General features: G+C 43.7%; 3 protein-coding genes and 1 non-coding gene across 8 annotated transcripts; 3 read left to right on the top strand and 1 right to left on the bottom strand.

Annotated features, from left to right (window-relative positions):
• The first annotated feature begins 76,480 nt into the window (after nucleotides 1–76,480).
• Nucleotides 76,481–82,019, top strand: RBMX (RNA binding motif protein X-linked). Its single transcript, XM_004587746.4, has 9 exons — nucleotides 76,481–76,641; nucleotides 77,722–77,853; nucleotides 78,041–78,147; nucleotides 78,917–79,088; nucleotides 79,501–79,653; nucleotides 79,856–79,970; nucleotides 80,062–80,187; nucleotides 80,269–80,351; nucleotides 80,987–82,019. Exons 2-9 carry the CDS (start codon nucleotides 77,745–77,747, stop codon nucleotides 81,295–81,297), a joined length of 1,176 nt encoding a protein of 391 aa, XP_004587803.1. The 5' UTR covers nucleotides 76,481–76,641; nucleotides 77,722–77,744; the 3' UTR covers nucleotides 81,298–82,019.
• Nucleotides 77,901–77,967, top strand: LOC118760544 (small nucleolar RNA SNORD61). The gene has a single exon (XR_004996847.2). It is a non-coding gene; the product is annotated as a small nucleolar RNA SNORD61 (small nucleolar RNA).
• Nucleotides 82,020–148,099: 66,080 nt separating the features above from the next.
• Nucleotides 148,100–254,887, top strand: ARHGEF6 (Rac/Cdc42 guanine nucleotide exchange factor 6). Of its 5 annotated transcripts, none has more exons than XM_058658281.1 (22): nucleotides 148,101–148,588; nucleotides 149,970–150,053; nucleotides 183,447–183,531; nucleotides 185,688–185,812; nucleotides 187,071–187,272; nucleotides 202,614–202,684; nucleotides 213,256–213,350; nucleotides 217,213–217,308; nucleotides 218,773–218,895; nucleotides 233,015–233,153; nucleotides 235,103–235,162; nucleotides 237,567–237,713; nucleotides 240,841–240,927; nucleotides 241,990–242,068; nucleotides 243,080–243,222; nucleotides 244,227–244,364; nucleotides 245,878–245,898; nucleotides 247,367–247,460; nucleotides 248,718–248,807; nucleotides 250,987–251,086; nucleotides 253,582–253,636; nucleotides 254,668–254,887. In XM_058658281.1, the coding sequence occupies exons 1-22, from the start codon at nucleotides 148,424–148,426 to the stop codon at nucleotides 254,806–254,808; spliced, it is 2,340 nt and encodes a 779-aa protein (XP_058514264.1). In that variant the 5' UTR covers nucleotides 148,101–148,423; the 3' UTR covers nucleotides 254,809–254,887. The 5 variants fall into 5 exon arrangements, with proteins under 5 accessions (XP_058514266.1, XP_058514264.1, XP_058514267.1 ...); XM_004587743.4 differs by having other exon boundaries at nucleotides 148,103–148,588; nucleotides 244,239–244,364; XM_058658283.1 differs by lacking the exon at nucleotides 245,878–245,898 and having other exon boundaries at nucleotides 148,100–148,588.
• A 7,778-nt stretch (nucleotides 254,888–262,665) lies between these two features.
• CD40LG (CD40 ligand) lies at nucleotides 262,666–274,668 on the bottom strand. The gene is made up of 5 exons (XM_004587742.2): nucleotides 274,373–274,668; nucleotides 272,486–272,617; nucleotides 268,127–268,184; nucleotides 266,631–266,693; nucleotides 262,666–263,894 (listed from the first exon to the last, which is right to left on the bottom strand). Exons 1-5 carry the CDS (start codon nucleotides 274,526–274,528, stop codon nucleotides 263,518–263,520), a joined length of 786 nt encoding a protein of 261 aa, XP_004587799.2. The 5' UTR covers nucleotides 274,529–274,668; the 3' UTR covers nucleotides 262,666–263,517.
• Nucleotides 274,669–288,358: the final 13,690 nt, after the last annotated feature.

The following is a 288,358-nucleotide window of genomic DNA, read 5'->3' as shown; positions in this document are numbered from 1 at the left end:
ATGGATCACTGACATCTTAGTGACTAGGCAAAATCCAGTCTTTTCACGTGATCACTCCCTAATCACTTATCCATGACCTCTTTCTGTTTCCAAAATGAAAACCTTAAAACTATCCTCAAATCAGAACCAATGCCTTCTACCCTCCCACCCTCAGCCCAATCCATATATACTTAAGACAATTTCTAAACATCAGCACTATGTTAGCAAAATACCAAAGGATGTTCAAAAAATGTTGTGAGCAAATTAACTCACACCAGAAGCCAAAGTACATTCATTGTTACATCATAAATATCAATATATCTAAACATTATTTGGAGACTGCTCACTTTAATCCTCTGGAGAACCGAATTAAAGTTCATCTGGAAAAGGGGTGACAAAAGGAGATCTGGACTATTGCCTGAACAGAAATCTTTGGGAAAGTTCCCATATGAAGAAGGAGGCAGCGCAGGAACAAGAACAGAGGAAGCACTTTTCGTTTAAAAGGCAGTGACAGTAGAATGAGTCATAACCTTGTCCAACCATCTTGATAGGATCACACCTTTCTTCACTTTCATTTTGACTTTTATCGTCTTCATCCACAAGCAATTGCTTTGCTACAGGATATGAGGCTAACAGGGAACAAAACACTACATATACACATTCATTTCTTTTCCATCAGCTTCTCTGCTCATCTCTTAAGCTATCAAGTTAGATCCTACACCCGCAATCACTATGTTGTCAATTGATCTGCTCCTCGATTCCATATTAAAACTACCCCTATCAGTCACAGTCAGTCAGACCTGTGGTTTGATACTGTTACAAACTGAGGAAGTATGCCCTTTCACTCTGAATCCACTGGAACACAAGCTTCATGGAAGTAGAATTCTTGTCTGTCTTACTGAGCACTGACTCTCAGAGCCCACCGTAGCACTCTGCATCATAATGGGTGGGGGAGGGGGAGACCCCTGCAGTATGGTCCTGCACTGACACACACTCTCCACACACCACCTGACCCACCTCAACGAAACAATCACTTGAAAGTTGTTTGTCACATAGAATCCTTTCACCTAATTCTTGGCCTCTTCCCAGTTTTTCACCACATCCTTATCTTCCTCTATTCCCAATTATTGCTTTTCCTTTCAATGTGGATTTTGAGCAATCCTCAAACTTACAAACAAGAGCTTCCATTTTATTTGCGTTACATCTCTTGTGTGATGTCTACTTCTACAATCATCAAACCCTGCCTTCTCCACGCCCAGAATTCTTTGTGAGCAAGCAGTGCATCTCCATAGCCTCTCAAACTTCCCTTTCCACCCCATGATAAACACTAGTATATTTAAAACACATATTCTGAGGTGAGTTCAACCTTGGGGCTTGGGTGCATGGACCTCCCAGCAGTGTGGCAGCTGCTGGGGGGACCTGAGCCAGGTCGGGCTCAATGCTTAGGGCCCTAGTCCCGGCCACTGCTGCCAGGAGGTGGGCAAATCCTGGGCTTGTCTAAGCCCAAGAGATTTCTTCCTCCACAGTAATTATACTGTGAAGGGATCTCGGGCCATTCTGAGCAGAAGCAAGTCCCTGGCTCTGCCCACCACCACCATCCTGGTGGGAGGGAACCAGACGAGTTCAACTTTAGGACTTGGGTGCACGGACCTCCCAGCAACATGGCAGCTGCTGGAGAGACCTGAGCCAGGCAACCAGTGCATCAACAGTGCCTGGGTGTAGCTCGCAGACCATCTGGCAATGTGTTCTGGGATCTTGGTTTCCAGGGAGTTTGAGAGATGGCACATATGGGAATTACCAAGGACCTTAGGGTAAGGTCCAAGTGAGGAATGACTTCTCTGGAACTTCCATGGACAAGGCCACTCTATTTGAAGGATTACAACATGCAACCCACCAGAAAGTGTCAAAAAAGGGACTAGGTTCTGTGAATCTGGGACATAAAGTCAACAAATACACGAATGAATCAGATCTGGGGTAGAATCTGCAGGGGAATATGTGGGCTCACCCATGTGGAACACAATCTCTGTTGGCATGCACAAGGACTGTGACTGGGAATAGACCTGGTTGGGGAGCTAAGGTGATGCCCCAGCTGGGCTGGAATACCCATTGGTGAGTGTGACTACCAGAATCAGTGTAATGTCCTGGGCTGAACACGGCTTCATCTCCCTTGTCATGGGTGGAGCCTGGGTTTGGGCAGGGCCAGGCTGGGCTAGACTCCAGCACCCACTGGTACTCATGAGAGTCAGGATGGGTGTAGAACGGGCTAGGCTAGGTCTCAGCTCCCACTGAACCATGTGAGAGCTATGTCTGGGTATAGACCAGGGGTGGATTGGCTGTAACACCCAACAGTAAGAACCAGAAAGGGTATGAAAATACCATTCCTTCCAGAACAACAGGTAGACAAAGTCAACCTGGGCCAGGGACCCACCAGTATGTGCAAGATTTGCCACTGGGAGGAGACCAGATAGAGGAGTTTGGTGAACTCCTTTGTCAAGTTGCAGTCCCTGCAGGTAAGTGCAAGAACCAAGGCAAGGAGCAGCTCAACCCAGACGATATTACAGTAACCACCAGCATGTTTGGGTCAGGTCAGGGGACAGGCCAGACTGGGCCAGTTCATAACATAGACTTGCAGATCTGAGAACCAGAATGCGGTGCGGGAGGGGACAAGTCAGGCCACCTCACCAGCCAGTTCACACTATAGCTGGGACTGGGGACTGCTTGGAAAAGGTTAGGTTGCATCACCAACCGGTACAAGCTGGAACTGAAGGCAGGTTGGATCAAACTAGACTATAGTACCCACTGGTGGATGCCAAGGAAGATGATTCATGTCAGTCTGTTGGTGGTGGGAGCCAGGTCCATGAGCCGCAGCAGTGGAGGGTCCAGTGGAATCTGAGTCTCCTGGCCCAGGTGCTTGGGCCCACCTGCGTGGTGGGTGCTGAATCCATGAGCCCCAAGGGCTGTGGGCCCAGAGGGGTCTGAGTCTCCTGGCTCTGGTCACAAAGCCTGTATGAGTGGTGGGGACTGGGTCTGTGAGCCCCAGGAGTGGGGAGTCCAGCAGGTCCCAGGTTGTATGGCCTGGGACCTTGGGCCTGTCTGCACAGTGGACACTGAACCCATGAGCTTCAGGGTATGGGGAAATTGGCCTGCCCCTGGGTCCTCTGGCCCAGGTCCTAGGGCCCACCTACATAGCGGGTATCAGGTCCATGAACCCCAGGGTGAGTGATCCAGCAGGGCCTGTGTCTTCTGGTCCAGGTCCTTGGGCCCACCTGCATGGTGGAGGCAGGGTCTGTAAGCCCCAGGGGTGGGGGTTTCAGAGGGACCTGGGTTTCCTGGCCCAGGCCAGTAAACCACCTGCGTAGTGGGGGCCAGACCCGTGAGCCCAGGGGATGGGGGGTCCAGTGGGGCCTGGTCTCATGGCCCAGGGCCTTGGGCCCACCTGCAAGGTGGTGGTTGGATCTGTGAGCCCAGGGGATGGGGTTTTAGCCCAGCCCTTGGTCTCCTGGCTCAGGTCCTAGGGCCCACTTACATAGTGGGTGTCGGGACCATGAGCCCCAGAGGTAGACAGTCTAATGGGATCTGGGACTCATGGTCCAGGTACTTGGGCCCATCTGTGTGGTGGTTGCTAGATCCACAAGCCCCAGGAGTGGGGGACCCCGGAATGACCTGGGTCTCTTGGCCCAGGCCACTGAGCCTGCCTGCATGGAGGGGGCCGTTTCCATGAGCCCCGGGGATGGGGGATACAACATGGCCCAGGTCATCTGACTCAGGTCCATGAGCCCACCTAGGAGAACTAATCCTCCACAGTGTAAAAGATAGTGCCGGACAGCAGATCATGGTGACCTTGGAGGACATGGTAACTCATTGGGGCATGCAGAGGACGTCCAGTACCATAGCAGAGAACAGAGAATAGAACATATGCACAACTACGTCAGCCAAACAATGACAGCAAATGTCTGGGCGATTGGAGACTATAAGGTCGATGGCATTAGCAAATGGACATTGGAAGGGATTCCTCATGCATAGTTCAGCGAGACTGACAGCATTTTGAAACTATCTCATCCAACTGGCCAAAACCTTCAGAACATGCACGACTGGGATCCAAGGTTGCTATCAGGTGGCCCTTCCCCATCCTTGGGGACTGCTATGGTAGGGAGGCTGGGTATGGTCTTTCCCCTTATCTCTCCCCTCCCCCCCACAAAATGGGAAAAAGAATTCGAAAGTTTGGAAACAATGATCACACCCACTTATCCCTAACTCTGGATCCTTCCCACCCTGAATGACTATGCAAACATCATCTAATTTTTTTAAAGATCTATTTATTTTTTATTACAAAGTCAGATATACAGAGAGGAGGAGAGACAGAGAGGAAGATCTTCCGTCCAATGATTCACTCCCCAAGTGACCAAAACGCCCGGTGCTGTGCTGATCCGAAGCCGGGAACCAGGAACTTCCTCCAGGTCTCCCACGCAGGTGCAGGGTCCCAAGGCTCTGGGCCGTTCTCGACTGCTTTCCCAGGCCACAAGCAGGGAGCTGGATGGGAAGTGGAGCTGTCGGGATTAGAACCGGCACCCATATGGGATCCCGGCTCGCTCAAGGTGAGGACCTTAGCCACCAGGCCATGGCACCGGGCCCTAAATTTTTTAATTAAAAATAAAATAAAACAAACAAAAAACACATTCTTTTTTAAATTTTCATTGCATCTGAGAGGAAACAAAGAAGGAAAAGGACAGGGAGGAAAGCCACACAAGAATATCTGTGATGACAAAAAATCTCAATTGTTAAATACCTATTTACATCTTTTAAATACGTATTTACATATATACTTATTTACAAATAATAAGTATGTTTACAAATATACTTATTCTTTACTTCATAAAGTGCTTACCTAAACAAACTGATGTTTGGACATAAACTGCAGAATATAATCTGATCTAGAAGACCAACTAGTATCTTTGTTTTCCTATACAAAATATAAAATTGGGCCCAGTGCGACTAAAGTCCTTGCCTTACATGAACCGCGATCCCACATGGGCGCCGGTTCTAATCCCGGCAGCTCCACTTCCCATCCAGCTCCCTGCTTGTGGCCTGGGAAAGCAGTGGAGCACAGCCTAAAGCCTTGGGACCCTGCACCCACATGGGAATTCCAGAGGAAGCTCTTGGCTCCTGGCTTCAGATCAGCTCAGCTCTGGCTGTTTTGGCCACTTGGGGAGTGAACCAACAGATGGAAGCTCTTCCTGTCTCCTTCTCTCTAGAAATCTGACTTTCCAATAAAAATGAATAAATATTTAAAATATATATGTAAAATCATATTATGAAACTTTCTCATAACTTTTTTTTCTGATAACACTCTTGAACCAGAATAGCTATCACACACGCACTTTTTTCACTTACTTCTAATTTCATCCAACCTGAAATTTTTACCTTATTTTTATTTTCTGATGTTCTGCTTCATCTCAAAAAGAGACTGGGAAGAAAATTTTACCTTACTACTATTCACCAGTAATATCATCCCTTTGCTACTTTTCTATGACTCCCAAATCCACACTATCCTTCATTTCCTATTGTCCAAACTACATTTTCATCATTGTAACTACATATCAGACTTGCGAAGATACACAGAGATAGACTCAATGAGAATCATTGTAGCTTTGTTCATAAATTTAAAAACCCAAAGATAAGCCAAAATGTCATCGTAATGAGAATAAATAAACTATAGCAATCCATACGGGGAAATATTCAATAATCAATAAAAATAAAAATGCATCTATCAGTGATAATATGTCCACCAAGTAGTATTGAACGGAAACAGAAAAGTGAAAACTATGTTTCAAAATGACTCCAGCTTTTCCCCAGAATATGATATAGCTATCTTGCAGCTACAAGCATTCCCCTGGAAAAAATTTTAAAGAATAATGGTTACAATATGAGAGGGTAGAGTAGGAATTAGAGATTAACAAAAGTGACAAATTTACTTACACTTGTATAGGCTTTAAAGCCTTTGCCATATCCAGATATATAACCATTAATATTATTACTTAAACTGAAAGTTTGCTTCACTGCAACATACTGACTTGATCCCGTGCAACTGGGTTTATAATTAAGATATTTTGTTTGATTATGACAAACTGTTCAACTCAAATCGCTACTTATTTTAAAAGGTTGTTTAGAACAATTTACTTGTTGCCCAATGAATGATAGCATCTTTATTTATTTATTTTTATTGGAAAGCCAGATGTACAGAGATAAGGAGAGAAAGAGATCTTCGCTCTGCTGGTTCACTCCCCAAATGGCCACAATGGCTGGAGCTGAGCTGATCCGAAGCCAGGATCCACGAGCTTCTTCTGGGTCTCCCACATGGGTGCAGGGTCCCAAGGTTTTGGGCCGTCCTCACCTGCTTTCCCAGGACACATGCAGGGAGCTGGATGGGACGTGGAGCAGCCAGGATATGATCTGGTGCCTATATGGGATTGTGGCGCATGAAAGATGAAGGTTTAGTCAATAGGTTATCATGCCAGGCCGCTTCTTGTTGAATACTTTAATGTACACTTATGCTATGGCTGTAAGTGCATAAACTTTTATCTTTAAAAAAGAAGTCCTGGGCCTGGCGGTGTGGCCTAGCGGCTAAAGTCCTCGCCTTGAAAGCCCCGGGATCCCATATGGGCGCCGGTTCTAATCCCGACAGCTCCACTTCCCATCCAGCTCCCTGCTTGTGGCCTGGGAAAGCAGGAGAGGACGGCCCAATGCATTGGGACCCTGCACCCGTGTGGGAGACCCGGAAGAGGTTCCTGGTTCCCGGCTTCAGATCGGCGTGCATCGGCCCGTTGCGGCTCACTTGGGGAGTGAATCATCGGACGGAGGATCTTCCTTTCTGTCTCTCCTCCTCTGTGTATATCTGGCTGTAATAAAATGAATAAATCTTTAAAAAAAAAGTCCTGATCAATTATGTAAATATCATCTAATAAAATGAAAAAAACTATACAAACTAAGTCCTACGTAATTTTATTTTTATTTATTTATTTGAAAAGGAGAGTGAGAATATGAAACAGACCTTCCAATTTCTGCTACATTCCCTAAATGCCAGTGACAAGATTGGACCAAGGCAAAGACAGGAACCAGGTCATTAATTTGGGTCTCCCTCACAACTGACATGGACCAAGTATTAGATTATGCCGCCTCCCAGTGTGTGTATTAGCAGGAAGCTGGATTCAGGAATTAAGCTGGGACTGGAACCAGATACTCCACTACTGCTTGCAAGTATCCCAAACAGCTTGTTAACTACACACCAAATGCCTGCCCCATGTTAAAATTTCTTGAGGGGACAGCACAATGGCATACCAGGTTAGTCTTCCACTTGTGGCAGCAGAATCCCATATGGGTACCAGTTCAAGTCCTGACTGATCCACCTGTGATCCAGCTCTCTGCTATGCCCTGTGAAAGCAGCAGAGGATTACTCAAGATGTTGAGTTCTATACCCTTCTTAGAAACTCAGAAGAAGCTTCTTTCTGGCTTCCACCTTGGGATCAGCCCAGCTCCAACTGTGGCAATCGTTTGCAGAGTGAACCAAAGGATGTAAGTTCTCTCTTTCTGTCTCTCCCTCCCTCTATCTATAATTTGACTCTCCAGTAAAATAAATGCTAAAATAGGAAATATTATATTGAACAAAACACACAAAAAGCCACAATCATGAATCAAGTTTATTCTGATAGGTGATCAAATTCAACTTGTCAATTTCTTTCTTTTAAAACATTCCCAATAGACAAGTGTAGTAAATGATAATTGTCAATAAACATGTTAACTATTAATGCAGTGTTATTATGCATCAAATTAATTTTATGTTTCTTTGCTTTTACTTTATTTATTTTATTATTTTTGACAATCTACATAATTAGGGTAAAAAGGTTCAAGCACTACAGGAAGATGGGCAAGACAATTAGTTCCATATTGTTTCCTTAATATATCTGATGTAAAAGGGGATTTTAAGGGAGAAGCCCCACCCAGTCTCCCACCCACCCCAGGTCCCAGATGTGGGGCATGCTCCGAGGGTCTTGCTCAAGTGGTTTTGATAGTTCAACAGTTCTAAATTGCTGCCAGTCTCACCACTCCAAGCACAACACGGTCGTTGGAGAATTCACTGATTGACATAGTCCATCATAGAGTCTCCGTTTGCCCAGTATTTTCATTGCCAACATATAGCTGAGGTGGTTGATTGACTTGTTCTGTCCTCTGTCATTTGATGGTTAGCGTTCTGAGTCCGAAAGCTCGATTGGGGGGATCCCCAAAGAAACTTTGTCTGAGGTGTTCCCAGACCAGATTCTTGTATGTACTAGCAAGCACAGGGCCCGGCACAGTCCATCGCCCCAATCAGCTAGTGGTTGCAGTTGCTGGGTTGGTTCTGTTTCCATCCCTGTCTTCCACTGGAACCAATGGGTGTTTTACAAAAGAAAAACACTGGGATTGACTGACCAAGCTATGTTTGAAATTGTATCTCCCGATATTTTGTTTGAAATCTTTTATAAAAGAAATTAATATATATTACTTTTTAAAATAAAGGAGCATATGGTAGATTTTAACTAAAATGTTTTAATTAAACATAGGATTTCAATTAAAACCTGATGACCATGTGACCATGGTTAACATTATCAGTGACAAAACGGGTTAACATCATATGCCTCTTTTTGATCTATCGCTTCTGGAATATTCCTACAAAGAATGCCTGGTCTGAGTATTTTCATGAAGAAACATTAGACTTAGATTGCTGGTCATCCTATAAATGTTAAGGATTTAAGAGATTAATGAACTCAGGCCAGAACCATGTCATAGTAGGTTAGCCTCCATCTACATATAGGCATCAGTTCAAATTCCAGCTGCTCCAATTCCAATCCAGCTCTTTGTTCATGGACTAGGAAGGCAGCAAGGGATGACCCAAGGCCTTGGGCCTCTGCACCAACATAGGAGATCTACAAGAAGCTCCTGGCTCCCAGCTGAGGACCAATCCAGCTATAACCATTGCGGTCATTTGGGGAGTGGCCGGCAGATGGAATATCTCTCTGTGTCTCTCCTCTCTGTGTAACTGTGCCTTTCAAAGAAAAATAAATATTTTTAAGATAAATGAAAGATTAATGCACTACTCCACATTAGAGGACACCAAAAACTGAATGTGATATGTAATTCCAGGTCAGATGATCAACCAGAAAGGGAAAGGGTGACATTGTTGGAGAGCTGGTAAAATTTGAATCGAAGGAGGTGACATTGTATTGATTCCTGCTAGGTTTTGCAGTAGAAATACCTTATTTAGGAGCAATATTCTCTGGAGTGCTTTTGGGTGGTTGGACAACATCTAGATCTCAAAAACACTAATGATATTGGACATATACATAGAAGAATAAACATGGAACAAATGAGGTAAGACGTTAACAATTGGGGAATATGATTAGCTGGACTAAAGGTGTGCTTTGTGCTGTTCTGGCAATTCTCTGTAAATACAATTTTTTTTTTCAAATGAACTATCTCTAGCAACATATAAGATAATAAAATTTATGTAACTGATAAATTCAGGGATGAACACTTATTTCATAAAAGGACTCATTTTAGCCATCTTTTAAAATATTACTCCAACGATAAAATGTGACTTGATTTGTCAAAATCTAATATAATGCTTCTCTCCACCAGCCTATCCACTGCAGTGAGTTAACTTACATCAAGTCTATAAAAAGGGAGATACTTTCAAACATGCCCTACAAAGATTATATTTTAAATATAATGGGGGACTCCCAGAGCCTAAGAAACTGTGTCATAAAATGATATAAAATAAAAAATTAAATTAAATTAAATTTTAAAAATACAGACAGTTTAGCCAATCTGCAAGTTTTATGCCATTGCTGTTTTGGTACCAAACATTGCCATCTGCTGGAAAGAACAGACTCTCACATGTATTACTCCACTAAGAAATTGTTAAAAAATCCCCCAAACACATTTAAGAATAAAATGACAAATGCAAATGATAACTAAGCAATAAGATCTATTTTAAATTAACTTTACAACCTTAAGTCCCAGAGTTTCACAACCTTTCTTTCAAAGATTTATTTATTTGAAAGACAGAGTTATATAGAAAGAAATATCCTCCATCCACTGGTTCAATCTACAAATGACCATAACACACTGAGCTGGGCCAGGCTCAAGCTAGGAGTCTGAAACTGTATCTGGGTTTCCCACATGGGTGGCAGGTGTACAGGCCCTTGGGCCATCCTCTCCTGCATCCCAGAACATTAGCTGGACCGGAAGTGGAGCAGCCTGGACCCACACCATAGTTCATACCAGATGACGGTATTGCAAGCAGAGGTAATTTGCTGCACCACAATACTGAGGCCTCAAAATCTTTCAAATAAGACAGTAATTCTCATAAAATTGTAAGTAGTAAGCAGGCCTTTGATGTAAGCAAGAGGAATATGCAGCAAAGGTAGAAACAAAAACAAGACGTCCTGATCTATAACACAGTATCACATTATGCATCTCATTTGAACATTACACAATGGATTCAAGTACAGAAACATCACACAATGGATCTGTGCCAAGGCATAGCAGATAAACACCTACAGTACCATCATCTCAAATGGGAACCAATGTGGGTCCCAGCTGCTCCACTTCCTATCCAGCTCTTTGCTTGCAGCCCAGGAAAGCAGCAGAATATGGCCTAAGGACTTGAGTCATTGCACCCCCATGGGAGACCTGAAAGAAGCTCCTCACTCAGGGTTTGAGACTGGCCCAGCTCCAGCCGTTGTAGCCATCTGGGGAGTGAATCAGTGGATGGAAGATCTCTGTCTATCCCTTTCTCTGGAACAGTGCCTGTCAAGTAAAATAAATAAATCCTTAAAAACAAGCCATCACACAGTATTCCACATAGATGTGAAATTTTTACATGTTGATTAAAATTTTGTATTTTTAAAAATAAAACCAAAAGTATGTATGTACTTATTATGAGAGACAGTGTGTGCATGCACCCCAATCTGCTGGCTCATTCTCCAATGTGCCCATCACGGCTGATGCAGGACCAGCGCCAAAACCAAAATCTGAAACCAGGAGCCCCATTCAGATCTCCTACACAAGGAAAAAGGACCCGATATGCTTGAGCTGTTTCTGCGGCCTCCCAGAAGTTCCTGGACGCTAGAATCTGGACTCGAAGTCAAGTAGTGAATGCAGATATTTCTGTATGAGATGCAAGCGTGCTAAACAGAATTTTAACCACTAAGTGAAAGCTCTGCCCCTGAAAAAAAAAATACTGAAAATTCATGCTAGGGTAGAGGAAGCAGCATTGTGACACAGTGGTTTAGGCTGCCACCTGTGATATCAATGTCCAATTTGGGCACTGATTTAAATTCCAGCTGTCCATCCCAATTCCCTACTAATGCACCTGGGAAAGCAGTGGAGGCTGGTGCAAGTGCTTGGATCCCTGCACCCACATGGGAGACCCAGAAGATGCTCTGGGTTCCTGAGACTGGCACAACTCCAACTATTTCAGCCATCTGAGGAGTGAATGAAAGATATTCTCTCTCTCTCTCTCTCTCACTCTCACTCTCTCCCTTTAATTGTCTTTCAAATCAATAAAACCAATCTTTTAAAAAATCAGAGAAGGTGGAAGGGGAAGTGCTTCCACCCATGAAACTGTATCATGAAAAAATAAAATTTTCAAAATACAAGTATTTGTAGGCATCAAGAATCAAGCTGGCAAACTACTTGTCTTCTAGTTTTTCTCAACAGTGGGAGCAGCACCCCCTAGGGGACACTGAGAAAATGTCTGGTAAAGCTGGTGTAAAGGAGAACACGGGCTGGCCAAACACAGGGAGACTGCACAAAGGAGAGCTGAGAACTGGGCTGTGGCCTACTAACATGCAGTAGGCAAAACACTGACTATGCTGATCTGTGCCTCAAATCTAACTTCATTTCACAGAAAAGCTTCTTTGCCATAATTTTAGTTTACATTGATATTTTCCCCAGGAATAAAATAACCATGTAAGTTGAGGGGAAATGGTACTACAATTGGCTTGAGCCTTTACCAAAATTGGTCTCAGAAACTTATGGCATCATTTGGAAAACTGCTAGTCACAATGTATAACATTATTCTATCTCACCATTTTTATAATATTTATATGGGGCAACCATTTGGTAATGCCTGAAATATATGCTTTTAAATGCTTATTATTTTATCTTATTTAAAGTTATTTGCCTTTTATTTTTCCTTTAAATTCTAATTATGGTGTTATGCTGACATTTGTTGAAAATATCTTAATGGGGAGCCAGCAGTGCAGTGTGCAAGGTAAAAAGCCTCTCCTGCAATGCGAGTATCCCATATGGGTACTGGTTCGAGTACCAACTGCTCCACTTCTGATCCAGCCCCATTGATGCACCCGGAAAAGCAACAGAGAACGGCCCAAATGCCTGGGCCTGGGCCACCCATGCAGGACACCCAGCTGGAGTTCCTGACTTCAGTCTGGTGCAGCTCTGGCTACGGTGGTCATTGGGAACTGAACTATCAGACAGAAATCTGTCTGTCCCTTGCTTTCTGTCACTCTGCCTTCCAAATAGATAAATCAATTAATTTTTTAAAATCCTTAGCATGATATTCAATAACTCATAATAAGCAGTCAATTAATAATAGGCTCTCAACAAATATTTATCATTTAAGAGTATAAAGGGATATTCTCACTCACATGTTATACTTTGCCATTCATCTGTTCTCATCCGGGGATATGTAATTGGGGGAGGGTGGTAGTTGGCACAGAAGGTAAGAGCTGGTCTCAAGCTGCTCAGGAATGATATTGAACCTATGAGCACCACCAACTTGACCTCAGCCTCCAAGAGACGACAACTTTCACCATGTGGGGGTGGGGGACAAAAGCCATGTAGCAGTCATATAACTCTCAGAATTAATATAAGCCATACACTTTTTTTTAAGTGCCATTAGGGGTTTAAATGGTGAGACAATCTGACCATGGAAGAAATGCCCTGTAATCCTCACCCTGAGCTTGACTTTCTCAAAGGCTGAATTCCAACTTCTATTCCCCTTTGGAAGCATGTACCATTTTCTAAAAACATTAAGTGCAAAATCATTAATTGTTAAGTTCAAAGGCTAAATAACAAAACTTTTCAACGTGAAAATTAATACATTGCCTCTGAACTTTCTTATAGCCAGTGCCTGCCTGGTAAGGACTCAGGCTCACAAGCACAACCAGGATTAGAGCTGACTACTGTGGGACAAACATTTGAGACAACCCCATATAAAGTGATTCTTGAATTTCTCCATTCTTTAGATGACATCTGTACTTTCACTTTGGGGTGTTTGGGGATGACACTTGCAGGGGGGGGGGGGCGATAAATTACTAACAAAATACTATATAGGCTCCAGCTCTGATTCAGTACTTTGATTTAGATGTGCTTTCTTTTGGTTTTACTATAAACATGACTTCTTTACAATAAAACTGTAATGGCTAATTGCTAACTGATTAAAATGTACAAGGGCTTTAGCTCGGCAGTCAACTTCTAATAACAGGTTAAATAACAGGTTGAGTGGTATTCTCAATCATTAAGGAAAGGTTTTTTGTTTTGGTTTGGTTTTTTGTTTGTTTGCTTTTTTTCTTTGATTTTCTACAGGCTACATTTCACTCCTTTCCCTAGATTACACTTCTGTATTTCATCCAAAGATCAGAAGACTAGTCTATACTTATTGGACTAGTAAATTGCCTATTTTCATGAATTGAAGTTTGGATAAACTGCAGGCTGTAGGATCAAGTAATCCTGACCTCTAACTATATGGCTAGAGGTGCACTCACACATTCCTAACATAAATGGTTTTCATTTTCTTTATAGCAGCTCTGGAGGCAGAAAATATAATAGACCATTAATATAGAAAGCCAGAATGGTATAGTAGAAAAACTATTAGTTTGTGGGCCAGACGGGCCTAGTTTTGAATATCACTTCCACCACCTGCTAGCTGTGATCCTGAGAAAATGACTTCAGTTCACTGGGCTTACGTCTCTTCATTTATAAAATGGAGATAACGACTGCGGGGACAAAGGCAAAGCATCCTGCAACCTGGAATTGCTTTCAAAATGAGATTAGGAAGAATCACATTCTAATGGCTGTCAGGCCATCAACAGAAATGACACAAACCAAACACAATTTGTAAATGTGTGAAGAGATTTCAGACCTAGCTTCAAATAAAGCGATTATATTTCAGTTTCTAGAAAGCACATCTGAAGCTATAAAAAAAAAAAGTTTAAACGAAATCAACTATAATCAACGAAGAATAAAAAAAGTATTATATAGAGTCTTAGACAGACTAAAAGGGGGATATATGTATATCTACATAGTCATCCAAGGTTTTCCCTCTCAAAAGAAAGCCACAAATTCAACTTTTTAGTAAATTACCCCCAGCACTGTGTACAGCTGAGACTATCTGAGCTATTAACACAAGCGTCTGATCCATGGAAAGTTATATACTACAAGGTGTTAAACACAACTCTTCATACCAGACTTGACTTTGCTCAGTACTCCTATGCCCATCAAGAAGCTTTGTATTTATTCTATTCTACTTATATTTTCTTTCTGAAACACCATTATTTTAGACAGACATGGTGATTAGCTAAGATGAATGGTGTAATCTACCAGGCATGTACTTTTTCTCCACATAAGTTAACAAATTAGTATTCTGATTTGTATATATATTGTGTACTTAGGAATTTGATAGATATGAATCTACCTCCTTTTAATGTGCTCACAAAATCAAAATTCTAATTTTGTTGAAATTAGGATTTTGACAAAAATCTAATACTGCTGAGAATATAAATAAAACAGCAGATTCTGAGGCCTAACATTTTCTTAGAAAATAATTCAGTGATTTATCAAAACAAGTAGACACTTAAACCAAAATAATCCTACTTCTAGGAATTTAATTCTAGTAGGTAATCATATAAGTAAAACAGATGTCCATTAAAGCATTCTTTAAAATCATTAAAAATTAGACTTCTAGGTCATTTCTATCAGTACATCACTAAATTGACCAATTACAGTTTAATTTATAGGTCAGTAAAAAATGCTACTGTGTAGTCAATAAAAAGAATGTCATTTTATATTTAATGGCATGGAAAAATATCCATGACAAATTATGTGAAAATAGCACACGTAGTAGGATCCCATTTTTACAAAGCTATATACCTCTTAGCATTATTATAATTCGCTTGCATATTCTACAAATATTACACTTCCATAAGTTCTTCCACAGAAGTGTATTTTAATCATTTTTACTTTGTATTGCAGTGCATTTTAATCATCTTTTGAAAAACCAGTGATTTTTAAAACAGTGAACACTCATAAAGCCATTGTTTTCGCCTTGTATTATAGTAGCAATATTCAAAATAAGCTCCCCATAGAGTTCTGTTCTCACATAATACTTATTAAAAAAGCAAACAAAAATAAATCAAATAATATATAAGGCAACTAGTTATTAGAAAGTTCTTCAGATAACATAGGCATCAGAGTTAATAAACTATTCAACAGAATTCTAAAAAGAATATTCACCATAATGTTGATAGTGTATCTGTATGTATCTATCACATATCAATATTTTTAACTAGAACTGCACATATTTATAAGATATCCACTCTGGGGCCCAAGATGGTAGCCTAGTGGCTAAAGTCCTTGCCTTGCATGTGCCAGGATCCCATACGGACGCCGGTTTGTATACTGGCTGCTCCACTTCCCATCCAGCTCCCTGCTTGTGGCCTGGGAAAGCAGTAGAGAACAGCCTAAAACTTTGGGACCCTGCACCTGCATGAGAGACCCGGAAGAAGCTCCAGGCCCCTAGTTTCAGATTGGCTCAGTTCTGGCCGTTGTGGCCACTTGGTGAGCCAGCGAAAACACAGGTAACTCCAGAGCCTATGGAACTGTATCATAAAACAAAATCAAATAATTTTAAATGTGAAAAAAAGATACACATTCATAAAAGAAAATATTGGTAAATGTCATATGTTGAGAACATACTCTGTGACAGGAACAGAATATGTAAAAGCTTTACATATTCTGAAAATCAGCATGAAACAAAATTTAACTTCCTCCTTTCCTTTTCTTTCCTTTTCTTTCCTTGGAAGGACCCGGGAAAGGGCTTAAAGCTTGAGCCGCGCTGCGCAGAGGGAAGCTGTGGGAAAAGTGCGTCCACTACACAATACTGCGCTGGTCTGGGGAAAGCAGGGCAGGGACCTGACACATTCTAGGTGGTCGCAAGCACACTGAAGACTGGGCCCTAGGAGGGCCCCCCACCAATGGGCCTGTCGTGTCACCAAGAAACCCAGGCTTTCATGTCGTGTCAGTCCTAGAGGCAGCAGCTCTCTGGTCTCAGAGGCGCACAGAAGCGTGCCGTGCTGCCTCCTGTGCAGGGAAGAGGGTCGGGCCCAGCTGCGCACGACCAGTGGGTCAGCCTGCTCCTGGGAACGAGCTGAGGCCCTCAGATGCCACCTCAAAGGACAGAACAAGGCCAGTGACTTCTCACAGTGGCCATGACAATGCAGGGGACATAGCCGTTGGTATCAGCTACACTTCCTATGGCTCACAAGATAGATCCATCATAGGAGATAGGGAGAGATCTCTGAAGCTGGGACATGTAAGGTCTATACCACTAATCAGCAGGAAGTAGCTACAGGAGATGGAACAAAATCCTTGGCAATCCTTAAGCATGGGGGGTCAGAAATGTCAGGAGGAAATGAACTGGTACAGGGAAGCTTACACTCACAAACCTAAAGTTACATCTTTGCCACCCTGTGTCATACAGCCTGCCTGCTTGTCAATCAAATGACTCTTTGCCCAGGTTGTACTCCCTCTCACGTGGGACTGGAGGAGGGTATCATGTAACCACTCCCCTTCCTGCGCTCATAAAAAGCCAGCCACTGGGAAGGGGCACTCGCTCTCTTCCAGCAGACACAAGATAAAAAGTAGAAACATCTCTCCACCACCTCCCCCTCCCTGTCTACTCCATCCCTGAATGTGTTCCTGTGATTTCTTCACCTTTCAAATAAATTTTATCAAACACAAATAAATAATTTTTCCTGCCCCCCCACCCGAAAGGAGACTCAGAAGTTATGTAACTTCAAATGATTCAACTAGTAAACGGCAAAGCTTCATTTGGAAGAGCAAATCAACCTGACTTTGACAATGCGGTTCTTTTTCCTACACAATTCTGTGTCTCTTAAGGGATACTTCCAGCCAGTCCACCAGCTCCAGGCAAACCCACTCTGATGGCAGATGTGCCTGTTGAAAACACAATGCCATGAAGTCAAGGGAGAGTGAAGTACCTGGCACAGCATCTGAACTGTGGCAGGTACACATAATAATCCCTTTAGTGATTGTCCTTTAGTGAGAGAAAATTTAATTGTTGTAACATAGTTTACCTGCTTTCTGGGTGTGCACCTAGATGCGCACCTAGTATCCAGTACATAATGTGAATGCTTATAGAATTGATGTATTCTATTTAGAGCCACTCACGGCACACTACTGCGCCAATCTGGGTATAGGTAGGCCAAGGACCTCATTGGTCCTAGGCAGGCTGCAACCCCGGTACACCAACGCAGTGGTCGGGAAGCAGATGGCCAGCGGGCCGGAGGATGGGGACCTAAGCAGGTGACACATGTGGTATGCACTGTATCAGTCTAGGAGCAGCAGAGCAGGGGCCTGATGCTTGGATCCTAGGCAGGCCCTGTCCCCAGCGCACTACTGCACCAGACTTGTGTCTTAAGTCCAAGATCCTGGTCAGAGGAACCACTGATGGCCTTTGGCTGCCAGGTGCCTGATGGATTCAAGGCAGGCTGTGACTGTGGCACAACTCCACATAGACCTTGGAACCCTGTGCGAGGTCAGGGGCCTGAGTCCGGGCTCATGAAAAGCCAGCCAGTGCAGCAGGGCAGCCTCCCTTCCTGCAGACACAAGATAAAGGTAGAAACCTCTCTCTCTGCCACCTTCCCCCCCCCCCCGCCCGCTCTATCCCTGATGGTGTCTGGTCTGTGACTTCTGCACCTTTTAAGTAAACTTTACAAAAACCAATTTAAAGTGCAATCTATTTTCTTTAAAATGTTTCTTAAGAAACAGAGACAGAGAACGCATCTACTTACGTCTACTTGTTCAATCCCCAGATGCCTACAACAGCCAAAATCAGACTGAGACGAAAGCCCTAAGCTAGGAATGTGATCCAGGTCTCTCTTATGGGTAGCAGGTTCTCAATTGCTCAAGCCATCACTGTTGCCTTCCAAGGCCTGTATTAGCAGGATGCTGAAATTAGAAGCTGGAGGTGGGAATTGAACTCAAGCACTCTGAAATGGGAAGCAGATACCTAAACTGCCAGGCAAAATGTCCACGCAGGTGTTACTAGCCTTACAAATGGGCTGCAAAAAGCCTTTCAGAATTTAGGCTGAGACTAGAAGTCAGTGGAAGAGTCTGAGCAAAGAACTCACACAGGTGATATTTGAACAGGAACAGATTGAATACTGTATTAAGAACAAGCTGGGAGAGGCGAGCCGAGGGCTGCGGGAGAGGACGTCTAGCTCGGATCCCGAACCCAGTCCGCCATGTGCCCATGGCTCATGGCGGGCTGGGCCCGGGCGGCCAGCGTGCCATTTGGCGCCAGGCTGTGCCTGCTGGCCGCCCGGCCGGGGAGCTCAGGGGTGTTGCACGTCTGAATCGCTGCTGAGATAGCTCTAGAGTGACCCCACTGTTTCTGGGATCTGAGTCAATCCTAAAGATTCCCAATGCCAGTAACTCTTCCTTTGAAGAACTTCCAATCCCTTTTTTTTTTATTTTATTTAACTTCATTAATTACATTGTATTATGTGACACAGTTACATAGATACTTGGGTTCTCCCACCCCTGCCCAAACCCTCCCACCATGGTGGATTCCTCCACCTTGTTGCATAACCACAGTTCAAGTTCAGTTGAGATTCCCCCATTGCAAGCATACACCAAACATAGAGTCCAGCATCTTATTGTCCAGTCAAGTTCAACGGCTTCTTAGGTATACCCTCTCTGGTCTGAAGACAGAGCTAGCAGAGTATTATCCCAGTCAATTGAAAGCTCCATCATACCATCAGCAAAAATTTACATCATTATGGAATTAATTGACATAGTAATGAGTAACCAACATGTTGAAAGTAAATACGAGTTCCCAGCCACCTTCTGTGACCACCTCACCTATACTTCAATTTAGTTTATGCACAACATATAACATTCAAAACATAACATGTTATACATAACATCATATCATCTTAAATTAAGGCAAACATGTGGTATTTAACCTTTTGTGATTGGTTCATTTCCCTTAGCATTATGGTTTCCAGTTTGGCCCATTTGGCCACAAAGAACTGCATTTTGTTTTTTTTAATAGCTGAGTAGTATTCCATGGAGTAGATGAACCATAGCTTTCTTATCCAATCCTCTGTTGATGGGCATTTTGGTTGCTTCCATGTTTTTGCAATTACTGATTGTGCTGCTATGAGCATAGGAGTGCATGTTGGTTTCTCATAAAACAATTGTTCTGGATATATTCCTAGGAGTGCTATTGCTGGATCATACGGTATGTTGAATTTGAGTTGTTTGAATATTCTCCATACTGATTTCCATAGAGGCTGTACCAGCCTGCAGCCCCACCAGCAGTGGAGTAGGGATCCCTTTTCCCCGCAACCTCGCCAACAAGTGTTGTTGGTGCTTTTATTCATGTGGGCCAGTCTTACTGGCGTTAGGTGGTACCTCATTGATGTTTTAATTTGGATTTCCCTTATTGCCAGGGAACTTGAGCATTTTTTCATATGTTTATTTGCCATTTGGGTTTGTTCCTTTGTGAAGTGTTTGCCCATTTCCCGTGCCCATTTCTTGAGTGGCTTGTTTGTTTTGACATTTTGGTTGTTTTGTAGCTCTTTGTATATTCTGGAGATCAGCCCTCTATCACCTATGTCGTGTGCAAAGATCTTCTCCCATTCTGTGGGTTGCCTTTTTACTTTGTTGATTGTTTCTCTAGCTGTACAGAAGCTTCTTAGTTTGATGAGGTCCCAATTGTTTATTTTGGTCTCGATTTCTACTGCATTTGGAGTCTTTTTTAGGAAGTGAGGGCCTACCCCTAAGTAGAACTTCCAATCCCTTAATAATGCTGAGCTTTGAACACCTATCAAGTAAAAGATAAGCTCCGGCTTGTCTAGCAGGCTGGCACCTAATGGTCCTCGGAGCAACCACGTGTAGGTGCGTGATTTACGGCTAGGAACGGTCCCAATCTGGGATGCCACAGCTGGGATGAGGTTCCCACCAAGGGGTGTATGTGCTGGAATGGGGGCTGCGTTCTATCTAGGAAACAGTTGTAGTCACCCGAGGCACTAGTGTGGGCTGGGATTGGATGCACCAGGCCGGTTCAGATCCCAGCACCATCTGGTGTTATGGAGAAACAGGGTAGATGTGGGACTGACTAGGCTGGGTCTCAATCCCCTTCTGAGCCATGTGTGAGCTGTATGTGGGTATGGACGAGCCATGGCTGGGCTGAAACATCCAACAACAAGAGTCAGAATGGGGTGAAAGCCAGCCAGGAAAAGCCACTGTTCCTGCTAGGACAGGAGGTGAACTGAGTAGGGTTGGCTCAAGAACCCCCTGGCAAGCGCAAAATCTGGCATTGGGAGGGGTTCTGATGGAGGAGCCTGGGCAACTCCTCTGGCAGGACACAGTCCCTGCAGGTAAGCACAAGAAGCATGATTGGAAACAGCCCAGAATAGGCCATGGAAAGTTTCCCACTGGCATGCATTCGGCATGGGTCAGGAGCAGACCAGGCTGAATCAGTTCATGTCATCCTCTGGCAAATCCGATCACCAGAACAGAGTGTGGAATGGGCCGGGTTTGGTTGCGACAAAACCAGTACACATTATGGAACGCCAGGGCGTGGTTGCCTATACTGGATATGAATGCAGCACCCATCCAGCACACGTGAGATCCAGGAAGGGAGGGGCAGAGCTGGCGGGGGAGTTAAGGGGCTGGTCCCCTCGCTGGACAGCCACTCCCACTGGAGAGCGTGGGCTGGGATAGAGACAGACACGACTAAGCACGGCTACAACACCTGTGCGCTGCATGTGGACTAGATCAGGGCCACAGCATCAGCTGGCAGAAGCTGGCACTGGGGACTAATTCTATCGAGTCAAATCACAGGACCACCTAAAGAGTGCATAAACCGGGACAGAGAGACCTGGGAGGGAAAAAGTGGGTTCCCCCTTCTTGGGTCACTATTCCCGTGGGAGGGCATGAAGACTAGGATGGGGGCTGGGATGGCTAGATAGAGAGGTACTCAACAATATCTGTGAGGGCTGGATGGTTGAGTTGGTTAGATAAAACTAAGCTTTAATACCCATTGACAAGTACCAGAGCCAAATGGGATGGGGGACAGATTGGTCTTCTGCTACACATACTGGCAAACCAGGGTAGGGGGCGGTCTGGTGGGGGTTATTGTGGGTCGCCCCGACTAGGCTGCAACTCCCACTGGTTGATGTAAGGGCAGAACCAGACTGGACTGCAACACCCATTGGTTCCAGTGCAACTCGGGACTGAAAACAGAACCAACACAGCAATTGCAACCACCAGCTGATCAGGGTGATGGACTGTGCCGGGCCCTGTGCTTGCTAGAACATACAAGAAACTAATCTGGGAATACCTCAAAGTATCTTTGGAGATCTCCCCACTTGAACTGCTGGACTCAGAATTCTAACCAAGAAAAGACAGAAGACAGAATAGGACAATCATTCATCTCAGCTACATGTTGGCAGCGAAATATGGGGCAAATGGAGACTTCATGATGGACCATATCAATCAGTGGACCACCTCATCGAGCGAAACTGGCAGTGACTCATAACTGGAGAACTATTAACACCACTTGAGCACATATCTCAGAGCATGCCCTACATCCGGGACTTGGGGTGGGCGGGAAACCAGGTGGGGCTTCTCCCTCAGTGTCCCACTCTACCTCAGATACATGATGGAAACAATATTGACATAATAGCATTGCCCACCTCCCTATCCCCCTGAACCTTTTTTTTTTCTTTTTCTTGTTTTTCCTTCAACTATAGTTAACTATGTAAAGATTGTCAACAACAATACAATAAAATGGATAAAAAAAAAAAAAAAAAGAACAAGCTGGGCAGCCTGGCGTGGTAACCTAGCAGCTAAAAGTCCTCACCTGCACACGCCGAGATCCCATATGGGCGCTGGTTCTAATCCCGGCAGCTCCGCTTCCCATCCCTCTCTCTGCCTGTGGCCTGGGAAAGCAGTCGAGGACGGCCCAGAGCCTTGGGACCCTGTACCAGCGTGGGAGACCCGGAAGAAAATCCTGGCTCCTGGCTTCGGATCAGCACAGCTCTGGCCATTGCAGCTCTTGGGAAGTGAACCAGCGGACAGAGGATCTTTCCTCTCTGTCTGCACCCACGTGGGAGATCCAGAAGAAGCTCCTGGCTTCAGATTGCCTCAGCTCTGATCATCAGGACCATTTAGAGAGTGATCCAGTGGATAGAAGATCTGTCTCTTCCTTTCTCTCTTTGTATTTCTTTCAAGTAAAAATAATAAATAAATCTTTTTAACAAAAAAAAGAATAAGCTGCTAAAAGACTAGGAAGCAAGAAACCAGCTACTGTTTTGTTACTACCCTGGTGTGGCACAATGATGGAGCAGGTGCTTTTACTGAGAATAATGAGAAATGATGGGTTCCGACTATACTGTGAAGGTGGGAATCAAGTCAGCCAAGGGATTAGACTGGACATGGGGTAGGGTTGAAAAGTGATACAAAGGAGTCAAGGGTGATGCCATGATTTGGGGATGCAATTTCCAGTTACTAAGATGGGATGCCAACAGGTGAAGCACATCCAAGCGGACGTGGCCGACAGACAACCAGATGAACAGGTCTGGAGATGTAAGAGTCATCGTGCTAGCAGCATAAAGTAGCAGGCAAGAGTGCCACCACGTTAGAATAAAGCGCAGAAACTGAGTCCAGGGGACATCAAGTTCAAAGGCTGGGGAAATGAGCAGACTGGGACTTAACCAGTGAAATAAGAGAAAACCAGGAAGCATGGTCACCAAAAAGACAAATGAAGCAAGTGTTTAAAGGAAAAAAAAAATTTATCAGTCATGGTACTAACTAGGCAAAGCAGCCAGATCCAATACATAAAATAAAGCACAATTCAAATAAATTAAAAAAAAATAAATCTTTGAAAACAGGTGTGGGCGCTGAGGTTGTGCAACTGTGTGCTAAACCACCATCTGCCATGCAAGCATCCCACATAATTAGCAGTTCAAATCCTGGCTGTTCCACTTCCAACCCAGCTCCCTGCCAATGTTTGCTGGAAAAGCAGCAGTAAATGGACTGAAGAGATCGGGTTTCTGTGTCCTTGTGACAGACCTGAATAGAGTTCCTGGCTCCTGGCTTCAGCCTGGCCCAGCATAGACATTGCAGCAGTTTGGGGTGAACCGGTGGATGACAGTTCTCTATGTGTGTCTCTTGTTCTCTCTCTCTCTGCCTTTCAAACAAACAAAAAACTAGATTAAAACAGACTATAGGCCTAGAAAATAATTAGATCTAGCTGACTTCTATAACATTGAGCAGAATGTCTAAATTCTGCAAAAGATAAATTATTATAGCAGTGCTTTGTCCTCAAGGAGTCCCATAAATTACCTCTAGAGTGATTAGATAAGTTTTACTATATGCGCACATGAGCTATTACCATGGGCAGTGTAGCATAAACCCAACTCTAAATATTTATTTACTTAGCTTTCCCCCCCTCTGAGTGTCAGAATATGAGATACGGCCATAAAATATTAATTTTAGCATGATAGATGGTGACATTAGCTTCTCAGATGAACACACTTCGCATGTTTACTGCCTTTCTAATCAAATCATTTGGAACACAAGTAGCCATCCTTAATCAGACCTCACACTTCATTATCCTGAAGTTGTGGCTTTAGATATCAGAAGTGACACACAGAGCACGGATCATTATGCGTAACGATGGCCATGTGTCCCCTGACCTCTTTCTGCTGCATATTAACTCCTCTTATTCGTAAATGTGCCCTATTCTTTTTCACTTTTATTTATTTCCTATTTGCAACACTTGTGAAAAGAAATAAAAAGCAAAAATGTACCAAAGCCATTCATTTTGAAAGGATATCGTTTCACTAAGACAAAACACAATTGGAAACCAAAGCCACACCGCTGTATCACCTCACATCTGTTAACACAGTTATCTCTAAAAAGACGGAAGATAACAAGTGCTGGGAGATGTATGGAGCCAAAGAGTATATTTGTAAATCTGATGGACATGGAAATTGGTAGAATCATAATGGAAAACCATATGGAAAGAGGAATAAAAAATAACAATCAAAAACACTATATGATCAAGTCAAAGAGATGAAATCACTATATCTAAGAGCTTTCTGCATCTCCATGTCTATTGCAGTACTATATACAGTAGCAAAGATATGCAATCAACCTGTGTCCATCCAAAGATGATGGACAAAGAAAATGTGATTTATTTACACAGTGGAATGCTATCCAGTGTTTGAAAAAGATATACAGGGGCTCATGACATGGCACAGTAGGTTAAGCGTCAGCCTGCTGTACTGGCATTTCGTATGGGTGCCAGGTCATGTTCCAGCTGCTGCACTTCTGATCCAGAGTCCTATTACTGATCTGGAAAAGCAGTGGAGAATGGGCCAAGCTTTTGGAGTCCACAACACTGTGGAAGATCCAGAAAAAAAGTTGCTGCCTCTTAGCTTTGGATTGGCTCAGCTCTGGCCATTGTGGCCATTCCTAGAGCGAATCAGTATGTGGAAGATCTCTCTCTGTCTCTGCTTCTGACTCTGTAACTGTGACTTCGAGGTAAAATAAATAAATCTTTAGAGAGAGAGCAAGAGAGAGATACTGCCATTAGCCACAGGATGAACCTAGGTGACACTGTGCTAATGAAAAGAAGCAGGGAATAGAAAGTGAAACACTTCATGACTCACTTTGATCGGGGATCTAAAAAGTGACACACAGAGCAGCAAGGCAGAACCCGTACAGAGGGAGAGGTCCTGGGGCAATGCAGTTCAAAGGGAACGGATTTGCTGAGAGGGTATAGTTTAAGTGCTCTTATAACAAAAGATAGCCATGATCAAATCACTCTAGAGCTGTAATCCACAGCACAGTAACCATGGTTGATACAGTAATATTCAGGGCCCAGTGCCATAGCCTAGTGGCTAAACTGCAAATGCCGCTATCCCATCTGGGCACCGGTTCGTATCCCAACTGCTCCCCTTCCCTTCCAGCTTCCTGCTTGTGGCCTGAGAAAGCAGTCGAGGACAGCCCAAAGCTTTGGGACCCTGTAACCACATGGGAGACCTGGAAGAGGCTCCTGGCTCCTGGCTTCAGAGCAGTGCAGCCCCAGATCTTGCAACCACTTGGGGAGTGAATCAATAGACAGAAGATCTGTCTCTCCTTTTCTCTGTAAACCCGCTTTCCCAATACAAGCAAATAAATCTTTTTAAAAAATACAGTAATATTCATACTGAAAATTTGCTGAGAGGGTAGAGTTGAAGTGCTCTTATAACAACAGCCATGAGAGGTAATGGATATGCTCGCTGGCTTGACTGTAACAGTCATTTCGGTGTCATATTGTGGGGGAAGGGGGCAGAAAACATCATGTTGCACAGCCTAGCTGCACACTTGCTTTTAAGTTCTACTGGAGGATCAGGAGTTTGGCCTGCTGGTTAACATGCCCCTTCTGCCTGAGCTTTGTCGTGGCTCCTCTCCTGATCTCAGCTTCCTGCGAAGGCAGATACATGAGTCGGCAGGTGATGGCCCCAAGTGCTTCGTTCCTGCTGCCCATATAGGCAACTGGATCGAGTTTATCACTCTAACTACAATCCAAGTCAGTGGGTTTCATTGGCATTTGGGAAGTGTACCACAGGTGAGCTCTCTGTGTGTGTGTGTGTGTGTGTTTTACTGGGGGGAAAGAAAAAAACAACAAAATTATTACAAAAGGCCAAATTAGAAATGCCAGTGTTCTTAATCACTTCAGGTCTGTTTATCTAAATACAAATTTTCAGGGCCCAGTGTGGTAGCCTAGTGGCTAAAGTCCTCACCTTGCATACCCAGGATGCCATATGGGCGCCAGTTCCAACCAGCAGATGGAAGATCTTTCTCTCTGTCTCTCATTTACTCTGTTAATCTGACTTTCCAATAAGAATAAATAAATCTTTAAAAAAAAAGAAATATAAATTTTCCCCCAGAAAATACACATGAATAAGCGTTCCTGGGAGTCATTATATCACGCCCCATAATAAACTCTTAGTTCAGCCTTCCATTTTAAAAACAATAAAATTAAGTCTAGCAGAGATAGAGTTAAACTAGCCATGGCCGAAAGTTTGATATATGGGTGGGAGGCGAGGTGGGGCTTCTCCCTTTGTCTCACCTTACCCCAGACACAGAAAAAAAATAGTTTAAACAGAACAGTGTTAGCTAAAGTGCAATGGGATGGTAAACCTGTGTTGTTCCTACGGACTCAGGGTTAGCTTCAAACATGGGACCAGCTGAGACGAACCTAAAGTCCAAGTTCCCTAATTCCTCTTTAGCGCTCGGAGCATGCGCCTCACCTGCCTCCCTTCACATACGTCACTCAATTGTCGAGGGACGATTTCCTTCATGTTTGGAGGTTTTATAATATTTTGCCATGTGGTCACAACTTCGCCCATTGCATGGTACATTCTACTCTTTGTCTTTCTTAATTGAGGAGCATGAACTTTATCCCACAGTTTAAAATGCTGGAGTTACAAAGGTCAGCTATCTCCTACTCAATGAAAAACTGTTCTTCACAGCCCACCGGGCCTTGCGCTTCCTAGGGAGTAAGCGCTGTCAGGGCCCTAACTGTGCAATCGCTAAGCTGTTAGAGATCTCTCATTTTAACCAGATCCTTTCGTCTTACTCCACCGATGCCTTGCTGTCTCCCCTGGCGCTGTGCCCGTCCTCTGGAGTGACACACCCACACCTAGCTCCTCTGCCCCGTGGCCGCAGCCAACTGCGCAGTGAAGACACCATCAGGAAGGTCGATGCTCTTGCAGAAGTCTCGCTGCTTCCTCACAAAATACGGTCAGCAGGTGATCACCAGAGGCAGAAAGGGAAGAAGCTGCACTTCTTTTAATTTGCACCTAAAAACCCTCAAAGTAGAAATTGTAATTGAAAAATTCCACATTTGGGATGATTTTTGAAATCACTTGTGATAATTACAATGAAATTCAGTAATTACCTTTCCAGTTCAACTCTAACACTGATCAGCTTGGCAACACTTAAATTGGTTTCATTTCCCAGGCAATATGCAATAGTAATATCAACGTGATTAAAGACATAGAAAGTGTTGATTTTGTTGAATTCAGGCTGCAAAAAGATAAATAAATAAAGCTTGAACTTTTCCAACTGACTGTGCAATCTGATCCTTCAAAAACAGCTGTAAAAAAAACTGAGCTACAGGGCCCGGCGGCGTGGCCTAGCGGCTAAAGTCCTCGCCTTGAACGCCCCGGGATCCCATATGGGCGCCGGTTCTAATCCCGGCAGCTCCACTTCCCATCCAGCTCCCTGCTTGTGGCCTGGGAAAGCAGTTGAGGACGGCCCAATGCATTGGGACACTGCACCCGAGTGGGAGACCCGGAGGATGTTCCTGGTTCCCGGCATCGGATCGGCGCGCATCGGCCCGTTGCGGCTCACTTGGGGAGTGAATCATCGGATGGAAGATCTTTCTCTCTGTCTCTCCTCCTCTGTGTATATCTGGCTGTAATAAAAATGCATAAATCTTTAAAAAAAAAACTGAGCTACAGATTAAGCATGTAGTCACAACCATATGGCCTTAAATTACATTTACTAATCCTAAATTTTATTTTCTTTTATTTTTAAGATTTATTTATCTTTTTTTAAAGATTTATTTATTTTTGTTGGAAAAGCAGATATATAGAAAGGAGGAGAGACAGAGAGGAAGATCTTTCGTCCACTGAATCACTCCCCAAGTGACCACAAGGGCCGGAGCTGTGCTGATCTGAAGCCAGGAGCCTCTTCCAGGTCTTCCATGTGGGTGCAGGGTCCCAAGGCTTTGGGCCGTCCTCGACTGCTTTCCCAGGCCACAAGCAGGGAGCTGGATGGGAAGCCAGGCTGCCAGGATTACAACTGACACCCAAATGGGATCCTGGCATGTTCAAGGTGAGGACCTTAGCTGCTAGGCTATCGCACCATGCCCATAATCCTGAATTTTAAAGAATTGCAACAATGGAATAATGTGAAAAAAAAACTGTAAAAACCACAGATACGTGTATTTTTCTGAGTTTTAACCATACAAATTACTAAGTAATATAAATTAATTTAAAACTACAATCAATATATACATTTTAAACCTGTCAAGATATTAGTCTTTTAACTTTTTTATTGGGAAAGCAGATTTACAAAGAGAAGGAGACACAGAGAGAAAGATTTTCCTTCACTGGTTCACTCCCAAGTAACTGCAACAGCCGGAGCTGAGCCGACCCGAAGCCAGGAGCTAGGAGCTTCTTCAGTTCTCCCACATCGGTGCAGGGTCCCAAGGCTCTGGGCCGTTCTCGACTGCTTTCCCAGGCCACAAGTAGGGAACTGGATGAGAAGTGGAGCAGCTAGGATTAGAACCGGCACCCATATGGGATCCTGGTGCACGCAAAGTGAGGACTTCAACCACTGAGCCATCGCACTCAGCCCTTAACTAATCAATTCAATCTTACTGGCACCAAATCTGCACTGAAAACTACAAGTGCTTAATAAAATAAGATAGGCATTTCTTAAAAAAAAAAAAAAAAAAAAAAAAGACAAACTGATAAGAAAGTAAGAAAATCCTAAATAAAACCAGGAAGCCGACGAGGTAAGTTCAGTGGGAGCACTGAAGCTGCTGTTGTCTCAGGACACCTGTAGGTAAAAGCACCCTTGGACTTCAGCTTGAGTGACGTCATGGGAAAGCAGGGCCTGGGACCCTGCTAGGCAAAATGCTATGGGGGCATCTCCACATGAAGCCACGACCAGGTACCACTTACAAAAGGCAATAACCTCCGGGTGAAGGGGCACCAGAACTAAGCAGGCTCCACACCTCCAACAGACTAGGGGAGGCCTCGGATGCTGAACAGAACAAGTGGAAAAAGACAGGGCCCGGCGTGGTAACCTGGTGGTTACAGTCCTTGCCTAACTGGCACCGGGATCCCACATGGGTGCTGGTTTGTGTTCCAGCTGTTCCACTTCCTTTCCAACTTTCTGTTTGTGGCCTGGAAAAGTAGTTGAAGATGATGCAAAGCCTTGGGACCCTGCACCTGCACGTGGGAGACCAGGAAGGAACTCCTGGCTCCAGGCTTCGGAACAGTTCAGCTTTGACCATTGTGGCCACTTGGGGAGTGAAACCAGTAGATGGAAGATCGCTCTGTTTCTCCTTCTTTCCATATATCTGACTTGCAAATAAATAAATCTTTTTAAAAAAAAAAAGTTGTGACAAAAGATCAGCAAGAGATTTGCAAACAGAATTCCTATTATCTTGGCCATCTTGGGAATTCTTTTGTGAATGAACTAGAAAGTGATCTCAGGCTACTATCTCCCGAAGATACAATACAGAGGTAAATAACAATCCTCTCTGGAACCAGGTCCACACATTGTAAGAGGCAAGGAAATCCATAAGATCAAGGAAATCCCCAAGAAAGTGTTTTCAAAGGCAATAAGGAGATAGACAACAACAACAAAAAAAACTACAGGAAAGATGATATCTTAAGCAAGAAGCAGCAGAAACTAATCTGCAAAAATTTCTAACACAGGAATTACCCAAGGTGAATGTTTAATAATGTTAACATACTTCAAAGAAATAAGGAAAATCAAAAAAAAAAAAAAAAGACAAGGAAAAAGAAATAAGGAAAAGCTTGAAAGCATATGCACATAATAGGAAAATAAAATGTATTGAGCTGGTAAATTTGGGAAAATTATAGAAATAAGATGATTACTGAAATTAAAAACTGCAAGGTATATGCTTAAGACGAGAAGTCAGAATTTATACATAGGTGAGAAATCCTACCACAAAATACAGAAGACGGTTTAAGACACAGTGGAGGTGGGCCCGGCGGCGTGGCCTAGCGGCTAAAGTCCTCGCCTTGAACGCCCCGGGATCCCATATGGGCGCCGGTTCTAATCCCGGCAGCTCCACTTCCCATCCAGCTCCCTGCTTGTGGCCTGGGAAAGCAGTCGAGGACGGCCCAATGCATTGGGACACTGCACCCGCGTGGGAGACCTGGAAGAGGTTCCTGGTTCCCGGCTTCGGATCGGCGCTCACTTGGGGAGTGAATCATCGGATGGAAGATCTTCCTCTCTGTCTCTCCTCCTCTCTGTATATCCGGCTTTCCAATAATAATAAAATCTTTAAAAAAAAAAAAAGCCAGAGTGGAGGGCCCAGCATAACAGCCTAGTGGCTAAAGTCCTCACCTTGCATGTGCCAGGATCCCATTTGGGTGCTGGTTCCTGTCCCATCTGCTCCACTGCCCATCCAGCTCCCTGCTTGTACCCTAGAAAAGCAGTGGAGGACAGTCCAAAGCCTTGGGACCCTGCACCCATGAGGGAAACCTAGAAGAAGCTCCTAGCTCTTAGCATTGGATCAGCTCAGCTCTGGCCATTGCGCTCACTTGGGGAGTGAATCAGTGGACGGAAGATCTTCCTCTCTGTCTCTCCTCCTCTCTACATATCTGCCTTTCCAATAAAAATAAATCTTTAAAAAAAAAAAGAGAGAGAGACCCAGGGAAAAACAGGAAATTTTAATAGTCTCTGAAGAGGAAAGAAAATATCAGACAACTGTTGATATTTCTAGAACTGCTGAAAGATAACAATGCAGGAAACCCTGGAACTATACACAAGATTAAAAAATTATACCAAGGGCCAGCATTGTGGCATAGCAAGTTAAGCTGCCTCTTGCAATGCCAGTATCCCATATAGGTGACAGTTCAGATTCCTGCTCCTCCACTGAATGGCCTGGATAAATACTGGAGGATGGCTCAAATGCCTGTGCAACTCCACTCGGGCTTCTGGCTTCAGCCTATCACAGCCCTAACCATCGCAACAATTTGGGGAGTAAACCAGCAGGTCTTTCTCACTTTCTCTCTTCCTCTTCCCTCTCTCTTATTTCTCTCCCCCTCCCTCCACCCCGGCCAAGAACTCTGGCTTTTTTTTTTTAAAGATTTATTTATTTTTATTGGAAAGTCAGATATACAGAGAGGAGGAGAGACAGAGAGGAAGATCTTCCGTCCGATGATTCACTCCCCAAGTGACCGCAACGGCCGGTGCTGCGCCGATCCAAAGCCGGGAACCTGGAACTTCTTCCGGGTCTCCCACGCGGGTGCAGCGTCCCAATGCATTGGGCCGTCCTCAACTGCTTTCCCAGGCCACAAGCAGGGAGCTGGATGGGAAGTGGGGCTGCCGGGATTAGAACCGGCGCCCATATGGGATCCCGGCGCGTTCAAGGCGAGGACTTTAGCTGCTAGGCCATGATGTAGGGCCCCAAAACTCTGGCTTTTAAATAAATAAAATAGGACAGAGTGATAGCTCAATTGACTAATCCTCCCCTTCAAGCACCAGGGTCCCATATGGGTGTCAGGTTGTATCCCGACTGCTCCACTTTCCATCCAGCTCCCTACTTGTGGCCTGGGAAAGCAGTTGAGGATGGCCCAAAGCCTTGGGACCCTGCACCCGCGTGGGAGAACTGGGGGAAGCTCCTGGCTCCTGGCTTTGGATAAGCTCAGCTTGACTCTGGCCGTAGCAGCTACTTGTGGAATGAACCTATGGATGAAAGATTTTTCTCTCTGTCTCTCCTTCTCTTTGTAAATTTGCTTTTCCAATTAAAATAAATAAAACTTTAAAAATAAATGACTAAATAAAATCTTTTGTAAAAATTCATAGCTCCCACAGAATAATGAACCTGTACAGGTCATCTGATCAAAAAGATGACTAAAAAATATGAATAAGGGCCCGGCATGGTAGCCTTGTGGCTGAAGTCCCCACCTTTCCTGCTCCACTTCCCATCCAGCTCCGTTTGTAGCTTGGGAAAGCAGTCAAGGCCCACCCAAAGCCTTAGCACCCATGGGGGAGACCAGGAAGAGCTCCTGGCTCCTGGATTCGGATTGGCTCAGCTCTGGCTGTGGAGTCCACTTGGGGAGTGAACCAGCGGATGGTAGATATTTTTCTCTGTCTCTCCTTCTCTCTGTAAATCTGCCTTTCCAACAAAAATAAATTTCTAGCACAAAGAAATATGGATAAATAAAAGGACTATAACAAAAATGTAAGTCTTCTTGAATATTAGAGTTACAACAGTTAAATACAGACCACATACTTTTAAGAAGTATTTAATGAGATATAAAATGCTATCATTCTTAAAGCATTATTGTATGACATTCTAAGAAAAACACTGCCATTTAAACTTTGATGTACTATCAACTACAAGATGCATCTGGATTAATCTGTTAAAATACGGAGAAACATGAATTTTAGAATCAATACAATGCAAAATACAAGAGGAAAAAGGTAAAATATAAAGGGATGGGTGTTTGGTGTTGTGGTTGACACACCACTTGAGACAGCCTCATGCCCGGTAGGAGTGCCTGGTTTGAGTCCTGGCTCCTCCACTTCCAATCGAGCTTTCTGGTAGCGCATACTGTGATAGGCAGCTGGTGGTGGCTCAAGTCCTTGGGCCCTGCCACACACACAGGAGCCTCTTGGCTTCAGTTTGGCCCAGTCCTGGCTGTTGCAGGCATCTGGGGAGTGAACAAACACAAGTAGGGAGGCAGGATCTTTCTTTCTCTCCCAATCTTCCTCTCTCTATATATCTCTTTCAAATACAATTAAAACCAATGAATGCATTATTTAAAACCTAAAAAATGCAGAATAGATCAGATACCTATCAACTTGTATAAATAGGCTTAATTCATCTATTAAAAGCAAAACAGTTGAAGAAGATATCACAAAGCAAAACTGAAAAATGCATGGTACAGAGGGTTTTGGTGTGATGGCTCAATTGGCTAATCCTCCACTTGCAAGCACTGGGATCCCATATGGTCACTGGTTCTAATCCCAGCTGCTCCACTACCTATCCAGCTCCCTGCTTGCGGCCTGGGAAAGCAGTCAAGGACGACCCAAAGCTTTGGCCCCTGCACCCACGTGGGAGACCCAGAAGAAGCTTCTGGCTTCGAACTGATGAACTCCACTTGTTGCAGCCATTTAGGGAGTGAACCAGCAGATGGAAGAGATTTCTCTCTGTCTCTTCTCTCTGTAAATCTGCCTCTCCAATAAAAATGATCTTTAAAAATGCTGTACAGAGTGAATACATTTAAAACATTTGCTAGAATGCCAGGTGGAATGCCGCATCCCACAGTGAGACGCCAAGCTGCAAGTCCCAGCTCTACTTCCAATTCGGCTTCTTGCTAAGGTGTACACTGGGAGGCAGCAACTGATCGTGAAACGACTTGGGAAGGGACAGCAATAAGGTGAGCCCTACTGCTGCCTCCAGCTCACTTTCCAGAGACACTTCCAGACTCTGATACAGGGAAAGGGCCCCAAGAAGAGCCCTGTGACTTCTCCGAGTTGAGAAGACAAAGTTCAATGCCGGAAAGCCGAGGGGGCTATGATGTGTGGGGTTCAAGACTAAAGAGACGAGCACCGAGAGAGGATTCTGCTGATTTTATTAGCACAGGTATGTAAGGTGCTCCCATTACTGACCTACTGCCTCTCATCTTCAATCCCACAGTTCCTGTTTGCCCTGTAGGAAAATTTACTAGGGGACCCAACACTGTGGCTCAGTGGCTAAATCTTCGCCTTATACATGCCGGGATCCCATATGGGCACCAGTTCGAGCCCCAGCTGCTCCACTTGCCATCCAATTCCCTGCTGGTGGCCTATGGAAGCAGTAGAGGACTATCTGAAGCCTTGGGACCCTAAACCCACGTGGGAGACCCGAAAGAAGCTCCTGGCTCCTGGCTCCTGGCTCCTGATCAGCTCAGCATCAGTCGTTCTGGCACTTCGGGAGTGAAACAGCAAATGGAAGACCTTTCTCTCTGTCTCTCCTTCTCTCTGTAAATCTGTCTTTCCGATAAAAGTGAAATTCGTCCTTTAAAAAAAAAGTAAAGAAGCAAAACGACGCAAAACTAGGCCTTTTGATATTCTTTGTAAACAGGTATTTATCGACACTTTGTCAGTAGAGGGCGCTAGACAGACACTTCAAACGAAGCCGGTTTGGTTTCCAGATTAATGCAGCCTCACAACATGTTGCTTATTTTTCTGCAGTGTGCTGCAACCCATAGACAATTAATGGGTCCGGGACTGCCCCAGTAACCTAGTGGCTAAACTCCTCGCCTTCCACGTGCCAGGATCCCATATGGGCACCGGCTCGTATCCAGCTGCTCTGCTTCCCATCCAGCTCCCTGCTTGTGGCCTAGGAAAGCAGCTGAGGACGGCCCAAAGCCTTGGGAACCTGCACCTGCATGGGAGACCTGGAAGAAGCTACTGGCTCTGCTACGGATTGGCTCAGCTCCGGCCATTTTGGCCACTTGGGGAGTGAACCAGAGTTTTGGAGGATCATTCTGTCTCTCCTTCTCTCTGTAAATCTGCCTTTCCAATAAAAATAAATATATACAGGGCCCGGCATCATGGCTAAGGGCTAAAGTCCTTGCCTTGAACGCGCCGGGATCCCATATGGGCACTGGTTCTAATCCCGGCAGCTCCACTTCCCATCCAGCTCCCTGCTTGTGGCCTGGGGAAGCCGTCAAGGACGGCCCAAAGCCTTGGGACCCTGCACCAGCGTGGGAGACCTGGAAGAGGTTCCAGGTTCCCGGCTTCGGATCAGCACACCGGCCCGTTGCGGCTCACTTGGGGAGTGAATCATCGGACAGAAGATCTTCCTCTCTGTCTCTCCTCCTCTCTGTGTATCCGGCTTTCCAATAATAATAAAATCTTTAAATAAATAAATAAATACATATAAAAGAATTATTGGTTCCAAGTATCACAGCCGAGAAACAGAGTCCTGAGCCTCCAGATCAAAGAACATATCACAATCTTATCTTGTCAAACAAACCAAAATTGAATGTGATCACTGAATCCAACTACCAATTTACAGAAATGAAAGGAGAGAATCCTTTTCAATGGACTGAAGTGAATCATACAGAGATGGACTTTTAGACTGGTTAGTGCTAAACTAAACACAGCAGTATGCTAATTGCACACTAGGTGCTTGGTAAATAACCATCCACGATAGAATTCAACTTTTTTATGTTACTGAAATGCTCACAACAACATATTGACAGTAGGGCCCACCACGATTTCTCAATTGGCTAATCCTCCACCTCCAAGCAATGGGATCCCATCTGGTCACCAGTTCACGTCCCACCTGTTCCACTTCCCATCCAGCTCCCTGTGTGATCTGGAAACCAGTGGAGGATGGCCTAAAGCCTTGGGATCCTGCACCCACATGGGAAACGTAGAAGAAACTCCTGGCTCCTGGTTCCTGGCTCCTGCCTTCAGATAGACTCAGCTGCGGCCACTGCAGTGTATTTTGGGAAGTGAACCAGCAGACAGAAGATATTTCTCTGTTACTCCTTCTCTCTATAAATCTGACTTTCCAGGCCCAGCACGGTGGCCTAGTGGCTAAATTCCTCGCCTTGAAAGTGCCAGGATCCCATATGGACCCTGGCTCTAGTCCCAGTGGCCCTGCTTCCCATCCAGCTCCCTGCCTGTGGCTTGGGAAAGCAGTCAAGGATGACCCAAAACCTTGGAACCCTGCACCCATGTGGGAGACCTGGAGGAAGTTTCTGGCTCCTGGCTTCGGATCGGCACAGCACAGTCTCTCCTCCTCTCTGTATATCTGACTTTGCAATAAAGATAAAATAAATCTTTTTTTAAAAATGTACTTCTTTTTTTAAGAAAAAAATCTGGCTTTTCAACAAAAATAAATAAATCTTAAAAATATTGACAATCATCATGTTTTAAAAAGATCAAGCATCTAAGGAAAGGTACTTGGGTGATAAAACCATAAATGAAATACCAGGAGTGACAGATTTACAGAGAAGGAGAGACAGAAAGATGGTTCAAGCCCCAAATAGCCACAGCAGCAAAAACGCAGATCAGATTTATAGAAGAGACACAGAGGAAGAGCTTCAGTCTGATGATTCACTCCCCAAGCTGGATGGGAAGTGGATCTGCCGGGATTAGAACCGGTGCCCATATGGGATCCTGGTGCTTGCAAGTAAGGATCCCTCTAATTCTATTTTTTTTTTTTTTGCTAGTAATTCTTCAATGAGATTATGAAAAATTTCACTTTTAATTTCATAGATCAAGAAAATGAGGGCTTTATTGTTTTTTTAAGATTTATTCATTTTATTACAGCCAGATATACACAGAGGAGGAGAGACAGAGAGGAAGATCTTCCATCCGATGTTTCACTCCCCAAGAGAGCTGCAACGGGCCGGTGCACACCAATCCGAAGCCGGGAACCTGGAACCTCCTCCAGGTCTCCCACTCGGGTGCAGGGTCCCAATGCCTTGGGCCATCCTCTCTGCTTTCCCAGGCCACAAGCAGGGAGCTGGATGGGAAGTGGAGCTGCCGGGATTAGAACCGGCGCCTATATGGAATCCCGGGGCTTTCAAGGTGAGGACTTTAGCCGCTAGGCCACGCCGCCGGGCCCGAGGGTTTTATTTTTACTTTTAAATTGTGATTCCTTTTGTATGGCTTGTTTTACTAGAATCAAATCCCATTCACAAAGGTGAATGGACTTACCAAATTTTAAAACAAAGCCCTCCATTTTTTGTTTGTTGGTTTGGTTTGTTTGTTTTGTGAGGCAGACAACCACATTTACTACTTTCATTTTAAATATCCAACTTGGTAATTCTCAAATGTTGCAGTCTCAGGATCCTCACCCTTGAAACATATTAAGGGCCAGAAACAGCGTCATCTATCTAGGTCACAGCTCTCTGTATTTCCCGCATGGAAACTAGACAGTTTTGAAACTCCAGAATACAAAAGCACAGGTTCCATTAGCCTTAAGACTGATGACATCATCACATTTCATGTAGCCGCTGGAAAATTCCACTCTACACATGAAAGAATGAGAGGAAAGCAGAGACACAGAGACACAGCAGCTCAGTAGCATCGTGAAAACAGTTGTGACCTTGTAGACTCCGCCCAATATGCTCAGAGACCCCCAGAGCTTTGAAAATGGCTGGTCTAATTGATGCCCACCAGTCCAAACAACGGTACTGCGGACACCAGACACAACCACGCCAACACTCGCCTGAAGCCCTCAGTGTACCAACGAAAAGGAACATTATGTACGTCGGAGCTGGAAGGAGAGGAAATCAACAGAAATCTACAGAGCCTTAAATTCACAAGTACCTCTTTTTAAAAGGTATAAAAAAGTACAGCTACTGATTGTACCTAGAGTCCTACTTAACCTGGGCATGTTATCTTGGTAACCTTACTGAGGGAAGGCTCTTTCATTCCACTGGTCTCTTTATTATTCACAGACCTCGTCTCAAAGAAATAATCCTTCAATGTTTCAAAAGAACTCGCTGCCACAGTTTTTAACATAGACTACATCCATGAAAACTTCTCCTGCTCCTGAACTTCCAACAATTAATCCTCAGTTTGAAAGAACTGTCACTTCAGTTGCTTGCTGCTACTCACACATTACTGCTTCTAAGTCACTGTTTCCCACTGTGATGAATACACAGCCTTAGGCATATAAAGAGATGGAAAAATAATTTACATGTTACCATGTTTACTTCAAATTAAATGAATAAAATTGTTAGTACATTAAACCTTTAATTCATGTGAGATTATAGTTTCCTTTCCAAATAAAACTAAATTAAATAATATATTTTTAATGGATGAATAATCATACAGTTATCTCAGATATGGCACATCAGTGACTGAAATTTAAGAAATACTATGCCACGGCCCGGCGGCGTGGCCTAGCGGCTAAAGTCCTCACCTTGAAAGCCCCGGGATCCCATATGGGCGCCGGTTCTAATCCCGGCAGCTCCACTTCCCATCCAGCTCCCTGCTTGTGGCCTGGGAAAGCAGTCGAGGACGGCCCAAAATCTTGGGACCCTGCGCCCACGTGGGAGACCCGGAAGAGGTTCCTGATTCCTGGCTTTGGATCGGCGATCACCGGCCGTTGCGGCTCACTTGGGGAGTGAATCATCAGATGGAAGATCTTCCTCTCTGTCTCTCCTCCTCTCTGTATATCTGACTTTGTAATAAAATAAATAAATCTTTATACAAAAAAAAGAAATACTATGCCCTTGTCTCTGGAAAGAAACAATTAAGAGTACTAAGATTACTATCAGCTAGACAACCAGGCCAGAAAGGTCAGGGTCATCCTATGCTCTCTCTTACCTCCCTTTCAGTCCATCTTTAATCACATGAACCCTCCACACAGAACACAGACTAAAGGCACAGCTACCCTGGTTAGCCTGCTATGTCCATTGCAGCCCTTCCTTTAGCCTCTGTGCTAGCCCGAAGACATCTCTCTAACCTCAGAGAGAATTTCAGTGACTCATCAAGGTAAAAGCTCAGTTCGTAATAGTACTAGGCTGTAACTGCCTTCTCTCGTCTCTGTAACCCCAGAGATTCTAGCAAGAGAGCGTTGCTGTGGAACTGAACAAGAATTCAGTGTGCTTTTCCTTTGCACCTGGCTCCTGGGACCACCTGTTTAGCCTCATCTCTAGTGGCACCCTCCACACTCCGAACCTTCTGCCACATACTCCGACACCTGCAGGACGCCAATGAAAGCATACTGTTTCACACTGTTAACCTCTTGATTACATGGATTTCTCTATTAAATATGATCACGCCACACACCTCGTTCAGTGATAACTGTTTCCTTCATGAGACCCCCCTTATCCCTATAGCCTTCTGCCATTATGTAGTATATTGCATTGATTTACTTATGTAGCTATCTTCATACTTAGGACTGTGACTTTCCAGAGGACAGAAGTAATGTCTGCTTCTCTTTGTGTCCCCCAACTTGTAGCACAAAACTCAGGAAATGGTCGAGATCCATTACTGTTTGCTAAATAACTATGAGAAAGTGAATCGTGGGCCTAGCACAGTAGCCTAGTGACTAAATCCTTGCCTTGCGTCTGCCAGGATCCTATATGGGCTCCGGTTCTAATTCCGGCAGCTCCACTTCCCATCCAGCTCCCTGCTTGTGGCCTGGGAAAGCAGTCGAGGACGGCTCAATGCATTGGGACCCTGCACCCGCCTGGGAGACCTGGAAGAGGAAGTTCCTGGTTCCCGGCTTCGGATCGGCACAGCATCGGCCGTTGTGGTCACTTGGGGAGTGAATCATCGGATGGAAGATCTTCCTCTCTGTCTCTCCTCCTCTCTGTATATCTGACTTTGCAATAAAAATAAATAAATCTTTAAAAATACAATATAGCTTTATAAGAGCTTAATATAAAGCCCTTCACTTTAATGTCCTAATAAAATAAACTGTAGTAATGTCTGCACAACTCTATGAATATATACTAAAAACTATGATTACACATTTTAAATGGGTAAACCACATAATCTGCGATTTGTCTCTCGATAAACATACAACCAAAACATGGATTATAAAATATTCAGTACTTTTACTATGAAATATATAACATATAAGGTCAAGTAATAAGGATAAAGAAGACAAAGTGCCACTATTATTAAACAAGAAATAATAAGCAAGAATAAGCAATGAAGGGGCCTGGCGTGATGGCTCAGCAAGATAATCCTCTGCCTGAAAGCACGAGGATCCTATATGGATGCTGGTTCCTGTTCTAGCTGCTCCACTTCCCATCCAGCAGCTCCCTGCTTGTGGCCTGGGAAGCCAGAGTAAGATGGTCCAAAGCCTTGGGACCCTGCACCCACGTGGGAGACCCGGAGGAAACTCTTGGCTCCTGGCTTCAGATTGGTTCAGCTGCAACCACTGCAGCCATATATGGGGAATGAACCAGCAGACGAAAGAGCGTCTCTTTCTCCCTGTGAATATGCCTTTCCAAGAAAAGTAAATAAGTCTTGAAAAAAAAACTACCCTTCAGGTAAAAATAAATTATTTTTAAAAAAGGAAAAGTTCATCACTGAACCTCATCTAGTTTCAAATGTTGGCTTTGTGAAGATACTGTTAATACATTGAAAATACTCCCATTGTAAAAATAAAACGTGACAATAAGCTAAGGACTGGGTGAAACCATTTCCAAACTGCTGTTGCAACAATGACCTGACATTGACAATGTAAGAGTTTGAAAACTCAACCATAAAAGAATAAAGAGTCCAATTAGAAAAGGAACAAAGGGGAGGCTTTTCACTGAAGATATACAGATGGCAAATTAACACATGAAAAGATACTGGGCAACATTAGCCATTAGTAAGATGCAAATTAAAACAATGAGATATCACTACACATCTATCAGAACGGTTGAAATAAAAATAGTGACAACATTAAGTGCTGACAAGGATATAGAGAAATTGTTCCAAATGGCCATTGTTGGTGAAAATGTAAAGAGATACAATTATTCTGGAAAACAGTTTGGCAACTTGCTATAAAATCAAACAAGCAAATGATAAAGGATTCATATCATTTTTTAGCCACTTATCCCAGAAAAATGAAAGCCAATCTTCATAAAAAGCCTACACCTGCATGATAATAGCAGCTTTATTCAAAATAGACAAAAGCAGGACAAAATCCAAATGTCCTTCAATAGGGTGAATAGTTAAACTGCTCCATCCATATGCTGGAATGCCACTCAGGAACAAAAACAGAATGAACTATTGATAAACACGACACCCAAATGGATCTCAAAAGAATTTGAAAAGAAAAAACATTCATGATTCTTCCATTAGACTTCAATGAATTTGGTAAAAATAAATGAGCAAGCGAGAGAGAGAAAGCAAAGGCACATGTGTTCATAATCACAATCTTCGTGAAAACACCTTTACTCTGAGCCTGTATCTATTAAGATATCGAATGCAGTATCAGTAGACATTGACAGTTCAATTTCATCTGTCATCCTACCAAAAATATGCACAGAAAATTTCATTCACTTTTGTTCTTTATAAAGTCAAATAAAATTCAAAGAGTAGCCCTGTAAGGCAGAATTACTAATTACTACAGATTGCTTAAGGAGTATGCTTTAATGGATTCATGTAGCAACAGAGGTTTCTACCTCTGGTTTTTTTTTCTCTCTTCTGCCTCCTGTGAAAATAAGTTTTAAGTCATTTTGAAGGAAGCAGGAAACAAACCGGAAGGGTGGGAGGAAGGGACCGTCATTATTATAACCATGAATGTTATTGAATCTTGAATCTTAAATATTTAAAAACTAAAAAATAAAGATTAATTTTAAAAAACACAGAAAACCATTTTTCACATGTGAGATTCCTGAGGATTTAAGCATTTGATAATACACATGTTACCAAGGTTACCAAGCTGTAGAGAAACAGCTACTCTTTTTTTTTTAAGATTTATTTTATTGTTTTATTGGAAGGTCAGATATACAGAGAGGAGGAGAGACAGAAAGATCTTTCGTCCTAGATTCACTCCTCAGGCGGCCAAAACAGGCAGAGCTGAGCTGATCCGAACCCAGGAGCCTCTTCCGGGTCTCCCACGCAGGTGCAGGGTGTCAAGGCTTTGGGCCGTCCTCGACTGCTTTCCCAGGCCACAAGCAGGGAACTGGATGGGAAGTGGAGCTGCCGGGATTAGAACTGGCGCCCATATGGGATCCTGGCGCATTCAAGGCGAGGACTTTAGCCACTAGGCCACGCCGCCGGGCCCATCTGACACACTCTTGATGTGTAGATTAGTACAGAGCCTTGGAGTGATGATACCGGAATTGTTAAAAACATACATCATTAATACAGCATTCATGGAAATAATTCCATATGTCTGGTAAAATCAAAAGAATGGAAAGAGTCAAAACTCATAACCAAGAGACTCAGCAAATCAACTATAGCCCATCCATATCCTGTAATTCTATGCAACCACTTAAAAAAGAATGAGAATACTCCTTACGTAGTAATACAAAATAGTCTTCAAATTCAAGTGTTAAATGAGTACAGCGAGGAACATGAAAGTGAGAAAAAATGTGTCTCCAATTGTGTTTTTTAAAAAGAAAAAAGTATATAAACATCTATTTGTATATAAATGAAATCCCTAAAAGGACGTACAAGAAACTAATAGTATTGGTGTCCTCCACAAAAGGATACTGTGTGAAGATACAGTCCGGGCAGAGGAGAAAAGTAAACCTCCTACCTGCTTGTGCCCTGGCATATCATCCTAGTGAGTGGAATCACCACAGTTTTGCAGACTTTGACACATATTTCCAATTACTATCCAAAGGGTCAAAGTTAAATCATTCAAGTTAAATGTCATCACAAGAGAGGAAACAGAAGAATCCAAGATAGACATTCCACAGGATAAACGCACCTGTGCGCAGTGACCTAGTAGATAAAAGTCCTCGCCTTGAACATGACAGGATCCTATATGGCCGACAGTTCTAATCCCGGCAGCTCCACTGCCCATCCAGCTCCCTACCTATGGCCTGGGAAAGCAGTCTAGGATGGCCCAAAATCTTGGGACCCTTCACCCCCGTGGGAGACCTGGAGGAGGTTCCCGGCTCCTGGCTTCAGATCGGCGCGCACCGGCCCGTTGCGGCTCACTTGGGGAGTGAATCATCGGACGGAAGATCTTCCTGTCTGTCTCTCCTCCTCTCTGTGTATTTGACTTAGTCATAAAAATAAATCTTTTTCTTAAAAAAAAGAACCATAAAAGAGATGGGTATATTGGGCCTGGCGTAGTAGCCTAGTGGCTGAAGTTCTCACATTGAACACACCAGGATCCTATGCGGGCACCGGTTCTAATCCCAGCTGCTGTACTTCCCACCCAGCTCCCTGCCTGGCAAAGCAGTCAAGGACAGCCCAAAGCCTTGGGAACCTGTGCCTGTGTGGAAGACCCAGAAGAGGTTCCTGGTTCCCGGCTTTGGATCGGCACAGCACCGGCCATTGCACTCACTCGGGGAGTGAGTTATTGGAGGTAAGATCTTCCTCTGTCTCTCCTCTTCTATGTGTATCTGACTTTCCAATAAAAATTTAAAAATAAATCTTAAAAAAAAAAAAGAGAGATGGGTGGGCCCAACACAGTAGCCTAGCAGCTAAAATCCTCACCTTGCATGCGCTGGAAAACTTTATGGGTACCGGTTCTAATCCTGGCAGCCTCGTTTCCCATTCAGCTTCTTCCTCATGGCCTGGGAAAGCAGTCAAGGACTGCCCAAAGTCTTAGGACTCTGCACCCACATGGGAAACCCAGAGGAGGTTCCGGGCTCCTAGCCTCTGATCGTCTCTCCTATATGTGTATCTGATTTTCCAATGAAAAGAAAATAAATCTTAGAAAAAAAAAAAAGAAATGGGTATTGTGGCACACCAGGTTAATTTGCCACATGACGATGCTAATACCCGTATCGGAGCACTGGTTTGTGTTCCTGCTCTCCACGTTCAATCCAGCTCCCTGTTAGTGTGTCTGAATGAGGCAGTAGAGGATATGCCGAGTACCTGGACTCCTGCCCCCCACGTGGGAGACCTAGACCGAGTTCCTGGCCCTTGGCTTCTACCTGCCCTCAGGTCTGGCTGTTTCAAGCAGTTGAGGAGTGACCAGTGTATGAAATATTCTCTCTCTCACCTCCATCCCTCTCACTTCCTTCTCTCGCTAATATTTTTTAACGGGCCATAAAAGTGTTAACAACCAGATGTGATTTTTGCTCCTAGACTGGATTCTGATTTGGATACTGTAAAGATAGCTGGGGAGATTTAACTATGGACTAGATAATAGACAAGGCAGGATGTGTTGGGTTATTAGCAGTAAAACGCAGGCTATAAAAGACATGCACAGGAAGTCAGCAGCACAGTGCAGTAGGCTAAGCTTCAGCCTTTGGTGCTAGCATATCATATGGGCACTGGTTCGAGTCCCAGCTACTCCACTTCCCTTCCAGCTCCCTGCTATGGTCTGGAAAAGCAATAGAACGTGGATCAAGTCCTTGGAACACTGCACCCACATGGGAGACCGGGAAGAAACTCCTGGTTCTTGTCTTTGTATCAGCTCAACACTGGCCATTGCAGCCACTTGGGTAGTGAACCAGCAAACAAAAGGTCTTTGTGTCTCTCCCCTCTGTAAATGTGCCTTTCTATACAAATAGCAAAAAAAAAAAAAAATACATGTACATGGGCAGCATGATTTTATTTTTATTTTGAATTCTCACTGCCCATGGGAATGCAAAATAGCACATCTGCTTTGCAAGAAAGCTGAGCATTTTCTTAGAAAACTACATATTTATACATCATACAGTTCAGCAGTTGTGCTTAATATTTATCCAAATGAGCTAAAAACTCATGCTCACACAAAAATCTACACTTGAATGTTTATGGAAGGTTTACTCACAATTGCAAAATTTGGAAGCAACTCAGATGCCCTGCAGTAAAGGGAATGGCTAAGTAAGCTGTGGCACATCCAGACAATGGAATATTATTCAGTACCAGAAAGGAATGAATCATCAAGCCATGAAAAAGGTTGAAGGAAATCTAAATGAGTGAGTTACACAGGGTAGCCAAGAGGGAGAATGGGAGAACCGAGAAGGGGAAATCTGGGATCTGAGGGGTGGGCTCAGACACTGTGGGGGGGGGATGCAAGGGGCGATATGAGGAGGAGCAGCACCATTAAAAGATGAGGGGGAGACCAGTAACAGAGGTAGCAGGCACCTTGCACCAACAGCGCACAGGAGAGCCAGTTCTAAGGACAGTTCAGGCAAGGTTTCTTCGGGGACTCCCCAACTGGACTGCTACAGTTGAACCCTGACCTCCTTGAACATCACAGGGACATGAGATCTGAACCCGGAGCACGTGTGGTCACCTCAGTTGCTGACCTTCATGCCAGAATGGAGAGTACACCCAGACGTACACAAGACCAGTCAGCTCATCTAAGCCAATGGAAGATCTCAAGCACCTCATCAAAAGATCAAAAGAAAATCAGGTTGAACAACATTCCAAGCCAGGCTCTACAACAATCATCTAGGTCAGTGGGTACCCTAAGGCAGGCACAGCAAACAGGCCTTACAGTTTCTCATCTCTGGTGGAACAAAGCAAACAGCTTCTCAGAACAATCAAACAACCCTCTCTGTCCCTGAGTACTGATGTAGTTTGACAGTAAGGAGTAATGCACCCCTCCCAGATCCCCACTCAGACACAGGAGAAGAGACTGAAATATTAATGTCACCCCACTTTTCCTGAATCTCAAACCTCTCCACCCTAACCAGAGGCACGCATTGGTCTGCAAACCCTTCATCCATATAATCAATATTAAAATAATAATAGACCCCAGCTATAGCCAACAGCCTAGGTTGCATCGTACCTAAGCAAGAGTTCTACTACCTGGAGAGAAGCAGCTAATAGCTGGTAGGCATCCTGGAGCTGGTTAATGGCAAATTTGTGTTAACCATACCAATGTGCCAGCATAGTTGCCTATTCTATTTTTTTTTTTCAAAAGACATGTCGGGGGCAGACATAAGCACACCAACAGGCAGGATCTAGGGTCCTGCACCTGAGCATGAATGGGCCCTGGGTAAGCAGGCAGGGCCCCAGGCCGGCACAGCACACCACCAAAAGATCAGGCTTGAGGCTCTGTGGGCATGGGGTCTGTGGATTGTTCAGGGAAGCAGGTCTGGAGATGTGTAGGAGGGAGGACTGCTGAGAGAGAACACAACAGGTGAGCAGTGACTTCTGGGGGACCTCCACCAACCTGGCTACTACACTTGCAGGGAAATGAGGGGGCTGAGACTGGCTGGTCTAGAGGAGGAAAACTGGAGGAACTTGCAGGGCCAAAACACACACACACAGCTGCCCATGTGGAAGACCTGAGCTGGGTTTGCTGGTATCGACCACTGCCTACTAGCACACACAAAAGCCATGACTGGCAAAGCTCAACCACAGAACTGGCCAATGAGTGTTAAGGCAAGGGGTGGATCATGTTAGACTGGGCCATGACACTAGCCAACTCAGGAGAGAACTGGGTCTGGGAGCAGAGTCTATGGGGGATCATGGACTCATCCCTGTGGGACTGCCATATGAAGTGGTTTACTAGAGGGCCAGGCATGGTGACAGGCTTTGCTAGACATGACCATGGAAACCCCTGACATACATGGGTACTGGGATTATGAATAGGCCAGGTTGGTCCAGGCTGCAGCACCCTCAGGCACATCCCAAGAGCATGAGACAGGTTGAGCTGCAAATCCACCAGCACACACAATGGTGGAGAATGGGGAGTAGACAGTGCTGGGTAAGGGCCTGCTGGCACGCAAGAGATCTGGGTCTGGCAGTGGGCTTGATGATAGAACTTGGAGAACTCCACTGGTGGGCCATAGCTCGCACTGGTGAGTCAGAGCTGGGTGTTGGTCAGATTGGGCGGGGATGCCTTACTTGTTGGCAGATGGGTGGATTGGTTCTGTAGGGGACGGACCAGGCAGGGCCAGGCCAAACTGTAACATGCTGGCATGTGCGGGCACCAGGATAGGGTGGGTGCAGGCCATGCTGAACTAGGCTAGGCTGTCACATCTATAAGTCTGCAAGAAAGCCAGGGATGGGTGTAAGCTGACAGAGCTAGGCTGTAGCACCCACCAGTGAGAGTTGGGACTAGGGGCAGGCCGGGCTGCAGGATCTGATGGCAAAAGCCAAGCTGGGTGATGGGTTATGCTTGGCTGAGTCAGAGCAAAAACTGGCACAAGCAAGATCTGTGGCTGCGGGCGAGCTTGGTTGGGGAGTTTAGGGAATGACCCTGCTGGGCTGCAGTTCCCACTAGTGAGTACAAGAGCCAGAACAGGAACAGCAAACTAGCCTGGACACGGCTGCAGTGCCCCCCGGCATGGGTGCGGATTAGGTCTGGGGTGGACCAGACTGGACTAGGCTCCAGAATCCACTGGTGCTTGCAAGAGCCAAGGTGGGTTGTAGGGCAGGCTGGGCTAGGTCTCCACACTTGCTGAAACATGTGAAAGCTGGGACCGGGGGTGGACCAGGCATAGCTGGGCTGTGGCATGCAACATTAACAACTGGAATGGGTGTGGGCCAGTTGGACAAGGCTTCTGTTCCTCCTGGACAGGAGGTGGACCAAAATAGGCTGTGCCAAGAACCCACCAGTGTGTACGAGATCTGTGACTGGGAAGTGAGCTGAGACAGTTCCTCTCTCAGGAATTCCTTTATCAGGACACAGTCCCCGCAGGTGAGCACAAGAATCAAGGCTAGGAGCAGCCCAAAGCAGGCCAGGTTACAATATCTACCGGCATATGTATGGGTCAAGTTTGGAGGTAGGCAAGGCTGGGTCAACTCATAGCAGCCAGTGGCAGTGTGAAAATCAGAGCAGGGTACAGGATAGGCCTGATTGGGCCACAATGCTAGCCAATTCACATTAGGGCCAGGACTGGGGCTGGGCTGCACAGGGCTAGGCTGCAGCACCCACCAGCATGAGCTCGAACTTGGGTCAGACTGTGCAAGGCCTGGCTGCAGCACCCACCAACAAATGCCAAGGTGAGATGATCCATAGCCGTCTGGGCTGCAGCTCCCACCAGCACATGTAAGAGCTAGAATGGGAGTGTGAGCCCAGTGGGAGATGGAGCTGGGGACAGAAATGACCAGGCAACTGAAAGCATCAGTATGTGTATAGGCTGATGTGGGTGATGGACTGAGCCAGACCCCACGGTGACTGGCACACACAACAATCGGATCTGGGGTCACCTCTGACAAGTTTCTTTAAGGATTCTCCCACCTGGATCACTGGACTCAGAACTCCAACCACAGTGAAAAAGTGCATGTGTCAGAGCTGGGACTCCAAGGTTGCTGAGGCCTGTGCGGTGGATCACATGCCCAGATGCACACGGGGGCCATGACAGCCAGCCAGGCCTTCAGAGGACGTGTAGTACCATGGAAGGCAGAACAGATTGGACAGCTCTCCCGGCCAAGCATCTGGGCGAATCGAGACTCTAAGGTGGACTATATCAACCAATGGACCTTGGAAGGATTTTCTCAACTTTGGAGCAACTAATAACAGTATTTCAGAACTATCAAAACCACTTGAGCAGTATCTTTGAAATATGCTCCATATTGGGGACCCTGGAATGACATCAAGTAGCCATCTCCCATTCCCAAGTACTGATGCAGTTGGGCTGCTGGGAATGACCCTCACCCCTTCTCTCCCCCACTTTGCCCAGTTACCAGAAGGAAAAAGGAGATTGGAGGCAGTTGTCTTCACCCACTCTCCCCCATTCCTTGACCCTCCTCACCCTAATTGGAGCTCCACATGGACACGCATTCCTCTCAGCTATGTAAACATTATCAAAAATAAAATGAGTGTATTGAAAACAAAAAATTAAACATTAATAGAAAATTAAAAATTAAACTTTGTTTCAGAGATCATTTCTACATTGCACAGTATTGACACATTGTCAGCTACTGTGGTCTCAGATATCCAGTTCCTATTATTTAAAATATTCTTACTTGGTTATTCAGATTGCAAGATTACTAAATCTATTTAAACATTCAAGTCAAAAAGGAAGGGTTGGGCCAATCACGGACAGACAGGGCCGCAAACAAGAAGTCAGGGTCTATGAGAACGGTAGGCCGATATGGGGTGGGGTTATTAGGAGAGGAGGTCCGGACCAAAAAGAGGTGGGGCAGGTCAAGATGAAAGGAGGGCGTCGCTAAGAGAGGTGGGGCAACGAGAGGCAGCAGAAGGGAAACCAAGGGATGTGGCTAGCCAAAAAGACGAAAAGGGAGAAGCTGTTAGGGAGGAGGGAATGCTGACAGGAAGTAGAGGAACCCAGTAGGAAATAAAGGAAATCAGAGAAGAAGAAGTTCATGTCTACCAGTGGGAGGTCAGAAAGACCTTGAGACGCACACACACAGAAGGTGTTAGCACTGCAGTCCCAACCATTGAGCACCTAACCTTCACCGTCCCAGTTAGCCCCAATACCTGGACTCGAAGCCTTCCCGTCTCATTTCCCGTTCTCCTTCTGATTCCCACTTTACAGTACTGGTTCTTTTGCTTTGCCTTGCAAAAGTCCTGTGGGGTCAACCCTGATAATAAAAACGTACTAGCTCCGACGGTGTGTAGCCCCAGCAGGAGTGCGAGACAGCAGATGGCAGCCAGAGACTGCAGACGGCAACCACAAATCTCCATTGTAGAAAACTGCCTGGTGTGCAAGGACAAAGATTAAGGCAAATAAGGGACTGGTGGAGGGGACAAGCCAGGGAAGACAAGAGACAATCGGGGATTGGGAACAGCCTAGACCGGCCGCTGGGACAAGAATACACAGATGGGCTAGACAGTGGTTTCGAACTCAGTTGCTAGGACACCTGGCAGGGGCGGGGCTTTTAGCTCATTGCATGCGATTGACGTGGGTGCTGGGTGGCTGCCCAGTCCTTCATCCTTTGTAGCCACTGTCTCCCCCCCACACACACCTGCTCCTCCCTTCTGGCCCCTACCTATGCGCGTGTGCAGTGGTGGCTCTTTGGCTCATCGCTGGTCTCCGGCCCTGCTGAGCCTGCCCACTGGGTTCCCAGTGCTTGGTGAAGTTTCGAGGGGAGAGTGAGAGGCCTTAGCAACACAGGCTATTCCCTCGTCCTGCGGTTGCCCTTGCGTCTCATACTAGTACTGTCCCCTCCCTTGTCATCTTTTCAAGGCCATGTGATCCAATACGGTCACAATTGGTCCCGCAAAATGCAGCTTGTGTCATACATAGCCCTGAGTTTCCAACACAGGAAGAATGTGAAACATCTCAGGTCGTTTCTACTGATGATGTGCTTAAGTGATGTTTGTACGCTACTGCGTAGATAAATGTATGAAAACTAATCTCGAGGGTGTTTTTACTTTTCCTCCTGCCACAATGGCAGAGAATCTCAACGCCCCCTCCCATCACTAGGATGGGAGTCTCCTTTCTCAACTTTTTCTATTAAATCTTGCTTTAAAACTAAAAAAAAGGGCCTGGCGGCGTGGCCTAGCGGCGTGGCCTAGCGGCTAAAGTCCTCACCTTGAAAGCCCCGGGATCCCATATGGGCACCGGTTCTAATCCCGGCAGCTCCACTTCCCATCCAGCTCCCTGCTTGTGGCCTGGGAAAGCAGTCGAGGACGGCCCAATGCCTTGGGACCCTGCATCCACGTGGGAGACCCGGAAGAGGTTCCAGGTTCCCGGCTTCGGATCGGCGCTCACTTGGGGCCCGTTGCGGCTCACTTGGGGAGTGCATTATCGGACGGAAGATCTTCCTCTCTGTCTCTCCTCCTCTCTGTATATCTGACTTTGCAATAAAAATAAATCTTTAAAAAAAAAAACTAAAAAAAAAAAACTAATCTCATCTGTTTAGTTTGCTGAACGTGGCTACTAAAAAGCTTTTAAGTTACGTATGTGGCTCGCATATCTCTATTGGACCGAACTGGTCTTGGGAAGGAGGAAAGAAAAAACACTGAAGGAGAAGGTGGAAGGAGTCCATGTTAGTGGATCTTCTATAAGGACCATACTCGCCCTTACCTTCTTCTTGCGATGTCTAAGAATGCAAAATGACTGCATTTCAACCAAGAAGGTATTGTAAGTAACACAGAGAAAGCTACAGAGCTTAATTCTTTCCCCTTTTGTGTCTCAAGAGCTTTGGAGAACAAGAGGTCACTTGTCTATGTAGAGATGCGTGTGCCCCGCCAAGTGCCTTTCTGTCCAAGTTCCCTCTCTCTGAGAGGTCGGCTTCTTCTGGTGATTGGCAGGAGCCAATTCACAACAAAACAAAGGCAGCGAGGTGGCCTTTAGTGGAGGCCTCTAACAGTTCAGCGATTAGTGCTTGTATTGGAGACATGGGCAAAGTTGTACGGTGGAAATGAAAGCCAATGCATGAAGGATCAGAAATAAGGGAATTGTGAAAGTGAAAACATTGAACTTGACCATGAGAATCGCAGCTGCCCCTGTAGTCTGGGAGGGCAGAACAGCATGAATGGAAGAGCAGTGCCTTTGTCACAAGGCCTGGGAAAAGAGAGCCGAGGAAGCTGGAGAGCGACTTGGTGGGAAGTAACCGTGCTTGAATAAAAACCTTGTGTCTCCCTGCTGCCTTACCACAGCCAGCTGGTCTGCTGTAGGATGAATAAAGTATCTTTTTTTTTTTTGAAATACACAGATTCCACCAGCCTCCCATGCTCTCAGTTCCTGGTACCTAGGGAGGGATCTCAGGCAGAGGGGAGAATGGAATGACCTCCCATCTCTGCCAGGCGATCACCCCCAGGATACAGGGCTCACCCTAAGCCTGGGCAGGAGGGAGACTCCAACTGTGGTATTGAAATCTTCCCTGAAGGCTTGCTGGGAGTGGGGATAGGGTGGTTCCTCCATGCTCAACCTCCAGAAGGGAAACACCAAAGACAAGATGTGGCTCCCTTGCTGCTGCCAGTGTGCGACTGTCACCAGCTCCAGCTGCCTACTGGACCCCAGGACAGGTCCTGCGCTCCAGCAGCCATGTGCGCCGTCCACATGAAAGGCAAGCCCAACACAGGCCACTCAATTGATGCAAGCAACACGAAAGCCATTCCAGTATATTCTGTGTGGTACCACCTCTGAGAGGAAATCAACTGCTGAATCCAAATCATGGTTCATCTTGTCTCCTCACCCTCTGCCATTAGGATGCCTAAGACCCAGGGCAGTCTTACAGGAGTCAGCTACAGGCTAATTAGGCTCTCCCTAACTTCCAGGAGGGCGAGACTGACAAGTCCCGATCCAGGCCTCCTGGCCTGCGACCTCCAGCCAGCCCCCAACAGCTTCCCAAGCTGTATGCAAATAGAAACAGCTCAACTTCCTTTTGAAAACAAGATTCCTTTTGTTTCTTTTCTTGCCATGTTACTCTGGAGAGGATTTCCAATGCAATGCTAAATAGAAAGGGCCACAGTGGACTTTAAATTGCATCATTCCCCACAGTCTTGAACGAAGCATTCCTTTCAGCTGTAGCTTTCACAGCCTCCTTCTCTCAGGTTAACAAGTTTCCTTCTCTCTCCAGTTCCCTAAGAGTTTTTATCATGAGTGGATAGTTTGCAACTGGAAATAATGCTTAGCGAAGCAAGCCAATTCACAAAAGACAAATAAGGTATGCTTTCTCTCATATGTGAAGCATTTTAATAAAATATAAAAAGTGTCTAAAAATGAAAGAGAAATCTGTGATATGATGTGTCCTTTTTAGCCCTTGTTTGGAACTTTGGTGTTCCTTTTTTTTTTCCACTTGAAAATCAGACATACAGAAAGAAGGAGAGACAGAGAGGAAGATCTTCCATCCGATGATTCACTCCCCAAGTGACCACAACAGCAACAGCTGAGCTGATCTGAAGCCAGGAGCCAGGAGCTTCCTCCAGGTCTCCCACATGGGTGCAGGGTCCCAAGGCTTTGAGCCATCCTCTACTGCTTTCCAAGGCCACAAGCAGGGAGTTGGATGGGAATTGGAGCAGCTAGGATGTGAACCGGCACCCATATGGGATCCCAGCACAAAAACGCAAGGATTTAGCCAGGATCACATATGGGCACCGGTTCATATCACGGCTGCTCCACTTCCCATCCAGCTCCCTACCTGTGGCCTGGGAAAGCAGTCGAGCATGGCCCAAAGCCTTGGGACCCTGCACCTGCATGGGAGACCCAGAAGAAGCTCCTGGTTCCTGGCTTCAGAGCAGCTCAGCTCTAGCCATTGCAGAAGCTTGGGGAATGAACCAGCGAATGGAAGATCTTTCCCTCTGTATCTATTTCTCTGTATGTCTGCCTTTCCAATAAATATAAATAAATCTAAAAATAAATAAATGGGGCTATATCATAGTATGACATAGAAGATTTGCAAGACTTTCAAAAGGTAAATTTGAAAGTCAATAATTAACACATTAATGTAGCTGTTATTAGTCTGCTTTTATTGCAGTGATACACCCGAGATGGTCTTAACTTCATATATATATATGTGTGTGTGTGTGTATATATATATATGTATATATATACATATGTAATAATTTATAGTGGCTTGTGATTCTGGTTCACAGATCAAGTCAGGTGCATTCTAGGGTCCCAAGGGAGCACAGGGCATCACATGCAAATCCACGAGAATTCCATCACAGGGTCTCTACTAACGAGTTATGCAACGAATCACGTCCTGTATGTTCCACTTCTAAATACTGTCATTGAGTTAGGTTTCCAGGCTTTGGGGACTAAACTGCATGACTTTAGGAGAACAAACTTTGATCCATAGCAGTAAGCTATGTGCTAAACTCCAGGGAGACATAGGACTGCCCTCCTACCAACTGGAGCCTTTTGGTGAGAAAATGAAAACTACTTTATCCGTCTTCTTTGCTTACATGTCTCTCTCCCATTACTGAGCAAGCTTCTCAAGAAGCAGACATGAAACACAGGAAAAACACAATAAATGAACTCCAAATAAATGAAAAAGAATGAACCAATGAACACCATGTACCTTACACTAACTTCGGAATTTTCACATATTTCACTTCATTTAGGAAAAAAAGAGATGCAATCACAAAATGAGATCAAGTATGAATAAACATATTCTTTGTATTTTTAGCTTATTCTTTTTTATTTATGTAAAGTGTACAAATTTCACAGATAGGGGATGGCACAGTGGCTCAGCAAGCTAATCCTCTGCGCAGCTGCTCCACTTCCAATCCAGTTTCCAATTAATGGCTTGGAGCAGTGCAAGAGGGCTCAAGTCATTGGGACCCTGAACCCACATGGGAGACCTAGAAGAAGTTCCTGGCTCCTGGCTTTGGGTGAGCTCAGCTCCAGCAGCTGCAGCCATTTGGGGAGTGAACCAGTGGATGAAAGATCTCTCCGTCTCTCCTCTGTGACTCTGCTTGTCAAATAAATGAAATGTATGTTGGAAAGAAAAAACAAAGTGCAAGGCCAATACTGTGGCATATAGGCTAAGCTTCCACTGCAGTGCCATCATCCCATATGGACATCAGGGTGGGATCCCAGCTGTTCCACTTCCGATCCTACAGAGAAGCAGATGTAAGATTTTTCTATGTCGGCCCTCTCTGTATTTCTTTGTGTGTCTTTCACATAAGTAAAAGAAAAAAAAACTTTAAAAAAGTAAGCGCAAAGTACTTGATGATAAAAAAGAAACATGGAAATAACAGATTGAGTGAAGCATATTAATCTTAGGAGCTACCTTTATTAATGGTGGCTATGGAGCTAGCTCTGTGGTATTGCAACCTATTCCTCCATCCTATGGCGCTGTCATCCTATATGGGTGCCAGTTCATGTCTTGACTACTCCATTTCCCTTCCAGCTATCTACTTATGGCCTAGGAAAGCAGCAGAAGATGGCTCAAGTCCATGGGCCCCTGTACGCAGTGAGGTACAGGTACCCAGGAGACCCAGAAGAGGCTCCTGGTTCCTGGCTTTGGATCAGCTCAGCTCTGGCCATTGTGGTCATTTGGGGAGTGAGCCAGCAGATAGAAGATCTCTCTCTGTATCTCCTTCTCTTTGTAAATCAGCCTTTCCAATAAAAAAAGAATAAATCTTTCAAACATGATAATGGTAGCAAAAGAGATTTGACAATTTTTCCAAGACCAAAGCAAGAAATGGCACTTCGCAGAAGCAAATGCTTCAGGTTACATCAAGGTAAGTTTCTAAAACAGACCAATGCTTTCAACAGTTATTTCTTCCCCAAGTTTGTAACCATGTGCAGTTAAAGGTGTCTAAGTTCCAATTCCCATCTTTCTCATTCACTTCCAATGTGTACACACTAAAATTCAGTAGTAGGGCAAAGCAATAGTGTTATACATGGGAATCACGCTCTATTTAAGTGATGTTTCTAAATCTGCACACAGGAGCATCAGAAACAGTCCAACAACGCCCATGGCAAGCCAAGTACACCAAATCCAGAGACCGTGTCATACCTTCTATTGTGTTGCCACAAAGTACTCAGTCCGCTAGGCTTCCTGCTTGGCTCATTCTTCTCTCCCCAGTTCCCCCAAGTCTAAATGAACAACTCCCATGTCTCAGCCCTCTCTAAAACCGTGCTCTCCTGGACAGATAACTCACTGCAGTGTGGGATCCCATAGCATTCAAGGACGCTACCGGGAAAATTAGTGGAATCCAAATAAAGTTTGTACTTTATTTAATAGCTTCTACATATGTCATTCTCTCAGTGTGATCACTGTACGACAGCAAATCAAGATCTTCATATTAGGTGAAGGGTTTATGAAACCTCTTTGTATCTTTGTTACAACCCTTCAGGAAATCTAAAATTATTTTTAAATTACAAGTTGAAGAAAAATCTCCACTGCCTGCACATAGGTCAAGGAGATAGGATCTAAACTCTTTACCTTTGCTTAGCAAAATCTGCACAATCATCTCACTGGCCCTCCCCCCCGCCCCACATATAGATCCACCTGTCCAGCATCACACTGCAGTGGGTGAGCAGGAGGGAGAGGGGGCTCTTTCCTCACTATCCACTCTCTCTTCTGGCTCTTAAAAACTACATTCAGCTACACTAAACACTTATTCTCAAGGCCAGAGCAGCGACATGTCCGACTAATCCTCTCCCTTTGGTACCTGCATCCCTTATGTGAACCGGTAGTAGTCCCAGTTGCTCCGTTTTCAATCAGGCTCCCTGTTTGTGGTCTGGGAAAGGAGCAAAGGATGGCCTAAGTCCTTGGGCCCCTGAACCCACATGGGAGACCTGGAAGAAGCTCCCAGTTCGTGATTTTGGACTGGCCACACTCCAGCCATTGCAGTCTTAGGGAGAGTGAATCAGCGAATAAAGGCTCTCTCTCTCTCTTTCTTAAAGCCATATTGCAAAGTCAGATATACAGAGAGCAGGAGAGACAGAAAGATCTTCCATCCGATGATTCACTTGCCAAGTGACCACAACAGACAGAGCTGCGCCGATGCAAAGCCAGAAGCCAGGAACCTCCTCCAGGTCTCCCACACAGGTGTAGGGTCCCAAGGCTTTGGGCCGTCCTCAACTGCTTTCCCAGGCCACAAGCAGGGAGCTGGAAGGGAAGTGGAGCTTCCAGGATACAAATTGGTGTCCATGTAGGATTCTGGCACATACAAGTTGAAGACTTTAGCCACTTGGCTACCGTACTGGACCCATGGAATCTTGGTTTTATATTTTAGTTCTTATTTTGAAAGTCACTTTTTGGCCCACGTCACCATATATATTAAAAAAAGAAAAAAAAAAAAAAAAGAATGGCTCTCTAGATATGGGTAATTGCCTAGGCTGCTTTCCTGGAAGAAAATCAGCCAACAGTTGCCAGGCATTCTGGACCTGGTTATTTCCAATTCTATGCTAACTATACCAGTGTTCCAGCATTGTTGCCTATTTCTTATATATATATATATATATATATATATATATATATATATATAGAGAGAGAGAGAGAGAGAGAGAGAGAGAGAGAGAGAAGGCATAAATACATACATGGAATACATGTATAAATATATATATATATATATATATATATTTATATATGTGGCAGGGAACACTGGAAACACACATGCCACCCAGGCCCTCTGGTATGTGGAACCTGGAGGTTGCCCAGGGAAGGGGTTCTGGGGACATGTTGGAGCGGGAATGGCTGAGGACATGCTTGATAGAGGAAGACTGACTTCCGGGGTCTCTCCTGGACCGGTTAGTACACTTGCAGGCAGACAAGGGGGGTTTAGAGAAGGGAAGCTGGAGGGCATGTCTGGATCATGTGCACGCACCCTCACGTGGCAGACCTGGGCTGAGGCTGGGAGCAGAAGGTGGGCCCTGTCAGGCTGGGCCCCAGCACCCACCAGATGGGAGAGAACCGGATCTAGAGGCAGGTTCTGCAGGGGACTTGAGGGCTCTCCACTGCAGGAATGCAGCACCACCTGGTTTACTCAGAGAGCTGGGAGTGGTGCAGGGCTGAGGATGCTGGGCAGGACCCACCTGACACTCTCAGCACACAACGCTGGGACGAGCACCTGCCAGCACATGCAAAGGCCAGAACCCCACATCGGGGTGTCCAAGGTGCCATCAAATAACTGTTCCTGGGTCTGCTGCGCAGTGACTATATCCTTGCCTTATAAGCACCAGGATCTCATTTGGACACTAGTTCGTACCCTAGCTGGTCCACTTCCAGTACAATTCTCTGCTTGTGGCCTGGGAAAGCAGTTGAGGACAGCCCAAAGTCTTGGGGCCCTGCCCCCAAATGGGAGGCACAGAGAATGCTCCTGACTCCTGGCTTCGGATCAATCAGCTCCAGCCGTTGTGGCAATTCGGGGAGTGAACCAGCAGACAGAAGACCTTTCTGTGTCTCCTGTCTGTTAATCTGCCATTCCAATAAACAGATTAAAAAAAAAACTAGTAATGGGCCCGGCGGCATGGCCTAGCGGCTAAAGTCCTCGCCTTGAAAGCCCCAGGATCCCATATGGACGCCGGTTCTAATCTCGGCAGCTCCACTTCCCTTCCAGCTCCCTGCTTGTGGCCTGGGAAAGCAGTCGAGGACGGCCCAAAGCTTTGGGACCCTGCACCCACCTGGGAGACCCGGAAGAGGTTCCTGGTTCCCGGCTTCGGATTGGCGCGCACCGGCCCATTGCGGCGCATTTGGGGAGTGAAACATCGGATGGAAGATCTTCCTCTCTGTCTCTCCTCCTCTCTGTATATCCGGCTTTCCAATAATAATAAAATCTTAAAAAAAAAACCTAGTAAAATATTAAAAACAAAACAAAACAAATAACCATTTTCTATCCCCAGGTCCTGATATAGTTTGACAGCAAAGAGCGACCCACCTCCCCATCCACTGCTGTAGACACAGGAGAAAAAGAATACAACAGGGCCTGGCGTGGTAGCCTAGTAGCTAAAGTCTTTGCCTTGAACACGCCTGGATCCCATATGGGCGCTGGTGCTAATCCCAGCAGCCCCACTTCCCATCCAGTTCCCTGCTTGTAGCCTGGGAAAGCAATAGAGGACGGCCCAAAGCCGTGGGACCCTGCACCTGCGTGGGAGACCCGGAAGAGGCTCCTAGCTCCTGGCTTCAGATCGGTGCAGTTCTGGCTGTTGCGGTCACTTGGGGAGTGAATCATCAGACATACACATACATAGCACATACGTAGGTACCAGGTCATGTCCTACCTGCTCCACTTTCAATTCAGCTCCTTGCTTATGGCTTGAGAAAGCAACAGAAGATGGTTCAAGTGCTTGGGCCCCTCTTCCAAATTGGCAGATCCAGAAGAAGTTTCTAGCTTCAGATCAGCTCAACTCCAACTGTTGTGGCTATTTGAGAAATAAACCAATGAATGGAAGATATCTCCTTCTCTTTGTAAATCTGTAAATCTTTCAGATGGAAATAAATCTTTTTTCTGAAAAATTTGTATGTGGGCCCAGTGTGGTAGCCTAGTGGCTAAAATCTGCACCTTGCATGTGCCAGGATCTCATATGCGTGCCGGTTCCTGTCTTGGCTGCTCCACTGCCCATCCAGCTCTCTGCTTGTGGCCTGGGAAAGCAGTAGAGGATGGCCCAATGCCTTGGGACCCTGCACCCATGTGGGAGACCTGGAAGAGGCTCCTGGCTCCTGGCTTCGAATCAGCTCAGCTCTGGCCATTGTGGCCAGCTGGGGAATGAGTCAGCAGACAGAAGATCTTTCTGTCTCTCCTCTCTGTAAATCTAACTTTCCATTACAAATAAATAAACATTTTAAAAAACATGGAAATTCACACTATGAAAATAACTATGCATAAATTAAAAGGAAAATTGAGAAAGCAGAAGTCAGCATCAAAACATAGCATATCAAGCCTGCACTGTGGTACCTACAATCCCATGAGGATGCCAATTTGTGTCCCAGCTTCTGCCTTCTAAAGATTTTATGATTTTTTTATTGGAAAAGCATATCTACAGGGAAAAGAAGATACAAAGAGAGATAGATCTTCCATCCACTGGGTCACTCCCCAAGTGGCCACAGCGGCTGGAACTCTGGAACTGAGCAGATTCGAAGCAAGGCTTCAGATCTCTTCTGGGTCTTTTACACGGGTGCAGGGTCCCTAGCCTTTGGGCCATCCTTGACTGCTCTCCCAGGCCACAAGCAGGGAGCTGGATGGGAAGTGGAGCAGCAGGGATTCGAACCAGCACCCATATGGGATCCCAGCAAATGCAAGGTGAAGATTGGGCCACTAGGTAACTGCACTGTGGCTGCTGCTCCACTCCTAACCCAGCTCCTTGCTTGTAGCATAGGAAAGCAGCAGAAGATGGCTAAAGTCCTTGGACCCCTGGCTCCTGGCTTTGAATCAGCTCTCTTCCAGCTAATATGGACACTTGGGGAGTGAACCAGTGGATGCAAATTGTCTGTGTCTCCCTCTATCTGTAATTCTGCATTTCGTATTTTTTTTAAGATTTATTCATTTTATTACAGCCAGATATACACAGAGGAGGAGAGACAGAGAGGAAGATCTTCCGTCTGATGATTCACTCCCCAAGTGAGCCGCAACGGGCCGGTGCACACCAATCCGAAGCCGGGAACCTGGAACCTCTTCCGGGTCTCCCACGCGGGTGCAGGGTCCCAATGCATTGGGCCGTCCTCGACTGCTTTCCCAGGCCACAAGCAGGGAGCTGGATGGGAAGTGGAGCTGCTGGGATTAGAACCGGCGCCCATATGGGATCCCGGGGCTTTCAAGGTGAGGACTTTAGCCGCTAGGCCACGCCGCCGGGCCCTGCATTTCATATTTTTAAAAAAATTTTTAAAAAATTAGGCTAAGAGGAAATATTTGCAAAACATATATAAAGAATGTGTATCCTAATTTACAACAAACACCAGTTATTAATAAGACCAACAACCTAATAAAAATACTCATTTATGAATAGATATTTTGTCAAAGATACATGAGTGGAAAACATATGGCTCTCTTGCTTTAGCGGCATCGCTTGGACGCCTCTGCACCATGTGAGCCAAGTGAAGGAAGAAGCAGATGAGCAGGCTGAAGTGCAAAACAAAGAAGACATGGCAGAGGTCAAAGCAGTCAGCCACGGAAGAGGTGACCTGGGATCAGATCCAGATTGTTCTTTGCCCTCCGCTGCCTACCCTACCCTGGGGGGTCTGGGTGGTTAATATCAGCGGCCCCAGAACCACCCTGTCGCTGGCCACCCATGCCCCAGGCGCCTCATACCCAGCCTGTGTCCCACCCGTGGCCTAAAACAAACTCTTTGGGCTGCTGTCTTTGCCGGAGAATAAACTAAAAAAAAAAAAAAGAAAGAAAGAAAGAAAAAGAAAAGAAAACACTTAGGACATTTAGCATCATTTGTCATTACCTAAATGCAAACTGTGCCACATTGAGATTCTATTCCTTATCCACTAAAATGGTTATTAAAGGTAAGACAAGCATTAACACTTGTAGGCTGGAATGCAGAAGAACTGAAAACATTCCTAAACTGCTCATGGGCATGCAAAATGGCATAGCGGATGTCTAAAACACTTTGGCAGTTCCTCAAAAAGATACATATATACCTACCATACAACTCACTAATTCCATTTCTAAGTATATGCCCAAGAGATGTGATGACATGTGTCAACAAAATGTTTTCATGCAAATGCTCACAGCAGCCTTCTTCACTGTAGCTCAGCATGTGGGTAGGTATGCATGTTGGGAGAAGGGGTGAAGCATGGCCAAAGCAGATGGGGCACAGCCAGCAGGCACTGTAATTACTGCACCCGACAGTCTGAACTGCGCCACCTCTTTAGCCCTTGAGAATGTGACTTTATTTATAAATGGATTCTTTAAAGAGCAAATTAAGTTAAATGAATGCAATAGAGTGGACTGTAGTCCAAATACGACTGATGTCCTTATCAGAAGAGACAGGCTACAAATGCACACTGAGAAGCATCAGATGCTAACCCTGCTGGCACCTCGGTATTCACATGTAGCCTGAAGAAGTCTAACAAAATAAATTGCTGTTGTACAAACCACCAAGTCTGTGGCGGTGTGTTTAGGCAACCAGAGCCAATTAAAACATTCTGTGAGCCCAGCGCAATAGCCAAGTGACTAAATCCTCTCCTTGCATGTGCCAGGATCTCATATGGGTGCTGGTTCCTGTCTTGGCTGCTCCACTTCCCATCCAGCTCCCTGCCTGTGGCCTGGGAAAGCAGTAGAGGATGGCCTAAATAGGTACCAGTTTGTGTCCCAGCTGCTGCACTGCTTTCCATCCTGCTTGTGACCTGAGAAAGCAGTTGAGGACACCCCAAAGTCTGAGGACCCTGCACCCACGTGGGAGACCTAGAAGAAGCTCCTGGCTTCGCATCGGCTTAGCTCTGGCTGTTATGGTCACTTGGCAAGTGACCCAGCAGATGGAAGATCTTTCTCTCTTCTCTGTAAAAGCTGACTTTCCAATAAGAATAAATAATAAATCTTTTTTTTTAAGTGTAAAGTAGTTTAAAAATAGATTTAATCGGGCTCGGCAGCGTGGCCTAGTGGCTAAGGTCCTCGCCTTGATCCCATATGGCCGCTGGTTCTAATCCCGGCAGCTCCACTTCCTCTCTATCTCTCCTCCTCTCAGTATATCTGACTTTGTAATAAAAATAAAATAAATCTTTAAAAAAAATACTCATGGTCAATTACATTGTTTAAAAAAAAATAGATTTAATCATTTGAAAGGCAGAGTTAGAAAGAGGTGAGACAGAGTGGTCTTCTATCTGCTAGTTCACTCCCCAGATGACCACAGCACCAGGGCTGGGACAAGCAGAAGCCAGGAACCAGGAGCTTGTCCCAGTCTCCCACGTGGGTGGCAGACGCCCAGGGACTTTGGTCGCTCCTGTTGCTTTCACAGCTGTATTAGCATAGAGCTGGATCAGTCGTGAACCCACCAGGACTGGGACTGGCAGCCAATGGAATGTCAACGCAGAGGCTAAACATGTTATACTCATAACACCTGCCCTATGATCTCATTATACACTTGAAAATGATTGAAGAATCCTGAGGACCATTTATGTGAGTTCTGTTTATAATTATTCATATTTTAAATAAAACAAAAAATCAAATACATTAGTTACTTAAAAATCCTAGATTAGTAATATTTAACAAATCTAATGAAGAAATACATTTCCAAAAGACGGCCCCACATGATAACTCGATTGGCTAATCCTTGCCTTGCAAATGCCAGGATTACCATATAGGTGCCAGTCCCAGCTGCTCTATTCCCATCCAAATCCCTGCTTGTGGCCTGGGAAAGCAGTAGAGGATGGCTCAAAGCTTTAACATCCTGCACCCATGGGGGACATCCAGAAGAAGCTCCTGGCTTCGGATCGGCTCAGCTCTGGCTGTTGTGGCCACTTGGGGAATAAACCAGCTGACGGAAGATCTTTCTGACTCTCCTTCTCTCTGTAAATCTGCCTGTCTAATAAGAATAAAAAAAGTCCTTAAATTAAAAACGAAAAGAAAAAAGCGGTCATAAGATTGTTATCGCTCATTTGTGCAAATTCTTTAATGCCTGGCTAAACGTAAGATGGCCAGGTTCTTGTACTCGCTTCTGTTAGTTATTTAAAAAGTTAGAGTTCTCAGAGTTCTTACCTTATTACGCCAGCTAATTCCCACAGCCTGGTTCTTTTACCATGGGCCGAAAACACCAGACGCAGGAAGACACTTTAGGAGGTTAATTCCAGTGGGGCAGAAACGGGACAGGGAAGAGCAGCGAGGAGAAGGGAACATGAAGGCGCCTCCAGGGGGGCAGGAACAGGACTGAGATGGTGATAAGGCAGTGAGGGGAACGCCAGATGTAGGTACCTGAAGCTCATTATGTTCAGGTGAGCCCACAAGGCACAGGGGGACGGGATTGGGAGGGATTGAAGGCAGGTGCCAGGGGATTGGTGCCTGCAAATGAATGCCTGAGGATAACTGGGGAGTGGGCGGGGTTGACGAAGGGGCTGGGAGATGGGGGCAGGGATGAGATTCTCAGGTGATGATGGATTGTCTGATTAATGAACAGGTGGAATGAATCCGGGTCCAGGGTGGCAGGGTCTCCACGTCGACCTTCAAATCGCTCCTTACGGCTGCTACATCCTGTTAATTGTGATTACATGCCATTTAGCCTTTGGACAACTGTACACTCATGAAAGAATGAGAGTGGATAAAACACTTATTATCTTGGTATTATGAAAATTGGTTTTGACTTTATGGATACAGGAAATGTGTCTCAGACACGCTTGTAACCAATTGTTAGGTGCATAGTATGGCGTTGTTATCAGTCAGCAGTGCTGTACACACATCAGATCTCTAGAACTTTTGCATGTTGCACAAGTGAAACTTGACATGCACCTGTACCCTGATGAGTAACTCCTCAATCATTAGTCCTTGACAATCACTGTTCCCAAATTCGATTCTAAGGAGTTTGACAATTTTAGATACTTCACACAAATAGAATTATGCAGTATGTGTTATTTTGTAATGGACTTATGTCACTTAGCATACTGTCCTTGCAGCTCATCACCGGTGCTGCATGTGGCGGCATTTCTGGCTACATTCGATGTTATGTGTATACCACCGTCATCGTCTGGTTTGCTGCTGTTGCTGTTGTTGTTATAACAAAACATTAGTAAGTAAGAAATTTATACCTTTGGCTCATGAGTCTCAGATACTGGAAAGTCCAAGAGCATGGCATGGATGCACCTGCTTGGCATCTGGTGAGGGTCTTCATGCCGCATGGCAGATACAGAGCAAGTATGTTATTGTTGGTCTATATTCTTATTCTTATTAAGCCACTAATGCCATCACTCTAATGTGCTCATCTAACCCTAATTGTCTCCCCAAAGTCTCACCTATAAATAACATTAACTTTTTGAATTTATACCATAATCTTTTCAACACAGAAACTTTTGGAAGACATGTTCAAATCACAGCAATCATTCATCTGTTATTGGACAGTTATTTCCACATCTTGACCATTGTGTGTAGTGCTGCAATGGACATGGGAGCTCTTAGAAATGTTCATTTTAGGATGGCACAATTTCATAGCATGCTAATCCTCCACTTGCAGTGCTGGTATCACTTACAGGTGCTGTTTCCCACCATGTTGGCTGCTCTACTTTCTTTCTTTTTTTTTTTCCAAATATTTAGTTATTTTTATTTTTTTAAAGATTTTTATTATTATTGGAAAGCCGGATATACAGAGAGGAGGAGAGACAGAGAGGAAGATCTTCTGTCCTATGATTCACTCCCCAAGTGAGCCGCAACGGGCCGGTACGCGCCGATCCGAAGCCGGGAACCAGGAACCTATTCCGGGTCTCCCACGCTGGTGCAGGGTCCCAAGGCTTTGGGCCGTCCTCGACTGCTTTCCCAGGCAACAAGCAGGGAGCTGGATGGGAAGTGGAGCTGCCGGGATTAGAACCGGCGCGCATATGGGATCCCAGGGCTTTCAAGGCGAGGACTTTAGCAGCTAGGCCACGCCGCCGGGCCCTATTTACTTATTTTTATTGGAAACATAGATCTACCAAAAGAAAAAGATACAGAGAGAAAGAAAAATCTTCCATTTGCTGATTCACTCCCCAAGTAGCCGTAATTGCTGGAGTTGAACCAATCTGAAGTCAGGATCCAGGAGCATCCTCTGGGTCTCCCATGTGAGTGCAGGATCTCAAGGCTTTGGACCACTCTACTGCTTTTCCAGGCCACAAGCAGGGAGCTGGATGGAAAGTGGAGCAGCTGGGACACTAACTGGTGCCCATATGGAATGCTGGGGCTTGCAAGGTGACGATTTAGCCACTAGGCCGTCATGCCAGGCCCTGGGTGCCCCACTTTCTGCACAGCTCCCCGTTCATGGCCTGGGAAGACAACATAAGATGGCTCAAATCCTTGGGATCTTGCATTCAAGTGTGAAAATCAGAAGAAGCTCCTGGCTCCTTACTCCAGCTGACCTAGACTTGGCATTTGCAGCCATTTGGGAAAATCTCTCCTTTTCTCTGTAAATCTACCTTTCAAATAAAAATAAGCAAATCTTTTAAAATGCTAATTTTATTAATTTTGGATAAATATCCAGAATTTGGAGTGCTGAATCATATAACAGCCTATTTATGTATATTTTTAATTTCCTTAATGGCTCTACTAAGATCATTGACTGTTGAGAAGACAATTGTCATGTGATTGGTAAAAGAAAATGTGATTGAGTTCTGAGAGAGGCTTGAACAATTTTTTTTTAAAGGTTTATTTATTTTATTACAAAGTCAGATATACAGAGAGGAGGAGAGACAGAGAGGAAGATCTTCCATCCGATGATTCACTCCCCAAGTGAGCCGCAACGGGCCGGTGCGTGCCGATCCGATGCCGGGAACCAGGAATCTCTTCTGGGTCTCCCACACGGGTGCAGGGTCCCAGTGCTCTGGGCCGTCCTCGACTGCTTTCCCAGGCCACAAGCAGGGAGCTGGATGGGAAGTGGAGCTGCCGGGATTAGAACCAGCGCCCATATGGGATCCCAGGGCTTTCAAGGCAAGGACTTTAGCCGCTGGGCCACGCCGCCGGGCCCTGAACAATTTTTTTTAAAGATTCATTTATTTCTGTTGGAAAGGCAGATATACAGAGGAAGGAGAGACAGAGAAGATCTTCTCTCCAATGATTCATTCCCCAAGCTTCCACAATGGCTGGAGCTAAGCCAGTCCTAAGCCAGGAGTCAGGAGCTTCTTCCAGGTCTCCCACACAGGTGCAGGGTCCCAAGGCTTTTGGCTGCCCTCGGCAGCATTCCCAGGCCACAAGCAGGAAGCTGGATGGGAAGTGAGCCTCTCAAATTAGAACCAGTGCCCATTTGGAATCCTGGTGCGTTCAAGGCAAGGACATTAACCGCTATGCTATCACGCCTGGCCCTAGACTTGAACAATTTTTAAAGAAGTAAGTTTATATATGTGTATGTATTTAAAAGTCAGAGTTAGAGAGATTTCATTGATTCACTCACCCTGATGCCCACAGTGGCTAGGGTTGAGCCAGGCCTAAGGCCAGGAATTTCATCTGATTCTCCAATATGGGTAGCAGGGGCCCTAACACTGGGGCCATCTTCTACTGCTTTTCCCATACCCCTACCCGGGACCTGCATGGTAAGTGGAGCAACTGGGACAGGAACCAGAACTCATATGTAATTTGAGCATCCTAGGCAGCTTACCTGCTTTGCCACAATGCCAGCCTCTTGAGGTTATTTGTGTGTGTGTGTGTGTGTGTGTGTGTGTGTACAGAAAGAGAGAGAGAGAAATGTTTAAATACACAGAAGAAAGAAGAGGATAATTAATGATGTAACATTCTCAAGAACACAGAGAAGAAATGTGGTCTGTAGCACAGGTTGAAGATAGGCCTTAATTCAGAAGAGGCATTGTTCTTCTAATACAGCGATTTTCTAATTTGATTCAGGGTGTGAAAATCCACCAGAGGGCCCATGAAAGCAAGGCATTGTGCCTTTGCCCTTATCTGACCTCAGAGTTTATGATTCTGTAGATCTGGGGAGGTTGGGGTTTGAGGTCAGCCAATTAGCATTTCTAACTGCCTCCAGTACACTGATGCTGCAATTCCGGGGAGCTCAATGATGCTTTGGAAATCACTGTTCTGTGTATTGTGAGTGAAAGAAGCTAGAATGATTATGGAAAAGGGTAGACATGTATGTTTGACAACCAGAGCATAAGAGTTCCTCTATTTGCACTGCAAAATAGAAATTATGATAAAGTGTTCAAAAGGTGGACCTTGAGAAAACATGGTGGTGGGGTGGGAGGTCAGAGAAGATTCAAGTGTTTGACTTTTCGTTTGGTTTGGTTTGGGTTTTTAATTTTTATGTGAAAGACAGTACAGGGAGAATGGAGTGGGGTGAGTGAGAGACCTGCTGGTTGCTCCCCAAATGGTTGAGTCAACTTGAAGCCAGGAGCCAGGAACCTTTTCTGGTTCTCCCATGCAGGTCCAGGGTCTCAAGGACATGGGTCATTCTCCATTGCTTTCACGAGGTCTCAATCAGGGAGGTGGACGGGAAATGGAGTGGCTTGGACAGGGATAGGTGCGTAGATGAGACGCAAGGGCTTGCAGGCAGAATATTCGCCTGTTGAGCCACCGTGCCAGCTCCCTCAAGTTTGAATTTTTTTTTTAAGATTTACTTTTGCTTTTACTAGAAATATCTACAGAGAGAAATATATTTCATCCACTGGTCCACTCCCCAAGTGGCCGCAAAGGCTGGATCTGAGCAGGTCCAAAGCCAGGTATCAAGAGCTTCTTCTATGTCTCCCATGTGGGCACTGGGTCTCAAGGCTTTGGGCCATCCTCTACTGTTTTCCCAGGCTACAGGCAGATTGGAAGTAGAGCATCCAGGACACGAACCAGCGCCCATACGGTATCCTGGCACTTGAATGGGGAGGATTAGCCAATTGAGTCATTCATTGAACCTTCCCACGTCTAATTTCTAAGTTCAGTTTCCTGCTAATACAGATGCTAGGAGGCAGCAGTGCTGGCCCAAAGAGCTGGGTTCCTGACCGCACCATGGGAAGCCTGGATTGAGCCCCCAGCTCCCAGGTTTGGCCTGGCTGAGTTCTCAGGCAATTTGGACATTTTCTTGTTGGCAGGTGTGTGTGGCGGGGGAACCTGTATGTGAAAGCACTGTGCTGCACACCCACTCAACATCTCTTCTTGCCCTTCAAGTAAACATAATGTTAAATACCACTGAGTTACCTGAATGCCTTGTCAATTATATCTCAGTCAAGTTATTTCGAAATCTGATTTCAGGAGCCAACACAGTGGTATAAAAAATTAAGTATCTTCTTGTAGCACTGGCATCCCATATGGCCACTGGTTTGAGTTCCAGCTGCCGCATTTCCAATCCGGCTCCTGCACATGCAACCTGAGAGAGCTATGTAGAATGCCCCAAGGCCTAGGGACCCTGCACCCATGTAGGAGAGCCGGAAGAAGCTTCTGACTCTCAGCTTTAGATCAGCTCAGCTCTGGCCATTGTGGCCATTTGCAGAGTGAACCAGCGAATGGAAGCTCTCTCTCTGTAACTCTGGCTTTCAAGTAAAATAAGTTATTGTAGATGGTACAAAAGTTGGGTTGACCAAATATGTATAGTAAAATTGTTGATCATATTGAACTCTCATTTGAAATATTGCTGTTGGGCTCGGCAATGTGGCCTAGTGGCTAAGGTCCTCGCCTTGATCCCATATGGCCGTTGGTTCTAATCCCGGCAGCTCCACCTCCTCTCTATCTCTCCTCCTCTCAGTATATCTGACTTTGTAATAAAAATAAAATAAATCTTTAAAAAAAAAGAAATATTGCTGTTAAGAATGTTTTTTTCTCTTTAAAGATTTTCTTTTATTAGAAAGGCAGATTTTATAGACAGGAGAGACAGAGAAAAAGATCTGTCTACTGGTTTATTCCCCAAGTGGCCACAGTTGCCAGAACTGAGCTGATTCCAAACCAGGAGCCAGGAGCTTCTTCCAGGTCTCCCACGTGGGTGCAGGGTCCCAAAGCTTTGGAGTGTCCTCGACTGCCTACTCATGCCACAAGCAGAGAGCTGGATGGGAGGTGGAGCAGGTGCCCCATTTGGGAGCCCCGTGCATACAAGGTGAGGACTTTAGCCACTAGGCTACTACGCCCGGCCCTCAGGCAAGAATTCTGATCCTGTCCAGCCTTGCTCGGAATCAAAAGGCCATTAGCAGGGTGTGCCTGGCATCCTCGTTGATAAACTGAGATCTCAGATACCATCTCTTTGCTTCCTCACATCAAAAATTCAGAGATGGGGTTGACACTTTGGTTTGGTTAAAGATAACTTTTGGAGTTTTTTGCATTCCCCCAAAGGGGATTCCCGACTTCTGGCTTCAGGGAAGTGGAATTCACATTCTCAGAGGGGCTGCACCTAAACCTTGGTTGTTGTTTTTATGGTAAAGAGGAACCAAGAGGGACATGCCTTTCCAAAGGGGTAAAATGCAGAAGCAAGATTCAATGTTATCAAAAGGATATTTCACCATGGACCAGAAACCCTAAGGATCCTGACACCAGTGTCCCTTGTGGATGCTGGTTCTTCCCAGTCAGCTCCCTGTGAACGCAAAACTGGGAAAGCAATAGAAGATAATCAACTGCTTCTTCATCTCTCGCTCTCTCTCGCTCTCTCTCGCTCTCTCTCGCTCTCTCTCGCTCTCTAATCTCTCTGTAATTCTGCCTTTTTTTTTTTTAATTCTGCCTTTCATATAAACAAATTGTTAAAGAAAAAAGACGCAGCAACTCATGAAATTGGGCATCGCTTTTGGTTTCTTCCTTCGTTACCCATAGTCAATCCATCATCAATACTAATAATTAATATCCAACATAGGATCTATTGTGTTCTAGGAATTGATCTACGGCCAGCAAATAAATACTTCAATTGCATCAAATTCTTTTCACAAAATTATTCTCCTCAGTAGAATTTCACCACATGTCATTAATACTGTCTAGGTTGTTCTTCCCAAAGCTGCTTGCTTCTCATCCTTGGATATCCGTGCCTATTTTAAGTAGGATTCCTCCCTTGGCACCCGCATATAATTTTGATTCTCTATTACAGAAATTGGTAAAGATTTATTTACATTGGTAAGGCGGGTTTTATAGTGAAAAGACAGAGGGAGGTCTTCCAACTGCTGATTCACTCCTAAATGGTTGCAAAAGGCAGGGCTGCGCTCTGCTTCCGGATCTCTAACCCTGGGAGCTGGATAGGGAGTGGAGCAACCAGGACATGAGTGGGTGCCCATAGGGGACTCTGGAAACACAGGGCTAATGATTAACCTGCCACACTGGCCCCCAAAATTTGCTTCCTGTATAGCAGTTTTCACTATTTTTTTTATTTCTTGTCATCTCCTGCTGCATGCTAGGCCATAAACATGAAGCTGGATCCGCAGTGGAGTATCCAGGACTTGATCCAGTGCCCAGCTGGGATGCCAGCAGTGAAGGCAGAGGTTTAACCTGCTATAGGAGGGCAAAGACCCCTATTATGTTCGATTTCTTTCCTGACACTTTTTACCTTCACTGGAGTGCTTACGATTTCCACATAGGAATTTTGGGTCTAGACAAACATTCACCCATGACACACCCCATTCAAACACTAGTTGTGGATGTGCAAGGACTTTTTGTTCACGATACATTTCAACCACCTGAAACTGTGCTAGTACATAGTAGATATTGCACACATACAAAGGTATTTCAAAATGTTCGTGGAAATACATATTTTGATGAAACTTGAACGAACTTCAAATGCTTTGCATGAAAGTATACCTATCTTTTAATTTCCTTTTCCTGTAACTTAAAAAAACAAAAGATTTATGTATTGTTATTGGAAACACAGATCTACAGGGAAGAGATAGAAAAATGTTCCATCTGCTGCTTCACTCCCTAAATGGCCACGTCAGCCAGAACGGAGCCAGTCTGAAGCCCGAAGCCAGGGACTTCTGGGTTTGCCACTCAAGTGCAGAGTCTCAAGGCTTTGGGCCATCATCCTCTACTGCTCTTTCTGCCATAAGCAGAGAGCTGGAATTGAATTGGAACAGCCCAGACGTGAACCGGCACCAATCTGGAATCAGCGCTTTGCAAGGGGAAAATTCAGCCAATTGAGCCATTGCACCAGTCCCTTCCTGTAACTTTTTGAAGCAGCCTTGTATTTGCTGATGAATGAATGGCTTCATGTGAAGGCTGTAGAAATACCTATAGGCTCAGCTAAATGTTGGGCAGCGAAATACTGGGTAAATGAAGACTCTATGATGGACTGTGACAATCAGTGGATTCTTCAATGACCTAATCGAGCTGGGAGTGGTGAGACTGGCAGTGATCCATAACTGGAGGACTATTAAGACCACTTGAGCAAGTATCTCAGAGCATGCCCCACATCCGGGACTTTGGGCGGGTGGGAGACTGAGTGGGGATTCTCCCTCAATATCCCCCTTCACCTCAGATACATAAATAGTATAATAAAAATATATATTAAAAAAAAAAATAGAAATACCTATAGGGCCCGGCATGGTAGCATAGCATAGCGGCTAGAGTTGTTACCTTGTATTTACTGGGATCCCATACTGGGGCCAGTTCATGTCCCGGAGGCCCTGCTTCCCATCCAGCTCCCTGCCTGTGGCCTTGGAAAGCAGTTGAGGACAGCCCAAAGCCTTGGGACCCTGCACCCGTGTGAGAGACCTCGAAGAAGCTCCTGGCTCCTGGTTTGGAATAGGTGCAGCTGTGGCCATTATGGCCGCTTGGGGAGTAAATTAGAGGACAGAAGATCTTCCTCTCTGTCCTCCTCTTCTCTGTGTATCTGACATTCCAATAAGAATAAATAAATCTTTAAAAAAGTTTTTTTAAAAGAACCCCCACCTATCTATTTCTCTTACAGTACATCAGTGACTTAACCTTTTACGTTTAAATCTTCTAACTGGTATGGACACTTTTTTTTTTTTTAACCTCTCCAATGGCTCTCTAGTTGTCTGAACACACTTTGTTAGAAAATCTCTGTTCACTGCCCCACTCTCAATGTTTCCTAAGGTGTACTTTGTTGTTTTCTAATTGACTGGTTTTTTTTGTTGTTGTTGTTGTTGTTTTATTATTACAAAGTCAGATATACAGAGAGGAGGAGAGACAGAGAGGAAGATTCTCCATCTGATGATTCACTCCCCAAGTGAGCCGCAACGGGCCGGTGCGTGCCGATCCAATGCCAGGAATCAGGAACCTCTTCCGGGTCTCCCACGCGGGTGCAGGGTCCCAATGCATTGGGCTGTCCTGGACTGCTTTCCCAGGCCACAAGCAGGGAGCTGGATGGGAAGTGGAGCTGCCGGGATTAGAACCGGCGTGCATATGGGATCCCGGGGCTTTCAAGGCGAGGACTTTAGCCGCTAGGCCACGCCGCCGGGCCCCTAATTGACTGTTAAACGTGCCATCTTTCTGTGCAAGGAGAAGAGTAGAGCAGCAGTGCGACCTCATTTAGTCAGTGTGTCCTACTCGAGGCACGATATCAGAGTCACACTTGATTAAGAAGTTTCTATTTCTTGCTTTCCGCCAATACATTGATTACAAGCAGAGCTATCTCCTAGACTGTGGCTACTTAGAATTTTTTGGAATGTTTCCCAAACTCTAATCACATAAAACTCTTCCCTCCCTTCCTCCTTTCTACTTCAGGCAAGATAATTTTTTTCTAGAACGCATGACAGTCATTTCAGTCATTTGGATTTTCTTTCTTCTTGTTATTATTTTCTTTCTTATTAGTTCTAAATAAAATATGTTCATCACTTGGAGGTATGTTGGAAATCAAGAAAAGGTCGCTAGTTATCAGTTAAAATGTGCTATGCGCCTATTTCACCCTAAGTGCCAGGGGCAATAGGAAGAACTTGCAAGTCATTTCAACCAGCATTCATTTAGCACCGACTATATCCCAAGGTCATCTAGGAGAGCAGCAATTTTGCTTGATTCAGTATATCAGTCAATCACTCAGCTAGCATCTGTAAAGACACATTGAACCAAAGGGGAAAAAAATACAACAGAAAAATATTAGTACATAATTTAATGATAATTCAAAGGGCTGCATGGAAAGAGGCAACTGGGGGAAAAATCTAGACCAGGAGGGTGGGATTCAACGATATCTTTTGAATAGCCTGAGACAGGCTTTGCTAAACCGCGTGTTAATCTGACGCCCAGCCAGGCGGCACGCCCATGCTCCACTTTCGCGAATAACATCAGTAACAGCCTCTGAATTTATCTTCCTGCTTTCCATTCTTCCCTCCCGCCCTGCAGTCTCCAGGGTTCAGCCAGGGTAATCTGGTGAAAAGCAAAGGATTCCCTCGCCATCACCCCCTGTCTCCCTCCCCAGCTTCTTCTCGCCGCTTTTTGTCCCCTACACAGTGCAGTCGCCCTCGTCCCGGCTCTTCCTCTCTGCTCCATTCCTGGGCTTAGGCGAAGGGCGGCCTGATCTGGTCCCCAGGCATGCATATATCCCTCTTGAGACTTGGGAGACAAGGGCGTCTATTGTGGAACCTGCTCTGTTCTGTTCTAGGGCAGACGTTGCTTCGACTCCCAGTCTAGGGAGGGTCCTGTAGTCCTGTCTGGCTCATTCCTTAAGGTGATTCTTCCCAGCCCCCACTCTGCTAGCTGAGCCTGGCGTTTAAGGCTTTTTTTTTTTCTTTTTTCCCTGGACAATTTCCAAATATTACCAGAGTCAGTAACTTACATAACTCATTCTGAAGGCAGATGGACATGACTTTTGCTTCGCTTGTTATTATCTGGCTAGGAGAAAAGCAAGCACAGATTCTTGTCCTATGGAGCTTTGTTCCTTCTGTTAGTGTTAACAATTCGGAGGCAGATCCAGGGCTCCTGGGGGCTTTTTACTACCCGAGCGTTGTCTCCCCGCTGCCTGGCCTACATGATCATTCTCTGGACAGTAGAATTAGAACTATGAAGAAGAAAAAAAATGTTTTGTGTGAACAAAAAACTATTCACAAATTTCATGCCACACTCCAACATGAACTGGTAAGAGTTCAGCCTGTTTCCCTGCAGTTCATCTTGCTGTTGTCTGGTCTTGGATTTCCTCTTTTCTTTGTTGCACTGCTTTTACCCATGTTTGTGGCTTTTGTGACCACCTGTAAGGTGACAACTTCGCACAGATCATCACATTTCCCAGTTCTGACATGCCAACCTTGCTCCTGCGCAAGTGTTTTGGTAAATGGTCCTCACCATCTGTCCTGCTAATATCAGACGCTTAGAGTCGCCCATAACAATTTTCCATTTCCTCAATGCCTTCCCCATCTGTCTTGGTCCATTAAGACTGCTACAAAAAATTACCATAAATCGGCTAGCTAATAAACAACAAAAATGTATTTCTCATAGTTTTTTTAAAGAGATTTATTTATTTGTATTGGAAAGTCAGATATATAGAGAGGAAGATCTTCTGTCCATTGATTCACTCCTTAAGCAGCCGCAACAACTGGAGCTGAGGCAATCCGAAGCCAGGAGCCAGGAACTCTTCCGGGTATCCCACACAGGTGCACGGTCCCAAAGATTTGGGCTGTCCTCGATTGCTTTCCCAGGCCACAAGCAGGGAGGTAGATGGGAAGTGGTGCCCATATGGGATCCCGATGCGTTCAAGGCGAGGACCTTAGCCATTACGCTATCGCACCGGGCCCAATTTATTTATTTTTATTGGAAAGGCAGATATACAGAGAGGAGGAGAGACAGGGAGGAAGATCTGTCCACTGGTTCACTCCCCAAGCTGCCACAACAGCTGGAGCCGAGCCAATCCAAACCAGGATCCAGGAGCTTCTTGCAGGTCTCCCACGCGGGTGCAGGGTCCCAAGGCTTTTGGCTGTCCTGGACTGCTTTCCCAGGCCACAAGCAGGGAGCTGGATGGGAAGCAGAGCAACCGGGATTAGAACCAGTGCCCATAAGGGATCCCAGAGCATTCAAGGCGAGGACTTTAAGCACTACGCTATTGCACCAGGCCCTCAGTTTTTTTTTTTTAAGACTTTTTATTTTAAGTTGAAAGTCAGTGTTATAGAGAGAGCAGGAGAGGCAAAGCATCTTTCATCCCTTGGTTCACTCCCCAAGTGGTTGCAACTGTCCAGCTGGAACTGGACCCATTGGAAGCCGGGAGTCTGAACTTTCTTCCAGGTTTCCCAGTTGGGTACAGGGGCCCAAGGACTTGAACCATCCTCTGCCGCTCTCCCAGGAGGGTGGGGCAGAAGCAGACAGCTGGATTCTAAGTGCAGTGGGGATGAGGTAGGGGAGGGGCAGCCAGAGGATTAGCCTCTTATGCCACAGTGCCGGCCCCTATTTCTCACACTTCTAAAGGCTGGCAATCCGAGCTCAAGGCCCCAGCAGATTTGGTGTCTACTGGGGACCCATCCCCATCAATGGCCCGGTGTGTAGAGGGTAGCCTCTGACTTGCCCTGCTACTTGGTCTGCCCAGCCTACTTGCTTTCCATAGGCCCCATCTCCTGATGGGACTTGGAGTTCAGATCGCAACACATACATCTTATGAGGACCCAAACATCTAACGCCATAGGACCATGAGATTCAGGTACAAATGCAATCCAGGCTACGTGCTGAGCACACTTAGCACGCAATTGTCGCTTCCTGCTGGTGCATCTGCTGCCGCCCTAACGCAAGCCTCTCCCCCCACCTGCCCGCCTCTCCCTCTAGCTGGCTCCCACAGCCCTGTTACTAGGTATTTCTTCACTTACTGATCCTCAGTCTTTGAATGGCTTCAAAGGCCTGGCTTTCCTTGGCTCCTGATTTCACGTCCCTTAAATGCCTAGACTGGGGAGGGGGGAGCCCTTTGTGTCCCTGGATTCGTGCCTGCTGAGCTCCGCCCCATCCCCCATCCACCTTGTGCTTAACATTCTCTTCTTTTCCTGAAAGGGTTTTCCTTCAGCTACCCCTTAGGCGATTGGTTTTCCTTCTTTCAGCTCCGATTTCCAAATTCCCCTCTTCACACAGACCTTCCTAGAGGTCTCAAATCAAATTCAGCCCTGCTCGCTTTGCCTCCTGAAGCATGGGGTTGTACTTTGTCCCCGACATCAATCAGAGCTTGCAGTTATTTTATAAGTTTATTGAATCTCACTTTTTTCTCGAATTTTAAAAGAAATCAAATGTAAAGAGCTTTTTTTTTTTTCAATTCTACATCCCCTCCCCAAGCAACATATCAGATTAGACAGGGACTGTACCATTCAATGTGATGTCCCTATACCCAACGGAGACTTTGTACATCCTGTGTTCTGGACAAGGTGCCAAGAAGCAGTGTCTAACTCTCACAGCGTCAGGCGCGTCCCCTTGGTCCAGTTGCTCAGGGTTGCATCTTCAACGCCCAGCTCCCGGATTTAGCATGTATTCAGGAATTGTCCTGCTGGCAAGTGTTTATGGTCTGGTACGTTTTTCCCTCCCCATCTCACATTCATTTATGCACCCTTCCATCATTCATCAAAAATTCTTGTTGACGACATTGTTGGAAAAATTCTTAAACCTATTGTTTCCTAAGTCTACAGAATTGGCATAGCACGAGAATGTACCTTCATCGTGTAATTTTAAGAATTCAATTAACAGTAAAGTAAAAAAATAAAGTTTTGAATTCTCCCCAGCCCATCAGGCCGTCCACTCAATCTTCTTTATTAAATGAAGCCCGTGCACCATCTTTCGCAGAAAAAAAAAACACACAAAACAAAAAAACAAACAAACAAAAAACCCCCGTGCGTTTCAGGAAAACGGGTGGGGGGTAGGGAAAACGGTTAGAAACCGGCGCGGGCCAGGAGGCGGAGACACCGGGTACGGGGCGGGATTAAGAGTGAATGGCAGGAGAGGTTAGCCAATGGAGAGGCTGGGAACCACTTCCCCCTCCCTTTGCGCTTCGAATTCTAAGCTTCGTTTCCATCCGGGTCCTTCAGCCTCGTTCCCGGGCAGTATAAAGTTTGCTGTCTCCTTTGTTCGCCCTCGTTGCGCAGTAGTGCAGTCGGCTTTCCGGTCGTGGTCTCCTGCGTGCGGCCTTCGCTCGAGCTGCGCTGTTAGCAACTCCTGGCTGGGGAGCTCGGAGGAGCTTACCACCATCGACGCCCCTGCCGGTATGTGAAGGCTGTCCCCAGTTCATTTTGCGTACCCTCTCCCCACGCTTCAAGTTGGGATTATTTCCCTGGGGATGAGGGTGGCGGGCGCCATTTTATGAGCCCCAACGTGCCGGCCCATTTAAATAAAGCCGGGAAGGTGCGAGCGAGCGCAAAGTAGCGAGCGTGGCTTCCTCTTGGACCTCTTGAGAAACTTCGGCCGTGGCCGGCGGGAGCGGGGGCGGAGGTCGGGGCTTTGTGGGCTGGGGCGGGACGCGCCACCGCGGTACCTGCATTGGGACGGCATTGGCTTGCGGGACGGGCGTGTGGGCTGCTACGTGGGCTCCTTGAGCATTGGCGGTTCTAGACAGGAGAGCCTTGGAGTTGCGCGGCCAGGGCTTACAGAAGTTTATGCCCTGCCGGGTGTCGGTTTTTCTGGGCTGAATCCAAGTGTCGCCATTTTGTCTTTCGCACGCGGTTTTAATGACGAGTTTTAATTAGCTTCTGCTGCAGTCGTGGGGGTGATTGGTAGTGTGCTCTTCAATGACCCGGCCCGTTACTTAATGTTGACACTTTGCATTTGAATCGCACAGTAGCCTCGGTGGAGTGGGGGCTGGTGAAGAGCAGTAACTTGGCTTAGGCTTGAGATTTCTGCTTAGACTTACTGAGCATCCTGTTGAGGGAGAGACGGGTCCCTTGGAAGCGGGCTTGGCGTTTAGGTCCCGTGTTTGTTCGTGACCTTGAATGATCTGTAGGCTTAAAACATCCTGCGGGGGAGGGAGGTTGCGATAAGTAATTGAATCTGGGTTTCTAGCGTTAATTTCCTTTTTCAGGTGTTGAGTAGCTAATGAATGCGAAGCAGGCATTCGGGGATTAAGGATGTTGGTCAAAGTTGAAAGTCGGTCTTTTTGAAGCTGTTCTGATGTAAATTGCATTGCCACTGAACTGCTTAACATAAGTTAGTTTCTCCCTGCGCTTGAGGCTGATTTTTTTCCCAATGTTTGTTGTTAAAGCAGTAATGAACTTACCGAGTGGATGCACCAGATGCATCCAATAAACTTGAACTTTATCCAGGGGATAACGCTTGACCTTTCTCAACAGAATCACTGGGGTAAAAAAAAAAAATGGTTGAAGCAGATCGCCCAGGAAAGCTCTTCATCGGTGGGCTTAATACAGAAACAAATGAGAAAGCCCTCGAAGCGGTGTTTGGCAAATATGGAAGGATCGTGGAGGGTGAGTTATCTGGAAGTCTGTGCTGACTTGTTACCCTTGCGAGATGAGCTGTGATGCATCCGATTGCGTTGATCATCTGAGATGAGACTTTGTCCTCTAAGAAGTTCTGAGCTTTTCTCGTGTACACATTTGATTTGCTTATTTTAGTCGGACCTAGAGTAATGCTTTTCTGAAAACTACTTTTTAGTACTCTTGATGAAAGACCGGGAAACCAACAAGTCAAGAGGTTTTGCCTTTGTCACCTTCGAAAGCCCAGCAGATGCTAAGGATGCTGCCAGAGACATGAATGGCAAGGTGAGATTGTGCTGTGCGTGCTGTTTCCTGAGGCAAAAATAGGGCCTGGCTGGGTCAGGGCCAGAGAACCTCTGGAATTTTTAAGTCTGTTCAGTAATTCACATTTTACAGCCAGAATTTACACATTGTATGATTTTTGGAATCCATAAACTGTAGTTTAAATGACTATTATGACCTTTTTTTAAAAAGATTTATTTATTTTTATTACAAAGTCAGATATACAAAAGAGGAGGAGAGACAGAGAGGAAGATCTTCCATCCGATGATTCACTCCCCAATTGAGTGCAATGGCTGGTGCTGCGCCGATCCGAAGCCGGGAACCTGGAACCTCTTCCGGGTCTCCCACGTGGGTGTAGGAACCCAAGGCATTGGGCTGTCCTCGACTGCTTTCCCAGGCCACAAGCAGGGAGCTGGATGGGCTGCTGGGATTAGAAGTGGTGCCCATATGGGATCCCGGGGCGTTCAAGGCAAGGACTCTAGCTGCTAGGCCATGCTGCTGGGCCCTATTATCACATTTTGACAGCAAGCTAATAACGCACCATCCCGGCTTGGACTAACCCGCACCACCCCCTCCTAGGACCTCATCCTTTGATTTCGATGCTTGGTTGCTGCTCTTTGAATACAGGCTTTAAGTAAATAGAAAAAAGGACCATTATGTTGCTGGTTCTTGTAGTCTAATTGGTGGGCACAGCAATTGTCACAGAGCAACAGTGTGTCTGCAGTTGTTTTAAAAGCTTGATATCAGTAAATGATTTATTTTTCTCTTAAAGTCCTTGGATGGAAAAGCCATCAAGGTGGAACAGGCTACCAAACCATCATTTGAAAGTGGCAGACGTGGACCACCCCCGCCTCCACGAAGCAGAGGCCCTCCTAGAGGTCTTCGAGGAGGAAGAGGTGGAAGTGGAGGAACTAGGGGCCCTCCGTCACGAGGAGGGCACATGGGTAAGGACTGGTGGATCTTGGGGTGTTAGTGTCTGTACGGGTGGCGCTAGGTCCTTGTGCAAAGGCCTTTGTGAGTGACAGTTGGTCATCTTATGTAGTTGCGACTAAGGGAAACAGTGTCCCAAGTTAACCCAGCGTTAATTTAAATGGTGAATAAAGTTCTCATTCTTCAGGGGTTCTTTCTGTAGGAAAAATAAAGTGGGATTTTTGTTTTACGTATTGGGTGCATGAAGATGAAACATTTGTTTTCTATAAAATACTTTCAAGGGCATTGACTTTGTATTCTCCTAGTCTGTGCGGCTGGATTGTACAGCTGAAAAGTGGAGCTGGACTCCCAAATTGGCAGAAAAGGTGATGTTCATATTCTTAAGCACTTGTGCGATTCCTACTGTGTTCTTTTATCCCAATGTAGATGACGGTGGCTACTCCATGAACTTTAACATGAGCTCTTCCAGAGGCCCACTGCCAGTCAAACGAGGCCCACCGCCCCGAAGTGGGGGTCCTCCTCCGAAAAGATCTGCCCCTTCAGGACCAGTCCGCAGCAGCAGTGGAATGGGAGGAAGAGGTAGGTGCTGTCTGCCTATGTCACCACGGTACGGTTAAGGTAAATTTCAGACGGGCTGCTTAAAACTCAGGTGATTTGGGCTAAGTAAAATGAAGTCGTTGGACATCAGCAGGTGGTAGGAATTTGCCTTTAGTGTATTTGACAGAACCAGGCTTTTTTCCTTGGCTGGATTTTGTAAATGGTTGCATGTTCTTTGCTTAAGCTCCTGTATCACGTGGAAGAGACAGTTACGGCGGCCCGCCTCGAAGGGAACCCCTGCCCTCTCGCAGAGATGTGTATTTGTCACCCAGAGATGATGGATACTCCACGAAAGACAGGTAACAGAACAGCGCGGGGGCAGCTTCAGCCTCCAAGGCTGAGGTGGGTGGCTCACTCAGAGCCTTGACCAGATTGCTTTTGCTTCCGTAGCTATTCCAGCAGAGATTACCCAAGTTCCCGTGATACCCGAGATTACGCACCCCCACCAAGAGACTATACTTACCGTGATTATGGTCATTCCAGTTCACGTGACGACTATCCATCCAGAGGCTATAGGTGAGTGCCCGGCTGCCTTGTTCTTCAAAGGCTACAAGTGCTGATGAGCAGGGAGTTCAATTAGATTTCTCTTGTATCTAGTGACAGAGATGGCTATGGTCGTGATCGGGACTATTCAGATCATCCGAGCGGAGGCTCCTATCGAGATTCCTATGAGAGCTATGGTAAGATACCTGGTTAAGGGGCTTTCCTATCAGCTTGAGTTTTAAGGTTCATGAGCCAGTTTATTAGGCTGTGTGGTGCTTGCTTTTAAAGGGACGTTTGCTTGCTCTTAAAGGGGTAACATCAGCTGGGCTTTTCCTAGTTTTGTGAGGGGCTTTTGTTTCTTCTAAGTTTCTTTTTTCTTTCCTTTTTTTGAGGCTGTTTGCTTGCTTTGGAGGGGATTTTGCTTGCTTAAATTGGCAGCCTTATGTGTTTTCCCCCAACAGTGAAAATACAATTTAAAATTTTTATTAACAAGATCAAATGTTTACCATTGCAATATGAAGGAAAGTCGACAGTTCAAAATTGCAACTTATCACTGGAAAGTGGCTGAGTGTCTACTATAAAATAACAAGCTGTCTGGAATATCCTCTTGAAATACACACCGTCTTCAGTCTTTTCAAACAAACATTAAAATCGATCCATTTCCGTGTCTCAGCGGATGAGCAAATCCCTGTTATGGCCAGCAATGGCAGAGTTTAAAACCTCCCAGTAGAGAAAGTAAACTTTTAATACAAGAATTCTGTAAATTCAAATTTAAATGTTGTATATATACAATTTATAGTGTTGCCATATTACCTGACCATTGACCCTGCAGGTAACTCACGTAGTGCTCCACCTACACGAGGGCCCCCGCCATCTTATGGTGGAAGCAGTCGCTATGATGATTACAGCAGCTCACGTGACGGATATGGTGGAAGTCGAGACAGTTACTCAAGCAGCCGAAGTGATCTCTACTCAAGTGGTCGTGATCGGGTTGGCAGACAAGAAAGAGGGCTTCCTCCTTCTATGGAAAGGGGGTACCCTCCTCCACGTGATTCCTACAGCAGTTCAAGCCGCGGAGCACCAAGAGGTGGTGGCCGTGGAGGAAACCGATCTGATAGAGGGGGAGGCAGAAGCAGATACTAGAGACAAACAAAACTTTGGACCAAAATCCCTGTTCAAAGAAACAAACAAAATGGAAACTATTCTGTCATAACTACCCAAGGACTACTAAAAGGAAAAATTGTGTTACTTTTTTTTTTAAGTTTCCTGTTAAGTTCCCCTTCCATAATTTTTATGTTCTTGTGAGGAAAAAGTAAAACATGTTTAATTTTATTTGATTTAATGACATTGCTTTTAACAAGCAAATGTTAAATGTGTAAGACTTGACTTGTTGTATTAGTGTTGTAATTTTCCAAGTAAAAGTTTCCCTTAAAGGCCAAATCCTATCTGATTTTTTTTTCCCCCAGTAAATGAGGCAAGCATTTCTTTACGATCTTCCGCAAACATCTAGCCACCTAGATGTCCATGATCTCCGTTGAGAGATCACACCTCCTGCCTGTTCCAACAGGTTAGCTCTCAGAGGGTGGTCGGGGTGTGCTAGCTACTCCTAGGATTTCAGGATGTCTTCAAACTGAAATCTCCATGTTCTCAGTATGCAAAACCTGAGATCAGATGCCTGTGTAAGGAAAGTACTATTCACCCAGTGAACCCCCCAAAGCAAATGGATAATGCTGGCCACATTTTGCCTTTCTGACATTTCCTTGGGAATCTGCAAGAACCTCCCCTTCCCCCTCCCCCAGTAAGACCATTTAAGTGTGTGTTAAACAACTACAGAATACTAAATAAAAAGTTTGGCCAAAACCAACCATGAAGCTGCAAACGATGCTTGCTCTTACTGTTTCAAATTTTTGCAACTCTGTAGTGTCTCACTTTTAAAGGAACAGCTTGATTGCAAAGGAGAAAATAGATAAGCAATGAAGTTATCTCCAACTTCCTAAAGGCTTATGACTTCTAAAAAGTGAATCTATCAGCATTCCACATCAGATATAAAGCACCAAATGCCTGTGAAACAGCAAAGATGGTAAGCAAAGCAAACTAGTTTTTCCGTCTAAGTCGAAATTGAACACTTACCTTCCTCGTAGTACAGTGAAACGTGCTGTACTAAATGGCAATGGAAATGCCTTCTAGCTTAAAAACCTTTGGAAACAGCAAATGTTCAATATCCTGGTAGAAGTTCTCCAAATTCAACACTTGGATTTTTTTTTTTTTAAGCATGTGTGACACTTAAAGGCCATTAGAAAAAGCTGTTGTTTACCAATGGCAATCTGGGGCTTGGGAGGGGGTATTTTTTTTTTTAAGTCTTTTTTTGATGAAGACCTTTAAACATGCTCCATAAGTTTTAACTTTTGTTTTTTCAAATTAGGCTTTTAGTCAATATAGGAAATGGCTTAGCTTTGGGGTTCCCCCTCTCTACGCCTTGTAAGCCATTGCAAATTTTCACATTTAGTTGGATGCCTGACTTGTTTTTAGTTCTATGAAACTACACTGTATGGAGAAAATCTATTGCAAGTGGTTTTTTTTAAAGCAAAACCTGAGGCAGCATGACCCAGGTCCAGCCATGAAGTTGAAAAAGATGCTCTTGAAATATAGTAAACTTGAAGACCTCCAACTAAAAATCCTTACACTGCACTTATCCTTCAAATAAGTTTTGTCCGTTCAACTTATGGATTTATCGTGGCAGTGCACCATTGGAACAGAATGAGAATCCATAAGCCATGCAACTTAACCATTTAAGCCATTCCAGTCCATCCCAAGCCAGTGACTTCTTCCACCACTTAAGAGAAGTAGTAGAACATGAGATACATTAAACTGCAAGTCTGAACTGGCCTTTTCTTTCTGGAAAAGAGGGCAGTTATAGGCAAGTTTTCAAGGATGTTCCTTAAGAGGTAACTAGTTCTCATCTATCTAATTTTTGCAGGTTGAGAATTTATGGTCACAATGGTCATGGAGTGCTGATCTATTCATAGCAGATAAAGCTGGCAGCAGGAGAAATCAATTGCTAAGGTGAGTTTAGAAAGTTTTTTCGAGGTTTTTTGCTACTTCATGGTGGCAAGTTTTTCTTAAGATTTATTTTTATTGCAAAGTCAGATGTACAGAGAGGAGATGAGACAGAGGGGAAGATCTTCCGTCTGATGATTCACTCCCCAAGCAGCCACATCGGCCGGCGCTGTGCCGATCCAATGTCAGGAGCCTCTTCCAGGTCTTTTGCGCGGGTGCAGGGTCCCAGGGCCTTGAGCAGGGAGCTGGATGGGAAGGCTGCGGGGTTGGAACTGGTGCTCATATGGGATCCTGGCAGGTGCAAAGTGAGGACTTTAGCCATTAGGCTAATGCGCCGGGCCCTGTGGTGGCAGTTTTAGTTTCTGGAAATTATGTACTACTACTCAGCTTCTATTAGTGTGGCTCATTCTTGAGCCACATTGGTTTTGAACATTTTGCTTTATGTACAGTATCTCACACTTCCAAAAGGATACATTTTTCATTCTTACCAGGACCTGTTCATTTTCACAACCACAATAAAAGTTGACTAAAATAGAGAGCTATTTCCAGTTTGAGTAACACCTTTTTATCGACAAAATGATGGCAGTTTTATCCAACCGATGGTTAACAGTAATTGTAGTGGGCATTGATGGCTGCATTTTGGAGCTTATTGTTAACCAGTTAAAGCGGCTGGAAAGAGTGCAAGAACAACGAGGGAGCCGAGTGCTTTCTTGTGTGAAACCATTGCGTTGATCCCGTGCTTTCTCTTCACAGAGTTGTTGAAGCAGAAGGCGGCCGATTGTGGAGAAGTCCCAGCAGTGCCATAAGCAGTGCCCATCGCAGTTGGTTTGGTGCAGGCAGTAGACTTCCTTGAAGGGTTCTTGCGGATCTGAGGAGGGCAGCAGCAGTGCGGACACTTGACTAGGAAGTGGTAGTTACCTCAGTGATTGGCCAAGTGGATGGAGAAAGGGAAACAATGAGGGAAATGGGTATGTGGAGAGGCAGTCGGGAAGCTTCTGTGATACTTAATGTAATGTAGGTTTTACAGCTTTGGCTTTGATTTTTGTGAAGTTGTAGGGACAAGTCTGTAATTCAGACCTTAGTACTAAATATCGGTTGAGTTAGAAAAGTGACAGGCACAAAGCAATTCAGTAATTTTTTATATTGGCTTACCCAAAAGCAAGGTTCAGTTGCACAAACTAAAAGCAACATCTAGAAAGAAACTGGCCACAGTGCTCAGATAATGTAAAACTGGAAACAAAATTGAAGCATGTAGCTTCTTACTGTATTTCATAAACCTGTTTTACCCCCCAGGTTCCAGTCTTGGCAATAAATCCTGACATTTATTGCTTGGAGATTAGAACCAGTGGTATAAATGTTAATGTTCTTGAGGAAAACAAGACTTGAGTTGGTGATTTAGAGGAACCAGCTCAACTGAGTTGTTTTAGTTTAGACAGAACTACTATTTTCATGGTTACAATTATAATCCTCACCTGACGTTTCTAATTACTGGCTGTGTGAGGGTATTGACAATTTTAAATGGTTGCGTTTAAATAACAGCTCAGTCCTTCCCTAATCTGCCTACTTGAGGGTTAATGGTTCTGTGAGGACTGTCTGTGGCTTTTGGAGTTTCAGTTTTTATTAGTGTAGATAGATCATTGTAGTGAATGTTAAATTCCAAGTAATGCAGTATGCTTACAAATGACTAGACATATCTGCTTGACATTGGTGGCTTACCCAACAGACTTAATTTTCTTCCTATTGGAAAAATAATTGCTGTTCATCTGGTTGTAAAAAAAAAAAATGGTATGATACAGAGAGAGTTCCCTTGTTTAACTGGTGGTTGCACATAGAACATGGATGATAACAGATGACTTTTTGGAATGTTTTGTATTAAACAATAAAATATTAACATGTCTTTGTGGCAGTGGGTTCATTATTTCTCAGAGCTGGAAATATTTTTTTTTTAACAATTCCCATCTTGCTCCAACAGTAGTTTTGGTGCACTAATGCCAGTTGATGTGTTTTAGGGGGACATGGGAGTGGCCTGCCCAGTGGTAGTATGCGTGAATCCCAGATAGAAATCAGGGTGATTGAGGTGGTCTAGTTTTAATTATCCCTTTAAAAGTGGAACATATAACATCATGATGTACTAATGCACTTACTTTCTGCTTAATTTTTAAAAAAGATTTATTTCCATTTAAAAGGCAAGCTTAAAGATACAGAAAGATCTTCCATCTGCTGATTAGCTCCCTTAGTGGTCGCAACGACCTGAGCTGAGCTGATCTAAAGCCCGGAGCCTTTTCCTGGTCTCACATGTGGGTGCAGGGTCCCAAGCCTTTGGGCCATTCTCCAGTATCTTCCCAGGCTGCACACACAGCTGGCTGAGAAGTGAAGCGGCTGGGGCACCCATATGGGGTCCAGGTGGAGGTGAGGTGAGGAGTTCAGCTACTGAGCCATCATGCTTAGCCCTGCTCAGTTCTTGGGGAAGACCGAATCCTCCTTGGGAATCTGCTGTTCCTCCAAGAGGCTGAGCTGCTGCGCTTTCTTCAACTGAACATTTGTACCCAAGGTGGAATGCAGCTAAGCACTAACAAAGCTAAAGGAAGCTCTGAAGTTTATGGGGACATTGGACTTTTTTCTGTATCCGTTTAGATGCCCCCGATAAGTTGCCTCAAGTCTGTACCGATAGTTTTAGGAGAGAACCAACTTATTGACCCCCATCCAATCTTTGTGGATGCGACAACATGTTTACCCTTGATAGTAAACTTTAATGTTGAGAGGTTCCAGTGTTGATGGATTCAGCTTTCGGTGTGCAATGGCCAAGATTTTTTTCCCTGAGCTATCTGGGCTGTTTCTAGGTTTGGCTGTATGTATGCTGTGAAGTCACATTTCATTTGGAATTGATGGTGGATATACCAAAGAGTAGATGTTTATTTTTTAAGAAATTGGCTGACAGTTTCCACTAACGTGATTGTACCATTTTATGTCCTTATAGCAGCAGTTTATGAAAATTTTGTTGCATAGTGTCCTTCCCAGGATTTGTGGGTTGTGATGTGTTTCATTTTGACCACTTTGGGGGTGGGGTAGGATAGGCTATTGTGATGTTAATTTGCATTTCCTTGATGACTAAGAATGAATGCTGAGCACTTCTTGGGATAATTTCAAGTTTTAGTAAAAGTTGCAAATATAGAGTTTCCATATATACATCATCCTGTTTCTCAATTTTAGTACATTATGTAACTGGTACATTTTTCAAAAATAAAATCATCGGTATGTTACTATTCAATTTTGTGTGTATTTTCACAAGTTGCCGCTGCTGTTTGTGTTTAGGGTACAATCCAGAGCATTGCATCGCATCCTGGGCTGTTTAGCACATCTTCATTAACATTTGTCAGTTAAAAATGGGATTGCCTGTTTTTCAAATGTTAGATTTTAAAATGTTACATATTTTATTGTGGATTTAACTTGAAAAAATGTGTTGCGAATATCTTCTCCCACTATATGTCCTGCTTTTCATTTTTCTCGATAGGCAAAATTATCAAAGGTGTCAGTACTTATTTTGTGACCTATAAAAACTTTGTATTTGCTTTGGTCTTCCTGTTTCACAGAACTTTTGCTTTCCAATTTTTATGTTAGGGCTATAACGTGTTTTAAGTAAATTTTGTGGTATGGGGTAGTGTAGTGGGCTAACGAATTGATTAACACTCCTTAAGCGGAGCACTCAGGAATTGGGCCTGCGGTTATAGCACCTGGTCTAATCAGACTCATTGGCGCCTTAGTGGCGCCCTAATGGGCTTGGGGGAAAGAGTATATATAGGGGTAATAAAGAGAGGCTTGAGAGAGACTTCTCCCACCATCCCTGTTCACTGTGTGTCGTTGCTTGACCCCCAGACCTTTGCCGCGCCCACGTTGCCAGCTCAGCTGGCTGCGACAGGGTAGGAGTTGGAATTCATTTTTATTTTTCAAATATAGATACTTGCTCCACATTAGAGTGTCTGGGTTCAATTCCTGTTGGCAGTTTGGTTCCAGCATCTTGCTAATGAACCTGGCAGGCAGTGCTGACGGGTCAAAGTGGTTGGCTTCCTGTCACCCTCCTGGGAGACCTGCTTGAGTGTTTTTTTTCCCGGAAATTTTTTGCTTTGAAATGTTTGCTGTTTTTCATTTACTTGAGTGATGCAGAGACCTGACCTTGCGTTCTCTCCTCACTCCTGAGAGGCTCACAGTAGCCCAGGCTGAAGCCAGGAGTCTAGCACTCTAGGTCTCCTGCATGGGTGGCAAGTGTCCAGGTCGTGGGCCGTTACACACTAGCAGGAAGCATTGCTGCTGGAAAGAGCTGGGAAATGATCTCTGATGTGGTTGTGTGGCCACATGCCCTCCGGTGGTACGGCCTCTTCGTTTGGGCTGGCCTCTCAAAGTCCAGGCATGACTAAGGGTGTTCTCGGTGCTTTCTAGACAAGTCTGTTTGACCCTGAATGTGTCGGCGTCGTCACCCTCATGACGGTGGGTGGTTGACCTGCCCGCTCCATACTCGTCCCTGTTTGTTGACTAGCGACAGCATCAGCTAGGAAGCTTAAATGAGTTAGCAGTGCTAATCACTGCATAAGTATATTAGGTATTGTCATCTGTTAAATTTACTGTGTCATCTTAAGGGTTGGGATTGATGGGGAGCCAGCTCATTAAGTTAGCTCAGCATCTTAAGGACTGAAGGATTGCTACAAAACTGAGTTTGCTTTTTTTGAGTTTTTGTGATTAGTTCACATGAAATCCTTATTCCCACTTGTCTTCATTTGCCCCCTTTCTATGCACAAACTGGTAACTTTCAATGAATTTAGTATATATCCTTTTGTTTTCTAATGAAATCTGTTGATGCTTTATATACATGTGCTTTTTAGTTTGTAATTTATCATTGTTTTTATGAGCTGTGTCTCATTGAATTACCCTTAGCACAAATATGTGCGGGTCATTGCTTTATTTAAAGATTTATTTTGGGGCCCGGTGTCGTGGCCTGGCGGCTAAAGTCCTCACCTTGGGTGCACCATGATCCCATATGGGCGCCGGTTCGTGTCCCGGCAGCCCGCTTCCCATCCAGCTCCCTGCTTGTGGCCTGGGAAAGCAGTAGAGGACAGCTCAAAGCCTTGGGACCCTGTGCTGCCCCTGTTGAAGACCCAGAGGAAGCTCCTGGATTCAGCTCGGCCCCGGCCATGTGGTCACTTGTAAGGAGAATCATCAGACAGGATCCTCCTTTCTGTATATCTGACTTTGCAATAAAATAAACTTTAAAAGAAATTGTAATGAAAAATTAGGTTTGCAGAGGAAGATCTGCCATGATTCCCCAAGAGGCCACAAAGGCCGGAGCTAGGCCAATCCAAAGCAAGGAGCTTCTTCCGGATCTCCCATGCGGGCACAGGGTCCTAAGGCTCTGGGCCATCCTCAACTGCCTTGTCAGGCCACAGGCAGGGAGCTGGATGGGAAGTGGAGCAGCTGGGACATGAACTGGCGTCCACGTGGGATCCTGGCGCTTGCAAGGTGGGGAATTTAGCCACTAGGCAGGCTATCCTGCTGGGCCTGGTTCATTACTTTTAAGTAGCTTTTTTTTTGATACAGAGCAAATAGTTCCTTACAAAAATTTTTAAGAGATCTTTCATCTGGTAGTTTACTCTCCAGGTGCCCTCAGTGGACAGGGCTGGGCCAAAAGCTTCTTCTAGGTCTCCCACTTGGGTGACAGGAGCATTAACAGTGAGCCAAATTGAAAATGGAGCAGGCTGGACATGAGCTGATATCCATATGGGATGTTGGCCTTGGAGGCAGCAGCTTTACGCACTATACCACAATTCTAAATGCGGCACATTGTTTCTAATGACAGTGCGTGCATGAACACTCCTTGGTATGCACCCACCGTATCTTGCCTGTCCTCCAGTTTGAGGTGTAAGTTGCTTCTGGAATGTAATGTGTACCTGCCCACTCAAAGTGCTGAAATTTTTTATTTTATGACAGTTTTATAAGCTCTGGGATTCCCCCAAACTTCCCCCCATGTTGTTTAAGACTGTCATGGAAGCTCTCATGGACTCTCGTAGCATTGGCTTGAACTGAGCCTGTAACTTTATTGGTAGGCACTCAAGTGAACTTGAATTTGCCTGCCACCATAACCTTTACCTTCATTGTCATTGCTGTAATTGTGCACCAGGGCACTGGAAGTGTGTACATCAGTTCTTTGTGAACCATGAGTGGTGACTCCTGTAGGCTGAATTACTGGTGTTCCATTATCTACTGTGCCCAAGTTCAAGGGCTGGACCACAGCAATCCTGAAAATGTAGATTCTTTAAAGATTTATTGTTACTGGAAATGCAGATCAGATTTATGGAGAAGAGGGATAAAAGATCTTGCATCCACTAATTCACTCCCCAAATGGCTGTGCGGGCCAGAATTGAGCCTATCCAAAGCCAGGAGTTTCTTCTGGTTCTCCAGTGTGGGTGCAAGGTCCCGAGGCTCTGGGCTTTCCTCAGCTGCTTTCCCAGGCCACAAGCAGAGAGTGGGATGGAAGCAGAGCAGCCAGGCAGTACCTGGTACCCATATGGGATCTCCGTACTTGCAAGGTGAGGAGTTTTAATTTTTTTTTATTTGAAAGCAGAGTGGCAGAAATGGATCGATTCCATCCGTTAGGCTGGACTAAGCTGAAGGCAGGAGGCTAGAACATCCAGGGTCCCCACATGACTGGCAGGACCAAGCATTTTGGACATCTGCTGTTTTCTCAGACATTAGGACACTATGTCAAAAGAGGAACAGCTGGGACTTGATCTGGCACTTGGATATTGATTTCAGTATTTCAGATGGTGGGTTAACCTACTTCGCCAATTCTATTATTCCATTGATTTTTTTTTTTTTTTTTTTTTTTTTTTAAGATTTATTGCCAAGTCTGTGAGAGGAGAGACGGGAAGATCTTCCGCCTGATGATTCACTCCCCAAGTCAGCGCAACAGGAAGCTGGATGGGAAGTGGGGCCACCAGCATTAGAACTGGCACCCATATGTGATCCCGGTGCTTTCAAGGCGAGGACTTTAGCGGCTAGGCCATGGCGCTGGGCCCTTCATTGACAGTTTTTTTAAGATTTGTTTTCTAGGGACCAATGCAGTAGCCTAGCAGCTAAAGTCCTCGCCTTGCACGTGCTAGGCGCAGTTTGTATCCCACTTCCCATCCAGCTCCCTTCCTGTGGCCTGGGAAAGCAGTTGAGGACGGCCCAAAGCCTTGGGACCCCGCACCCACGTGGGAGACCCAGAAGCAGCTCCTGGCATCTGATCACCTCAGCTCTGGCTGTTAGGATCACTTGGGCAGTGGATTAGTGGGCAAAAGATCTTCGTCTCTGTCTCTCCTCCTCTGTGTATCTGTCTTTCCAATAAAAATATTTCATTTGTAAGAGGAGGAAAGATTGCCATCCACTGCTTCTCTCCCCAGATGGGCATAATGGCCTGGACTGGGCCAGGTTAGAGCTATGAAATGCTTCTCCCATATCAGTGGCAGGGTTCCAAACACTTGGACCATCTGCTGCTTTCCCAGGTGTTAGCAGAAAGCTGGATAAAAAAAACCAACACCCATATGGGATGCCAGCATCACAGGCGAAGGCCTGGTGTGCCGCATCACAATGTCAGCCTCTCCCGTGAACTTTTTGAAGAACCCTCCCTGGACAGGATAGCAGATGCAACAAATGATAATACAGTAACTACTGCTGCTCATGCGGAGACTGGAATATACATAGGGCTGTGATAGAGGGGCCCAAAGAAGCATCTCCCCTGCCCCTGACTCCAGGGTCCAAATCCAGACCGTATTGGAGAAAAGTCACTGGGCTGCTGCACTGGCAGAACTCGGTGTAAGTCCTCTAGGGTGCTGCCAGGCTAGGATGCCAAGACCAAGACGCGAAACCCCCTCCTGCCGTGCCTCACCAATACTTGCTTACTGACAAAATCTAGCATCATGCCAACTGGCAGAGAAAAACACAGTTTAAAGAAACTGAATTCATTCTCATAGAGCAGATTTTAAGCTGGGAAGTGTATCAGTAACTGAATAAAAAAAAGGCAGTGCTGGGAGTGGATGGCAGTTAAGGCACCATGTAGGATGCCCACATCCCATACCAGAGTACTGAAGTTCAAGTCTCACAGCTCCAGCTGCTTGCTCACTAGCACCCGGCAAGCAAGGGCCATGGCCCAAGGACTTGAATCCCTGTCATCCGTGTGGGAGTCATGGGTCAGGAGTTCATGGCTCCCGGGGATTTGGGGAGTGGGCCAGCTGATAGGACTCTTTATCTCTGCCTCTTACATAAAACAAGCCCCCACACACTGTGTTTACAAGGGAGTGGTGGCCTCATTTACTGGATTTGGGATTGTTTCCTGAAGGAGCTTGTTTAGGGCTGGTGGTGTTTCTGCCTAAGTGGGAGGATTTCACTTTTTTTTTTTTTATCAGAAAGACAAATCAGGTTTACAAAAGATAAAGATCTTCCCTCTGCTAGTTCACTGTATTCCAGGTCTTCAGCATGGGTGCAGGGTCCCAAGGCTTTGAGATGTCCTCTTGCTTTCCCAGGCCATAAGCAGGGAGCTGGATGGGAAGTGGAGCAGCTGGGACATGAACTGGCACCTTATGGGATCCGGGCACTTGGAAGGTAAGCTTTGAGCCATTGCACAGGACTGCGGAATTTTCTTTGTGGGAAGATACTTTTATACTGCAAGTGTAGTTTTTGAAGTAGCTATAGGTCTATTCTAGCTTCTGTGTTTGTGTCTCTTGCAAGGAGGGTCCCCACTCTCTTTCGTTATCCTTGGAATGATGGATATGACTGGGCAGGCGTTTGATACAGCAGTACTGCTTGAAATGCCTGCATCCCATATTGTGCCTAGGTTCAAGACTTAGGAGTGCTTCTGATCACGGCTTCCTACTAATGAGGACCCTCCGAGAGGATGGTGATAACTCAGGACCTTGGCTCATACCATCCATCTGGGAGACCATTTCAGGCATTTGGGTAGTGACTGCAAGAAATGTGTTTCCATCTCTGCTTTTCAAATATTAAGTAAAAATTGAAACCATACAATTTAACACATTTTGAAGTAAATGAAGAGCTGCAGTTATGGTATGTCATAATAGCTGTGATTATGCTATTGACATGCTACTATGGTCTGGATCTCCAACAAGAGTGCATTGTGATTGGGGGTTTGAATCCCCCGAGTGATGGTATTGGGAGATGACATGGACCTTGAACAAGTGGGACCTCATGGGAAATCCTCAAATCACTGAGTCATGTGTGACTCCCTTCCCTTTGGCAGTTCTTGAGTTTTCATGGGAGTTGCTACACAACTATTCCAGGAACTTCCTGTCCTCCCCTCGGGCTGCTGGCTGGAGATGTGATGGAAGCAGTAGTGGCTCGTCCTTCCTAGCTGTGGATTTCATTGTCTCATGGAGGCCTATGAGAGCATAAACACAAGGGCAAGTGGATACTGAAGCAAAGTTTAACGATTTATTTTATTGGAAAGACAAATCTACAGAGAGAAAGATCATCCATCCATTGATTCACCCCCTAAATGGCTGCAACAGCCAGAGTTGAGCTGATCTGAAGCCAGGAGCCAGGAGCATCCTCCAGGTTTCCCATATGGGTTAATGAAGACTAGTATACTGGCTAGACTAGGCAGGTATCTCAGGAATGTGGGCCCCTCCTTTCCAGCCCACATCCTCCCTCTTCAGGGAAATTCTGGGTGAGGTTTGTTTATTTGGATGTTGAAATTCCTTAAAAAAATTAATCTAGACCTTATCAGTGCAGTGTTATCTACCCTGAGGGAGAGGGATAAAGGAGAACAGCCTTAAGGAACCAGAGCAATTCCTGCGGCTGTAATGGCTGGTCTGTGTTCAGGGCTTGTTTCCCTGTCCCACTGTGCATATGCTTATTCACATTGATTTCAGCCCCTCTTACACATAAGGCTAGCTTCACAGGATCACTCATGTCCTGCCCCCAGAACTCTCTCCAGGCCTGTGCTAGGCACCTCAGACCTGCCGCCTCCAAAACTGGGAATTCAATGAAACTCCCCTTTGCTTTGTAAGTAGCCTGTGCTGGGCATTTTTTTATAAGATTTATTTATTTTATTGCAAAGTCAGATGTACAGAGAGGAAGATCTTCCATCCGATGTTTCACTCCCCAAGTGAGCCGCAATGGGCCGGTGCGCACCAATCCGATGCCGGGAACCTGGAACCTGTTCCGGGTCTCCCACGCGGGTGCAGGGTCCCAATGCATTGGGCTGTCCTCAACTGCTTTCCCAGGCCACAAGCAGAGAGCTGGATGGGAAGTGGAGCTGCCGGGATTAGAACCGGCGCCCATATGGGATCCCGGGGCTTTCAAGGCGAGGACTTTAGCTGCTAGGCCACGCTGCCGGGCCCTTGTAATAGAATTTTTAAAAAAAGATTTATTTATTTTTATTGGAAAGTCAGAAATACAGAGAGAGGGAGACACAGGAAAATCCTCTGTCTGCTGCTTCACTCCCCAAGCGGCCACAACAGCTTCAGCTGAGCCAATCCAAAGGCAGGAGCTGCTTCCGAGTCTCCCATGAGGGTGCAGAGTCCCAAGGCTTTGGGCCATCCTCGACAGCTGTCCCAGGCCACAAGGAGGGAGGTATAATGGAAGCAGGGCTGCCAGGACACGAACTGGCACCAACATGGGATCCTGGTGCATGCAAGGCGAGGACTTTAGCCACTAGGCTACTGTGCTGGGCCCAATGTTTTTTTTTCAACTACTACTTTAGATTTTTTTTTTTAAAGACTTTATTGTTATTGGAAAGCCGAATATACAGAGAGGAGGAGAGACAGAGAGGAAGATCTTCCATCCGATGTTTCACTCCCCAAGTGAGACGCAACGGGCCGGTACGCGCCGATCCGAAGCCGGGAACCAGGAACCTCTTCCAGGTCTCCCACGCGGGTGCAGGGTCCCAAAGCTTTGGGCCGTCCTCAACTGCTTTCCCAGGCCACAAGCAGGGAGCTGGATGGGAAGTGGAGCTGCCGGGATTAGAACCGGCGCCCATATGGGATCCCGGCGCGTTCAAGGCGAGGACTTTAGCCACTAGGCCACGCCGCCAGGCCCTAGATTTTTTTTTACAGATTCAATATAGCTTGTGGGTAGCAATTTTAATGTAATATTTCTCGCATTCCCTCTTTTTGTCCTCCTGCTTTGCATTAAGACAAAATATTTTTAATTTAATGCTCTGCTGAATAAGGAATGCAACATGTAAAAAGACAAAAGGCCCTGGAGCAGCAGGAATAGAGGCAATGATTATAAATAATCAAAGGGAAATATGACTTCACTCATTTACAGTAAAGTTCAAAATAGTCACATTCCCTTTTTTAAAAAAAATATTTATTTCTTTTTATTGGAAAGACAGATTTGTGGGGAGAAGGAGAGGTGGAAAGCTCTTCTGTCTGCTGGTTCGCTCCCCACATGACCACTACAGCCAGAGCTGAGCCAACCCAAAGCCAGGAGCTGAGAGCTTCTTCTGGGTGTAGACAAGGGTTTGAAATCACAAGGCCTTGGGCCATCCTCCGCTGAGTTCCCTGGGGCAAACGGGGCTGGATGGGAAATGGGGCAGCGGGGACCTGAACCAGCGCCCATATGGGCTGTCGGCACTTCAGGTTGGAGCATTAGCCAGTTGGGCCACCATACTGGAGCCCTAAAATAGTCACATTTCATCAAAGATGAGCAGTATACAATTGTGGTTTTTTGATGGGATTTTTAAAAGTAAAAATGTATTTATTTTTCGCTGTCCTGCAGCAATGGACTTGGTGCGTGGACTCTGACTGATGGTCAAAAAAGTTTATTAGGGGCATCAGGGAGGAGGTATTGAGCTTATCAACAAAACCCATCAACTGTTTCTATACTATTGTTGGGAACTCCTTTGTTTTGTATATCCCGCTAAGTGTCCTCATTGACATGCTGTCCAGTGTTCTCATACAAATGACATCCATTTAGCTGTACTGATGGTACCCACTCAGTTGTTTTCATACAAGCATTATCCTGTCAATTGTAATCCTGTGCTCCCTGACCTTCCAGGGTCCGATGTCCTTCTACATTTGTTTGTATTGTAGAGGCAGACCCTCAGAGGGGAGAGACAGGGAAAGAAAGATTTTCCATCTTTCTGCAGGGATACGAACCGGCACCCATACAAGGATCCCAGCATGTTCAAAACGAGCTGTTGTACCAGTTCTCATATATAATTTTTTAAAAAAATAAATCTTTAAGATCTATTTTTTATTGAATGACAGACAGAGAGGAGAGACAGAGAGGAAGATCTTGCATCCAATGGTTCACTCCCCAAGCAGCCGCGACGGCTTGAGCTGAGCCAATCCGAAGCCAGGAGCCAGGAAATCTTCTGGGTCTCCCACGTGGGTGCAGGGTCCAAGGCTTTAGGCCATCTTCAACTGCTTTCTCAGGGCACAAGCAGGGAGCTGTGGAAAGCAGGGCCACCGGAATTAGAACCAGCGCCCATATGGGATCCTCTTGCATGCAAGGCAAGGACTTTAGCCGCTAGGCCACAGCGCTGGACCCCAAAATAAATATTTTAAAATCCGTTCCCCCCCCACCAAGTAAATATTTTAAAATTTGTTTCCCATAAAATATTAACATAGTTTTCTTTTTCTCCCCACTTTGTGAGGTAGTGAAAAGCAAACAAGCTTTCGTCCTCTGGTTCAGGCTGCAAGTGCTCAGAATCTTGGAGGCTGAAGCCAGGAGCCGGGAACCCCATGCAGGTTCCGTCATGGCTCACAGAGATGCCCAGCAACTTCCTCCATTCTTATGGCCTCCCAGGACCTGCCAGAAGTTGGAGATGGGAACCAGAACCATCAATCAAAGCTACCTACTCCAGTATTAAATGTGGGGGTTTTAAGTGCTAGGCCAAACCCCTAGCCTCTGCCATAAACTTTTGGAAGTTGTCTCATAAACTTTTGGAAGTACATTTATATCACGTCGGCCTCTGGAACATGATTAGGTCACGAGGGCTTGTGGTGAGTGAGATTGGAACAAAGAAAAAGGAGGTTTCGGGGCGCTCCCCCTCCCCCTGCTGTGTCCTCAGCCCGGGAGGGCATGCTGCTCATCTGGCCACTCCTCTTTGCCACCATGGGAGCACTCGGCAGCACCATACTGCGTTGAAAACCACAATGCAGCCTTCACCACTGGACGTGCTGCCAGTGTTTTCTTGAACTTCTCATCTGCCCAAACTGTGAGGCATAGGTTTCTCTGGTGGCTAATTTCCCTAGTTGACTGTGCTGTTGCAGCAGGAGGAGCACATGGTGATACCTGGTCCGTCCAGTGTAATCACGTGAGTTCTTGAAGAACTGGCCGCAGGGCAAGCGTTGCGTGAGGCGGTGGAGCCACAGCACCGCATCCCATGGTGGAGTTCCTGGGTTCAGGTTTCCCCCTTGCTCACAGATGGCCACTCCCTGCTGACTTCCTGGAGGACAGCGGGTGAGAAGGACTCAAGGATCGTGGGGGATCGTGGGGGATGGGGCTCCGACCTGGCCACTGTGCATTTAGGGAGTGAGTGAGTAAATGGGAGTTTTGGCTGTTGATTTGTTTCTCTACTTTTCAAATATCAAAAGAATCTTTTTTTATTATTTTATTTTTTAAATTTTATTTATTTTTTATTGCAAAGTCAGGTATAAAGAGAGGAAGATCTTCCATTTGATGATTCATTCCCCAAGTGACTGCAACGGCTGGCGCTACTCTGATCCAGAGCCAAGAGCCAGGAACCTCTTCCAGGTCTCCCACGTGGGTGCAGGGTCCCAAGGCTTTGGGCCGTCCTCGACTGCTTTCCCAGGCCACAAGCAGGGAGCTGGATGGGAAGTGGAGCTGCCGGGATGAGAACCGGCGCCCATATGGGATCCCGGGGCGTTCAAGGCGAGGACTTTAGCCGCTAAGCCACGGTGCTGGGCCCTTTTTTTTTCCTTTTTCTTTAAAAAACAAAACAAAACAAAACAGTTTTCTACCAGGTAGCAAAAAGAGATGTGAGAGAAATTTAGGCACTAGTAGGTTTTTTTTGGGGGGGGAGGGGGTTTCGTTTTTTCCTCAGTACATTTTATTTTAATGTGTCTCACTTCTGTGACAGCTTTTTGCCAAGTTATCACCATTAAAAATATCAGCTGAAAATGCTTTTTACTTAAAACTCACCCCCTCACACACAGAGTGAGGCAATCAACAAAATCCTCTGCTTTATTTCTGCAGATTTTATGATGTATTGCTATCTGTAACCAATTCTGGAGCCAGCAAACTTAATGGTCATAGTTGTAGCCAATTACTCTGAGATTAATCTTCACCACTAATACGAATGGGTGGGAGGTACTACTGATAAAATTCATTTAACCTTCAGAAAGCTCTGTGAAAGCTCCTTGTTCACTTTTTTTTTTAAAGATTTACTCATTTTTTTATTGGAAAGGCAGATATACAGAGAGGAGGAGAGACCGAGAGGAAGATCTTCCATCTGATGGTTCACTCCCCAAGTGACTGGAATGGCTGGAGCAGAGCCTATCCAAAGCCAGGACTCAGGAGTTTCTTCCGGGTCTCCCACACTGGTGCAGGGTCCCAAGGCTTTGGGCTGTCCTCAACTGCTTTCCAAGGCGAAAAGCAGGAAGCTGGACGGGAAGTGGGACCACAGGATTAGAACCAGTGCCCATATGGGATCCCAGGGCATTCAAGGCAAGGAGTTTAAGCACTACTCTATCATGCCAGGCCCCAGGGCTATTGATCTTATATTTTGCATCAGTGTTGCCTTATATTGGAGAGATTTGTCTTGGAAAGTCAGATTCACAGAGAAAGAGGATACAGTGAGGAAGCTCTTGCCTCTGCTGGTTCACTCTCCAAATGTCCCCAAAGGCCGGAGCTGAGTCGATCTGAAGTCAGGAGCTTATTATTATTGTTGTTATTATTATATTTTATTGGAAAGGTGGATATACAGAGAGGAGGAGAGACAGAGAGGAAGATGTTCTGTCCGATGATTCACTCCCCAAGTGACCACAATGGCCAGAGCTGTGCCAATCCGAAGTCAGGAGCCAGAAAACTCTTCGGGTTTCTCATGCAGGTGCAGGGTCCCAAGGCTTTGGCCTATCCTCTGCTTCCTTCCCAGGCCACAGCAGGGAACTGGATGGGAAGTGGAGTAGCTGGGAACACGAACCAACGTCCCTGTGGGGTTCCAGAACATGCGAGGCGAGGATTTTAGCCACTGAGCCATCACTGTGGGCCCAAGAATTTGACACACTCGTGTGTCAGACACTCTTCTGAGAACATCCAATTTATTAACTCTCTTGTTCGTCACAAAAATTAATAAGTTGAATGTTACGTTTTCTTCATTTGCTGCATGGGAAAATTTAGTTACATGGATTAAAGAAGTTGCCCCAAGTCGTACACCTACAAAGTGATAGAGTTAGGTTGTACTTTCATGTAGTGTCATTTCAAAAGCTAGGCTTTGAGGTTGTATTCTCGAGTGCTTATGTTGTTAGCCGAGTGCATTTGCTGCTGCTTCAGCAGAATACATGCCCGTGAGTAACTCTGCAACAGAGACTCATTTGGTTCACAGTGCCCGATGATGCCGCTGATGGTCTCATGCTTTGTCATCACGTCATCACTTGGAGAAATGCGTTGTATATGCTTGCATGCAAGGGTGGGGGCGGGGAAGAAGGCCTAACTTCCAACTAACCCAGCCCTGCAGAACAGCATGAATGTGTTTATGAGCCTACATAACCTAATATGAACGATAATGACCCCTTAAAATGCCCACCTCTCAACACTGTTAGCAGTTAGGTGTCAGCGTGAGTTCTGGAAGGGACATTCTGACAATAACATGTATATGAATGTATATGATACTTTATGAAGCATTAAGTTTGAGACGAATGCTAGCCACCCAAGCAGCAATGTCACATGTGCACTCGGGCCTGTGTGATGGGAGCTCCCTGGAGTATATAAATTAGAGATATAACTTAGAGAATCATTAGAATTATTAAAAATATGAGCATGGAAATGGCTGGGGTCACTTAGGGTGAGGAGAGCACAGATACAGAAGTTCAAGGACTGCGTGTTAGGACACTCTGGCATTTGGAGACTGAGGCGATGCAAGTGTCACAGGGAACCTGAGAAGCAGTGAGCTGAGGGTTAGAGGAGTCTCTGGGTATCTGGGAAGAACTAAGTTTGGCCAGGAGAATTGTCTAACCTATTCTGCCTTCCATGCTCTGACGAGGCACTTGATGGCTCCTGCTGACTTAGCTGAGTGGACGTCATGTCCCCCCGTATACATCAGGTCATGCTGTCCACCACACAGACACCAGCAACAGAGGAGGTGCAGTCCTGATAAGGTGCACTCCAAGGTCAGACCACACAGCCTGTGACTGTCCCTGTGGCCAGGGTCTAAGTGTAGTGGTCTTATTCGGGGAGTCTCCTGAGAAATTTCGCCCTCTTTCTCTTCTACACCGCTCCGTCTCTCTCTGTCAAGTAAACAAATCTTTAAAACATTGAAGTATAACATATAAAAAGTAGACAAGCAACAGTTGCACTTGCATTATAAGAAACCATAGAACTGAAAATATAAGCAGGCAGCTGTTTCCAGGCAGTGTATTCAGTGTCACAGTACAATCCCGGAGAAGAGGGAGCTGCCTGCCAGCAGGCCTGTGTTCGCTCGAGTTCTCTGCCTGTGGGCAGGTTTCCCACTGCGACCGTGGGTGGGAGAGCCAGCCCAGCACGATGGTCACAGAGGTGGCAAGAGCAGAGTCAGAGAGAGGACAGGAGCTTAGAGTTCCTGTGAGCTTTCGTGGAGGACAGGGTTGTCTGTGCCCCATGCGGTTCTCTGACTCAGGAAAGGGCATCTTCCATAGGGTCGGAGGGTGCAGTTTCTAGCAGTTATGCAATGTTGGGTGATACTTGGGGTCCTGGCCCACCCAGAGTGGAACTCTTAAAAAAAAAAGTCACACCTCAAAGGGCAGAACTCGGGCTCCTCTCTCTGTCTCTCCAAAGCCTGAATTCTGTTTCACCAGGATGGAGGACAGCAACCTCCTCTATGAATTAAACTCAGAAGATACAACATAATCTTGCTCAATGGTGGACAGTTTTCATATAAACTGTAGCATTCAACATTACAAAAAAAATTAGTACAGATGCCTTCAAGTAGGAAACGGATATGCATGCAAAGAGAAGTGGGTTTCCGCATTTTGTCCTCTTCCCATCTTCCCTTTCTGAAGCTCTCTGCCCATTTCACTTCCTGTGCCTCTGCCCAAATTCCCTTGCGTCCTTTCCCTCGCGTACTTCTCCCCCGCCCTGGGCATCTTTCTTGCATTAAGATTGCTTTTCACATTCCTTTCCCTTCTAAAATTCCAATCCATTACATAATTTCTTGTGTTTCCCTCACTTCTCCTACTCTTTTTTCCTCCCTTCTCGGTGTGGAAAAGTTTTCAGGCACCAGGGCGGCACTGAGAAGAGAACAGCACAAAGTCGTGTTGGTAGCCTGTCTTGAAGTAACAAGGAGATGAGATAACTGGTATAGTTAGGATTAGCTGCATTGAGCAAATAAGTGAATTGAACCAATAAGGACAGTCTATCCAGTGGGTTTCTTAGAATGAACAGGACATAGGAAAGAACGGTAAATGTGAATACAAAACAATAGAGCCATCTAATAAGAAAACCATAGAAAGAGTAGACAGAAAACAAAATGTGGACAGAGCCCAGAGATCTGAAGGAAAATGGGCAAAGCTACAATACGTATGTTGTAAAGGTTACATGAGGCGAGCAGAGAACAAGAATGGGAGATCAGGAATACATCTGAGGAAACTATGGCTGAGGTTTCCCCAGACTGTCTGAAAGGGATAGACTTGCAGAGACAGGAAGTTGGGCAAATCCCGGATAAAATCCATGAAATGTGTTCGAACACATCTGAATAAAATTTCCGAAAACTAAGCACAAGGAAGAAAAGGCCAAGTTGCAGAAAGAGGAGGAGGTGGAAGAGAGGAGAGGAAAGAGTAGAGACAGAGGAAGAGGGGAAGGAGAAGGAAAGAAGAGAAAGAAGGTATTGAAAGACAACTTTATTCTGATGCAAAGGTTTTTTTTGAAAAGATTTATTTTTATTGGAAAGTCAGATGCACACAGAGGAGGAGAGACAGAGAGGAAGATCTTCCATCTGCTCATTCACTCCCCAAGTGGCTGCAGTGGCCGAAGCTGAGCTGATCAGGAGCCAGGAGCCTCTTCTGGGTCTCCCACGCGGGTGCAGGTTTCCAAGGCTTTGGGCCGTCCTCTACTGCCTTCCCAGGCCACAAGCAGGGAGCTGGATGGGAGGGAAGCGGGGCTGCCAGGGCACGAACCAGTGCCCATATGGGATGCTGGTGCATGCCAGGTGAGGACTTTAGTCACTAGGCTACCATGCCAGGCTGTGATACAAAGATTATTTTAACTCTATGCATAGCTTTTTTTTTTTAACAACATGCATTTTTTAAGCTTTTGGAACAGCCCTGATGTTGATAAAATGAACCAGGAGTGGTTGCATTAGTATCAGATAAAGTAGACTTCAAAGCTAAGAAAATTGCTAGAGACATAGTGCACTACTTAATGATGGAAGATGAAAGAAATGATCTACCCGGAAGACATAGTGATTCTAAATGCGTGCACCGCCATTCCAGTACTTCCACTCGAGCTAACAGAATCAGAAAAGGAAACACACGTCTACAGATGATGTTGGCGATTTCAACAATCGCACTCAACCGCTGACACAATTACTAGCAATAGAATCAGTCAAGAAACAGAAGAGCTTACCGTTGTTAACAGGATCCAACTGACATTTATGGAACACTCCACCCAATAACATTACACATTATTATCAGTTGCCTATGAGACCAACATAGAGCAAATTTTATGTCATAAAATGGACCTCCACGAATTTAAAACAATTTAAATCTTATGGAATGTATTTACTTTCTGTGCTAGCTAATTGTCACAAATTTCCTTAAAATAGTTTCAAGTGCATTATCTTATATTTCTGTGAGATGTCTGATGTGAGTCTCATTAGGTTAAAATCTAAATAGGACTCTATGCCTTTCTGTAGTTCAAGGGGAGGACACATGACTGCTCATTTAGATTTTTGGCAAATTTTAGTTGCTTCCGGTTGCAGGTCTGAGGTTCATGATGCCTTCAGACCGTAAATACACTGAGGGATGTGTTTAGCTCCCACAGGTTAGCAGCTGCCTTGATTAGTATTTCTTTTCCTGCATCCGCAGCAATGGTGCTTTGAGCCATTGTCCTGCCCTGTCTCTGCCTTCTTGTTTCCCTTCCCTTCTTTCAAGGACTCATGATTAGCCTGGGTTCAGGTCAGTAATCCAAGATAATCTCCATGTTAGGGAAACTTAACTACGATTCCATCTGAAACCTTAGTTTCTCTTTGTCAATGTGACATAGCACACGTGTAGATGGCACAGATTAAGACATGAACATCTTTGGCTGGCCCTTGTTCAGCCAACCACACAGACTATGATCTGGAACAGTAATGAAACCAAACTAGAAACCAATGGTAGAAATGCAACAGGAAAACCAGTGACCACTTGGAAACAGTGACATCCCACTAAATGATATAATTTTTTTTAAAGGTTTATTTATTTTTATTTTAAAGATATACAGAGAGGAGGAGAGACAGAGAGGAAGATCTTCCATCCGATGATTCACTCCCCAAGTGAGCCGCAACGGCTGGTGCTGTGCCGATCCGATGCCAGGTACCAGGAACTTCTTCCGGGTCTCCCACAAGGGTGCAGGGTCCCAAGGCTTTGGGCCGTCCTCAACTGCTTTCCCAGGCCACAAGCAGAGAGCTGGATGGGAAGTGGAGCTGCCGAGATTAGAACCGGCGCCCATATGGGATCCCAGGGCTTTCAAGGCAAGGACTTTAGCCACTAGGCCACGCCGCCGGGCCCCAAATGATATAACGATTGGAAATTCTCAATGGAAATCTAAACTCAGAATCCAATGCACATGAAAAGAAAACTGACCAACTTACGTGGGACGTATCTAGAGTATTGCTGAAAGGCAAATGGTTTTGATACAGCAATTTCACTGCGAAATTGTAAAATGTACAATGGAATGGCTTTTGGTGTATTTAGAGTGGTGTAGCCATTACCTCATTTCAACATTGGCTTCCTCACTCCAAAAAGAGATGCCATACCTACTAGAAGTAACTTCCCATTGCTCCCTGCTTCCCAGATCCATGCAATAGTCTGATTACTGTTTCTGTAGATTTGTCTACCCTTGACTTGCATGTAAATTGAATCAAATGATTAGTAGCCTTTGTAACTGACTTCTCTCATTTAATATATTTTCAAATTTAATTCATGTTGCACCATATGTTTACAATTTATTTTTATCATTCCATCGTATGTGCATTCCACATTTTGTTTATCAGTTGGTAGACAATCTTGTACCCTTTTCAGGGCCCAGAGTGGTAGCCGAGCGCCTAAACTCCTTGACTGGCGTGCATCCCATATGGATGCCGGTTCATGTCCTGGCAGTGTTGCTTCCCGTCCAGCTCCCTGCTTGTGGCCTGGGAATGCAGTCGAGGACGGCCCAAATCTTTAGGACCCTGCACCCGCGTGGGAGACCTGGAAGAGGTTCCTGGCTCCTGGCTTCGGATTGGCGCAGCACTGGCCGTTGCGGTCACTTGGGGAGTGAATCATCGTATGGAAGATCTTCTCTCTGTCTCTCCTCCTCTCTGTATATCCACCTTTCCAATAAAAATAAATGAATCTTTAAAAAATTAAAAATAAATTTAAAAAAGAAAGACTGTATCTTTTTTAGCCACTGTGAATAATGTTGCTGTGAACATTCCTGTGCAGGTCTTGTGTGATTAGATTTTCAATCCTTAATCTAAAAATAGTTAATCTTGTACTAAATCTCATGCCTCATACAAAATTGATTCCAAATTTCTATCATGTTTAAGTATAACATATGAAACTACAAAAACTTTAGGAAAAAAGGATGATAAACATATTTGAAAACTGAGAATGAATGAAGAGTTTTGGGTTTTGACACCAAAACAGAATTCACAAAGGAAAAACAGATAAGGGCCTAGAACAGTAGTCTAGCAGTCCTTGTTTTGTAGGAGCTGGAATCCCATGTGCGCGCCGGTTCTAATCCCGGCAGCTCCACTTCCCATCCAGCTCCCTGCTTGTGGCCTGGGAAAGCAGTTGAGGACGGCCCAAAGCCTTGGGACCCTGCACCCTTGTGGGAGACCCAGAAGAGGTTCCTGGCTCCTGGCATCGGATCGGCTCAGCTCCGTCCATTACAGCTTCTTGGGGAGTGAATCATTTGTCTCTCCTCTGTGTGTATCTAACTTTCCAATAAAAACAAATAAATTTTTTAAAAAAAGAGAAGATAAATCGGACTTCATCAAAGTACAAACTTTGTCCTTTGCAAAAGAATCTATTTAAGTAAAAGACATGCTAATGATTGGGAGAAAATATTTGCGAAGCACATATCTGCCAAAGGGCTTTTATCTAGAATAAATACAGCTCGTTCAAACTGAAATAGTAAAAATACAAACAACCCAGCTTTTTTTTTTTAAGTCCTGAGTTATTTTAAATAGAATAAAGTTACTTTATGATCTACCATATGGTCAATTCTTGAGAATGTTCCATATGGACTTGAAAAAAAAAGTACATTCTTTTACTGTTGGGTGGTGTTTTCTGCAGACATTAGGTCAAGTTGATTGATACTGTTGCTCAGGTTTTCAGTATATTGACTATTAGTGATAATGGAGTCTTGAACTAGTATTGCTTAATTCCAACAGTTTTCTTTCTTTTTTAAAAAGATTTATTTATTTTTATTGCAAAGTCAGATATACAGAGAAGGAGAGCCAGAGCTGCAAGTTCTTCCTTCCGATGATTCACTCCCCAAGCGGCCGCAATGGCTGGAGCTGAGCCGATCCGAAGCCAGGAGCCAGGAACTCCCTCCAGGTCTCCCACATGGGTGCAGGGTCCCAAGGTTTTGGGCCGTCCTCGACTGCTTTCCCAGGCCACAGCAGGGAGCTGGATGGGAAGTGGGGCTGCCAGGATTAGAACAGGTGCCCGTATGGGATGCTGGCACATGCAAGGTGAGGGCTTTAGCCACTGAGCTACAGCACTGGGCCCCCAACAGTATTCTTTTTGTATTTTAGAGTTTTGTATTAGAGCATCTACAAATTTGCATTTATATACTTATAGTGACTTGATCATTCATTAAGTTTTATAAAATGTTCTTATTAAATATTTAGAATCTACTTTATCTGATATCAGTGTAATCACATCATTTGCATGGTTACTGTTTGTATGGTGTATATCTTTTCATCTTAATTTCACACTGTGTGTATATGAAGCTAGAGTGCATCTCTTATAGACAGCATACAGTAGTCTTGGCATTTTTATCTATTTGCATAATATTGGCCTTTGGTTTCATTAATTAATTCAGCCACATTTTATGTAATTAGTATGATTGGGTATTTTGATAATTTTTTCTTTGTTGCTCTTTCACTTTTTTGTATTAAATATATATGTGACTACAAAACTGGAGCTGGCCTGATCCAAAGGTAGGAGCCAGGAGCTTCTTTGTGGCCTCCCATGTGGGTTCAGGGTCCCAAGGCTTTGGGCCATCTTCCATCATTTACCCAGGCCTTAAGCAAAGAGCTTGATGGGAAGTGGAGCAGCTGGGACACGAACCAGCACCCATACGGGATCCTAGGAATTGCAAGGGGAGGATTTAGCCATTGAGCCATCACACTAGGCCCAAAATATATTTTATAATGTATCTTTGAAACCAGTTTGTTGGGGGCTGATGCTATAGCATAGTAGACTAAGCTTCTACCTGCTGTGCTGGCATCCCATGTGGGCATCAGTTTGAGAAAAAATTATGCACATATACACACCTCTATAGATCAATATTTTTTCTGGAATATATATGCAAATATTCTAAATTCAATAATAGCAAACTAAATCCTGCAATATCTAAAATGGTTATTTATTATAATAAAGTGAGATTTATTCAAGAATATGATTTGGTCAACATCCAAAGATCAATTAACTTAATATGCCAAATTAATAAAATACACAGTAAAACTTCATCTGTTACCTCAAAAGGTTCAGATTTTTAAAAAATGTAACATCCATTCTTAGGAGACTTTATATAAACTAAACCTAGTTGTGGAAAGGGACTGGACTTCTTGTAGGCTTCTAAGGAATGCCTGTAAGTGACATCATGTTTATCAACAAAAGCGGATGCCCTTCCCTCAATGTAACAAGGTAAACACGGTTCTTCTTCTTCTTTTTTTTAAAAAGATTTATTTATTTTATTACAAAGTCAGATATACAGAGAGGAGGAGAGACAGAGAGGAAGATCCTCCGTCTGATGATTCACTCCCCAAGTGAGCCGCAACGGGCCGATGCGCGCCGATCCGAAGCTGGGAACCAGGAACCTCTTCCAGGTCTCCCACGTGGGTGTAGGGTCCCAATGCATTGGGCCGTCCTCGACTGCTTTCCCAGGCCACAAGCAGGAAGCTGGATGGGAAGTGGAGCTGCCGGGATTAGAACCGGCGCCCATATGGGATCCCGGGGCTTTCAAGGTGAGGACTTTAGCTGCTAGGCCACGCCGCCGGGCCCAAACACGGTCCTTCTTATCCCAGAATTTTAGTGGAAATTGTGGCTAGAGCAATAATGCAAGACAAAGACATAAAGATCGGACGGACAAGGAAGAATTTAAGAATTTTCTCAGATGACATAATTCTGTATATGGAAAATCCTAAGGAACACAAAAATGTCATGGAATAAAAACAATCGATTTATTTGTATTTCTGTGAACTAGCAGTGACTGCTCTACAATGAGATTGGAAGCCAGGGGCCAGCACTGAGATACAGCCAGTTATGCTACGGCTTGTGATGCCAGCAGCCCATATCAGATGGCAGGTTCTAGGCCCAGTTGCTCCATGTCTGATCCACCTGCCTGCTGATGTACCTGGGAAAGCAGAAAAAGATGGCCCTAGTTACTTCCCTCATTGTCACGCGTGTAGAATACCTGGATGAATGTGCACAGTTCTAGCTTTGGCATGGCCTAGGCCCTTAGAGAGTGTCAACTAGAACCAAGGGATGCAACATCTTTAGTCTAGACTCTGATGTTCTGTCTTTCAACTAAGTCTAAAACTTGAAATTAGTAAAACAATTTTTGCTATAACAGTATGAAAGGGTGAAGAAAATGAACAAAACAGATACAAGACTTGTGTATTAGAAACTTCAAAGCACTGGGGCCAATGCGTGGCATAGTAGGCAAAATTCCCAACATTTTACTACTGTGTTTCAAATACCCTATTGAGGGGGTGGGCCCAGTAGTGTCTGGAAGAAGCTCCTGGCCCCTGGCCCCTGGCTTCAGATTGGCTCAGCTCCGGCTGTTGTAGGCATTTGGGGAGTGAACCAGCTGATGGAAGATCTTTCTACTCTGAGGCCTGAATTTAAACAGAAAGAGTGCCAGAAAAATAATAAATGCCTATAAAATAAAATATTTTTCTTGGCCAACACCATGGTTGAGTAGGCTAAGCATCCGACTGACACGGTCATTCCATATGGATGCTGGTTTGTTTTTAGACTGCTCCACTTCCTATCCACCTCCCTGCTTGTGACCTGGGAAAGCTACAGACGATGGCTTCAGTCTTGGGACCCTGCACCCGTGGGAGACCTGGAGGAGGCTCCTGACTCTTGCTTTCACATCAGCTCAGCTCCAGCCATTGCAGCCTTTTGGGGAGTGAACCAGGCGGTGGAAGACTTCTTTTTCTGTTTCTCCTCTAGGTAAACCTGCCTTTCAAGTAAAAGTAGAAAAAAAAATCTTTAGCATACTATCCTGTTAAGGAAATCAGACAACACTGAGAAATGATATTTTTAAAGATTTATTTAGTTTTTATTTGAAAAGCAGATCAGATTTACAAAGAGGAGAGACAGAAGATTGTCCATCTGCTGGTTCACTCCCCAAGTGGCCACAATAGCTGGAAATGAGCTGACCCAAAGCCAGGAGATTCTTCCAGGTCACCCATGTGAGTGTAAGGTCCCAAAGCTTTGGGCTGTCCTCCACCGCTTTCCCAGGCCACAAGCAGCGAGCCGGATGGGAAGTGGAGCAGCTGGGACACAAACCCAGTGCCCATATGGGATCCCGGCACCTTGCAAGGTTAGGATTTAGTCATTAAGCCACCGTGCTGGCCCTGTAAAAAGACTTGTGTTCAGAATACATAATGAGCTAATTATGTAGTAATTATTTCTATGCTAATACTAATAATACCAATATAGCAAATGTGGAAGTACACCAAAGGTGTGAAAAACATTTAACTGAAGAACATGAAGGAAATGGATAGAAAAACTCATGTATAGATGCTCCGATTTCCACGTTAGTGGAATAATCAAATCCACACACCAGGTGGAGTGCAATGCAAATGGTAGGTAACAGTTGTGATAGAAATTGGAAACTTTATATGCTATTGTGTTTTTGAAGATTTATTTTTATCTAAAACAGATTTTTACAGAATAGACAAGGAGAGACAGAGAGAGGATTTTCCATCCACTGCCTTACTCCCCAAATGGCCCCAACGGCCCGTGCTAAGTTGATGCAAGGCTGGGAGCCAGGAGCTCCTCCCAGCCTCCCTCCTGGACAGAAACCAGATGCAAAATACCATACATTCCATGATTCCATTGATGTTAACTGCGCAGCGAGGACGAGTCTGTACAGGCAGAAGGCATGTTAGCTGCTGGCTTGGCTTGAGGGCATGGACATTAACGCAAGTGACCGTGAGGGACGTCATCAGGTCAATAGAGTTTGTGATGGATTGTGCAACCCTGAAAATTTGCTCAATTTATTAATTTAAACAAAAAGGTATTTCTTAAATGTTGAAAACATTTTAAAACATTCATTTATTTTTATCGTCAAGGCAGATCTACAGACAGTAGGAGATTCACAGAGAAAGAGCTTCTGTCTGCTTGTTCACTCTCCAAGCTGCTTTCCCAGGCCACCAGCAGGGAGCTGGATGGGAAGCGGGGCTGCCGGGATAAGACCTGGTGCCCAGATGGGATCCCAGTGCGTGCAAGGCGAGGACTTTAGCCACTAGGTTACAGCACCAGGCCCTAAACAAAATCAATTTTATTTTATATAGATTATATATCAGTCAAGCTATTTTTAAAGTTTTATTTTTATTACAAAGTCAGATATACAGAGAGGAAGATCTTCTGTCCATTGATTCACTCCCCAAGCAGCTGCAATGGCCAGAGATGAGCTGATCCGAAGCCAGGAGCCCGGTGCCTCTTTTGAGTCTCCCACCTGGATATAGGGTCCCAATGCTTTGGGCCATCCTTGACTGCTTTTCCATCCACAAGCAGGGAACTGGATAGGACTGGATCTCTGTGCATGCCAGTTGAGGACTTTATCTGCTAGGCTACTGTGCCAGGCCCAGTCAAGCTATTTTTAAAAACTTCTCATGGATATGAACATATGATTAATTTTGTTAGTCATTATGGAAACACAAACTGAAACCATGATGATTTCATTGCTCTGGTATATATACCCGGAAGTGGCAGAGAGGGATCACATGACGGTTCTGTTGTTAGTGGAGGAACTTTCATTTCATTCTCTATAATGGCTGTGATAATTTATACTCCACTGATACTGTTGGAAAGCTCTCTTTTCTCCACAGCTTTGGCAGCATTTTTAAAAAATTTTGTCTTTTAAATAAGAAAAAAAATTGTGTCTTTTATAATAGCCATTATACATTGTGTGAGATTACATTTCATTGTAGTTTCAATTTGTGGTTCCCTGCAGAATTTTCATGTACATGTTGGTCATTTGAATGTCTTCTTTGGAGAAAATTGTTCATATTTAAATCTTTTTCTTAAGGTATTTATTTTCTTTTTTTAAATGATCTTTTTTTTTTAAGATTTATTTATTTATTTTTGCAAAGTCAGATGTACAGAGAGGAGGAGAGACAGAGAGGAAACTCTTCCATCCGATGATTCACTCCCCAAGTGATTGCAATGGCCGGTGCTGTGCCAATCCGAAGCCAGGAGCTAGGAGCCTCCTCCAGGTCTCCCATGCGGGTGCAGGGTCCTAAGGCTTTGGGCCATCCTCAACTGCTTTCTCAGGCCACAAGCAGGGAGCAGGATGGGAAGTGGAGAAGGTATCCAATAAATTTTGAACAGGCTGCCCTTCCCTCATCGGTTTTGGTGTCTTTATCAGCGATCACTTGAATGTAAATACATGAGTTTATTTCTGAGCTATCTATTCTGATCCATTGGTCTATGTGTCTATTATTTATTTATTTATTTTAAAGATTTATTTATTATTTTTACTGGGAAGGCAGATTTACAGAAAGAAGGAGAGACAGGAAGATCTTCTGTCCACTGGTTCACTCCTCAAGTGGCCACAACGGCTGGAGCTGAGCCAATCCAAAGCCAGAAGCCAGGAGCTTCTTCCGGGTCTCCCACGTGGGTACAGGTTCCCACGGCTTTTTCTGTTGCTTTTTTTGCTGCTCTTCCAGGCCGTAAGCCGGGAGCTTGAAGGGAAGTGGAGCAGGCAGCATACTAACCGGCACCTCTATGGGATGCCACTGGTTGGAGGTGGAGGATTAGCCACTTGAGACATGATCCAGTCCCTCTGTGAGTCCATTTTAAAGCCAGTCCTGTGATGTTTTCGTTACTCTAGCTTTGTAGCATACTTTGAGATCAGATAATATGATGATTCTCTGTTCAAGATTGCGTCAGCTATTTAGGAATGTTTGAGGTTCTGCACAATTTTAGAATTTTTTTCCTTTTGGTCTCTATGAACAATGACGTTGGTGGGTGGAATTTTTTTTTTTTTTTTTGGAAGGACTGTTTATTTCAAATGGGCACTTATTGGGATCAGCACCATGGTATAGTAGGTTAAGCTTCTGCCTTTGGTGCCAGAATCCCATTTGGATGCCAGTTCAAGTCCTGGCTGCTTCACTTCCAATACAGCTACCTGCTTATGGCCTGGGGAAGCAGTGGAGGGTGGTACAATTCCTTGGGATCTTGAATTCGCATGGGAGACCTGGTGTTGCAGGGAATTCAGTGCAAAAGGCACCAGCAACCTTGTTTCTTGTCTTACACTGAAGAATTTTCATGTGGACAACTTCAGTGTGCAAAGTAAGATTTATTTAAGAAAATGAGAAAGAAGTCTCCTGCCATAGTGACGGGAAGGGGCTGCAAGGACGGAGAAGACCCAAGGAAACTGTGGAAATGGTGTCTTTCATGCACCATCTCAGGGGAGGGGGCATAAAATGAGTCACTTGAATGGTAGGAGAAAAACCTTGGAATGGAATGCTTTACAAAAACGGTTGCTACAATGACAAAATATAATTGCCGAATGTATATGTCACAATACGTTTTTAATGAACCTCGCCCTGTGCTCACATTCCCTTAGCTGTTGTTCTCAAAAGTTTTTAGCCTCTCTTCCCACTGAAATCTCTGGGAAGAGGCAGAGACAATTTGGTGCAAAAGACATGGGGAAGGGTTTAAGGATGGAAGGGTTGGTGGCAAAAGGAGAAAACTGCCTTCCAATTGAAGATTAGCCCTCAGTTTATTTTTTGCTGCAATTTTAATTTTGATCATCTTTACATAGTTGATTAGGGAACAAAGGGTCAAGGGTTACAGGAATATGGTGAGACCACTGTTTCCATATTTTTTGGTGTGTGTCTGGGGTAGGGAAGGCGAGAAAGGGAGAAGCCCCACCCAACCTCCCACCCCGTCCCAGGGTCCCCGACATGGGGCATGCTCTGAGTAGTCCTCAGTTTAGAGGTCAGCTTCTGGCAGGCTGGCTCCAGGTGGGGTTGGCATCAGAGGGAGGAGCAGTAGCAGGTGGGTCGGAGATGCTCTGCACCTCGTTCAGATCTAGCAGACTCCACTCCAGCATCTCTCTCTCTCTCTCTCTCTTTTTTTTTCTTTTTGCACACAGGGTCCTCCTCTTTGGTACATTCCAGTTTACCTTCCAACTCATCAGTTGTTTTCTCCAACTCGGCTACCCATCTTTCAGCAAATTGAGCACGGGCCTCCTGGAGTTGATCAATGAGAACCTGTATTTCTCCCTCGCAGGTGTCTTCTTTTTGAGCATACTGTTCTTCGCTCTGACTTCAGGTTCAGGTCCATCAGTCCAATGAACTCACGGGACCCTGCTGCCTCAGCTCATCCTTCCATGGGTTCCGAAATCTTCAGCAATCACAGTTTGCCAGCCGCTTGTTTGTATTTTCTTCCTGTCTGTCTCATCTGCAAATGTGCTTAGCTGTTTTTTTTTTAATAAATTAATTTTATTTTTGATGATGTTTACATAGTTGAAAAGGATGCATGGCCATGTGGATCACTGATTAGGGTGGGAAGGATTGAGGAATAGGGTAAAAATGTGAGATCATTGTTTCCAAGTTTCTTTTTCTTCTTCCTGTATCTGGGGTCCTGTAGTGGGCTAATGAGTTGATTAACTCTCCTTAAGCGGAGCACTCAGGAATTGGGCCTGCGGACATAGCACCTGGTCTAATCAGACTCATTGGCGCCCGGTTGTTCTGTTTTAATGGACTTGGGGGAAAGAGTATATAAGGGGTAATAAAGAGAGGCTTGAGAGAGACTTTTCCCACCATCGCTGGTCTCCGGGTGTCGTTGCTTGACCCCCGGACCTTTGCCTGACCCCGGGACCTTCGCCTGACCCCCGGGACCTTCACCTGACCCCCGGACCTTCGCCTGACCCCCGGACCTTGGCCGTGTCCACGTTACCGGCTCAGCTGGCCGCGCCAGGGTGTGGGGAGAGAGAAGGGGAAAAACCACACCCAGCATCCTAACCACACCCGAACCTGGGGATGAGGAATGGCCGCCTGATGATCTCCCAGGGTCCTTGATGTGGAGTATGTTCTGAAGGTACTGCTCAAGTGCTTTTTTTTTTAAAGACTTATTTTATTTTTATTGGAAAGGCAGATATACAGAGAGGAGGAGAGACAGAGAGGAAGATCTTCCATCCAATGATTCACTCCCCAAGTGACCGCAATGACTGGTGCTGTGCCGATCCAAAGCCAGGAGCCTCTTCCAGGTCTCCCACGCAGGTGCAGGGTCCCAGGGCTTTGAGTCGTACTGGACTGCTTTCCCAGGCCACAGGCAGGGAGCTGGATGGGAAGTGGAGCAGCGGAAAAGTGAAGTTGAACCCATGTGGGATCCTGGCAAGGATTTTACCACTAGGCTATCCAGCCAGGCTTCCAGAACCGATTGTTGAAGAGACCGTCCTTTCTGCCTCCATTGATCTCTGTTCACTTGTCAAAACTTTTTTGTCTGTAGATGTGTGGGTTCATTTCCGGGATTTGTAGTCTCTTCTTTTGATCTATAGTTGTTTGCTTTGTTTTCTGGTTATGGGTTGTTTTCATTACGGCTTCCCTGTAAACATCTTGAAGTCTGGTTTTGTGATGCCTCCAGATTTGTTTTAGTTGCTTAAGACTGTTTTGGCTGATTTGGGTCTCTTTGTGTTTCCATATTAATTTTATTATCTTTCGTTTCTTGAGAAGCATTTCCTGGGCATTTTCATTGGGATCACACTGAATCTTTAAATTGCTTTTGGTGGTGTGAACATTTTAGTGGCGTTCATTCTATCAGCCTATGCATGTGGATGGTTCCTCCTCGTGCTGGTCGTAGAATAGACCAGCGTCAGCACTTGACTTCATACGAACCACTGTTTCTTTTTACCTCGCAAAAGCAGAACTGTGTCGCAGGAGCTAACACACTTTCCCTCACCCATCATCACAGTCTTCAGGTTCCTGCTGGTACATGTCAGCTAGGTGCTGCAACTCCTTTTGTGTGTTATTCTTCTCTCTGCGCTTCTGCGCTTCTCCATCTCATGTTGCTGTTTGACTACAGCCATTGTTCTAGTTGTCAGGAGCAGTGTTTGGAAGACACTGAGAGAGGCGTTGTCTAAGACGGTGCCTCGTTTGAATCCGTTTCACTATCTTCAGCAAGGAAGAGATAGCTTTCATCTGAAAGGGGGAACTACAGAACTTCCAAAGGTCCAGAAGTTTCTGGAGAGTCTGGGGGTTCTGACCCCTGTGTATCTCCCCAGTTGTCTCTATTCCAAGCCTCGAAGTTCCCTTCCATCCTTTTCAAGGTCCTGATTTTGGTGTGAGAATCACCAGAACTTAGAATGCAACCTTTGTTTCTCGTAGGATCTGCCGCGGAATCTTTTAGCTCAGTCGGTTCTCTCGCCATAGGAAAAAAGGGGGTTGTTCAAATTCCACCAAGGAGGATTATTGGCTTGCCCACTTTGCTTTGCTTTGGTAAAATATCCCTTTGAGCCCGTTTTGGCTTTTCCCCCTGTATTTAAAGTACCAGTGGTATTCAGCAACTGTTACCGAGTAAGTAATGCAGTCTTTGTAATCCGTGCTTTCCCATGCCTTTCAGTTTGCAGAGATATCTCACAGGCCAATGCGTCTCCGTTCACCTCAGTGCCATCCCAGGCCACAGAATAAACGCCTTCGTTTTTGCACTTCTGTAGAAGACCAGGGGCTATCAGTACTAAAACTGCTGTTCAAAGGGTCATAATTATCAATCACTTATCTGCTAGCCCAATTCTAGAATGACATTATTGGATTCTGCTTTGTACCTTGACTCCTAGTATCACCTGTTTTTGGATGTGGCGGGGTGCAGCCAGGTGATGGCACTCCATGGCAATGAGCAACCGTGGTATCTTAAAAGAGGACAGGAGGGGCCTGGCTTCCCGGGATAGTACTAGGATTTGGGTGTGGGAGGAGGACTTTTGAAGCCTGCATGCAGATTTTAGAGGGAAGAGCCTTGGCCCTAGAGTTCCATATCAGTCATTACTTGCTGCAAAATGGAGATGTTTGCAAATTTCAAACATCTATGGGAAATGTATTGATATGTATAAATACAAACATAGATTACGTATGGAATTTTAATCCTCCCTATTGAAATATGGGAAGATATTTCCCTGCCTTCTTTTTCTCAGAGCACTTTTTTGAAAAAAAGATTTGTTTATTGGGAAGGCACAATTCCAGAGAGAAGGGAGACAGAAAGACCTTCATCCACCAACTCACTCCGCAAATGGCCACAATGGTTGGAGCTGAGCCAATTCAAAGCCAACAGCCAGGTGTCTCCTCCGGGTCTCCAAGTGCAATGTCCCAAGGCTTTGGGCCATCATCCTTTGCCTTCCCAGGCCACACAAATAGGGAGCTGGATTGGAAGTGCAACAGCTGTGACATGAACCAGCACCCAGACCAGATCCTGGTGGTTGCAAGCGGATGACCAACTAGTTGGGCCACTGCACTGACCCCAGAGCACTTCATGATATGTATACATGTTGAGCAGTAGATTATGTAGTAAAGGAGAGGACTGGGGAGAGAGAACAACTCCCCGTCTGCTGATTCACGCTCCTAATACGCACAGGCCCCAGCTGTGCCAGGAGCTGTGCTAGGAGCTGCAGACTCATTCCAGGCCTCCCACACGCTCACAGGGACCCAACTGCTTAGGCCATCCTTACTGCCTCGAGTCTTTACTGGCAGGAAGCTGGCATCAGGAGCCAGAACAGGATGTGTTAATGACTAGGCTCCAGTTCTCCTCGCATTTCTAACAGCTTAAGTATGGATACCATGAACTCTAAAACCCCTTCAGGATCACTGCATGGTGCAAAATACAGAAAACAGGAATGTTTCCATTATGTGTTTTACTTAAGTGGTTAATATCTGTCTGTCACATAAAACTCCAGTCCCGTAGCAGCCTGAGGACACTTTGGGTTGGACTTGGATAAATTTAACATAGTCGGCGAGCTTCTTAGAAGCGTCTCATCCTGCAGGAATGCGTTATTGACATTTACGGGAAAAAACATTCTAAGAGGAAAGTGCAAAATGACTTAAATAGCCAAAAGGGAAAAAAAAGGAAATAAAAGAACTAAAGGCATTTTATCTTTCAAGGAAATCTTTTTTTTTTTTTTTTTTTAAGGAAATCTTTTTTTTTTTTTTTTTAAAGATTTATTCATTTTATTACAGCCAGATATACACAGAGGAGGAGAGACAGAGAGGAAGATCTTCCGTCCGATGATTCACTCCCCAAGTGACCGCAACGGCCGGTGCACGCCGATCCGAAGCCGGGAACCAGGAACCTCTTCCAGGTCTCCCACGTGGGTGCAGGGTCCCAATGCATTGGGCCGTCCTCGACTGCTTTCCCAGGCCACAAGCAGGGAGCTGGATGGGAAGTGGAGCTGCCGGGATTAGAACCGGCGCCCATATGGGATCCCGGGGCTTTCAAGGCGAGGACTTTAGCCGCTAGGCCACGCCGCCGGGCCCATTAAGGAAATCTTTTTTTTTAAAGAATGGAAAAGAAAGGCTAAAGGGTTTGTGTAACTGTGTTGTACCTTCTTCATAGTTGGATTTTATATAGTGCTCTTTTTTTAAAAAAGATTTATTTATTTTTATTGGAAAGGCAGATATACACAGAGGAGGAGAGACAGAGAGGAGGATCTTCCGTCCGATGATTCACTCCCCAAGTGACCGCAATGGCCGGTGCTGTGCCGATCCGCTTCCCCTGCATATCTTCATTCCTCCCTGATATTTTTTAAAGATTTATTTATTTTTGCAAAGTCAGATACTCAGAGAGGAGGAAACAGAGAGGAAGATCTTCTATCCGATGACTCACACTCCAAGCAGCCACAACAGCCAGAGCTGAGGCGATCTGAAGCCAGCACCCTGGAGTCCCTTCTGGGTCTCCCACTTGGGTGCAGGGTCCCAAGGCTTTGGGACATCCTTGACTGCTTTCCCAGGCCACAGGAAGGGAGCTGGATGGGAAGTGGAGCTGCCGGGATTAGAACTGGCACCCATATGGGATCCTGGTGTGTTCAAGGCGAGGACTTGAACACTAGGCTACCATGCTGGGCTCCTCCTTGCTATTTTGAGAGATTATTCCCTTCATTGGTGACATCACCTGGGGAGGGAGATGTCATCCGCTCTGTTTGACATTTCTGATGGCATAGTGGGTTTCATTCCAGAGATCGGTTTCTACCGCCACAAGTTCTGTATCATCCTCACACCGCATAACCAGAAAGGCAGAAGTAGTAGAGACAGGCGTTGTGGAATGGTGGAGAACTTTGATGAAAGATAGTGTTCCCACATGGAGCCGTCAACGTGAAGCATAGATGCACTAGTCATGGAGAGAAACAAAATGTTAAGCTGGTGACTGCCAACAGGGGCAGGGGATCCGAAGTGTCCATTAACTTTCACTTTTCTTGACCCAATGAAAACAAAATCAGCCATTGCCATTTGGACAGCCAGCGAACCTAAAGCCATTGAAAGGGACTTAGCATCCTGAATCATCCAGTTGCCTTTCTCAGCAGGACTCCTGGGTAATGCAGATGTTTTCCCACAGATGAATTACTCTGCGTCTGGTTTTCAGTAGGCGGCCTCATGTCGTGCCCACTGCATAGACTCCCCCCGCCAGGACACTTTGCTACTTTGATGAAACAAGCATGATGGGATCCAGAAGATGGCCACCCCAACTTCTCTCACATCCTACAAGGATGAATGATTTAAGCGTTAGGTGTTGTGGCCTTTCCAGTTGAGACGGGCTAGAAGGTATTGCAGCGATGTACCCAGAACACAGGTGAATGCCTCACTGAGTTCCGGTACTCTGATGTGATTTAAATAGTTTCAGGGCCTGGCACTTGTCCTAGCCGTTAAGATGCCAGTTAGAAGCTGTCCAATCCCTCACTGGAACCTTTGAATTTGTCTCCTGCCTCTGGCCTCTGATTCCAGCTTCTTTTGACTCAGATCCTCGAAGGCAGTGATGAGGGCCCAGGTAGCTGGGCCCCTGCCAGCCACTTGGGAAATTTGGATTAAGTACTTGGCTCCCCACTTCAGCCCCAACCCAGCCTTGCCCAAGGCTGGTATTCAGGGAGTTCATCAGAAGACTGGAGCTCTATCTCAAATACATTAAAAAAAAAAAATAACAGTGTATTCATATAGATCCAAGGACACATAAAAATCAAACCCTGGTCAGAACCACATTTATTTTTAATCTCTTGCTTACAATCCCTAATTAAGGAAAGGTAGTAAAAACACAAGAACAGATTATTATTCAATTTCTACCAGCAGCTACTTAGTTTGGGAATAACCCAAAGACAAAAAGTGGAGGTGAATAGTTACTGCAATGTCTTCTTAGAACTCTTCCTAAAGGGAATCATCCTATGTGGCCAAACTATAAAGGGAAGAAGGGAACCTGTTTAACACCATTGCACCAGGGATTGAAGAGCCTTTCAATTATACACAATGGGACCAACAAAGAGAATCAGGATAACGTAGAAAAAGAAAGCTTTCAACTAAGAAAGACTTGGCAAATGACTGAAACAAACCGATTGAGGGACTCTCAGAGGTGTGAGAAGTGGCGAGTCAACATCTCAGTACATTTTCGTCAGACTGATCTGGTCTTGCCTCTTCTGGTATACGCTGCTGTTAGTTCTGCTGCAGTCTCTCCCAAATGTCTCACTTCTCCATCTGATGACAGATCAGTACTGCTTGCTGATCTTCTGGGTCAGCCTTCTACTGATTCCTGTAGACAGGTGTGCAAATCAGATGCTCCTTTCATTTAGTTTATTTTTTGAATATTTTTAAAGATTTATTTATTTTTATTACAAAGTCAGATATACAGAGAGGAGGAGAGACAGAGAGGAAGATCTTCCGTCCGATGATTCACTCCCCAAGTGAGCCGCAACGGGCCGGTGCTGCGCCGATCCAAAGCCGGGAACCTGGAACCTCTTCCAGGTCTCCCACGCGGGTGCAGGGTCCCAAAGCTTTGGGCCGTCCTCTGCAGCTTTCCCAGGCCACAAGCAGGGAGTTGGATGGAAGTGGAGCCACCCGGACATGAACTGGTGCGCATATGGTCCAAGGCGAGGACTTTAGCCACTACACTACGGTGCTGGGCTCAAAATATGACTTTTAAGAAGATAATGACATAGGTATTTTTGTATTTCTCAGTTCAACAATTAAGAAGATGGTACAATTACAAAGGACTTTAATTGCCATGTAAATAGTGTATTAGGATAAATTTATTGGATCCTCAAAGGAAAACTCTACTAAAGTCAGAAATTATCAGACACCTGAACTAAGATATCCTTGGTTTTAGTTTGGTTAGGACTCCAAAGGGAATTGCAAATTAATACTCTATAGTTAATCCTTTGAAAGCACAAACAATAAAGAGCTATACTAATTTGGTAAATCAGCGATGACCAAAAGAGTTTTGAAATTGTCAACCAAGAATATGACTATTTACTATGAGTGTGGTCATTTCAGTTTATTTTTTTCAGAGGATGAAATGCTGATTCCTTTGTCTTTTTTTGAAGATTTATTTATTCTATTGGAAAGGCAGATTTGATTTACAGAGAGAAGTAGACACAGAGCTCTTCCATGTACTGGTTCACTGCCAAAACGACCGCAACGGCCGGAGCTGAGCCAAACCAAAGACTGGAGCCCGGAGCCTCTTCTGGGTCTCCCACACGGGTGCAGGGTCCCAAGGCTTTGGGCCGTCCTCGACTGCTTTCCCAGGCCACAAGCAGGGAGCTGGATGGGAAGTGGGACCGTCAGGCTTAGAACTGGCACCCAAATGGGATCCCGGCGCGTGCAAGTTGAGGACTTTAGCCGCTGAGCTCTTGCACCAGACCCCTTTTACAGTTTCTAATAACACTTTATTTTTAGTTTCGTTTTATTCAGGTAACAATTTAATTCATTCCTTATGAAATGTTTTCAAATAATTATTTATGTGGAAGTAGAGTGCCAGACAAGGAGAGGGGAGGAAAACAGGAGGAGGAAGAGAGAGAGAGAGAGAGAGAGAGAGAGCGCGAGCGAGCTGCAGCTGGAAGAGGTTCACACTCCGAGAAGCTGCAACACTAGGTGTGAGCTAGGCTGAAGCCAGGACACAGGAACCCCAGCCAGATCTCCCACATGGGTGTCAGGGACCCAAGAACATCGGGCGTTCTCCGCCGTGTTCCCAGGCACATCAGTAGCAAGCTGAATCACAAGTGGAGCAGTGGGGATGTGGACTGGGACTCCAGTAAGATAGGCCAGCATTGCAAACACAAGCTGGATCTAGTGTGCTGTGTATGTGAGACACAGGGAGACAGAGGAAGCAGTCAAATAACTCAGGGGTATTTCAGGCTATCTCCAGCCCGACAGGATATGGAGCTGGTTCAGCTTGCTCTGAAGATAAGTCAGATCCCCTGTCTTGGCCAGACCCATACCAGTTAGCGGGGCCAGATGGGATCCACAGTTCATTATCCTCTCATTGCAATACATGCCGAAGGGCATCTCTGCCAGGTGCCATGACAGGACGCACTGTATCATGTAAGGTATGAAATGGTCTCATAGCTGCGATCGTCATACCTACTTCCCAAGGAAAACATGGCATTCCTCTCCCTTAGAATTTGCCCACGTTTTATTAGATTTTGCTTCCCCTTTTATGAAACTACCCACAAGATGATACAGTTCAGAGATGGCCTCCACCCTGTGTGGAGCCTTTGCTTTTTCAAAAAAACACTTAACTGCTCACTCTTCACTCTTCGCTGTTCACGCCTGAACGCTGTTGAAGTTCCGTTCAAGGCCCTGGGTACCGATCTGCTCGTGATGTTCCATGCCATCCTTGTGGGCAAGCCAGCCAGGAGGACACGAGCTGGAGCCCAGGGCGCCAACTCCAGTCCTCAAATTGTGATGCATTTGCTCCTTTTTTCTCATGAAACTACTCATTTTCAGGCAATCATTCTCGTTTCTTTTTCTTTATTTTTGTGTGCTCGCTCTTCAGCTGACGAGGCTCCCAGATTTATTTCCCTTTGGGAAGCAGGTGTGGGGTGAGGGCGGCACTCCAGACACGGGGGATGAGGAGTGATGCCCTGCACAGACAGGCTGGCATACCTGGGTGCTCTGGGCTTGTCACAGACTTCCTTACAGCTCATCATCTTATCTGCTGGACACTGAGCTCTTCCAGACGCCAGGGTGGTGAGAGTTCATGCTCCATGCTGAGCAGATTCAAGCAGTTCCAGACAGTGCCACCTGCGGTCCCTGGCGGCTGGTAGGGCACAGGCTCATGCCACCTAGGAGGCCAAGGAGGAAGTCTCTCTGGCTCTCGCTCTCCCCCTCTTTCACATGGCTGGCTGTGTCTGCCTTCGCCCCCCTTTCTTTTCAGAAATGCTTCCACTTGCTTCTTCGCTGCTCCGCTTCCTGCCTGCTGAGTCATTGCTGCCTCGGAGCAATATCAGGTGACTGTAAAACACTCTGCTGACCTAAGGCAGGACTGCGTTCCTCATTTCTCCCTTAGGGCCTATAGGTGCTTTCTCCAGTACATTTGGATGAAGACCAAAAGCACCCGAGACATCCCCACCTCACCCCATGGAACAGATTCGTCCATGCTGCTGAGAAGACTTGGGTGGCCCTCAACATGGCAGGAAAGACAATTGCATTTTTACTAGACAAGAAGGTTCTTACTCAGTCCTAACTGACCATTTGGACCCTTGGCCTCTCACTCATGCATTGTTACTTGAGCAGATGGAAAGCCAAGACCGGAAACACTCGCTCCCCTCTTTGGTTGCACAATAGGAGAGTGGGTGTTTTCCCGGTGTCTTCATAGTGCTGAATGCCCAGTAGCCCTCCTGCAACCAGATCTATTGGGTAAATGAGTGACGACACTAACGAAAGTTAGTTCACTGCCTCTCCTGGTTGCTATTGATGAGACGTAAGGGAACACTTGTCCTAAGACACATCCTTGCCCAGGTCGGTAACAGAGCTGGCTGGCACTGAGGAACCAGGAAGGATAAAGAATATCAAAGCTGCCCCCAAAAGGAGTCAAAGACCCCGTCTGGCCTTGTATCTCACTTGGTCTGAGGACCAGTGGGGACGAGAAGCCGTGAGCTCACAGTTCCATGGGTACAGGCCTACAAAGCCTTGCCAAGCCCTGGGACTCGCCTATTCTAACAATGAAGAAACAAAGGTGACATACAGAGTTGTACAGATCTAGGAATAATAAGCGTGGATCCTGGTTCTGGCACTCTCCTTCCCACACATGAGATTATCCAGTGGTTTACAATTCTCAATCTAAGATGAATACTTCGTGCGCCATTGTGTCTGGAATTCTGCCGTCTGTTTCCTTTGGACAAATGAATGCTAACATACAAATACCAAATAACGCGCTTGGATAGGGTGCCCGATAGTGTCAAGGATTCTACAGTCCTCATTTGTTCAGAAACGCTCCGACGGAAGAGTTAGGCCAGTCACACACAGAGCAGGAAATCCCTTGCCCTAATAAATGACCCCATTATTACCTCCACACTTAGGACTCTGCTAACAATGTTACAAAGACGTTACGTTTCCTGACAGCAGGAGGCTCTACAGTTTTCCTTGCTTAAGTTCAAGTCTTGTATCAAGATGTAAAATACCTGGGACATAGGATCCCTCTGGAAAAAGGAGCTGAACAGTTTATTAAAATGAGATAATTAAAACAAAAATCTCAAACTAATGACAACTGGGGACATTGCTAGTGACGGAGTGATTCTGCCATAGTGAGGCCCTTATGAGGCCCTAGCAGAGCAATATGAGCCAAGAATGGACCAGCAAATCCCAGAGTGCAGTTCAGGAATTTAAGAAAAAACTAAAAATAGCCCTTGATCTATAGCTCCCAATTTAGGAAAAGCGTTCACTCTGTTTTTTATTTTTGGTAAGGCGGATATACAGAGAGGAGGAGAGACAGAGAGGAAGATCTTCTGTTGGATGATTCACTCCACAAGTGGCCACAACAGCTGGAGCTGAGCCAATCCGAAGCCAGGAACCTCTTTCGGGTCTCCCACGCGGGTGCAGTGTCCCAAGGCTTTGGGCTGTCCTCCACTGCTTTCTCAGGCCACAAGCAGGGAGCTGGATGGGAAGCAGGGCTGCTGGGACACAAACCAGAGCCCATAGGGGATGGTGGCACTTGCCTATGGAAGATTTAGCCACTGAACTGCCACACCAGCCCCGACACATTCTTTCTTAATCTTACATTCCCCTGTGGCCATTCAGAAGGAAAGAGGCCTACTTAGTGCAAAAAATTCCCTGATAAAACATCATGAGGATATATTAAAATTAATATAAGGAGTATCGGTGCCCAAGGAAACAGCAGCAGTTTCCTGTTGGGAACACCAAAAGATGAATAATCAGATGATTAAAGAAAATTTGTGTTGCTAGAGCTGCCCAGAGGGCAGCCTTGCAGGTCACAGACATCTTAGCCGCCCGACCCCCTCCGGAGACCTACCTGTAAATCCCTGATATTCCTTTAGGGGAAGCTCGTGATGGTTAAAACAGTGTACAACAAAGGAAAACCATTAGGTATTTACATAGTATTGTTCATTTGAAAAGAAAGCCCCTGACTGGACTAGTGACAGCGATTTGTAGGAAAGGTCTTTACCAAGATTGGGAAGCAAATAGCAGGGATTTGTTAACTATGTTTTTAGAACTGGCTTCTAAAAACAACTTTGGTTCAGCAAAGCCATACAATATTGTTTGCTTATCCAGGGGAAGGGTGACAAGTAGACTTTACTCAAGCGCCCTCTGCTGGAGGCTTTGAGTACTTCTTGGTCTGGACGGATAATTTCACTGGGTGGAAACAGAAAAAACAACAGCAGTAACTTAAGTTCTTACTAAGAGCCACTCTCCCACACGTGGGGTTATCACACACTCTCCAGCGTGAGGAGGGCCTTTCCATAACTGCTAGGGTAACTCCACAAATATCTGAGGCCTTGGGCATTCTTTACAAGCTACATTCTTCCTGGAGGCCACGATTTACAGAAAAAGTAGGAAAAGCAGGTGAGATTTTGAAGTCATCCATAGAAAAGTATGCCAGGAACTCTCAGAGGTCTGGGTAAGCCTGATAACAATTGCCCTCAGGAGAATAAGAGCAGATCCTAAAGCCATTCTTTTTTTAAAAAAAGATTTTATTTGAACGGCAGAGTTATAGCGTGAGAAAGACAGAGAACTTCCAGCTGCTGGCTTACTCCCTGAAAGCCTCCAGTGCCTAGGGCTGGGCTGGGTGCCAGAAGCTCCATCTGGGTCTCCCATGTGAATTCAGGGGTCAAGAATTTGGGTCATCCTTTGCTGCTTTCCCAGGCACATTAGCAGGGAACTGGATTGGAAACAAAATAGCTGGGACTTGAACCAGCACCCATATTGGAGGGCAGCACTACATATGTGGTAGCTTAACATACTGTGCCACAGTGCCGGCCCCTGAAAACCATTTTTAAACTCCTCCCATTTGAAACAGTGTGTGGAAGCTCTTTTCTGACTACTGACTTTCTTTGCGACTCTCACATACTAAGCAGCTAGTTGAATCTGAGCCAGGTACAAAAGGAATTACAAGGACAGAAGAAAGGAATACAGTATCTGCTCTGATCGAGGCCCCTTTAAATGTTTGGTTCAAACCAGAGACACATCATGTTGAAGACATCTAAGGAAGGGTGCCCATGAGAGCAGTAGTAACCTAAATGGAGGTGCTACTTAGTACCCCTACTGCAACAAGATGTTAAGGAATAACTAGTTAGGTCTAGCTCTCTCAAGTAGAACCTGCCCTTGGTTTCACAGAAACCAATGAAGAGGCCTCATATATCTGTCAATCTACGTAGGCCTTAAAGCTGTCATTCTCCTGGACAAATAAGTACATGACTCGATTTCATCTTTAAGCCTGATCTTGTGGCCCGGCGTGTTGGCTCAGTGGTTAAATCCTTGCCTTGTGTGCTGATGCTCTTGGGAATGCAGTGGACGTTGGCCCAAGTCTTGGTCCCTCTGCAACTGTGTGGGAGACCCAGAAGAAGTTCCTGGCTCCTGGCTTAGGACCAGCCCAGCTCCAGTCAATGCAGCCACGAGGGGAGTGAACTAGTGGATGGAAGATCTTTCTCTTTGTCTCTGCCTCTTTCTATAACTCTACTTTTCCATAAATAAATCAAGTCTTCAAAATTAATTTATAAAATTTCTTGCTGTGAGTGCTATAAACAATGTTACCACTATTGTGAAGGTTCATTATCTTCTGTAGAGGCAATGAAAATAGAAATATCATGATTTATTTTTCACAGATCACAGCTACAGGAGAAAATGTGAGCAGTTGTGGGGCTTGTCACCAACACGTGCATATACCCAGTTAGATGAGACCTGGCCATCATTGCACACAGTGCTCCCTGCTGGGAACTGATTGCGCTTGTGCCAATGTAACGTAGGTTCAGTTATATGTTCTGTCTTCCTTTACCACTTCGTTTCTGCTTCTTTTTCAAAATTTAATTTTGTTTTTCTTGGAAAGGTAGATCAGATTTACAGAAAGGAGAAACAAAGAGAAAGATCCTCCATCTGCTGTTTCACTTTCTAAACGGCCTCAACAGCTGGAGCTGAGCCAATCTGAAACCAGGAGCCAGGAGCTTCTTCTGGGTCTCCCACGCGGGTGCAGGGTCCCAAGGCTTTGGGCTGTCCTTTATTGCCTTCCCAGGCTACAAGCAGGGAGCTGGGTGGGAAGTGGAGCAGCCAGAACTGGCGCCCATATGGGATCCCGGTGCTTACAATGTGGGAATTTGGTTTATTGAGCCATTGTGCCTACTTAGTTGGGAGGAATGCACACCTATGTGGGTCTCTGATTAGGGTGAGGAGAGTTGAGGTATGGAGGAAGGTGGGTGGGATACATATTTCAGTGATTTTTATTCTTATTTTTCTTTCTCTTACGTCCGCAGTGGTGAAAAAGGGGGTGACTGCTCCTTGTTGTCAAATTTTGCATTAGCACCTAGAGATGAGGAATGGCCATTTGATGATGCCTTAAAGACCCTGACGCGGGAAAGAATGTTCTGAGGCTGTTACTTGAGTGGTTTTGATAGTTCTGGGCTGTCGTCAGCTTCTTTGCACCAGGACTGAGAAAATCTTTCCAAGGTTGATCACGTCCACCTTAGTGCATCCGTAGACCCAGACACTCGCTGCAAAGCTTGCTTCATCAGAACTGTCTGCTTTGCATCCTCTGACAAGCACTTGATGCCCTCTGCTGGCATGGCTGAGCTGGTGTCTGCATCTGGGCATGCTGTCCACTGCACAGCTCTCAGCAACTGAGGAGGCCCAGGCCAGATACAGGCACTCCAAAGTCAGATCACATAGCTTGTGATTTTCACCGTGGCCAGCAGTCTAGTTGGCGAGTCTCCCAAGAAACCTCACCTGGGATGAGCTCAGACATGACTCTTGTGTGTTTCAGCGGGTGCAGGGTCAGGTTCAGTCTGTCAAACACACCAGCTCACACACAGACAGCTGCCAGGTCAGTTCTGCCCTAGTCCCATATTTCACATGAGTTGATCAGTGCTGTGACTGGTCCGCCTCAGGCTGCCACAAGCCTGGTCCTTACACACACCAGTGGGTGCCGCAGCCTGGCCAGGGCGATCCCTGGGAAGCCCCACCAGGCCCTCCCTCAGCCCTGCTTTTGTGCATGCTGTCATGTGCAGCGGCTTAGCTTGGTCTGTCCCACACCTGGCTCTTGTGCACACCCATGGGTGCTGTAGCTTAGCTTAGCTTGGCTTAGCTGACCTGCCCCCCTGACCAGGTCACCCTGTGTGCTTATAGGTGCTGTTACCTAGTGCATCCTGGTCGGCACCCAGCCCTGGCTCTTGTGCTCAGCAGCAGAAGCTGCATGTAGCCTAGCAGGAGAGTGAACAGAGTTATTCTATGAGATCCAACCCCAGCCCTGGATCTTGTGCTTGCCAAGGGGTACTGCGGCCCAGACTGATATGCCTTGCACCCAGTCCTGGCACTTGCCAGTGTGTACTGCAACCTCATCTGGCCATCCTACACACTGGTTCTCACGTGCACCAGCAGGTGCAGCAACCCAGCCCAGCCTGACCAATCTCAGGTCTCATGTGACCCAGCAGGTGCTGTGGCCTAGCCGGCCCACACTTATTCTGATTCTCTTGAGCTCCAGTGGATTTCGGGACCTAGCCCAGTTTGGCTTGCTCCCAGATCCAGCCCATATGCATGCCGATTTGTGTTGTAGCATTGCTCAGCCCAGTCTGCCCTCTGTTGCAGTTCTTATGCTTACCTGTGGGAGCTGTAGCCTAGTGTGGGAGTCCCAAAATTTCTCCTACCAGGCTCATTCCCAGCCCTGGATCCTGTGTAATGCCACAGGTGCTTCTTCCCAGCCTGACATGGCGCACCCCTAGCCTCAGCTATCACTGACAGATGTTGCAGCCTGGCCCAAGCTGGCCCGTCCACAGCCCTGTAATTGTTGCAGCTTAGCCGGGGAATTTCCCAACTCCCACTACCAGGCCTACTCCCATGTGTCAGTGGGTACCACGGCCCTACTTAGCGTGGTCTGCCCTCAGTTCCCTCAGTTCCAGCCTTGTATGTGTTGGTGGGTGCTGCAGCCCGGCCTAGCCTGGAGCCCTTCCCAGCCTCAGCTCCCATTAGTGTCAGTGAGGTATCTGGTGCAGCGTGGCTTGGCCAATCACCACCTCCAGCTCGCATACAAATTGGCAGGTTTTATAGTCCCATAAAGGCAAGCCCAGAAACCCCTTATACAATGTGTCCTCAAATCCAATTTCTTTATGTTCCGGTGAGTGCTGCAGCCCAGCCTCATGTGGCCCACTCTCTGCCCCAACACTTGGGGCTCTGTACTGCTGCTTAACCAATCCAAGTGGATCCTCAGCCCCAGCTTCTGTGAGCATCGCTTGGCAGTGGCAATGCTGTTTATCCCAGCCCAGGTGTCCCACACGGGCAGGTGCCTTGGCCTGACCCAGACACGCCCTCCCGTATCCCCCTCCAGCCACTCCCTCACATACCTGCAAGTGCAGTGCTCCAATCTGTGGAAACCCCCAGAAATCGCTCCTCCCCTGTCAACCATGCCCTCGGCAGACCCCACTCCAACAATCCCCAGTCTCCTTTTCCCTTGCACTCTGCAGTCCCACGCAACACTGCAATGCGCTGCGTGGTGAGCCTGACATCCTCTGCCATCCCTGTGTATCTTTTAAAACACAGAAAAAGAACCATGCTGGTGCACTGGTACTGTTACACAGAAATGGCATTAACCAGGCCCAGGAAGCCCACAAGCTGCTATCGGTTACTTTTCATCCAGTTGTGTGACACTTGCCTAGATACAAGGCAACCTGAACAGTTCCCTACAGTTGGGGACTTTTTTGTTATTTTGGTTTTTAACGTTTGTTTATTTTTATTGGAAAGGCAGATTTACAGAGAGAAGGAGAGACAAAGAAGAAGCTCTTCCAACCGCTGGTTTACTCCCCAAATGGCCGCAATGGCTGGAGCTGAACCAGCCTAAAGCTAGGAGCCAGGAGCCTCAGCTGGGTCTCCCACAATGGGTGCAAGATCCCAGGACCTTGGGCCATCCTCTATTGCTTCCCTAGGCCACAAGCAGGGAGCTGGACGGGAAGTGGAACAGCCAGGACACAAACTGGCACACGTAGGGGATGACGGCAGATGCAAGGCAAGGGTGCAGCCGCTGAGCCATCACGCTGGGCCTGACATTTCTGTTTTTAGGCAAAGCACCTCTACTTGCACCCTATGTACTCCCTCGGGCAAGGAACTTAAAATCACACAGCTGTTAAGAAACTTTTCTAGATGTCACAATTATCTCAAATTCTTCCCATTGCACTCTAAATTACACTTATTAGTGCTCTGTTGCTTAAAGGAGTCTGTCATATTAAGTTTAGAAGGGTGACTCCCCCCCTTGATTTTCCCAACAATGCCTGGCCCAACATAAGGCAGGAATATCAAAAGTCTGTGGGACCCCAGCTGTAGGCAGATGCCTAGGTTGCATTGTACCTGGGCAAGTGTTACACTGCCAGGAGAAAAGCAGCTAATAGCTGGCAGGCATCCTGGGCCTGGTTAATGCCAAATTTGTGTTAACTATACCAGTGTGCCAGCATAATGTCTATTTTTTAGATATGAGGGGCACATATCTCTCTTAAAGATAATGTGCGTGAATCCTGGGCAATTGGGTAGGGCCCCAGGAAGCTACAGCACACCCACAGATGCCTGGGCTTGGAGATCTGTCTGATGGAGGGCATGAAAGGTATGGATTGCTCAGGGAACAGGGTCTGGGAATGTGTTGGAGAGAGGACTGCTGAAGGATGTCACAGGTGAGGAGTGACTTCTGTGTTACTTCCACCATTATGCCCTTGCAGATAAACAAGGGACAGAGATCAGGTGGTTTGCAGGAGGAACACCGGAAGACCTCTCAGGGCCAGATCAATACACCTGCCCATGTGGAGGACTTGAGCTGGGATTATTGGTATCAACTACCACGAAAGCTACGACTGGGGGCCCGCCTGGCAGGTCTCGACTACAGTACCCACCAGTGAGTGTTGGAGCAGGGGGCGGGGAAGACCATGTCAGACTGTGTCAGGACACTAACCAGCATTTGAGAGTACCAGATCTTGGAGCAGATTCTGTGGGGGGATTTGTGGGCTCACATCTGTGGGACTGCCATATGAACTAGTTTGCTTGACGGCTAGGAGTGGTGACTGGCCAAGCTAGGCATGACCATGGGACACATTGACACACATGTGTGCTGGGGTTGGGAACAGGTTGGGCTTGTCTAGGCTGTAGTACCTGCAGGCACATCCAAGAATTGGATGTGGGGTGGGCCTAGCCATAAAACCAACCAGCACACAAAAAGGCCAAGACGGGGGGAAGACTGTGCAGGGTAAGGGCCTACCACCTGCTGCCATGCAAGAGATCTGTGTCTGGAAGTGGGCCTGGTGACAGAACTTGGAGAAGTCCACTGGTGGACCATAGCTCCCACTGGTGAACATGTGAGTCATGGCTGGGTGTTTGTCAGTCCAGGTAGGGCTGCTTCACTAGTTAGTTGGTTCTGTAGGGAGTGGACTGGGCAGAGCCAGGCCAAACCATAACACACTGGTATTTGCGGGCACCAGAGTGGGGTGCAGGCCATCCGGAGCTAGGCTAGGCTATCACATCTACAAGTCTGCAAGAAAGCCAGGGATGGGGACAGGCTGGTCAGGGCTAGGCTGTAGCACCCACTAGTGTACATTGGGACTGTTCCCGTCAGGAAAAGAGGTGGACTAAGCCAGTCTGTACCATGAACCCACTGGTGTTCACGATGTCTGCCACTGGGAGGAGACCTGATAGAAGAGCTTGGGGAACTCCTCTGTCAGGATATTGATCCTGTAGGTGAGAGCAAGAACCAAGGCTGGGAGCAACCCAGACAGACCAGGTTACAGTACCTATTGCCACATGTGTGGGTCAGGTCTGGGGGCCGGCCAAGTTGGGTTAGTTCATAACACCCACTGAAAGATGTGAGAATTAGGACAGGGTGCAGGCCAGGCCAGGTCAGGCCACAACATCAGCCAGCCTACATGGGAGATGGGACTGGTGGCTGGCTGGGCTTAGCTAGGCTGCAGCACCCATCAGCCTGAGCTGGAACGGGGGCAAACTGAGCCAGCCAGGCTATGGCACCTGCCAGCAAATGCTAAGGTGAGGTGGGTCATGCTAGACTGGGCCTCAATACCCACCAGCACATGTGAGACTTGAGAGGAAAGTGGTGTGAGCCTGTTGGGGGAATGCAGGGTGCTCCTCTGATGAGCTACTGCCCCTACTGGGGAGCCTGAAAACTGAGACTGGGGGTAGACCAGGCCAGGCTGCGAAGGGCTACAACACCTGTTAACCTACATGTGAGCAGGGTTAGGGAGAGAGCCAGGCTGGGCTAACCAACTGTATCTACTAGTGAATGCATGAGCCAGAACAAGTACAGGCTAGTCAGGCTTTGCCACAGCATTGGCTAGCAAGTGCTGGGACTGGGGCAGGGAGAGGGGGCAAGTCCTGTCAAGTTAGACCATAGAAGCACCTGGAAAGTGCAAGATCCAGCATTGGGAGTAAGCCCAGTAAGAAAACGGTGGGCACTTCTCTGAGGGGTTGCAACTCCCACTGGTAAGGATGAAAACCAGGGCTGGGGGTGGCTAGACAGGTGACACCTACCAGCTTGAGTGTGGGCTGGATAGTGGGGTCAGTTGGGTTGAGCTAATCTTCAATGTCCACTGACATGTACGAGAGCTGAATGGGATGTGGGACTGACTGGATCAATCTGCTGCACGTACTGGCAAGTGCAGGAGCCAGGGCTGGGGGAGGGTCCAGTGGGGGTTATTAGGGGTCGCTTTGACCTAGACTACAGCTCCTGGTTGTGAACATGAGGGCCAAGTGTGTGGCGGGCAGGGCTGGGCTGAGCCGCAACATCCAATGGTTTATCTAAGAGACAGGGCCGGAGACAGGACTGATGCGGCCATTGCACCTGCCAGTGTGTGCATAGGCTGAAGTGGGTGACAGAGTTGGAACCCATACTGGCAAGCACACACAAGAGTCTGGTCTGGGACCACTTCAGATGAGCTTTCTTTCAGGATCCCCACAATTGGCCTCAGAGCTCTGCTGGCCTCAGACCTCGAACCATGGGAAGAATTGCAGGAGCTGTAGTTTGATCATGAAATGCATGTATCAGGACTGGGCCTCCTCAGTGGCTTAGACAGAGCACTGGACAGCAAGCATATGCAGATGGCATTTGTCAGGACACAGTCCCTGCAGGACTGTGTCCCATTGGGACCTGCAGAGAATGTCCGGTACCAGTGCAGAGGTAGGAGGACAGAACACATTGCTGAACTACTCCAGCCAAGCACTGACAGCAAATATTTGGGTGAATGGACACTCTAAGGTGGCGTTCATCAACCAATGGACCTTGGAGGATTTCTCATCCTCGGAGTGGTGAGATCAACAGCATTTTAGAACTATCAAAACTGCTTGGGCAGAACCCTCGGAGCATGCTGCACATCAGGGACCCTGGGATGACATCAGGTGGCCGTTCCCCGTCCTCAGGTACTGAGCCGATTGAGAGGCTCGGTGCGGCTTCCTCTACTTTCTCCCACCTTCCCCCAGACACGGGAAGGAGAAAAAGAAAATTTGGAAACAAAGATCTCACCCACTTTCTCCGAATCCTCGACCTTTCCACCTGAATCAATTATGTAAATACCATCAAAAATAAAATTATATATAAAAAAGTTGGGACTGCAAGCTGGCCAGGCCAGGCCAGGCTATAGCACTTGCTGGCAAACGCTGAGGCAAGGCGTTCTATGCCAGACTGAGTCATAGCACCCGCCAGCACACGTAAGACTCGGTGGGGGGAGTAGGAGCCTGTTAAGGGGGGCTGTGAGGACTTCCCTGCTGGGCCACTGCTCCTACTGTTGAACGTGGGAACTGGGAATGGAGGCGGGCCAAGCTGGGTAAGGCTACAAAACTCACTGGCATGCATGTGAGAAGGGTTTGGGGAGAGCCAAGCTGAGCATGCATGAGCCAGGCTAAGTGCAGGCTGGCCAGACATTGCCACAGCATTGCCTAGCAGGTGGTGGGATTGGGGACAAATCCTGTCAAGCTAGACCATAGAACCACATGGAAAGTGCAAGATCCAGGGCTGGGAGTGGACCTAGTAGGAAAACTCTGGGCATCACTCTGATGAGTTGCAGCTTCTGTTGGTAAGCATGGGAAGCAGGGCTGGGGGCAGGCCTGGCTGGACAGCTGGCATGAATGTGGGCTGGATAGTGGGATCAGTTGGTCCAGCTAGGGTACAGCACCTGTTGATGTGTATGAGAGCTGGATGGGATGCAGGACCAAGCGAACCAGTCTCCTGCACACACCAGCATGCACAGGAACCAGGAATGGAGTCAGGGCCTAGTGGTGGTTACTGGGGGCTTCTCTGCAGTTCATGCTGGTGTGTGGGGGTTGAGTGTGTGTTGGGCAGAGATGGGCTGGACCACAGCATCCATTGGTATGCATATGAGATGGGGCTGGGGACAGAACTGATCGGGTCACTGCCACCAGCATCAGTATGTGTGTAGGCTGAAGTGGGTGACCAACCGAGTCAGGTCCTACACTGACTGACACCCACAAAGGAGTCAGGTCTGGGGTCACTAGACTCAGAACTCCAACCACAGTGAAAATGACAGGACCTTTGGTCTGATCATGGAGTGCATCAGTCAGAACTGGGTCTCCACGGCTGTTGAAGTCAGTGCAGCGAATGGCATTCCCGCATGCACGTGGGGGACAGGCCAATCAGTTCACTGAGGCCTGCAGAGGACATCTTTTTTTTTTTAATTACTTTTTAATAATCTTACTTAGTTGATTAGGGAACAAAGTGTCAAGGACTACAGGGTGAAAGTGGGTAATACCATTGTTTCCACAGCAATATCATTTTACCCTGTATCTGGGGTCAGGGAAAAAAACAAAGGGAAAAGCCCCACCCAACCTCCCACCCATCCCAGATCCCCAACGGGAGGCACGCTCTGAGGGTCCTGCTCATACAGTATTGATAGTTCATCAGTTCTGCATTGCTGCCAATCTCTCAGTTCCTATCGCAATGAGTCCTATTCAGAATCCACTGGCTGACAGTCTCTTCATGGTTGGGGTTCTAAGATCAGCAGTTCAGTTTGAGGGATCTCCAAAGAAACTTCATCTGAGATGATCCCAGACCTGATTCTTGTGCGAGTTTGCTAGTACAGAGTCCGACACCGTCCTTCACACCAATCAGCTTATGCTCATGCTGGTCGTTGGGGTTGCTGGGTTCGTTCTGTTTCCAGCCCTGTCTTCCTCGTGAACCAATGGGTGTTGTAGTCCAGTTCGATCCTGCCCACTTCATACTCGGTCCTCACGCAAACCGGTTGGAGCTGCAGCCTGGTTGGGGCGACTCCCCATAACCCCCACCAGTTCTGCAGAGGACATCTAATAATACAGGGGGCAGAAAACATTGGATAGCTCTCCTTACCAAGCTTTGACAGTGAGTATCTGGGTGAATGGAGACTCTAAGGTGGACTATGTCAGCCAATGGGTCTTGGAAGGATTTCCTCATCCTTGTAGCAATGAAATCAACAACATCTCAGAATTATCAAAACCACTTCGGCAGTACTTTCAGAATATGCTCCACATCGGGGACCCTGGGATGATGGCAGGTGGCCTTCCCCTACTTCTGGGTACTGATGCGGTTGTACTGCTGGGAATAGCCTTCTCCTCTTCTCTCTCCACTTTGCCCAGATACAGGAAGAAAAAAGATTAGAAACAATTGCCTTATCCAATTCGCACACTCCTTGACGCTCCCTGCCCTAATCTGTGTTCCACATGGGTGTCCAACTTTCTCAACTATGTGAACATCATCAAAACAGATTTATTATTAAAAAAAAATCTATGGGGCCCGGCATGGCAGTCTAGTGGTAAATGTCGTTGCTTTGCACATGCCGGGATCCCATATGGGCACTGATTCATGTCCCAGCAGCCCTGCTTCCCCTCCAGCTCCCTGCTTGTGGCCTGGGAAAGCAGTCGAGGACGGCCCAAAGCCTTGGGATCCTGCACCTGTGTGGGAGACCCTGAAGAGGCTCCTGGCTTCAGATTGGCACCATTCTGACGGTTGCAGCCCCTTGGGGAGTGAATCAGCGGGCAAAAGATCTTCCTCTCTATCTCTCCTCCTCTCTGCATTTCTGACTTTCCAATATAAATCAATCAATCGATCAGTCAATCAGTGAGAGACCACTGTCTATGCATTGCAGATTTAACAACTCTTTCACATAGGTAAAGCAACTGATGGAACTTGGAAATTTGACCACAGTCTCAAAGACTCCATATGCTACCTGAATGCTACATAATCCACACACACTGCCTGTCTGATTGTAATAGCTTACATTATACCCAATGCTTCCTCAGGACTTCCTACCAATTCATTCATATCTTTCTCCTCAGGGTGAATGTTCAATGAGTAGTTTGGATCTGTTCACCAAACATCCAGTCTGGTCCAGAATAATTAGTGTCTTGGTGGGCATAGGGGCAGCCACTAGGTTGACTGCTCATTGGGGAGACATTGCTTAACTTGAAGCAACTATAAAAGCTTTTGCTTTCAGGGCTGGCATTGCAGTTTAGTGGGTAAAGTTACTTCCTATAATGCTGGCATCCCTTTGGAGTCCCAGCTTCTAGTTCTGATCTAGTTTCCTGCTAATGCACCTGGGGGAGCAGTAGAAGATGGCCTGTGCATTCATGTGGGAGACTTTGATGAAGCTCCTGGCTTCTGGCTTCAGCCTGGTCCAGCCTTAACCATTGTAGCCATTTCAGTGGGAGTGGGGCATGTATGCTAACCCAGTGGGTAGCAGATCTTTCTACCCTCGCTTCTGTGTGTATGTGTGTACGTGTGTGTGTGTGTGTCCCTATCTCTCTGTAGCTCTGCCTTTCAAAGAAATAAACAGATCTTTTAAAAGATCATTGTGGTTCTAACCAGAAGTGATGCTCTTAATCAGAAACAGATTGCTCTTTGCTCTCTGGTAGGAGTGGTTCTCGACAACAGGCTTACCTTTGATTATTTGTTAGGTGAACACAGTGTGCTGTAATTAACAAAGTCTGTGGTACATTTCTGAGCAACTCAGGCACATTGGAATTATGTATTCACATTTATAACCAAGCTAAATGACTACATTTCTTTGGACAAGGCTGGCCAACAACTAACTCCATCTTGTAAGCAATAAAGATACCCTTATAAGCATCTCTCTCTCTCTCTCTCTCTCTCTCTCTCTCTCTCTCTCTCTCTCTCTCTCTCTCTTGCTTCTCTTGGGGCTCCCAAAGTGTATAATCCTGCTACTGGTTTTTGGTTCATATCTGTTCAACCTACTTGTTAAACTTGTCTCTTGGACTACAGCAAGTAATCTTGATACTTGCATACCAAGATGATGGTGAAACAAGGATTCCAATCGTTGGTGGCTGAGCCTGACCCAACGTCACTACTGGTACTGCTAGATAAGGTGTTCAGAAAAGTTCATGCCATGGATCAGTGGGAATGACAAGCCTATACGCAGCACTGAAGAAGTTACAGAAGACGGACCATTAATCTCTTAAGAGTAAGTGACAGAATTACCTAATGGGGCATGAGACAGGGAGGTGCAGGAGATACTGAACCATTTGGAGGTAATAGTTTCTACAAACTCAAGACTTACAGGATATTAGTTTGGTTTTCCTTGCTCTGAAGAAAAATAAATCTTCTTTGAGATCAGTCTTAAAGTAGATTAGAACAATTTGATCATCATCATCATAAAAAAAACCAAAAAATCTCTGTTGGTGAACATGAGCAGGAGGGAGCGCAGGGTGTGAAGCAGCATTATGCTCATAAACCTGGACTATGAAATACATGACATTTATTCACCTTATATATAAAAAATTGTTGGCATAGATTGGTCCATTCTGTGTTAAAATAGAATCAGATAGTGTGTGATTTTTAGAAAAGATTTGTTTTATTTGAGAGGCAGGTTGCAGAGAGAACACACACACACACACACACACACACACACACACACACACTCTTCTTTCAACTACGGGTTCGCTTTCCAAAAGGCCACAACAGCTGGAGCCAGGAGCCAGGAACTTCTTCCGATTATCCCACATGGATGCAGGATCCTAAGCACTTGAGCCATTCTCCATTGCTTTCTCAGACCATTAGCAGGGAAATGGATCAGAAATGGAGCAGCCAGGACACAAACTGGTGACTATATGGGTTGCTGGTGCTGCAGACAGAGGCTTGATCTGTTACGCCACAGCACTGGCACCATATGTGATTTATTGTGTCTGCCTTCTTTAACTCAAAGTAACGTTTTCCAGGTTTGTCTATGATGTTGTAGCACTGTTATATCAGTGCTTTTTATAATTAACATTCCACTGTAATATTTGATTTATCTGTTCATCAAATGGTAGGCATATGGATTGTTTCCACATTCTGGCTGGTATGAATAATGCTACTATGAACATTTATACGTGAATTTCTGTGAGAACATATGTTTTCATTTTTCTTGAGTATTCCTACGAGTGGAATTGTTGAGTCATGTGGTAACTCAGTGTTTTTCTGTTTGAATAACTGCCAGTGATCTAGTTCAATCACATCCATTTAACAGACGAAGAAAATTGGACAAAGAGGTGAAATAAAAGACTCGAAGTGTAGTGGCTTCAGTGTATTATTCTGCTGATGTTTTCATTCATGAAAAAGGAACATTTCTGCCAAGTTTGCAGCTTGTCTGACTGACAGTTGAGTCTCTGCACAGGGGAAGTAATATGCGGAACTGCTACTTCAGTCTCAATTCTGACAAACAGTGCAATCGTTTGAAGTGGCAAGAGCTGTGTGGAAAGTAACCATTTTTAAAATGAATGTTTGTTAAGGCAGAAACGTGAAGTAAAGTGGTGTGCTTCAATTTTGAAGAAAAACATTTTTATTGACCCTGAAATTTAGAAAAAGGTTGAAAGAATATGAGATATATTGCCTGGATTCTTACTTCGATTCTGGACAGGAAGCTGACTTGACAGGAGACAGGCTTGTAAAACCTGCAGTCTGAGAAGTATTGACCGACTGCCCATTACTTCCCGTGAAATCCTCTGGGTATACAATGCTGAGCATCAACAATGCTTCTTATCTCCCTCAGCTTTCATGTGTGCCACATCTTTGTGTATCTACTGGGCAAGCAGCATTTGACAGTTGACCCCCAGTGAAATTCATTCCTCTTGTTTTTTATAAACCCCATTACGTTTGCAAACCTTCTCATTTACAGCTCCATCTTCAATGTCTAGAGCTGTGTTGTCCAATTTGACAGGCACGTGAGGTTAGTGAGCACTTGAACTACGGATGGCTCTTGGTTTGGCCTGGCCCACAGGGGCTGTTGTGGGCATTGTGGGAGGAGGTGGGTGGACAGTGAACCAGTGGAAGGAAAATCTCTCTCTGTCACTCCGCCTTTCAAGTAAACAAATATATTTCTAAAAATTAATGCTTAGAAGTAAATTTAGATAAATACTTAGAAGTAAATTTAACAAAAGTGATGAAAGATTTTTGTAATGCACGTTATAAAATACTGATGACAGAAATCATCTAGGACATAAAAAATTTGAAAGATATTCCTAGAAGAAGCAACATCACTAAAATGTGCATGCTATTTAAAGAAATCTACAGATTTAATGTAGTCTTTATTGAATATCAGTTCTTTACAGAATCAGGAAAAAAACACTAGAATTCATAGAGAGGCACAAAAGAGCCATAACAAAGTAATACTGAGCAAAAAAATTCCAAGCTGGAGGCTTTGGGCTATACCCGATGTACATGAAATTGTTGCATCAGATACCTCTGCACCATGTCCATTGCAGCACTGTTTACAACAGCCAAGATACGGAGTCAACCAAAGTGTCCATTAAAAGATGAATGGATGGAAAAATGTGACATGTGGGAATTAAAAAAAAAACCTCAGCAACTATCCAACCAAACAAAACACCCCTCCAATCTGAACCCAGAATAGAGACTACTAGAGGTTGAGGTTCGGGGTAGAGGAAGTTTGGATAATGGGTACTAAATCAGAGTACAATAAAGGTACCAAATCAGATCAAAAGAATAAGTTCCTAGTATTGCACAACAGAATGGGGAGACAATAGTTCATGATACTTTATTATATCTTATAAGAAAAAAATGGAAAAGGTCTAGGCCTTTAATCACAAAGTAATGTGAAAAAAGAAAATGCTTATTATCTTTTGGTTAGTATGCGTTGCATACATGTACTGAAATATCTCATCTGTAATTATTGTTGCTAATGAGAAAATTAAAAAAATTAGGAAAATGGGGGGTATTACCATTTCTTTTTTTAAAGATTTATTTATTTTTTATTGGAAAGGAAGGTATTTACAAAGGAGGAGAGACAAAGAGGAAGATCTTCCTTCCAGTGATTCACCCCCCAAATGGCCACAACGGTTGGAGCTGAGCCGTTCTAAAGCCAGGAGCCCGGAGTCTCTTCCGGGTCTCCCACATGGGTGCAGGGTCCCAAAGCCCTGGGCCGTCCTCCACTGCTTTCCCAGACCACAGGCAGCGAGCTGGATGGGAAGTGGAGCTGCCGGGATTAGAACCAGCACCCATATGGGATCCTGGAGCATTCAAGGCGAGGACTTTAGCTGTTAGGCCACCACGCTGGGCCCAGTCTTACCATTTCTAATATCAAAAGGCAGAGGAAGAAGCAGTGATTGGAATTAAGTTATATGAAAGTATTGAAGTACAAGAGCTATCGAAGGCCACAGTCAACCCAGATGGGCAGGGAGAGAACGGAGCGAGGGGAATAGATACCACAATGTCAGTCTCCTCACACTCTCTAGCATCTTGCTGTTGCTTCCCCCTTATTGACTGGAACTTAAACTGAACCTCCAGGACAAGGGTCTGCATAGGTCAGTCTTCCCCAGGCACAAAAGCAGGCCAGGGAGGAGCAGGGAATACAAAGTAAATTTTAGGGAAGCAAGTATCCAGCATAATGTTATTTTTAGAAATAATTTTAACCATATTTGCTCATTGGAAAATAAAATTCAGAAAGTAAACACACATTCAATTCCACCATTAACAGCTTGATAATAAAATCCCTTGTCAATCTTTCTCCTCATCATACACACACACACACACACATTATGTATAAATACATGTAATTTAAATTAAGATCAACTAGTGTAACAACCAAGGGTGAGTGGGGTGAGATTAGAGATGGATTTTTGTGAAAGAGGACTCATAGACATCTGGATAAAATCAGTGCTGTAGTGAGGATGTTTATGTCTTCCCACAATTTGTAACTTAAAATTTTCCCTTTGAGGTGATGGTACTAGGAGGTGGTGATTTTAGGAAACCAGCAGGTGATTGAGGGCAGTGCTCACATGAGTGGGCACTTATCCTTTTATAAGAATTGTTTCAGAGATAACCCTCAGCCCTTGTGCCATGTGAGAACACAATGACTAGGTGCCATCGTGCGTCAGAGACGGGCCTTCACAAGGCACCGAATCACCTAGCGTCTTGCTCTTGGATTTTCCAGCCTTTAGCACCGTGAATCATGAATTGCTCTTGCTTATTAGACTGTTGTGTGCATTTCTTATTGTCCTGAAGAATGTTCAATACACTCAGTGTGGTACGTTGCTCTAACAGTCTGAACAGCCTGGGCTGTGGGGAAGTAATGAGGAGAAAAGTGGGAAGATTGCTGCCCCGTGTTAAATGCCTAGCTGAAGTGTGAGGTCATAGCCTGAATCCAGAAATCATCACAGTTTTTCTCTAGGGAAAAGTTGAATTCGGCCATGGTTGGTACGTTGACTGATGAATAAGAGGATACTTCAAAGGGTTGGTGGAAAATGGAATTAAAATGTAAATTTATTTTGATGCAAAAATGAACATTTTCTATGAACCTTTTGAAGATTGTAGGATAAAAAGAGAGTAGAATAGAGCAAGAAAGTTGAAAGAATTTGAGGAAATAATTAAAATAATGGAACACAGGATCAAAGCTATGTAAGAAGGAAAGTGATGCTATGAGATGATATGAAAATGACAATTGATCATAAAGACCCCATACAGTGAGGCCAAAGAATTTCTGGCATACGGGCACCAGAAGAGACAAGTTGGAAATACTTGAGATGGAATGTAGGGTTAGAATGTTTGAAACTGAGGTTTCAGTCTTTAATTGGTAGTGATCTGAATTCAGGTATGGCTGTGAGAGTGGGTAGGCAGAGCGAAAGCCAAGAAGTTTAAGTGAGCAAATCAGAGGCAAATACTACCTATGTAAATAAAAAATACATGCAAAATAATATATACTTTGAGAAAGAGCATGTATACTTTGTGATACTTACCCTGCATATTAGAATGACAAGTGTGATGGGAGAGTATTTGTGAAGGAAGAAAAAATAAACTGGGAGGAGAGTCGTTATGTAGAACTACATGTGAATAGCATGACTAAATCAGTCTTCTACATCTGAAATTCAATAAATATTTAATGAGTGTTTAGCAATAATTAATGTGTGTGTAGTTCTAGATTTTTTTCGTGAGCACATTCAAGCATTTAAAAGATCAACCCATGAATCCCATAATGCTACTTTGCAAGTTTCTTTTAAGCTTACTATATTTTCACTACCTTTCTAGGTCAATGCATAATCTATATTATCTGTAGGAGTAGCTTAAGTATTTCATTTGATGGATTTAGTTGAAATCATTCGCCATTAATGAATATCTGGTTGCTTAAAAAGAATATTCTAGAGGTGGGAGGCAGCACACTGCTGTGGTAGTCTAAGCTTCCATCTATGACACCAGCATCCCATATGGGTTCCAGTGCGTGTCCCAGGTGCTCCACTTCCCATCCAGCTCCCTGCTTGTGGCCTGGGAAAGCAGTCAAGGATGGCCCAAAGCCCTGGGATCCTGCACCCACATGGAAGACGCAGAAGGGGTTCTTGGCTCCTGGCTTTGGATCACGTTAGCTCCAGCCTTTGCGGTCGCTTGGGGAGTGAATATCATTGGATGGAAGATCTTCCTCTCTGTCTCTCCTCCTCTCTGTCTGGCTGACTTTCCAATAAAAGTAAATAAATATATATATTTTAAAAAGCTCTATATGTAAAAACACTTCACAGATACTAAGAGCATAGGCAATGCAAGAATGTTATCTCTAAGACTAGAGACATAAATAATAAAGAACCCTATGGCTACTTAGATAATTAGTATTAGTATTATGATAATAAGAGCAATTTTACTGGTTGCTACTTCAAATGAAAAAAAAATCATTGCAGGTCATTTTTAGGGATGAGCAGGGAATCTTAATTTGAACAGAAAATTTCATGGCATTAGAGAACTTTTAATTTTCTTAGTGTTGATAGTGAATCCTTCGTTATGTTGAAAATATTCTTAAGATTAGGAAAGGCATTCTGAATTATAAGCAAAATAATATGACAAAAAATTCCCAGTTGTTGAATGTGAATGGTGGAACTGAATGAGATCATCACACCATTCGTTACATTTTTCTTTTTTTTTAATGTATTTTTTAATTGATTACATTGCAATATGTGACACAGTTTTATTCGTTACATTTTTCAGTATGTTAGAAATGTTTCCAAATTACTGTAGGAGGAAGAAGACGTGTCACTCTCTCTTCCTTTTCCTCCTTCTTCCTGGCTGAAGCGCGGACATGCTGGCTGGAGCTCAAGCAATTGTATTTTCCATGGCTAAAAGATAACAGGCATACTGAGAGATAATTCAGATGGCAAATAATCACTGATTGAAAGTGTCTGCGACTCCACGATTTAAAAAAACATTCTCGGAGTTTTGCAGCCCTCACAAAATCGATTCTGTGTTACTCCCCCAATAAAAACCCCTCATTATTAGTGACTCCATTTCCCTTCAGTCTCCATCACAATCCTAAGCAACTGTCATATTTCCTGTATCCATGGGTTTGGCTATTCTGAAAATTTCATGCAACTGTAATCACACAATGTAGGATTCTTTCATATGGTGCGTTCAAGGTTTAACCATGATGTAGCAGGTTATCAGTGTTTATTTTTATTGGAAAGGCAGTTCTACAGAGAAAAGGAGAGACAGAAAGATCTTCCATCTGCTGGTTCACTCCCCAAGCAGCCTTGGATCATCCTCTAAGGCTTTCCAGGCTACAAGCAGGGAGCTGGAAGGGAAGTGGAGTGCCCATGTGGGACCTTGGCACTTGCAAGGCCATCACCTTTTTATGGCTGATATTTCTTTTTTAAGATTTATTTGTTTTTGTTGGAAAGTCAGACAGACAGAGAGGAGGAGAGACAGAAAGGAAGATCTTCTGTTGAGTCACTCCCCAAGCGGTCGCAATGGCCAGAGTTGAACTGATCCAAAGCCAGGAGCCAGGGGCTTCCTCCAGGTCTCCCACACAGGCGCCGGGTCCCTGGAGCCCTTTTTGGCTGCTTTCCCAGGCCACAAGCAGGGAGTTTGAAGGGAAGCAGGGCCGCTGGGACACTAACTGGCACTCATACAGGATCCCAGTGCGTGCAAGGTGAGGACCTGAACCACTAGGCTACTGCGTTTTTAACTTTTGCTGTTGTGAATAAAGCTGCTTTGAATATTTGATACAGGTGCTTGTGTAGACGCATGTTTTCAGTTCCTTTGGAGCGGAATAACTGGACTATATGGGAACTCTGTTTAACAGTTTGAGGAACTGCAAAGCTGTTTTCCACAGTCACTCCATCATTTTAGATTTCCATGAGCCATGCACAGGGGTTCTAATTTCTTCATATCCTTGACAACATTAATTATTATCTTTCTTTTTGATTGTAGTCATGCTAATGAATGTGAAGTGAAATTCCAGTGTGGTTTTGATTTGCATTTCCCTGATTTCTAATGATATTGAATATCTTTTCATGTGTTGTTGCCTATTCGTATGCCTTCATGGGAGAAATGTCAAGTCAAACAGTTTACCCATTTAACATTATTTATCATTTTACTATCGTGTTCCAAAAGATATTCATTTATTTATTCTAGCTACAACCCCCTTATCAGATATATGACTTACAAATATTTTATCCTCATTCTAAGGGTATAGACTAGCAGACAACATAAAAATGATGTGTGATAGCCAATTCCACTGGAACTCCTTGTCTCAGCCCAGTGCTGAGGTGAGATCTAAGCTCAGAAAGAGAAGTTTCTGTGTTGTTGAATCAGTGGTACTTGTTGGACATCGGCCCTATGGAACTTGCTGGAAATGTGCCCCTCCTAAGGTAGCTCACACGAGTGATGTCTTGCCACAGACACTTTGTTATAGAATCAACTACGGGCACTGCTATGGGAAGCTGCTGCCCACTGTGCGCTCGGCAAGCCCGTGCTGCAGCAGCTGGGGCTTAGGAAAACCCACAGTTTGGCATGAGCCTATGGAGTGAACACACAGAAAACAGGAAGTAAATTGCATTCTGCATGCAGTTTCTCTTCACTGCCGCCTACTGACAGAACAATATCATGCCACTTGGTAAAACCCTTTCAAATTCTCAGAACCATTTTCAAAAAATAGATATTGCAGGGGCTGAGGGTATAGGATGGCAAAGGAATGAGTGATCATGATGCTGCATGGCTGTTCTTGTAAAATACTGAGCTGATTCTGGCACTGAGGGAATTGCAAGTGACAAACTAATTCATTCGCTCCAGTGTGCCTTTGGTGTCTCCACATCCAAATCATATTAAGGGTACTTGAATAGTACAGATTCCTTTGAGTCATTGTAGATCTTTTTATTGGGAACAGTTTCTCTACATCTTTCATCAAGTGTTTCAGGTTTTTTTTTTTTTTTTGGAACGGCAATATTTACAGAGAGGCAGAGAAAGATCTTCCATAGGCTGGTTCACTCCTCAAATGGCTGCAACGGCTGCAGCTGAGCCAATCCGAATCCAGGAGCCAGGAACTTCCTCCGGGTCTCCCACGTGGGCGCAGGGTCCCAAGGCTTTGGGCTGTCCTCTACTGCTTTCCCAGGCCACAAGCAGGGAGCTGGATGGGGAGTGGAGCAGCTGAGACACAAACTGGTTTTTATATGGGATGCTGGTGCTTGCAGGCAGAGGAATAGCCAATTCAACCACCACACCAGCCCCATATTTTAATTTAAAAAAGAAGCTAGTTTCATAGTTATGAATATTTTGAATATATAAGAATACAGAAAATAAGATAATAGGCCCCAGTTTTAACAAATGTTCATATTCCCTTTTTATGCAGTTTCTTTTTAATTTTGAATAAAATGCTACCTCTTTCATTTCAAATTGTAGTCTCTTGATCCTTTCTCCTTCATCCCTCCCAGGAGGTGATTATGCGGAATATTTTTGTTTGTCCCTGCTTTAGGCAATGGAAAGCCTTTGGAGTTTACTTGAGCTCCACTAAAGAATTCATTAGGATGAGAGAATGAAGGAGAGTAAGCCATTGCTGTGGAAGGTGCAGTGGGCCAGGGGTTGTGGAACTAAGAAGCTGAGGTTTAAAGAGAGAACTCCGTTCTTTTCATTCATGACCTGTGCTAAGTCTTTTCTTTGTGTCGCTGTGATCTCCAGAATTTCTTTTAACTCCTCCATCCTATTCCGCAAACTCATCAGCTTCTTTTCATCTTCATTTGCTTCCCTAGCCAGCCCGAGTTGCATGGTTAGTCGTTTGACCTAGATGTATGTTCTCACATTCTTGATATTTTGTCATGCTAAATGTGACTTGCAGTCTCTATACTAATAGAACAGGTTCTTCTGGCTTGAGATGATGGTCTTGCCTTTGTGAGTTCACTTTGGTACTACTGGTGGTAATGTGTGTCCAAAAACGAGGCAGGTCCAGGTGACTTCAGGGGTCTCAAGACCATTTTGGAGTAGGCTGAGTACTTAAAATGGACCATGCTTTGTTCTTTTTCTTGTTTTCAGGCTTTGTTCTTCATCAGAGAATAAGTGCTACCTCAATAATACTGCCAGATTAGTTTTTTTTGTCTGTAGAACAGACACATGTATTTATTTAAATTTGTTTATTTATTTTATTATTCCATGATGCAGTTCCATAGGCTCTGCAATTTCCCTTCTCCCTCCACAAATCCTCCCCCTCTCACTAATTTCCCCCATGTCATTACAAAAGTATAGTCCTTCACAATGATTCATAAGTCCATCATTCTCCTATTTAAGTGTATCCTGATATTGTAGGCATGCACAATGGCAGAGAGTCCAGCATCTTATTGTCAAGATACAGTCAACAGTTTCATTGGGTGTCCATCTTTGATTTGTAAGTAAAGATGCATACTGCATTGTATCTTCAAATCTCTATGTGATAATTTCTACTACACAGTTACTATGCATCCCCTTAAATGAAAAGCTTTAAAACAAAATCAACAACATTGAGAAAAATGTAGAGCATATTTTGATGAGCAATTGGGAATGTGTCCATTGCCCTTGTATTTGGGAATTAAATTTATCAATAAGTGGATTCTGTTTTTATTTCATCTGCATAATTTGGCAGTTAAAACACTTGGTTAATTATACTTATTTTGCCTTATGACTACATCAAATCAGAGAGATGGCGGACAAATGCTTATTATGGAACTGTGGATAGGCACAGCAATGTAAGAGAATCTCAAAGCAAACATTTGGAATTAAAGAAGGCAGACAAATGAACATATTTTACAGCATACTTCCATACTTTCAGTCATGTATGATTCTACAGAATGCAAACTAAACTAAACTAAAGGGACTGATAGACTGTCAATGGCTGATTGGGATTAGAGGAAAAGAGAAGGTTTTGGGGTTGAAAGGATCCCGGGAGATCATGAAAAATTTAGCTGGAATGTGAATGTGTTATGTTTCTATCAATACTGGGTGACTATGTCAAAATTAATTGGTACACCTTAAATATGCACAGTTTATTATGTATAAATCATCTCAACAAAGCTATCAGAACCTTTAACAAGGAAAGATGATCAAGTCAAAAAAATCTTTGTTATAATCATACAGAATCTAAGCCAGGAATGACACTTGAACACATGCATTTATTACATCACTTAGGATTTTCTTTTTTTGGGAAAATTATTGATTTTCATTTATTTGAAAAGCAGAGAAAGAAAGAAATAGTGAGAGTAAATCTCCCATCTGCTGATTCACTTCCCAGCAATCTACTATACCCAGGACTGGCCCAAGACAAAGCCAAGGTCACAGGAATTCAGGGTCTCCCACAAGAATGGCACCGACTCAAATACTTTAACCAACACTTGCTGCCTTCTGAGTTATGTATCTGCAAGTAGCTGGGTTGGAAATGGAGCCAGATCTCAAACCCAGGTGCTATGCCATGGGATCGTATCATCTCAAGTGGCATCTAACCATTGTGCCCAATCCCCACTTCCATTCAGCACTTTTGAACATCCGCAGTGGTGGGCACTAGGCTTTCTGTGTGAGACACAGTATTAAACAAGGGAGTTTATAGCCTGGTGGAGGAGATAGACGAAAATGTCATAATAAAGAGCTATAAGTGTTGTGACAGGACAAGAAGCGGCAGCACTGCAAATGTTTAGTAGTGTTACGTAAGATGATTGTTCAGTAGTAGAGGACCGCAGCTGTGTTGGAATTGAGTGTGAAGCTTATGATGGCTCAGGTGTCTCCCGGGCATGCAGCGGGGTAGTGAGTGTGATTGCCATGCAGCTGCCAACCTAGGTTAGAGTAGTAACCTGAGTAATTTCCCAATAGCGTGATAATTTCAACAGCTTCTGAAAACACTTGAGAATAATAAAGGTATCTTGTTATAGACTAGTTTTTTTTTTTTTTCCAGAGCAGCATCTTAAATGAAAAGTGTTGCTTGTTGGGGAAACATGAACCATCCACATTGTAGTGTAGCTAGAGGACAAGTGCTCTTTTGTTTCCAAACGTTCTGTTTTCAAGTGGATTTTCACTGCTTCTGTGACTGTCTGAACCTTTGCTAAGGGTACTGCAGCTGGGTTGTGTAGTGGATCCAGGTCCAGAAAAAGAATCGCTAAAGAATGCAAGTAAACAGGATGTCAGATGTTATCCTCAGCCTATTTCCCTAAACATAGCTTGCTGGCTGCAAAGTAAAATGCCATTCTTCCAGCTTCTGCTGTGACCCAGTGATGGCTGACAGCAGGCAAACTCTTCATTTGCTTGGCACGTTGTCACCATGCAATTCAACATGTTTTGCAAGGAATGATCAGGACACACCACCTCCGTGAGCTAGCCTGAAGACATCCTGCCATTTCTTGGTAGAATTTTCTTAGCCATCCTTCTTTGAGGCATGTTGTGCCAGCACAGCACCCCTTGAAGCTCAGTGCTGTCTGATCTGAAAGCCAGTTGGCATCTTCCTCTTAACAGAATCCTGAATTTTACTAGAGATAGACAATTTATTTGTTTTCAGTGTTCTCCCAGACTGGCCCAGGAATGTTTCGTTTCAAGGTCCCCTGAAATTCTGGCTCACCTCTGTTTTCCACGCACAGTTGCTTCCTTCTCTCGCCTCCCTCCCCAGCGTCCTCACTTCCTGCCCTTACAGTTTCGTGAACTGTTGAAAGCTTTTTTTTTTTTAAAGGGGTGTGGACATGTGTGTGTTTCTTCCTTTTTTATCGTAATGAATTTGTTTTGCAGATTTTGAAAGAAACAAATAGGTATTACCCAGGATATTTCCCATGAATTCTTATCTGAGTCCCACATCTCTGAGTATGATCCCTGCACTTTTCAAACCCCGTGTTTTGAGTGGGGCCACGGGTGTTTAAAAAGAGTTGCTTTGAAACCTTTCCTCCGCAAGCACCAGAAGAGAACTCATAACAAGGAAGACAACGGCAGATGCAATTGCGGATGTGGCTTCATCCTCGCAGCTGGCCCAGTGAGCTGTTCACAGTGCATCGTCCTCAGGAATGAATCCAGAAGAACGAATCGTGACCTGGCTGATATCTTTGGGAGTTTTAGATTCCCCGAAAAAGACCATCTGTGATCCGGAGGAGTTCTTGAAGGCCTCGCTGAAAAATGGGGTAGTGCTGTGCAAGCTGATCAACAGACTCATGCCCGGCTCCGTGGGAAAGGTAAGGTCCATTGGCAGCATCTTTGGGAAGGCTTCCCATCACACAGCTGAAGTCATGGGCCTCTTGAGAGTCCATGCACGGGTCATGGGGACCTCCTGCTTTAATATCTTTTTTAAGGGTTCTATATGCTGGCTTATTGGTTTTGTTGCTTGAGAAAGTCAGAAAACGAAATGTCCTTTATGGCTTTCAAATATCAATGTAGTAAAACCCATTAAACTTTTGGCAGTAGGGGACAAGGAAAGCATTCATATCACAAGTTTGCTCCATTGTGGAGACGTGCATGCTACATTTGCCTGGGCATTGAGGATGATTTCAACCTGTGTTACATAGGAGGCGACAATATAGCCAAATGATTTCCAACAGATCTTGAGGGTGTTTCAAAAGTTTCCCTAAAATCAATGTAAATTGTTTAAAAGTATCCTTTGAATACAAGACTAGCAATTCAGAGAAATAATTCAAAATGTCACATGAATTTTGGATAAAGCAGTAGAAACCCAATGTATGTTTCAAATACAACATGCACTCAAAGTGAAACTAACCTTACCCTGTTCAAAAAAATCTACAATTTTTAAAGTTGGAAGCTGATAATCACAAGAATAGATATTTTCTAAAGTAGGCACTTTATATAAGCATAAAAGTAGACACCTACAATTGTTTTCTGGAATCATCAAGGATCATGACTGGAACTAGCTTTTTTAAACTATTTTTTTTTTATTGAGCAAGGAGATTCACTCAAAATTTTGTTAACTTGAGGAAGAGTGATACACAATGCAGAGAAATGTGATAACATTTAGAGACCGGTACAGGGGAAATAGAATTTTATTTTATTTTTTTTTATTTTTATTTTTTTTAATTATTTATTATTTAACTTCAGTAATTACATTGTATTATGTGACACAGTTACATAGATACTTGGGTTCTCCCCACCCCTCCCCAAACCCTCCCACCATGGTGGATTCCTCCACCTTGTGGGAAATAGAATTTTAATATGCTATCATGGGGAGAGGGAAGGAGACAATAGAGAGTACTTCCTGGTTTGAAAGCAAGAGCTAAACTCAGAGAGTGTCTTGGTGTTTCCATGGCCTTATCACCACATTTGGGCTGAAGGCACAGCAAAAGGTCTGAGAGTAGAAGTGGCTTGAGACTAAAGCTTGGCTGACATTTGAAACAACAACCAACTGTTTAGATTTTTGCATCACTTCCTTCAGTGGTTATTTCTCTTCCTGGACCGATAGCACTGGTACCTCCTGCCTTAAAAAACAAACATCAAACAAACAAACAAACAAAAAACCTGCCTTACCTGCTTATCAGCAAAGGATGAGGATGTTTTGCTTGGTATGGAATGACAGCCTCCAAGTGACACTTGACTCTGTTTTTCTAGTATTGTCTGGAGCCCCAAACGGAAGCCCACTGTATCAGCAACATCAATGACTTCCTAAAGGGATGTGCAGCCCTTCAGGTGGAGGTAAGCCCACTCAGGTTGCCTTCATTGTTGCCAGCAGGACTGATAATAAAAACATGTGACTTATTTCTCACTGTTGATAGTCACCAAGTTAAACAGCATTTTCTAGAAATCAGAGTTGGAATTGATGTTCCCAGTGTCAGATTCCTATTCTTGTTTTCCGAGAAATCAGTTCCAAACTGAAGAAAATCAAAACTCTAAAAAGGAGAGATTGTTTTTACAACATCTCAGCCCTGAATACCAGCTTACTTGAAGAGAACTTTTGTGGTGTACTACCTTACTAAGGGGAGCCGAAAGTGAACCACGGACTGCTACAGGAAGTCATTGTTACCGCCTTAAATTTGGAAGAGAGCAAAAGGCCAGAACAGAAAAAAGATTTGTTTTACTTTTATTGGAAAGGCAGATCAGCATAGAGAAGGCAATAGAAAGAGAAAGATTTCCCAATTGGAGCTTGAGGTGATCCGAAGCCAGGAGCCAGGAGCTTTTTCTGGGTTTCCCATGCAGGTGCAGGGTCCCAAGGATTTGGGCCGTCCTCAACTGCTTTCCCAGGCCACAGGCAGGGAGCTGGATGGGAAGAGGGGCTGCCAGGATTAGAAGCAGGGCCTATATGGGGACTCCCTGTGCATGCCAGTTGAGGACTTTAGCTGCTAGGCTACCATACCAGGCACCAGAAAAAGTATAACAAAAGGGTATATAAGCCTCTCATGGCAGACTTCTCAGGTTCAAATCTAGGTTTGTTCTGACTACTATCTTTATGACCTTGAATGTGTTACTCAACTGCACCTCTATACTTCCTTCTCCCACCTGTATAATGGGAATTAATAGTGGCATCTCTCTCTTAACTCTAGCCACTGGAGGAATGCCTGGAATGTAGTATCTTGCATGTAATACCTATTATTTGTAGTAGTAGTAGCAGCAGTAGTAATATATTTGTCCCAGATAAACTTTGCTTCCTTAACAATTTTCCCTAAAGCTAACCTGGCATTAGGTTACCTTGTCTCATTTTATTCCAATTTCCCCTATTACTCTATTTGAATGCCCGCCCTCTCTTGTTTTCGAGTTGGGGTGGCTTTAGAACATTCTACTACATCCTTTATAGAACAACGTCTATGGTATTTTCTTTTTTCTTTTATTAATAAAAACATGTTGAGCTTGCCTATGATTTCTGCATGCTGAAGATTCCAGAAGGTATAGTGAGCTTCTTTTTACTTCTAAGAATACTAGGTAGTACAGAAACATCTCCTTGCTCTGGCACTGTTGGAGATTTTAGTTTCTGACAACTAAACACTCTTTCAAGCACCAAGGTTCAAAATATTGCTTAATCCATTTTGGATGGAAATCTTTCTGAAATGTCTATTGTAATTGCTGTCTTCGTAAGTAGAAGGCACCTCGTTCATTTTTCCTGCTTCTGATACCTTAGGCTGATCTCCACCGTCGATGAATATCATGCTGTCTGGCTTGTGGTTAAGCACAAACCTTCTTGAGTTTGGCAAACTGGGCGTGGAGTCTTGGCTTGTTCAATATATGATTATGTGACACTAGGGAAAGTTATTAGACCTCTGGATGCCCATTTTCTCATCTGCACAATGGCAACAGTAGCAGTGTCTTTTACACAGAACTGCTTCAAAAATCAAGCGAAATAATCAGTAGCACTATGCAGGAGGCATGCACAGGAAGGTGTTGGCTGCTTTGTTATCGTGAGGTGTTTTTTGCAAAATTAGGCCTCTAAGGGGGTTTACAGAAGGCATATTCAGGGGTTTCTAGAACTCTGAGGCAAAGTGAACACAACCCTGAGGCCCAGGGCTGCACGCGGAAGCAGGGAGAAACCAGCGGCCAAGAAGGCTGACCCAGTAGCCTCGAGCTTCTCCTGGCAGCTCGGAGACAGACCTAAGCAAATGTCACTAGATTGAATGTCTGCAGGGTGAGAACGCCTGGCATAGTGGTGAGGTTGCCACTTGAGAGGCCTGCGCGTATATTGGAACGCCTGGTTTGAGTCCTTATTCCCCGGCTTCTGCTAGCGGACAGCATGGCAGGCAGGAGATGTCAAGTACAAAGGCCTCTGCCACTTACGTGGGAGATACGGAAGGAGTGCTGGGCTTCTAGCTTAGGCCTGACCAATCTGACTGCTGTCATCATCTAGGGAGTGAACCAGCAACTGAGAGATTTTTATGGGTTTGTTTCTCTGCCTTTAAAATCCAATAATAATAAATGTTTATTTAAAAAGGTTTTATTTTTATTTGAAAAGCAGATTTACAGTTGAGAGAGAGAACGAGCGATCTCCCGTTTGCTGGTACACTCCCCAAATGGCTGCAATGTCCAGAGCTGAGCTGATCTGAAGCCAGGAGCCTAGAGATTCTTCCAGGTCTTCCATGTAGAGGTAGCAGGAACCCAAACACTTGGGCCGTCCTTTGTCGCTTTCACAGGCCGTTAGCCGAGATGGGAAGTAGAGAAGCTGGGACTTGAACCGGTGCCCATCTGTGATGCTGCCATCTCAGGCGAAGGCTTATCTACTATACCACAGCACAAGCACCCAAAAAGAAACGATTAAAAACTTAAGAAAAATCTCTTAGGCCGAAAGTACCTAGCACAGTGCCTGGCTAGGACATGTATTGACTCTATAAACCTGTAAATGCCTGAAAAACAAGAACAGGATTGGATTATTGTCTAGAACATAGTATTCTTTATTAAACAAAGAATATCAGCCTGAAATGGTTTTAAAATATCAGCCGGATATGGAGATAGAGATGCTGTAGCGTGCTGACAATTCAGGCATTGATCTCTGGAGCGTGTTGACCACCTTGAAAGAACCATCACCTCTAGCCTGCTCCACGTAACTGCAGTCACTGTTCTTTTTATTTTTAACATTTATTTATGTATTTGAAACCAGAGTTACAGAGAAAGAGGGGAAAGAGAGAAAGAGGAAGATCTTCCATCTTCTGATTAATTCCTCAAATAGAAATTCAAAAACTGGAGCTGAGCCAGGCTGAAGTCAGGATCCAGAAGCTTCTTCCAGGCCTTCCACACAGGTTCTGGGATCCAGAGCATTGGGCTCCCTTCTGTGGTTTTCCCAGGTGCATCACAAGAGGGCTGAAACAGAGCAGCCAGGCCACAGAATGAGATGCTGGCACTGCAGGCTGAGGCGTAACTCGCTGTGCCATGGCTCTGGCTTTCAGTGTGTGTCTATGTTGCAATGCTTCAGCATCTCTGGAGAAGCACACCGCTAATATCTGATGAGGGAAGTCAGAGGCACGTAGGATAACGCACTCTCTGAAGTGCGCACTTCCCAACTTTGAAAATGTACTTTTAGCTTTGATGACGTCCAATTTACATTTTCTTTTGTTGTTTGTGCTTTTAATAGCACAGTTAAGAAAGTTTCCCCTGATCAATGTTCCTGGAGATTACTCTTATGTTTTCTTTAAAGAGTGTCATGGTTTTAAGGTCTTTGAGTGATTTTGAACTAATTAATTTTTGTGTCTGGTGGAAGGTATAGATTTACATTTGTTTTTGTGAAGATTATTTATTTATTTGAAAGGCAGAGTTACAGAAAGAGCAAGACGTTCCATCTGCTGGTTCACTCCCCAGAAGGCTGTAACAGTGGCAGCTGGGCTAGGCTGAGTGAAGCCAGGGGACTGGAACTCCATCTGAGCCTCCCACGCTGGATGGCAGAGGCCTACCTAAGTATGTGGGCCATTCTCTGCAGTCCACCCAGCCACATCAGCAGAGCATTGGATTGGAAGTGAAGCACCTGGGAGAGGAACTGGCACCCATGTGGGATGCCTGTCTCTCAGGCTCAACATGGTATGACACACACTGCGCCCCACCCCATTCGTTCTTCTGCATGTGGATATGCAGTCTTCTCAGTACCACTTGTTCAAAAGACTACTGTTTCCCTCATGGAAACTATTAATGTGGCTTTGTAGTAAGTTTGCTTTTTAGGGTGGATTTATTTATTTGAAAGGCAGAGTTGCAAAAAGAGAGGGAGAGAGACGAGAGAGAATTTCCACCTGCTGGCTCACGCCGCAGATGGCTGCAATGATTAGGGCCGAGGCAGGCCAAAATCAGGAGCTTGAATCTCTATCTACATCTCGCATGTGGGCAACAGGGGTCCAAACACCTGGTCCACTCTCCACTGCCTTCCCAGGCACATCAGCTGAGAGCTGGACCTGAAGTGGAGAAGTCAGGATTCAAACCAGTGAGCATATGGGATGCAGACATCATAGGTGGTGGCTTAGTCCATTGCACCCCAACTGCTGCGCCTGTAATGAACTCCAAAATCATAAGATGTGAGTTCTGTGACTTTACTATTCATTTTTAAATTTGCTTTGGCTATTCTGGATCTCTTGCCTATTATCCCTATGAATTTTAGAATCAGCTTGTCCACTTTTACAAAATAATTCCAGCTGAGACTTTATAAGGATCACGTGCAATCTGTAGATTACTTTGGAGAGTATTATACTATTACTATGTTGATGACATTAAAACTTTGAATCCATGAACACAGATGTCTTTACACTTACTTAGAGCTTTAGTTTTGTTGATAAGCTTTTCATAGTTTTAAGTGTACATCTCTTGTACTTTCTTGGTTCTCTTTATTCCAAAGAATTTTGTTCTTTTTGATGCTATTGTAACTGGAATTGCTTTCTTAATTTTTTTGCTTAGATTATTCATTGCAAATATACAGAAATAAAATAGATTTTAAATAGTCACCTAGTATCCTTCAACTTGAACAAGCATGTTCATAAGCTTTATGTTTCTGTTTTTTGTGTGTGTGTATCTCATGATTTTTTTTACATAGAAGATTATATCATCTGTGAATGAAAATAGTCTTACTTCATCCTGTCCAATGTAGATACTTTTATTTGATTTTCTTCCCTAATTTGTGTGTCTAGAAAAGCTCCAGAATAGACTGAGGTAGAAGTGGTACAAGAACATTTCCTTTTCTTGTTAATGTTTTTAGGGTCAGAGGCTTTCAGTATAATGTTAGTAATGGGCTTTTCATAGATGCTGTTTAATAGGCTGAGAAAATCCCCTTTTAGTTTTCATTTGTTTTAATGATAAAATTGTGCTGTATTATATCAAATGCTTTTCTGTTTTGTAGGACGATCATTGTTTTTCGATCTTTGTTGTTTATTGTATTATACTGACAGATAAATCCCAGTGTGTCAGGTTGTTTATGCACATAGAAATTTGTGCATATCCATGATTCTTCTTAAAGGATCTTTTTTATTGTTTTAATTAGTTTTTAACAATGCAATGTAGTTTATAAAATTTTTTTCCCTTCATCCATCTCCCCTCTCCCTCTGCCTTTCTCCCTATCTACCATCCCTCTTTTTTTCAGTTTTTGAAATAACATCTTTTAAATTTATATGACAGTAAAAAGGCTTAATGCTCCATCAGATAAGTTTCTCAAGTAACAAGCAAAAAGACCCTAGTTTAGTGGAATTATCGACAATGGCTAAAAATAGCAATTGATAGGAAAATGCCCATCTCACATATACAGTAAACTTTAAACTAATCACAGATCATTAAAACTATACTAGTATAATATTGCTAGTCAGTGATTTGAAAAAGGTCTGAAAGTTCTTCAAAACTACATTTGCAGCACAACTGGTACATATAAACAGTTCCCTTTGTTGTTGTTGTTTTTGAAGATCTTTCTTTATGTGAATGAAATTATTGTGTCAAGTTTGGATGGATACTGACAAATTGCCCTGCAAAAATGTGGTGTAGGTGCTGGTGCACTGGCTCAATTGGCTAATCCTCTACTTACAAACAGCATCATCCCATATGGGCGCCGGTTCCTGTCCTGGCTGCTCCACATCCCATCCTGCTCCCTGGTTGGTGCTTGTTGGTTGGAAAAGCTGTGCAGGGTAGCCTTGGGACCCTCCAGCATCGTGGGAGACCCGGAAGCAGCTCCTGGCTCCTGGTTTTTTCCTCATGTCCCTGCCAACACCAGATATGATTTCTTAAAGCTCACTAAATTGATAGATGAAACTGACATTTCATTTATTGCTGTAATTTGTATTAAATGATTTCTTAAAGACTTTTTTCTAGGGTAATGCAGATTTAGAGAAAAAGGAAGAAATAGAAAGATCTTCCATCTGCTGGCTTACTACCCAAGTGGCCGCAACAGCGGTAGCTGAGCCAATCTAAAGCCAGTAGCCAGGAGCTTCTTCTGGGTCTTCTATGTGGGTGCAGGGTCACGAGCACTATCTTCTGCTGCTTAGCAAGTTCATTAACAGGGTTGCTGGATCAAAAGCGGAGCAGCTGAGATGCAAACTGATGTCCATATGGGATGCTGGATTTGCTGGAGGCTTAGCTTGTTAAGCCACAGCATTAGACTCATGTCTTATGATTTCTAATGAGTTTAGATATAATCTCCATCTTTTTATAATCTATGTTTATTTCTTTTTTTTTTGCGAGTCAAGTATATCTGTTGGATATTTTTACAAAATTGGGAAAGTAGGAACACCACTCAAATATCAGGTAAAAACTTTGTAGAACATATAGAAAAAAAATCTTGATTTCGGTACCATCCCTGTTGTGATGAGCCCCACAACAACATGTGTTCTAGCATGGATAGTTCCATTATTTTGTCACTTCTGAACTTGGTGAAAGCCAGGAACACATACAAATCTTCTGATCAATCGAGAACGGCCTGGGTGATAGCTCCTTGATTGCCCTGATCTAGCCTTGTGGTTTTCCAGAATCTCAGTCAAACCTTGCACTTGCCTCATTTCCAGCAGGTATTCTTTTTTTTTCTTCTATTTTATTTTTTTATTTAATGATACAATTCCAAACCTCCCTGGGATTTCCCTTAGCCCCTCCCCCCAGCTGATTTTCCCTCATATTATAACAATAGTATAGTCCTTACCAGTACGGGCACCAAGGACTATATCCCAACTTCCAAGGAGATCAGAGGGAATTGGAGTGCCCTCATAGGCCGAGAACTCTGAGGTCAACCATTCCCTATCAGATCTCCCACACGGGATGGAAGAAGCCCAGAACCCTCCTCACAGGATCTAAAGTCATCGGAACAACAGCCAGGAGCCCGGAGCGGTCCTCAGAAACAGAACAATAAACTTCCTTCAGGACTCGGGAGAGGAGCTTTTTCTGGTCCTTACTTAGTTTCAACTTTGGGTACCCATCCTCTCTTGCAATGACCATCAGGGTTGCTCCAAGCCCCACCCCCAAATTAGATCAGATAGACAGAGAGAAACCAATAAGGAAAGCTTAGAACAGACAGGAAACAGCCAGCCTGGACACGCATATACCTCACTAGGTAGGAAACAAAGATCAGTTACTCCTCACTAAGGGATTGAAGATTTCTCTGCACACCCCTCCTAAAAGTGTTCTGCTGTTCAATCATTAACATATGGCTTGTTAACGTTATAAACCTGTTTGGGCTATCCTAAAATTTGTGAAGTTCAGTAAAAATCATGCTTGGATACTATAAACTGCTAAATATAAATATGAAAAAAGACACGAGACAGCTGAATAGTATCCTATAACCATTTTAAGGTTTATAGCAGTTGGCTATGTATAAACTAAAATTGAGATGTCAATGAAGTAGTTATAGGATGTGATTAAGAACTTGCATGTTCTAACACATTGGTCACTCAGTATCATGTCAATTAACTTCATGCTGTTGTACATTTCCATGTTTCTTCCTGGTGTTGAAGTTGTATTGTGGCTTTTCATGGAGGGGATGATATTCTGCCAGCTCTACTTTCAGATCAACGATGGTCTCCCAATGAAACTGTTGAATTTATCTGGACAATAAGATGCTGGACTCTGCGTGGTCCATGCCTGCAATGATGGAATTATGCCTTTTTATGAGCTGTACTGCTGTAATAATATAGAGGAAATCAATTTGGAGGGATGGCTTGGGGAAGGGTTGGGGAAATCCCAGAGCCTATGGAACTGTGTCGTAAAATGAAATAATAATAATAAAAAACAAAAAACAATAGTATAGTCCTTCATAAGCAGTCATAAGTCCATCATTTTCCTATTTAAGTGTGTTCTGACATTGTGGGTACTGACAGTGGCAGAGAGTGCAGCATCCTATTGTCAAGATGCATGTAACAGCTTTATTGGAAGTCCATCTTTGATTTGGAAGTAGAGCTGCACACTGCATTTTATCTTCGCAACTGGATATGATAGTCTCTATTATGCTGTTATTATACATTCCCTTAAATGAGTAGCCACACAACAAAATCAACAACAGTAATAAAGTTTAAAAATTTACACCACCATGAAGTTAAATAACATGCTACTGAATGATCAATGGGTCAGTGAAGAAATGAAAAAGGAAACAACAACAACGAAAAACCTTCTTGGAGTAAATGACCGGCAAGTACTGTTGCTTTGTTCATTGCCGCCACCACCACTCAACTTTCGCCAGAGATACTCTGCCATCTCCCATGTGGTTCTTGGTCCAAGCATATTTTGGAGAATCAGGTTTTGTTCATGAATAATTTTGCCGAATGCACATGTGATTAAAATAGTTTCTGTCTCTTATCACTTTCTCTTTCTCCCTCTCTCCCTTTCTTTCTTTGCTTCCAATACCAGGTGGTAGCAGTTCTGCTTTTCTCCCTTTGCCCCATGCCCTCACTCCTTCTTGGCTTCCTGTCACTTCATCTGCCCTGTCTCTGGAGCAGTCTGGGTGCCCTGTCCACAACATGGCCTATTGGATGGACAGTTTGCCATTTCTCAGAAGTAAAGAAGAGTTGCGGATGACAGACAGGCAGGGTTAAATCCCAGACAAGAGGTGCACCTGTCGTGTTGGAGAGCCATGGCCTGGGGACAAGAAGCAGAAGGCCAGACAACTCCCCAGTAGCCGTGATGGCACCAACAGACCTTGCTTTCAGCTCTCCTCTCCCACCCTGGGTCAAGCTACTGTCCTCTTCTCTCGGCCTCAGTTGACTCCTCTGGAAATGACAAGACTTGGGTGGGTAACAGGTGATGAATGCACACTCTGCTTCTAACTGCTAACTTTCTGCTGGGCCAAGCCTTGAGGCTGTGGCTGCTCCACTGGGGCTAGGAGAAGTCACCTGTAGAGGATTCTGCTTCAACCTTGCTTTTGTTTTTGCTCTTGAGCAAATCTACCACAGATGGAATTTTCAAGAGTCAATGAAATGCCAGCTACAACTGTGGCCATCCCAATCTTTTGCAGACTGCATTGGAGTTCTGTAAAAATTAGAGTTTGAGGAGGTTATAAATGCTTCTTTTTTGCTGCCTCAGTGGTGCTGTTTGACCAGGGGCCTGTCCTCGGAGAACTCAGCAAGGCAACCCAGGCTAGTATGGAGAACGGAGACATACGAAGGGCTGCTGGAGTGTGCTTTTGGGCTTGGCTGTCCCAGCGGCTCCCCACGCTGCTTGAGGGTGCTAGAGTTACATCTAGGGGTGCAGGAGGAAGCGAGCCCCGACTAAAGGCTAGTTCGGGGATTCCCAGCCCCGGCTTTGGCAGTTCCCGGCGGCAGGCCAGGCGCCCGCAGCCCTGCGCTCGGGGCTGGACCAGGCGGCAGCAGCATGCGCAGTGTGGCCGCCGCCGTTACACCGCAGCTTTTGCTGCTGCTACGGCTCCCTGGGCTTTTGCTGCTGCGGCTCTGCCTGCGCCGCTGTCACTTCCAGTTCCTACTTCTGCGATCCAGGTCCGGGTCACTGCTTCCCCACCACTGGCCCAGTCCCTCCTGGCCACGCTCTCTTGCAGGCTCCGGTTCTGGGCAGAGCCGGCAGCCGACTAGGGTCTGGGGGAACCTCCTGGGCAGTGAGTCCCCCTCCTACCGCCGCCCACGGCCAGCCGACCACCAGCGCACCCAGCAGGGCTCGCCTCTAGCACCCTCGGGTTCACCCCGACCTCCCCCGCCCAGGTCCTCCACCCGCCCTGCAGAGGGGCCCGGCTCAGTCAGTAAGAACTTGCGGCAAGAATCTGACTTCCTTTTAGATTAAAACAAGAATCTGACTTCCTTTTAGATTAAAACACATATACAAACAAACAAACCAACCAAAAAAAAAAGCATATATATATATAAAAGCCCGGACTGGAGAGGCTGCGGAGTTTGGAGACGGGCGCCCCCTCCTCGCCCGTGTCCAGGAGCAAAGTTGCAGGCGCCCCTCCCCGCCCGGGAGAGCCGAGCCAGCTCTCCAGTTTCGTCCTGGTGGCGGCTGTGCTCAGGGCAGGGTCCCAGCTCCGGCTGAGGAGAACGCTTCCCGCAGCCTTGGCACGGGCTCGCCCGCCTGCTCGCCGGCCCCGTGACTCGGAGAGCGAGCAGCTTCCAGGCAGCAGCGGCGGCGGCAGCGCGGCAGGAACGAACAAGGAGCCGGAGGACAGGAGGGCAGGAGCCAAGCCAGGTGACCTGCCTGAGGGCAAGGGCTCAGGGGAAGGGGGACGCGCGAGGGCCTGGGGGTGGGTGCCCGCGGACCCCCCACTGGAAGGGAGCCGCCCTTCCTCCGAGCTGCCGGGACTCCCTGCCCTGGCCACAGGGTCCGTCTGTGCTCTGCTAGGGCCTCAAGGTGCACGGGGAATCTTGGTTGCTGGAGCGGGGGTGGGGGGGCGAGGGCGCAGAGCGAGGACACGGCAAACTTAGGGGCGAGTTGTCCAGCTCTGGCTGAAGGGCTGACAGCTAGCGGATTCTTTCCTCCTCCCCGGAACCAGAGCAGGAGTCAACAGTACTATTTCGATACCAATTTCCTGCCCTCCCAGCCCCCCCCCCGGCATCTATACATTGGGGGATATTTTTGGCGTTGAGCACACAGATTTGTCGCAGCAGTGGTTTGTGCGTGGAAAGACCCGTGCCTACGACGTGTTCTCAAGTGCCCACAGTTAATTTCTACTTTTCATTTTCCAGTTATTCAGAAACCCAACAGGTATTTAAGCTATTTCATCTCAGCTCTAGAGTGAGAGCCCTCAAGTTTATCGCTGTGTCTTCAGGGATTTTGTGTTTTTATTTGCTTTGCTGACGTCTTTGGATGTAGAGGTGACTCACATGATATCCCCCCTCCCTTCATTAGGTGGGAGTAAAACCATAGTAATGCATTTCCCCCATCCAGCTATATTTTCTTGTCAATAAAAGGTTCATGTAAACTAAGAAAACCTTGCTGATAAGATAATGCTTTGGCTGATTCTCTGCAATAATCATATTAATAATTTTGGAGGCAAATAAAAATAGATGGCATACCAAAGATCCATCCATCCAGCCTTTGTAACTTTTCTTTGCTTGGAAAACCCACAGTTTGTCCTTGAACTTCCTATCTTAATTTTGACATTGACCATGGTAAGAGGATCTCTGATGACATCATTTGCTCCAGCTACAGTTCTGATGTTCCCTGGCTGAAGAGCACCTCTCTCCAAAACGCAAGGCCTGGGCCTGCCCTTGTGCTTGAACTGAGGCATTTCCAAGGATTTCTCTTCAGCTGAGTGTTGTGCTACATGCCAGGCAGTGCTGCAGTCGCTTCTTACATAAGCGAGTTTCAGACGGGTGTAGGCTCTGTGTGTGTTTGGAGCAGTTAAAACAAGGGAGTGTTCTGTCTGAGTCTGGGGTGTCAGGGGAGATAATTAGAGTTTTGAATAAAGTAAATTTCCAGACAGTATTCTCATCTTGCATCACATTTGTTTCTTATTTAGTCTTTTCAAGGATCTACTTAATCTGAAACTCACCATACCCTTGTAAAGGATATGGGAGAGATGGCATGACTTTCACTGGACAAAGAAACAAAGTTTAAGTAACCTAAGTCAGCGAACTTCCTAGTGGATAGAATCCAGTCTCTAACCTTGATCCCCTGCTTGCAGCCCAGTTTTTGGTTGGTTTGTTTTTGCTTAAACATGATATATCAAAGTGTTTTATTTTGCATGTTTTATGGATGGTCTCTTCTGGGCTACTGATTTCCTTCTATTTCCGCCCACTCCCATCTTGACCTTGTCTTTTCTCACACAGGACTGTTCTTAGGGAAGAAGATGGAAGCCGAGTTTTCTGAAAGATGGCCTTTTTTTTTTTTTTTTTTTTTGAAGATACATATTTATTTGAAAGGCAGAATTACACAGACAGGGAGAGAGACAGAAAGTGACACATCTTCCTTGAGCTGGTTCACTTGCCAAATGGCTGCAGTGGCTGGGGCTGGGCCAGGAGGAAGCCAAGAGGCTGGATTTCTATCTGGGTCTCCCACGTGGATGGCAGAGGCCCAAGTACTCAGGCCATTTTCTGTTACTTTCCCAGGCACATTAGCAGAGAGTGGATAGGAAATGGAAGGGCCAGGACTTGAACTGGCGATCATATGGGATGCTGGCATTGCAAGCAGCTTTTCCATGTGCTGTGCTGCAGTGTCGGTCCCTGTTTTTAAAACTGTGATCTACCTCTTTCCTACTCACATTCAGGGGAAGTAAGTGCTGCATAGAAAATTCAGGGCCAGAAAATTCCGATATTCATTTGACATCATTAGGTCAAGTATATGATTGCTTCAGTCTTTACAAAGAAACTCATTATTCAAGAGAAGAAATTGGAAAGTGTGAGTTTTGTAGCATTTGTAGCAATCTTTTCATCACTGTTTTTAGGAATTCAGAACAAGGACAGAGAAACAGTTGAGTATCTGCTCTTTCGAAAGCAGGTATTATATTCCAGGTACTATGTTAGATGCCTCGAATACACTATTCGATCTTCATAGGAATCTTGGCATTCTACCCATTATACAGTGGCAAAATTGAGGATTAGGGATGCCCCAGCAAATGCCTCACTGTCCCAGGACAAAACAGAGGCAGCATGCAGTCACTAATACACCTTACTTCAGAACTCATTCTGTCTGCTGCGTGCCTGACGGTCACCCTCCCGGAACTGAGAACAAGCATAGCAACACCTAACTCCTGGGTCTTTACATATGGCAGTCCGTGAGAGTCGCAGGAGCCCCATCAGCCAGAGATTCCAGGTGAATGGGTCTGACAGTGAGGGCCAGCCACTGACACTTCTCTTTTATAAGTGCTTATCTTTAAGTCAATTTTCTTTTAATGTGTGACATGCCTGGAGGACATCTCATGCGTGCAGTCTGGTGAATCTTGACAAACTGAACATACACACATAATTGGCACTAATTCAGAAGAGAGCAGCATTGGTACCCAGAAGCCACCCCTGTCCCCTTCCCAGCCACCCCCCACCCACTCAGGAGGCAGCACCAGCCTGACGCCTGAGATAACAGATTCCCTTTTTCCTGTTCTGGTGCTTTCTGTTCCATGCAGTCATGCCGTGTCTATGCTTGTGTAGAAGCTTTCTTTCAGTTGTAATGTTCGGTCATGGTCGCCTGTGCTTTTCCAGGTACTAGTGCCTTGTTCTTCCTGCTGAGGGGTATTGTACTTTGTGGGTGTCCCATATTTTGTCTTTCTATTCATTTGTGGAGGGACATCTCCACTGTGGCTAGTGAGGCCGGCTGTGAGCAGTGCTGCTGTGCCTCTGCTTGTGGGAATCGTCTGGAGAACACACGTGCCTTCCTGATGGCCTCACACACAGCTCAGCTGCTGGGTCGGAGGTACTGTCCAGCACTTCTCCCAGGCGCTGAGCCTTCTGATTATGTTCTGAAAGCTCTGCAGGTGATTCCGTTGTGCACTCAGAGTTGAGACTCATTCCACTAATTTATTCTAGGTGCTACAATCTAGCAACTTCAGGCATCAACTACGATGCAATTTGCATGCATTTTCCCAGAGTCCACTGTGCCAAGCCAACTCTATGCTGCTCATTCACAGCCCCCATAGTTAGCTGTGGACACATCTGCCCGTCAGTCTTGGAGCTTCTCAAAGGCAAGAACCAGAACTTGATGGTCTTTATAAAGCCAGTGTGCAGTTTAGAACATGGCACATAGCAGGTGCTCAGTAAATGTTTGTTGAATGAATTTTAGAGCGGCTGCTTGGTCAGACAGGATCTTGGCAGCAAAACAGATGTCTCGTTTTTTGCACCAGGACCTATGTGCTTTATTCCCAGGAAACTGTCTCCAGCCCTCACTCAGAGCCTAATTGCTGGTACTTGTTTAACCAGGTTAGAATTATGTATAATCTGCTTGTTCATCGGAACACTGATTAGAATAAGCAAATCAGATGAGATAAGGTATGTGGAAACATTTTTTATACTGGAAAGTAGCATATAAAACTGTGATAGAGGGGAGAGAGAGGCTACTGTAGATTAGGCATGATGGCAATGGCAGAAATTATATATGTGTGTGTCTAAGGTCTAATATGTAAGAAATGGAATGAACAGTTTATGAACAAAGGAATCTCAAAATCTATAAATGCTAGACCTGCCAGACACAGTCTTTAGTGTGTCCTCAGGCAACTCAACACAAACTGTGTGGTCCAGTGGTTACAACTTGTTCCTGTCCCTACCATGATGAAGAAAGATCTGGGTTGGGTTCCTGATCAAGGCAACCTTCGTACTGAAGTGGTGGTATGGAAATGTAGTGGCTCAGAGCTGGGACTTGGCACTGACTTCGGTTGGCCACTTATTAGGTAGGTGCTGCCCTTTCTCCATGATAAGTGGCAGGTGGTACCTACTTACTTGGTAAATGGTACCTCCTAGATTTAAATGACAGAATGAAAGTAAAACACCTGGCACAGTACCTGGCAACAAGTACATTCTCAATAAAAGCTAGTTCCTAATTTGAATTGTAAGATACCTCAGCAGAGTGGTGTTCATAGATAATATTGCAGTAAAAGGTTCACCAAGTTCAGTTATGTTAAGCTAACTCTGGTTAAGTGACTCATTGCTTTCGAGAAAGACTTCCTCTTGAAATCTTCACATGTTTTTTAAAAAATGGAACCTGGGACGAACATGGTGGCACAGTAAGCTAAGCCTCAGCTCTATGGCACCAACACCCATAGGGCTGTCAGTTCATGTCCTGGCTGCTCCACTTTCAATCCAGCTCTCTGCTTTTGGCTTCAGAAAGCAGACAAGCTGGCTCAAGTCCTTTGCCTCTGCACCCACATGGGAGACCTAGAAGAGGCTCCCGGTACCTGGCTTTTGATTGGCTCAGCTCCAGCCATTGTGTCCGTGTGGAGAGTGAGCTAGTAGACAGAAGATCTATCTCTCCACTCTGTAAAATCTGCTTTCCAGTAAAGATAAATAAATATTTGAAAAATGGAAACTTATGTAAATAAAGTCATTTAAAATATAAAAAAGAGAGAATTGAATTTTTAAAATGGATGCAGGGAACTTTAAAACCATGGGTTCTGCAAAGTACCCTGAGATTTTACACTGAAAATTTAGATGGGGCTGAAACTGGAAATAGGAAAAGATAGCCAGTTATTTTGTCTTTCAGTGTTTGGCAAAGATGAATTTTTTCTTTCAGTGATGAAGTTTTTCAAAGATGAATTTTTTCTGGAAAAAGTTTTTTTTTTTTCAAGATGTATTTATTTGAAGTCAGAGAGGTGGGGGGATTTCACTCACTGGTTTACTCCCAAGATACCTGCAACGGCCAGGACTGGGCCAGGCCAAGCCCAGGAGCCAAGAGCTTTTTTCAGATCTGCTACCTGGGAGGCAGGGACCCAAGAACTTGGGTTCTTTCTTTCTTTCTTTCTTTCTTTCTTTCTTTCTTTCTTTCTTTCTTTCTTTCTTTCTTTCTTTCTTTCTTTCTTTTTCTTTCTTTCTCTTTCTCTTTCTCTCTCTCTCTTTCTTTTGGCTTATAACTTTATTTCAGAAATGAGATTCCTTTTTACTCTGCTTGTTCAGCCAAGAGCCCATAATGGCCGGAGGGCCAAATCAGGAAAGTGTGTGAGGTGCTGGAGCCAACATTCGCAGGGAGATGGAAAATGGAGCTAAACAGGGAATCGGGACTTTGCACTGCCCCAAAGGCCCGTGCCATGGGGGCCTGGGGTTAGCACTGCTGGCAACTTCCCAGTCCCTCTAGTCTGCAAAGGCTGCCCGTTTCCTGCCGACCCTGTTCTGGAACCGAGGGGCCCGTTGGCCTGAGAGCCTCGATGGGCAACCAGGAGACATGCCCAGGAAGCTCCAGGGAGCTGTCCTCAGCCCTGGCATCTTCTTCATTTTTCAAAAAGATTTGTTTCATTTTTATTGGAAAGACAGATTTACAGAGAGAAGAGAGACAGAAAACTCTTCCTTCTGTCCGTTAATTCACTCCCCATGTGACTGCAATGGCTGGATCCAAAGCCAGGAGCCGGGAGCTTCTTCAGGGTTTCCTGTGAGGGTGCAGGGTCCCACGGCTTGGGGCCATCCTCTACTGCTTTCCCAGGCTATAAGCAGGGAGCTGGATGGGAAATGGAGTAGCTGGGAGATGGACCAGAGCCCACATGGGATCCGGGCAGATGCAAGGTGAGGATTTAGCCACTAGGCTATTGCACTGGGCCTTGTGGCATCTTCTGTTTCTTCTACCAGATAGGGATTGGATCAGAATGCCCCGATTGCAGTCGGTTACATTATCCACTGGGCCACAGCGTTATCCCGAGGAAAGAAGTTTTTCAAAATAATGTGAGAGGTAACATTCCCACTCATTTTCTAATATGTACCATGCTTCTTCAGCAGTCAAAGCAAAGTTGAAGGTTTCTGGGCATTTTAGGTGAACAGTGAGGGCAGGCTTGGCCTGTGGTCTGATACTTAACAGCAGAAGTTAATCCTTCCAACCTTATTAGCAGCTTTTCACTCACTAACTGAAGGGTTTTTGTCTTCTGAGCTTGAAATTCCCAGGGCCCCTTTTAATAGAAAACAATTTGAACTTAGATTAGAATGTGCTGTGATGTGTTTAAAATTCTTTCCATATCATTTCTCACTTATTAATATATTTATTTGGAAGACTGCATACAAACAATTTAAATTTCAGTGATATTGTAGGCCAATGATATCCAGGGAACAGAGATTAAATGTTTTCACTGTAGTTTCAACGTATGTGTAATCTTGTCAGTTGTCAGAGCTGTTTGTACCTCTTCTTATACTATCTCCCACTTATGGTCTCTCTGTCTTTCTCATTGCTTAACTTGGCCAGTTTTTAACTTCTGAAAGCAATTTGTATATGGTTTCCTTTACAACAAGTCAGGACTTGAAATACGTTTGGGGATCTAGTAGGAAAGAGGAACTGGAGAAGACAAAGCCACTGAATTCTCCAGAGACTATGAATTATTCAGTTGTTAACCACAGTAACGTCTTTAGCTACCATTTTGTGTTCTAAGAATAGAAGCAGTTTGGACGGATTTCTCTTGGAATTGAAAAATCAGGAAAGCCTTTCATTCCTTTTAGTCTACATATATACTAGAAGAATGTGAGAAAAGAGTGTTTTCAGTTTCTCATGTTTATCTCAATGAAATAGTTTAGTTTTTTTCCATCTCTTAAAATAGACCTGTATATTTTATAATTTAAAAAACTTGCAATTTTCAAAAACACAGCAGAGCAAGACAGTTGTTTTTATTAAATTACACAATGGCTTAATTTTTTTGCTGGTTAACTGATGAAAATATTCCCCTTTGCTCTCAGGAAATAAGTCATCAACCTGTTGAATTGGGTACAGTTAAGGGGTATATCAAAATCAATTTATTTATTTACAAAGACCACAAAAATATGTGATATCTAAAAAGGAAGTACTTTTTAAAAAAAATTTAACTGGAAGGAATATATTTTCTTAGAGATTGTGCTAAATGAAATATTCCTAGCTTGAGATGTAAATTGTCTTAAATCTAGCATATTCTAACTTGGTTTTAATCTTGATTTCAATCCAGGCTGTGTCTGGGGGCAACAGAGCACAATATATCTCTTTATTGAAACCACACAGCCTTGGCTAGCTATCCTCTGCTCTACCCCATTCTAATTTGGTCATATGTTATTACTGAGGCAGCCCCAAGCAACAGTCCAAGAGGTACTGCCAGTTGCCAGTACAACATAATGTATGCAGAACAATTGATGATGACATTTGGGGGTTAGTTCAAAAAGGAAATGCAGGGTCTGGCCTTTGAATTGCAAATGACATGAAAAGGCACTTGCCACTTTTCTTAGGGCTCTTACTTACCAAGTGGTTCAGAAGGAGTATATGAATGTGTGCAGGCACTGCTGTATTCTTGCATATCAACGCTGACATCACCGTTACCTTTGCGGTCATCTGGAAGAAAGACCTATGACATCAGGTATCTGTCTGATTAGCGCTAGTCTTTCCCAGGTCTTGGCAAACTGGACCCTGCCACACAGAGATGTGTAGTTCAGAGATATGGATCATCCAAAACAGTACATAGCCACACATCATTTTTATTTGACTTCTAGTGGAAGATTTACCTTCTTAATTAAGTTCTGCTTAGGCAAATAGAGAAAATTCTAGCTTTATACTTTCTCAGGGAGTTGATAATTATAACTGAGATCAGACATGTCAATTGAGGGATTGAATAGGCAATAGGGAAATGAAGGAATTAAATTAAGGTGAGACACAGCGTGCTTTACATAGCAGCGAGTGAAGCCATTAGTCAGGCCTTGTCTCATCTTAGGCAATAAAGGTGCTTCCCTACTCCTTGGAAACATGGACATTGTTTTAAGAGGCATTTTTAAGCTGTCAAGCTCTTAGCAATTTTATGAACAGCCTTGTCTCCAAAGAAGGCCCAAATACCAAGAAACATTTTGTCTGATAATTTGTCTGATTTTGATGGCTAGCTCTACAGCAAAGTGGGAGCATTTACCAGTAATTTCTGAAAAATGTATGCAAATCAACAGAATGTAGTATTTTACATATCAATTGTGATAGTGTGAATAAACAGTAGTCGTATGCTCAGAATGCATTCTCTGAAGACACTCTGGTATTTTGGAATATGTCAATTGTTGGGGAAAATCTCCATTTGAGATTAAAATTCACCTGCAAGGAAAGACAATAGAATGGGAAAGAAAGGCTAAAGGTTTGTGTAACTGCGTTGTACCTTCTTCATAGTTGGATTTTATATAGTGGTCTTTTTTAAAAGATTTATTTATTTTTATTACAAAGTCAGCTATACAGAGAGGAGGAGAGACAGAGAGGAGGATCTTCCGTCCGATGATTCACTCCCCAAGTGAGCACAACGGCCGGTACTGCGCAGATCTGAAGCTGGGAACCTGGAACCGCTTCCAAGTCTCCCACACGGGTGCAGGGTCCCAAATCTTTGGGTCATCTTCGACTGCTTTCCCAGGGCACAAGCAGGGAGCTGGATGGGAAGTGGAGCTGCCGGGATTAGAACCGGCACCCATATGGGATCCTGGCGTGTTCAAGGTGAGGACTTTAGCCACTAGGCCACGCCGCTGGGCCCTATAGTGCTCTTAATTTTTCATCTTAAAATGAATTTATGTATTTAGTGACTGGCATATGCCAGGTGCTCAGGAAACATTTATTGAATGGATACTGAAAGGGTTTTGAATGTATATTAACTTTGAATGTTTTTTAGAGCTGTATAGCTTATATAGATTAACAAGAGTTGGTTTTTATTCAAAAAAGTGACTCTGTAAAGAAATATCAAAGGAAAGCTGGAGAACATTATTCAGCTTCCCCATACCAAGTTAGAATGTGTGTTTAAAGGTTTTTTTAAGTTTAAAAATCTCAACTGCAATAAGAGCCCGTTTCTTACTTCCGTGTTACCTGGATTCTTCTGATTTCATTGAGCTTTCAACATGCACGTGTTGCACGTGAGGATGCTCTGTGACTTTTTGGAAAGTGATCTCACCAGGCAATATCATCACTTCCTTTTGATGAGGTAACTTTTTTGTCAGCATTTTTTTTTTCAATCGTGTTCTTCTCAAAGAACAATTTATCTTACCAAATGATGGAATATACATGAGCCTCGATTTAGCAAATCCTGCTAGGTAAAGAATGTTGTTTCCTCTCTTTCTTTCCTTTGGAGAAAAACATGTTAAAAGGTGGAAGAAATTTTATATCCAGCAGAAAGACTGATTTGCAGCATGTAAACTTGTTTACCATCCATGTGGAGAGTGCCACATCCAGAGTTGTGAGCTCCTACACTATGTATATGTGGAAAAAGTAGAATTTAACAGTGTCTAGCAAGATGTGACTGGGTGCCAAGCATAGTGATTCTGGAATCTAATAGAGCATAAATGCAAGATGAGTTCAGAAACAGGGGAGCCTGCTGAGTACATTCAGGGTGTACGAAAATCTCCAGGGTGAGGAGCAGTTCGGGACAGACCCTGAAAGATAACTGGGAGTCGTGTGATGGAAGGGACTTAAACATTTTTTTAAAAAGATTTATTGTTTTATTTGGAAAGGCAGAGTTTCAGAGAGAAGGAGAGACAGAGCTTCTGGCCACAGCTGAACCTGGGATCTCAGAACCCAGTCCATCTTTCCCATGAATGGCAGGCACCCAAGGAACTGAGCCACCACTTCTGGCCTCCTAGGGTGTGCCTCAGTAGCGTTTGAACACAGGCAGACCTTGAACTGAGATGTGAAAATCCCAACTGGCAGCTTAACCACCATGCGGATCACCTCCCTGAGAGAACGTTCCTAAGAAGTGTAAATATCAGGGGCCAGCACTGTGGCTCAACGGGCTAATCTTCCACCTTCAAATGTCGGAATCCGCTTTGGGTGTTGGTTCATGTCCTAGCTGCTGCTCTTTCCACCCAGCTTCCTATTCTAGCAAAGCAGCAGAGGATGGCCCAAGCCCATGGAACCCTGTATCGTCATGGGAGACTTGGAAAAAGCGCCTGGCTCCTGGAAACCTAGCTCCAAATCAACTCAACGCTGGCTGTGTGGCCATTTGGGGAGTGAATCAGTGGATAGAATATCTTTCTCTTTCTGTTTCTGCTTCTCTCTGTAAATCAGCCATTCCAATAAAATAAATAAATCAAAAAAAGTGTGAATATCACAGAAAGGCTTCATACACAAAGTAACAGCTGTGGGGCCATACAAGGAAAGGCTGGGAAGGTCTTGTTAGCATGAAGCCAGCTTGAGAGGGAATTAAGTGTCAGCCTGAGGAGGGAGGACTTGATTTTGTAGGCAGGTATGGCCAGAGATGTGTTAAGCTTTTGCTGGATGAAACTCCCATGGCTTGAGAGGCATGGGCGCTCACTGAAGGCACTACTCCTGCGGTCTCTGATACCGGGGCTCTTGAATCCTTGCCTTGGCCTTTGCCTGGCTTCCTTAGCACTAATTCCATGTAGAATAAGATGGGGTCAAGTGAACTAATTAATTCCTGAGTACTTCATTGATATCTGTTAGGCATTGGTGTGATCAGTACTTTTGAAAAAGTGACTCATATTTATATATAAACAAGAATTGCTAAAAGGTCTTTTTTCAAATGATTCACTGCAGGTGATTGGTAAGTACAGAAAGGCAATGGCAATGACTGTCACAGTGTCCTTCCTACTTAGTTTGGCTGGTATTAGAAGGACTTTGGGCATGTGACTTGTAGGCTTTCTAATTGTGTGTTGTGCCTCCTGCCTTCTGGTGAGTTACTTTGCTTGATTTTACCATGACCTACGGTGCCCTATCTGTAACTAGGAACTGGTTTTAGGGAATGAACACAAACGAGTGTGGCTTATAGTGTTTGTCTTGTATACTATTCTCAAAGTGGAAAATGTAGCCTATTTTGGCACACAGTAGAATACCACAGTTCTTACCTACTGTTTTCTGGTGCTTTGTGATGGGGTTTAAGCCTGGGACTAGCTTGCAATTGTGGATGTTGCCCATACTTGGCACATGACTCAAACATCCACAGTCATGGAGTATGGCTGCTTCACAGTCACAGAGCTTACGTTTCCAGATGAGTACAGATGTATTTCATTTTAGACAATACATGTTTCCTGGGAAGTTACATGGAGATTGATTTTTTCCCTTCCTTAAATGGTGTTTCATTTTTAGTCGATTGTACTTTCAGCAATGGTGTTTAATTATGACTGATTACCTTTTGGTGAGACCACCTAAGCTTTCATTAATTAATCAAAATCTATTGAGCACCGACATGCGACAGGCACCCTTTCTAGACAATGAGCACAGAGAAGGGAAAATGTTAAACTGGTTTTGTGTGGCTTACATTATAGGTTTAATTTACATTTAAGCCTCTCTGACAGTGCATCCTGTAGCTAAACAAGTGAGTGTTTATCCAGTGTCTCATATATGTTCAATGTTGAATCAGGGTGGTTGGGGAATCTGAAATGCAATGGGCCTCTCTTCTAATTGGGAATACAGGACTGCTCTTAATGGCCACAGAATAAATTAAGGCTGTTATGCTGGTGGGCCTTCAACAGCTTCAGTGAGCAGCATCAACACAGACTGTAAGGCTAGCGATGCTCAGAAGGCAGGGGAGTGAGGTGGGTCAGTGGGAGACCTTCAGGACAGCAACAGGTGAAACCACCAGGGGCGCTGCTACTTGAGAGTTCAGAAGCACCTGCAGCAGCATTGTTCTCCCTAATTTTTGGATAGGGATCTTTAGCCACCATCCCTCTAATGCATGGAATCTGTAGTGGAGAAGTTGCTTCTGTTTGGCTCTAGGGTTACAACCCTGAATCATTGGAAGTTCCTAGGAGAGCACTGGATGCGGGAGTGCTGTCTTGGCAAGGAAGGCTGCTCCCTAACTGCCTGGCCTGTTAAACAGATGGCAAGGAACTGGTGAGTCCGCTCACATAGCTGATGCTGTTCATACTCTTCATGACATTTGCCTTAACTCTCTGATCATGGAATAATCCAAAATAAACGACACTCTGAGTATTTAAAGTATTTGCTTATCTTTTATTAAGAAAAGATAAGGAAAATGCTTAAAAGATATTAGGTGTTCATTTGGGAACATACATTTGGGAACTCTTCAAATATAAAAGTGCTTGAAAAGTTTGTGACTTACTGTTGACACAGAAAACATTTTCCCACAAAAATAAGATTCTACATGGTAATGACGTTTCTTGGTTGGTCCACAACAGCCTGTTTAACATTTAATGTGGCTGAACTACGGAACTCACAGAGATTAAGTGGCAGGTATGCTGCTGTATCGCTGGAAAAAAATGTGTTCTGCATTCCAAGCTGGAACACTAGGAAGTCAATTCATGTCTCTGAATGGGGAGGGCACCCTCAGGTCTGGCACAGAAATGTTTCAGCAGCTGGGGCATTGCTTGCTCCACCCCTACCCCTCAGAACTGGCAGCTGCTGTGACTCCTGCAATGGTTCTGGCAGCAGTAGCCCAGGCACAGGGCTGGGGAGCCCCGGTGGCTGGTTGGCTGGGAGGCAGCTGGTCCTAGGCCTCCAGCTTTCTATCCTTGGCTTGACAAGTGGTATTTATGAAATAGATGTCTTCTTTCCCATCTTTTCATTCCTATTCTTTTTTTTTCTTCAGAGATTTATTTATTTATTTTTATTGGAAAGGCGAATATACAGAAAGGAGGAGGAGACAGAGAGGAAGATCTTCCGTCCGATGGTTCACTCCCCAAGTGACCACATTGGCCGGAGCTGAGGCAATCCGAAGCCAGGACCCAGGAGCTTCTTCCAGGTCTCCCACACCGGTGCAGGGTCCCAAGGCTTTGGGCTGTCCTCAGCTGCTTTCCCAGGCCACAAGCAGGGAGCTGAATGGGAAGCTGGGCCATCAGGATTAGAACGGGCACCCGTATATATGGGATCCTGGCACGTGCAATGCGAGGACTTTAGCCACTAGGCTACCACACCAGGCCCTGTTCCTGCTCTTTGAAGAGATTATCCAAAACTAGTTGTCCTGTCTTTCATCCGGTGACAGTTCTCATAGGATGTCAATAACATTGTTCTCCTTTTTGCTGAACACGCAATATTCAGCTAAAGGTAAATCTCTGTGGTAGAGCAAGTGTTTTTCTCCTTCAAAATAGTGATAACGGGGAAAATTGGAAGTCATACGTGGGATGTAGAGATACTAAGGAGACCCTCAGGAAGTAAATTTGATGGCTTTAAAGTGAGCAAACAGTGAGGAACCGAGCTCTTGGCTCCTGTCATAGGAGATCTGTGTAGCTAAACTTCCTGGTTCTGGATTCTGCAAGGTTCAAGTCATCTAGGGGCCTGTATTAGCTGTGTGAGGTAACTATATAGAAACCCAGGGAGATAGAAGAGCCTGTTTAACACTTTACACAATCATGCAGTGGCAGAAACAAAGAATTTGTAACACGTCATTTTTAGATGACATTTTGAGAAATCAACAGACAAACGGATGATTGTCTCAGGCTGCAATACTCTATTCCATTTACTGTCCTGCTTCACTACCTAATGCGTTGCCGAGCATTATTTGAGTTATATGTAGATTTCTGTATTGGGAGAGGATCACAAAGTGTGAGTACTTAGTCCTCTTAGCATTTTTAAAGTTCAGAATGAAGAAATTGGCATTTTGGTGTATGTACTGGTTCCTGATGAGCTTGGAGAGGGAAGAGTTAGTTCCCAAGAAGTCCAAGAGTTGATACCACACTCTGGTGCCAGGGGCCTGCCAAGATCATCCCATCTGGGCATCCCTATTTTTGTGATGAACTACAAATCTCTTGCTGAGCTCCTTTGCTCAGAGTTACTTCTTTCCAGATAGGAAGTGAAGTCCCAGAAAAGTAGCATTCCCTTCATAAGGTCCTCACAACTACTTTCTTGGCAAGGGTAAAACTGGGCCTGGAGTCAGGGTCTTCAGCCCCCACATTAGCACTCTTTTAATACATTGTGTATTGTTACAGCTACAGGCACAAGTCAGATCTTGTTCCCCACATTGATGGACTACAGAAAAGGAAGAAAGTAAGGCTCCAATAGAAAGAAGGATTTGTTGTCTTTAGCTTGCTCCACATTGAATAAGAACAATGAACAGGCCTGGTGCGGTAGCCTGGTGGCTAAAGTCCTCGCATTGCACGTGCCAGGATCCCGTATGGGCACTGGTTCTTAACCTGATGGCCCAGCTTCCCATCCAGCTCCTTGCTTGTGGCCTGGGAAAGCAGTTGAGGACAGTCCAAAGCCTTGGGACCCTGCACCAGTGTGGGAGATCCGGAAGAACCTCCTGGGTCCTGGCTTTGGATTGGCTTAGCTTCGGCCATTGTGGCAACTTGGGGAATGAAGCAGTAGAATGAAGAACATTCTTTTTGTCTCTCCTTCATCTCTGTAAATCTGCCTTTCCAATAAAAATAAATAATTAAATGAAGAAAAAAAAAGCCCTCTGCACTGGATGGGATCTTTTACGCTCTGGTGTCTTTAAACAAGCAAGCAAACAAACAAACAAACAGAAAGGAAGAACAATATCAGTTGGGGTAAAAATGCCATCAACTGAATTTGAGTCAGTAGAATGCCAGTGGATAATGAGTCCAATATAGGAGCTAAGAGCATTATTTGTTGCTGACTTTGTGACTGTTTTTAGTAGGAGCTGTGTGGAGGCATCACAGTTTGCATTCACAGAGCCAGAAGCAGTGCCGTCCAGTGAAATATGACTAAGCAGCTCGGATTTGCTTGCTCTGTTGCACTATGTAATGACATTTCTTCCAAAGTTCAGGGGCTAACAGAAGCAGTGTGCTCAGCTGTGAGAATTAGAGCATCTGGTTCAAGATGGACTACATCAATATAAGAGTTACAGCAACAGGAGCAATGAGGACAGAAAGAAGCAGAATGTTCCAAAATATTTGGAACCTTTTTGTTTTAAGCAGACTTGAAACATAAACTACGTGTCCTTGTGGTGCCACTGAATCACTGGGCTTTTCAGTTGATTGGTTGTTTAACAGTGGAGTCATGGAGCCTATTGTGTCTGGGCTGTTGTGACTGGTAAACTCAGGTGGTTAGAGCATTATGCTATTGATGTCTGGGACTAAATGTCATCACATGCAGCCCAGATGGTTCAGTGTGTCCCTGAAGCCTTGGGCTGAACTCCGACCCCACCAGGACTTCACAGTATAGGCTGTGCAAAGTTTCCACAGTCTGGGCAAATGTAACCAAATGCCTGCTGGCTCAGGGATGCCCCTGGAAATAAGGATAGCACTGGGATTAGGCAAGATCCCTGTGGAGACAGTTTTGTCACATGGAGATTTTCTTTGCCACAGTTGCTGAATTAGTCATTTAAGAGGTTCTAGCAAATTCTGTGCAGATGGTACAGATGCTACTTGTATTGACAGCAGCAAAACAATTTTTACCTGCAAACTCACAAATGCTTTTCCATTTGTTTTCTGTCTCTTGTGAACATAAAATTTGCATGCAGGGCTACAATGCTCCTCAGAGTATTTTCTTGTGTGGTTTTTATTGGTTATGTCACTCTTTTGCTCTGCTACTAACTGCTCTGAATCTTTATTTACTCATCTGTGAAATGGATGAAACAATTGTACCCACATCACAAGCTCGCTGTGAGAATCAAATCTAATAAAATTACATCTCAGTTCATTCAGACTGTCATAACAATATACAATAAACAGGGTATCTTAGGAATAACAGAAATATGTTTGGAGGCTGAGAAGTCCAAGACTAAAGTGCTAGTGCTGTCCAGGTGATGGCCTGCCTACAAGGTCTGCTCATGGTGGAAGGGGTGAGACAGCTCTTTGGGGCCCCAGGTATAAGGGCATCAATCCTATCTATGAAGGCTCCAACTTCCGGGTAATAGCCACCTCAATTCTCTACCTGAAAATACTATTAGATTCCAACCTGTGAGTAGGTGGGTCATGAATATTCAGACTATAGCCATATATCTGGGACCATAGCCATAAATATCTAAGCATGGTTCCAGCTGCACAGTGGAAGCTCAGTAAATCAGCAACTGATAGCCATACAACAGGTGGGCGAATGGAACAAGCCATTGGGAAATTTCTTCTCATTTTCTTCTTTGCTTTTGTGAGTTTAAGAAAAATGTCATAAAACAACATTTAGATGCTGAAACTGAAAGTCACTCCAAAAGAAGCTATTGGTAAATCCGTAAAAGCAGTGAATTCTCTGTAGTTGATACTGGCAGATCCTCAACAGTTCAGAATTAACACCTGGTGTTTGGTAGAAGGAAAATATTTTTTTCTGTCTTTGTGGATACCCAGAAAGCAAAAATGTGGAAAAACATTTAAAAATTAAATGTCATGTCTCATTTACTGATGCTGAATTTGACCTTAGGTTCTCTATATGTAAATATTTTAAAAATAGCAGGTGCTATGGTATAGCATGTGAAACTATCCCCTTCAGTGCCAGCATCCCAAATGGGCACCGGTTTGAGACCTTGTTGTTCCAGTTCTGATCAGCTGCCTGATAATACATCTAGGAAATCAGCAGAGGATGGCCCAAGTGCTTGAGTCCCTGCACTGTTGTACGAGACAACAGTTCTTGACTTCAGCCTGGCCCAAGAGTTTCTTCTCCCTTTCTCTCTCTGTAATTCTGCATTTCAGATAAATAAAAACAAATCTTTACAAATATTTAATGAAGGTGAAATCCAATACTGTCCCTCCTGTGGCTAGCCCAGAGCAGAGTAGATGTTTTTGGTGTTGCTGTTAAATGTGAACCTTGTTTTGTCTGATTGCAGCAGTAGTACCTGGAAACCATCTAGCAGTAGTCTCAGCAGCAGTTTTTCCCTCCTCCCCCCTTTCTGTGTCACAGTAGTGGCATGATGAATGGAGAGAGGGAATCCCGAGGTTCATCTGACCTTCACGGATCCAACGGGAACTAGCCAGATTATTTCTGGACCAAAATCAGTATAAAGATCATTCAACTATTCTGGGACTGGCTCACAAACTGGAGACACTCTGCAGGCTAGCGAACCTTGCACACAGTACTGAAAGATGGATATCATAATGACTAGCATGATATGACTTTCATGTTGAAACATGTATGTGAAGACTACTTGAATAAATAGAAGAGAGGAGGGGAGAAATATGGCTTGCCCTGAATGGCTCAGTGCACTTTGTGTACATGTATTGAAATGTCACACAGTAGCCCAGAACTATGTAGAATTATTGCTAAGCAATATATATATATATATATATATATATATATATATATATATATATGAAGATTTTTTTCAATGGAAAGGTAGATTTATAGAGAGAAGGAGAGACAGAAAGTTCTTCCATCTGCTGGTTCACTCCCCAAGTGGCGGCAAAGGCCAGAGTTGAACTGATCTGAAGCCAGGAGCCAGGAGCTTCTTCTGGGTCTCTCATACAGGTGCAGAGTTCCAAGGCTTTGGGCTGTCCTCAACTGCTTTCTCAGGCCACAGGCAGGGAGCTGGATGGAAAGTGGGGCAGCCAGGATACACACAGACACCCATATTGGATCCTGGCACATGCAAGGCAAGGGCTTTAGCTGCTAGGCTACTGCCCTGGGCCCTAAGCAAAAAGTTGTTAAGATATACTTTATTTGGAAAGCACAGCTACACAGCAAGAGAATGACAGGGAAAAATGGAGGGAGGGAGGGAGAGAGAGAGAGAGAGAGCGAGAGAGAGAGAAAGAAAGATATCTTCCATCTACTGGTTCACCTCCCACATGGCTGCAATGGCCACGGCTGAGTCAGACCAAAGTCAGGAGTCAGGAGCTTCATTCTGGTCTTCGACGCGGGTGCAGGTCCTTGGAGCATCTTCCGATGCTTTCTCACGTATATGAGTAGAGAACTGGAGCGAAAGGGGAACAACCAGGAGTATGCCAGTGCTACACGTGCCAAGCTCGCCCACGATGACATAGTACCAGCCCTTTAGGCAAACAATTTGAAAACATTACATGAAGCATGTATGTGCAAGTTTAAATCAGCTTTTATACAGTTTTGATGCTTTGCAGAAAGAAAGAATTAGTTCTCCAGTGTGAATATGGAAATGAGTGTGGTTAGTCCTAAGCAGATGACCCTTACTGTAATTTATTTTGATTGCTTTAAAAAATTATTTATCTGAAAAAGAGAAGGAGAGGGACATGATACACACACATGCACGCGCGCGCGCACACACACACACACACACACACACACACATCTTTTCCATCTCCTGGTTCACTCCTCAGATGCCTGCAAAAAGCCAAGGATAGGCCAGGACATATTATAACTCCGTCTTGATTTCCTATGTGGGTGACAGGAATTGAAGTGCATGTGCCATCTTTTGCCACCTTCTGGGTACATTAACAGGAAGCTGGATCAGAAGCAGAGCAGCCAGGCTAGATCCCAGGCACCCCGATATGGGATATGGGCATCCAAACAGTGGCTTAACAACCTGTGACACAACACAGGTTTTTATTGTTTTTGTCTTGTTCTTTTGTTACCCGCTCTACATTTGGAGATTTTCCATTGCTCTTTGCAAGTTGGGCATCAGTGCCATTAGTCTTCCTTCACATCATCACCTGTAAGTGCGGTCTCACGCTTCGCATTTCCACCAAGCTATAAATGAGTGATAATGACTGAAGGTGTTTCACTCGCTACACGTAATGCTTGTATTGTTTTGGGGAATCAATCTCAAGTGCATTGAAGAAGGATTTTTAGTGAAAATTTCGATTTGTATCCTGAGAAGGAGTAACATACACATAGAAAGTGTTTGTAGTTACATCTGATCTTCTAACTGCCCTGAAATCGTAATCTTGCTGCATTACCTTTGCTACTCGTCCCTGTGGGCCACTTTCAACTTCTTTCTGTGTGTTTTTTAGTGCTAGGGAATAGACTTGCATCAAGATCAGCAATGTCTGTGAATAAATTTGACTCTGTTGGAGTTTTCTGAAAAGGGAAATGTATACAATCCAGGTAACTTGTCTCAAGCAGGTGCGATGACTTGCTGATACACATTTCATCTTCTTATCCATTTGTCTTCAAATTTGGTCAAGTTACAAATGAAAAATGCCAGTGTTGCCATGTGTAGCTAGTTCAATCACCTGAGTAAGGAACAACTAAAGCAAAAGGAAAAGTTTCTTTCCAATCACAGCATTTACTCTTACACACTATTGTGTTAGTGTTCACTTCTGCTTATGATTTTAGATTCCATGAATCTCTAGAACACACACCCAATATGAATATCCATTACACACACACACATATTTACACTTTCATTAGGGAGTATGGGCTTTTTGCTTTGCCATAGTTATCATTAATACTTCCTATTATTTTATTAGTTCTAAGCAGCATTCAGTCAGTTTAGAATACCCTGGGATCCTAGATATTCTCTCTAGAGTCTCTTGTCTCTTGTTCACCCATGCTTTGACAAATTAAAACCTAACTCCTTTCAACATATTCCTGGAAATATTTGAATTTTATGTATTAGTGTCTCTTAAGTGGAATTAGGCTTTTCAGTCACCTTTAACTTTTAATGCAAACATTTTTTGATTAAATGAATGGTTGAGTTGTAAACGCTAGAATAGGCACATTTACATAGGTTTCCAATTGTGTGAAACTATGTTAATCCCCTAAACTTGAAAAAAGTGCGTATCACATCTTTTCATTCTAGTAACAGATTTTAGGTCTTCAGCAATATGTAGAAAAATGAGGTAAAAACTTGTCTTGATGTGGCTCCCAGAAAGCATGCATATTAAAAGTGGAACAAATGCTGGCATACATTTGGCTCAGGTTGGGGGCAGACCAGGCTGAGTCAGTTCACGTCATCCACTGGCAAATCTGAGCGCTGGAACTGTGTGGGGGCCTGGCCAGGTTTGGTTGCGATAAAAACAGTACAAAACACCAAATGCCAAGGTGAAATGGCCTGTGCCAATAGGGAATGCAGCACCCAACCAGCACACCTCCCACTGATTTAGGTGAGGGACGAGTGTGTGATGGGCAGAGCCGGGAAGAGCTGCAGTACTCATCGGTTCCAATGGAGGTCGGGGCTCAGAATAGAACCAACCCAGGGATTACAACCACCAGCTGATCAGAGTGATGCACTGTGGCGGGCACTGTGTTTACTAGTAGTGTATTTAGGAGCCTGGACTGGGAACACCTCAAAGTTTCTTTGGGGATTCCCCTGAACAAAATGGAGGAATCAAAACATTAACCAAGAAAAGATAGAAGATGGAGTAGATCAATCAACCACCTCAGCTATATGTTTGCAGCGGAAAACTGGACAAGGGGAAACCCTAAGACAGACTATGTCAATCAGTGGACTCTGCACCAGTCTCATCGTACCTGGATTGTTGCTGATCTAATTGATCGAGGTGACGCTCTGCTGGCTCTGCCCTCAAACCTGAGAGGGCCTCCCTAAGAGGCCGTTGAACTTGACTGGACAAGTGGGATGCTGGACTCTGTATGGTGTGAGCTTTTAATTAGGGAGTCTTGGCGGAACTAGGGCTGTGGTTATGCATCAAGGTGGGGGGACTCACCATGGGGGAGGGGTTTGGGGTGAAGGGGGGAGAATCCCAGTACCTATGAAATTGTGTCGTGTAATACACTGTAATTAATGAATAAATGAATAGAAAAAAAAAGTGGAACAAATGTCTCTAATAGGAAGATATACCCTTCAAAATCTTAGGCTCATTACCAGTAATGTCTTGTATGAAAAGGTACATTTTATTCTCATCACCACATTTGGGAAAACAAATGATGCAATCTGTTCTCTTCAAGAGACTCTCTAGATATCCTGGAATGAAATATTTTTAGAAGGGCCATTTCCATCCAGAAAGTGGGCATCTGGTTACCCACCGTTCTGTTTGAGGATGCTTCAAATGTTGTGAAAAATGGAACTGAAAGTAAGAATTTATTTGTGTAAAGAATAATGTTGAAATACATGCAGTTTCATAGCATGTATTTTCCATGTATTGTGAAAAAAAATTTAAAGACTTATTTATTTGAAAGGTAGAGATGGAGGGGGGAGAGAGAGAGAGAGAGAGAGAGAGAGATCTTTCACCTGCTGATTTACTCTATGAATCGCCACAATGGCAGTGTCTGGGCAGGCCATTGCCAGGTGCTTGGAATTTTATCTGCATCTCTCACATGATGGCAGGGCCCAAAAACTTGGGCCAGCTTCTGCTGCTTTTCCTTGTCCATTATCAGGGAGCTGGATTAGAATCAGAGCAGTAGGACTTGAGCTAACACTTTGGTAAGGGATGTGATCTACCATATTACCCAACTATCCCACTTCTGGGAATGTATGTGAAGGAAGTGAAATCTGCACATGAGAAAGTGGCCTACATCCCTATATTTATGACAGCACAATCCACAATAAAAAAAGACATGGAAACAGTCCAGAGACCTGTCGAAAGAGGAATGAATAGAAAAACTATGGTACATCTACTCCATGCAATATTACTCAACTATTAAAAAGAAAAGAATTCTACCATTTTCAACAAAATAATCCCAACTGGAGACCATTATGCTCAGTGAAATAAACCAATCCAAAAAGGACAAATACCATATGTTCTATCAGATATAAGGCAACATTCATGCAAAATACAGAACAAATAGATACACAGGTAAGTATGTATATACGTATATTCCCATGGATGAACTGTAGAATGGAGACTAGCATACCAGGAAGATACATTTCAGGATGCATCTCTAGTCTCGAATAAAAGGAGGACTCCCAGTGAAACTGTTAAATATACACTGACAATATGGTACTAGATTTTTTTTTAACCATTGCCTATACCTGCAATGCCATGACACAATTAAATAGCAGAATGTGATATGGAACGTAGACATCTGAAATTGCAGATACCACTGTTGTGTCAGATGCCTGCCCCTTTACTTTATTGCTGAGGGTTAGGTAGCATCAGGAAAGCCAGAGGCCACATGTTAAAGAAAAAAAATCACCTTGGGCCCGGCGGTGTGGCCTAGTGGCTAAGGACCTCGCCTTGAACACGCTGGGATCCCATATGGTCGCCGGTTCTAATCCCGGCAGCTCTACTTCCTCTCTATCTCTCCTCCTCTCTGTATATCTGACTTTGTAATAAAAATAAAATAAATCTTAAAAAAAAAAGTTAAGTGTATTAATCCTTTAAAAAAACAAACAAACAAAAAAAAAATCACCTAAGCCCAGGATGAACCCTTAGGGGCGAGCAAGTGAAAATGAACGAAGAAGGACAAGGTCAAGCAACAAAACCTGGAGCTGAGACTTGTGGGGAGGGGAAAGGCAGACCTGCGCAGAATGTCTAGGCAACCTGGAGCCGGAATCTCCAATCATTGCGATCCAGTGGGCATCAGCACGGAGGAAGGGGAGCAGAAGGAAAGGTGAACAACTTAGAGATGAAAGTGTGTCAACAAGGCTCCACCTCCTTCCTCATGGGCTGTTGAGGGCCTTCTGTGGGTTCCAGACATTAATTATAACCCTCGCACGGGGATTTCCTGTAACGGGGCTGGAAGTATTGATGCATTCTGCTCAGAAGAGTGAGTCTGAGTGTGCACTGTGCATTTGCTGGTGGGCACAACTTTTCAGCTTGGCGCTCATTTCCCACTGCTGCTTCGCTGACTCACTGATGGCCTTCTGCATGGCATTAGGCAGATTAACTGCTGCTCTTGTTTCTCCCAATTGTACCACCTTGGCTTTTACATTTTTTTTTCTTTTGAGAGCTGAAGGAAGGGGCCTTTTGCTACTTTAGCTTGTTGAACTGAACACTGACAGTGTCTTACAGCTTCCGTTTCCCTTCCCCATAGGTATTTGATCCTGATGACCTTTATTCAGGGGTCAATTTCCCGAAGGTTCTGAGTACTCTTCTAGCTGTCAACAAAGCAACAGAAGGTAAGCAAGGCTTGTGATTTAGGAGCCCCGGGTGACATGTTTGGATTCACGTATTTCTGCTAACCTTAGGAACCAACTATAACCCGGATTATTAATCTGACGCAAACCTCTACTCCGTAAACCCCACCAAGGGTCGAGTGTTTTATTTCTTCATGGCTTAGAATTTAAGCCTAATGAGCACAGATGAAATCTTACTACCTTCTACTGAATGGTTAGAACCAAAAAAACTATTTTATTCCAAACCCTTGAGCATAATAAGACAAAAATAAAAAGACCACTTCTCTTTTTCAAAAAGTTTAGGAAAATATAATCATCACTTCTTTATACCAGCTAGAGACATTGTGCCCATGCAGAGGAACCCCTCAGTAACCAGGCCTTGGAAATAAAACTTGGGATTCAAAGTGAGTGACAAGTGTATTTATCTAAATGTTTAATACTTGGCGCACCAGACAGATTATATATAAATCCTACTCAATGTAAAGAAAAAGCTGATTAACTTAGTGTGTCACTTCACTCTTGTGATATTAGAAAGTAACAGGTCATGCAAAATGGAATTAAAAGCTCAAATTATTTTGCTGCACAAAATTAAATGATCATCTTATAACACACATTTTCCATGCATCTTTAGAAGATATTCCTTATACAGTAGCTAACATACAGCTGGGTGATAACATCATAGTTCAATCATAGCCCTAGATCTAGGCTGCCCTGAGAGTCACATGTGGTCAGATTAAACCTTTTTCAGTCCATATTTCAGACAAGGAGAGTGAGGCCCACAGTTGTCCAACAGAAAGTAAGTGGCTGAGCTGGAATTCAAACCCGCAGCTGCCCGGCAGCAGAGGCCTTGTGCACAAACAGGGTCTTGCTGCTCATACTGTTGTAGTGTCAGTAGGCTGTGTGCCCAGTGCTGCCAGGTGCTACAAAGGACGTGGAAGAGATGGTCCCCACCCTGGAGAAAATGACTGTCTATTTAGGGAGACTCAGCTTCCCCACGTGAAGCGATTCAAAAAGAACAAGAGCAGAGAATATAACCAAGTGCCAAGTAGGATGGAGAATCTAGGAAGCTATCAAGTAATTACAGTTTTAGTCAAAAGAGCTGTATATAATAGCAATACATGTAAAAATACTTCTCCAAAGTTGTTCTTTTGCTATTTGGGAAAAAATGCTTTTGAGTTGTTGCAAGGCGTATAGCAGAAAGTACAGCTAATTCAAGTAACTATATTTAACATACATGCCAACTATCCAGTTCTGGGCAAGGAGGATTGTATAATTCTAACATTATGCCACACAAATTATATGTTCCTTTGCCAAACTCTCCTAGCAAGTTTTATAGTCTCTTCCCTTGCCGTAGATATTTATAAAAATACGAGGGGGTGAAAGTTAAAACCCACAGCTTCAAGGAAATTACTTGGATACTGCACTTGTCGCCTAGGGAATGTTTGGGCTTTAGACTTTTGCAGTTTATATCTTTTAAAAATGAATGGAGGGGAAATGAACTCTCATTTGAATCTGTCAAGAAGCCAGCTCCTCTTTTTTAGCATACTCTCAGCATACTGAAACCATCCACCTCAGCTCCGGCCTCGATCATATTTCCTCCTGAGTTTCATTTAAAAAAAATCAAAATTGCATCTGTCCCAGGCACACACTCTTCACTTATTCTCCTTTCCCACCCCACCCAACTGTTCCCCACCCTGGGGAGATTTTACATTATGTAGGTCACACATATTGTTTCATGTGAGCAAGAACACAATGACGGAGTTATGGACCAAAAAACAAAGAGAGAAATTTAAAATATTTCAAAGTAATAAGAAGCCACAAACAGCTGTTTGGTACCCAATATAGTTCTGCCTCCGATAACAGGACAGCCTGTTGCAACTGGTTCAAGAGAGAAGAGTGGTAGGGAAATGGGTTAAGAGAAAATGTGGTTCTGTCGCTGTTTTTCATTCTACTGGAGAGCAATGGCCAGTAAGGTTAAGAAAAAAGAGGTTGTCCACCAAAATGGGAGGGGGAAGTGAAATTCCCCGTGGCATGTTTAGACTACCAGCAGAATTACAGCCAGGATGTTTTTGCTAAGGTCCCATGAAGGATGATGTAGTGGTGTAGATGTTTTTATGACGTGAGTGGTTCCTTGACCATGTCTTTTCCTCTTTTCACAGATCAACTATCAGAAAGACCATGTGGACGTTCCTCTTCTCTTAGCGCTGCTAATAGTTGTCAGGCAAACCCACAGGGAGCGGTTACCAGCACAGCTCCAGGGCTGCAAAGGCAGTCAAAGGCTGCGGTAAGTATAGCCTGCAATTCTCCCAGCCTGTTGGAAAATCTGTAAAATTAGCTGGATGTCCTGGTTGCATCTCTGTATGTGTGAGCTTGCCATCCCATTTATTTGGGGGCATTGCTGAGAAAACTAATTATAAACAGAACATCAAGTCAGGATGGCCCCATGGAACAACTCAAAGGCATGTTGTGGAGTCTAAAGTCAGAAAATCAGAGTTGAAGATTCAGTTCTGTCCCTTATTAGCCAGGCGAGAATTGAACTGAGAGCACTAATGCAAGTGGCAAGTCATTATGTCTAATCCCTAATGGCAGTTTACTGCTTCTTTCCCTACCTCTTGGTTTATTAGGAAAACTCAAGACTGTTTGGCACTCACTGTGACTAACATGTTTGTTTTTCTGTTTGCATTCCTACCGAGCAAAACTCAATTTTAAATATCAGCCTGTGATGAGCTTCTATATTGAGATCTCCCAGTTGTCCTTGCATTTGGTCTTACTGGATGCTGTTATTTAGGAGGAAATATCCTTTACTCTGCACTTTGGGTGAAAACTTTAGTCTGCAAAAAGCCACCACTTACTGTGACATGGTGTGACGTATTACTTCCAGAGCACTTAAGAGTGGTTGAAATTTGAAGTCACAGATACCTTTGAGATGCTATGGATTCTTTCAAATGGTGTACAGAAGCCCATTGTGCAAAAGACCAATGTGTTCATCAGGTTTTCAAAGGAACCATGAACCTGCAACAGTTAAACCCAATTCAGACATGATAAGTCAAACATTTTGCACTCAGATAGCTAGCAATAGGATATCTGTGCATTTGGCTGAGTTTCCGTCAATTTAAGGTCTTCTTAATTTGCTAATTAATTGGGAGATAGGAGACAGATTTTATGAGAACAAGTTAGTACCTAATCTTGATTATATAGTTATGTGGATGATATTTGGATGTTTGGTGGCGTAATCCATTACACTGCTTTGTTACCTGATACTTTTAAGTAAGCAGTTTCAGATGATTGGTGGGAGTGGAGGGACGTGAAAGCTGTGGCATCTTCCAAAGTCCATGTTGTCCCAAATGTGAAAGTTTGCATTTAGTTTCTAGGGCTATTACTGCCCTCTGAAGCCCATTCATGGATTCCAAAGGTACAAATTCAATACCTCTCAGTGTCTTGAGTTATCTCCTTAGTTACCCCACTTTGTAGGTCTAAATCATTATTTAAACCCTACGTCTTCCACATGAGTGCTTGATGTGTTGTGGCTTTCGGTTCTCTAGGAGATGACGGAAAATGGAAGTCACCAGTTGATAGTAAAGGCAAGATTCAATTTTAAGCAGACAAATGAAGATGAGCTGTCAGTCTGTAAAGGGGACATCATTTATGTCACTCGGGTTGAAGAAGGAGGCTGGTGGGAAGGCACGTTAAATGGAAGAACGGGCTGGTTCCCTAGTAATTATGTCCGAGAAATCAAATCCAGTGGTAAGTGACACTTTTAAAGACTTTTAAAAATGTGACTTCTGGAGTTTCTTGTTATTTTTACTAAAAATCTAGTAATTTTAATCGGTTAACAGATAGTATTTATATTTGTATGTGCATATGTCAAAAATAAGAGTAGAACAGAACTGGGGGAATCTGTGATATTTTGAAACAAAGTTGTATTTAGAGCACATCAGTCGAGGCAGCAAAATGCTAAAAAGGAAAAGGAATTCAGACAACTGCCCCACCTTCAATATGTCCCTTTATGTCTGTGAATGCCACCCCATGTAATACAGTGTGGAGTCCTTCCTGTTGCTCTGAGAATCACCATGGCAGAATACAATAATAAGCCAGGCCTGGTGTAAACTTCCTTTTTTAGACCTAAGCCCTTTAAGCAGGCCCCAAACTAAATGCCTCCGAGATGTGTGTGAAAGACCCCAATCACAGGGCAGCAGGAAACCATCTGACCACTTGGATTGTGAACAAGATACCACTTAGCTGCTTGCGTTTTTTCTTAATATTGTCCAGAAAATGAATTGTTTTTCTGTAGTTTTTCTTACAGGGTTTTTCTTTTTTGAGTGGTGGGAGGGCAGGTGGAGAGAAACTTGCTTGCCCTTTATTAAAGGATATAGTTTCTGTTTACATAAAAAAATCCCTCAAACCCCAACACGTACAACAAAGCACACAGTACGGATAAGCTAGTGTTCAGTTATTCACATTCTTACATGTCTCCACTTTTCAAAAGTATTTTCCCAAGGCTCCTTTGAGTGGTTAGCCCCTTAGTGTTAGGGTTAGGTGATTTCTTTTCTAGTTGTCTTCGTTGCTTTTTGAATACCACAAAATTAACACTACCAATTAATAAAATTATAAGCTCTCTGTAAATAAAAGGAAACACTATGGAAATTTACACAGAGTAGATAATAGAAGTTTCTCTTTTTTTGCTTCTTCCCGTGAGATAACCAATGTTAGCAACTGCTCTCTGAGGCATTGTAGATAAAATTTAGCTAGCCGACTTTTCTGTGTTCCGTGTTGGGTGAAGGAGGACATTTCCTTTTACAGGATGTGTGTACTAACAGGTTTATGATTATGTGCGCATGTGTAGATCTCTTAGCAGATTTAATTACTGGGAATCTAAAAGTTTCTGTTGAGTCCTGAAATATTTTCACAGGCCATGCCTGGAATTTCCTTGGTTTTGACGATTTTCACAGCTGACTTCCCCCTTACTAAATCTTTCAATTGATGTAACTCAGTTGTCAGGATCCCCAAACAATTGCTCACTTTTGTTCTAATATTGTTCCCTGATTGAGTGTCATCCTCTGCAAAACTAAAAGTAGAAGCTCTTGCTACCTTGTCTGGGAATTCCAAGCACTGTTGACGGAATGTGGGAAGTGGACACCATGTCCTCACTTTGGCACCATTCTCAGTGATGTTGTTTTTGTGTTGTCTTGTACTACAATCTATCCATTCCCTTGTGGATCGTCTTAAAGTTTTTATCCTAGTCTTTGGGCTCTTGCTTTTGAATTTCTCCTACCAAAGAACTTTAGAATGTTCATGGGAAATGAAATTAAAAAATGAGGGTTTTGGTGCAGAAAATAAAAAGTCATGTTTTTTATTATAATACACATTCCTATGAATGTTCTGAAGACTCCTTCCATTTGAAGATTTCAATTTTAAAATTTTTATACCAAAATAATTATCATTTAATCCCAATTTCTATGAACATTTGCAAGTGTCTTCATAGATTCTTTTTGGTTTAAGAATCGGGTTAGGAAAGACATGATCATCTCTGGCTCTGATTTGAACATCTGGGTAACCCCTAGAAGCAGCCTACCTAAGTTTCAAAGATAGAATGAAGCTGGTGGAGCCAGGAAGCGTGCTATTCAGAGAAACCCTGGGACTAAAAAGTATGTAGAACAACATTTCTCTCATCATTTTTTCTTTTTTGTAATAGCTTCCTAATTGGCATTTCTGCTCTTGTTCTTCTCATTCCCATAATCCAATTACATGTGGTAGCTAAAGTGATTCTTTCAAAATGTAACTCCAGTCTTTAAATAAAGGCCAACGTCATCATAATAGCCTACCGGGCCCTGCAAGAGCCAGCCTCTTCTCTGAGCTCTGCCCCTTCACTCATTTCCCTCCAGCCATACAGACAGACCTCTTGGCTGCCTGTACTAGGCTACCACCTCATTTGCATAGCATCTGGACCACTCTCCCCAGATTATCAGTATCGTCAGTTCAGTCACTTTTTTTTTTTTTTAAGATTTATTTAGTATTATTGGAAAGCCGGATATACAGAGAGAAGGAGAGACAGAGAAGAAGATCTTCCATCCGATGATTCACTCCCCAAGTGAGCCACAACGGCCGGTGCTGCACCGATCCAAAGCCGGGAACCAGGAACCTCTTCCGGGTCTCCCACGCGGGTGCAGGGTCCCAAAGCTTTGGGCCGTCCTCGACTGCTTTCCCAGGCCACAAGTAGGGAGCTGGATGGGAAGTGGAGCTGCCGGGATTAGAACCGGCGCCCATATGGGATCCTGGCGCGTTCAAGGCGAGAACGTTAGCTGCTAGGCCACGCTGCCGGGCCCCAGTCACTTTCTTCAAGTCATCCTTATCCTTGTTTGTATAATTGTAGGGCCTTTTCTGTTCACCCAAGAAAAAATTGAACCCTTTTCCCACTGCCCAATCGCTGTTTGCTTTATTTTTAATTTATCATTCTTCTCCATCTAGCACTTATTTAATTTATTGTCTGTATTGTACCCTTAACATGCAAACACCAGCAGGGTAGATTTTTTTTCCCATTTTGTTTGTGCTCAGTAAATATTTGCAAAGTGCATATTGTGGAATAGATAACTAAATTCTGTTCGACTTGTTCGTTGAGTGCCTCTTGGGCACTTTGGTGGGGGATATCTAAGAGGTTTTTCCCTGAGGACCTCCAAATCTACTAGTCAAGATGGGTGTGGCCTTAAGCAACTGCAGCACAATAAAATGCACTGAGTAAGATACTGTTAGGTCTGTAAACAAACAATTCAATTCATAATTAAGGGGAAAATATTTGAATTGAGTTTTGAAGCATAGAAAAAGCTTGGACTGGTGGAAGAGGTCAGAGGAAGTTAATGTAAAGTTAAAGCATGGATGTAGCAAAGCATGGAGTGGATGTTAAGGTGGTTTGAGCTGAGAATCAGGTGCATGAGGAGAACTGGGTGGTCTTGAGCTGGTGCTCCATAAAGAAGGTGCCAATGGAAACTTTTTAGCAGGGAATAGTATGTAGTTAAGGAAGGTATTTGTAGTGCTCCTGTGGGGACTGGATTTCGGGGACATGGAGGAAATAACCAACAAGGACATAAGGAAACCAGTAGAAGTACCTGCTGAGTTCTAGGATTGTGGTGTGAACTGCTCTGGTGATAATGAGATAGAATAGAATCAATTAGATACAGGAAATTTTGCTGAAATAGAATAAGAGAACCGTTTGGTTCGATTAGTTATGAGCATAAAGGAAGAGGTAAGGATAACTCTAAGCTCTAGGTGGTACACCTTGATGGTGAGCTATTAAGAGCTGACAGAGACACCCACCTAGCCATTCTGTGGTTGTTAAAGTCCTGTGATTAGGATATCAATCTGTGTCCTGATAGCAGCCAATGTGCTGAGGCACAGAAGTATGACTTGGTTTATCCTCAAGGTGTTCACAGTTCTTTGATGGAAGAAACCATTGGGATAAAATGGTGCTATGAAAAAGTAACAGGAAGCCCAGGAGACACTGATCGAACTTTGTGTTTCTTTCCGTCTGTACAATGCTTAGCATGGTGGTAATATGGACGTATGTGCTGAATTTCATTAAAAGACAAGATATGAGGAGGAAGAGGGGAGGAAAGAGAAGGAGAAAGGGTTTGTGTATTAGGAGGGGCAATTGTGCTAAACATCATGGATTGTTTAGAAATTGATGAATGAAGGTGTGCTGGGTCATTGTTCTGAAGGTTTCCAGCAAGAAGTTGGTAGTATAGCTATAGCACAAACAGAGAGAACAAGTAGAGATGAATTAGACAACTGATAGCTCAAGATGCTGCATAATGAGGTGCAAAATATGTAACAAATCATCACTGTTCAGAGGCAGAATACATTGGGGCTGAAGAAGTTGAGGGAGGCATCCTCTCGGGTAGCTGAATACTGAAAGACTAGAGGCTGGAGATAGGGTCAGAAGAGGGAAAGACAAGCCAAGTTACACTGATTAGCAGAGAAAACAAATGTAATAAAACATGAAGAGGGGACTGAGAAGAGAGAGCCCAAGGGACCCTGATGAAAAACATCTTGTTAAGAAAGTTTGTGTGGGAAAAAACCTTTGCTAATTTGAATTTTTTCCCATTCCGATTCTTGCCACCACCACAAAATAATAAGTAAGCCTGAACGTATCTAGCATGATGCTGAGGGACATTGTAAATTCAATGCTATTTTGTTTTATGTTTGGGACAGAAAATATTTGTCAGTTTTTTTTGTCTTGGAATCACATTGCTTATTTGGAGAACTAAAAATAGCCTCCTGTTGAGGATATCGGATATACCAGGAGAATAGACGAGGATACTGATGGGCTGTGTAATTGAAAGGATAGCCTAGAAGTAAGAACATTTGTGGGGTAAAACACAAATTATTTTTGATCTTGAGTTCCAAACCCACAAAAAACACTTTGATAAGATGATGCCTTCTTTTTTTTTCCCCACACTAATATCATCCCCCACCCCGTATCTGGGGTCAGGGGAGAAACAAAGGGACCCCACCCAGCCTCGCACCCATTCCAGGTTCCTGATGTGGTATATGCTCCGAGGGTCCTGCTCAAGCAGTTTTGATAGTTCAGCTGTTCTGAACTGCTGCCAATCTCACTGTCCCAAGCATGATGAAATCTCTTCAGGTTCCACTGGCTGACATAGTCTTCATGGTTGGGGTTCTGAGATCAGCAGTTCAGTTGGCGGGATCCCCAAAGAAACTTCGTCTGGGGTGATCGCAGACCCTATTTCTATGTGTGCTTGCCGGTACATGGTCCAGTGCAGTCCGTCACCCTAGTCAGCTTAACCACTAGGCTAGTGACCACTCCCTACACATCCTTTTGCCATCTCTTAAAAACAAAGCAAACAAGCTCAGAGTGTACTGCTCACCCCGCAGCCTGCTGTGCCTTGGGAATGCTCTGCAGTCTTCTTCATTCTGCTTCTCATTGACTAGAACACTTTGTGCTCTGGTGGATTTGTCCTTGGGAACTATCATTTAAAAATTTGAATTCCAAAGTAGCTCTTGTACGGATATAATTATAGCCAAGACCCTGGGGACCACTTCCCTCCCACTCATAGAGAGGAGGCTGATTAGAGGAGGATGTAAACATAAAGAATGACCCATGTGATGTGATAGAAAGTTCACAAATGAAGTGCTTGAGAATCTTTCTCACATACACACACACATATCACTTAGAGTAGGTTTTTGTGACCATGATGATTGAAATTGTTTATCAAAGCAAATGAATGAACTTGGGCATTGATGATACCATGATGCCATTATTATCTTCTCTGTGTGGCTACAACTGATCTGTTGTTGTAAGGGAAAAGAAACACTCATTTGAACAAACATATGTCTCTCCCAAGATCTTGTTTTATGAAAGATACATATAGCAATAACAGTGATTAGATTTACTAGAGAATATGCAAAAGGTCTTTACTCCTTTACTTAATTTGAGTCAGATATAATTTTCAGCCCTCTTAAGAATCACTGTTAGCCTGTAAATAACAATGTTAATCTGTTGACGTGTAAACATGTTATTTATAAATGAGAGTAATTTTTGCCAATAATACATTGATAACAAACATTTTTAATGTTTTTTGCAGACATATAAAATTATGTACATTTATAGGGTGTTGTGTGGTGTTTATGCATGTATGCATAGCATAGTGTCTAGCCAAGCATTTAACATCATTTTTGGTGAAAACATCCCAAATTCAGTCTTCCAGGGTTTTTAAAAAGAGAAATATGCAGTTCTTTGACATTGTAGCCAGCCTACTCTATAAGAGATCCTCAGGGCTTCTTATTCTCCTCCAGCTGTATCTTAGTACCCATGAATCAACATTTCCCCCATTCATCTTTCCTCCCTCTCTCCCTAGCCTCTGCTAACCTCTATCATGCTTTGAATTTCTGTGAGCATATCCTATTTTTTCTAGACTCCATGTGTGGGGGTATCTGTTTTATTTTTATCTTTGTGCTGTCACCTAGAAAGGATAGGGGCTTTGTTAGGATTTTGCATTGAATTTTTCCTGTCAAAATTTCCATGCTAGGAAAAATATTAAGGTAAGTATGATTGGAACAGATATTTTAAGCAGATATTTTAACAGATATTTTAATTCTGTTATCTCAAACTGCTTCCTTTTAAGGGATCATTAAATTTTTCTTCTAAAGCTTATTAGCAGGTAAATATAGATAACACTTGAAAGGATTGTTAGGTCCTTGGTTAACCAGATTTGTATTAAGGCAGGTTAAGACATCACTCTTCCTGCTCATTAGCTATGTAATCCAAAACTAGGGTTGGACTTTATATTTAGACTTCCTGTTTTAATCCCCGGGGTGTATCACATAGATGTTTTGTGCCCAGAGAAACTGTCACTGGATTTCTTTTTGTTCTATCACCACCAGCAAGTAATAGAAATCTGTACATCAGCAGGGAAAAATATTAATTGGAAAGAGATTTTAAAAAAAGGTTTATTTTTATTGGGAAGCCAGATTTACAGAAAGGAGAGACAGAGAGGAAAATCTTCCATTCGCTGGTTCACTCCCCAAGTGATGGAACTGGCTGGAAATAAGCTGATCCAAAGCCAGGAGCCAGTTGCCAGGAGCTTCTTCCAGGTCTCCCATGCGGGTGCAGGGTCCCAAGGCTTTGGGCCGTCCTCTACTGCTTTCCCAGGCAACGATCAGGGAGCTGGAGGGGAAATGGAGCAGCCGGAACATGAACCAGTGCGCATATGGGATCTTATTGCATGCAAGGCAAGGACTTGAGCCCCAAGGACTTGAGCAAGGCTGGGCCGCAACTGGAAAGGGAATTTTACATTAGGGCTTTCTTGTTGTTTAAGACATACTCTGCCAAACAACCTATTTGAATTCTTCACTGTATCAACAGATGTTTTTTTCCACTGGTTTGATTCAATTAGCTAATCGGTTTTTTTTCCCCCTTACAACTACCATGTAAACGATTGTTTTCATTTAGTTGGGATTACATTTTTTTGAACTACCTCCAGGAATTGGATTTGTATCCTCTGAACCTCCACATCTTTATTTCTTCTGTGTAGGTTGTCAAGATAGATCTCAGGGAGAACTTCACAGGATGGGAGTAAGCCGGATAGGAGCATGGTTAGGGACACTGGGGGACCAAGGAGCCAGAAGACTGTCACTGAGGTCATAGTGTAGGCTTTTTCCCCTCTGCGTCACCCCTTGCCACCCATACACCCCTTCGTTTTTCTTTCCCCCACGAGGCCAGTTGTCTGCAAGGGCTACTTTTCCCCCAACTTTGTTTGCTTTTTCAATGCTGTCTGTGCTTCTCATTGCTAACCTGGCATCCTAGAGCAAGCCTGCAGAGAAGAGTGGAACCTTCAGCACTGTGCTGATGAGAACACACAAGGACACTTCAAAGAGTTTATGGAAAATGGAATTAAAAGGTGTCCATTTTGGCGCAAAATTTTTGAAGTTCATAAGTCATTTTTTTTGTTTGTTTTTCATACTACACATTGTCTATTAACTTTTTGAAGCACTGCCTTATTCCTGATTTGAGGGGGAAACATGCGTTCAGTGTTTTACCACTTGTAAAATGCTGGCTGTAGGTGTTTTGGTAGATGCTCTTTATTGAGTTTAAGAAGTTCCTCTTTCCTATTAACTTTGTTTTCTTGGCGGTTCTTTTCTTGAATGAATGTTGATTTTGTCAAGTAATATTTCTGGTATTGTCCTGTGATTTTTGCTTTTAGATTGTTAAGATCATGGATTATATTGATTGATTTTAACCAACCTTACATCTCTAAAATGAAACTGACAGCACACAATTTAAAAATATATTGCTGAATTCTACTTGTTAATATTTTTATAAAAATGTTCTCTACTTTTCATTCATGAGCCCTATTTCTCTGCCGGGTTTTTTATTTCTTTTGGTTGTTTGGTATCTGTGTACTGTAATCTCATAAAATAAGTTGGGAACTGAATTCTTCCTCTTTTCTTTTTTGCTTTATTTTTGACAGTCTTTACATAGTTGATAGGGCTGCTTTTATTTTCTGTATGACATTGTATAGAATTATTTTCATTCTGCCTTAACAATGTTGCTGTAATTTTCCAATGAAATCATGTGAGCCTGAAGAATTCTTTTTCCAGAGTTTTACATTTGCAAGCTCAATTTCTTTAATAATAAGGCTATTCAGCTGATCTATTTCACACTGGGTGAGTTGTGAGTTTTTGATTTCTGAGGAATCGGCTTTTCTTCACATCCAGCTTTCAAATTCATGTGTGAGTTCACATAGTTACAGTTTGAGCATGACATCACAAGTGGAAAACCCCTCCCCTGACCTCAGGTAGTATGTCACAGGCAAAACACTCGTGCACTAAAAATACTGCATAAAATTCTCTTCAGTCTGTGTGTATAATATATATGAAATATAAATTAATTTCATTTTTAGAGTTAGCTTCTATCCTCCAACTGTTTCATTGTTTATGCACAAATCTTGCCAAATGCAAAAAAGTGCAATCTGAGACTTTCAAAATCCCAAAAATTTCAGAGAAGCTATGTTTAAACTTGTATTCCTTTATTACCCTTGTGATAACTCCAGGATTTGAAGCAATAACCTCTGTTTCATTCCAGATATTGGTAATCTGTCCTCTCTCTTATTTTCTCTGCCCTCTTGCTAGAAATTTGTCAGTTTCATTGATTTGTTTCAAGGTATTAGTTCTCTTTGCACCACGTTCAGTCATGCAGGGAGCTCTCAGGCAGCCACATCTTCGTTTATAATTCAAACTTCTCTGTTCTACTTTACATAGTTAACATTTTGTTTCAATTGCAATTAGCCATTCCTGTGGTGTTTCCTTTCCTCTTCTATGTCCTGGCAGACATTCCATTCTGTTTAGCCATCCTCTTGGCCTTTTGAAAGGTGATCACATTTTGCTGACATCTCTAGAAACAGTTTTAAAAAAATTATTTATTTATTCATTTAATCAAGATTAGTTAATGCACAATTACAGAAAATAACTGTTGTAGCAGGAAGCATTATATCTACATTGTAGAAAAGGTACCTGATTTTTAAAAAGCCCTAAAACTATTTGATAACTGTCAAATTTGAATGCGTCTAGGAGTACAATGCCATAGTGTAGAGTCAAGATGAGGCTTGGCAATGCCAGCGTTGGGTTCAAGTCTTGTCTCTGTCACGGTGCCAAATGCTAGACCGGGTGACTGCCTTTCTGACATTTGCTCAGCAAATACATGTGAGTTCTGGTGGATCCAATTGGATCTTGAAGTGGCATAAAGTTTCCAGAATTCAATGTACCCTAGTTGTTATCTCTTTGAAGCAGCAGAGTTGCCCCTCATTGCTGCCTATTTGTCTTGTGTCTGTCTTGCCCATCCGGGCCTAGTAGACAATTCACAATCACAAAAGCAGAATGGTCTTGAACATCGCCACCTTTCTATCTGTGCTTCTTCCTAGAAATCTGTTTGCTTTCTTCCGTGGGCTTGTTTTAATTCTAGTCACCTTCAGGGCCAGATCCCCTTACTAAGGTGGGGAGAATCCCAGTACCTATGAAACTGTGTCACATAATACAATGTAATTAATGAATTTAAAATAAAATTAAAAAAAAAAAAAGAGCTGATGTGGCTACCCCCGGATCAAAGTGATGGGCCCTCTGCTCCTGAGCATGAGCTTTTGATCCAGTCATCATCGTGTCCTTCAGTAGTGTCATTGCCGGCATCATACTGTTTAGCAGCAAGGCTCTTGTCACGACACACTTGAGTTTCATTCTTGACTGCCATTTCCTAGATGTGTGATCTCAGACACCTGACTTCACCTCCACGAACTATAGTGGCCTCCAATGCAAAGATAATCTCTGCCTTTCAAAGTTGTTGTAGTGATCAAATAAAATGTCTGAAAATCTATTAGCTGCCAAATAAACACTAGAAACATATTTAACATGATGGTAATGAAAAATCAAGCTTAAATGGCGGAAGTGGTCATGAAATAATGTTACATTATTTCAAAACTATAAGTAAAATAGAAAAGGTATGTGTGTTCATAAATATATAAAAAATGGGAAGACACACTTCTATGGTGAAATTTTTTTTTTTTTAAGATTAGGAAATCGGGCCTGGCGTGATGGTCTACAGGTTAAATCTTCGCCTTGAACGTGTCAGGATCCCATATGGGCACTGGTTCATGTCCCGAGTGCTCCACTTCCTTTCCAGCTTCCTGCTTGTGGCCTGGGAAAGCAGCAGAGGACGGCTTAAAACCTTGGGTCCTTGCACCCACTTGAGAGACCTAGAAGAGGCTACTGGCTCCTGGCTTCAGATCAGCTCAGTTCTGGCTGTTGCGGCCCCTTAGGGAGTGAACCGGCAGATGGAAGATCATTCTGTATCTCCTTCTGTCTCAAAATCTGCCTTTCCAATAAAAAGTAAACAAGCCTTAAAAAAAAATAAAAGATTGGGGCCTGGCACAGTAACCCAGTGGTAGCCTGTCTCTGGTGTATTTCATTCCCCACCCAGAAAATCCTGACCCTTGTTCTTAAGGATTGCTGAAGGTTGTAGGTTCATCACATCTTCTATAGCTACTTCCTGCTAAGTAGAGGCCTAGGCCTTGGATGTTCTGGGCTTGGAATCTCTCCCTATCTCATCGAATGGGTCTATCTTACTAGTTAGAGAAATTCCAGCCAGTGCTAATGGCCGTGTTCCCTTGCTTTATTATTGATACTCTGAGAAGTTGTTGCCCTCTACAACAGACAAGTCCATCAATCAGCATTCATGATATTGAAAAGAAATAAATTGCAGGTAGAATGCTCCTTAGAGGGCCTGGTGCAGTAGCCTAATAGCTAAAGTCCCCACCTTGCATGCGCCAGGATCCCATATGGGCGCCGATTCTAATCGTGGCAGACCCACTTCCCTTCCAGCTCCCTGCTTGTGGCCTGGGAAAGCAGTTGAGGACGGCCCAATGTATTGGGACCCTGCACCCGCGTGGGAGACCCTGAAGAGGTTCCCGGTTCCCGGCATCGGATCCAGTCAGCTCTAGCCATTGTGGTCACTTGGGGAGTGAATCATCGGACGAAAGATTTTCCTCTCTCTCTTTCCTCCTCTCTGTATATCTGACTTTCCAATAAAAATAAATAAATCTTTGAAAAAATGCTCCCTAGAAAAGGAAAATTGTACTCCGTTGTTTCCCAAATACTGGGTCATGATAGAATGCCCTTGTGTGGATTGTAAAACCATCCAGCTTGTACGCGACTGTTGTCGGGGAAGACACTTCTAAATGTTGATCTGAATGATGGCTAGTTCTGGGCAATGGTATAACTGTTGGTTTTTATTTTTTATATTTTGGATTTTTTCGAATGGGAGTGTTTTAGATTTATAGCTTAAAATGTTATTTAAGGGCCTGGCGGCATGGCCTAGCAGCTAAAGTCCTCGCCTTGAAAGCCCTGGGATCCCATATGGGTGCCGGTTCTAATCCCAGCAGCTCCATTTCCCATCCAGCTCCCTGCTTGTGGACTGGGAAAGCAGTCGAGGACGGCCCAATGCATTGGGACCCTGCACCCGAGTGGGAGACCCGGAAGAGGTTCCAGGTTCCCGGCTTCAGATCGGCGCACGTCGGCCCGTTGTGGCTCACTTGGGGAGTGAATCACCAGACGGAAGATCTTCCTCTCTGTCTCTCCTCCTCTCTTTATATCTGACTTTGTAATAAAAATAAATCTTAAAAAAAAAATAAAATGTTATTTAAGAAAAGACGTCAGGTCTGATGATATGTTGATTTAGTTATTACATATTCCACCATACTTCAAAAAGGGTTAAAGCATTATGTAATATGGTAAGATACAACTGAAATACAAAACCAGATCAAGCAATCAGGCGAAGAGGAAAATGCAATGGGAAGGAAGTTATGTGGTGACATTGCTAAACATTTATCAAGCCTATCTCATATTTTTATTGTGTTTTTTTTTTTAAGAAAAAATGTCCTAGATTGTGTTTAGTTATGAGTTTAATAGGTTAGATTTAGTTTGTAAAACAAAGTCAACATTTTAGAATGTTGTATTTTTAACATTGTTTACGTAGTTGAAAGGGATGCACCCCCATGTGAGTCATTAGTGTGGGGAGGGTTGAGGTGTGGAGTAAGATGGGTAGGACAAATGTTTCATTTTTTTCCCCTTTTGTGTCTACAGGGAGAGGTGGGGAAGGGGGCACTCCTTGTTGTCAAACTACATCAGCACCTGGGGATGGGGGATGATGCCTTAGAGACCCTGATGTGGGGAAGAGTGTTCAGGGGTGTTAGAGGAGTGTTTTTTTTTTTTTGTTTTTAACCGACAAGCTTGAGTGGTTTCGATAGCTCTCAGACACATCGTTGGCTTTATTACATTAGGGCTGAGAAAAATCTTCCCAAGGTCTTTTGGCTGACCAAGCCCGTATTAGTGCATCCACAGACCCATACACTTGCTACAAAGCTTGACCAGGAGGATTCTGCTGGTCCAACCTGTTCTGCTTTCCATCCTCTGATGAGGCAGTTGGTGTCCCCTACTGGCCAGGATGAGCTGGCCATATCATGCCCCATGTGCATCTGTGTGTGTTGTCCACTGCACGGGCTTCAGGTATGAAACAGTACAGTTCTAGCACATGCTCTCCAAGGTCAGACCACGTATCCTGTGATTTTCCTGGTGGCCAGGGTTTGCGTCCAATGATCTAGTTGCAGAGTCCTCCAAGAAACCTCATCTGGGGTGACCTCAGGCTTGACTCTTGTGTGTGCCAGCCGTTGCAGTGTCACTTACAGCAGCCAATGCACATGCCAGTGGATGCAGCTGCCTGGTCAGTTCTACCCAAGCTCCATCTATTACATGAACTGATGGGTATTGTGGCCCAGCTCAGCCCAGCCTGCCACAAGCTCAGTCCTCACACACACCAGTGGGTGCCGTGGCCTAGTCAGGGTGACCCCCAAAACTCCCACCAACCCCACCTCCACCCCTGATTTTTGCATGTGCTGACATGTGGTGTGTCCTAGCCTGGCCTAGCCCATATCCCATCCAGCTCTCATGTACACCTGTGGGTGCTGCAGCTCAGTTCAGCCTGCCCCACCCCCAGACCCAGTCCATATGCTTGCCGATGGGTCCTGCTGCCCTGACAAGCCCAGTCCACCCCTAGCCATGGCTCTGTGCTCACTAGCATGAGCTGCAATCCAAGAGAGGGGAGCCCACAGTTTACCTACCAGATATGCTTCTAGCCCCGAGTTTTGCAGATGCCAGTGGGTACTGCAGCTCAGTCTGAAATGGTCCTCCCCCAGTCTCAGCATTCACTAGCAGGTGCTACAACCTGGTTCAACCTGGCTCACCCCAGCCCTCAAGTGAGCTGTCAGATATTTGGGCCCATCCTGGACTGGCCTGCATTCCATCCTGGCTCTTGGTGTGCCAGTATATGCTGTGTTCTGATCCAGCCTGGCCCATACCTAGACCTGGTTCACTTACACCAACAAGTCATGTGGGCTGGGTCTGGGGACAGGCCAAACTGGGGTAGGCTCCACCACCCACTGGCACTCATGAGAGCCAGAATGGGTGTAGGATAGACCGCGTCAGACCGTGTTATCCACTAGGTCACATGAGAACTGGGTCTGGGTATGGGCCAAGCTGAGTTAGGCTGTAGCACCCACTAGAAAAAGCTAGAGCAGGTGTGGGTCAGTTGTAGTGGGCCACAGTATCCACCAGTGAGTACCTGAACTGGAGGCCATCCATGACAGGCTGGGCCACAGCACATGCCAGCACATGTGAGATCCAATGATAGGAGTGGGCCTGGTAGGAGAACTTGAGGAATTCCCCTGCTAGGCTGCAGCTCCTGTTGGTGAGCTAGAAAGCCAGGTCTTGGGGCATGGCAGGCCAGGCTAAGCTGCAGGATGCTGTGTAAAGCAGTCTTGCCCAGCATGATTTATCTCCAACCCTGTCTCTTGCACTCACCAATGGGTCCCAGAGCCCAGTGGGGGAGTCCCCAGAGTTCTCCTAACAGGCCTGTTCCCAGCCCTAGATCTTATGCTTGTTGGTGGGTGCTTCAACCCAACTTGGCATGGCCCACCCACAGTCTATGCTCTTGCCAGCATGTGTTGCAGCCTAGTCCAGCCAGGCAAGGTGCATACCCTGTCCTGGCTCTTGTGCAGATCAGCAGATGCTGCAGTTGGCCTAGTCTGCTTCCAGACCTGGCCCACACAAATGCTGACAAGTACTGCACCCTGACATGGCCTGGCTCACCCCCAGCCCTAGATATTCTGCTCCTCAGCAGGAGCCTCTCCCCAGCAGGGGAGTTCTTCTACCAGAGTCAGAAGCTCGCATGTGCTGGGGGGTGCTGCATCCCTACTTAGCATGGTTTGTCCTCACTCTTGGCCTTTGCATGTGTCAGAGGTTGCTGAAGCCTGGCTCAGCCCAGTCTCCTCCTATCCCCATCTCCTGTGAGTGTCAGGTGGGTTCCTGTCTGGTGAGTTCTATGCTCCCACCTGGCTAGCTTGTTGCCACTCCCAGGTCTCCATGCAAACTAGCAGATACTGCAGTCTCACAGGGGCCAGACCACACGTACCCTACAGAATTGAGCCCCAGATCAATACCTCCCCTGACCTATATAATACTGTTTGCCTACATGTCAATTAAATGACCCCTTCCTAAGGGTATACTCACCTTACTCCAGGACTTGGGGATGGTGTTGTGTAACCATTCCTCCTTCCAGGTTCACAAGAAGGTAGGCAACAGGGAAGGGCTCCCTCTGTCTTTCTGTGAGGTACAGATGAGAACAGAAACATCTCTCTCCAACTTTTCCCCTCTATGCCCCTTCTACCTCTTAATGCAGACCTCTTGTGTCTATAATTTCCTCACCTTTTAAGTGCAATTTACAAAAAAATCTTTTTTTGTAAAAAAAAAAAAAAGAAAGCAAAAAAAAAAAAAAAGAGGGACCTGGAAAAGATAATCTATTTTTGACTACTTGTAGTTTAATGTTGTAGTTCCTCTTGTTTAGGAATGTACGTTTCCATTATTCTGTTCACTTGAAATACATAATATATACATATATATATGTTGATATATGTTATGCAATGCTCGTGGTAGACTTATATGATATTAATATAATTTTTATGTACTTTTCACAGAAAGACCTCTTTCCCCCAAGGCTGTCAAAGGATTTGATCCTGCTCCACTTACTAAGAATTATTATACTGTGGTGAGTGTTAAGATGATGAACAAAACTCTTCTTGTTTCAATATGTAATATTTTCACTTATCAAACCACTTGTGTTTTGGAGACAAGGAAAAGAAATGGGTAAATTTGCATTGAGACATCCAATAGTATTTGTGTTACAATGGAACACTTCTATTTGTAGGCTTCTTATGGCTATCTGGAAGTTTAACATCTACTAAACTGAAAAATTCATGGGTAACACAAAGCTTCAAAGCAAGGGCAATTAAATAGCATTGAAAGAGAAATTGGGGATGGTGTTGTGTAACCACTCCTCCTTCCAGGCTCACAAGAAGGTAGGCAACAGGGAAGGGGGCATACTGAAATCAGTATGGACCTATGTTGTGGTGTAGCAAGTTAAGCTGGCATCTCATAATGGTGCCAGTTCACATCCGGGATGCTCCACTTCCAATCCAGCTCCTTGCTCATGCGTGTGGGAGGTCAGCAGAAGATGACCTAAGTTCTTGGGCCCCTGCATCCATGTAGGAGACCTGGATGAAGCTCCTGGTTCTGATCTGGCCCAGCCCTGACTGCTGTAGCCATTTGTAGAGTGAACTAGGTGATGGAAGATCTGTCTCTCTGATTAGCCCTCTCTCTTTGTACCCATGCCTTTCAAATATATAAAAATTAAAATTAAAGGTTTCAGCAATTTGACATAGCCTCACCAGATACTTAGAGGGTGAATCCTAAATTCCTGTAATACAGTAAGTTTTAAGTGATTATATTCTGTAATTTTACTTTAGAATCAAGAAATCCATTATTTTATCTTCTAGAATATTATCAACCCTGTCCTTGAGGACATTCCCAAAGGAAGCCTGCCCTTTGGCACAGAGGAAAGAATGAAATTACTCTGGCCTGAACATAGATATGCCAAAATATATTAGCTATAAATAGGACATTTGCAATAGTCAAAATAAATTCCTGCTTGAAAAGTGGATTACATCATTCCACTCAATCTACGCTGTGTTTTCCTTCATGTCTCCTTTCTGTACTTGGCGCAGTCGCTAATTAAATGAAAAGGTCAAGTTGCAATTATCTCTAACTTGCCCTGTTTGGTAGCCTCATTATTTTCCCCACTCTTGCTGAATTCCAGTTTCAATGTTTATTCAGTGTTCTATGAATTTGTATGGGTTTCTCCACATGTACACAGGTCCCCTTTGCATCAGAAGCACCTGGAATCTTGTTAATAGTGCAAACCTCTGGCCCTTACACTTGACTTTGCATCAAAATCTCTGGTGATGGATTTCAGAAAATAACACACCCCTTCCTCATGACACATAGGTAGCAATGGTACTCACTTCAACTAAATTTTGCAAATCAATAAAGGGAAAAGTTAAATACAGGAGGTAGGATTCATGATACACCTTAGGGAAAGTTCAGAATGTAGATAAACAGAAGAGCTGAAAGAGTATTAAAGGCAAGGGAAATTGTGAAAACAAATTTTATCCCAGGCTAAATTATCTGTGCCTACTATTCATACAGGTCACAGAATAGAACCATTGTCTTCCTTAAGCATCAAAATGTTCGTTGGAAAATGAAATTTTTTTATTCACTGCAATTATTGCTGCACTCAATAGTAAATCTAATCTTTATGTACTCAGAGATGGAACAGGAGGACAGATGTTTGACACAGTGGTTAAGATGCCACTTGGGAGACCCCACATCCCTGCTCTGATATGCCAGGTATGAGTCTTGGCTCTGTTTCTGATCCAGCTTCTTACCAGGGAGTGTCCCTTGGGGGAGATCCTCATGGAGTTTCAGGTTCCTGGGTTCAGCCTGGCTCAGCTCTGTCTATTGCCTACATTTTGAGACTGAACTAGTTGATTGGGGATGGAGGATGTATCTCTCTCTCTCTCCCCCCCTCCCCCATCATCCTGCCTTTTAAATAAACATAAGTAAGCCAGAGTCACAATCATATTAATACTCAACTCTGGGGTTGAGTATCTGTCTGCAGAGTGAGGGATATTTCCCTGCGTCCAAATAGGAAACCGTAAATCTGTAAGGATCAGTACTATCTATTTTGTTCTAACTTTGTCCCCCCTACTTTATGTAACTCATGAGTGATGCCTAAAGGGCATGTTGAACAGAACTGACATACAGTAGGAAAGGTGGGAGGGAGGCCTTGACAAATTAAATCAATAAAATCCCAGGAAACCTACTGAAACTCTTACTGTTACCTGCCTCCCCCTCACCTCCATTTTCTCTCCCATTCATTGCTCTATCTACTCTCCTTTCTACCTTTCTAATGATCATCACTGTTTTTATGCAACTAGTCTGTGTTATCTTGTTCAGCTCTCCATTGCTTCTCTCCTCTGTATATGCTGTTTTCTTTTTTTTTTGAATCTAACCTTTTGCTGTGTCACTGCTTGGCATCTCTTTCACCTGAAGGCTGGAGGTAGAAAAACGACAGGGTTTTGTGGAGTTAGTGAGTCTATCTCTTGATAATGGGGGGTAGTGTTTGTTTTGTGGAAGCCAAGGACCTGAGAGCGTGAAATCAATCACTGCACTTGAATGTACACAGGCAGTTCTACTGGTATATAAATCAAATATGACATAAATACAGTAGTATTTTGCCTTTTAAGCCTCAGAGGGCTTTGTCAACATTAACTCATCTTTACAGGCATCAGAATTATCTGAGAATTCCTATAATGTGATATTTTTGCTTTGCTTGAATGTTTCCTGGGGTCCTTGTAATTTTTCTTTATCATTCCTATCATTCCTGTATTGTTAACTTCAACCCAATGTTGTTTATGCACATTAGCCTCTTAAAATAATTTCTTCATTCTTATCTGACTCTTCCCTTTGGGAAAACATGTTTATAAAGATGGACTCACTCTAAAACCTTTCTGGGAAATAGAGGAAATGTATTTTACTGGAGAATCAATATCCCACGATGGAGTTACAAAAGGCGTTCCCCTCTTTTTCTATGGCTTCTTACAACCTGTTTAATTCTGAATTCAGGCCAAGACTAGTTGAGCAAAAGGATATTCAGTTGTCCTTGTGAAGACAGAGTGAGGGAGGCAAAGACAGCCTGGACACAGTCTATTTTAGCAAGTCTGAATTGATTTCATCTTGATCAGATTGTGCTGCTCTGAAGTTGGTTGGCCTGCCAAACTCCTTGCCTTCTGAGTCACCACTGAGGCCTTCTGTTTGAGAATACATTGGCTTCTCTGTCTGGTTGCTTCTTATCCTTTTAAATTAGATGCCCTGTGGCCTGAAAAATAGAGAATCTGTCTCAGAAGTTTATCACTTGGTCTTTTGAAATTGAGGAAAGCAGTAAAGTCTGTGTGAATCTGGGAAAGAATCTCAAGCATCCATCCTGACAAGCATTTCTGCTAATCACATCATACTCAGGAGCGCTTTTATTTATGATAATACCATTCAAATATGATTTCTTGGGCAGAATTGGATAAAAGGACTTCTTCGCCACCTTTGTCATTTTAGTGAAGTAAGTATGCTTCCATTTTCAAAACTTGCAATCATGATAATGTAGCATGCAGTTCCCTATAGCTCTCCAGAGGTCACTCACAGTAGGAACTATCTGCCTGCCCGTGTTCTTCACCTATATCTTGTCTGTCCTATGCCAGTGGTTCTAGTAGAGATAGCATCCCGAGAAAGTGTGTTGCCTTGCCGCGTGAACAAGTCTAACAGAGCAGGTACTGATCATTCTTAACAGTTCCTAGCAATTGTATATAAATGAGGTCCAGCTAATATTATATTAAAAGAAGTTGAAATAAGTAAGCTATGTTGATGAGAAAAGAAGGAACTATATCAACCACGGAACTAAAGTAATGTTTAGTTGCCTTAAAAGTCACATTTTATCATGAAAATTATATTTGTGATTTTTCTAATTTAAGAATTCTCTTCGGGTGGACACTTGATGTAGTGGTTAAGATTCCAGCTGACGGTCCTGGGCTTAGTGCCTAAAGTCCTCTCCTTACACACGCTGGGGTCCCATATGGGTGCCTATTCTTGTCCCAGATGCTCCACTTCCCATCCAGCTCCCTGCTTGTGGCCTGTGAAAGCAGTACAGGACGGCCCAAAGCCTTGGGACCCTGCACCTGTGTGGGAGACCGGAAAGAGGCTCCTGGGTCCTGGCTTTGAATCGGTTCAGCTCCAGCCGTTTGCTGTCACTTGGGGAGTGAATCATCGGACGGAAGATCTTCCTTTCTCTCTTTGCCAATAAAAAATAAGTAAATATTTTAAAAAAAGATCCCAGCTGGACACCAGCATCTCATATTGCAGTGTCTGGGTTCGAGTCTCAGCTCTAGCCTGACTCCAGCTTCCTGCTCATGTGCACCTTGGGAAGCTGCAGGTAGTCTGGTAGCTCAGGTAGTCTGGTCTCTTCCACTCACATGGTAGAAGTGGGTAGAGTTCCTGTATCATGTCTGTCTTTCATTTAGTTTATGTATAAGCATACATGAGCATATACAGATATGTAATGAAACATTATTGCTATTATGATGTTTAAATAAATTTCTTTCTGCCAGCTCAAGAGTAATAAGAAGTACAAGTTTTTGTTTTATTTTCACTTATTCCTTCTCTAGTATTCTTCCCTTCTTTATGTAGATCTAATCAGGTCTAACAGTGATATATTCCTTCTGTTTTTACTTATTTAAAAGTGTATTTCTTCATTTCTGAAAGATAATTTCACAGAAATCATCACCAGACTATTTTTTTCAGGAACTTCAGTAACTGCAAATTCCTAGATTTGCATCTTTGGAGACTAATTGCTAAGCATCTGAAGTTAGACAAGACTGACTATAAATAGGAGCTCCAACTTAACTCCTAGCTTTAAAAAAAAAAGTTTTACTTTTGTGAAAGGCAGTGTTGAGGGGAAGTGATTGGGGGAGAGATGAAGAGTGAGAGAGGGATAGACATCTTCCTTTCGTTGATACACTCTCCAAATGCACTCAACGACTGGCACTAGGTCAGGCTGAAACCAGGAGCCAGGAACTCCTTTCGACTCTCCATTGTGGGTGGCTCCGGGCCAAGCACTTGGATCATCTCACACTACTTTCCCAGGCATATTAGCAGGGAGATGGATCATAAGTGCAGCAAGCAGGACTTGAAGTGGTGCCTGATGAGGAATATGGGCGTAGTAAGTGGTGACTTAACCTGTTGGGCCACAGCGCTGCCCCCAATTCAGCTTTTGAACCTCTTTGTGATCTGTGTCCTTCTAAGGCAATGATTCTCAATGGGAAATGATGCTATTTGACAATTTGTTGATACTTTTTTGTTGTCATATCTGCAGTAGAGGGTGGGCCCTAACTGCCATGTACATTTATAATCCACAGGACACACTCTCGCATCAAATAATTATTTGGTCTGAAATGTGAATGCTGTTAGGACCACGAAGAAACTACAAAATATGAGTTATGTATTTATCTTTGAGAAGCCAAAGAAGGAGAAGGAGACAGAGAGATGAGAGTGAGAGCGAGAGATGTTATCTGATGACTCACTTCTGAAATGCCTGCAGTGGTCAGGATTGGCTGGGGACCAGAGTCAAAATCAGGTGCTCCATTATGGAATGTAATATCTTAATCTATGTCTTAACTGCTAGGATAAACACCCCCACCCCGAAACTGTGCTTTTAATCCTTTAATTTGGTGAGGCCCTTTCCCACTCCCTCAGCAACTGCTTATGCAGTATCTCACTGCCTGTTCACAATGACCCCTGAGGTAGGTGAAATGTCACAATGTGAGATGAGGATAGTAAAGCCTTGAAGCTGCAAATGCCAGCCAGTGGTAAGTGAGTCAGGGCCATCACTCTCCAGCCCTCTGGTTTCCCAGAAGACCTACAGATTCCTGAGGCTCCACTTCCTTTGGCCTTCCTAGGCTGCAAAAGCGGATCATGATGCATTGTCTTGTGAGTACAGTGGTCTTCAGCTTCTCAGGGAGTTGGGTTCAGGACTGCCCACAGGTAGCAATATCCAAGGATACTGACTTTCTCCTAAATAAGTGCCATATTGTTTACATAGAACTGACACCCCATATACCTGTGTGCTTTAAAACTTTGGATTTCTTATACCTAACACAGTACAATGTGATGAAAATAGTTGTTATAATGTAATTTTAAAGCAATAGTAATGAAGAAGAATCTGTTCATGTTTAGCAGAGATGTATTTTTCTCAAATGTTTCATTCTTTTTTAAATTCCATCTTTAGTTTTTTTTTAATTTTCCTTTCTAATATTGTTTACATAGTTGAGAGGGTGGCACGCCCACATGGGCCTCTGATTTGGGTAGGAGGAGATAAAGGAATGGGGGAAGGTGGATGGGGCAAGTGTTTCAGTTTTTTTTTCTCCTGTGTCCACAAGGGAGGGGAGGGAAGGAGTGCTCCTTGCTGTCAATTTAAGTCAGCACCTGGTGTTGGGGGCTTGGTCATTTGATGACGTCCTAGAGACCCTGCTGTGGAGCAGAGTGTTCCAAGGATGTCATTCGAGTAGTTTTGATAGTGCTGAGATGTTGTTGGCTTTGTTGCACCAGGGTTGAGAAAATCTTTGGTTGACAAAGTCCACAGACTCAAACTTGCTATAAGCTTGACCAGGACAATTATCCAACTTGTTCTGCTTTCCATCCTCTGATGAGACAGTTGATGTCTTCCTCTGGCCTAGATGCATCATGTCCACTGTGTACATATGCTTATGCTGTTTATTGCATGGGGACCAGAAACTGAGGAGGCCCGGTCTGGACATATGCACTCCAAGACCAGATCATACATCCTGTGGTTTTCCCTGTGGCCAGTGTCTGAGTCCAACACTCTAGCTGGGGAGTCCTCTAAGAAACCTCACCTGGGGTGACCTCAGACTTGACTCGTGTGTGCCAACGATTGCAGGGTCAGGATCAGTTTGTCACCTACACCAGCCAATGCACATACTAGTGGTACAGCTGCCTGGTAAGTTCCACCCCAGCCACAAATTTCACGCAAACTGGTGGGTGCTGTAGCCCAGCCCAGCCAGCCCACCACAGACCCAGTCTCATGCATTCCAGCAGGTGTTGCAGCCTAATCGGGGTGATTCCCAATAACTCCTACTTGGCCTTCCCCAGCCCTGGTTTTCAGTGCATACCAACCTCTGCTGTGGCCTATCCCGGCCTAACCCATATCCCATCCAGCTCTCATGCACACCTGTGGGTGCTACAGCTTAGCTTAGCCCAACTCGCCTCCATCCCAACCCTCATGTGTGCTGACAGGTGCCGCTGCGTTGTCCAGCCTAGCCTACCCCAAGCCCTAGCTCTTGTACTCACCACCAATAGGTACAACTTAACAGGAGAGTGCTCACAGCTCCTCTGCCAGGCTTGTTCCCAGCCTTAGGGCTTGTGTGTTTGAGCAGGTGCTACAGCTCAGTTTGTAATGGCCCACCCCTAGTCTTGGTATTTTTCAGCAGGTGCTACAGTCTGGCTCAGCCTGGCCCACACCCAGGCCCATCTCTCACGGGCGAGTGCAACAGCCTATCCCAGCCTCACCCACCCCCAGCTGTCAGGTGAAATGGCTTGTGTTGCAGTGCACCCTGGCCTGGCCTGCTCCCTGGCCTGGTTCTCACTCATGCCAGTGTGTTCTGTGGACTGACCCTACTTGGCCTGCTCCCTCAACTGGCTCACATATGCCAACAGGTGCTGCCTGGTCTAACCTGCACCCAACCTTGACTCTCGTGATCACCAATGGGAGCATCGACCTAGCAGGGGAGCTCCTTAAGTTCTCCTACCAGAGTCACCCCCAGGCCCAGATTTCACGTGTGACAGGGAGTGCTGCTACCCAGACTGACTTGGCCCGCCTCTAGTCCTGGCACTTAGCAGCAGAAATTGTGTCCTATTCTGACTGGCCCAAACCCATTCCAGCTCTCAACAATGGATGCTACAGCCTAGCCCAGCCTGGTCCACCCTCAGATCTGGCTCTCATGTGAACCAGTGGGTGTTGTGGCCTATCGCAGTCTGTCCCAATTTCATCCTGGCTCTTGGGATCATCAGCAGGTGCTGGAGCTTAGCCCATTCTGGCCCACCCCCAGACCCAGCATATGCACATGCCAACAGGTGCTACAGCCTTGCTCAGCCAGGTATACCCACAGTCCTGGCTCTCACATTCATCGGTGGGAGCTGCAACCCAGCAAGGTAGTCCCCAAAGTTCCCCTACCAGTCCTGCTCCCAGGCTTTGCGTGTGCTGGCAGGTGCTTCAACCCAGCTTGGCCTGGTCCACATGTAGTCACAGCTCTTACTGGAGGGTGTTGCAACCTACCTGAGCTGGACGCAGCTCACACCCTGTATTGGCTCTTGTGTGTGTGACAGTGGATGCTACAGACTTGCTTGGTTGGTCCAGTCCCAGCTCCAGCTATTGTGCTCTGTAGTTGGAGCTTCAGCCTAGTAGGGGAGTTGTTCAAGTTCCCCCACCAGGCCTGCTCCCAGCCCCAGATCTCATGCGTATCAGCAGGGCAATGACCCTGCTTGGTATGGTTTGCCCTCAGTCCTGGCTCTTGCACATGCCAGTGGGTGCTGTAGGCTGGCCCCATCTTGGCCTCCTTTCATCTCCAGCTCCCACACGTGCCAGATGAGTTCCTGTTGTTTGAGTTCTGTAGTCCACCCTGACTTAGCCCGTCACTGCCCCCAGCTCTCTGCATAAACTGGTGGGTGATGCAGCCCCAGAGGCAAGCCTCAAGTCCCCTACAGAATCTGTCCTCAGATCTTGGTTCTCTCCCATTCTGGTGGGCTCTGTGGCCCAGCCTGACATGGCCCACCCACTGCTCTGTCACTCACAGGGGGATACTATGGCCTAGTCCAGTTAGGCATGCCCCTCCCCAGCCCCAGCTTTTGTGTGTGCCAGTAGGCGGTGGGCAATGCTATTTATCTTAGCTCAGGTCTCCCACCATAGGTGAGTGCCTAGGCCTGACCCAGACATACTCTGCAGTTTCTCCCCTGTAAACACCTCGGTCTGAGCTCCCTTGCTTATTTGCAAATACAGTGGAAGACATCAGTAGTCAAATGTGCCCTCAGCCATTCCTACTCCAATACATCCCCAGATTCCTTTCCTGGGTAATCTTCAGCCCCCTGCCAGGGGATTAGGGTGGTGTGTTTCTGCCTCCCATTCTCTGCCTTCTTGACATAACTTAAAAAAAATAAAAGAAAAATAGAATAGGCAACTGTGCTGGCATACTGACACATAGTTAGCATAAGTTTGGCATTAACCATGCCCCAAATGCCTTCTAGCTATTGGCTGTTTTTTTCCCCGGTAGTGTAACACTTACCGAAGTACAGGGCAACCTAGGCAGTTGCTGACAGCTGGGGCCAAATGTTTCAGTCTCTGGTTGAATTTTCAGATGTGGAACCCATAGAGAAGGCCAAATGTGTGTGTCTAGAGAATTGGTAGACCATGGCAATTCTCCTGCTAAGAATGCTTCATTCTGTTTTGTAATCCTGGATTAATATCTCCATTCCCTGTGTGCAGAACAGCATTTGGCACCAGGTTAGCTCTCAGGAAATTATTGTTGGGTTAATTAGATGATACAAAAAAAAGTATACTAAGACATTAGCTTGGTTGTCTCTAAGAGCATGAAATGAAGCTTCCAGAAGAGGCTGGGAAATGGTGCATGACCCTGGGACTCTTGGAGGAAGAGAAACCGTGGGAGTATTCATTAGTTATTTCACTCACAGGATTTTAATAATTGTTAATCAGACTAATACGTGTTTTATTTATAGGATTAAAATTGTTATTAGGGATATTAATAAATACTATTTGCCTTGCTAACTTTCCTACATTTTAGCTTCTTTCTTCTCTTTGAGTTATTCACTCTAGCACCTTTTCACTTTTATACAAATGTTGATTTCAACTCTGATGAAAAATTCACAATATCCTTAGATTTTGTTCCCTACAGGTCTTAGCAGAAATATATCTTAAACAAAGAGCATTTTGTAATTGTTCTGCATCTAAAATTATCATGACATTTTAATCTCAGCTTTCTTTTTTGCAGTTAACTGTTTATTTTATTCATTTGAGAGGCAGAGAATCAGACAGACAAAAGATAGACAAATAATTTCCATCTGTCACTTGCAAGCCAAAATGCTCATGGTAGTCAGGGCCAGGCCAGGCTGAAGCTCAGCGCCTAAGACTCTGACCAGGTCTTCTACATAGCAGGTAGGGATTCAAGTACTTTAGACATCACTGCACATTAGCAGGAAGCTCGAATTGGAAGTAGAGTAAGTACTTGGACTCAGGCATTCTGATAAGCAGCGTTTTAACCACTGTGCCTAATGTCCTCCCATGTCTCAATTTTTATTCATAAGAAGAGAATAGTGATCTTATGTTAACTAAATGAGGATAAAGTGGTTTAAGACTCATGAAGGCATTTCTGAGTAGTACTGTGTCAATGGCAGCATCTCTCATGTTATGGGTAACTCTGAAAAATTGTGTTTGTGTGAGCTATGTAACATAATCAGCTACCATACAATTCTTAAAATAGTTTGCCAGGACAAAGTACATTTGGATTTTGTGCTCCTTGTGTATCATACTAACCTGAATAAATAGGACTTCTCTTTAACAATTACAACTCTTTGATATTTGTTTTTCCGTAGGTATTACAGAATATCCTGGATACTGAAAAAGAGTATGCAAAAGAACTCCAGTCTCTTCTTGTTACATACTTGAGACCTCTGCAGTCCAATAACAAGTAAGCTTTTTTACTTTAAACCTTCACTAAATAAAGCAAGAAATGTCAGCATATGGAGTCATTACTCTTATGTCACTGAATAATTGATTGTGCCCTTTAGAAGAATTTCCACAGATCACAGATTGCCAAGAACACGGTCAGGGCAACAGAAATGATGCAAGATGTAGCTTTTGTAGCGCTTGGCTTGCTTTCTCTTCCGGTGGTAGAAACAATGAGGTGATTTGTATTTCTGCCTGTTTACAATTTTTATTTTGTACATTTTTTACCTCTTCATCATTAAAATTTTTAACGAGAAATTTAAAAGAACATGTAATAATTGTATATGGAGGGCAGTATTATATTTCACTACATGTGTACAATGTTGTAGGATTAGATCAAGGTAATCATCAGATCCATCACTGTAAACCTCAATCATTTATTTGGTTTTGTATCATTCCAAATCCTCTGGACTAGCTGTGTCTGGACTAGCTGTGTCTGGACTAGCTGTCAACTGGATTTGCCCTCCTGTGCTGCGGAACATTAGAAGTCATTCCTGCCACCAACTGTACCCTGCAGCCATTAATCATCCTTTCCCATCTCCTCCCCACACAGCTTCCAGCCCGTCATAACTCCTATTGTCCACTTTCATGAAGTCAACTTTTCTAGCTTTCACACAGGTTGTGTATTTTTAAAGCGATGTCTGACTTTAACTCACAGAAAAAGAACACTTTCTGGTACTTTTATTCAGAAATATGCAAACTGAAAATTCTCACACTCACTGTGACCTTTTGCTTTCCAGGGCAGAACCTCTTTCCCATGATCTGGGAGTAGACAGAGTGTGGCATTTTTGTGAATGGTCATAGGAACAATTCAAGGCAGTATTTCACAGAAGCACATGTGAATGATAAAGAGACACTTTTTAAAATAAAATGTCCAAACTTTATTTTCGTTTTAAAGAATTTGAAGTGGCATTGTCTAAGGCTTGGACTGACAATGTGATTTTCCTCAAAGAAAAATGCTGACCATTCTTTTTTTGTGTGTGTCTTTGCACATTAAAGTAGACTTAACTGTTTCTAACTGTATCCCTTTATGTTTTTATTTTCATTGGTTTGCTTTTACTAAAGATCATAATCAATAAATCACATAGAAATTTAGCAATTATCCCATGTAGTGGAGGTCAGACAGCTGCCTTTTCTGTAGGCAGTTGCTTAAGCTATCCATTTAAGTTTTAAATGAATTTAATATATTTCTCCAACTTTTCTCCTTTTATCCCAAGATTGTATATTTTTTAAAATATTTATTTATTTATTTAAAAGGTACGGTGACAGTGAGGGAGAGATCGATAGAAGGAGAGACACACACACACACACACACACACACACGCAGAGAATTGTCTTTCGTCTGTTAGTTTACTCTCTGAATGCTAGCGCGAGCTGGGGATGGGCCAGGTGAAAGCCAGGAGCCAGGAGCTCCATCCTGGCCTTGCATGTTCCTGGAACGGATCAGAAGCCATGGTAGTACTTTATTGCAAGCATTCTGATATGTGATGTGGGTGCCCTAGACTGAGGTTTAACGTGCTGCTCCACAACACATGCCTGTTCCCAAAATCCTGTTTGTTTAGGCATTATGTCTTGTTGAAATTCCAGCTCAGTTGTTCTCCAGCACTATGAGAATGTTTCTTGGCATAAGAGTTTAAACATCATCAACAGCAAAGTGGTTTTGGTATTACCGTGTGAAATATGGAATATTCTGTGAATCAGAGATTTTAAAGATAAAAGGACCCTCAGTACAGTGTTAAGAGTCCTAGGCAAGTTGACTCTCCCCATTGAAATGCACCTAGTGCTTCCTGGAAAAGACAGGCAAAGGAGCAGACTGGAACTTAGTTGTGGATCCTGGAAGGGGAGATGATAAGATTTCAAATGAAGCAGGGACTGACTCGCAATCACAAACCGTGAGAAGACAGGAAGGGAAAGGAGCCAGAGCAGAGGAGGTGAGAAACCTGAGGCCGACCTGCACTAGGCCGAAATAATTTAAATTTGCCATTACAGATAGTTTCCGTTAGGTCTGACAGTTTGGTGAGCAACAACAGCACTTGAGCAAACCAGGCTGTTCCTGGCCTGATCCTGAAGGGGCCAAATGAGGGCCCGGTCAGGTTCAAGGAAAACCCTGATCGGGCTCTTGCTGCTGTGAGAGAACAGGTGCCAGGGAAGTAGACCGGTGAAGGTTTCCCTTTCGACAGCCACTCAGCAGGGGGTTTCCAGCTTGTGGTGTAGGAGGACAGCATGGCAGAGGAACTGGGAGCATCTGAGCCTCCCTGGCTCAGTGGCGGTGCTTGGGGTTTCCCTTTCTTTATTAGTCAGCAGACGTTATCTTTTGCAAAGATTCCCCAGGACTGTTACATTCTCAACAAGAAAGAACATTGTAGGGAGACTGTTTTTTGTTACTATTATCTTTTAAAGATTTGCTTATTTATTTCAAAATAGGAGTTACATAGAGGAGAGGGAAGGAGGGAGAGAGGAACAAATATATAGCAAAATAAGCCTCGATTAAACTAAAATGTTCATAAACCATCTGAAGAAAATCTAAATGAGAGGAGATAGGAAAGAAGATATTATTGGTTATTTATTGCTTGGTCGGTTTAGGAGTGGAGTGGAATGGGCTTCAGTTCTCATATATTGTCCCTTTACCAAGCACGCTACAGATGAGAACTGATTTTAACCTGACACTTACTTTATAGGGTTAGGTACTATCACTTAGCCCATTTCACAGGTGAGCAAAACCAGGCAAAGGCAAAAATCGAGCCAAAGCATTCAAGCTCCAAAGTCCACGCTTCCAATTATTTTGGGAAGAAAACTTTCTTGAAACTACAACTAAGAAAAAATGCAAAAATAGTGCCTTGGCTCAGAGCCATTTTTCTTCAGTGCACTACGTGGGCATGTGTAGTATGTTTCAGCTACTTTCCAGACTCATGAAAGCAGGGATAGGAAACACAGTCCACGAGCCATCTAAGACCCACAGAATGATCTGGTCTGGCTTTGCCAGAATAATTCAATAAATCTATAGCAGTCTAGTTGTTACGTTGCTGATTTTAATGGCTTGAAAATGATGGTTTAAATACCCATACAGTCTTGGGTGGAATAAAGGTTCCACACCCCTGCACTGGAGTCTTTTTTCGGTTATTCCCAATCATGGCATAGTTGATTTATATACATACTTGGCTATTAAGTGCTTGTTATTAACTGACAGTTTTTTTGTAAACTATCTAAGGGTTGATGTTGGCGTTGTGGTATAGCTCTAAAGCTACTGTCTGTGACTCCTATATCCCCTATGGGTGCGGGTGCGTGACCTGGCTACTGTACTTTCAGTCCAGGTCCTTACAAATGACCCGGGAAAAGCAGCAGATTCATCAAAGTGCTTGAGTCCCTGCATCCACAAGGAAGACCTTGAAGAAGCTCCCGGCTGCTGGCTTCAGCCTGCTCTAGCCCCAGCTGTTGCAACCATCCAGAGAGGGAATCCACAAATGGAATAATGGAATCTCTCTCTCTCTCTCTCTCTCTCTCTCTCTCTCTCTCTCTCTCTCTAACTCTGACTTTCAAATAAATACTTTTTAGAAAAAGACTCAAGGATCCCTGATAATCACTCAGTTGTCTTTGCAGCCATTACTCTTATTACAGAAAGAGAAAACTCAGAAAAGATACCCTAAGAAATCTGCTAAGATAGTAGCTTTGGTATAAATTGAGAAGTCAAAGTTGAAGTTCTTGTTTAAGGATCGCTTCTCCTGTATTTTACTATCAGTTAATAGTTCGTTAGTGCATCTGTAATTCACTAGGGGTAGAGTATTAAAGTCATCCTCCATTAAATGAAGCTTCATTTTTGTTTTCAGTCTGAGTTCTGTGGAGTTCACATCTTTGCTGGGCAACTTTGAGGAAGTATGCACGTTTCAGCAGACTCTTTGCCAAACCTTGGAAGAGTGTTCCAAGTAAGTGTAGCTTTTCTGTTAGAAGAGGCAGCAGCATTGTTGGTTGTGTGTTGCTTTTCCTTTTATCTGTGGCCTTAGATAAGGACATGTTACATGAATTTGCTAAAATATTAGTACATTGTCCCAGAACAAAGTACCCAGGCAGGGAAAATGCAGTAGATTGTAGTGTCCATGGTGCTAAAGCACTCGTATATCAGGGTTCTGTATCTAAGAAATTGTCAGAACTTCAATTAAAAATCATATCTTAATGGATATTTATTTTCTTAAGATTGATTTACTTGAAAATTTAAAAAAATCCTATCAGTTTACTGCATCTAGTCAACGTAGGAGACATAGAAGGTCTTACTTGACATTTTGACATCCTCTCAATATATTCTTTTGTACATTGCAAATTACTTGAAAAAGTTATCCAAATTATTTATTTTCACAGATCTTTTTTTTAATCACTCCTGATATTTTGTCTGTTACATTACCAGTTGAGACACATGGAAATTGAGGGAAGGAAAAAATACGAAAGAATACCTCTATGTGAACCGAAACGTGCTTTTGATGACTAGTTCATTATGGAGTGTTTAACTCACACTACAATGTGAGCTATACTGATTATCAGGCAATACATTTCTGGAGCAAGATGAATTTTACAAGCAGTGCGTAGTAGAGAAATTGGCAAGTTTCATTTCTTGGGAAACGAAGGAGATCTGTTTCTTGAATTTTATGATATGAGCAAGTGTCCAGAGAAGAAGATGGAGGAAGCCCAAAGTGCAGGATCTGAGAAGCCACTTTGATGCCAGTGGAAATCTAGATTAGAGCCAGGGAGCGATCCCTGCCACACCAGAGATTACACGTAGATTTATAATGTCAAGATGACATTTTTCTTTTTATGAGGAAATCTGTGGAGCAAGTCCAAGGACTATACCAAAATTGTTATAGTAGTTATCTCCAAATGGTGAGACTCTGATTCTTTTTTCTTTTTTTTTCCTATGCAAAACAGGAAACAGGTGACTTATAATGTTGAAACTTAACTTAAAAAAATCTTAAGGCCACTCTGCCTAGCAACTACTAAGTCAGCAGGAGTGCATAATTTTTTTTGTGTGTGTGGTGTGCCAAGTTTTGGATTTCATTGTTTTGTTTGTACTTGAACTTTGTGTAAATTTAAGCAAGAGTGTTTTTCATGTGCCCAGCTAAATTTGAATATAAGCATCTTAAAACCAAATAAGCAAACATACATATTAATTCCAAGTAAATATATGGGCCATATGTATAAAACTTGTTTTTCATAGCTGCAGTATAAAGAAGTGGTCAAGGACCAGTATTTCATTGACAAGATAGTTCTGAATGTCGTTTCTGTTTTAATTTTGGCAAAGCATGGAAAAGGTTTAGATGCTTCTAGGTGTAATTGGTATCATCTTCCCTTACTTCCTGTTGCCTAGTTTACATCCTGCGTTTCATCTGTTTTGCTTACAGATTTCCAGAGAATCAGCACAAAGTAGGAGGTTGCCTCCTGAATCTCATGCCTCATTTTAAATCTATGTATATGGCTTACTGTGCGAATCACCCTTCAGCAGTGAATGTGCTCACCCAGCACAGGTAATTTTTTTTCAAGATTTATTCATTTTTTTACTGAAAAGGAAGCTTTGCAGAGAGAAAGAGAGATGGAGAGAAAGATCCTCCATCTACTGGTACATTCTCCAAAAGGCTACATCAGCTGGAGCTGAGCCGATCTGAAGGCAGGAGTCTATTCCTGGTCTCCCACATGGGTTCAGGGGCCCAAGATCTTGGGCCATCCTCTGCTGTCTACCCAGGCCACAGGCAGAGCTGGATGGGAAGTAGAATAGCCAGAACATGAACCGGCGCCTGTGTGGGGTCCTAGCTCTTGAAAAGGGAGGGTTAGCCAACTGAACCATTGTACCAGGCCCACAGGTTAGCGTTTGTCCAGCTAATCTGTTTTATATTATGCTTCCTCAGGACCACTTCATTTGGAAATCCGAGATCTCCATTTGAACTCTTGAATATCCCTGTTCATGATGTCAGAAACCTAGTCATTGTTACGTTGACCAATTTCCATTTAGCCAACAAACAATTGTTGAATACCTACTATGTGCATGACCTTGTACTAGGGTCATGATAGGAATACAGTTTTGAACAGGGAAAAAACATCTTGTTTTCTCTTGGAGCATAACATCTTGAGGGAAATGTAGATATTTAATTAAACATCAGAAATATGTTATAGTGTAGTGGGTAATTAAAAAGATTCTTTTTGTGTGTATTCTGTGTATTACAGGACACATGATTTATTGGGGGGGGGGGCTGCTGGTTGATTTTATTTAGCGTAATGGTTCCCAGAGGTATCTGTGTCTAGAAATTTTAAGATTAAATTTAGTGGGACTTATTTGAAGGCCAAATCTATTCCCCTGCCCCAAATTTTAAACTCTTGTGGGCTAGTAAGTTGGAATTGGGTGTTTAAAAAAGGAGAGACTTAGGTTTTCTAGGCAAGCAGCTCAATGGTGTATAGCTACCATTAGCCAATATTAGCACTGACAACATGCAATGCAAAATATGTAAGAGTCTTTGAGGGAGTTACCAGCTCTTCTTTACAGATTCGGAGGGCTTAGGTTAAATGATCATCCAAGAATTTATTGCTGTTAAGTGGTTAAGCCTGAATCTTGGTCTGCCAGACCTCAAAAAGCAAAGATTTTTAAAAATTAAGATACTTTTTTTTTTTTACAAAAAGAGGAATCTAAATGCAAATTTAAAGAATCATAGTAAGATGTGTAGCTATGTACTTACTTCCCATTTAACTTAAGCAATAGAACATCCCATTTTCTCTCGTGTAAAATGGTTTTACTAAGAAATAACTCATCTACTATGTGAAAGTACATAATGAATTGATTAGTCATGGTGTTGTGCAAATATCACCTCCAATCAAGTTTAGGCCATTTTCATCACTGTTGCACAAATCCACACAGGTTAGTACAAACTCACCCTTTCTTTCCATCTCCACCACCCCAAGTCAGCCACACTGAAATACTGTATGTCACTGTGAGTTTGCCTGTGCTAGGCATTTGATTGAAGTAAAATCACGCATATATGGCCCTTTGTGTTTGGCGTCTTTCACTTAGCATAATGTTTTTGACATCTGTCCTCATTGTAGCATGTATTAGTACATCATTTTTTAAAAATTGCCAAATACCGTTTCATTATCTAGAGATAATATGTTCTTCAATTCACCAGTTGATGGAGCATGTGAATAGCACTAAGGCTATTCATGTATAAATATTTTATGAGAATGTTTTCATTTCTCTTAACCTGTTTAAAAATTTTAAAAAGATCTATTGATTTCTTTGCAAGACAGAGTTATGGAGAGGAATAGTGAGAGGCAGAGACACAGAGGGATCTTTCATCTGCTGGTTCACTCCCTAACTGGTCACAACAGCCAGGGTCGGGCCAGGCCAAAGCCAGGTCCAGGTGCTTCATCCAGTTCTTCCATGTGAGTGCAGGGTCCCAAAGACAGCCCATCTTTCACTTCTTTCCCAAGTGCAATAGCAGGTGTGTGGATCTGAAATGGAGAAACTGGGACTCACACAAGTTCCAATATAGGGTGGAGTCGGTGGCTTCACTCACTGTGCCACAGCACCAGCCCCTCTATTTCGCTTGAACAGATACATAGAAATGGAATTGCTGGGTCATATTGTAACTCTGGTTCACCTTTGGAGTAACCATCAGACTATTTTCCGAAGCGACTACAGCAGTTAATTTTCTCATCAGCCGTATCTGAGGGTTTCTTTCTCAGATCTACACTGATAATTTGTTATTTCTTATTCTAACAGTGTAAGTGGGGATGAGGCAGTCTCTCAATTGTGTTATTGATTTTCATTTCTTAATGAGTAATGATGTTGAGCATCTTTGGTGCACTTATTAGCAATTTGCATATCCTCATTTGGAGAAATGTTTATTCAGATCTTTTGCCTATTTTATAATTAGATTACTTTCTCTGTATTGAGATGTAATTCACATATTATAAAATTCACCCTTTAAAGTGTACAACCAGTGCTTTTTATATTCACAAATCTGTGTGGCTATTCCCACTGTCTAATTTCAAGACATTTCTATTGCCCCTTTGAAGAAACCCCTAACCAAGTAGCAGTCCTTCGAATAATTGTTAATATAATGGATAATGATGTTGAACATGGTTTTTTATCTTGCTGATTGAGTATTAATAGTTTCCTGTAGGCATGTCTTTTTAGATATTTTAGCCATTTTATCATTGGGTTATTCGTCTTTCCATTGCTGAGTTGCAACTATTCTTTGTATATTCTGGATACTAAACTATTTTCAGAGCTAGAGTTTGCAACACTATCACATACTTTGAGGGTTGCCGTTTTCTTTTCTTGATGTCATTTGAAGTACCAAAGTCTAAATTTTCATAATATCCTATATATACATATATATGTTGTTGTTTGTGTGTTTACTGTTATACTGAGAAATAATTGCCTAACCCAAGTCATGATTATTTCAATCTAAGGCATCTATTCTGTATGAGTTTTTTTAAAGGTATTTTTTTTTATTTTAAAGATTTATTTATTTTCATTACAAAGTCAGATATAAAGAGAGGAGGAGAGACAGAGAGGAAGATCTTCCATCCGATGATTCACTCTCCAAGTGAGCCACAATGGCCGGTGCTGTGCCGATCCAAAGCCAGGAACCAGGAACCTCTTCCGGGTCTCCCACGCGGGTGCAGGAACCCAAAGCACCGGGCCGTCCTCAACTGCTTTCCCAGGCCACAAGCAGAGAGCTGGATGGGAAGTGGAGCTGCCAGGATTAGAAGCGGCGCCCATATGGGATCCTGGGGCGTTGAAGGCAAGGACTTTAGCTGCTAGGCCACGCCGCCGGGCCCTCTGTATGAGTTTTATACATGTAGCTGCAACTTGGAGATCTTTTAACCCATTTTGACTTAGGTCTTATGCGTGGAGTGAGAGAGTCAAGTTCATTCTTTCGCATGCAGATATCTAATTGTCAAGCCCATTTGTTAGCTTCTATTCTTACAAACTTAGTTCGTTTTTAGCCCATGCATTGATCTATCTAGGTGAATGTTCCGTATGAGTTTTAAAAAAAGGTATAATTATCAAATGAAATATTCTGTAAATGTCAATTACAACCATGTGATTGATGGTGCTGTTCAGTTCAGGTGTATTTTTGCTAATTTTCTTTCCACTGCTTCTGTCAATTACTGATGGGTGGCTATTTAAGTCTCCAACAATAATATTTTACCTATTTCTTCTTTTAGCTCTATCAATTTTGCCTCATGTATTTTGATTCTCTGTGTGAAGATGGTTGTATCTTGTTGAAGAATTGATTCCTTTGTCACTATGTGATTTTGCTTCATATCCCTGATAATTTCCCATGACTGAAGCCTGTTTTATCTAATAGTATGGGCTGGCCCAGCTTTCTTTTCTTTCCTTATCCCTTGACTTTCTGAAAAAGATCTATTTATTTTTTATTGGAAAGGCAGATGTATAGAGAGGAGAGACAGAGAGGAAGATCTTCCATCCGATGATTCAGGCCCCAAGTGGCCCAATAGCCAGGGCTGTGCTGATCCGAAGCCAGGACCCAGGAGCTTCTTCCAGGTCTCCCACGCAGGTGCAGGATCCCAAGGTTTTGGGCCGTCCTCAACTGCTTTCCCAGGCCACAAGTAGGGAGCCTGATGGGAAGCTGGGCTGCTGGGATTAGAACCAGCGCCCATATGGGATCCAGGCGCGTTCAAGGCAAAGACTTTAGCCCCTAGGCTACTGCACTGGATCCTATCCCTTGACTTTTATCCATGACTTGTAGACAACATATGATTTAATATTTTTATCCACTCTGGAAAGCTCTTGTGCTTTTCCTAACATTTTTAAATACTAATTTGGCAGGTTGCTTTAATAGTCTAGCTCAGGAAAGCTCAGGATTAGAAGGCAGATTAAGAGACATAAATAATAAAATAATTAACATACAGATGTTACTATTATCTATACAACAGGAAATAAATTCTACTGAAAGAAAGCATACTCAGGGAAGAAAACAGTGTTTCTTAACATTTTTATCTTATTTATTTGGAAAGGAGAGATGGATCAACAGAGAGAGAGAGAGAGAGAGAGAGAGAGAGAGAGAGAGAGAGAGAGAGAACACAGATCTCCTCTCCACTGGTTCACTGCTTAAAGATGTACAACATCTGGGACTATGTCAAATGAAGGCAGAATCTGGAAACTCAATCTGTTATCCCATATGAGTGGCTGGTATCCAAGTACTCGATCCATCACCTGCTAATTGCCAGGGTGTGCAGGAAGCTGGAATGAGGAGTGGAGTTAACACTCAAACCCTAACTAGGGATGTAGACGTCCCATATGTGGTCTGAAACTGCTATGGCAAATACTGCACCTTGGCCTCTGGCTTTTGATAGACTGTTTGCATTTAAAGTGATCACTGATAATTGGTTTAAAATCTACCATGATTTGTAACCTTTTTTCATCCACTACACTTTGGATGTATTTGGTATTTCTTTCTTTTTCCTTTTTCTGTCTTCTCTGTTCTAATGAACTATTTCCCAAAATTTTATGTTTTCTTCTCATTATATTTCAGAAAGTTTTAGTGATTTCTCTAAAATTTGAATCACCCATTCACAGTTAAATGTAGAAGCACTTCTGCTAAGCAATGTACCAGTAGCGTTCTCAGTTATCCCATTTATTGAAATATTCTTACTGTGTATTTTCTTATCTATAAAGTAAAATCACCTAATACATTATTGTTAATTACTGCTGTGAAAATACTTTTCTGTTGTATCAAGAAAGATTTTTAGAAGTTTCTATTTGAAAGGTAGAGTTATAGAGAGAAGGAGAGACACAAAGAGAGAATGAGAGAGAGAAAGAGAGAGAGACAGAGAGAGAGACAGAGAGACAGAGAGAGATCTTGCATGGCCACTACACCCATAGCTGGGCTAGTTCAGTCAAGAGCCTGGAACTTCTGGGTCTCCCATGTGGGTGCAGAGGTCCAAGCACCTGAGCCATCCTCCTCTGCTTTCCCAGGCCATAAGCAAGCAGCTGGATTGGAAGTGGTTGGAACATGGACCAGTCCCACTCGTGTCACAGGTAGAGGCTTAGGCTACTATACCACGGCAATGACCAAAGAAGAGGATTTTATTGGCATTCATTTTTCATGTATTCTGAAACTTTTAAAAATCCAGATCTATTTTTTAAACTTCATTATTTCTTCTTTCCTGAAATATATATATATTTATACAGGACAATTCTTGTGCTGACAACTTTGAGGCCATCTTCAGTTAGCATTCTAGGAAGGTAGATGTTTGGCACAGCCAAGGAGCACACAGTATTGGCTGGCTTGGGCTCGGGGGTCGCTGGTTTGTTTCTGGATCCAGCACCTGCGGGAAGCAAGTGATGCCTCTGCTGGTTGTGTCCCTGGCACCCCTGTGGGTGACTTGAATTCCTGGCTCCTGGCTTTGGCCTGGAATGGCCCTGGCTGTTGCAGGCATTTGGGGAGCAAACCAACAGTTGGGAGTTTCTATGTTTTCTCCCAGGAGTTTCTTCAAGGTTTTCTTTATCTTTGCTTTTCTGTAGTTTCAACATTTCGATTTTTTTTTTTTTGATGTTGTTTATCCTGCTTGGTGTTCTCTAAGGAAGCTGTATCTGTGCTTCATTATCTTTCATTACTTTTGGAAAGTTCTCTTTTGCAATTACTTCACATATTTCTTGTTTCTTTCTCTTTGTCTCTTCCACTTCTATTCACAGTATGTGCCTGGTACACCTTTTGCTGCTTTCCCACAGTTCTTGGCTCGTCTTCCATTTTAAAAATTATTGCTTCTCTTTACATTTAAATTTATAAAATTTTGTTGACATATTCAGGTTCACTGTTTTCTTTCCAGTTTTATTAGTAAATCCATCAGATACATTCTTTATTTCTTTTTAACTTTTGTAAACATTTATTGGAACCCACATTGGGAGCAGGTGAACAGCACCTGCAATGCTGGCATCCCCTGTGGTGCTGGTTTGAGTACTGACTGTTCCACTTCTGATCCAGCTCCTTGCTAGTGCTCCTGGGAAAGCAGCTGAGAAGTGCCCAAGGGCTTGGGCCAGGCACCCACTTGGGAGACCTGGAAGAAGGTCCAGCATCCTGGTTTCAGTCTGCCCAGCACTGGCCTCCGGGTGTATTTGGGGAGTGAACCTACAGATGGAAAATTCTTGTTCTGTCCTTCCTTCTCTCTGTGTAATTCTGCATTTATTTATGTAAAGGGCAGGGTTACACCATGGGGCAGGGTGGGGGTGTGAGAGGGAGAGAAAAGAGAGGGATGGAGAGAGAGAGAGAAAGAGAGGGAGAGGGAGAGAGGGAGGGAGAGAGAAAGAAGGAGAGAGGGGGAGAGGGGTGAGGGGGAGGGAGAGAGAGGGAGGGAGGGAGAGAGAGGGGGGAGACAGAGAAGGGGAGGAAAAGAGAGGGGCAGGGAGAGAGGAAGAGAGGGAGAGGGGGAGAGAGAGAAGGGGAGGAGAGAGGAATGGGGAGAGAGGAAGGGGAAGAAAGGAAGGGGGAGAGAGGAAGGGGGAAGAGAAAGGGGGAGAGAGAAAGGGGGAGAGAGAAAGGGGGAGAGAGAAAGGGGGAGAGAGAAAGGGGGAGAGAGAAAGGGGGGAGAGAGGAAGGGGGCAGAGAGAGAGGGGGAGGGGGGAGGAAGAGAGAGAGGGGGAAGGAGAGAGGAAGAGAGGGAGAGAGAGGGGGAGAGAGGAAGAGAGAGAGGGAGAGAGTAAGGGAGAGAGAGCAAGGTAGAAAGGCAGAGAGAGAGAGAGGCAGAGAGAGAGGGAGGGAGAGATAGAGAGGGGAGAGAGAGAAGGGGAAGAGAGAGGGAAGGTGAAGAAAGAGGGAGGGGGAAGAGAGGGAGAGGGGAGGGAGGGAGGGAGAGGGGAGAGAGGGAGGGAGAGGAAGAGGAAGGGAGAGATGGAGAGAAGGAGGAGGGGGAGAGAGAGATCTTTTATGTGCTAGTTCACAGCCAAAATGGCTACAGCAGCTAGAGCAGGGCCAGTTCAGCGTGAGGAGCCTGGGACTGGTTTCTGGTCTCTCCTGTGAGCACATGGGCCTAAGCACTTGAGCTCTCCTTCCACTTTTGTAAAATTATTATAGCAATAATAGGTGTACCAGTCAAAATGTCAGTATCTTGTTGAGCCAGCTATAATTAAGAATGCCCTAGATAACTGCAGTTTCATTGAAAATAGGAACAATATTCAGTTTACTAATATAGTTTTACAGGTGACCAGGCAAATAGCGAAAATCACATCTGATTCTTTTTCTGAATTGACAATAAGGTTACAGATAAAAAAAGAAGAATTTTTCATGGATGAGTAGAGACCCTCTCACAAAGGTCTCAATTTCCTTTCAAAGAAAATTGCATAAACCATTAAAGCTTCCTAAGGTGAATAAAATAGTAACAGCACAACTGCATATAAATTCACCGTTTGTGAGTCTTTCATAAGCAACTACACTCTGATTCTTAAGCAAGCTTGTGAGCTAGATAAACTTTTAGTTATTAGTTGCAATGAAGTGTTCCCCACTCCCTGCCTCCGCCATCCCTGCCCACTTTGAAGCATGCAAAGAAAAGTTTGTTCCTGGACCATGTAATACATGCAAAGACTAAGTAACATCTAAAAAAAAAAAGTTGTTTCTGGGTTGCCACGGCGGTGCACACTAATGTCCCTACGTCCCTTTTGTGTCCTGGCTGTTTCACTTCTGATCCGCCTCCCTGCTTGTGGCCTGGGAAAGCAGTCGAGGATTTCTCAAAGCCTTGGGACCCTGCACCCCTCCTGGCTCCTGGCTTTGGATAGGTTCAGATCTGGGCTGATCAGCTGCCATCATTTGGAGTGGAGTATTTGGCAAACTTCTCTGAGAGGGATGGAGGTGTGAGAGAAGAGAGTGGGTCACTGGTCAAATGCTACAAAGCCTCTGTTCTTACTGAGTTTGAGTACATCTTTTTAAATAAATGTTTCTGCATTTACCAACAGCCATTAGGACAATTTGTAGTGATTTCAAATGGTTGTTCTTAGAGTTCGCACAGTGCCACTAGTTCCATCAGAGTATCTCATGCCACCAGCTTGAAAAGGGAATGGTTCACCACTCTCTTCTAAATCCCTTTGTGCTGCCCTCTGATTTGAGCCTAAACTTTTTACCACATTTGTACTGTCTTAGTTGCAGGTCTACCATTTCGGCGTAGGATTATACAAGGTAACTTGCCCAAGTTCTAAGTCTTAGTTTCCTCTCATGTAAAATGAGTATAAAATCACCCGTCTTGCAGGTTTGTTGTCAGGATTAAATGGTATGATGTACCCAAAGTACAGAGCATGTAGATTAGGTAGTTTTCATCATGCCCATATATATTTTCTTCATTGTCTAGCAACAGCTACTTTTCAGAAAGGAGCATGATGTATTTGAAACATACAAGGAACAGTGTAGCACAGTGTAGATCCATATTTGCAGCCACTTTTTAGCTTCACAAGTTATAGATGAAGTTCTAGTCCTTTGTATATGCCCATGTTTCTCACCCTTGATTTCCTCACCAGAGGGAACCACGTTCCTAAACTTTACTTTTTGCTCATTTTCAGGAGTATTTTCATACTTGTTATGCATCGATGCCAAAGAAAACAAGTGCTTCAGAGGCATTTTTCCTTTAATGGCGCCACAGAGCTCCTGTGTGTATGAGGGAAAGTGTCTTCATGCAGTTAAATGAGAACCCCTTATGGTAGTTCATTGCTTAATGTGCTTTTTCCTTTTAATATGAGAATAGCAATTCTGGATAAGTACCAGAAATAACTGGCTTGCCTCAAATGATAAACTTTTGCAGCATTTAAAAAGTTTCTATTTTAATGCTCTATGCTAAAATGCTACTGACTCCATTTGCATATGTCAGAAAATTAATTTTACATTCAGTAGTAGAGGTCGCTTCAAACAGTATGCTTTACAGTTTGTCGCACGCTTCATTTGAAGTTTCTCAACTCTTTTGCGAGTTATAATCCTATGCTTGAAATTGGATTGGTGACTTTTTGAGAAATATGTGATACTCACTGAGAAGATGAAAGGCTCGCTGGAGTCCCCATAGAACTGAATTTTTATCTTGCTGGTTTATTTACACGTCAGGGATGAAAATTAAAATAAATGGGGTTTTCCTCAGATGTGTTTTTAATGTAACTCAGCTATTTTCCTTGGAATCTCATTGTGATTTGCACTGGCACATTAGCGACAGCTCAGAGTGAAACGAAATTCAGTGACAATTCCCAACAAAATCACTAGATGAAGATTGCTGCTGAAATAGGGACCCTGGTGGCTTTCTATTCTTTCCCAGCTTAAGCTATGCTGTTCAGGTGAACTATTTCCATGTAGTCACTAGGTGGCAGTGTGTAATCAGAAATGCTCATGACAAAGTGGCCGTGAGAGGGCATCCAGTCTTAAAATTGTATGATTGCATGCAGGTGCCTTGTTAAAAATACACTAATGCATTGCCTGAATTTGGATATGTAGTCAGACCCCAACTTGATGTGTTCCCATATTTACATATATTTGAATGGCTGCCCCAGCCTTTTGTTGTCCCCTGGGTGAAGTCTTTTGGGATTTCCCCTCTCTCTCCCCCACTGGCTTGCTACCACAGTTCCTATCTCTTTTTGGGAGTAGCTTCTCTATTACAAAGATAACCACGTGTCTCCTGCGACTTTCTTGTAGTGTCCACATTTTTCACTAGGGAATGGGTCTGAGAGAGCTGGGAGAGGAGGACAGAGTTGGTGCTAAGGCAGATATGGACCTTGCTTCACCATTGCAGTAACTCGAAAACACCTCTGCATCCTTTTCCTCCTGTTTTATTCCTCTCTCTCTCTCTTCTGTCTTCTCTGCCAGCAAATATAGATTCTGAGAACCCCCCCAGAGTCTGTTTACTTGCTATGGGGATAGGGACTTAGCACACGTTCTGAACTTTGATTCTGTTCTGTTTCTCTTTAAGAAGCAACAGGGAGGGGAGCAAGTAAGAATGAGGATCACAAAGAAAGAGAGAGAGAGAGAGAGAGAGAGAGAGAGAGAGAGAGAAAGAAAGAAGGAAAGAAAGAAAGAAAAAAGAAACAAAGAAAGAAAAGAGAAGAGCCAGCCTAGTACAGCCTAATTTCTGGGACACCACGTAAGGAAAGTAGGGGTGCACGCAGTCTGGAGTGGCCGCCTGGGATTGTTCTCTGGCTAGAAACCAGAGCCTCTCAGCTTCTCTTGCCTCACCTCCATTTTCTAGGCCACGGCAACTCCCATGAAAGGCTGGTCGGAGAGTAAAGGGGGGAGGAGGAATCTCTGACCTGTTGCTAGGTAAAGCCGTGATCGTTCCAGTTAGAGGGATGAAATCCTGTCATTCGAAGCAACATGAATGGAACTGGAAAAATTATGTTAAACAGAATAAGCCGAACACAGAATGACCAAGACCACAGGATCTGTCTTATATGTGAAATCTTCTAAAGGTGATCACGCAGGAGTAGGGAGTATAGTAGTGGTCGCTGGAGACTGGGGATGGCAGAAAGGAGAGGTGCGGATAAAGGTGACCAACACAGGCAGGGGGAAGTGCTTCTGAGGTCATATAATGCAATGCCACAACCACAGACTGCGACAGTGTGCATTTCTCAATGACTGCAAAGTGGGTGGGTTTCCATCATAGAGATATGATGTGTGATGAGCTAGAAATGTTCCTTATGCTGACTTGATCATTACACATCGTATATATGTATCTAATTACAGCCCTGTCCCCTATAAAGTCCAATTACCATGTGTCCAAAATTAGAAAGCTATGCAAAGATTCCACAGAAATCCTGATGTATGAGATGTGAAAACTTTGAGTGTTATGATAATGCACAGGTTTTTTCCATCTTTCCAGCGCAATTCAGAACATACTAGAACCCTGTTCATTCTATGAGAAAAATGTACGTTGAATTTCAAGCGTTTATGTGATGAGAATTGCTTCTGTTGAATCCCCTCACACATGCTGCAAATGTTAAGATTGAAAAGCAAGTCCTAACCAGCTGCCGCCTCCAGCGGGCTGCCGAGATTTATTAGCCACATTTTTTTTTTATAAGCTACATTTTTAAGGCACAGATCTTTCTTTAGCTTAACAGTATACGTATACATATATATGTATATATGCGCATATATACCTATTTCTGTGTGACCATAATACTTTTCATATTAAATTTATTTATCTAAGTTACAAGTGTCTTTTAGGATCTATGTCTCATACATAAGCAGTAGCTTTATAACACTTTTTTTTTTGTTGCAATTGTAAAAATTTCTTCACATAATCGAAGTTTTTTAACCTAACATTGTGATTTATAGTAATTTTTTTTTAAAAAAATTAAGTAACATTTAGCAGGCGTAGAAGCTGGAAGAATGTCATGGAAAGCAATAAAGTACCCATTAGCATTTGCTTTTAATTGCTGTAACTTGCATCAATTAGAATGTTAAGGATGCAAGCAGTCATTTAGTTACAGAAAGTGAAGCTTGTTTACCAAATTGAAAAGAAATTAGGAAACTGCCTCTTCCTTCAAATTGCATTTCTACTCAAACACACTCTCTAAATCCAGGTTATTTTCTTAATTATAAATGTTTGTGTGTGATGAATTTTAAAACCTTTTTATGCACTTTAGAGTCTTAGTTGACAATTAGACATCAGTTGACTTTCCATTAAGTTGGTAATCACAAATGCTGAGTTGGTTTTCAACATGTAATTTTAGCAAGATATTTACTAGAATTGGAATAATAATAAGAGTGAAGATAAAATGCATATTGACTCCTTAGAAGTTGAAAAAATACATTCCTGTAGAGACACAAGGTGGTGTAAGGGACAGATCCCAGGCTTTGGCTCCAGCCCTGGGGAGGAGCCCCACCCTGCCAAGTTTACTAGCTATTTGTTACTCACCCTGCATCTCATGCTTATCTTCTGTAAAATGGGAATAATGCTTATGCTGAAATGTTCTGAACACTAAATACGAGCAAATACACATAAAGATCTTAGTGTAAACCAATAGGCTTAAAAACTCCACTATTTAGTCTCCATAATTTTATTAGACAGTGGGTTTTGTCTTTCGTTTACAATTGAGTGAGTTGACGCTCAGGCAATTCAGCCAGGGTATTCAACCCTGTTTTTATGATTGCAAGTCAAGGGCGCTAGCTTTCCCTCCACTACTCCTGCATTAGGACTGTGGAGACTGATGAAATGGTCAGCAACAGTGGCTTGAGGTTGACCACTCAGACCAGACCTAGCTTCCCCAGAGGTAATCGTTTAGAGCCCTTGTATCTGACGCATATGCGCTACTGCACAATTCATGGCTGCTGGCCCATTAGCTCAAACTTTGTCCTTTTGTTTGCTGCTCATCAAAGCCCAAGACCAGAGAGTGCGTTATTATTGACAAGGAGCACCTGCAATCCATTACATCCCTAGCCCTCCTAGCACTGAAAGCAAATTTCTGTGAACACACTTTGTTATCTGTTGTTACTATAGTTTGGTCTATGGGGGATAAGTAGATTTCTTCGCAGTAGGGAATTCCTCATGTGGAGTGAGGAGCACAGTTGGTGGGGCCACTGAGTTAAGACTTGACCTGGTGGGCACTCGGAAGTTCTTGAGTAAAGAAAGAATGGAAACAAAGCAGTGACCTGTAGGATGGTTTGTGGACAGAGGAGCCTGGAAGCCAGGACACCAGTTGGCTTACTGAAGTGAACCTGATCAGATGAGATGAAGGCCTGAGCTTAGGCAGTGGGTTGGTTGGATAGAAGAAAATGAACAGATCCAAGGACCCTTTGGCCTAGCTGCCTATGCATAGTCAACTGAGGACCATCCAGGGAGAAAGACAAATCTTCAGACAAGGCTGTTGGTGAGCTTTTCTGCTCCAATTCTGTTGTGTTTAAGTGTATATGAAAATGATGCCAAAGCCCCCACATGGGAAGGAAAGGAGGTGAATCTGGCGGGATACTAAGTGGCAGAGAAAGCACCAGCTGGGAATTAGATGTTTACGGAAGATAACATAGTTCAGAAAGTGCTAATTGTTTTTCTTTCCACTGAATTGTTGCCTCAGAGAAGTGTTCCAGTAACCCTCAGCACTGATTTCAGATCTTAGGCAAGTGCCTGTGATTCCAATGCTCTGTTGCCTGAACACAAGACTTGTTGTTAGAACATTACGAGTGAGTGATAGGGAGAAGCTGGTGAGTTGCTGCCCTTTGACTCTGACCAGCTGATAGCAAGAGCATTTGAAATGACGAAGAAAACATATTTTTAACGTTAGTTCCAGGCTATCTGATAGATGGTGTGCCCCAGGTCACTGGTTGCATACGTCTTTAAGGGTGGAGATTTTGGTTTTGTTCACTGCTGCATCCTCCAGAGAAAACAGCACTTCTCACTTAGTAGAGGTTCAATCAGTAAGTGATGAATAAATGAATGACACCAGGGATCCTGAGTGTCTGCCTTACCACTGGAACCCTGGTGCTGGCCACTAGGCTGATTGTGCAGGAAGAAGTGAATAAAGGTGAACAGAGCTGAAATGTATTGAGCAGCATCTGTGCTAGTGCAAACATGTTTCTCTTTGGTTTCACATTGTGCAAATAAGATATTTTCAGGTAAATTACATGGGCTATTCTGCAGCTAACAAAATTATACTCTTATTTTTTTCTGGGTTAGTGATGATCTGGAACAATTTATGGAAAATCAAGGTGCATCCAGCCCAGGCATCCTCATTTTAACCACAAGCCTCAGCAAACCCTTCATGCGACTGGAAAAGTATGTTACTCTCTTGCAAGAGTTGGAGAGACATATGGAGGTAAGGGAAGGCAATGCTGAAGAATTCAGGAAGTACCTTGTTTTTAAGGCACAGTGAGATCCCTATGCTTTGCTACCAAGCATTCATGATCTTCCTCCCTCTCTCCTCTCCCCTTCCAAGCCTCGGCCCTCCGTGTCTCTCGTGTCAGGGCTTACCTGTTGACTTGCATTGTCTTTAGTCATCTCATCTGTAGCTGGCGATTCAGTCAAAACCACACAAGAAATCTGTTGTGGTGGGATATCAAACAACTTGCTTGTGGAAGATAAAGCAAATGAGAATCAGAAAATGCAGACAATACGTTCACTCTAAACAGGGTTTGTCTCTAGATCACTCTGATCATCTAGCCTTCTGACTGAATTAGAACAGAAGATGCTGATAGTCCTTGAAGACTAATAAATGGATTAATGGATGCAGCATTGCAGTGTCTTGGCATGAGTCAGCACATATACATCAAACTCTGTTCACGTTTTTGTTCATCAGTTTGTAGTTTATTTGCAATAATTATAACATAAATCTTTTCTAATTATTAGACAATGAGGACTGATGCTTGAATTTTTTAGCGCAAGTCCAAATCCTCTTCTTCCTAAAAATCCATCCGCAGGGCCAGCTCCTTGAGCCCCTTCTGCAGCCGTGAGTGGGAGGTTGGAGGTGCAGGTGGGAGCGCAGATGTATTTACCCTAGTTGCTCTTCCTGTGTCTGGGGTAAGGTTTTGAGGTTTTGAAGGGCTTGATTATCTTTAAAGAATAATGTTGCATGCTGCTGGGCTTGTCAGTGTTTAGAAGGATTGAAAGCTTGTACTTAGAGGAAACCACATTCTCAGGGTCTTTGACCTGCGTGAAAGCTGGAGGCAGTGAGGGGCTGATGTGCACAGGCTGTCAGAATGGAGTTTGTTATGGTTCAGGAAGGTGTTGACCTCTGAATGCCTTTCCATAAGGCAGACTCATTCACTGAACAGTTGGAGGTTTGCCCCTCCCTGCTTATCACAGGACTCCAGAAACAAGTGTCCTCACATTCTGGTACTTCTCTGGTACACACACACACACACACACTCACACACTTAATTTGTGGAGGAAAATACCTGTGAGTCTCCTGATGCTTGGCTCCTTTATCTTGCTCTTGTAATGGAGCCCTTTTCTACTCTGCCTCTATTTCCTGTGGGCCATGTGGCTTTGACCACCTTGCATGTCCCACCATCAGGTAACATGTACCTTTAATATGAGCATACCACTGAGTAAGGCCATTTGACTAGATTTCAGACTAATGACAGATTACAACCAAAAATTCTCAGTGGTTGGCTGATTTGGGTAAGCATAAGTCTTACTGTGAAAGAATATGGCCTTACATGTTCATGAACAGCATTGTTGTTGGCATGGTTCATACCTCTGCACTACTTCTGAGCTCTGTATTTTACCACCCAAGTCTGGTTGAGTAGGACATTAGATTTTCCTTTTACCTCAGCTAAGGTACAAGGGTTAAATACATGTGCTCCCAAGGCTGAGTCCGTGTGTTCATGCCATATACTCCAATATTAGATATGAAATATAACCTGATTATATCACCCCAAATCCTTACTTGGTCCTTAAATACCAGTTATCCAAAATGTAACAGCAAAAAGGAAAATGGGAACTCTTGTCTCAATAACCACACCTATATGAAGTGTCACCACACCATCTAATTTCCTAATCACCTAATAATTAGAGGTACTGATATTCCAAATACTCAAATGTGGTTCTGTTGTTTTAATCTCTAAGTCAAGTGTACACGAAGATTGATTTTTTTTTCTTTTCATGCATAGTGTTTTACCACCACCTCAATTGAAAATGGAACAGTTCCATCATTTCCCAAAGTTTCTGCTATTCCTGTGGCCACATCTGCCCCATACCCTTACCTCCCAGCCACTGCTGCTCCATTCTGCCCTAATCCTGTTTTCAAATGTGTTCCTCTGCTAGGATACTCATCCAGACCATCAGGATATTTTGAAGGCAATCGTGGCATTCAAAACTCTCATGGTAAGTATTGCTCTACATTTATAATTTTCCATTTTGTCTTCTTTATTCCTAAAAGAATGACTTGTGTGTATCACTCCTTTCCTCATGCAAAGGTCTTTAAATGGAAACCATAGCTTTCGTGATACTACCACAGTGATTGTTTCATTTCATTCTCTCCTCCCCAAATCATGCTTACCTATGAAAGGTTGCCACGCTGAGGGTATAAAGTAAGCACATTTGAAGTCTTGGCCACATGAAGCACTGATGTGGGTGGGGGGTTTCCTTTCACGTTTTTTTTTCTTTACCCCTGTTGCTCACCTTATGTCTGTGTAACTCGTCATTCACTGATTGGCATCAATACTGGATTCAGCTAGTTATGCCAAAAGCTGAGAGTTTGTTCTTTGTGTATGCAAAAGAAGTCTGTCATAAAATCTAAAAGGGAGAAAAAAAAAAACCCAACCACGAAAATGCAATTGCTTTATATAGGTTCGCAGTGAATGTACCTATAGTCTGGTTTAGTGAGCATGAAACACTCATCTGAAACTGTGTGCTGCCATTTTAGAAGGAAAGAAAAAGTTATTTTGGATGATTGATTAAGCTTAGGCATTTTAGACGTTTCTGTAGTGTTCTAACTGATTTGGATAAAATGTGTTGTTCCTTACTGTAATGATATGGTGTAACACCACCACTTCAATTTTATCTGTGTGGAAAGCTTAGAAACTGACATGGTTAAATAGCAAGCTGAACATCAGAGTAAAGAATTTTGTTAAAATGGCTATTGTTACAGGTCAAATGATGTCAAATATTGGCTGTTTTACATGGTTGAACCTATTAGAACAGCGCACTGAAACCTCTCGCATTGATTAACGTGTCTTATTTTTTGTATATGAAAGGAAAGAAAAATCACTTTCTTTCTGTTGCTTTCTTTTTTTCATTTTAAAAATTTTATATAAAATCAGTAGATCTGTAATTTTCACAGTATAGATTTAGGAGCATGAGTGTTCCTCCCCTCCCTCTGTCCCTTTTCCCTCCCTGTCTCCACTTTACTGTGTGTTTCAGATTATCACAGTAGCATACTTGTTTGCTTCACAGTAACAAGATTAACTCTCTGATATATAAAGGTATCATGATGTAGCAAGCAGAGGAAAAAATAATAAAATTCCATAAAATAAAAGTAAACTAAAACAACAATGGCAATCTTATTACTCAGAAATATAGATCCGTGCTGTGTACAGCTAATTCTCAGTGTGCTAATCTCACTTAGAGATTAGTTTTATGCTGTGTGTTATTAGTAGTCCCAGATCAGAGAGAACATATGCTGTTTCATTTTTTGTGAGTGGCTTATTTCACTTTCTCAAAAGATTATGTTCCTTTCTGATTATGTAAAACTTGCTTTATGGCAATACTGTATTTATTCCTGCTATAGGTGCTTCAAAAATATGCACCATGAATTTGTTTACTCTAATCTCCACTTAGTTAAAAGGGATAGCACAGATTTTATAGAAAACACATCACAAAAAACTGTTCCATTTTATTCATTTTCAAACAGTCAGTAGTGTAACCATAACCATATGCTTATTTTTATGCTCAATTTGGAATGAGTACTGTTAAATTACTCTGAGATAACCTCAAGTTTCTAAAGCAATGATTTAAAGAAATGTAAACACACATATGTATGTGCATATAAATATGAATGTGTATTATTTATATCTCCCACAGTCTTGGTCAACTATCTTTCTTGGTTTTAATTTTCAGTTTGTCATCATGAAATTCAGGTGTATCACTTTCTGATCCTTTTAGGAATAAAAAATTAGTTTAGTATTGCATCCATAGCAATTTACCTGGAGTCGCTAAACAAAACACAGGATAGTGTACAGGCTTCATTAAGATCACTTTGATTCACCATGGCATAAAGAATGTCATTTCCTCCTTTTCTGTAACTTGTGGAGTCAGGTTTTAGTTTCATTATTCTCGATATATTACCTTGTTAGGAACAGAGCACATTAGCAAATCAGATTACTTTGTCATTAATGCCCTCTACCTGCGAAGATAGACAGTGGAGAGGACCCAGAGCGAGGGCACAGCCAGATGCTCTGCTGCTCCCACTTGTGCTCCTGGCTCTGCTTCACATGACCCAGCCACTTGTCTTCCCAGACTGCTTATGGGAGGCAAAGACACCATGGTGACATCAGTTTACCTGGATGTTTTGGTAAAGCCCTGACCCAACACAACTCCAGGAGGCTCCAGGCTAGGAACCGAGAAGAGTGGATCTTTCTGTCAGGAACAAGTTGGATCATTAAATGCATGGCAAGAAACAGGGACCCAGCGAGAGGATGAGAAGCCAAAGCCGTATCTTTATGTGGCTTTGTTTTCGGTCTGTTTCATAAGAGATCCTGTTTCATTAGATTTTGCTTTGGTTCTGTAGGGGCAGTGCCAAGATCTGAGAAAGAGAAAACAGCTGGAACTGCAGATACTTTCCGAGCCTATCCAAGCATGGGAAGGGGAGGATATTAAAACTTTGGGAAACGTGTTGTTCATGTCACAAGTCATGGTGCAATTTGGAATGTGTGAGGTAAGTAGCTCTAAATATCAACGCTGTTTCTTTTCTCTTCCATATTTTTGTTCCTTGAATTGTTTTTCCTATCAAGGTTGAATGTTCAAACGTTCCCATCAGAAACTGAGCACCTATTCTTCGCCCAGCGTTCTACTATGTGCTGTTAGGGACAGGAGTAAAGAAAAAGGAAATGATGCCTGCTTTCAAATAATCCTTTAAAACACAAGTTGCAAACAGTAAGCCAGATAATTACTCTGAGACTAAACCATGTCAACCGTAGGATATACAAATGTTCAGAGAAGGGAAAGCTCAAGAAGTCCTTAAGGACATAAGACTTGAGGAAGGCCACAGAGAGATAAGAGAAGGATTCCAGAAATTAGAGCACATTGTCATCTCAGAAGGGAACAGGAAAATTTTTTCCCCTTCTTTTTAGAATAGTGAGGATATCTGCCTGTTGGGAGTAGAGGAAGCATGTTGGCGGTTGTGAAAGAAAGATGGAGTCAGGTAGAGCCAACGTTATGAAGAAGCTTGGATGTCATTGCAAGAATTCATATTTATGCAGGTAATAGGAAAATGAGAAAGAGTCCTGAGTAGAGATACATGGTGAGAGACTATTTGAGACCCTTAGTTGGACAGCCTTATATATCATGTGAGTGAGAGGGAATGGAACTAGGAGCCGAAAGGTCAGCTGGGATGGGGAATGAGAAGTATCCCCCAAGAAGGTGAAGTAATGAGAATGGAGTATAGAAAGAAAACTCTGAGATACTTTTAGAGAGGCAGTCAACAGGAAGTGGTAACCCGAGGGCTAGAGGAGATGACTAATGTTAATTTTAGACCTGCTACCTTTTTAAAAGATTTATTTTATCTTTATTGGAAAGGCAGATTTACAGAGAGAAGGAGAGATAGAAAGATTACCCATCTGCTGGTTCACTTCCCAAGTGGCCACAGTGGCCAGAGCTCAGCCAATCTGAAGCCAGAAGCCAGGGGCTTCTTCCAGATCCAGATCTCCCATGCAGGCGCAGGGTGCCAAGGACTTGGACCATCCTCCACCGCTTTCCCAGGCCACAAGCAGGGAGCTGGATGGGAAGTGGAGCAGCTGGGACATGAGGCGGCATCTATATGGGATCCTGATGCTTACAAGGGGAGGTTTTTAGCAAATCAAACCATCGCACTAGGTCCTAGACCTGTTAACTTTCATGAGACTGTACATATTCAAGTAGAACTGTCCTGTATGCAGTTAAAATACCATGGAAATGTGGGTGAATGGCCAGGGTTAGAGGCAGATGTTTTGAAGTTCTTCACAGAGTTGCCTTACCAGGAAGGAAATTTCCAGAGAGAAGCACAGAAGACCGAAGATGGATTATTTTAGGAAGCACCAGGGCGGGGGAGAAGGACTGACTGTGTCGCATGATATCATTTATTTTGTGATAGAAGGATGTTCCCGCTTCCAAAACATCTTTCTATCCTCTCTGACATATCCCTGCCAGAGATTCATTACTTTGGCTTAATAAGAGATCTCATTTAAAATGCAGATACCCTGGGGAAGCTTAATGCAGTGAGTCTATTAGTCATGTGCACCTTTGGGGCAAACCCCTTGGGTGAAAAGAAGAAAGAATCAGCACTTGGCAAAGAAGGCAAAGAGACAGGTAGAGAAGAATCTGAGGAGTGTGGAATAAAAATTGCAGGAGGAGGAATTGCAAGTGGGCCATGTGCAGAATGCTGCAGATGGTTCAGAGGTCAAGGAGTGTGAGGACCAAGAAGCCATTGGATTTTGCTAGCAGGCAGTTATTGATGACTTTGAGAGAGCAATGAGGGTGCAGTTAGAGAGGGATCAATGGGGAGAAAATGAAGGCAGCAAGCAATTTGCAATAAAATGTCAAGGAATGGGGTATTGTGTGCCAAAGATCACATGGGACGAATGAAGGCCGATTACTACAGGCACAAAATGAAATGCCAGCAGAGTAAGAGGGGCTGCTGAAAGAAGGAGGAGAGGAGCTGTCTGCAGCAGGAAGGCATACAGGAGAAAGCTGCGAAGGAACACAGCTGCAGAGCACCTGTGAGAAGCCTTAGCCTCCAAGCCTCGTTCTTCCCAACAGGAGGAACATGGTGGGGGCCACTGTAGCTCAGCTGACTGGGCATGGAAGTCAAATGGGCTTTTTTTTTTTTTTTAATTGCAATTTATTTAATGGGTTCATTGCAGCCCTCATGTCTAACGTTTCCTTAAATCCAAGACTCTGGAATTGTACCGTAATTCAAAATTCAGAATAAAAATTTAAAAAAATAGTGAAAAAATTGTGGCTCAAAATAGTGCATTGTATGAGGAATATTCGAAATGTTCGTGAACATGTGTATTATGGCAAAGCTGCAGGAATATAATTTTTTAAACCAAAATAAACTTGTCTTCTGGCTGAATTTTCCCTGAAATCTTTGAAGTTCCCTCACCTGTTTCAAAACAACTAGAAAATTTGGATTTCGTGTATTGTTCCCATAAAGAAATGGTAAAAAAAAAATGTAAAGTGTTAGGTAGTCTATTGATCTTGATTAAAAACACAATGCATCCCTGACTTAAAACTTCACATTGTACCCTGTGAAATGTTTTTAATTGTCATTTCTCAATTAAAAAGTCCTAAATCAGAAACCATGTCTTTACTTATTTGTTTTGCATGAATGTAATAATTGCCTGCTCTAGTGCTTAACAACAGTATTGTGAATAAGAACGTGATGTCCACATTAGAGTATAATACACTGCCTAGCACCTGCAAGACCCCCTTTTAAAATTTTTACCACTTTTCAAGCTAAAATCCTATTTTCGTTCTATGAACCTGGAGGCTTATTTCGTGTCCAGACTAACAGGGGCCTCACTTACTGTGTAAACAATATGGTATGAAGGCTAACACACTTGAGAGGCAAGCATGAATGTTTGGATCGACTGTGATGTATAGCAAGGAGAGAGGGGAACTCCTGTTCATAACTGCATTAAAGTAAAATTCAAATAGTTTGGGGCTTTTAAGTTGGATAAATTTTTAAAATCACTATTGATGTTGTAGTTGATAATGTAAAAACTGTGTTTAAAAGCAGTAATTCCGGAAGTCTTAGCAAATGGAAACATCGCATTTGTATTATCATGTAACGTTTTTTCATTCAGGAAAAAGAAGAACGGTACCTATTGTTATTTCCAAATGCCTTGATAATGTTGTCTGCAAGTCCTCGGATGAGTGGCTTTATCTATCAGGTTAGTAGACTTCATATAAAGCAAATAGCAGGACCCATAATGAAAAGAGCTTACCATTTTAAAGATACTTATTTTCATCTACTTGAATGGTAGATGGGGAGAGTAGGAAGGAGGGAGGGAGGGAGGGAGGGAAAGAGAGAGAATGAATCAGTCTTCCATCCATGGATTCAATGTGCTCCCCAGCCAGGGCTGAAGTCAGCAGTTGGGAACTCTAGTCACGTGGTTGGCAGGGGCCCAAGCGCTTGGGTCATCCTCTGATGCTTTCCCAGGATGCATTAGCAGGAAGCTGGATCAGATGTCCAGTGAGTAGGACTTGAGCCAGTGCTTTGATACAGGATGCAGGCATCCCAAGTGGAGATTTAACCAGTGGTGCCAAAACACTCACCTTCAGGTGAGCGTTGAATGCAGCACCTCCTCTACAGCATTATAAGTTCAGATCAGCAGAACTGAAATGTTCATTGTGATTAAATACCTTATGAGGAAGATGATTAGTGACCTAGATATGAGTACAATGAGTTTATCCTGAATATCTTCTGCTCTGTTTAGGAGCTAGAATTTAAATGCATAATAGTAGTGTAAGTTTAACATTATGTAAGTTAGTAATAGCACTGTTCACAATCATAGCATTAGGCTTGAGAAAATACACAGCTGGGCCCTGTTCCTGCTTACTAGACTCACATCATGTGATTCCGGTTTCTAAGATGCCATCATTACATTCCTCAGGAAATTAAACTTACCTCAATGGAGTATTATAACTTACTAGCGTCTGTTACATTCTTGGCCTGGTAATCACCGATTTTCATAAAGTTTCAGCCTTTGCTTACTGATTTCTGCAAAAATGTTTCAAATGTGTTAAACTGCTTTGTAAATCCTGATTTTTATGGTTTAGAATGTGTGGACCAAATGCAACCTATATTTTTTCCCCTTGCATTATTGTCTGATTAGAATGTGTTAGAACAGGGAGATATAAATTCAGCTGTGATTTCGGAGAGAATCTGAAAACTTCAGTGCAGTAATCAGCACAGAATGAATAAGAATCTTTTTTTTTTTTTTTTTTTGCAGGGAAAAATACCAACAGCAGGAATGGTGGTGACTAGATTAGACGAAATTGAAGGAAATGACTGCACATTTGAAATCACAGGTAGGTAATTTTCTTCATCTAGTTACTTCAAATCCTTTTTGGATTGAAGTGGAGTTTAAATAAATAAATGCTATTATTTTATGTCATATCACCTATAAGCAAGTTTTACGTGGACATGAAAAAGTATATTCCATTTTCTGGGATAATTACGACCCAGTGAGAGAACAGAGAAGGCTCCTGGTCATTTAAAAGGCTCAGGTTTGCCATTAGGTTCAGTCTTCTCTTACATACAAGTTACTCGTGAGAGCTGAGGCAATAAAAGATGGGCTGATGGGAATGTAACTTTCTGGCCCTCTGTCATCAATTCCCTGGTGGCAGAGGAGCTAAAGATGTGGGCTATTATCAGTAATCTTATCATCAGCTTATGAATTATTAAGATTTTGTTGTGCTTTTAAGCAGTGTTATAAAGCCATGAAACTTCCTTCACAAACTGAGCCCAATTCCCAGTTTTCATAGTGCTCCCTGACACTCTGGCCAATGAGCCATTTTGCCAGACCTTATGATTTACATGTAATGACTGAACTTTGCACTGATATGATTCAATGGCCAAGACTGGAATATTGGTTCCTTTAAGCTGTACCCTCTTCTTTCCCTGTAAGAAGCCCAGGATGTGGTGTTTGACCATATACCATAATCAGGATTAGTCAATTCTCTTTCCAACTTTGATACTGGGGGAATTAGCAGAATACATTCATTTTAAACTATGCACTAGATGTGATTAAAGTTTGAGACTGAGAATTTGTTTCTAGTGAAGTTTCCCACTACTTTAAAGATCCTGTAATCAGTGGAAATCGAGGGTAGTTTAAAACCATACATAAACCTTTGTTTATTCTGTTGCCACAGGACCTCTCTGTTCGTTGAAGTAATGTTTCAAATGGTTATCCAATGGGTGATCATGACCCCTGGAAACAGATACCCAAGTCCTAGTTGTGTGGAGTACATTTACAAATAAGATAGGCCCAAAGTTATCCTTGCCTTTGGTTTTCAAATGCTCATTTTTTGGTGATCCAGGCACCATGATAGATAGACTTGTGGTCCATTGCAACAACAACCAGGACTTCCAGGAATGGTTGGATCAGCTGAGCAGACTGATTAGAGGACCTGCTTCCTGCAGTTCATTATCCAAGACATCATCATCATGTAGTGCTCATTCTGTAAGTAACTACTTGTTCTATCTAGAGGTTATTGAGTCTTTCATAGAATTTCACCTGCTGAAGACTTAACAAGAATCTGCAAGCACACCCTTAGTTTTTTGGTAGTCTATATTTGTGGAGTCTGAAGTACAGTTAAACCTCACTAATTCTGATTTCTCAAGGTGAGGCCTGTTAAAATTAATAAAATGTTTCACTTAGAGGTATGCAATTTTGTTCAGCACTATTCAAATACTCCAACTAACTGCTAGAGCGTTCTAACCGGAAGTCTTGCTAAGATGTTTTAACGGCAAAGACTTGATTTGATTAGCAATCATTACTCTCGTATTAATAATGTAGTAAGTTAGAGCAAATAGTCTCCTTCTTTAAGAATTTAAACACCTCCATGTAATCTCACTCATGCTGTCACACTTGCTCAGTAATCATCTTCAAAGGCATTCTGTCAGCATTGTCTTCTGTGTTTTCCTGAAATTAGAATTCATATAATTTGAATTGATGAGATTTTACTGTACTTGCTGAGTGGAAAGGAAGATATGCTATGTTGTCTTTTAACACGCAAGCATGTAGCACCCAAACTTCTGGCGCTGAACTATGCATTGTGGTTGGAAGAACATGAGCTTTGGCATCAGATCAGGTTCAAATCTGGGCTTCTCAGTGACTAGTAGTTACTTCACTTTGCAGAGTTTGATGAAGCAACCTGTTTGAGCAGAGTGGCAAACATATCACTGAACTCAAGACTATCATTACACTTCCCTGTGCTACAGAGGGAATTTATCTGACTTTCACTAAATACTAGAAGAGAGGACAGAATCCTGAAATGCTGAGTCCATTTTTGTTGTTCCTGAGACCCCATAATGTTAACTGGTGAACACCAGTTCTCAGACTGGAGACTCTGTTCTTCCATTTTTCCCTTTCTCCAGCTGGTTTGGTTGATCCATAAAGCTATTGTTCGCTCACCGTGTGGCACGAGGTCGGGTTCAGGTGGCAGATTGCCAATATCTCATCAGACATTTTCCCAGTCTTTTAGCTCTACTGGACAGCCCCGGGGACCCTTGGAGCCTCCTCAAATTATAAAACCATGGAGTTTAAGTTGTCTGCGACCTGCACCTCCACTTAGACCATCAGCAGCTCTAGGTTATAAAGAGGTAATCTTGTTACATGTGGTATAAAATGCTTTTGATGAGCTAATATCATAAAGTTTTACAAATAGTTCAGTGGGAATGTGCTAGAGCTCATGAGAAGTGATCTATGCCAGTTAGTCTTGAATTGCTAAACTCAGTGATTTTTGTTTGTTGGTTTTTCATTTCCCCGTTGGCCATCTGAAAATATTTGCAGAGTAGCCACGGGGTCTGTGTGCACTACCTGAGTTTTCCAAGCATGACTCTGCTTTACTTTTGTGATGGTGGCGATCGTTCTTTGAATTAGTTAGCAAAATACACATGTCGTGAACAAGAGCTCCTCATTTGAGTTGAATTTTCAACTAAGTAGACTCAACTCAACATTTTGCATCATTCTTGATTTATTAGATCACATCAGTATAAAGTATATGGAACCAAGACATGAACTCAAAGTATGAAAGCTATTTACTCTAGCTGGGAAGGGTAAAGAATTTGATGAAAGGAATGTCTTGAAGTTTTTCTGCAAGGATCTTAAAGGACATTTGATATTTGGATAAGTTAGGGATTTCAGAGCTTCTTTTCCCCCTTGAACTTGCAGTCAGGAGATAGTCACTGGGCACTCTGATTTTTGCACTCATAGTGATTTTTTTTCCCCCTGAGTCTTTTTCTCATCATTTCGTATTTCAGGAAGGATGCTTATCAAGTTGTGACTTTTCTTTAAATGGATCTTGTTGAATGAGCATTAAGCTTGTGACAGGAGACTAGAATGATGGTACAGACAACATTTATTTCTGTATCGAATGTGTTTTCTGAGTGCTGCAGACTTTGCTCAATTTTGAGGGTGTTTTCATTTAAACCACCACGCTTCTGTTTCAGTTCATTTTTGTCACCAAAGTTTAGTGTAGTAAAAATAGTCCAATATTTGGACACTAAAGGAACCTTTGATTCTTTCAAGTTGATGTGGTAGGAGAAATAACCGTTGAATTGAATCTTTATTGTGCACCTCAGTTCAGAATTTGGCTGGGACACATTCCCACAGATTCGCTTTGGAAACTGACTTGGAATTCCTGCAATCACCCAGTTTCTTCTTTGGTAACCTAAACTAGGAGTGCCACTTTATAGTTACCTTGGTCCTTTCTAAAATGGTGGAAAATTTGTAATTGTCAGTTGCTAGGATCAAGTGAAGGTGAGCTCTGAAGGGTAAAGTCAACTTAATCCTTCACATAACTAATCTATTAAAACCAAGGCATGGTCACTTTGTTTCTGCTGAGGGAAGAGAATTATTAATATATTCTGATGACATGGTGTGTATTTAAGTTATTTTCAGCATTTGTAATTCCACACAGAACTGTATTCCTTGGGCTTTTGCATGACAAGATGGCATCTGAAACTAATGTGGGAAATGGGATGATATTCTTTCTTTGTAATTTATGATAACACTAACATTTCAAATATTGTTTTAGAATTATTGATAAATGGATTTGGTCATAACCATCGATCTCTCACGCTCATCTTCTCTTTCTTTACATATTCATTTTAGAGGATGTCTTATATCTTAAAGGTAAGGGTAGAATAATATCTTTGGCTTACAGTGACATCATCCTACTGTGCTATAGCTATTGCTGAATGAAACTTTCCTTTATGCTTGCTTTGTTCCTTGTTATACTTGGTGGCTTGAAAGATGAAGATAGAATTCTGACATGTAAGTACTTTCTTCCGAGAGGAGGCTCCTGTGAAATACGTGTGAACATTTCACCTAATAAGGCCTTAAAATGCCACTTTTCTTGCTTTCCTTTGTCCTGTTATTTTTCTGCATGTGATTTTCAAGTCTTAGTGGATCACTATGGCTAAGTGAAAGAACTCAAATTGTTTCAATTAAGATACTGATTTTATGTATATCTATCTATCTATCTATCTATCTATCTCGAAGATTGGGATAAAATGATCCTGAGGAGGTTTTTCTCCAAATCTGTCTAATCTAGTTACTTGATATTGACAAAGGTTATGTAACAAAAGTAAATTTGATAATCAGCACATCCTTTATTAACTAATTAAAAATTTGGCTTTTGTGGCCAGCGGTGTTGTCGCATAGTAGGTGAGGCTGCTGTCTGTGTTGCTGGCATCCCATATTGCTGGTTTGTGTCCCAGTTGATCCACTTCCAACCCAGCTCCCTGCTAATGGCCTGGGAAAAGCTGTGGAAATTGGCTCAAGTGTTTCCACACCAGCCACCCACGTGGGAGATACAAATGAGGCTCGTGGCCTCAGCCTGGCCCAGCCCTCGTTCTTGGGGCCATGTGGAGAGTAAATCAGCAGATGGAAGGTATCTCTCCCGACGCCCATTTGTCTGTATGTCTCCCCTCTCTGTAACTGTTTCAAAATAAACAAATCTTTTTCTTTAAAAAATGGCTTTATTCATACACTGTTAGGCTTGGCCATGAATATGTTACTCCTTATCCCAATTATTTATCAGAAAATCATTTGGCTCTCTGTAAAAAAAAAATTAATCTTTCTACTTTGATTTTCTCTACAGACAAATGGAAGTTTTATGCTTCTTTGTGGGCTTGCTTTTAAAGAAAAGTTATTTAAATAATTCAGATTTTTTTTTTGAAAAGAGAAATATGCTGCATTGTTAGGTATTGTTGTTATCTAACTTCTTTAGGGAATATAAACCAAGGGAATCATGTTGCTGAGGGTTGACCTCCGTTACTGTCTCTGCAGGTGGTCCCCTAAGGATATTTGAGCTCCTGGCACATCTGTGAAATTTCAGGAGGCACATTCCATTCTCCTGGCCAGCCCTATGACAGCTGGCAGGAGAGTGCCATTGCCTCTGTTTCGTTTCACCTTTTAGCCTCCATAGGAGCCATTTTTTAAAAATTGTGTATTGCATTAAAATTTGAAGTACTTCTGAGACTGTCAAAATAAGAGACATCGCATTTCATTTGCTCTTTTTCATTTGCTCTTGAGTGAGAATTCAAATTCAGTAATTATATATATATGTATATATATATAAATATTTCTGTGCTTACAGGAGTCTAGTAAAAGCCCCAAAACGATGAAGAAGTTTCTTCATAAAAGGAAGACTGAGAGAAAACCATCAGAGGAGGAATATGTAATCAGGAAAAGTATGTGTTTTGTACTTTCTGAACAATATGTATGGATGAGCAGGCATGAGAATATTTTGCAAGCAAATGATTACATCAGTATGTTTTGGCATCATCTGTTACGTAAAAAAAAAAAAAAAGCAGCCGTAGGTTTGGTCATTTCTAAGATTTTGAGTAAGCTGGCTCGTACTGCGTGTCATGTTATCTTAGTCAGGCATCATCCGTCTGATACTCAAATTCAGCATTTTGCCCCAGCTGGTTTAGACCCAATCAAGAGACCTGTTTGTTGTGGATACCGTTTCTTTCCTCTTAGTTTCTCATGCCTGAGATATTTCCCTGGTCAGAGATTGACCGAACAGCTGGAGTCTTTTTTGGAGTCTACTGCTTAGTGATGTGCCCAGTTTAGTTCAAGATCAGCCTACTAGCATCTGGAAATATGAATCAATTCAGACACAAGCTACAGTCATTAGCCAGCTGAGCTGTATATATGAGAGTACTTCCAAAAGTTCATGAAATTGCATATTATGAAAAGTTATGCATGCTCTCACTTTTTTATACTGAATATACTTATCTTTCCATTCTTTTCCTCCCCCCCCCCCCATAAACTTTTGGGAGTCCCCTAGTGTTTGGCTATAAGATGCGACCAAGGTACTTTGCGATACATTTGAAGGAGTAAATAATGTTTTACAAAGAGATGATGTCTCAGTTGAAAACAAAGTTTGTTTAGATTTTTCACAACTCCAGTTTCTGCATGGCCTGTTCTCCACTCCACACTGGTTGTGCCCATCGGTGTGTTTCCAGAGTGCTGTCCTTCAGTCAGTTCAACAACAAGTTTGGGAGGATTAAGGATGGTGGAGGGACAATCAGAGACTCAATGGCTGTTTGGAAGACAAGTGAGTTTCATGATAGAAAGTGTCCTGGAGAAGGTGATCCTGAGGTTTAGAGGAAGTCAAGGTTGTAGCGTGTTGGATAAAAACTGAAGCCAACACCCAGGTCAGTATTGTGCTCTTGACCTCCAAGAGATACCTGACATAATCCCTCATTTGTGAGCACTGGGCTTCTGGAACATACCCATCATGGGGCTGAACCCGTGGAGGCAGGTCCTAGAGCTTCACAGGGCTGCTAGTGCTCTTCTCCAGCATGAGGACTGAACAGTTCCTTTTCCAGCCTTCCAGAAACATTACTGGATAAACAAGGCGGTTCCTGGGCCTGGTATCCACTGCATCATTTTGAGGCTCCAGCAATACATATGCTTGAAAAGTCATTATTGTTTAACAGGTACGGCTGCTCTGGAAGAGGATGCTCAGATTCTTAAAGTGATTGAAGCCTATTGCACCAGTGCCAGTTTTCAACCAGGCCATGGCTCAAGTAGGTACCTCCCCACCCCCACCGAAGTGCCCTATCTAACATGTGGTGTTTCTTCCGTGTTGCTCACTACCTCTTATAAAAGCAAAGCACATGGGTTGCAGGGTGTGGAAGGCAGGTGACTTGGTGCAGAGGAGCGGTGCAGGACTGCATCTTTCAGATAAGGTGGTTTTAAGCTTCTAAGCAGTTTGTTTACTTACTGTTGCTCTTCACCCAGAGAGAAAAAGATGTAAGACTAAAAAAGCTGGAGGTGATAGAAATGAAAAAAAAAAAAATCTAAAAACTCATTTTCTTTGAAGTGCACAGATACCTTCACCAAGACTACTTAGGAATTAAAGAGCCCAGAGAGTTCCTGTGTCTGCGAACTGATGCTAATCTCTTATAGGCAGATTTGGAAAGGAAGTCAAAATACTATCTTTGATCAGCTACATATTTAAGTGAACAATGTTGCACCAAACTCAAGTTTCAAAGTTGCCTTGAAAAGCTGGAGACTAGCTACATAGCATGCACTGTTCAAAATGGATGCAGTTTTTTGTGGCACTGTTAGGGTGAGGGTAAATCTCAGAAAATCTTTCAGGCTACAAACTGAAAGCAAGCTAATGTATTCTGATTTCTTCTTTTGCTTTTCAAAAGCAGATTATGTCTTTTCTCTCCCGTTGTTGTTACCATTCAGGATCCTTTCTGTGAGTTGTTTTTGCATCTGCATAAAAAATAAATGCTCTGTTTTTGGACAGCCCCTGACCACCGCGGTACGGGAAGGCATTTCTCAAATGGACTTCCTTTAGATATATCCCTTAGCAGTGGCACACCTCCAAGGCTGTTACAAGGAAAACATTCCATGTGAGAGGCCATGCAGTTGACTAAGAGGGGAGACTGGCACATCTTTCTACTTCCTGGACAAAACCTGGCCGTGGCTCTGGGTATGCCCCACTCTGAGGACCAGCGTTGAGGAGCCAGGAGGGAAAGAAATAGGGGGTGTTTTGATCATATAAAACAGTGAGAAGAGGGAGACAAGGAGGCATCATAAGAAGCACCCCTCATATTAAATTTGCTATCACCGGCACTCACCTGGTGTCTTTTTGACCTGGACAGAGCTGATGGATCTACTCAGACACAGGCAAGAGATGAGCCTGGGCAGTCACCTTTTCCTTCTGCTCCCAATGCTCCCTTTTACACCTAGGAAGCATCTAATACACACAGCAGGCCTTTTAGCATTACAGTGTGCTGCCAACTCCTTTCTGCAGCCAGAAGGCTCATTCCCTAAACTAGTGGCTCTTGGCACTTGCTGCTTTTAGTAGGCCATTCAGTCTGCTGTCCGCTTATAAAGCCTGTAGGACTTGTGGGTCCTGGAGAAAGAGGAGACATGACTTCCTCAGGAAAGAGGTGGTGAGCAAGTAAAGTTAATGAGTATGCACACCTTTGAGGGAATTTGACCTAAGAGACAGGAGGCCAGTGGCTAAGGGAGACCAGAATAAATACTTGGAACGGAAGTGTCCAGAGTGAGGGGGGGAGTTCCAGGTTCAGGGAATCTGTTTTGCTTGTTCCTGTGTCACGTCCTGTCACGCTCTGTCACAGAGCCTGGATGTAGTTTGAGCACTCAGGAACATCTGTAACTTGACTGCTGGTGTGGTATCCTCCTAACTCCATCCTAAAACTCTACCCCAAAGGGATTTAAGTAACTTGCATGATGCTGCAGAGAATGAATGAGCCTCAGTGAGGCTGCCAAAGCTCTTCAAGCACATGTGTCCCAGTAAAATGTTGCTTTCCATCTGACTTACAACAACTACCCAAACAGCACAGCAAAAGATGCTGTGTGTCATTCTCTGGAGATGTGCAAAAATACAGCAGTCAATGCTCAGCTCCTTGCTTTGGGGAAGCAAAACAGGAAGACGTAGGGATCTGTATTGAGGACAGTGATTACAGTGGCCTTTTCATATTAATTCTATGAATGCAAAATGTCTGCCCACTCCCGCTACCATGACAAAATACATTTGGGCTTTTAGAGTTGTCCCTGTTAGGAAGATGAGTTAGAGAGTGTTGGGTGACCGCCCTCTGGGTGCAGGTCAGCAACATGCTAGGAACCGAGGTCCCTCCATGAGCATGTTGGGAAGGAGTGCACAGCCAGCAATGATGCTAAGTAGTAACTCTCCCTCCCTGTTCCTCCTGCAACGCTGTTTTGTAGGTGCTCGCAAAGATTCTGTTCCGCAAGTCCTGCTACCGGAGGAAGAGAAGCTCATCATTGAAGAAACCAGAAGCAACGGGCAGACCATCATCGAAGAAAAGTGAGTTAAGTGGGCTAAACCTTTCTCACTGAGTCTGCCGGCTGGCAAAATCTGACCCAGCAATGTGGCGCTGGGACGTGCTTTGCTGTACATCCAGTGGTGAGCCCTGAGGAGAGCTGCCTCCCCAACACATGGAAGAGGCAGGAGTGGTGGAGGGGCCAGAGCCCTGGGGAGCAAGTGCAAGTGCGCATGCTGGCTGTGCTGCAGCCCCTCCCCTATGCAGTAAGCTGCTTAATGACATGTGGAATACTGGCACTCTCGACAGATTTGTTTGTTTTTGTAATTTTTTTCTTTTCTTTTTTATTATATTTTTGACAATCTTTACATAGTTAATTAGGGTAAAAGGTTCAAGGGCTATAGGGAAGTGGGTAAGACTATTATTTCCATATTGCTTCCTTCATGTTGAAAGGGGGATATTAAGGGAGAAGTCCCACCCAGTTTCCCACCCTCCCCAGGTCCCGGATGTGGGGCATGCTCCGAGGTTCTTGCTCAAGTGGTTTTGATAGTTTACTAGTTATGAATCGCTGCCAATCTTGCCACTCCAAGCACGATGACTCTCGGCAGATTTAAGAGGTGCCTGGGAAGGCCATGGCACACCTTTTCCTGTCCAAAATTGCTTCTCATGGACTTTGTCACAATGAGGTGCTGGCCTTTCACAAACTTGACCTCACTGGAAATCTTACTGCTGCTGAAGAAGCTGAGGAGCAGGAAAATGATGTCTTTGGCCTCCCGTTGCAGAGTAGTAAGTGGGGACTAAAGGCGGGGGGATGGCTTAAATACCCCATGGCTCATAAACGAAACAGAGTGGCCAAATAACTCATGTGCTTCTTGAGTCATCTCTGAAGTCAGACCCGGATTTGCACAGGACAGCGCATTTCAGAGGGCTGGGCATTTGCAATGCACTTTTATATCTGGTAGAAGAAGTGACACTACAAAATAAATGGTAAGGGACCTGGGCTCAAGAGAAGAAGAGGTGTGACTCAACTCTCAGTGCTTCTAATCATTAGCTATGGGGCCTGGAGCCTATTCCTGCACCTCATTTTTCTCAACTAGAAAAGGAGAGAGGATAGTAACGTTCAGGGTTACTGTGCGAGCAGATGAATTGCTAGTTACAGACTGGCACTCAACAATAGTACTGCTGATTATTATTCTTACAGCCATGTGAATTTCTCCGAAATGTCTTTATATTTTCGTTTCACTAAGAGCAAGACAGAACAATAAGGGAAGAAGTTTTCTAAGGCTAGCACGTTAGTAAGTGACAGGCTTGAAGCTGGAACCAAAATCTCCCAAATCCTTGCCCAGGGAAAGAGCCAGAAAGAAAAAGGACTTTCCTAAAACCCAGCCAGGATCCTTCACCTGTTTTCTTGGTAATATATGAAAATTTCCAGAAATAATATCCCTGCTTTTGTGTTATATGGTGTCAGATAAATGAGAAGGGCAGTACCATGGCACAGACATTGTAGAATAGCTTGGGAATGCTTCTTAGTGTGTGTTCATTGCTGCTCACTCCTGTGCTACAGCTAGGGATATTAAAACCGCATGATGAGAGCTTTAAAAAGTTGAACTCACAGGATCAGAGAATTAGAACGGTGATTGCAAGGATCATACAGGACCACACAGAGAAATGTTAATCAGCACCTTTAAAGTTTCACTTCTGCAGGATGAATGAGTTCAGGAGAACTAATGTACAGCATGGTGGCAATGGTTACCATGGTGCTGTGTGCTCGAAATTTGCTAAGAAAGCAGTCATAAGTGTTCTCACCACACACACACACACACACACACACACACACACACTCAGAATGGCAGCTACTTGAGGTAATGAATTTATTGATTACCTTAATTGGGGTAATCATTTCACAGTATATATACACATGCACACATATATAAGGATTGTGTTGTACACCTTAAAATAAATTATTTCAAAGATTATTTAGTTATGAGAAAGAGAACCTCCTTTTTGCTGGTTCACTCCCCATGCACCCACACTGGCTAAGGCTGGGACGGGGCTTCAGTTGAGCTAGGAACCAAATCCAGATCTCCCACATAGGTAAGCAAAGACCCAATGGCAAGGACCTTTGTCTGCTGCCTCCCAGCATGTACCTCCGCCAGTCAGGGGGAACCCAGGCACTACACTGTCACAGGGGCATCTTACTTACCCACCCCTATATAATCCTTACTCATCAAATTATTCCTCTATAATATGGAAAAAATGTTATGATGGGCTTTTGCATTTTATCTTGCTCTCACACAAACCGGGAAGTGAGTATCAAAGGAGCAGGGAAGTGTAGAGAGACAATGACAGGGGCTTGAAATGGGCAGCACGCTGGAAATCTTCTGCCATGAAAATAAAGGACGTGAGGACCACTGGGAGGACTATTGTCTGCTCAGCTAGAAAGTGCACTGCTTCTCAGGATTAGTATTTGTATCAAGCTGCTTTTATACAACACTTCAGCGCCCACCAGCCATCCCTGAATTTCAACTTTATGTTCTAGGAGCCTTGTTGATACTGTTTATGCTCTGAAGGATGAGGTCAAAGAACTGAAACAGGTAATACAACATCAATTTCATTCTCTCACTGCCTCTTCCTTGCCCCACACAGATAGATGCTGTCAGGGAAGTTCCTGAAGGCAAGGTAGTGAGGGGGATGCTTTTGTTATTAGGGTGCACTTCATTGATTTTACCATAGGACTGTTGTTTCCTTTTCTGCAGTTTGCTTATGTACTTGAGGAGCAGGCTCTATGGGGAGTTACAGCTTGCCTGTTCTCTGACACCATTTTCTTAAAGGAAAAATCATCTGTTGGTGTGTAATTGTAAAGAGAATCCTAAAACATTGCTTGTGGGCTCCTCTGCAGATGTAATACACACTTCACCTACTGTATGACTAACCCCGGTCACAGGGTGAGGGAGGGCTGAGAGGGGGAGATGCCAGGGAAGACCCCTTAGGAGCTTCTGATGAAACTCAGGAGAACAGAAATCCTCAGCTTCTTACAAGATGCAGGCCAAGGAGGTGCCGGAGGAGAAGAATTAATACAAAAATAGAAGGCACCCTATGAAATTTAAACCTGTAGAATATGACGACATGATGTTGTGATTAAGACAGGGCAACAGATTGAGTGCAGTCTCTTCCTTGAATATCAAGATGGATGTGATGGCGTGCTTCACAAACACCAGGAGCTAAAGGAGAGGGAGAGGTTGGGGGTGGCAAGGGAGATGTTGTGGTCACTTCTAGGAGTTGACATGGTTATAAGTTACACAGTTATGGTTGGAAATACTGAACTGCCATTTGAGATTATGGGCCCAGGAGATGAGGTTAGCAACAGATATTTAAGAGGTAACAGACACTTGGCCCAAAAGGCGAGAGGCACCAAGTAAAAGTAGTTGAACTAGAAAAGAACCAGATGGCGTCAATGCTTTAGAGAATGCTTGTATTTCAGGGAAGTGGTTTCAAGGTCAATCAGAGAGAGGTGCGAAAATTAAGAGCTTCTTAGAAATTGAGAGATAAGTGTTTGGGGAAGATGAGCAGGAGGAACCTTGGGACAGGCCCACTCTGGGAACCAACATGTCTTTTGCTATCGTAGGAGAATAAAAGAATGAAGCAATGCCTAGAAGAAGAACTGAAGTCACGGAGGGACCTAGAAAAGCTGGTTCGGAGGCTGTTGAAGCAAACCGATGAGTGCATGCGAGCTGAGTCTGGCAGCAAGACGTCGCTTCTTCCATAAGCCTCCCTGTGCGCTGGGGAGAGCGTGCTTTCAGGGCATCTTGAAATGTCTGGTCAAAGAATTTGACTCGGTTTGCTCACTTTTTTGGCTTTTAGTTTGCATTTGAATCTCTCTCTCTCTCTCTCTCTCTCTCTCTCTCTCTCTCTCATTTCATGTTTGATTGTTGGTCATTTAATTTTCCAACAGGGAAAAAAAAAAGCAGAAAATGAAGGTGGAAGTGACTCCAGTCTTTCCCATTGAAGGAGAAAAGAAAGCTCATGCAGGCAAACAACTTAAGTGTGGTCCTCAGATGGCCTTCGGTTCACAGTGCCTCTTTAAGAGCAATGCCCTGAGCTGTGCTCATTGGGCTGCTTGCTGCCGCGAAGCAGCTGGCCGTGGCTTATTTAGTGTGACACCTACCTTCCCCCAGCCAGTGCTTTCCTGTACATGCTAGCCTCTCAGTATCTAACATGCTAAAGGCAGAGCTCCCGGAGCCGTGACTAGAGTAGGGTGAAAGATGAACAGTTGCCCAGTGAGCCAACTATGCTCCCCTAAACCGTCATGCACCACCCTCAATCAAGCACACCACTTACAGTTATTACTCTTTGTTGTCTCTAAAACCAAGAAAATAGCAGCACCTTTATTCCTATTGTGTTGGTGCATGGCTTAGCTGAAGGAGGCAGGCGCTGGTCATTTGTGCCGCCACCCAATCCGTTGGACAATCCTTCCTTCCTGCAGCAAAGCTGCCCATCTTCTCCTGGCGCATGATAAGTCCCCCCAGCCTCCTGCCCACAGTGTATGTTTTCTATTTCCCCAGTGCTTTTAGTCAACTGTACCAAGTGATATGTAATCTTGTATGCTCTTTGTTTCCTTTTTTTAAAATGTAATTAGGCTGCAAGCAGTTACTTTATCTACATTGCATTTTCAAGCTGTGACCTTTCAGCCTGCAAAGCACTCTGCACTGAGAAGATATTGTGCTCCTCTGACAGCTCTCATTCACACTGTTACTCTCTCATTTATGCTATGTGAATCATACTCATCCACATCTTTCAATAGGACTCTAAGCATTATTTGCAAAAATGTGCTGTTGGTTTGGTTTGTATAAGAAAACAGCGAATGTAGTGGCTCTGTGCTGGCTACTAGCAGGGCTGAGTATTGCAACTGGTTTACTCAAATTCCTGATTGAATGAATGACCAGAACCATAGACATCCAAATTTGGCACAATGGAAAGTCAACACAAAGTTCTAGCACCTGGCCTTCCCTCCTCTTAAGACAGGCCACCACAGGCTGTGACACTGGAAGCATAGGCAAAGGCCAGTTGGTTGATGAAAATTGTCTTCCAGATACACTGGTGGGTGTCTGTAATGTGGATTTTGCAAATGTTTAGAAACCAAACGCGAAGCTTGGAATCACTCAGCTAGCAGAGGAGCCTTTTTTTTTCTTTCTGGTACTGAGGTCTCTAGGTCTCAAAGCTACATGGTACAGGGCTGTGGTCTGCTTGCTGCACAGCAGGCATTGCACCACCCACAGGAAATGGATGATTCCTGAATTCCAGCATCACCCATCACCAGGCACCTTTGTGACCCCTAGACACAAGATTTCTAGGAATGGCTGTTCTTTTTTTTGGCACAGAAGTTTGGGACTGACATCCTTCACCTAAAAATTATAACAATAACAACACAGGTCTTTGTATTTTCCCTGGCTGTGGTTACTTAATGCCTTGCAGTAAATGTGCAAACTATATCCTTAGGAAATGTGTGTGTGTGTGTGTGTGTGTGTGTGTGTGTGTGTTGTGTGTGATGACAAGATATTTTGAGTTGATTGCTTAACATGTTGAAAGATCTTTATTTTAGAGTGATGTGTACATATGCATGTTTTGGGGACTTGGCCCTTCTGACAAGAGGCCTTGGTACTCTGGGTAATGAAGCTTGCGCACAGTGGTGTCTGCTCTTACACACTAAACAATAATATAAAGGAAATGAAGCCATGTTAACCTGAGAGCAATGTCTCCATAGCTGTGTGGTTTACAATACTCCGTTAATGGGTTTCTGTTACTCTGTCATTCTCAACCGCTGCCCTTAGAGGCTTTCAGTTCTCTTTCTGTCATGCCCCTTCTTACATGAGCTCAAAATTTTCTAACTTGTTTTTATTTTGAACTTTTAAAATGGACATTTTCAATAAATAAAATAAACAGTGCTTTTTAAAATATGTCCTTTGTTTCCTGTGACATTTCAAATTTTAATTGGCTAATGCTAATTGTATGTATGTGTTGGCTACAATATATTTCAATGCATGAATGCATGGTGGAATGATCAGATCTGCCTAATTATTTTATTCGCTTGTGAGGAGAGCTTTGACATCCTCTCTGCTTGCTTTTTGGATATGTGTAATACTTTTCATTAATTGCAATCATCATAGTATGCAATAGCTCATCAGAACTTACTCTTCTAGTCAAACTGAAACCTGTACGCATTTGACCAAAGTCTCTCCCTTCCGTATCTACTCCCCCTCACACAGACCCTGATAACCACCAATCCACTCTCTATTTCTATGAATCTGAATTTTTTAGATTTCATGTAAAGAGAGCTCCTACAGTGTTTGCTTTTCTGTGCCTAACTTACTTCACTCAGCATGATATCCTCTAGGCTCAGCCATGTACAAATGGTAAGATTTGCTTGTTTCTAAAGATGGAGTAATATTCCATTTTATATATATATATACACACATAATATTATGCACACACATATAGATGTAGATATCTATGTGTATCACATTTTCTTTATTCATCTGTTGATGAATATGTAGATTGATCTCATATCTTGACCTTTTAAAAAATGCTGGAGTTAACGTGTGAGTGGCATGCATTGTGTCTGTAAATATATGCTGTTCTGTGTCTATTTTCTTGCTCAGTCTTATCCCTTGATGGTTAGTCTTGTTGGGCATAGTCAGAATGCTGATGTCAGAAGTCAGAATGAAAATATCTGCTTAACATCATCTCTATCCTTTTGATGTTTTGTCTTGAAAACGTAAGGGATAAAAAGTGAATTTCCAAGACTATCTTGCAACTAGAATTCTAGACACAACGTGGGTTCTCCTAGACACATTCTCGGTTCCCCAAAGAAGGCTTGGAAGGCTCAGTTTAGACAGAAGCTCTCTTCTTGGGGCATGGGGGCTGGCAAGCAGTTCCAAAGTCACGTTTGTGGGTTCTGTGCTATTCATGCCAATGGGTTCATCAAGTTTTGTGGGCGAGAGGCAGTAGTAGGTCCCACTGAGAGTGTAGTCTCTGTGGCATATTTCTACTTATTTACGAGAGAGAGAGAGAGAGAAAGAGAGAGAGAGAGAGAGAGAGAGAGAGAGAGAGAGAGAGAGAGAGAGAGAATCTATCTTCTGACTCATTATCCAAATAGCTGCAACAGCTGGAGCTGGACCACTCCAAAGCTAGGAGCTAGGAGCTTCTTCCAGGTCTCCCACATATGTGCACTTGAGTCATTTTTGAATGCTTCCCCAGGTACATTAACAGAGAGCCGGGTGGGAAATAGAGCAGACAGGACTTGATCCAGTTCCTGTATGGGTTTTTGGCAGCACATGGGAAGCTTTACTCACTACACCACAGTGGCCTGTCTGATCACAGTCTTTAAAGAAGTCTTCCTGGAACAGGCATTTAACACAGTAGTTGAGATGCTGCCTGGGATGCTTGCATCCCATATCAAAGTATCAGGTTTGATTGCAAACTCCAATTCCTATTCTAGCTTTCTACTAATGCATACCCTGGGAGGCGTCAGGTGATACCTCAGCTGGTTGGGTCCCTGCCACCCACAGATGTAATTCATTAGTTTTGACTTGGTCCCACCCCAGCTAATGTGAATGTAAGGGAAGTGAGCCAGTGGGAAGGAGATTCTCTCCTTTTCAAAAAAGTTTAAGTTTTTTTTTTTTTTTTTTAAATACATGACTGTAGAACTCCTGAAGCCCATAGAACCTTAAGTCTCCTTGGTTACTGTAATGACGGATCTTTTTTAGACGCAGATCTGCTGTAGTACAGTGCATGTGTGCTTTCACAATTGAACCTCACTTTTTATTTCATGTTGCTTCACATTGATGTGATCTGTGCATCAGGGCTGCCAGACCTTCTTTTTCCTACCACTTTTTTTTTCAAAGATTTATTATTATTGGAAAGCCGGATATACAGAGAGAAGGAGAGACAGAGAGGAAGATCTTCCGTCCGATGTTTCACTCCCCAAGTGAGCCGCAACGGGCAGGTATGCGCCGATCCGACGCCGGGAACCAGGAACCTCTTCCGAGTCTCCCGCACGGGTGCAGGGTCCCAAAGCCTTGGGCCGTCCTCGACTGCTTTCCCAGGCCACAAGCAGGGAGCTGGATGGGAAGTGGAGCTGCCGGGACTAGAACCGGTGCCCATATGGGATCCCGGGGCTTTCAAGGTGAGGACTTTAGCCGCTAGGCCATTGCGCCGGGCCCTTTCCTACCACTTTTAAATTCCATCCTGTCCACTTGCCCAACCACTGGTGTGCTGGGGGTGGTGACCCACATAAGGGCACAAAACAGCACACTCTGCCAGGGCCATTCTGTAACGATCTCATCGAATGGTCCCAACTCTTGCAAAGTAGCTATTCTCATTCGCACTCTACAGATAAGGACAGTAAGGACCTGAGGAGATAAAATGATTTTCTTATCATTACAACGTTTGTAACAGTGAAGACTGTATCTGACTAAAACTGACTGATGTTTCTGGTTTGGATTTGTTTAACTGGGGGACTTGGCTTACAGAGGAAAATAATATAATAACAAAAAAAAATCATTCTTAATTCCTTGTTTCTGTATCTCCAGGTACTTCAGACTACCTTGCAAGCCTGAGGCAGTGCAGCAGAATACACAGTGCTGGCAGGCCCCATGGCAATGACTGAATATAATACAAAATGTGTTCCCTCCCAAAGCCCAAGTGTCTTGCTGGTGTTTCTCTTTGAGTGGCACCCTTGTGCTGCCAGCTTGCTAGAGCATGCTATTAATAATTTCTAGTCATCAGGTAACAGAGACAATATTGCTTATCTTTCATTCATTTTCTGTTTATTTAGAAATAAAAATTACCAGATAGTTCAAGGATTCCTCCCCTCACCTTAGAAGGAATGTGGAAATGACTTGTTTTTTGGAAGATTTGTTTGTATTGGAAATACAGGGTTACACGGAGAGCTGGAGAAGCAGAGAGAAACAGAGATCTTCCATTTGCTGATTCACTCCTCAAATAGCCACAATGGCCAGAGCTGGGCTGCACCAAAGCTAGGAGCCAGAATCTTATGAGTTTCCCTCTTGAGTTCAGGGGCCCAAGTGTATAGGTCTTCTTTGCTGCCTTCTCAGGCCATAAGCAGGAATTTGGAAGGAAAATTGAGCAGGCAGGACTCAAGCTGGAGTCCATAAGGGATGCTAAGAGCTCAAGGCAAAAGCTTAGCCTACTATACCACCATGCCAGCTACTAGTGAAACATTTTTAGAGATGAAATTAAATTGGATACTTTATGATCAGAATATTACAGGTTGATCAGAAATGAGCTTGAGTTCTTATCTTTTATTGAACTTAATTTGATAATGTTCAAGTGGTGGAGTGGGCATTGTGGTGGCACACATTAATCTGCTGGTTAGGATGTCCATATCCCATATCACAGTTGCGTTTTCAGTCCTCACACCTCCCCTTTTAATACAGCTTCCTGTTAATGAACTCTGGAAGACAGCAGATGCTCAACTGCTTGAACCCTTGTCACCCACATGGAAAACCCAGATGGAATTCTAAGCTCGTGGCTTTGGCCTGGCCTAGTCATGGCTGTTGCAGACACCAGGGAAGTGAACCCAACAGATCCTTCAATATGTCCTGGTTTTTTCTCTCTCTCTCGCTCACTCTCTCTCTCCCCCTGATTCAGATTTTCAAAAAGATGAAAAAAAATAAATAAACATTTATAAAAAAACACAAATGGCTTGAGTTTGGAGCAAATGTCATCTACCATTTTGCAACTGAAAATATACTATCTGTTTTCCTTTGTACTATAATTCTCCCCTTCCTGTGACATGAGGGCATTTTACCATGGGGATAGTTTTGATAGAATGAGAGTCTTTACAGTACTGACATTTTTTGCTTCAATCAACGTGGAGCAAGGTCTTTGGTAACCACTTAAGGTTTTACAATGAATGAGATGAGGTGTAGGTTCTCAGGAAACTCACAGCATAGTTGGAGAAACCTCAACCATAAGAAATGCAGGGTGCAGTGGAAGAAGGGAATGGGTCTTTCAAAAAGAGAATTCAACTTAAAATTAAAATATAAAAAACGAGAAAGGTATTGGCATGAGATGAACTAAGTTAATTGTTTTGATTTTTTTCCTAATGTCAACAAGAAGCAGGGGATAATGAAATCAATAATTGTATTTACGAATTCTCTGGATGTACATAGAGAATGGATAGAAGGGAGTAAATGTAGTGGAGGGAGTCTGGGAGGCTGCTGTAGCATTTTAGAACAGAGATAATGGTAGTTGGGCTATCATAGTGGCAGTAGAGAAAAAAAGTTGGATTTATTTAAGGAATAGGGCTGACAAGCATAGGCTGATGGGATTGGTGATAGGGCCTGAGGATAGTGAGAAATCAAACAAGGTTTCTGACTTGGGAAACAGGGCAGAGAAGGATGCCATTTAATGAACTGGGCAATACTGAGAGTGGGTCTCACTGCATGTGGAGCAAGACCAAGAGCTCCATTTGCTTGTGTCGGATTTGAAGACCCAGGTGACTGATCTGGAAATGCAGGCAAAGTGTGGGGGACAGTTGGGGACTAAAGGCATGGTGTTAGTATCACATAGGTACAAGTACCACGGGCCCAGAGAGACAACCCATGGGGTGAAAATATAGGACAGGAAGGAAGGAAGTGGAACATGGGACATGGAAACTACAAGATGGCCTCATGAAGAAGCAGTATGAAAGGTCGAAGGTATGTGATTATATGAGGCTGCAACTTAAGGAAATTATTTGGGCTAGAAATGCGAGTGGAAGCATTTGGTCAGCCATAGAAGCCATAGAAGAGGAGATAGCTTGGAAAATGTAGACTGCTTTTGTATCAGCAACACTACTTCTAAAAACAGATGTTGGTAGCAAATAGATTCATTCCAGGTAGATCAATCTGGAAAGGAAATGATTGCCAAAGAAGAAAAATGTTTATACCTAAGAGAATGTAGGTATATGAGGACTTTAGAACATTGTTCAAAAGGAGATTTCCTTATGACGAATCCTATGAAAGATGTTGTCCATCCCCACTTCTATGGTCTCACCTAAGCAAGTGTGGTTCAGTATGACAGTGTAAGGGAAGGTGGAAAGAGCCATGAGCTACAAAATACCTCCAGCGTTAGTTGTCTCTTTCTTTGGGACACACTCTGGTTACTGCGTAAGCAGTTTCTCTACTGGGAATGTGAAGAAATGGCTCCTTCACTCAGCTTCAGTGAAAGTGGGGTCAATACTTCCCCTCAGGTTGACCTCGTTCCATTTCTTCCTGCCTATGGTGGAACCACCTAGACATCTATTAAAAAGATGTGCCACTCTTTCTATCTCAGACCCTCCTGCCTTAATTGTGATTAATCAAGAAAAAAGTGTCTCCTCAATCTCTTATAACTTTTTCAGAGCAACCTATCAATGAGTACTCAGATTACTTTCCACTTAATGGCCCCCACATCATCCATCAACGGATATCACAGACTTCCAGAGAATGCTGTTGCCAAGATGTTTTGTGCTATAACAAGCTTGAAAAGAAAGTTTATGAAAATATTATAACCATTGTGAACATTCCCTCCAAGTGATTCTTGCAACACAACTGAGGGCTTATGTATTAAAGAACAAAACTAATGTTTAAGGATCTTTATTATTCAAAAAATAAATAACAAGATAATCACAAGGTCACCCTGGAAACAACAGAGACTGCAGGTAGATACAATACGTTTCCTTTAAATACAGTAAATACAGTCATTACACGATAAGGAGTGCACAGGCTCAGAGATGTTTTCCTGCCCCCCCATCCACAGTGCTGAAGGTAGGGACAAGGTAGAAATAAGATAACTAATCAACAATGGGGTGTGTGTGTGTATGAGAGAGAAAGGGAGAGAAACAGAGACAGAGACACATGGAGAGAGAGAGAGAGATTGAAAACGATGAGTAGAGAATGAAGGTGTATTAGAATGGTGGTGTGGGGGAAGACTTTCTGAGTTCACTGCTGTAGATTTTCTAGAACCTGGCCTTCTCCATCAGGGCCACAGGGGCCCAAAGTCAATGATAAGTGTAGGCTGAACCTTCCCATTTCCCTTCTGCATCTTCATTGATAAGTCAGTTAGATTATCCACTGAAAGACACCATGCATCGAGAAACAAAACGGAACTTGGCTAGTTCTCTGCGGTTTACTCAGAATTCTATCTGTGCATAATGACCTTGTCTTTTCATAGGATTATCTGAATGTCTGCATCAGTGGGCTTGCTGCTACAGAATACAAACTCTTATGAAGCAAGGCCTCTTAGGGTTTCACTTACCCTGTAATACCTTTATTACAGCCCTGCATGCCTTAGGGTATATAATAAATAGTTCTCCGTCAGGAGGATCCTAGGGTTATAAATAGGCAGTTCAACAGGGGGTGCTTTTAACTGCTTCACTGTGTTACAAAGACCACCAGCATGAGTTCAGCTGTAGTCTGTGCAGTAGCACTGTTTAGAGTTTGAGTAAGCCAAAAGACGTGAAGCCAGTCCCATGGCTCACTTGGCTTGCATCAGTCACATTGACAAACACTGAAGAATGTGCTTGTAATTCAAATACTCCTCCTAAGTGAATGGATTGCTGCACGCAAGATTTGGAGGAACTGTGGGCATTGGCCGCTCTGAGCAGGATTCTCTCAGATCCGCTGGAGGACTTCAGGCAGAGACTGGCTGTAAATGGAGACTGACGTGAAGGTTCCTGACTGGAACAGAAGGTAACTTGGGCATAGATGTAATAGAGTCCTTGTCTTTGCACGGTCAGCTGTTTTCCATTTTTAAGCTCTACCAAGTTGTTGCTCATGGTGTAATATCCTTTTTTAGCCCATTGTAGAACTGTAACAAAGATGGAAGAAATTTGTGGTAAGGAGAAGCAGAGCAGGGTTCACATTCTAATAGAAAGCAATTTTAATGTTGGATACTGGCCTTGTGTAAGAACAAATTCTCAATGCCCTTTTACAGCCCTCAGTGCCTACAGAGGAGGGTTTTTTCCCCTAACAAATTAACATGGATTTTAAAATCAGACAGAGCCAGGTACCAATGCTGCCTTTTGGCAAGATTCGACGAGTCAGTCTCCCCAGGTTTCATTTTCTCATTGATAAAATGCAGCTAACATGAGAGCATGCAACAAGTTCTCAGAATGTTCATGCAAAAGGGTGTACATTATGAAAAAACTGCATGGATTTCAGTTTTCACCCCAAATAAACTTATCCTTTGATTCCACTTTCATGAACTTTTTAAGTACCCTCATGTTTCTGACACTTGGGAGAGTTAGCATGTCATAGTGAGTTATTTTCTCTCTTTAGAGTTATTACAGCCAATTTGCCAATTGTTATTTAGCTAATTACAGCTAGCTGAGTAAGTGTAAATGATTTAAAAATTCTATATCATAAATTATGCATATCAAATTATTCAGACAAAAACCTTGCTGATATTAAGATGAATACTTTGTTTGCCTTGTTTTTTATGAATTAAAGAATTGCTAGATTCTGCTTCAGAATCAGCTCAGAGAAAAGACCCTATTTCCTCAGGCCTGAGTATAGTGTAGCAAACCCAACCCTACTGCAATGGAAAGGTCTAAAATTAGGCAAGGCAACGTGACAATCAACTCTGGGATCATTTTGCTCTGCGTTTTGATCTAACATTGTAGTGGGCTCTGTCAACTTGAAAGTACTCATATTTTGTGGCTAAGCCAGAGTACCCACCAACAGGGTGCCATTTTCTTGGCTGAAAGGTTGAGTGGGTTCAAAGTAATGTGTGCACCCAACTTCAAATCTCAGCTCTCACAGAGAGTGAGACTGACTGTTGGGGGATGGGGGAGTAGTGAAAGTACTGACAATTTGTCTTTCTTAAGCATTTCAAATAGCAATTCTTATGTGGTGGTCTTAGATTTATCAGGGCACAAAATCGTCCCTGGTAAGACACATCCTGATAGCAGGTAGACACCCTGAGATACTAGATATCTCTGGACCCTCCACACCACTCCAGAAATCATGCTTCCTAATGCTATTTTCACTTGGGGATCATTTAATTGAAAAAAAAAGGTCAGGTTCTCTGTTTTTTAGTCTACTAAGTTTACTTTGGGAAATCCTAACTTAATTTTAGATTTTGCTAAGGGACTTAGGTCAAGTTCAAAGCAGCATGATAAGGCAGAATGAGATGTCTAGGACTGAGCTGGGGAACGATATTGCTATCTTTGCACCTGATCCACTGGCAGACCAGTGCTGATGCGTGCTGTAAAATATTGCAGGAACAATACCAGTCATGAGACTTAGAGGAAAATGAACTCCATGAAATGTATCCAGCTCAAGGAGTTAGCTACACATAGGCAAAAGCAAATAAGCAACTGTTCTAGGAAGTTTCTCTGTTGTCATCCAATCCAAAAGAGAACATGACATGTGAACGACCACCCTGAACATAACAAGGTAATTATGTTTTCCCATAAAGATATTTTCTGAAAATGGTGCAATTAACAGAATTATTCAATACTGTAGGGATAATTGATATTAATGAGGAGTTAGTTCCTGACACCCAAGTTTTGATGAAGTAAATGGTGACAACTTATATTTGTATAAGCACTTGGCAATATAAGTTTCACATTAGTTTTGATGTTTAATTCCACCTCCGCCTGACAATATATGTGAATCAGGAAACAGTTGGGTGAGCAAAGGGAATTGCTGAAGGTCACCCAAGAAATTAGTGGTCATGGTTCCTGAACACTCGTTTTCAAAAACTCTTATTCTGAAACAGCGATCTACAATACTCACGCAAGTGCTATATCCACTGAGAAAACCCAGCTGCCTTGGAGATAAGGAAGTATCTCTCTCTCTCTGTCTCTCTCTTTCTCTCTCAACTTAAAACCCCACTTAATTTTTTGAAGACTGCCTTCCTACTCATACTTTTCTGCAAATGGAGGATTTTAAGCTAGCATGTATTATTCCCATTTATTTACCAGATGCAACACATTCTCCAGCACCAGCTTTTGCAATGTACAGATTTGAGGGAAAAAAACCTAAAGGGCACAAAGATGGCAGAATGTATATGGAAATAAAATCGTTCAGAGTTGAAAAGATCATAGTGTGTTGTCTCTTGTTACTTCATTGGAAAATCTAACGTCTTGGTACCTATTGATCTCTGCAGAATGATTTTACCTTTAATTTCCCTGAGGTTGGCCCCAGTGAGACTGGGGTTAATCATATCGGGATTGACAGATGGCAGGAAACACCCCCTGAGGCCCATTTACCAGCAGCAAAGAAGGGTTAGGAGAAAGGATCCATATCGCTTCTATGCTGTCAAAAGAATAGTCCCTCCACCCAGTAATCTATCATTTAGAATCAGTCATTGGGCAAGAATATAACGAGAGCATTGGGACTGCTTTCCCCTTCTTTTGTCCCTCTAAGTCCCATCTGTTCATTTGAGCTCACTTTGAAGGCAAAAGAGAGCATATGAGAAGTGTATGGGTAAGTTTGTAAATTGGGCCCAAGACAAAGTCTAAACATTATTAGGCTGCATTGGTGTAGCATCCCAACCTTCCCTCTTGGGTGGATAATACTTGGATGCTGTGGAACTTACCAGATGCTGATTTATTGCTGGCCTCACTTACAACATGCGCTGCAATCTGAGGATCCTGATCACCTGAAATGAAACCAGAGGCAAATTGTCAAGCCAAGGTAAAAGTAAAACCACTCACAGAACTATTTGTTTCAGTTCTGCAACTGGGAAGAAACTTTGTCAAAAGTAGGCTATGTAAAATGAAGCTATAATGAACTGAAATCCTTCTCAGTGAAGGAAAAGTTGGTTTCTAATATCTTAAGAAATGAATTAGCTGTTTCCATTGATTTCCTTCTCCTAAGAGTTGTTCATTTACTTGAGGACTGCTAGGTAGCATCTACAAGAACTATTTTCGCAAATGCCACGTTAATTAACAGCCAGCATACTAACTCTCAATGTATCTTGCAGTCATGCTGAAGATCAATCCCTCAACGTAAACCAAATGATCCTTTGGTTGGCCAATGGTTAATGCCAGCTCAAGACTCATTTTTCAGAAATCACATCTGTCTATCTATATTATATAAGGATTTCTTTGTGTATAAAAGATTTATACTAACTATAAGTTCATGTTCACCACATTTATGATGTGATAGTCTAAAGAAATACCCTCTTTTTCACACTTATTGTGATCAAGTCACTTCTGGCATTATTGCACTGATTTGGGGTGCTACATTCTAGCAAAAAAAAGGCAGGGAAAAGTTAGTGTCTCCAGAGAAGGAGATAAGTGCAAGAAACAAAGGTCTGAAAAGGGTAATAGGAGGAACAAGGGAAAACACTAGAATGGTTAGCCTGGAGAAGTAAAAACTCAATCAAGGTCAGGTGCCACAATGGCTATTTTCAACATTTGGACATCTGCTGCATAGGAGATGCATAAGACTTTGTTTATTACAGCCCAAAAGAGCAGAGTGGGCTCTAGCAAGTGGAGATTACAGCAGCAAATTTTGACTAAAGAGAGGGTAATATTTATTAGAGCCACTCAAAAATAGACCAAGTTGCCTTGTGAGGTAGAAGGTGCTACATCCTAGAAGTGTCAAATCAGAGTCAATAATCAGGACTGTTGTAAACAGATTTGGGGTATAGTGCTGGATTTGAGAATCATCAAGATCCTTTACAACCCTGAGATTTTCAGAATGTTCTGACTTTACCAGCCATCCTTCCCCATGAATACCGAATATTAAATAATTAGTGCTGCTGCTGCCAAATTTTGACCTTCCTGTCATTTCTCCCTCTGTAGGTAGCTCTGGGTTTGATGATTGCTTTGGCTAGGGTACATAGTGAAATTTTTTCATGCTTGGTATTGCCAGCATTAAAAGAACATTAGCCTTGCCTCTAAATATGTATACTAAAGGCCATTCTGAACCTCAGGAACCAGAGAAGGTGTCAATTTGACAGTTGTGTTCCTGTTTTGTATACAGAGTTAAAAGTTCACTAACTTTGAACTGAGTTGTTGAATACGGTCAGCCTAAAGCTTCCTTTCAGTTTTTAGACATCATTGGAATTAATTAATAGCAACTTACCCTTTTGCATTTCAAAATTTATTTCTTTCTTCGTCTCCTCTTTGTTTAACACTATGTCCTAAAAGACAAATCATTGCAAAACGTCAGTTTGATAGGGGCTCTGTTGTGGGATTTTAAGAGCTATCACTTATTTGCTATCTGCCATTACTCTGTTTTTATTTCTGGTGAGGATTATCATATAGACTCAGATGCTGTCATTAATTCCATCATACCAATTGGAAGCCTGTGGTTCTGACAGATGATCTGTCAGCATAGAAAGCCCAGGGGGAGAATCTGGAAGCAAAATTGAAGGCTACTTCTCTCTATTCCAGTGCGTTTTCCAGCCTATAGGCTGCTACATTGACTCTTCCGATGACCCTGACCTTCCTGGCTTTGACTCATATTGACAAAGAATGCTGAATGTGGAGATGACTCTACCCTGGCAACTGGCATACAGAATTTCATGAAATCTAAAGCATGGTGTGTGTCTATTAGACTAACATTGGTCTGAAACCTTATAGGAAAGGGAAATCACAAGTTTTGACCTTGGGCAAGAACTCTCAGACTCTGAAAAGATTCTCAGACATTTCAAATATCATCATTCCTTTCAGTGGGCTGAAGAGATTATCTTGTTGAGAGGATTGTTTCGTGTAGCTTAGCCTGTGCTTATTTAAAATAAGCAACGTTTAGAAAACACAGGTAATCCTGCAATATTGTTTATGTTCCAACACAAATTCAATACTTTTGAAAATATTTCATTTCACTTATCAATGGATAGATGGCCACGGGTACACAGAGAAGCTAACAGAGTCTTCCATCAACACAGATTGAAAGACAATAAAGACTATTAGTGGCATTTTAAAGAAATTGTACAAAAATTTTGGAGAGCTTCACTAGCTAATATGAGGTCATCCCAAATGTCTAAGGCTTAAATCTACAGTAGAAATTGAACTCATACATTGACAGCTTGGCTCCTTCAACTCATTCTATCACTCTATAATCATGAACAAAAAGGAAGAACACAGTATCTTCACAGCTCCTTATGCTCCTTCCCATTCCTGAAATCAGTTGTCTGTAGTATCCTTACTTTGAATTGTTCCCCTAGAAGGAAGTTGTGTTGTTACCGTAGAGTGTGTTGCTATAAGCTCAACTCCCTTCTCAGATGTGAGCATGTAAGTCACACTGCCCCAAAGGGAACCTGAAAGTCAAAAAGCTCACATGGGCCCCAGGGCTTAAACTTTCCATTTGAGCTGCAGTGGGGCACTATGAAAACGCAGCACAGGAAAATGTTTGTGAGATAACAGGTAAACAAATGACTATTTAGTGTCTTTTCAAAAACTGGAGTGTGATGATTGAGGTTGAGATACTTTTGGGCTAGGTAGTTGCATTGGTGTCGGCCTGGCAATGAAAACGTGAAGTCAGCAGTTTGTCTTTTATGCGCCTAGCCTTGCCTTTTCGTGAACTTTCCCCCAGCCACCCAGCCACGCTCCCCGGGTCTTTTTTTCTGTGCCATTCCACAGTTTAACTGAAAGATCTTTGAAAAGTTGATTTTCAGAAAATCTAGGATTGCTTTCCTCAGAGTGGGAGTTCTGTGTAGCAGTTATGGAGAGCTCACCCTTTTACTCGAACTCAAAAAAGACTACCAAAGGCACCTTAGGTATCAAAATCATAGAAACTAATTATTCTGGCAGGAGGTGGGGTATGTAGTAAGTTTTTGAATGACATTATATCATTCAAAAGGATGTTTCTTCTTATCCTAACGTGAGCCCTTATGCTACCTGCCTCAGGAGGTATGAGTTCTTTGTTACTAAGAAGTGTTCAAGCAGAGATTGAATGACTGCTTGATAGGAACAGTGGAGGAAGACTGAAGTTCTGGATTGAGAATCGGATCTGATGATTTCCAAGATCTTGTTGAAGTCTGTGATTTGAAGTCTCCAAATTCAAATTAGAAGTTTTTCAGATTCAACCAGATTGTGGCCCAGAAAAAAAAAAAAAGCATGCTAACATTAGCTGAAGCAAACACAAATGTAACTTGGAGTTATGGTGAGTTGACCTGTTCTGTTAAGAAAAATCTAAAATAATGTTTTAAAGTGATACTTTGAGGAATGGATATTGTAAACCAAATCAATCATTGGAAGACCATACAGTTAAACATCACATGTAGAAGCCATTGACTAGGGTTCTGTACCTGCTGCAGTAGAGGCAAGGTGCCTTCTTGGTCAGAGATATGGAGATCTGCAAGGGTGGTTGACAGGCCTAAGAAGATCTGCCTTTTCCAAGTATGAACAGTTGATGCTATTACTTTGTTCATATAAATATGCCCAGGGAGCCCAAGGCAGCTGTTTTCCTTGTTTCTATCCCCGGTAACTGACTGTGAAAGCATGACATCTCTGAGATTAAATCAGGAAGGATTGGAAGTTCACCTATCAAACTCCAAGTAAGGCCAACAGAGGAAAGACAGAGCTAAGAAGTCATTCTTATTGCTGTTGGGGTGAGCTTAGGACTGATAACACAAAGAAAGTTTGTCAGAGCTGGTAGTACCCTTCCAGATCATCTCAGCCTTCTCATGCTGTGTGTGAGAAAACAAGCTCAGACACATGAAGTCCATTGCCCATTTTAACACAGCCAAGCACATTCAATATGCTATTTGGATCATTAACCAGTGTTTATAAAATGCCATTATTCACATTTTAATTTGCAATATTTTCCAATACCATGTAATATATGGGTACTTCAAAAAGTTTTGGAAAATGTTATTAAAAGATAAGCTTATTTTGGTTCAAATTTTTTGGAAATGCATGCATAGTTTTTCCCTAATATATACTTTCCATGAACTTTCTGATGCCTCTTTGTACTTAGCAGTATGCTTAAAGAGAGCAATTCAAATAATGTTCCTAGCCTGTCTAAAAAGTAAAGTGTTTCAGGATAAACCTAGACTCAGTGCATTTTACCTGAAAGCCATCAGTGAACTTGAGCTGCATTCTAATCCCCGTAAGTGACTCAGGGATAGACTCCCAGAGTCTTCACTGCTGGATTAAATTGCACGACAATGATCAAATAGGAGGGAAACAGTAAGTTCAGAAGTAAGACCTTAAGCCCATTTCTCCCACATTAAATTACACCTAAACGGCAGGGGAGAACTAATTCTTGTTGCATTATCCAGGTCCCATCCTCCCGGCACAGAGTTACTCTCAGTACGAGTGCTGTGTGCTAAACATGATCCCTAACTGGGCTGAGAGCCACGAGCATTTGAATCAGTGCTATGAGAAAGAAATGCATGGGGAAATCTTGATATTCTCTCTCGGGAGAAAGAACCCTTTGAACCCAAGAAATATGGTGACAGAATTAACAGAGAAGTTCCCAAATTCTCATTTTATAGATCCACTTTAAGGTTACACTTGCTAGTGACTTCATGCTGGCTAACAGCCTGATGGGCTAAAAGGCTTCAACCCTTCTCTGCCTCTGATAATGACCTGCCAGAGACAGACTCGCTTCATTGTCAATGGGATCTAGTTTAAAGGGTACCAAGAATGTTCATTTCCCATTCCTCCCACCTTTCCTCAAAATAAGAGACAGTCCTCACTACCAAAAGGTTTGCAATGCCATCATCGGGGGAGTATGGGAAGCATTGGAGATAGTACCAGTCTTCAAGAGAGCCTACTACTCTGAATTGGCAATACCCCACCATGCCAGGACACATGGCAGCAGCCAATGGCCACAGGCACTCTGGGAAATGAGGATTGGATCATGCTTCCTCAGTGGGAAGGCATGCAGGTTTAGATGAGCTGATATGGAAATACAAAGAGCAAATTTGATATCCTTTCCAACTGTGCTCAATGGCATGTGCCTAAGTTAGATGGTACGTATGCGTGTGTATGTGTGCATTTTCCTCTCCCAGAAAGCCATTTTTATTCCTATCAAGTAGAAATACACACTGTCTGACTTTATTTTCATTTTTAACATTATATTTTGCTTTCTTTTTTGTTTTTATACATACATTCACATACACACATCCATACTCATGTATGTGAGCACTTCAAAATCTTTTTGGAAAATGAAATTTTAAAATAAGTTATTTCGGCATCCTTTAAATTTGAAATCCATGCACATAGGTTCTTCACAAAGTTCATGGACATTCATATTATAAAACACTGATGAATGCATTTCAGAATTGCGCAGAAAATATATCATTTAGTCTAATTATTGATGCTGTCTGAAGTACTGTCATGTGTATATATATGTATGTATGTGTTTATATGTTTACATGTGTGTGACTGAATAACATGTTTAAACATTTACACTGTTACATTTCAGTTTCCCAACTGAGCAAACATAGTACAACTTTTCCAAGATGCTTTTATCAACCATTGAGCTCCTTACCTTGACAAAGCCTTCAAACTGGCTTCTAATTTCTTCACAGTTCAGTAGGGATAAGGACCCTTCTCCTTTGTTGCATCGCTGTATCGTTTTCATGAATACAAAATCCTCATGAAGATTCCTTTCATCTTCTATCTATTTCAAAATAACAAGGCAGTGAGAAGTGTCATTCTGAAGGAGAATATAGCTAATGATATCAGCCTCCACATTCACTTGCACAGCCTCACCAACAAGACAAGGACTTGGAGGACATAAATGGGGAATGACAAGTTATTATGTCGGATTATTGCTATTTGGTACTTGTCGTTTATAAATTTTTAAAAACCAGCAATTAAGGTATCGTATTATTGAAACCCTAGGGAGAAATCACAGCTATTTTAATTAACTCTCATCACAAAATGTGTGGTTTTTTACAATCTATTCTGGCAGCAATATTCCATAATTGTCATATTTTTCATCAGCTTATAAGATAGTTTTCTGGTGAGCTAATTTACCCACTTCATTTTTAGTGTTTGTGATACAGTACTTTACAAAAAGATGTTAATTTGCAATGTGTGTTCATTACCTCAAGTTCTAATTACTTCTTTCTCCCTTCTAAACTTCATTATTTGCAGAAAACATTTGCATTTTTAAAGAAATTATCTTTTATTCTCAAAGTTAACAAGGTATTTTATCTTCCAATGTGTTAGAAAAATTAAAGGCATGCAATTCACTTGTGTCATTATCTAATTCTGTGCCATTTTCTTATTTCAAAAACTCAATTTTTAACATTCAAAACAAGATTCTGTTAGCCGGCGGCTTTTGCTCCCAGTAGGAACATATCTAAATGCTAGTCTTTTGAGTTTACTCAGACCACTCTTCCCCCATCTCATGGCTAGGCCTATGTCCAGACATTTGATGGACAGAGTCCACCTTGCCAGGAATAAACAAACAGACCCAGAAATCTCTTTTCTTCAAGCAGTGAGCCCTAAAACTCAAGTAAACCAGAGAATTTCCTGAAGCCCCACTTGAGTGATATAAAATTTCATGGTGCTCCTACACCCATGAAACTTATAGAAAGAGTTGTATCTTTGATTGATTTTCTCCTTTTCGTTTATGATATGCATTTTGTCAACACAGTCAAAAACCTCCTAGAGTAGAAATACATAAATGCATGAAAACAAGAAAAATCTTGGTGGCTTCCTTTGCTAGGAATGAAAAAAGAAAAGAACCTACTGAGTTACTTTACTTTTTGATTCCTGTAGGCCCAACCATTAAAGAACATATAACTTCTAAAAGAAATTGAGCAGGTTGCAACTACAATTGGTGTTTAAAGAATTATGCAGAATGTCACCTACTAAGTGACTGAAAAGTCTGGGATTTATCCATGTCTGTGCTAATATGAAGCACTATGAGATCTGAAACATTAATGCTCTCCTTCGATAGTTTCAAATGTAAAACGCTGTATCCATCAGAAAATAATAACTTACTTTTAAAGCCAAATCTTAGCAAGTGATTATGATTTGTTCCTCTGTGGTCCTTACAATGTGCCAGGCATTGTTCTGAGTTCTTTACAAGACTAAATTCATTAACTCAATGAGATGGATACTATTATCACATCTGTTTCTCAAATGTGGAAACTGAGGCATAGAAATATAACATGCCTAAGACTGCAAAGCTGATAGGAACAGAGGCAAGATTTGAACTAAGGCAATCTGACTTTAGATCCCCAGTCTTTACCAGATACAAGAGCATTAGACCTCACTAACTTTAAAACAAATATTTTCATACAAAACCAACCACTGACTTGGGTTTCTACCATCATCCATCATTTGAATAGAACTAAAACTAAACAACACACTAATCAATAAGGACCACCAAATTACTTAAAAGATGTGTGGTTCTTCTTACCTTGTCCAACCTTCTATGAAGATACACAGCAAAAAGAGCTGACCCTATCATCTGGGTGATAAGAAAAACAGTAAGTAAATATATAAAAATTTTCATGCTAACAGACGGTCCAGTGGCCACAGATCGCGGAGAAGGTTGGCTGTACGTTTCGATCATGCTGGGTTGAAGTTGAAATGGTGTCTTCTAACCAAGAAGGTGACAGAGGCAGCATGAGAAGACTGTCAAAGTGGTTACCTTACTCAGGATTAGTTAAGAGCACACAATTGTCTCAGCCCACACTTCCTGGAAAATGTGCTTCGTAGTCTTCACTCCCAGCAAAAAAGTTACGTAAAGGTTTTTTCTTTTTTTAATTATACCCGTATCATTCACTTCCAGGCTTTCCCTTTTGTTAGTAAAGAAGAAACAAGTTTCTTCTTCCATACATTCATTCTTGCCTTGAAATGTCAGACCCCTTAACAGACAATGGCAGTATTTTCCAATCGCTGTCTAACTTTTTGGGTTCACCAGTTTCAAGGAAAGTGACAAATTAATACACCAATAAGACACTTATTTCAATTTCAGTCTTAGTAATATAAAGCGGGAACCCGGCGCATGGGGAAAGAAACAAGTGTCAACAAAAGTTTGGTTTATTTTACTTACAACTGGTATGCCAATAGCTAATTGTTTATTAAGATATCATTTCTTTAATAGTTTAATTCTATAAATCTCAGTGGGTGTTAGAGTAAATTTTACATGGCACAAAGAAAAAAGAGTAGTGACAATTATTAAATAAAACTGGTCTAGGAGGTAAATACAAGAAAAATAAACTTCTCAAAGGCAGAGAGAAGTAGGGTGATGATGGAAATCAGTCCAAATCTGTGAGATTGAAGTTAAAGTAGGAAAACTAGTTTGAAATTAGTCAAGTTGCCTGTCCACATTGCTTCAATCCATCAGATAATTGCTCATGCTGATGTAACAGTTCAGAGTAGTGAAAATAGGTTGTAGGTAAGAGACCTGGTACTTGCTGTACCAATGACTGGCTTTGGAACATGGGCAAATCACTTCAGCTCTCTGGACTTCAGCTTCTTCACACCTACAGAGAGCACTTGCCTTGCCTATACCGTACATTATTGTGAAGATCAAATAAAGATGTGCATGAAATAAATTTGCAGCATGTTAAGCAATAGACAATTCGTATTCAATTTTCTTTTTTTGTAGGGGTTGTGTTTGCATGACCTAAAGTCTGAGTTTTGCAAATAATTGCTTATTCTTTGTATGTTGGCTAAAAAAAAATGAAAAATAGCATAAAAAATCCTGAAGTTCAGATAACGAATTGTATCCTTGAAGAATGCAGGCTAATAAATTCCTGTTTGGTTGTTGCATCATCTTATCAGATTGCCTGCAAACTAAAAGCAGCTGTGGAAATTCCTACCCTACATCCCAACCAAGCCTAGCAACTATGATAGGTTGCTTTGGTGATTCCTATAAAACTGTTTTGAGTGACAAATAGGAAACAAAAACTGCTCTGACATGCATGCTGTCTGTATAGTTAGCACCTGCTTTCTTCCCCTCCCACGCAGCAGCATCCTGTCCTGGGCTCATATCTGTGTAGCTTTTCACTACATCTGCCAAGTGGGTGGCTTCGATGCATGTAATGAACTTTGATCAGTCAAGTCAGAGGCTTTGGTTCTTAGACAAGTAGCCTTAGTTCCATTGAAGGAAAATTATCATGAGAGCCAAAATGGGCTCAAGGTCTTCTCCAAGGGCAATATTATATAATTACAGAATGCCTGAGTTGCAAAGACTCTGTGACAATCAGCTCAAGCAAGCCCTGAAGGAGAAGATGCTGAAAGAACCACAGATCCCTCTAGAGTGAGGATATACCCGGGCAGTCATCTGCAAAAAAGAGTTCTTGTCTTCCCTCCACTGGTTAATCTCCATTCAGCAATCTGACTTCTGTTTACAATGTTGCCCGTTGTTTCTAGTGCAATGATAATTTCGGCTGAATATTTGTTAGAGTTTGTTTTTAGTGGCTTCCCAGTTATTCTGTTGTCATCCTTTCTGATACTCTGTACAATGATGTTCCAAAGGGCTTCGGCCTTTCAGGATCATTTTTCATGACACTCCCCTTTTCATAGCCTTAACATTTTGGTACTGGCTGCTTTCAATCTTCCTCTCTTCCCTTCTCTTCCCACCCCTCTCCACTTCCTTCTCCTCCCATTCTTTTGTTTGGCATATTTTCTTTTGGGTGAGTCCCATCAACTTATATAGTTTTCAGCAACATTTTTGTTGTAATAAATTTTGAATCTGTAACTGCAGCCCTGAACTTCGGACTGCTAAATATGGCTGCCTATGGATACTTGGATATCTCGCAGTCACTTCACGTCTGACAGATCCCAGGCATAACTCATGTGCTTACTCAACTTCCAGCTCAGATTTGGTCTCCTTTAAGGTGTTCCCTGTCTCTATGAATGGTCTCAATGCCCACCTAATTGCTCATATCAGAAACCCGGAAGTCATCCAAGAGTCTTCCCATCCTCTCATCTTAGATAATTGTTCAATCGCAGTGGTTTATTCCTCCCCAAGTTTTCTTGGTTGCCACCAGTTTTATTCATGCCCAATGCTACCAGCCTAGCCCAGCAAGCCATATCATTTATTTTGTAGACAATTGAACAGTATCGTTTGAATGTATCTCCTTGCTTTCCTGTGAAACCTGGCTTGACTCTCTACTACCATAGACCCAAGGAAGCATACAAACCTAGTGCTTGTTCAACACCAGCTCCAGAATGCTTTGCTTTTGCTTCAGCCCTTGAAGCCTTCTCTTTCTCTCATTCTTATTCTGTCTGGTGTTTATTGATGCAACGATTATCTACTTTCTCAGCCTCCAAACTGAAGCTCCATTTTCTGGTTTCTGATTCTGTAGCAGAAGTCTTTTTTTTTTCTTTTCAGGATCACCTATTCCTATTTGTTCTCAACAACAAGCAGAAGGGTGGTTGTAGTGGTGGCTTCCCATTTTAAATCTTCTGCCACCAAATATAACCAGAAATGATTCCCATACTTGGTTTTCAGAGATTTGTAAATCCATGGAATGTGTGTACGTGCCTGTAGCCAAATACTGGCCATCTTTTCCTTATTTCACAGAAAGATTTAGATTAATACATTAAATTGTCCCATTTTTCATTTATTGTTAGAATTTGCTTACACTTTCTCGCTCATTTTTACTAATGGTTTTCTGGTAGCTAGCAACTGATCTGTAGCAAATAAACATCAAGGGAATTTTTTTTAAAAAAACAATGTATCATAATTCAACAGTATGTTTTTGGTGTCAATATGTTTGTGGTTGTTATTTTATATCAATAACCTAGAACACAGCCATAGTTTCTGCTAGGAAAAATATTTCCAGTACATATGAAAGGGTGAAGTATACTAGTATTCTGTTTGTTCTATCAAAGACTCTTTCCTAAATATGTCTGGAAATCTCACCTAGACTACAGAATCTTGATTCTTAGCATGGCAAATTAACTGATCCCTGCCTCCATTTCTCAGTTCATCTTCCACAACGCATGCATGTTCTCCCCTGAGCACCAATTTTATCAAGGCAGTTTTAGTCCCCTAAATGTGCTGTGCTTATTCATGCTATTCTCTGTGCATAAGCTGAGTCCTTTCTTTAACCACTAATGTTGAAGTAAAATCTGTCTTCCCAAGCCAATAAGATATACTTTTATGTTCTTGGTCTTTTATAGAACTTGCCCAACCAGAGCATAAATGACTGGTCTGATTTCTTTATCATTATCTCCCAGACAAAATGGATTTTTTAAAAAAATTTTTTTTGTCTCCAGTACATTTTAAGGAATTAGTAAATGATTTCGTAATTACTGGATTTTCTGTTAAAGAGTTAGAGGGAGAGGCTGTGTATAATTCTGACCCAGAAAAACAGAACTGGCCAGTCTCTCTGATGATACAAATACACATATATTGATTTAAAGTTTATGTCTACACCATTCATTATCTCTACTTCCGTTTGGAGTCAGTTTCATATGCTTATTTTGATCTTTCTCTTTTAAACTGACAGTTTTCCTGAAGTGTTTGGTGATCCTTAGTTTTCTGGTCACATTTATGAATGAAAACCTGTATGGGTGATTATTGGTGGATGCCATGGGTTTCCTCTGCAATTTTGTTGATCTGTGTGCCTCACAAATTTTCTCCAGAATGGGAGACTCACTGTGGCTTCTGCTTAAGTAGGTAGGGCCTGAAAACAGGCAAGCCTCTCTTTAGGGTGTGTGGGTGCAGAAGCAGGAAGACCACAGGCCCCCCACAACTGATAAAGAGGGCTTTTCTCGGAGGGGTAAATCCTTTAGTGGGTTTCACTCTTGACTGATGCTGGTTTCCCTTTTGCTTTCTTCTATCTGTTATGGAGGTCCCAACACCCTCCTTAGCGCCCTCCCCAGGCAACTTTGATCTGTAGCCAAGGCTGATTGCTGTTGCTAACAAAAGGTCCTAAAGGGAATGAAGAGTTCAGAGAATGCTCTTACAATGATTGCCTACCAAAATAACTCTGTTCTTCACACATTTTTTTTTATTATGAGAATGGTATTTCTTTAGGAAAACATATTTGTACCCTTGGATTGCAACGCTCTGTACTCTAATTTCTTTTTGAGTAAAATTAATTGACTTTATTGCTTCCTGAGATTTCCTTCAAAATTTCTCTGACCTCAGGGTCATCTTTGTTTCCCATGGCTGTTTTGTTCTTTCCTTTGATATTTATTTTTTGAATAGGAATTGTAATGCATTCACACAGCCAAAAATACATTACATGCAAAAGAATGTGCAGTACAGAATCTTCCAATCTCTCCTCCTGGTCTCCTATTGTCAAATAATATAGAAATTTAAAATATGACTTTCAGATATTTTGTATACACATTTAAGCAAATGCATATTCTCTTTCATTGCTTTTCATACAGTAGTATATAATGTATTGCCTTGTATCTTTTTTACTTCTAAAGTTTCTTTCTCTGAAAGGCAGAGTGATAGAGAGTAAGGCAGAGAGGGATAAAAAGAGAGATCTACCATCTGCTAGCTCACTCCCTAAATGGCCACAAAAGCCAAGGCCCAGCCAGACCAAGACAAGATCCAAGAACTCCATTTAGATTGTCTACATATGTGGCAGTGACCCAAGTACTTGGAACAATATTTGTTACCTCCTAGGCACATTAACCAGAAATTAGATCAGAGGTGTGGTGTAACTGGGACTCGAAGTCTCACTCTGACATGGAATATGAGCATGCCAAGTGGAAGCTTAGCTTGCAGCAATGTCCATCCTTGCAATTTTTTTTCTGTTTAGCAACATATCTTGGACATTGTTCCATGTCAGCAAAAACACTTCTTTATTCTTTTATACACATAAATATTACAGCAGTTTTTCTCATCCTCAGTTTTAGTCAATTGCAGACCAAAAAAAAAAAAAAACCCAAAATGTGAAATGTAAACAATTCATAAGTTATAAGTAACTGTTTATATTATTGTATCGTTCTCTGTTATCATTTTAATTATTGTTAATCTTTTACCATTGACAATTTCACCAATTAAATTTTGTCAAAACTGTGTGTATATATGAAAAAAAGAAGTATACACTCATGATTTTGGTCTTGCAATGATATGAATATATCTCCCTAAAATTCATGCATTCAAATATTATTTCCACATGGCAGTCGTGTTTGGAAATGTAGATTTAGGGGAGCTGTTTGGCATGATGGCAGAGACCTCATGAATGGGTAAATGCCTTTCTCATATGAATTCCCACTTTCATGAGAACGAATTAGCAACCACAGAGTGCACTGTTACAAAGCAAGCCACTTTTTGTGTTTTTTTTCTCTGCCCCATTACCCGTCCTTGTTTGCTATGAATTAAAGCAGAAACTTAGATTGACTGCCATATCTAACTGGCAACCAATTTTCAAAATCTTCAGCCAAGTCTTACAAATGATCCAGTTTCAGGTATTGTGCTAAATTAACAGAAATCAAAATGAAATACTATCACTTGTTGGAGATATCTAATGGGGTTCTTCAAATGTATAAGATTTCAAAGGTAGGACTGTTATATTCCATCTTATGAACAATATACCATAGCTTATTTAACTCATCTCTTGTTGATGAATATCTAAGTTGTTTCTATACATTTGATTTTCTTAAATTCTGCAATATCCAGTACATATTCATTCCTTTTTAAAAAAGATTTATTTATTTTTATTACAAAGTCAGATATGCAGAGAAGTGGAGAGACAGAGGATGATCTTCCATCCGATGATTCACTCCCCAAGTGACCACAATGGCTGGTGCTGTGCCGATCCAATGCCGGGAACCAGGAACTTCCTCCAGGTCTCCCACGTGCGTGCAGGATCCCAAGGCTTTGGGCCATCCTTGACTGCTCTCCCAGGCCACAAGCAGGGAGCTGGATGGGAGCTGGATGGGAAGTGGAGCTGCCGGGATTAGAACTGGCACCCATATGGGATCCTGGCGCGTTCAGGCGAGGACTTTAGCCACTAGGCCACTGTGCCGGGCCCCATATTCATTCTTTAAAAAGCTTTTTTTTCGGGGGGGGGGGGCAGCCCAGTGGCCTAATGGCCAATGTCCTTGCCTTGAACGTGCCGGATTCTCATATGGGCGCCAGTTCTAATCCCAGAAGCCCTGCTTCCCATCCAGCTCCCTGCTTGTGGCCTAGGAGAGCAGTTGAGGACGGCCCAAAACCTTGGTATCCTGCACCCATGTGAGAGACCTGGAGGAAGTTCCTGGCTCCCGACATCAGATCAGTGCAGCACCGGCCATTGTGGTCACTTGGGGAGTAAATCATTGGATGGCAGATTTCCTCTCTGTCTCTCCTCCTCTCTGTATGTCTGACTTTCTAATAAAAATAAATAAATCTTTTTTAAAAGAAGTTTTTTTCCAGATAGTTTCATAGGATCTGTAAGGCTAAAATACACTTACATGTTAGCATTAACTAACAACATACAAACATATCACACTTAAAATCAGGTGATTTAAGAATTATTGTTTGTTCTCCGGAAATCACATTTTAAGGCTGTAATTCAAAGCCCAAGTGGTCTTAAAAATTTGGGCCTGACCATGTTAGATTCCCCACCAGGGACTACTGTAGAAAGCAAAATTGATATGATCTCTGGTGCCTTCACTTAGGATGCTGTACTTGTTAACTAAAAGAAGCAGTCTCAAGACACACTTCTTCAAATCAGTTCATTTGTTCAAATGAACACTCACTAAGTGCTTATAGTAGGTCAGGAACTAAGTTGGATCCTGGGGATAAAAAGTAAAAGATGATAATCCTTGCCTGTTTATGGAGCTTCCACTTAAGAATAGCTGACCAATGTATGAGCAGGAAGCTACACATAGTGTGAATTGTCACAGCAGAGATGAATTTGGAATGCTATGGAAATACTCAGAAGGAAGATCTTGCAACAACTGGGGATGGGATAGAAGAGACATCAGGAAAGCCTCTCCAGAAGAAGAGATACCTGTCATAATCTTACACCCTGACAGATTCTAGCATTCAATGTTCATCTACTGTCATTGATTTTTCTTGTATGGCATCTTCCATCCTTCTTCAGATGTTTCCCAGTTGACCATATTTACTGTGACACTCCAAAGGCCCAGGGAGAACAAAGTAGGAGGGTACTAAGGGGATAATCACCTCCAGCACTGATGAGGGATGTTTTAAGACCAGGATGCTTGGACTGTTGGCCTGGTTTCAAATATTAATTGTGATGACATGTTTGGAATGCTCAAGCTGTTTTCCAACTAGCTACAGACGTCCATCCAAGATTCCCAAGGTGAATTTTCTTGGCTAATTCTCTTTGTTTCTTTATTGAGGATATTCTGATTTCACTTTCAAATTGTGAAAGGAAAACTGTAGTTATTTATAGAAATGCAAGTAACAGTTTCTGCTACTGGGAAGAACTGGGGTAATGAGAGGCAATTTTGACTCTTTGCTCTTCAATCTATAGAAAATTTCCTCCCCTCCCCTCCCTCCTGTTTATGCTGCCACCCTCAACCTTCCTGCCTTTCTTTTCTTCTAATCTTTACAATATTATAGTCTCATTTTATTTTATAATCACAAGTTTAACCCTCTACTAAATAAAATTTCACTGTTCCTTAAGAGTATAGACAAGGGCTATAAGCAATAATCAAATCGCAAAATGTCAATTTTGCTCATATAGATTATATATTTTTTGTACTCTGTATACTGACTGGCTAGCGCAAACCAGGAAAAACACATGATACTTGTCTCTTTTTGGACTGGCTTGTTTCACTAAGCATAATTACTACCAGTTGCATCCATTTTGTTGCAAAAGACATCATTCTATTCTTTTTTATGGCTGAGTAATATTTCATTATATATTATATATATATCACAAATTGTTTTTTATTGTTTTATGACACAGTTTAATAGGAACTGGGGTCTCCTCTTCCCCTCCCCAATCTCCCTCCTCCACCCACTGTCCTCTCCTCCAGTCTTACAATGAATATCTTTTGTGAATTTTCACAGTCTATCATGCTACCACTGAGGTGTCTCCCCACAATATAGGAGATTATCAGCCATTTTTGTTGTGAGTCCGTCCTTGTACTGCATGCATGAGGGCATGCTTGTCTTTTTTTCCACCTATGAACATATTAATTTCTGCTACACTTCCATTATGCATCCCCTTAAATACAGTCCACCATGAAAAAATAGTGAACTTTCATCCCCATGAAGCTAACGAACATGTAACAAAGCTGTCAGTGTGATGCTAGGGTGGTGAAAAAGAGCTTCCAACACCTTAATGTAGAAATAAATGCCAGCATGTGTCCTGTGTGGCACTAATGAAAGTACAGTGAGGACTAGATCATTGTTACTTATGGGCAGTAGCAAGAACAGTGCTACAAAGGACACTGAAAGCCTCAGCTGATTACAAGCAGTCAGTGTCTTATGGATGACTGGGTAATGGATTACACCACAAGATCTTATTATGAAAATTACAAATAACTAACAAGTTCAATAAGGTAAAATTCACATTTAAAATCCTTAAAATTGACATCATATTATCTTTTTTTTTTAAAAGATTTATTTATTTTATTACAAAGTCAGATATACAGAGAGGAGGAGAGACAGAGAGGAAGATCTTCCGTCCAATGATTCACTCCCCAAGTGAGCCGCAACGGCCGGTGCACGCCGATCCGAAGCCGGGAACCTGGAACCTCTTCCGTGTTTCCCATGTGGCTGCAGGGTCCCAATGCATCGGGACGTCCTCGACCGCTTTCCCAGGCCACAAGCAGGGAGCTGGATGGGAAGTGGAGCTGCCGGGATTAGAACCGGTGCCCATATGGGATCCCGGGGCGCTCAAGGTGAGGACTTTAGCCGCTAGGCCACGCCGCCGGGCCCGACATCATATTATCTTATAGTAGAGCAAACATATGATATCTGTCTTTTGGGATTGGCTCATTTCCCTTAACATAATGGTCTCCTGTTTGGCCAATTTGGCTACAAACAATCATATTTCATTTTTTTAGTAGCTGGCTAATATTTTTTTTTTCATTTTCAAGGAATTTATTTTATTTATTTTTTTTTTATAATCCATTTTATTGTATTGTTGTTGACAATCTTTACATAGTTAACTATAGTTGAAGGAAAATCAAGAAAGAGAAGAAAAAAAAAAAAGGTTCAGGGGGATAGGGAGGTGGGCAATGCTATTATGTCCATATTGTTTCCATCATGTATCTGAGGTAAAAGGGGATATTGAGGGAGAAGCCCCACCCGGTTTCCCGCCCACCCCAAGTCCCGGATGTGGGGCATGCTCTGAGATATGTGCTCAAGTGGAGTTAATAGTTCTCCAGTTATGAGTCACTGCCAGTTTCGCTCGATGAGGTGGTCCACTGATTGATATGGTCCATCATGAAGTCTCCATTTGTCCCATATTTCGCTGCCAACATGTAGCTGAGATGAATGATTGTCCTATTCTGTCTTCTGTCTTTTCTTGGTTAGAATTCTGAGTCCAGCAGTTCAAGTGGGGAGATCTCCAAAGATACTTTGAGGTATTCCCAGACCAGATTCTTGTATGTTCTAGCAAGCACAGGGCCCGGCACAGTCCATCACCCTGATCAGCTGGTGGTTGCAATTGCTGTGTTGGTTCTGTTTTCAGTCCCGAGTTGCACTGGAACCAATGGGTGTTGCAGTCCAGTCTGGTTCGGCCCTTACATCAACCAGTGGGAGCTGCAGCCTAGTCGGGGCGACCCACAATAACCCCCACCAAGCCTGCCCCCTACCCTGGTTTGCCAATTTGCGTAGCAGAAGACCAGTCTGTCCCCCATCCCATTTGGCTCTGGTACTTGTCAATGGGTATTAAAGCTTAGTTCTATCTAATCGACTCAACCATCCAGCCCTCACAGATGTTGTTGAGTGCCTCTGTCTAGCCATCCCAGCCCCCGTCCTAGTTTTCATGCCCTCCCACGGGAATAGTGACCCAAGAAGGGGGAACCCACTTTTTCCCTCCCAGGTCTCTCTGTCCCGGTTTATGCACTCTTTAGGTGGTCCTGTGATTTGACTCGACAGAATTAGTCCCCAGTGCCAGCTTCTGCCAGCTGATGCTGTGGCCCTGATCTTGTCCACATGCAGCGCACAGGTGTTGTAGCCTTGCTTAGTCGTGTCTGTCTCTATCCCAGCCCACGCTCTCCAGTGGGAGTGGTTATCCAGCGAGGGGACCAGCCCCTTAACCCCCCCGCCAGCTCTGCCCCTCCCTTCCTGGATCTCACGTGTGCTGGATGGGTGCTGCATTCATATCCAGTACAGGCAACCACGCCCTGGCGTTCCAGAATGTGTACTGGTTTTGTCGCAACCAAACCCGGCCCATTCCACACTCTGTTCTGGTGATCAGATTTGCCAGAGGATGACATGAACTGATTCAGCCTGGCCTGCTCCTGACCCATGCCGAATGCATGCCAGTGGGAAACTTTCCATGGCCTATTCTGGGCTGTTTCCAATCATGCTTCTCGCGCTTACCTGCAGGGACTGTGTCCTGCCAGAGGAGTTGCCCAGGCTCCTCCATCAGAACCCCTCCCAATGCCAGATTTTGCGCTTGCCAGGGGGTTCTTGAGCCAACCCTACTCAGTTCACCTCCTGTCCTAGCAGGAACAGTGGCTTTTCCTGGCTGGCTTTCACCCCATTCTGACTCTTGTTGTTGGATGTTTCAGCCCAGCCATGGCTCGTCCATACCCACATACAGCTCACACATGGCTCAGAAGGGGATTGAGACCCAGCCTAGTCAGTCCCACATCTACCCTGTTTCTCCATAACACCAGATGGTGCTGGGATCTGAACCGGCCTGGTGCATCCAATCCCAGCCCACACTAGTGCCTCGGGTGACTGCAACTGTTTCCTAGATAGAACGCAGCCCCCATTCCAGCACATACACCCCTTGGTGGGAACCTCATCCCAGCTGTGGCATCCCAGATTGGGACCGTTCCTAGCCGTAAATCACGCACCTGCACGTGGTTGCTCCGAGGACCATTAGGTGCCAGCCTGCTACACAAGCCGGAGCTTATCTTTTACTTGATAGGTGTTCAAAGCTCAGCATTATTAAGGGATTGGAAGTTCTTCAAAGGAAGAGTTACTGGCATTGGGAATCTTTAGGATTGACTCAGATCCCAGAAACAGTGGGGTCACTCTAGAGCTATCTCAGCAGCCATTCAGATGTCCAATACCCCAGAGCTCCCCGGCCGGGCGGCCAGCAGGCACAGCCTGCCATGAGCCATGGGCACATGGCGGACTGGGTTCGGGATCCAAGCTAGACGTCCTCTCCCGCAGCCCTCGGCTCGCCTCTGGCAGCCGGAGGTTAAATCCTGCAGGCCCGAGGTTGTGCCCCTCCCCAATCCCGTTCACCACCCAATGAGGGTGGCGGGTGGGCCCCGGACATGCCCAGTCACGGAGGCCTCCCCCCTCGGTGTACTCACCCCGGAAGGAAGCAGGCCGCACCCAGGCATGTCCGGGCCCAGCCCGCCATGAGCCATGGGCACATGGCGGACTGGGTTCGGGATCCGAGCTAGACGTCCTCTCCCGCAGCCCTCGGCTCGCCTCTGGCAGCCGGAGGTTAAATCCTGCAGGCCCGAGGTTGCGCCCCTCCCCAATCGCGTTCACCCACCACCCAATGAGGGTGTTGGGTGGGTCCCGGACATGCCCAGTCACGGAGGCCTCCCCCCTCGGCGTACTCACCCCAGAAGGAAGCAGGCCGCACCCAGGCATGTCCGGGCCCAGCCCGCTATGAGCCATGGGCACATGGCGGACTGGGTTCGGGATCCAAGCTAGACGTCCTCTCCCGCAGCCCTCCAGTAGCTGGCTAATATTACATAGAGTAGGTGAACCACAGTTTCTCTCTAAAAAAAAAAAAAGATTTATTTGCTTTCATTTGAAAGGCAGAGTTACAAAAAGAGAAGGAGAGATATAGAGAGATCTTCCATTCACTGGTTCACTCCCCAAATAACTGCAGTGGCTAGAGCTGAGCTGACCTGAAGCTGGGAGCCAGGAGCCCCCTTCTAGTCTCCCATATCCGTGCAAGGTACCAAGGACGTGGGCCATCATCTGCTGTTTTCCAAGGCCACAATCAGAGAGTTGGATAGGAAGTGTAGTTTTCAGGAGATGAGCCAGCACCCATATGGGATGCCAGAGTCATAGGATAGAGAATCCTGGTGTATTACGATACTGCCCCATCCCCTACCATCACAAGCTTTACATACAAAAGTGCACAAATCACAATCTGAATTTTCATGAAGTATGCACACTCACTGCAGTCAACTCACAGACTTTTACTAGTATGCCGGAAGCCCCCTTGTCTCCTTCCAATTGCTTCCACTTTTCACAAAGATAAACACTATTCTCCCTGTATCACCAAAGATTAGTTCTGACAGGGAACTATAGTTATTCCTTTTCTACTAGCATTTAATAGCATGATTTCTTTTATCTTAGTCATTCCAATAGATCTGTAGTATTAGCCCATTTTGGTTTTTTGATGAACATTCTCTAATGGTTAAATATGTTAAACATTTTTTGCACATGCTCATTTGCTATCCATATGTTCTCTTAGTTCTTAAAATACCTATTTTTATAGAACATAAATTTTTAAAGAGGATTTATTTATTTTTGCTGGAAAGGCAGATTTGCAGAGAGAAGGAGAGACAGAGAGAAGGATATTCCAACCACTAGTTCATTCTCAAAGTGGCCTCAATGGTCAGGGCTGAGCTGATCTGAAACAGGAGCCAGGAGTATCCTCCAGGTCTCCCATGTGGGTGCAGGGCCCCAACACCTTGCACCATCCTCTACTGCTTTCTCAGGCCACAGGCATGTTGATGCATGGGAAGTGGAGCAGCTGGGATATGAACTGGTATCCACATGGGATCCTGGAACTTGCAAGGTGAGGTTTTAGCCCCTGAGTTATCACTCTGGTCCCTATATATATATATTTTTTTAAATGCTGGAAAATAATTAAGCCATTAACCTGATCAAGTAATATTCTTTGAATTTAGCAATCGATCTTCAAGGCAGATTGAGGTGATGGAAGTAGCCAGATTGACAGCAGGTATTACAAACTACAGTTCTTCTTTGTAGGAACTTAGGTAAACCACTTATCCTCTGTGCCTCAGTTGGTTTGCCTGCAAGGCATAACAGTTTCTGCTTCGTAGGGTTGTCTTGAGGCGACACAGTAAATGTTCATCAGCGTGCTCTTTAGCCTCCTGGGCGAGCCTGGCTCAAGCCCAAGGGGTAGATGATTATTCTTAAGGCAGGCAGGTTGTGTGTGTGTGTGTGTGTGTGTGTGTGTGTGTGTGTGTGTGTATGACTGACAATGTGGTTTCTGTTCTTTGGAAAAAATCTCCACAGTTGCATCCCAGAGGCAGGATTCTGTCTTTCCTTTACTTCCCATCCCCCTGCATTGTCCTCTTCCCCCAAACAGAGCAGGGGGATCCTGCTTCAAAGGGA

The sequence above is a fragment of the Ochotona princeps genome, chromosome X, assembly GCF_030435755.1.
Source record: "Ochotona princeps isolate mOchPri1 chromosome X, mOchPri1.hap1, whole genome shotgun sequence".
Classification (NCBI taxonomy): domain Eukaryota; kingdom Metazoa; phylum Chordata; class Mammalia; order Lagomorpha; family Ochotonidae; genus Ochotona; species Ochotona princeps.
Note: the sequence above shows the minus strand (reverse complement) of the source record. Positions and strands in the feature narration are given on the sequence as shown.

Excerpts from the sequence above, each read along its gene's own strand:
- RBMX (XM_004587746.4), top strand. The coding sequence starts at position 77,745 with ATGGTTGAAGCAGATCGCCCAGGAAAGCTCTTCATCGGTGGGCTTAAT. Across the intron at positions 77,854-78,040 it reads ATATGGAAGGATCGTGGAGG|TACTCTTGATGAAAGACCGG; the intron begins GTGAGTTATCTG and ends ACTACTTTTTAG. Across the intron at positions 80,188-80,268 it reads TATCCATCCAGAGGCTATAG|TGACAGAGATGGCTATGGTC; the intron begins GTGAGTGCCCGG and ends TCTTGTATCTAG.
- CD40LG (XM_004587742.2), bottom strand. The coding sequence starts at position 274,528 with ATGATCGAAACGTACAGCCAACCTTCTCCGCGATCTGTGGCCACTGGA. Across the intron at positions 272,618-274,372 it reads TTCATAGAAGGTTGGACAAG|ATAGAAGATGAAAGGAATCT; the intron begins GTAAGAAGAACC and ends ATTTTGAAATAG. Across the intron at positions 266,694-268,126 it reads AAATTTTGAAATGCAAAAGG|GTGATCAGGATCCTCAGATT; the intron begins GTAAGTTGCTAT and ends GTTTCATTTCAG.
- ARHGEF6 (XM_058658281.1), top strand. The coding sequence starts at position 148,424 with ATGAATCCAGAAGAACGAATCGTGACCTGGCTGATATCTTTGGGAGTT. Across the intron at positions 183,532-185,687 it reads TGTCAACAAAGCAACAGAAG|ATCAACTATCAGAAAGACCA; the intron begins GTAAGCAAGGCT and ends CTCTTTTCACAG. Across the intron at positions 245,899-247,366 it reads GGATGTCTTATATCTTAAAG|GAGTCTAGTAAAAGCCCCAA; the intron begins GTAAGGGTAGAA and ends CTGTGCTTACAG.